Source organism: Bos mutus, chromosome 10 (assembly GCF_027580195.1).
Source record: "Bos mutus isolate GX-2022 chromosome 10, NWIPB_WYAK_1.1, whole genome shotgun sequence".
Taxonomy (NCBI): Eukaryota; Metazoa; Chordata; class Mammalia; order Artiodactyla; family Bovidae; genus Bos; species Bos mutus.
The window spans coordinates 46,471,730-46,760,087 of NC_091626.1; the positions used below are offsets into that span (position 1 = coordinate 46,471,730).

General features: G+C 39.0%; 5 protein-coding genes and 1 non-coding gene across 11 annotated transcripts; 4 read left to right on the plus strand and 2 right to left on the minus strand.

The window, feature by feature from the left end:
• Positions 1-3,366: 3,366 nt before the first annotated feature.
• On the plus strand, positions 3,367-25,483 carry SLC24A5 (solute carrier family 24 member 5). Its single transcript, XM_005892138.2, has 9 exons — positions 3,367-3,487; positions 4,357-4,536; positions 16,107-16,190; positions 16,281-16,384; positions 17,231-17,331; positions 19,720-20,003; positions 22,400-22,606; positions 24,478-24,579; positions 25,051-25,483. The coding sequence occupies exons 1-9, from the start codon at positions 3,367-3,369 to the stop codon at positions 25,371-25,373; spliced, it is 1,506 nt and encodes a 501-aa protein (XP_005892200.2). The 3' UTR covers positions 25,374-25,483.
• A 296-nt stretch (positions 25,484-25,779) lies between these two features.
• On the minus strand, positions 25,780-56,917 carry MYEF2 (myelin expression factor 2). Of its 2 annotated transcripts, XM_005892139.3 has the most exons (17): positions 56,622-56,917; positions 50,875-51,083; positions 49,589-49,641; positions 48,413-48,420; positions 48,217-48,310; positions 44,730-44,921; positions 43,904-44,057; positions 43,309-43,358; positions 43,131-43,194; positions 38,226-38,327; positions 36,749-36,799; positions 36,374-36,442; positions 35,972-36,070; positions 35,615-35,686; positions 33,661-33,869; positions 33,530-33,581; positions 25,780-26,120 (listed from the first exon to the last, which is right to left on the minus strand). In XM_005892139.3, exons 1-17 carry the CDS (start codon positions 56,780-56,782, stop codon positions 25,957-25,959), a joined length of 1,803 nt encoding a protein of 600 aa, XP_005892201.2. In that variant the 5' UTR covers positions 56,783-56,917; the 3' UTR covers positions 25,780-25,956. The 2 variants fall into 2 exon arrangements, with proteins under 2 accessions (XP_005892201.2, XP_070233961.1); XM_070377860.1 differs by lacking the exon at positions 35,615-35,686 and having other exon boundaries at positions 56,622-56,915.
• A 23,825-nt stretch (positions 56,918-80,742) lies between these two features.
• CTXN2 (cortexin 2) lies at positions 80,743-81,021 on the plus strand. The gene has a single exon (XM_005892140.2). It carries the CDS (start codon positions 80,776-80,778, stop codon positions 81,019-81,021), a length of 246 nt encoding a protein of 81 aa, XP_005892202.1. The 5' UTR covers positions 80,743-80,775.
• A 6,146-nt stretch (positions 81,022-87,167) lies between these two features.
• On the plus strand, positions 87,168-172,730 carry SLC12A1 (solute carrier family 12 member 1). Of its 3 annotated transcripts, none has more exons than XM_070378519.1 (26): positions 87,168-87,587; positions 96,034-96,165; positions 96,321-96,396; positions 101,530-101,625; positions 104,505-104,644; positions 105,684-105,794; positions 108,128-108,239; positions 110,197-110,324; positions 115,526-115,610; positions 118,763-118,914; positions 120,061-120,168; positions 120,462-120,585; positions 122,585-122,686; positions 124,847-125,002; positions 130,509-130,608; positions 131,634-131,745; positions 140,863-141,003; positions 143,512-143,615; positions 147,699-147,781; positions 157,642-157,785; positions 160,581-160,712; positions 160,948-161,059; positions 163,206-163,292; positions 169,568-169,703; positions 171,275-171,342; positions 172,595-172,730. In XM_070378519.1, exons 1-26 carry the CDS (start codon positions 87,168-87,170, stop codon positions 172,728-172,730), a joined length of 3,297 nt encoding a protein of 1,098 aa, XP_070234620.1. The 3 variants fall into 3 exon arrangements, with proteins under 3 accessions (XP_070234620.1, XP_005892203.2, XP_005892204.2); XM_005892141.3 differs by lacking the exon at positions 101,530-101,625 and adding an exon at positions 102,168-102,263; XM_005892142.3 differs by lacking the exon at positions 101,530-101,625 and adding an exon at positions 102,785-102,880.
• A 21,112-nt stretch (positions 172,731-193,842) lies between these two features.
• Positions 193,843-193,974, minus strand: LOC138989614 (small nucleolar RNA SNORA72). The gene has a single exon (XR_011465872.1). It is a non-coding gene; the product is annotated as a small nucleolar RNA SNORA72 (small nucleolar RNA).
• A 3,193-nt stretch (positions 193,975-197,167) lies between these two features.
• Positions 197,168-208,731, plus strand: LOC102282904 (deoxyuridine 5'-triphosphate nucleotidohydrolase, mitochondrial). 3 transcript variants are annotated; one of them, XM_005892144.2, is made up of 7 exons: positions 197,168-197,319; positions 198,302-198,440; positions 200,516-200,607; positions 202,215-202,259; positions 207,384-207,458; positions 207,625-207,695; positions 208,606-208,731. In XM_005892144.2, the coding sequence occupies exons 1-7, from the start codon at positions 197,241-197,243 to the stop codon at positions 208,660-208,662; spliced, it is 558 nt and encodes a 185-aa protein (XP_005892206.1). In that variant the 5' UTR covers positions 197,168-197,240; the 3' UTR covers positions 208,663-208,731. The 3 variants fall into 3 exon arrangements, with proteins under 3 accessions (XP_005892206.1, XP_014332594.1, XP_070233962.1); XM_014477108.2 differs by lacking the exon at positions 197,168-197,319 and adding an exon at positions 197,451-197,609; XM_070377861.1 differs by lacking the exon at positions 197,168-197,319 and adding an exon at positions 197,616-197,769.
• The last annotated feature ends 79,627 nt before the right edge of the window (positions 208,732-288,358 follow it).

The following is a 288,358-nucleotide window of genomic DNA, read 5'->3' on the forward strand; positions in this document are numbered from 1 at the left end:
TATATACCCCTGGGAACCTACCAAGCAGATGATAGAAATTATCCCATTGTAGAACATTCCAAGTATATAAATGAAGAAGAAATTATAGAAGTAGAATGTCTTTCTTTTGCAAGTGAATGGATTGCAAAAGAATGAATAGATTTAGGTAATGAGCATGAAGGCTGTGATTAATAACATTACCAATGAGAGAAGCAGATATTGTGTGCTCTATAAGGAAAGACCTCACCACCACCTTAGTGATGCCAAAGTGTAGCCCAGTAGCAGAGCAGATTCCGAGCAAGCAGAGTTAGTCTTGACTAACTCCCAGGGATGGGGGAGCCTGGTGGGCTGCCATCTATGGGGTTGCACAGAGTCGGACACGGCTGAAGCGACTTAGCAGCAGCAGCAGCAACTCTCAGTTAGAACTGAGTCTAACCAAGTTCTGCATCCAGCTGTCAATCAACAAAAATATAGAAAACGGACGCATCTATTGAGCTATACCATAGGACACAATCGATAAAATCAGGACTGTGAGAAACTCTACAGATCAAATGCCCCGGGGGTTTTCTAACAGATAACCCATAAGGAGAAGAAAAAAAGAGAGGAAACCTATAAACTAGAGGAGACTTAAAAGACTCCTTTCAAGGCTAAGCTGCAGTATCCTAAGAATGCACCCAATTAGGGAGGGTGATAAACTGTTAAAAAATACACCACAAGGAGGTGACTACTATCTAAGTCAGGAGCCTGGTTACTCTCAGGGAAAAGGATAAGTTGGGACTGAAGTTCATGAAAGGATTGCTGGGGTGTCTGGTAAACTTCTGTTTCTTGACCTGGGGAGTTTATGAGGGAGCCTATCTTATAAAAATAAAATAACAACAATAATAATATAATAATAAACTATACATTTGTTTTATGTGGCTTTTTATATGTTTTATTTTACAATAGAAAGCTTTAAACATTCTTTTGCAAAACGAAGAATAAATGTAAGAAGTAAATCTAATTAGCCTCCTAAATTCTCTTTTCTTGGTAAAACTATGCTTTATCAGATAGTTTGTTCAGAACAAGTATATGTGTATTCTGGGAATGTGTTTTCAAGACTTATTACAATCTAATCAATCAAGAAATGTTTATTAAGTACCTACTCTGTACAAGATTCCACTGGAATTGTTTCATAGTCATTGGCTTATATCTTCAGATATTTGCTCTGTTTCCTGGATTAACAATATACATTGTGTAAGTATTCACCCTGGGTTTGCGTTTTCCTGTTTTGTCTGTTTATAATGTTTAGTTATATTAATTAGTTAAACTACTGCATTTCGGAGAGGAAAGGTTCGTGAGACACTTCCACGCACACAAAGTTAAGTGGTCTCTTCCCAGGGGGTTAGCACTGCTGGCATTGAGACCACAGGCCAGTGGTCCAGGGTGATGCCTCCTGCAGGTGTCAGCAGCCAGAACTCTGCTTTCTGGGAATCTGCTCTGTTCCTGGGCTACACTTTGGTGACTCATTATCCCAGCCTCACAACCACACCACACATCTGGGTAGTCAGTTCCTGGAAATGATGGTTTCCGAGAGGTTTATAATGGGTAACAATTCCCAACAAAACAAAGGGGGTCTTTGAGAATTTTCACCAAATCAAGATCACAAACATCGGAAGCAACTTACTCCTTTCCACCAGAAAAACCCAGTTTCTAAATTTAAAACTAAGCAAATAGAACAGTGTTTATGCTTTTTTTTTGCAAAGCAAAGGAACCACAAGAGTTGCAAAACTAAAAAATTCCCTTATGGCCAAGAAGCTTCTATCTTAATCAAAAGTAATAAAATAGCAATAATAATACACCTGATGCAAAGAACTGATTCATTGGAAAAGACCCTGATGCTGGGAAACAATGAAGGCAGGAGGAGAAGGGGATGACAGAGGATGCGATGGTTGGATGGCATCACCGACTCAATGGACATGAGTTTGAGCAAGGTCCAGGAGTTGGTGAAGGACAGGGAAGCCTGGCGTGCTGCAGTCCATAGGGTTGCAAAGAGTCTGACATGACTGAGTGACTGAACTGAACTGAACATGACAGATAATAGATAGCTAGGTAACATTGACCATGGGGCAGAGGCTGTTCTAAGCAGATTACATTCATTTATGTAGTCCTCACACAACCCAAATAGAGGGTACTATAACCTTCCTGTTTTGCAGAGAATGGAACAGAAGAGCAGAGAGGTTAAATAGCGTGTCCAAGTCTTATAGCTAGTAAGTAGCAATGCTAGGATTCAAACCAAGAGGTCTGGCTCCAGAGCCTGTGCTGTTTGCTATATGTTACCACACTGCCAGAAGTTCTTAACATTCCAGCAAGCCCAGTAAATGCTTGAGTAGGAAGGATAGTAGTTTATATTTAAACACTCACTGGCGTGTCCAGTTTGCATTTTCGAACCTCTGGCAGAGAGCATAACCAATCAATGATCAATAGCCTTCATCCACTATGGCTCTTACTAGTTTTTGAAGCTGCCCGCTTCTCTGCTCCCCCACTGTTGTTGCTCTGGTTCAAGTCACCATCATTTCTCCAGTAGATTATTATAGGAGCCTCCTTCATGACCTCCCTGCTTGGAGCCCTAACTGGAGAGAGAATGAAAGGCCCCAAAACAGCAATATAAAAGGGTACAAACTTAGCCAAAGAACACATAGACACCAGCTCCAACAACTTCTAGAAGGGCTGGAGAGAGAGGTGGAAGCACTTGTAAACTCAGGTCCTTAGAAATCTGGAGAAAGCCCACAGCAGGAGTGAAGACACAGACGTGGAGCAGACCTGTGGACACAGAGCAGCAAGGTGAGGGTGAGACAAACTGAGAAAGTAGCATTGCCATACACACACTATCATATGCAAAATAGATAGCTAGTGGGAAGCTACTGTATAACACAGGGAGCCCAGCCTGGAGCTCTGTGAGGACCTAGAGGGTGGGTTGGAAGTGGGGAAGGAGGCTCCACAGGGAAGGGTTATATATATAGAATTATGACTGATTTGCCTTGGTGTATGGCAGAAACTGCAACAATACTGTAAAGCAATTATCCTCAATTAAAAAAAAAAAAAAGCAAAGCCACTATGAAGACAAAGAATAAAATCAGTCCACAAAGAACGAGCTGCCTCGATCTGCCCTCAGGGACCATGGGTCAGGGGACTCTCCCCCTCCTCTCCACCTCTTCCAGCCTCTCTGAGGCTTATGGCTGCTGATCAGAGTAGCTTGACTGACTCCAGTCACCCTCCCTCATGCGCTGGCCTTGCTGTGATGTGCCCTGGGCAGGGCATGGGGCAGGAAGGAGATTCCTCACATGATCCAGCTTAATCCTCCTTTTCTCCCTTCCCAAGGCTGCACGCTGCAGAAACATTGCTACTGGCATGCAGATCAAAGGGGGCCCATGGTGGGCAAGACGGGCCCTGCTCCTCGGCCTCCTCTGGGCTACTGCGCACTTGCCTCCCCCAGGGGCCTCCCTGGCCCGGCGTCTCCCAAGGGCTACAGGTAGGTGGACACTGGGGTCAGCCACCCCTGCTGCTGCCGCCACATACAAATAAACAAAGAGAGGGGAATTCTTACTTGGCTTACTTTTGCTTGTGCTTGCCACTGTGTTTGCTCTCATTTTTAGCATTTGGTGGGGCTTCCCAGGTGGTGCAGTGGTAAAGAATCCAGAGACGCAAATTTGATTTGATCTTTCCTGGGTCGGAAAGATCCCCTGGAGTAGGAAATGTCAACCCGCTCCAATATTCTTGCCTGAAAAATTCCTTGGACAGAAGAGCCTGGCGGGCTATAGTCCATGCAGTCGCAAAGAGTCGATACGACTGAGCATTTAGATTATTTTAGCGTTTGGTAGGATATCAAACACTTTCAGTCCTTCAGATGTTATTGCTGGAGACTTCATCACGGAAAAAGGAATCTTTCATCCTAGAAATTCTCTCTGCAACAATTAATGATTCTCTGTGAGCCTTGAGATTTGTGGACAACTTGGGCTCTGAAATGGGAAAATGAGATTGCACGGATATTAGAAATTTTTATCTTCAGATATATAGTTTCTAGTTTAGGAGGAAAAGGGGTTCAGAATTCCCTTTTAGAGTTGAAGTAGACAAGGAAAACTGATTTCATTATTTCTTCTTTTAAATTCATCCACTATCTTTATTTTACTTTATTAAAACACCTCTTTTGGGTCCCAAAGACTAATATTTTTAAGGATCTATAATTATATCATAGTCAAAAGAGATTTATACATTTTCACCAGAGTTCTTAAAATTCCACCCAGAAACCCCACACTTACTATTTTCTTAAGGAATTTCTCTTTGTGGGCTTGGAATGCGTGACTTCAATATCCTTCAGTTTCACCTCCTTTTCCTTACCAGGAAATAGCACCCAGTGTGTTATATCCCCATCATCGGAGTTTCCTGAGGGCTTTTTCACGAAACAGGAACGTGCAGATGGAGGCATCATAATCTACTTCCTAATTATCCTTTACATGTTCATGGCTGTGTCAATTGTCTGCGATGAGTACTTCCTACCATCCTTGGAAATCATCAGTGAATGTAAGTAGCTGGAAATCTCCGCTATAACTTCCCAGAATAGTGATGCCACACACATATATGCCTGTGTTTGGAGAAGCTCAGTAACAATCCTGCCCATCTTACCTGGCTGCAGGACACTGACGTCTGTGTTGTGGCGTCCTGTACCTTGAGGAACTGGCCTGACTGTGGTTTTTCTTGGTAGCTCATGTACAGCAGGGCATCTTTAATGGGTATAAGGCAACAATCATACGGACTACGTCTAAAAACTGCCAGTTTGTCTGCTGTATTGTCTAGCTGTTAGTAAACTGTTTCAAATTTTATACACATGCACTTGGTGTATACTCCTAATACACTGGGCTCCTAATACTTGCCATCAAATACTTCAATTTTTTTTTAAATTTTTACTCTGAAATCTCTGTAACTTTTTAGAAATAGTAGATGATAAATAAATGCCTTTAAGGACCACCCTTCTACCTCTTCCTTTACCAGTATCCTATCAGGAGGGAAAGGAAACTAATTCATGTTAATGAACCAACAAATATATAAATAAGTCCTGCATCTCATGTAAAGTGACCTCAGGGATTAGGTAATCAAAAATTAAGCTCAGTTATTGGTTTCTGGGAAATAAGATCTGCCAAGCCCTTTAGTTCTGTTTCTTGAATCATGTGTATCACCCAGCATTCTGAGCATAGACCTTACATGGGTGCACTGGTCCCTAAAATCAGGATACCAGTGATGTATTATGGTAACTAAGCAAAAGTGCCTGCATTTCCAGGCTCTATCTCCTGTTTAATTAGTTTAACTGGTTGAGCATGCTCACTTCAGAGAAGGTCGAAGTTCAGGATTAGATTTCTCACTGCATACTCCCAGGATTGCACAGAAATAGCATGCCCTCTCCCCATCGCCAGACACACACACTGCTAGCACTTCTTCACAGAGGGAAAAAGCATGAATGTAGACTCTCCTTTTTCCCCTTTTCCCCTGGCCCCTTCCCCCACCCCTGCTGAAATGCAAGTCATTGTCTCTCTTTTCTCTCTTGTTAGTGCAGTATAGCAATATCCTTAGGACTTAAAACAGGATGTGGCAACAGTGGAGTCACTCAACACTTATTTCTGTAATTCAAAATATTTATAGAACAGGTCAGTGTAAGTTTATTATAATTATTATTTAATTTATATACACAGTTTTACTTTGATATTATATTTGACATGGACATTTCTTTAATAGAAATTAACATAATATTTTACTTAGATTGATGAAATGCAAGAAAAATAGAAGAAAAAGCATAAACTTTCCTACATTACTATCCCCCAGAGATCCCCACAGTTGTCATTTGCTATATTTCCTTTTAGTCTTTTAGATATTGCTACACATACAGTCTGAGACTGTTTCTTTTTCCTAAGATACTATTTTATTGTGAACATTTCCCCATATTATTAAATAGCCTTCAAAAACTTGATTTTTAATGGTAGCACAATACTTCCTGCTTCTGTAAATGATTTCAGCACCTAACACTGGTTTTTATACAGAATGAGCCCTCAGTAGAAATTTATCACAATTTTTTAAATTATTAGTTTTATTAGACATTTGATTTTTAAATTCTTTGTCCTACATAATGCTCATACTTGTATCAAATCTCTGCAAACTTCGCTGACCATTTCCTGACAAAGATGCAGAGCTATGCCTATTTTAAGCTTTATTTTATACATTGCCAAAAACATTTTACAAAAGGTGTGCCAGCAAAAACCTCCACAATGTGTGGTAGCTTCCATTCCAGAAAACCATAAATAATATCATTTCAATGTCTTTGTTAATTGCTTTAAAATAGAAGTTTATTTTATAAAATTTGCATTATCTTATTATTTGTGATGTTAAACATTTTACATAGGTACTGAAATTTGTGGTTTTGTTCTTGTGTTTTTTTTGCCCATGTTCTAATTAGGGGAGTTATTTGTCTTTTACTTATTGATTTCCAAGATTTTTTCTAATATAAATTTCTAACATAATTTTCCTATCATATGCTTTTTTTGGTTTGTTCGGTTTTGTATTTTGTGTGTTTATTGCATTGAAGTGTACATAGGTAAATTTATAAATATTTTCCTTTATGATTCTTCTTTTGGTTTTATACCTAGAAAAACCTTTTATCTCTAGGTCGGAAAAAATTTCATCTTCTCTTCTACTGATAGTTTTTTCTTTTCTTAACATTTATTTATTTATGTTGAATATTTTTATTTTTTCCACTAAGAATTTGTTTTGTTATAAGATACATTGCTGTTTTATGAAAAGTTGATCCATTATCTATACCCTCAACTCTATACTCTAATGATCTATTCATGTTTGTGCCAATACCACACTTTTCATTAGAAAAACTAAATCATATTAATTATATAAAACTAAGAAATTAAAAATTCAAGGTACTAACTCTCTACTTAGAATCTTTCTTTTTCTGGAAAATAATAAATCCCCATCCCCTTTTTTTGCTTCCTTGACTGAAAGAATGAACCCATCCAGAATTTTTTTTTAATAAAAACATGTCTTGGGAGTGGTAAATAAATAAATAACGTTTCTAGCCCTGCAGAAGAAACAACCTCATTAAAATTTAGATTGATACTTCAAAATAATCTTAAGTAACTTCATGAAACATCTATAAGTAACTTCATGAAACATCTATAATAACGACTTCCACCATGCCACTTGTGGGATTACCTTGAACATCATCAGCAAACATGCATTTCTCAAGTGAATTGCCTTTTGCTCTGAAATATAACACAGTTGCTATTATGGATGTGTGACTGATGGATGCCTACGCCACTGCCTATCTTCAGCTGCTAAGAATTGATCCCTGTCTTGAGTATTGAAAATACTGGCAACAAAATGAAATAGAAATAGTGCTAGCTTGATTCATTTTTAAATGCCTATAAATTAACTCTGTCATTTCTCTTTTCAAGGCCTTAGCATGGTCTTGTCCAAATTAGGACGTCAGCAATAAAAAACAGGCTCTCTGGGATCTGTTTACGTCCACAGAAACTAGCTTCAGAAAGTCTGTAAATGCTTTACACTTCCCCATAGTTCTTTGATGAGCATGAGTTATACAGTCCCACCCAACAAATAAGTATTAATATTATCCTCAAAATAATTTACTGAGCATTATACATTGTACTGGAATGTTATTAACTACTTATGTATTTATTATAGTTATTTTTCATAAACAATTATAGAAGACCAAACATGGTTCTAAATTAAATATATAAGGTTTTAGCTCTTCAAAAAACCCTACAAAGTAGGGACTATTAGATTGGTTTTACTAATGAAAAAACTGGGGCTGAAAGAATATACAAGTTCTCAAGACTACACAGGGCTTCCCAGGTAGCACAGTGGTAAAGAATCTGCCTGCCAATGCAAGAGACACAAGAGATGCAGGTTTAATCCCTGAATCAGGAAGATTCCCTGGAGGAGGAAATGGCAACCCATTCCAGTATTCCTGCCTGGAAAATTCTATAGACAGAGGAGCCTGGTGGGTTACAGTTCATGGGGTCACAGAGAGTTGGACATGACTGAACATACACACACACACACACACACAGAGCCAGTACACAGGAGAGCCCTGGTCTCTTTAATGTCAAAACCCAAGAATGTTTTCAATTGCTATATAATATAATTTTACACATCCTTATTTGAGATTAGCTGTCATAATACGGTTGTTTCAGAAGAACTGTTCTATTTAAATAATTTTAAAAGGTATTTTCCACCCAAGGGCACCAAAAATTTTGGTTGAAAAATACATCAAATAGTCATTGTAACTACAGAGGAAGTATACTACAAAATAATGAGAATCTACTGAGTCATTTTAAAACATCAGTTAAATTTTTCTGGAGTTGAGCTGTAGGAGTTGCTTGTATATTTTTGAGATTAGTTGTTTGTCCGTTGCTTCATTTGCTATTATTTTCTCCCATTCTGAAGGCTGCCTTTTCACCTTGCTAATAGTTTCCTTTGTTGTGCAGAAGCTTTTAAGTTTAATTAGGTCCCATTTGTTTATTTTTGCTTCTATTTCCAATATTCTGGGAGGTGGGTCATAGAGGATCCTGCTGTGATGTATGTCGGAGTGTTTTGCCTATGTTCTCCTCTAGGAGTTTTATAGTTTCTGGTCTTACGTTGAGATCTTTAATCCATTTTGAGTTTATTTTTGTGTATGGTGTTAGAAAGTGTTCTAGTTTCATTCGTTTACAAGTGGTTGACCAGTTTTCCCAGCACCACTTGTTAAAGAGATTGTCTTTAATCCATTGTATATTCTTGCCTTCTTTGTCAAAGATAAGGTGTCCATATGTGCGTGGATTTATCTCTGGGCTTTCTATTTTGTTCCATTGATCAATATTTCTGCCTTTGTGCCAGTACCATACTGTCTTGATAACTGTGGCTTTGTGTACGAGACAGCAAAAGAGACACTGATGTATAGAACAGTCTTATGGACTCTGTGGGAGAGGGAGAGGGTGGGGAGATTTGGGAGAATGGCATTGAAACATGTATAATATCATGTATGAAACGAGTCGCCAGTCCAGGTTCGATGCATGATGCTGGATGCTTGGGGCTGGTGCACTGGGACAACCCAGAGGGAGGGTATGGGGAGGGAGGAGGGAGGAGGGTTCAGGATGGGGAACACAGGTATACCTGTGGCGGATTCATTTTGATATTTGGCAAAACTAATACAATATTGTAAAGTTTAAAAATAAAATAAAATTTAAAATAAAAATAAAAATAAATAAAACATCAGTTAAGAATTTCAGCAACCTACTGGGGGTTGTAAATTAATGTTATAAATGGTTACCCACAATAATTAATACGAGAACTAAGCATTTTGTTTACGATGTACGAAATTATAGCATCGTACTGTGGAACCAAACCATCATGTTTGATTCAATGACATTCTGTGGAGTACACGTCTGAGTTCCAATCTAGGATACAGTGGTTGAATCGGCCGGCCCTGGCCCACCCCAGCCCCATCGTCCCATGATCCACTCTTCCAATCACTGACAGTGGTTCATTTGGTTATTAGCACAAGGGGCTTCAGCATGGTGAACTCTAGAAGTGGCTGGGACTGCAGTCTCCGTGCAGGGGATATGTTGGAGGTGGTGGAGGACAGAGCCTCTGGCTGATACTCTGGTCAGGCCCAGCTTAGACACATGAGTGCTTTGTCTGTCTGTAGCTATACACATTGGTTCTATATACATTGGTCTGTCAATTACCTCTAGAACCACTACCACTTGAGGCTTCCACCAAGGATCTTTCTCTTTCTTGCTCTACTCATGATCATTAAAGTCATATAACCTCTCCTTCGCATCTCAACACTAGGAAAGCAAGAACACACAAATCCTGAGACATTTTTTTGTGATCTTAACCAAGTAGATCCAATATGAGAAAATGCTGTTGCTATACCACCTTCCTTTAATCTTATCTTCTCTTTTATCCATTTAAGTTCTAAAGGAAAAGAGGCTAAAGATGATTCTTTGAACACATTTGTATATAATAGAAACTATATTAATTTACAGCCCATAGTAGGACGATTACCTCTCATCTTTATAAGCAGTTCATTTTTAGAAACACAAAAGTTCAGCAGAAAGCCAAAACAAATCCTTTACATATCATTTTAATATGTAATGGGGATCTCCTAGAGTTATTTCATCACTGTTTAGAGTACCTTTCTTTAACTTTTCTGAGGCTAACTACAGAGAAAACTGAGAACCCCTAGTGATTGGTCGGTCACTTGATACTGCCTAAAGTCCACAATGAGCTAATTATGAAATTTTTCACCTTAAATGTTACACTAATGTGCTATTCAATTGACACTCTAATCCCTCCACCATGTTGATCCTTTGAAGTATAACATGTCTTAAGTGAAAATGATCTTAACAAGGTTTTGGGAAACATACTTAAATAAAATATTTACTTTTTTATTAAAAATTCTTTTTATTCATTCTGCTTTGAACTAATATTTGTCCATGTTCTATTTTATGTTTCAGAAACAGACAATAAGAAAGAAATACAAGTTTTAATCCCAGGTAGAATTGATTCTAAATTGATAAAATTGAAAGGGAGTCAAATAATTCTGTGAGTATGGCATTTGGATAGCCGACAGTTTCAGGGGATTGTTTGATTCTTAATCCTTATGAAATTTACAGAGGCAAAGCCTTCCCCAAGAACAAAGAATCTAAGAAGAGTGCTTCCTCCCAGCCACACAGGCTCTCCTCTTAAGCGCATTTTCATCCTCTTTGCTTTTCTTTTTCCTCTGATCTAAACTAATCTGAATTTAAAATATAAATAAATACATTGTGGTTACTTTGGACTACATCTACATCTACCTTACGTATACAAAGATAAATAAATGTCAAGTGGTCTGGATATTACCAAAATGCTATTGTAGAGACAGGCAATAATAATAATAAAGCTATGCATTAAATCTCTTCACTTACCTTCATGGATAACAGAAAGAGCAGCTTTTTCAACTCAAAAAGATCTAAATACCCATCCCATCTCTGCAACTACTACCTATGTGACCTTGAGCAAGTTATGGAAACAAAACTCAGGTAATTGTGAGGTTTGGAGACAAAAAGTCTTGCATGTGGCTCTATATGATTGACTTACAGCAAGTGGAAACTAATTAATATTATAGCTGTTAGATTAGGGCATGGGGGCATCCTTTTCCAGTGGAATTGGGCTTTTCAAAACATTATACAGGGCTTCAGAATTTGTTCCGTTATGGCTCAGACAAGATATGAGATGATAACTATAAAGTACTCAAAATGTTTTTATTTACTATTAGAAGCATCACAGAGCATATAGATGCAATTGTGCATGGAGAGGCTAGGCATTTATTCCAGTGATGCTGACTTTACTCAAAATATTTCTAGAAATATATTTGAAATTAATGTCAGAACCAATTTTGCAAATCATAAAAAACACTGGTTTGCTGTCATACTTCATTTTGAACCCTAAGTAGAATTACTCAGCATAACTACCCACCATAGTCACTAGAATTGGGTCTGAATGACTTTTAATTGCTTTCAAAACTCAAATCCATTCACGAAGCATAAAAATTTGCTATCACTGAGGACTTTATAAAATTGTGCCAGAAGACACCAAATTGCTTATAGCCTAGTCTTGTAACTCTGTTAAATTTACATGTGAAAAGAACTGAAACTATATTTTTAAAAAGGTAGCAGCAGTTAAAATACAATGATAAAAGTATAAATGATGCTCCCTCCCATCTGTTTTCTCCTCTATCTTCTAAATTTTCAGTTAACATAGGGGTTTTAATTATAAAAGGAATTTATCTAACAATAAGAGGTGGTCCAGAGGCATAAGGCATAGAATTCATATTTTATACTTTTTTAAATTGATAAAAATTAGAAGATACCTTAAAGATTTGTATATTCCAACCCTCTTACAGATGCCAAAATACAAGCCTTGTCTGAATGACTTATCTAAATTCTTACATTAAGGTACTGGCAGGGCCAGAAGCCAGGTTTCCATTTTAGTTTAAAACTTTTTCTATATTATATTTCTAGAAAAAGATTTGCAAAGATGGTTATAAACTTTGCAGCATGGTATCAGAGAAGAGAATATGCTTAAGAAAAAGTCTGTAATCAGTAATCAGTTCATTATCATAAAGTTGCACTTTATATAACCAATGTAATATCCAAACCTATAAAGAAAACTCACCTTGAACATTTCTACTATATCCTCAAGGAAATATGATTAGTCCTTTAGAGTAGTAGAGAGGGAAAAAAAAATAATAGCTCTGGGGTGGGGGGAGAACAGAACAATTTATCTTTAATAATAAACTATAACAGAGAGAAATGCTACCCAAAGGTCAGTGAAGACAAAGCCAGTCGATTCTAAAGTTCAAAGGTATAAACCATTCTACAAAATATGCTTAGAACCTTAAGATATAACTTGTTAAAATATCTTTGAAGTTTTATACATCCATCTGTAGAGAGCTCTTCTTTTCATAACTCAAATAGAGCCCAGTGAATGGCAACAAGCTTTATTGTTATTGCCTTTTGAGAAGGAAAGTGTTCAGAAGGGTCACTTATTTTCTTACCTTGCAATAGCCAGATGGATCACTTTTTCTCTCTCCAGATTGAATTTTTCTAATGAAGCATTCTTCAGCCAGCATTAGACGAAGATCAGCCAATCACTCTTCAGCTGCCCCAAGTTTAGACAGTTTAAGATATTTTGTTCTTTTTTCAATTTCCTCCGTGTATTAGTTAACCCTGATTTCATTCAAGAATTCATGGTAATATCACTAGCTTTATACATTCTCTGGAATATGCTAGAACACTTCTGAATTATTACTAACTCTCACTAGCTATTTTTCCCCCTAGAAAAGAATACAATGGGCCAAGTTATGTACCAGTGCCACGAGGAAGGGAAGAAAATGATTCAACCACCTCCCATCCTACAATTGCCTCAGTGCCTTTCTGATCCTGAGTTTCTGTGGTGAAAAAGAAATAGCACTGGACTTAGGTATAGCTCAGCTGGTAAAGAATCCGCCTGTAACGCGGGAGACCTGGGTTCCATCCCTGGGTTGGGAAGATCCCCTGGCGAAGGGAAAGGCTACCCACTCCAGTATCCTGGCCTGGAGATTCCATGGACTGTAGAGTCCATGGGTCACAAAAAGTGGGACACGACTGAGTGACTTTCACTTTCATGTTTCATGCTTAGAATCAATAGACTTGGGGTTTACACCCGAACTCCTCACATTTAAGACCCTTACTTTCCATGTAACTTTAAGTTACTTAACCTTCTGGTTATCTGTTTTTTATATGTGAAATGGAAATACCACAACTCATATCTAAGAACTTCCCCGGTGGCTCAGATGGTAAAGAATCTGCCTGCAATGCAGGAGACCTGGGTTTGAGCCGAGTTGAGAAGATCCCCTGGGGAAGGGAATGGATGCCCACTCCAGTTCTTGCCTGGAGAATTTCATGGACAGAGACGCCTGGCAGGCTACAGTCCATGGGGCCACAAAGAGTAGGACACAACTGAGCAACTAACACTCATTTCCGAGAATAGCTGAGATGATTAAATTATGTATATGAAAGTGAATTGTATGCAATGAATATATTTAATTCATAGATAAAATTTTTAAGAAGTTAATAGAACAATATGCTTCATCTTTTCTAAGTTTTAAGACCAACTGGACCTCCTATGTATCAGAGTTGTAGTAAAAGTATAAATACTATATATATATGCAAAATCACTCTAACCAGTTAAAGAAATGCTATGAAATATAACTTACGTAAATTATTACTTCTGTCCCTTCATTAGTCACCACAAGTAGTGTTCATCAAGCAACATGACCAAAGGTAAATAGGATAGAGAACTTGGATTTGGTTAACTCCATCCTGAGAGGATTTTTCCCAGTGGAGGCATAACAGGTAGCAAAACAGTTCTGACTAGAGCTGGTTGGACCACTGAGACCAGATAGCCTCATGAGGATAAAAAAGATGACTGTGGCTGGTATCACCAGCAAGCAACACTAGATGTCTTTCTGAAAGTGAAAGTGAAAGTCACTCAGTCGTGTCCAACTCTTTGTGACCCCATGGACCCCATGTGACCCCATGGACCCCATGGACTTTGTGACCCTATGGATCTTCCCAACCCAGGGATCAAACTCAGATCTTCCCAACTCAGGTCTCCTGAACTGCAGGCAGATTTATTAACAGCTGAGCCACCAAGGAAGCCCAAGAATACTGGAGTGGGTAGCCTATCCCTTCTCCAGCAGATCTTCCTGTCCCAGGAATTGAACCGGGGTTTCCTGCCTTGCAGGCTGATTCTTTACTGGCTGAGCTACCAGGGAAGCCCATCTTTCCAAGCACTTCTCACATTTTTCACAATGAAAGCCCAAGTGCTTGCTAGGATCCACAAGGCTTTATATGATCTGGCCCTCTCTCACCTTTGACTTCATCATCTACAGCTCTCCTTCACACACTGCATTCCAGATACTCTGGCCTTTCTCTGTTTCTTGAACACATAGGCTAACGTCTGCCTCAAAACCTTTGCACGCATTCCATCTGCCTATATTACTCCCAGGTCTATGTGTGGCTACTCCCTCACTTTGTTAGCATCTTGGGGAAGTCCTTTCTGGTTACCCAATCTAAAATTACAGTCTTTCCTCCATGAAATTTTATATCCACCTTCCTGATTTTTGAGCTTCCCTGGTGGCTCAGATGGTAAAGCATCTGCCTACAATGCAGGAGACGCGGGTTCAATCCCTGGGTCGGGAAGATCTCCTGGAGGAGGAAATGGCAACCCACTCCAGAATTCGTGCCTGGAAAATCCCATGGACAGAGGAACCTGGTAGGCTATAGTCCATGGGGTCACAAAGAGTTGGACATGACTGAGCAACTTCACACCTAACTTTTGCTCCTTCTAACACAATATATATTTTTTTCTTGTCTGTTTACTCTCACTGAAATTAAATTCCAGAAGAGAAATGTTTGTCTGTTTTGTGACTGCCACATTCCTATCACATAAAAAAAGCATCTGATACAGTAGGTGGTCAATAAATACAACAAATAGATAAATAATAGTCAGGTGTTCCAGTTATCAATGGCTTATGAAATCACCCCAAAACTAGGGGCTTAAAAGAACAATCATTTCAGACTTCTCATAGCTTTAAGGGTTTACTGGCCTCAGCTGGATGGTTCTTGATTGAGGTCTTTCATGCAGTGACATTCAGAAAAAGGACTATAATTATCTGAAAGCTCCCTCCTTCACATGTCTGGTGCTGGGACGGGAGGATTCAAAACTGAGGGGCTGAAACAGCAGGGCTTCCTGGGGCATCTCTATGTGGGCTCTTCACAAGGTCTTTCCTATATGGCAGCCAGGGATTTTATGTGGTAGCTTAGGGCTCTGAAGCAAATGTCCCGAGAGAGAGAACCATTAGAAAGCTTTTTCACCTTTTATGTCCTAGCTTCAGGCATGTGGTTCTGTCATACTTTCAGCAGTCACAAAGGCTCATCTAGGCTCAAAATACATAAACTCTACCTTGTTTTTTGTTTTAGTTTGTTTGACAGGGAATGGACAGGTTCTGGAAAACTATGTGGGCAGAAATATTGTAGCTATTTTTATAAAATTCAACCTGCTACGCCACCAACAAAAAAGAAATCAGTAATGTCAAAGGCAGATATCTCAGTAGAGAAGTAGAACTTGAGGTGGACTGGAGAGTGAGCAACAGGTAATGGCCCTACAGGTAAGAATAAGGAAATACTGACTACAGGTGACAGGGACTCAACCAAGCACACCAGAGTTTGAGGGTCTGGGAAGACTGTCAAAAATCAATAATATACTAAACAATAAACATTGACAAAGGATTGCTATCAATGGCTTGGAAACTGAATTTTCATTCTAATTTTAACTTTCTGATATAGGGTAAATAATGCCTAGAAGGCTGCCTGTGTTGGCTGTTTTCCAGTTGAAGTTAGTATCAATGGCTTTCTATGAAAATGTAGCTTTGGTATCTATTTAGTTATGAGAACATGCTCTCCCATTTGTCACTTTACCAGGCTTAATATAATTTCATTTGTCTTCAGCCTTAGGACTGTCCCAGGATGTTGCAGGTGCAACTTTTATGGCAGCCGGTAGTTCAGCTCCTGAATTAGTTACTGCTTTCCTAGGTAAATACCACTCCTTTTATTTTTTTGCTTAATTGGTGTTATTTGATCTTCTCCAAGTCAACACTAACTTAGCTACTATCTGGCTCATAGGTGTATTTATCACAAAGGGCGATATTGGCATTAGCACCATTCTTGGATCTGCAATCTATAACCTCCTTGGTATCTGTGCAGCCTGTGGCTTACTATCTAATGTGGTACGTAAGAAAACTTTATTCAACAAAATATAGTCTTGACAAATTATAAGAACTGCTTATTGTCAAACCACAACATGAATCAGCCACAGGTATACATATATCCCCTGCCTTTTGAACCTCCCTCCCATCTCCCTTCCCATCCCACACCTCTAGGTTGATACAGAGCCCGTTTGAGTTTCCTGAGACATACAGCAAATTCCCGTTGGCTATCTATTTTACATATGGTAATGTTTCCATGTTACTTTCTCCATACATCTCACCCTCTCCACCCCTCTCCCCATGTCCATAAGTCTATTTTCCATGTCTGTTTCTCCACTGCTTCCCTGCTCTTCAGTACCATTTTTCTAGATTCTATATATACACGTTAGTATATGATATTTATCTCTTTCTGGTTTACTTCACTCTGTATAATAGGCTCTAGGTTCATCCACAGAAATAACAGAAAATAACAGAATTTGACAGAGTTTGACAGAAAAGAACAAAATTCTGTAAAGCAATTATCCTTCAATTAAAAAATAAATTTATAAAAAAAAAGACAAAGAAAAACAAAAGAACTGTTGATAGTCTGGAACAAACAAGGCACTAGGAATGTGTTCAATTAAGTTTATTAATCAGTAGAAAAACAACATGTATTCAATTTTAAGTTAACCCACAAATACCTCTTGGTCAAATTTATGAAAATCAGACTAGGTTTAGAAACACAATTTTTCTTAAAATTCCTTTCTCTAAAAGCAATATGTAAAAGATAACAATGTTTAACTACAAATATACAAATAATTTTAGTATTACACTAAGCAAGTACTTGAAGAAGTAACAGTGTAATGGAAACATTAATTATTTTTACAGGTTCCAACGCTATCATGTTGGCCCCTATTCAGAGACTGTGCGGCATATGCTATCAGTGTAGCAGCACTTCTTGCCATAATATTTGACAACCAAGTTTACTGGTAAGCTTGAAAAGATCACTACTCTTATGTAAAACAATGACAGAGAGTACTTTTATAAAATTCTAGTTTAGTAACTTTTTTTCAGAAATGTTATTTCTTTCCCTTCTTAATTATCTACCCCTTTCATACATTTTCCTGGAGATCTCTGAGCTAACCTCGTCATCACAATTGCTGGTGGGGTTGTTCTCCCTTTGCAATTTTTCAGTCAAATCAGTCTTCCTTTTTGTCTAACCAGCAGATGTTACCATCCTTCTTTTTCCCTACTGACTACCTTCTCAGAAAGCTTCCAAATTTTAGATGTTTGTTAAAGCCCCAAGAGGTGGCTTTTTCCTCTATTGGGTTGTTTACCTTTCCTCAGTTAGAAGTGGCCATGATCACACAATTAGAGATAACAAAGAAACAAAGTCCCTTTAAATTCCTCCAACTTTTTCCCTGATGTTCATTTACTAAGAGAACTATAGCCCTCTTCCTCTAAAAATTAAAAATGTTTTAGCTTTCAAGACTAAAAACTATTTGTTTTATTTATAATCTCCCCATGCCTTGTCGTTCTAAGAAAATGGAAACAGTCACTTTTTCAGCTAACACGTACCAGGTATTTGTTAGGTATTGATCACTATGAGATGAGTCTTAACAGATGAATAAATGTCAAACATAGACACACAGACTGTACATTGCCTGATGGTGGAGGTCAATGGCACCCCTCTGGAATACTAGAGGGGTGCCATTTGGCAATGCTGCTCTAATACCTGCTATCAAGAAACTTCAAACCTAGCAGGGAGTAAATTTTCAAAGTGAATCTTTCTGACATCTAGTCTGTCTCCCAAGGAAAGACTGTTGGTTACAACAGAAGTGCTTCTGGGACTTAGCAGTTGTCTGCCAGGGGACAATGACTGTGGGAGTATCCAAGCTAATGCTCCTTTCATTAGGGATATCAAGAACTCTGTGCTTTCAAGCTGTAGCAGTGATTCACTAGCTATAAAATAAAAGGTAAATGCAAGGTTCAAATGTGATGATATCAGATAATCAAACTTCTCTAAATAGCAAACCAGAGTATAGGAAAATGGTGCAAGCCAAACTCATTTACATTAAAATCATCAAAAAATCTCAGTATAGCAAATTGAAAAGCTTCAGCCAGTCTAACATATTCTGATTTAGCACAGAATTCCTATACCAGAACAACTGAAATGAAGGGATACTATATTCTTGTAATTATTATGTGTTTTCAATGAACTTAAGTGGAGAAGCCCCATCACTATTCATTAGTTTCACTTTCACTTTGAAAATCTGTAATTACTATTATTTTCAAATAGGGCTTCCCAGGTGGCTCAGAGGGTAAAGAATCTGCCTGTAGTGCTGGAGACTCAGGTTTGATCCCTGGGTTGGGAAGATCCCCTGGAGAAGGGAATGGCAACCCACTCCAGTATCCTTACCCAGAGAATCCCATGGACAGAGGGGCCTAGTGGGCTACTGTCCGTGGGGTTGGAAAGAGTTGTACAGGACTGAGCGGCCTACACTTTCACTTCACTTCATGAATACAAATATCCAAGAAGCTCAGTAGACTTCAGGTAAGATGAACTCATATCCACATTGAGACACACTATAGTCAAACTTTCAAAAACAAAGAGAACCTTGAAAGCATCAAGAGAGAAGTGAATCATCTCATACAAGGGACCTCAATAAGATTATAAACAGATTTAACTTTCAGAGGCCAGAAGGCAGTGGGCAGATACATTCAAAGTGCTAAATGAAAAAAAAAGTCAACTGAGTCCCATATCTGGCAAAATGGTCCTTCAATAGTGAGGGTGGAATTAAGAGATGTCAAGCTAAACAAAAATTGAGGGAGCTCCTTACCACTAGATGTTCCTTGCAAATAACATTCAAGGGAGGTGTGCAAGGTGAAATGAAGGGACACTAGACAGTAACTTGAAGGCTTATGGAGAAATGAAGATCTCAATTAAGGTAAATACATGGGCAGTTATAAAAGCTGGTGTTATCCTAACAATGGTTAGTAACTGGACCTTTTGTTTCCTGCATGATTTGAGAGACTGGTACATTTAAAGGAAAAATATTCGGACACGACTAAGTAACTAACACACATTTTCAAAGAACTTTCTATGCTTGCTATTTTGAAGGATTCTACAAATTAAGAATGAGTTTATAATCCTTGTTTTTAAAATACAAAAAGGACAGTGTCGAACTTTCATCAATCAGTAAGTCTTTAATAATGTTGTAACCAAATCTGGACACATCTATAAAATCAAAATGTATCTAGAATACTTCTGTTCTATTGTTTCATTAGAAAGTTAAGCAGATACTGCCCCAAAACTACTAACTCTAAAATAACTTTCACTTTAAATTGAAAACCACACAAATTTCTCTAATTTATAGGTATGAAGGAACTTTACTGCTTTTGATGTACGGATTATATGTTGTGGTGCTGTGTTTTGACATTAAAATTAACCAATATATTATAAAGAAATGCAGTCCTTGCTGTACCTGTCTTGTCAAAGCAATAGAAGAGAGAAGTGAACAACAGCTACTGATGGGATGGGAAGAAGAGGATCAACCATTCATCCGTAGGCAATCAAGAACTGACAGTGGAATATTTCATGAAGATTCTGGCTACTCCCAACTTTCTTTAAGTTTACATGGTCTTAGTCAGGTTTGTGAAGGTAATAACCCCATCATGACCACTGTTAAGTCTGTTACTAGCAAAACTTAATTTCATTTCAATTCGGCAAGTACTATATACTTACTACTTTAAAAATACTATGGGAATTTAGAGATGATCAAGAGGCAGACCTATCCTTAAAGAAGTTTCCAAATATTTCAGAAAAAGAACAAAATAGCTAAAATATGAACATTTAAATACTGTAAAGAGAAAGAAATAAAGTATAAACATAGTTCCTAAATGGGACAGATGGTAAAAAAAATTTGATGAGGATGGTCAGATAGGAAAGATTATCACAGAGACAAACTAAGCCTTGTAGAACAGTAAGATTTTAACAAATTGATTTACGGTAATAGCTACTGAAGTTTTATCAGACTTCATATGTCATAAGTAAATGATGCAGAGCTAAGAGTAAAAAGCATTCCATGGATTGATAAAGAAATAACATGGGAAAAAGGCTTGTCAAGTACTAACATAACTGGAGGACTGAATGTGCAGAATGGAAGCAGAAGAAAGGTGGATAGGAAGGAATACGACAGTCTTAAATGCTAGATCAATAGCATTTGCAGGTTTGCAGAGAAATTATCAGAACTGAAATATGAGATAAAAGACATGCTGCTAGACCAACTGATGTGTTTAACAGATGCTTAGACAAGGTGAAGGCAGTGGGAATACAAGAAAATAGATGTGAGACAATGCAGAGGAAGCATCACCAAGACCTGGCAACTGAAGGGCTACATGGGAGCAGAGATAATTCTGAGGCTTTTGATCATGACAAAGTAAAATGAGAATACCACTTACAAATCTAGGAATTTAGGAAGAGCTGGTGTGAAGAAAAAGTAGGAAGGAGACAGCTGAATTTTAAACATGTGAAGCAGTAGCAAAACATGTAAATAAATGTTTATAGTATGTATGCTAAGTCGCTTCAGTCATGTCTGACTCTTTGAGACTTGATGGACTGTAGCCCACCAGACTCCTCTGCCCATGGGATTCTCCAGGCAAAAATACTGCAGTGGGTTTCCATGCCCTCCTCCAAGATCCCCTGGGGAAAAGAATGACCTACCCACTGCAGTATTCTTGCCTGGAGAATCCCATGGACAGAGGAGCCTGTCAGGGCTACAGTCCATGAGACTGCAAAGAGTCAGACATGACTGAGCAACTAACATGTTTAGTATATAGGAAGTCAAATTCAGCTACAGCCAGAAATAAAAATTTAGGGATTTTTTTTTTAATAAAGTGGTTTTAAGAAACAGATTCTGCATTTTATTTAGTACATTAGACAAGGAACTTAGTAATTTATTATCTGAAAAAATTAAAACATGAATTTTCCCCTTCTTACAAAGATTATAGTTTCTAGTCTTTCAGGTACAAGAAGTACACATTTCTAAGTTAAATTTTATAACAAGAAACTAAAAAACACAGTCCAAACATTTTTTTATTACAATAAAATTATATCTGTTACTTTCTGGCCCATTTGCTGCAATGTGGCAAAAAAAAAAAAAAATTATGAGTTATTTTACTAGTATTAGTGGTAATGTGACCTAATACATGGGCAAAACATTGGACTGGCCAAAAAGTTTGTTCAATTTTTTCCATAAGATGGTATGGAAAAAACCGACCAAACTTTTTGGCCAACCCAATATTTTATAAGTGCCATACAAATTTTAAACAATCTAAAGTGAAGTCTCCTTTTTATCTAATATATTATTATTGACTTCTTCCACCAAGTTAATAGAACAAGTTGAATTTAAAAAACATACTCAAGTTTTATAAGTTACACTGTAGATTCAATACTACTTCCAATTTTCTTAAGGTTCTAAGAATTGTGGTGAATTTTGTTTAGTAAATTAATGAAAGAAAATGATGAAATAAGCCCCGTAAAATCACCTGAGAATCAGAAATATTCAACTTAATAAAAAGATTATGCTATAGCTATCTTTTACTCCCTAAGAATACATTTTGTGATACATAGGGCAGGCTAGAGGTATCATCAATACTGGGAAGTGGAGACAACTGGGGTTGCTAAGGGAAGACACCAGGTTAATCCCATAAGCAAAAGTTACTAAAAACCATCCACATTGTAGAAAATCAAGAGATATTGAACTCACTCTTCAGAAACATTTATGTTTCTAACACACTTAGTGAATGAGCCTAAACACTCTGATGGATTTAAGACCCCAAATCAAGAAATGCTGAATATCACATTTTATAGTCAGCCCTGAAGTCTCAATTAGCTTCTTTTTGCCAGCAATATCAGTAATGAGATATTCAAATGTTTTAAATAGCCTCTTAAAAACTGATACAGCTAATTTATTTCAATATAGCTTCTTAAATGGACATTTCTAACTTAATTGGCCATTTGAGAAAACTCAAAATCATTTAATTTTTCCTTAACAGATCCGCCAAGTGTTTTCAACATGCCTGAAGCCGACTTAAAAAGAATTTTTTGGGTACTATCCCTTCCCATTATTATACTACTTTTTCTAACCACACCAGATTGTAGAAGAAAGTTTTGGAGAAAGTATTTTGTGATAACATTTTTTATGTCAGCACTGTGGATATCTGCATTTACATATATCCTAGTTTGGATGGTCACAATAACTGGTATGTATAATATCTTAAGAGCACAATTTAAAAATAATCAGTTGTATATAAGAACAGCATATATTCACTAAGTATAATCTAGTTAAAGAGAAAATTTGTTTTTCAGCGGACTAAAAATAAAGATTAGTGCTATTTACAAAAAGATTAAATATTAATATACCAACAAGCTCACTCAGGTTTTGTGAGGTGTATACCACATGTCAAGCTATATGGTCACTATTACACAGCCCAGGGGTACAAGTCAAAGGAACATGTTATAAATGATGTCAAATTCACAGAATTTCTATTTTGCTAATAATTAAATCACATTGCATGGGTCCACAAGATAGTCTTTATACTGAATGCCATCCCATACTTTAACATATGGCAAGGTGCCAGTGTTTTGAGACAACAATGGGTATTCACTGTTTAACTGGATTACATTTTGTTTTTTAATATGGCAATATAAATGTACTACAAAATGAATTACAAGGGTATAAAATAAAGTCTCATTTTAGTTTCTACTACTTTCATGATTAAGATTTAACTATTACTACCTGGCCATAATCAGCTCTAGTCCCAAAGAACTCGTAGTTCAGAAGGAAAAACTGAATATAAACAATGTACAAAAAAAAAAATCAGGAATTTCTCCCAAAAAGGTTAACCTGAATGGACTTAATCAGAGGTGAGCAACCCACCACCTGTGTACCCAAACACTGAGTCTCCTGTTTTTGCGAGTTAAGTTTTACTGAACAGTCAAGCCCATCCATTTATATATTATCCATGAATGCTTTCACATTACACTGGCAGAGCTGAATAACTGCAACAGAGATTGTATAGCCTACAAAACCTAAAAAAATTACTATCTCACCCTTTCAAAAAAAAGTTTCCTGACCTCTGACTTTTCTCAAATTAATATATGACTTAGAATAGTATGCTATTCTAAGAATATTTCTTTTTTTATGAGTAATATGGAAAAATCCAAGCCTGCATATTAAAGCTCTCCATAAATGTTCTCAGCCAGGTCACATTTGATGTTAGGAAAACAAGAAAAGAACAAAATCAAGTACTAGATCACAGAACAGTCCCCAAGATGATAAATCTTAGTGTTATTTATGTACATATGAACTCTGGCAAACCAGTAACAAATTAACAACCAATTACAGTTCCATTAGCAATATATAAGCATGCAATAAATATGCTACTTGAAGTTTTTTTAATTAACATTTTAAGAAGAAAAAAAAAGAATTGTAAAGCAAGTTTTCAATTACAATATAAAGAGCAGTTACATTCTAGTTCTGTTTCCCAAAATGGATACATTTATGAAAAATGATGAACTGCCATCAGATTTAACAGAGGTATTAAAGCGGAACCACAAAGTTAGAAAGACTCAAGTAGAAGCCTATTTCCTCAGATTTATGATTTCCCAAAGGAAACACCTAAACTAAGGTATATCACTAAAGTAGAACTTTAAAAATGCATACCATGTTAACACATTTACAGCCTAAAAATAGCTATAATATGCTTAAATCTGACCTTTTTAGGAAATGTTTTTAAAAAGGAGAAGAGAAAATGACCAATCTTATTGGCATATTTTAAGCAACAGCCTTGATAACAGTGGACATCCAAAACTTCTATAAGCATACCACATAGGGAAATTATTCCTTGGTAGAATTTTGTGTATTAAATATCACCATCTGTCATGAAAAATCTGTGCTACCTTGGTTACCAATTCACCAATATTATTCAAATATTTTGCTACCTAAAATCTAAGTACATATTGGTTCTGAAATCTAAATATGTCTATTTTCTTTTTCAGGAAAGAAATATCTGCAGAGAACAGTTAGTGAATCTATAAGATTTGTAATATATAATATCTATGTTTGTTACAGGGGAAACATTAGAAATTCCAGATACAGTAATGGGCCTTACTTTATTAGCAGCAGGAACAAGCATACCAGACACGATCGCAAGTGTGTTGGTTGCAAGAAAAGGTAAGAACTGGGTCCCTCAAGCTGCAGTGCCCATTCTTAAAAGCCTGACTGAAATACACTGAGCAAAGATACCTTTAAAATATTTCCTCAGTAACATACTTTGAAGAAAAAAGAACTCAAGAGGAAGCATTTACTATTTAATTAATTTCACTAAATCTAATCCCCTAAATAATATTCACCTGAAATGTGAATTAAATCGTAATTAACCATGTTAGAATGAAAAGCAACAAGTAATCTATATACCTTATTGAAAAATGGTTTAATAAATAAGGATAATTATTATTAGATAAATAAATGTTAAGACTTTAAATACTAACCCCCTAAAATTTAAAAATACAAATTCAGTAAGACTTTTGCTCTAATACAATTTTCCAAAACAAACAGAAAAAGTATCCAGTGTTTTTTCTTATGAAGCTTATTAATAAAATACAGTATTGGTATGCACATTTAACAACATGCTTTTTTTTGCAGGCAAAGGAGATATGGCTATGTCTAACATCGTGGGATCCAATGTCTTTGATATGCTATGCCTAGGTGTTCCATGGTTTATTAAAACTGCATTTATAAATCCATCTGCTCCTGTAGAAGTGAACAGTAGAGGACTAACTTACATAACCATCTTTCTCAACATTTCAATTGTTTTCCTTTTTTTAGCAGTTCACCTCAATGGCTGGAAACTAGACAGAAAGTTGGGAGTAGTCTGTCTGTTACTGTACTTGGGGCTTACAACATTATCAGTTCTATATGAACTTGGAATTATTGGAAACAATAAAATAAGGGGCTGTGGTGATTAACGTTAACAGTGTTATGTGGAAAATGTGAATGATGGGGAAGGGCAGAGAAGAAAACCTCCATTTCTTCATTTAACTCAAATAAAAAATATTCTGAACTTCAGAATCTAAAACTTACTTACAGTAGTTTTTTATCACCAACAAAAGTAATTTAAAGCCAATCAAAATCATATCCTAATTTGTCTGAGCCCTTTCTTTTCAAGGACAATTACATATATTAAACAGAAGTTTTGGAAAAAACTATCTATGCTTTACCTTACAGTAAGTTGATAAAAGCTGGGGACACTTTTAACAAACAAATCCCACTATGCAGAACTGAAAATAACAAGAAAATGGCTTACTTCATTAAAAATAGTATAACCATTCATTTAAACTGAATGACCAGACTTGCTGTCTTAAAAACCCAAACTTGAGATTAACAAAAATCACACAGTATATTTAACACTATACTGTTAAAAAACTGGTGGGAGTTTTAGAAGTTCATTTTTACAACTTTTTGTAAGCAGACAGTATTACTTTTAAAAAATGACGTTTACTAGGAGATTCAGCAAAACAGATGTAAGAATGTTCCAACCGTGGTTTCAAATTATGCATTACGATCCAAGCGAACATCAATTTCTCTGCCACTGATTTTTATGCCATTCATTATTCTGCAGGCTTTTTCAGCTGATTCTGGGGAGTCAAATCTGACCGTTCCACAGCCTTTTGACTTTCCATTCTCCATTTTTATTTCTGCAAACATTACATGACCTGTAAAAGAAAAATTATAGAATTACCTGTCAGTATAAACAGTTTCCATTTCAGTATACAGGTTTGAAATTTCTCATAGCCTATGAAGTGACAAGTAACTTGGCTAAAAACGTTAATGATTTTAAAATAGCACATCATATAAGTATTACTCTCATCATTTTATACTCTGTATATAATGCAATTCATATACAGTAATAAAGGTTATAATATACAAAATTGAAATAAAAATAAATTTGCTTAGGATTTAGTATTTTATTAAAATAAAAAATTTTAATGTAAATCTTTACTTGAATTTTATAGCAAAATAAGGTAAGCTAGCACAAAACAATACCTAGTTACCATGCCTAACAACAAACACAAATCCAAACAAAATTATTTTTTGAAAATTTCTTGTTTTATACTCAATACCCTAATCTTTTTTCTTTCCTTTTTATCTTCCATATCACTGTTTTATCCCTGAAAACAGTAACAACCACCCAGGAATTTTACCAGGTCCACAAAGGGCTCCGCTAATTATGTTTTCAACCATAATGCAAAGTCATTTATTCAATATCTTAATTTGAACTCTATATGTAAGAGTGGCACCAAGTACTTATGGAAATAGACATGGAAGAGATACTATAGATTTAAATCAATAAAGGTACAAAACACTGATGATGACAAGAACATAAAGAAGGACCTTAGAGAGGAACTTTCAGAAGGAGGAAGAAAACCAGACAATGGTTCTGTTTAGAGTTAATATCATTACTGACTCTATACAGACTGGTATTTGAAATAAATGCATATCATTTATAAAAATGTATGGCCATAAAAACCCATCATCTAAACCAGAAACCTGAGAGTAAAAGGGAGAGATATTAATAAGTACACACAAATAACAGATGTAAACACTGAGACTATCCCCAGGCAAACAGGGATGTATGATAACCCAGTTCACACAGATTTAGATAATGAGGTGTGTAACTACTTACCATAATGTTTCCCTCCCTTTGAATATGTAGTTGCCAGATCACTATGGGCTAACTTTAGTCTGGCAATAAAATCAAAGAGCCAGACATATTTAGTTCTATAAAGGGAGGGAAAAAAAAGGAAAAGGGAGGAAGGTAAAAAAAAAGGGCTTATCAAAAAATTGCATAAGCCCTTTCCACATGATGGGATGAATTTTTAATCTGAGTGCATGAGTTAAGACTTTTTTCCTGTTTGAAGTTTCATCTGAATGATTTCTACAACATCCTGGACTATTTTTTACTTTTATTTATTCATCCATCACCACCTTGCCCCATTACTGCATTTTTTTTTTAAACCGATAGTTACTCATCTGCTGCTGCTGCTGCTAAGTCACTTCAGTCGTGTCCGACTCTGTGCGACCCCATAGACAGCAGCCCACCAGGCTCCCCCGTCCCTGGGATTCTCCAGGCAAGAACACTGTGGGTTGCCATTTCCTTCTCCAATGCATGAAAGTGAAAAGTGAAAGTGAAGTCGCTCAGTTGTGTCCAACTCTTAGCGACCCCATGGGCTGCAGCCTACCAGGCTCCTCTGTCCATGGGATTTTCCAGGCAAGAGTACTGGAGTGGGGTGCCATTGCCTTCTCCTTAAAGGAAATTGGAAAGGAAACTGAAGTCGCTCAGTCATGTCTGACTCTTTGCAACCCCATGGACTGTAGCATACTAGTGTCCTCCGTCCATGGGATTTTCCAGGCAAGCGTACTGGAGTGGGTTGCCATTTCCTTCTCCAGAGGATCTTCCTGACCCAGGGATCGAACCTGGGTCTCCCATATTGCAGGCAGACACTTTACTGTCTGAGCCAGAAGGGAAGCCTTCTCCTTAACTGTGTTCTAAAAGTTATTTGTTGTTTAGTCACTAAGTCACATCTAACTCTTTGTGATCCCATTGACTATAACCCACCCAGCTCCTCTGTCCATGGTTTTCCCAGGCAATTATCCTGAGTGGGTTGCCATTTCCTTCTCCAGGGGATCTTCCTGACCCAGGGATTGAACTCTTGTCCCCTGCATTGGCAGGGGATTCTTTACCACTAGGCCACCAGGGAAGGCCCTTCTAAAAGTTCTAAAACAGACTAATTTCCAGAGAAATTATATTACAATGGTTAAAGTTGATCCAAACAGTTTTCAACCTAAAACTGGTAAAAACCAAACCACCCCTGTGCACCATTAGTAGGAATGTAAATTGTTGTTGCCACTACAGAAAACACTAGGGAGATTCTTCAAGAAATTAAAAATAGTAATACTATATGATCCAGCAATTCCACTCTTGGGTATTTATCTGAAGAAAACAAAAACTCTAATTAAGAAAGATATATGCACCCCTTTGTTCATGGCAGCATTATTTACAACAGCCAAGATATGGAAACAAACTAAAAACACCATAAAAAAAGAATGTAATCTTGCCATTTGCAACAACATGGATGGACCTAGAGGTTATTATGCTAAGTGAAATAAGTCAGACATAGAAAGATAAATATTGTATAATTTCATTTATGTATGGAATCTAAAAAACAAATAAAACAGAAACAGCTGTACAGAGAACAACAGGTAAGGCTGTCTGAGTGGAAGATTAAGAATACAAACTTCCAATCACAAAATAAATGAATGACGGGTATGAAACATACTATGTGGGAAACATAGTCAATAACTAGCATCTTTTTATGGTGATATATTACAACTAGACTTTATTGAGATGATCATCTAAAAAGTAGGGAAATATCAAGTAACTAGGTTGTGTAACAGGAACTAACATAGGGTTGTAGATTAATTATACTTCAAAAGCAAAGAAACAAACTCAGTAAAAAAAAAAAAAAGAGGTCAGATTTGTAGTTGTCAGAGGCAGGAACAGGGCTGAAGAGGGGGAATTAGAAGAAGGCAGTCAAAAGGTATAAACTTCCAGTTATAAGATAAATAAGTACTACAGATGTAATGTACAACATGATAAATATAATCAACACTACTATATGCTATATATGAAAACTGTTAAGAAAAAATCCTCAGAAAAAATCCTAAATCCCAAGGAAAATTTGTTTTCTGTTTCTTTGTTTCTATGAGATGATGGGTGTTCACTGAGCTTCTTGTAATAATCATTTTACATGTGTAAGTCAAACCATTTATGCTTGTACACCTTAAACTTATACAGTGCTGTATGTCAATTATATCTCAATGAAATTGGAAGAAAAAGTAAAAAACATACACAGAAATCATATTTTCTAATAAATATCATAAAATGAAACACTTTATATCATAAAATGAAATAAAAAACTATATTTTTAAAAAAGCTTTAAAGATAAATGCAGAGCAATTTCCAGAGTCCTCTTAGTATCTCAAATGCTGGGACATGAAAACAAGCAAGTTTAATTAAAGAAGCACACCTTAGTAAATGGCAGCATTTTTCAGTGATTTTGAAGAGGACTGCGGAGAACACTCAAGAGCTTTTAAGGTTAAAGGTTCTTCATTATTCTAAATTTACCTAAAAATTTAGAGTTTTTCTTAACGTAAGTATCCTACCATAGATTTAACAGCAATACTGAGGTTCATTCAAGCAAGAAATCTTCGTAACTTCAAAGGAAAATATGTAATTATCTCTTGCAAAAATCTGTTAATCTCCAAGGACAAGTTTCTCCATTATTTCCTCTTAAATTTTCCCTCTGTTTAGGAATCATGATTCAGACCCCCAAATTCCTGACTTCACAATGATCACAAGGCTGTTCTAGCTGACAAAGTCTATCACCTAAGATAAATGAATTTTCTTATATTCTGGACACTCAGGCTTATAGAGAAAGTGACTTATAGATACTTGTTTCACGGTTAGACTGCCCTAAAAAGCTCCTAACAGAAACAGAAAGTTCTGTTATCCAAGTTTCTTCTTAATTCCATAAAAACACCAATAGAGATATTTTCTAAAAATAAATGAGGAGAAAAAATTTAGCTTTAAGTGATTAATATCAGATTTCCCTGGCTTTTTCCATGCTCTGAGGACTCCTAAATGACTTAAAAATCTACTGATCTTAGGTAATTTCAAGAAAAATAAAATAGTACTGCTATTTCAGCAACAGTATAGGACAAACTGATGCTTTAGAATTAGAACTATGATGCTGAAAAAGACCCTTGAGAGTCCCTTGGACTGCAAGGAGATCAAATCAGTCAATCCTAAAGGAAATCAACCCTTCATATTCACTGGAAGGGCTGATATTGAAGCTGAAGCTTCAATATTCTGACCATCTGATGTGAAGAGCCGACACATTTAAATAAGACCCTGATGCTGGGAAAGACTGAGACAGGAGGAGAAAGGGATGACAGAGGACGAGATGGTTGGATGGCATCACTGACTCAATGGACACGAGTTTGAGCAAGCTCCAGGAGACGGTGAAGGACAGGGAAGCCTGGCAAGCTGCAGTCCATGGGGCTGCAAAGAGTCAGACACAATTGAGCTACAGAACAACAACAAATAGGACAAAAGAGTATGAAATGAGAAATCAGTATTACAATGATCAAAGATATTGCTGTTACATACACTACAAAAATGACTTCCTTGCAATAAAAGAAACCTTTCTACTTTATTTAACTTTATTTAACTTTATTTATATAACCTTGTGAGGTATACTCTGGAAAATGATGGAAAAGCATACCCAAAAACAGGCCAAGTTAAAGTATATTTAAATAGTTAATAAAATCTACTTCCAAAGTATAGCTGTAACATAACCATAAGAGAAAAAATTCAAAATCAAGATATTCTACAAAAAACTATAATTACGAAATAGGAGACAAAAAACAGTTTTAGTGTTTCTTTACAAACAATACAAAGTGATTATCTGTGAATGTTCTTCATATTGTGTTTCTACTCTTACTGCATTATTTTTACTGTTATGTTAATCTTGAGTACACCAAGTCATGCTTGATGCAGCATGTGAAAGCTGCTCAGTCATGTCCGACAATCCATGGAATTCTCCAGGCCAGAAAACTGGAGTGGGTAGCCTTTCCCTTCTCCAGGGGATCTTCCTAACCCAGGGATCGAACCCAGGTCTCCTGCATTGTAGGCGGATTCTTTACCAGCTGAGCCACAAGGGAAGCAGCATATGTTTTAGCAAATAAAATCTACCACAAGTCTCCATTTTCTGTGTAGTTAACAGATCTTCTAATTGATATGGAAACCTGTAGAGCAATGTTATATTTGTTACAGTTTAGAGCAGGAATGGTTAAGATGGGCTTTCCCTGCACTGCAATGCTATGATCCTACATCATACTAGACCACTGAGTGCAGTTAAAGGGTACAGGCTATACCAAGTTTGATAGGCTATGCCTATTTGACCTTGTTAGCATAACCTACAGAGAAGGCAATGGCACCCCACTCCAGTACTCTTGCCTGGAAAATCCCATGGACGGAGGAGCCTGGTAGGCTGCAGTCCATGGGGTCACTAAGTCGGATACGACTGAGCGACTTCACTTTCACTTTTCACTTCATGCATTGGAGAAGGAAATGGCAACCCACTCCAGTATTCTTGCCTGGAGAATCCCAGGGACGGGGGAGCCTGGTGGGCTGCCGTCTATGGGGTTGCACAGAGTCGGACACGACTGAAGCGACTTAGCAGCAGCAGCACCAGCATAACCTAAACCAATGTGGGATCCAACTCTAACTGGTTCACTTATATTATACTCTGCCTTCTTAAAAATGCATATTCTGAGGAATTACACTGAGCAGAATAAAGGAAGATCTACTTTACTATTCTCACTTAACTTCTCATCTTGTTATATTTGGAGATCAGAATAGATTTTTTTCCCTGTATTATATCTGCTGAGGAAATGCTGTACTGACGGTTATATAACTCATACTACATTTCTTCAGCCTTTGTAACTGCCCCATTAAGGAAAATTAAATACTATAGACATTTAATGATCAGAGGGCTTGCTGATGGGTCATTTGCTGACAGTTACTATTTTAGCAGAGAGCATGGAGTACCACTAGACTCTTACTAAGTAACCAAGAGAATATACTTAACTTACCTTGGGCCCAGGGGGTTAAAAAAAAGCAAAACATTGACTTACACTACGAAAAGGGCCACTAAAGGCTTGGAGCAGATTAAAAACAAACTTCTCATTCTAAGAAAGAAAAATTCTTAAGATTTAAAAGTAAATAAATAAAGTGAAGTGGCAGAAAACTGTTCAGTTCATACAAGCCAAATAAATAATTTCCATAGTTGTCAATAGCTGGACACTTAATTCTATATTACCATAACTTATTTTCCTTTCCACTAATGTAAGTTCAAGTTTAAAATAGGAAAACAGTAGGAAATTACTTATATTACCTTAATATAAATCTAAAAGTCAGACGCTTTTACAATTGAGAAAACAAAAAAATATTATTACTTTCATGACATAAAACAGACTGATCAACAAGGTACGTTAAGACTAGAGCTAAAATAACAAAGTTAACCACTTTATTTTATTAGCTAAAATGTTGTACAGATTTTTAAAGTGTAGATTTAGGTACTAGGTTTTTCCTTTTAAAACATGTTTTTGAGTCGATGATGTCCTCCTGTCAAAACAATGCCAGTAGCAACTATAGAAGCCCACCAAAGACCCTAAACGTGCTACAATGTCTGATCTCGAAAGGAAATTTGCCTACATATGACAAAGAAGAGTCAATTCAATATTGGTCACATTTCCATTAATGTCACTATTTGTCCCATTTGTTCTTTATCTTGTTTCACTTCTACCTAATCATATGATATTTGGAGATTTTTTTTTTTCACTGAAACTACAATAGCAGGGGTTATCTATACTTGCTGCCACTGCTCCCTCATTTGATACATGTCACTAAGGCCTTGATATGTTCACTTCCCTGTAGTCTATGGGATTCATGGCTAGCTGCTGCTTACTCATTCTGGCAGATCTTCTTACTCCTACAAAGTAAGACAGTGGGTTCTATGCTACCTACCACCTAAGCTACTTGAGTTGTACAAGTGACAAGAGTGTGCAGAATGGGTCTCATCTATTAACTCCATATCACTTAGAAGTCAGGATTTCATTGGGTCATACTGACAATGCACTGCACTACATCATAAACAAAAAAAATACCACTCGTCAGTATTTCCAACAGGAAAAAAAAATTCTTTTAAATGCAACCAATGATGATATATTAACCATTTAAAAATCAGGTAATACAATATGCACCTTCTTTATCCACAAAGACTCTACTCAATGACAAACTCTACTCTAAATCTTGTTATTTAGTACCAATATGCACTGCTGTTATGTCAGAGGATAGCAAAATAATTCATTTCTTTGAAGTGGAATTAACCCAGGAATAAGCATCTGGAAAGGTAGTGCTTTAAGCAGTATTTAAAAGTTTAAAATCAATTTTTCCTCCATAGTCAATATCAATGTATCTACAGTTTGGCATACTTACCACACTGACTGAATTTCTCTTTTAGTTTCTGCCAAGTCAAGTCAAAAGGCAGCTAGAATGAAAAAAGGTATTAGTAACAGATATACAAGGAAAAAATTAATTTTAAGTATCCTTTACATTTAGTTGCTTACATTTCTGACAAATATCTGGTTGCCTTTGGAGCCTATTCTGTCTCTCATTCCGCTTCCCATCGGACCCGATAAAAATCCTCGATCCATATCGATGCTTCTCTCCAGTATAGCTCCTATACCTGGTCCCATTCTATCAAAGCTGGAACTCATCCGATCCAGTCCCATCCCCATTCCTCCAGTCACACTGTTCATGCCACCCATTCCACCACCTGGATTTTCAAGAAGGGAAGGGAGGATTTGGGAGTTTGGTGTTTTTGTTTTAAAAGCAGAAGGAAAAGGAGAAGGAAGAAGAAGGAGAGAAAGAGGAGGGAGAGAATCATTTTTGAGAAAGAAAGGGAGATAAAAATTAATTTATTTATGTGATTAGACAATATATAAACATAAAATTATTTTCATACACATGATATAACAATCTTCCAAGGAACAAATTTTAATTTGGTATATATTAGGTTAGTTGAATGTTAATGGCTAACTCAATCAGTTTATTCTAGCCGCTGTATAACTACATTAGACATACACTTCTATAAAGTTATATTCATATCATAAAACATAAGTAATATAAATTTTATACCAATTGTTAATACTTTATTCATTAATGTTATAGTAGTTTTTACCCTCATTTTCATTTTCTAATATTACCAAGTTTAGTAATTATTAGAACAAAGACATATGGGATAAATTCAAATAATTACAACTCACACATCAACTGCTGCTCTCATCATACTGTCCTACATAATATTCTTTCCCTAGCTTACCTTTCATCTCAGTATCTTGTCTCACATATAATTTCTCCTTTCATATCAATTCAATTTCCAATAACCAAAGAACCTAACTTTTAGTCTCTATGTTATACAGAACTTGTAGAGATAACAAAAAACACAATCACATCCCTTTAGCCAGAGCCTGAGAATCTAGCTTGTATCTCATACCCACTTGATTGCTATATTCAAGTTGAATCCTCTTTATTCCAATTCTACTCTTTCTCAAATGTATCCTTGTTTCTCATAGCTATTCTAGTATCCCCATTCTAAAAACTAACATCACCCTCAAATTGGTTTTCTGTTAATAACAAATATAAAATTAGGGGAACAGAAGTATAAACACTGAGGTGAAAAAGGAAGATAGGGATATTATATTTAACAGGGAAATGGCCAAGGTTGACAAAAGATGTTGAAAAGAATAAAATGAGAAGCAAGGTACAATGGAGTAAGTATCTTCCACCGACAAGATTTTTTTTTTTTAACCTCACTCTTAGAACAGTTCAAGTAGACTGTGTTTCCTATTTGTGAGATTTCAATCAATTAAAGGAAGTCAATAAAGTATGGAGAGCTCACAACAGACATGGTTCAGCAGGAGTCAAAATTATAAGCCTTGTGTTAAGGCTTAATATAAGTTCTAATATGTAGTAGTGGAAACAGAGGGAAGAAATTTAGAATTCTCTAGGGTTGCAACAATGGTACTCTTGATTCTATCATGGAAAGATTTAAGAGGCGAGGAAATAAGCATCTCTTTCAATCTTGCCCTCAAACTCAGGAGGTCTCAAGAAGGGTTAGATCTGAGGCAATTCACCCGTGTTTACCAGAAGACACAAGCTGTTCACAGATGAAATAAGCTAGTCTCTAATATAAGCAAGGAAACAAAATTGATGCTAAAGCTAATGTTGTTCCTGACACATGACTAGAAAAATCCCCAGATTCATTAGTTGGAATAAATGTTCTTGAATTGGGTGACATTAAACACATATGCTGGTGTTTAGAAATGTCAAAGAAGTAAAATTCAAAGTTAGTTTAGAAATTTCAAACAGTAAAGCTCAATAACTATCAAAGTTTCTCTAAATTACAAGTCATAGTAACATTTAAGAACAAAGTATTACTATACTACAATAACTACTCTTGCAAAGTTTTTTGCAAGTACTCAAATATTACTATAAAATTCTAGTAAAATTTAAACCTACTTATTCCAGATCCTATTGGACCCATGTTAGAAGCTCCTATTCTTCCTGCAAACCCTCCAATCATTGCACTGCCTAAACAAGGATGGAAAGATAATAACTAATTAATAATCATACTTTAAAATTCCCAAAGTACTATGCTCTCAGAAGATGTATAAAAACTGAAAAATACAAATTCTAGAAATAGGGTTCAGATACGTAACTGAAAAAGAGAGCTAGTACGTTAAAATCTCTAAAGTATTTTTCTTCAAGTAATAAACTGCATGAAACATTTTAAATGTCTACTTTTTCATAAAAAAGAGAGCCAAATTCTAAAAATATAACCTGCAAAGAAAAGGAAAAGTAAACAGCCAGCCCTACCAAGTCTACCAAAGGAATCTCCAAAGCCTCGATTTATTCCAATATCACCACGTCCAAAATCTCTCTCCATGCTACTAGTCATCGCACCACGGTATAGCTCTGAAAAGATTATGCAACAAATTAACCCTTTTTCAAGTATTATCAATAAACAGTAATCTATTTAGGAAATTATGAAACTATACTGTAAAGACAGCAAAAGTCACAATATAGAAAGTCCGTGATTCACCCAACCTACTTTCTATGCCACATATATCCCAGTCCTGCTATATCTGTCCTTATCCCCTAGTGCCCATACATCCTCTGAAAATTCTATGGTATCCATCCCTAAGTAAAGGGGGGACATTTTTAATAAGAAGGAAAATGAAATGTACCACACATATCCCACTATACACATTTACCTACCTCCCATTCGACCAACTCCTCCAAATCCTCCCATGCTATTCATTGCTTCCAGACCACCAAACCCAATTCCTATGAAATAAAGATTAAGTTTGAGATGTGACTGTCAGTTGTATAGCTGAACGGTGCATTTTGTAAATGTTAAGTCTCATCAGTAAACCCTTCACCTACCCTACCCTTGTGCAACCGCTTCTTAACACATCACCTTCCATAGCCCTTAAGTATGTACCAGGCTCAATTTCTGCTCACAGCCTTTAGGATGTGAGCCAATAGTAAATCATGCTTTGTTTTCCTTAGAATTCTCAACATATTTCTAATTCACTCAACATGGTGATGGGTACATACAAAAAAAAAAAAGAAACAAATACTTATACATACCTCCTCCAATTCTATTCATTCCTCCAAAACCTGGACCATCCATTCCCATACCTCAAATGAAATACACAATATTTACTTTCGATAAACTTTATTTTAATGACTAAAGAATGATATAATGCAAGAGCACAATAGATGTAACACTGGTCTAGTCACAGTGGAACGCTAGAGAAGCAGCTGGGCACGGGCAGGATGGTTTAAGTGCTATGCCACAGCAGTTGTCTAATCAAGAGTCTTTAAAAAGGCCTCTGTGAATATTCATTAGTCAAGAAAACAAAATTCACTGGTCATGCTCACATTCGGTTAGAGGATATCTAGGATTGGGCAAGAGTTCATTATTTTTTCAGCTCACACACACAAATATCACTACACCAGATTGAGAAATCAGGTCTCCTTTAAACATGGCAGCTAAGGGAGCAGTAAAAAATTAAAGAATAAAAATAGTATGTGTTTAGGAGGGCAGAAGGCCTAAGAGTAAGGGAGAAAATTTCCACCCGTTTAGATGAAAATGATTATTTTAACTATCCTCACAATTTAAACTGTAGCTATGCACCTCAACAAAAACAGGAACCAGAGAGCATTTATCAGTTCATTAATTAAAATAGCAATTCTCAAAATATGGTATGGGGATCTTTGAGGGTTCAATAGATCAAAACTATTTTACTATTCAAATAATACTAAGATATTGACTGTTTTACTCTCACTTTCCCCTAAGTATATGTGGAATTTTCCAGAAACTACACAATAGATGGTATTGTAATGAACTGATTCAGAAGCAAATATAAGAACATGATTATCTTGCATTAAGCCAAACATTAAAGAGATGCAAAAAAAGGTGAAATATCACTCTTCTAATTTTTGTTTCCTTAAAAACTACATTTATGTTAACACATAATAAGTTTATTATTATTTTAATATGCAAATTTTTAAGTTCTAATTTTTAATCTCTAATAAGTAAATACCGACAAATATAACCACATACACAAAAGCACTTAGGAGTCCTCAAATTTTAAAAGTATAAAAGGGTTCTGAAACCAAAAAGCTTAAAACTTAATTTTCAAAGATAAACTGTAGATTACTCTAGGTGAAGAACCAAACAGCTATCTGAAAAGCTACCTTCCCAACTATTCAAATTTAAATTGCTTACAATATGGTAGTATTTCACCCATTCCACAAAGAAAGTATATCCATAATATACAAGGCACAGACAATGAATATTCTCCTTTGACAGTTCAAAATCCACAGTGCTAAAAGGCTAACTGTAACATGGCTGGCCTCAGAGGAAGCCTCCTGATCTTTGCCCAATCTCTTTCATATTCTCTGCTCTCAAGGTTTCATTCCTTTTTCAGACTAAAGTAACATCTTAAATATTCAATTATAAACTAGAGTTCTTTCAAGATTATTACAAACTAGTAAGTATAAGCTTTACAATCTAGCAAATGTATCATTTAAAACAAAATAATAAGGTTAGAATACTTACCACTTGGACCTAAATTTCCCATTACACCACCTATGTTCAACTGGCTGGCACTAATAGGTTGTCCACCTGGACCAAGTCCCATTCCAATGCCTCCAAGACCACCTAAAACACAAATAAGGATGTTATTATCAATTTATATTTGATCAACTAACTGCCACTGAAAATTTTACAGCTATATGCTTGTAGTAGTATTTCTAAAAGTTTGAAAATTTGTAAATAAGAGCACCAGTTCTTGTTTTCATTGAAATGTAGCACACTGAGGCCTTACTATAATATCATTTATTAAAGAAAAGTGTTTTATGAAGCAGGTTCATCTTATATCACAGTCAAATGCATAATGAAAAAGAGTAATGAAATTCTAAGAGCATTCTGAATCACTTTATAAATGACCTACATATCTAAAATATGTAGGTACTGAATCTGTAGACCCTCTTAAAATCTAGGAATTACTTTTAGATGGTTCAGAAGAAACTAAAAAGTCAACAACCAAGTAAACATAATATTGAATAAAGCGAATGCTATATTACCTAGTTTTATCATTGACATAATTATATGGTATCTTAAGTGTTTTCGTATCTGTTATGCATAGATGAGGTAATTTTTGAGACCTTAAGTTACCTGCAAAATGCTATGTGATTAAGCTAACACTAGAATTCAAGTTTTCTGTCTCTAAATCCAGTATTCTTTTTACTTCTCTTAAACTACTTAAGTTCACTGAAAATAGACTCTAAGAAGATAATCTGATGACCTTAAAGACAGTGGGAACTGTTTTACTCTACTAACTCTGAGTTTGGTTTTAAAGTTCCTGCTAGTCAATGGAGCAATTAGTAAGTGCTAAGGGTTGAGAAAACCATATATTATATACTTTTTTTTTTTTACAGTACAGAAGCATGTTGTGTTAAGTTGGAAAGATCAGTGTGACCTGATAAAAGAAATAACTTTTTTCAGTTCAGTCCCTAAAAATGGTTCAAAGCAATAGCACACTTAACCATCAACAATGCTCATGTCTACACATAACACTCTTATTTTCATCTCTGATACCATTCTTCACTGAAAGGAACCAGGAGTCTTTGAAAGTAGGCCAATTTCATATCTCAGGAAAAGAAAAATCATGGATCTGGGAAATTCCATTCTTAGCAGAAAGTAAGAATATCAGAGGCATAAGAAATGAAGAAGCCTCCACTTGCCAAGTTACAATAATTTCAGCAAAGGAAGTGGAAGTGGAGGAGAAAGGGAAGAATAAACACATTAAAAATAATTAACTTAAAACATCAAACTGATTCTGTCAAAGTCTATGAATTCATACTACATCTCAGTAGAAGAGTACATAAAACCATAAATCTTGAAAAGAATAGATATAAATATGAATATAATAAAGGATTATTTTTAATCTAAATAAATTGAAGAGTTCTAATGGTGGAAAAGAAAATTGAAAGCCCTTACTTTACAGCAGGATCTTAAAAGATGACACCCTGAGCGATAAGGAAGGGCAGAAAAGGACTGCCCTACAAAGGGAGAACAGGCAATATTCAAAGACATGTTAAGCTGAGAATTTTCCAGAATTTATTTTAAAAAACTGAATTCTCAATTGTGAAAGCCCAATGAAGGATAATCCACACCCACAATGTAGTAAAACTATATGTCAAAGACAAAGATCTTAAAATCGGCTACATGAAGAACACAGCTTACCTACAAAGAAAGGACAATTCAGCTGATAGCTGACTCAATAGCAATAATGGAAGTCAGAAGACTGGAATATTTTTAAAGTGCTGAGGGAAAATAACTACCTTAAACTATATAACTTCATCTTCTAAGACATTTATAGATGAATCAAAATTGAGAGAATTTACTAACAACAGATACTCATTGAAAGAGCTTTTAAAATATATGTTTCAGGGGGCAAAATAATAGTGCCATGATCTGTGAAAGCAAATAATAAGTAAGTACAAATAATGCCTATTTTGTGGGACTGGATAAAAAGTAAATATATAACTAAAACATTAAGCAATAATAGCATGTAATTCAGTAGGAAAATGATTAAAATTAGAGCACTCAAAGGTCATTTGGCTTTTGAGAATAATCCTATTAACTTCAGACTTTATATCAGCATATTAAAATATTCAGGATAACCACTGAAAGGGAAAGATAGGAGAAAAAGAAATATAAAGTAAATATTTGTACAAAGCAGAAAAAATACTAATAAAACACAAACTAAGATAATGGGAATTAAACCAAATAAATCTATAAAGTGAATAAACAAAACAAAGCTGTTGTATCTACATTACTATTAGACAAAAGATGTAGAGGCAGTTACTAAATATGAAATCACTCTACAATGATAAAATCTTGACTCACTAGGAAAATGTATCAGTTCTATACTTGTATGCATCTACTAAATTAGCCTTGACATTAAGTAAAAATAAGAAAAAGCAGATAAATTCATCTTAATAGCATAGGATTTTACCATAAATATATCTCAGTAATTGATAGCACAAGCAGACAAAATTACCAGCAAAGGTGTAATTTAAATGATTAACAAACTTGACTTAATGGACACAGGGCTTTCCAGGTGGCACTAGTGGTAAAGAATTCGCTTGCCAATGCAGGAGACCCAAGAGATGCAGTTTCCATCCCTGGGTCGGGAAGATCCTCTGGAATAGGAAATGGCAAACACAGCAGTATTCTTGACTGGAAAGTTCCATGGATAGAGGAGCCTGGAGGGCTACAGTTCATGGGGGTCACAAAGAGTCAGACACAACAGAGCGACTACACATGCACACACACACAACACACGCAGAACAGTATACTGAACACCTGAAATATTTACTAAAATGTATTAGGCCACAATAAAAAGCCCAAATTAGTTAATTCCAAAGAATCACAATCATACAGACATCTACAGCCACACTAAGTTAGAAATTAATAAGAAAAAACCTATACGTTTGGAAATTCAAAAATACATGACTTAGGAAGAAATCATAATGGTAATTTAATAAAAATTAAATCACAATAAAGACACTCTAGCACAACTTGTATATAGTGGCCAAATTGATAGTCATAACTACTTGTATTACAAAAGAGGCTACAAATTAGTGAAGTATACGTTCAACTTAAGGAGTTAGGACAAAACTAAGAGACTAAACCCAAAGAAATAGAAAAGGAAATAAAACTAAGAGCATAAACTAAGATATAAAAAATGGAATTTACTTCTTCAAAAGCACTAATAAAATCGACAAATCTCCAAGCAAAACTGACTAAGAAAAACAGAGGAATTGCAAACCTTTGGAATTTAAAAATGACAGAACTATAGCTGCGGCACAAATTAAAAGAGACTATTTTATGCCAACAAATCTGAAAATGAAAAAAAATGGTAAAATTCTCAGAAAAATAGAAATTACCACAATGGACTCAAGAAGCAACAGTAAATATAGTAAATAATAGTATATAAATAGTAGTAAATAAAGTTAATAGGTAAAAATCTTCCCCTAAGCACTACACACCACGGACACTTTTACCAATGTTGAGAGAACAGAGTATTTTCAGGGAAAGAGAACAAATTCTCCTGAAAGTAGTATTGTTTCTTATAACAGAAAAATTAGAATAACCTAAAATACACACACACATATATTTACAAAATGTGGCATTAGCCACTAAAGTGAAAGGATTAGAGCTACAATTTTTCAATATACATGAAATCTCAAAAACAATGTTAAACCAAAAACAGCAAGTTGCAGAATATGAACAATATAATTTCACTCACACCCAATTTTGAATCCAGCAAAACAATTTCATATAACATTTATGGATATATAAATGTGTAATCAAATTATTAAAATGTAGATAAAATGATAAACACTGTATCCATAAGTTGTTTCCTCTAGGTAAAGTTATCTAGTGGGAGGTGGTAAGAGGAGAATCTTTATCTATAAAATGTTATTTTAAAGAAAAATCACCTAAAACAAATATGGTCTGTGATAGCTACATGAGTGATTTTATATTTGTCCAAATTAAGTTTATGATAAAAAAACTTTAATAATAACCAGAAAAATGTTAACAAAAAGAATAAGAGTATTTACTGAGTGCTTACATTATACCAGAGCTGTTCTACGCACTTGACATGTATTATATAGTAACTCACGTAATACTCATGCCAATCCACAAAGTAGGTACCATAAGCATCCTCACTTTGAAGATGGAGCATTGAGACACAGATGTTAAGTATATTGCTGTTTTATAATCCTTTGGAAAATAATTTGATAACACTGATCACCTGAAAACCTATAAATCTACTTCAAGGTATCTATCCTGAGGAAATAACCAAAAACATACCAAAAACTTGTATACAAAAAGAAAAGAAAAAGGGAAAACTCTGTTGGTGATTAAAGGAAAAAAAGTTAACATACCTAAAATATAGGTAACACTGAAATAGTTATGGAGCATCCATATGATACGTTAATAGCCAATAAAAAAATTTTAGAAAGAATTTATAACAAGGAATAGTGCTTACATTCTAATGCTAAACAAAAAAAAATAGAAAATTATTTATGTGGTAGTTCTCAAATATGTAAAAGAAAAAATACACATATAAGGAAACACTGGAAGGAAATTCACAAAAATGTTATAATGGAGGTTATTTACGGATAATAAAATTACAAAGACTTTCTCCCCACCCACATAAGACCTTAACAAACTTTTTAGTATATACTGCTTTTATAATCAGGAAAAACTACAAAAAGGAAAAGAAAAGTGGCAAATATTTATGTCCTCAGTCTTCCTAATCAATCAGGACAAACTAGTTCCATAACTCAAAACATCAAACGGAGGAGGGCCAGCAGGGATGCGAGCGCAGAAACAGGCCTGTTCGCACAGGACAGCCTGCACTGCTCTAGGAGCAGCGTCACTTACGCGGCAACTGTGGCGCTTTACTGTCGTGTGAACGGTAGTCTTCATGAGGGACAGACTTGTCATCCTAGTTGCAAAAAAGTTTATTATATGGTTAATATACAATTTAAAAGATCTGTAACACAGAAGAAAGCAGGTAAAATTTGAGGTTGGAAAGTTGAAGTGATACACAGGAACTCACCATTTTCACATGCATAGGTCTATCAAACAAAAACTGCCCATTGAACATAGCTGTTGGTTCAGTCAAGGAAAGCCAGTCAGGACAACTATGAAATTATAGTTGAACACAAACACATCTTTAATAATCACATTTAGCATCAAACTACCCCTAATATTTTAATCAACATCTTTTAATATTTTACTTATTTGTATTAGTCTCTTCCACATACTCAAAAAAAGCTTCAATTCTTTGCTTTATAGTTTTATTTTATAAATAAAATATATTTTAATCCAACCACTGAGAAAAGAAAACTAACTAGGCATCATTTAAAGTGACTATGTTAATGTTCAATGAGATACATTACTGTCGACAACATGTATACAATTAGTTGTAGTAGGAAGAGAAAGTAGGAAAAAGTTAATACTAGGGCTGTATAATATGGCTAATTCAAGTTTTAAGAGTGACTTTAGTACTTGGACATAATAAAGGTTTTATGCACTGGAGACAAAATTCTAATACACATTTCTAAGTAAGGCAACCTTAAATTCCATGATCCCCACAAAATGGTATCAAACTTCAACCTTATTAAACAATGCTCAAGTATAAATCAGGATACAAATTGCTTGAACTGCTTCAATTGCTTGTTCAAAAGTGACTGTGCCCATTCCTCTGCTCTTGCCATCTTTGTCTTCTTTAATATCTGCCCGCTTTACAGTTCCAGCTATGCTGAACACTTCCTTTAGCTTCTTCCAACCAACTTTGAAGTCAAGCTTAATATAAAATCATATAAAGTTACATACCTATTAACCCCTCTCCCCACTTAATACAAATCATTTCTAAATTCTCAAAAATATAAAGAATTCTAATTCTTGTAAAACAGTGTATCAACAGTATCAAATAGAAACATCTTAAGTTGTTAAAGATCAGTAAGCTACATCTATGTTGTTCCTTACCCTTATTTTTTTCAATTCTCAAAAACAGCCTCTCAGTGCTGCTCAGTCCTGTTTTGTACATTTGAAACTTTCACATCTATTTTTACTGACAGAAATTCAGATTTTAGAAAGTATGATTGATATCACTGACTTTCAAAAGCTTAAGACAAACCAACGACAACATGCACATTCACAAATATCAAATCTAAAGAAAGAAATCCACTTACCAATATGACTAAAATTACATTCAATAATAGTACATAATATCAAGAACTGTTTGTTTATAAATTCCACAGTTCTATTTTTAAAAATCCTAAATACTTGTGTTTATACTCTAACCTTGTATTTATGGACTCAAATTGGGTTTGAGTTTATGATAATTACTGTTTGGCTTACTTTAGTTAAAAACAAGCAAAATGTTTTATAAACCTGTAACCCATTCATCTAACAATCTCATGATTAAAACTAAATATCTGAATGGCAAAATTTTAGAATAAAGCTTAAACTTACATTAGCAACAAAAATTGTGGAACCAAGTCTACCAGCCTGCAAATTACTGATAACCTCAGGAGGAATGTTTGGATTATTGAGAATGGAAGGTGGTAAATTCATCAATCCCGATCCCATATCGGGTACATGTCCTCCTGGAAATGATCCTCCTGTTCGTTGCAATGCCCTACGAGCATTTTCTCCATCAGGATCCTATAACACACAGTGAATGTTAAATGCCACTATATACATCAGTAAATCTGTACCACTAAAATAACAACTTCAAATTCTACAGCAGCTATCCAAACTGCTCAAATTACTGGCCCTCTTGAAGAGTGAGCTTTTTCTCATCCAGAGAATCCAGTCTCATAAAAACCTGTGGACAGACAAAAGATTTCAGTCTCCAGGGATGTCAATTAAATACCTCTTTCCAATCACTAAAGTCACTTAAGAACTTGAAATTAGTTTAATTTTGTCCTCACACAGGTATACAAATATATGGCACATACACATACAAATAACTCAAAGAGGCAAATACTTACTGTGACTCTTTCCTTTTCAAAATGCAGGGATGAATTCTCACCACTATACACCCAAAGCAATGTCAAATTCATATTACCTCAAAGCTTTCAATAGCAGAACAAACTATTACAAAACCCAGAAATACTGGGGTAGAGGGGAACTGTTACAATCTGCAAATTTTATTCCTGAACAAAAGAGAATTATATACACGTTCCAACCTCAAAAATGATTATAATTTGAGATGGAGAGAAGAAGATAAAGAAAGGCTAAGTACCAAGTAAAGAATGGTACCAAACATTGTTTGGTTTTGTTTTCTTTAGTTCATTAACTTTTAAGAGAAACATTCTGCCTTTAAACAAAACTAAAAAAAGGCAAGCTTAAACATACTCCTCACTTATCTCAGTAGAGTACAAAATACAAAAACCACATAAACACACAGACTACTACTATCTGCAATACCAAATGATTACAATACATGTAACCATCTACATTCTACTCTGCTGGTCCTGGTCAGGGAATTCTAATGAAAAGAAAGCTGGGTGACTTTAATAAGGAAGCCTAGAAAGCCTTCCTAGCCTTTCTAGGAAGGCTAAGAGAATAGAAGGTGAAGTGAATGTAAGAATAAAGGTATTCTGGCATTCAATGTATTCCATCATGATGAAGAAATAAAAAAGCAAAGAAATGTTCTGAAGAATGCTACATAACTTTTTAAGTTAATAAATAAATGTTTCAGGCCTAAGGTTTCAAAAACTTGCACAAATACAAAACTGAGAATAGTGGTTACCCATGGTGGAAGGAGGAGGACATAGCAGGGGAGATGCTTCATGAGCCATTAAGATAGTCGGTTTCTCCTTAACATCTTAATATTAATAAAGCATATTGCTATATTTTTATGTATGATATACATATAAACCCATATACACACAAAATCACACACATATATACCATCAAACATATATAAAATACAACTTATGTAAAACCACCTACTACAGCATGGTTTTTAGTCCTCTGTTCCCATTAGGTGTCAGTCTGTCTGTCACTGTCTACTATTGCTATGAGAGAGCCTATAATTTTATAACTGCTACTAAGCATATTTAAGTAAATTTAAAAATGTAATTCTAATATCTGTTAGTGAACATTGGAAATATACTTTTCCCTAGACTCAAACTAGTATTTCTCAGCAATGATCCTAGCCACCCATGTGAAAATCAGATAATTTCAAGAAAGGAACCTTTAGAGATAATAATCCAGAAAAGTTAATTGAATAAAGAACACCTTATCATTTAGCTCGGCCAACTCAATCATTCTTCTCTTTAAGAAGTTAAAAATAAGAAGTATTCTGTGTCACCTTGGATCACATAAATCTGTTATAGGGTCTCTGAAATATTACCAAGATCTACAATGTGCTAAAACTTAAAAGAACACAAACAGAATGGGCTTTGTTCCCAGTTAAAAAAATAACAAAACAAACACAGAACCTATAATACTTGTGCGTTTTTTTTGGCCCCACTGTGAGGTTTGTGAGATCTTAGTTCCTGGACCAGGCACTGAACCCCAGCCCTTGGCAGTGAGAACACAGAGTCCTAACCACTGGACCACCTGAGAATTCCCTGTAATACTTGTCTTTTGAAGAGGAATAGGAAACATCATAAAAAAGCAAGTCATAATTCTCAAAATTATAATTTCCTACATGGTGGTTGTTCTACAAATGTTACTTCCTTATGGGAAATTATTAGGGTATCAACACATTTCTGACAAATTGGTCCTGGCTTATGCATGAAAATTATTTAATACCAAATAAATGGCACAGCTTACTAGAGTCTAAACTTCCTCTACCAATTTTCTACTTCTCAGTCAAAATACTAACAACAACAAAAATGAAAAACCCCTAGGCTCAAACAGAATTAAAGAAACTCAGAAGGTGACTCCAATAAAGAGATAGGGGATACTTTTATTTGCTGGCAGCATGGCCTTTAATTTTAAGCTATTATTCATCTCATTTCCAGGAACACAAGACCAAGGACCAAGTTACACTCCCACCTTGTGCAGCAATAACAACAGTCAAAATTATTATTACAGTTAACTCATCACACAGCTAGAAAATGATAGAGCTGGAACTCAAACCAATACCATAATACATTAAATTGTGACTGACAGTACTGTTCCACAATGATTTGTATCCATGTTGGTGGAAACTCTTCAGCATCCCAAAGTCATACCTTCTGTTGTTTCTTATTACAGACTTTAAAAAGGATATACGCCTAAGTGGTGTGTGATCAAACTATCCAGGTAAGATTAACAATATGAACTAAAGAGAGATATGAAAATGACTTCTCTTCAAGCTAGCCATTTCCAAGGTGAATTTAACAGCTAACTGTAAACAGTTTTTCATTTTATCTTCTGATCATTCTTCTGTCAACAGATTTACACTGCTTCACACAAAGTGAATATCTTCATTTTAGGGGAGGCATCTAAACATGCATTTATATAAGTTCTGGTTATATAGTTCACTAATAGATTTATAACTTTTCTTAAATTTTAATCAGAGATAGTTTCAGGTTAAACTTATTAAAAGTGAGTATCAATTTTATTTAAATCTATAAGGTATTTGAATCACTAAGTAAACTTTATCAACTACAAGAATATCTACAATATTTTTCAAATCTGACAACACAATCTGAAAACTGAAAGCGTTTATACCAAAGTCAGCATTGTCCTCTTTAAATTTCTGAACCCTGTAATTTTTACGAATCATACACCTCTGCTTATAATAATTTGTGACAAATCAAATACATAGGATATTGCTTAAAAGCAAATAAGAAACCACATACAAGCAAAACTGTTATCAATTATATAACACTTTAATAAAGCATCTATGCTTTAAAAAAAGTTGTAATCAGATAAATAACATTACCAGATGAAAATCCAAAGAAGCCATGTCCTTTTATTCAAGTGTTTAAATTATTTTAAATACAATAAATCTTACCTCCTTAATATTCAACGGTCTTCCACTAAGATCATATTTGTTCATTGTCTCTAGTGCTTTCTTGACAAATTCTTCATCTTTGAATTCAACCACACTTAATGGGAAAAAAATTTATAGGAAATGTTTATGTACTAAGATTTTTTTCCAATCATAAATTTAAATTTCACTTAAGATACTAAAAAAAAAAAATTCTTACCCACAACCCTACATCCAGGTAGATTTGTCAATATATGCAAAAGAAAAAAAAGTTTTGGATCAGTAGATGAAGTTAATGATAGATTCTAACATTTAAATCATTAAAGCAATTGATAATACAATCACTCTGTTTTTTACACCTCCAGAATATAACAGGCAAATGACCGCAAATTTCCTATAAATTTTTAGATCTATCCATTTAGGATTGTAGAATCTAGCATGTAAGAAGCACATTTTTACTTTTAGATGTCTGTTCTTTAAAACTAAAGCAATGTCACTGCACAAATTCAATCAAGGAAATAACTGAAGGCTCTCAAATACCTATCCTTACATTGTTATGTGTGTTTTTCAAAGATGTATGGTATACAAATAATTTTAATGTAAATTTTCCAATTTTACAAAGTTCTCAAAGAAAACTGGCTACACACAATTTAATAACATCCAGTTGTAACTATGTTTTAAAAAATTTATCTAAAGAAACAAAGTAGTAGAATCATTTTTTTAAATAGTTCCTTGTCATTATTATTATTCAAAGTGCCCTTTGAATGTGATTACAGAAGTTTTATTTCTCATGCACCCAACTGGTTTTTGCTAATATAATTAAACATTGTTAAAAAGCTTTCCATTATATTCAATACGTTGCTTTTGTTGCTAAAAATAAAAATCTATCAACCAATTCCTTCTCTGTCAATTTAATCATCAATGTTTTTATATTCATCCAATTGGTCAGAGCACTGCCTTTTCTGTAGTCCTATAGGCTACCAAAGTAAGCTCTTTAGTGCAAGTTTCAAACATACATTCTGAAATAACACCTTTAAGCTATAGGCCTCTCATGGAACTCTGAGGAAATATTATCAATTCAGTGACTTTTAAAATATCCTTGAAGACATCAGAACACAACAAAAAAAAATCCTATATTAAAATCTATTGGCTAAGAAGCATTACCTTAGAGCATTAGAAAAGTGAATGCCCTTTATGAGCATTTTCAAAACCCACCTCTTCAAGGCAGCTAGTTTGGTTTGTGTGTCAGACTTGCTAGTATAAAGCCTCAAATCTTTCATAATAGAGTAAAACAAAATGAAACTTAAGTTTCCAAAAACTGGTACAAGTATTATACAAAAATTAAACTGCTGAGGAACTTTTAAACCTCAAGCAGATTATTGCCCACAGCACTTACCCTTGATTTTCCTTCCGCATCCTTAAAGAGCTCCACGTATGTAACCTCACCAACTACATAAGACATACAAAAGGAAGATACCAAGAAACAATACATTTAAACACCAGTATCTTGCTTTACTGCACACCTGTGCACAACTCTACAGAAAAGCACCTATTATTCACCAACAATCAAAACCAGACCAACATACCTCCTGTCAATGGCTATGTAAATTTAACTAATTTTCAGAAATGTACATCATCCACATTCTCTAAAAAAGCTAACAACCATATTAACCTAATTCATGCTACAGATCATATTTTGGCCAGCATGATATAGTTGGTGAACAAATGCACATATACATACAAAAGGTCCCTTAGCCTATCATATTAAAAACATCAACATTAGCACTTTTCAAATAACTTTGGTCGCCTACACACAACAGCTGTTTTAAGGTGACTTTCTACCTGAATGTCTTCAAATCATGTTTGCCGTCAATAAACTAAATTTACAAGTCATGCTTCACAGCAAGCCACACACTTTCTAAATAAAGTCAGTGAATAAAACCAATCAAATAGTTGTCACCTTACAACAGATACACCAATGCAAAAAAAATTTTTTTATTTATTAGATCAGCCTCAAAACCAAGTACATAGTTTGCATGACTATTGAAACTCAATTTTTCAAGAGATAACAAAACTAACTTTTACAAGATCAAGTATTAAAATGATTTTTCCCCAAAACAAACCATATATATAAAATGAAGGTTTTCAGGTTATTCTGAAAACAAAACTGCAACAGCAGTAACGCAATTTTAATATAGAACTGCAGAGACAGCATCATGGCATTCATGACAATGCAAACAAAATGAATTCCACAGCCAGATTCCAGACTCCACCAAGTAATAACAAAACAGCTTTTGGAAAAAGAAATAATCAGACCTTATTATTCATACTTTAACACACTAAATGTATTGCTTACCTAATGCAATAGTCCTTTAAAAAATCTATAAAAACTTCAACTAGACAAAGCAATCACTTTAACAAAATTCTTGGTGGCATGCATATGTTGGCTCGCTCCTTCCCCACTAACATGGCAAAAAAAAAAAAAACTTCATTTATCCATACTACCTTGTAATGAAATTGTACCAAGTGAAAGAAGAGGAAAAGATTAATTTATGTGTCAAGAAATAAACAAAAATCAATTTTTTGAGTCTGTGTGGCTAAGAGGAATGAAAAACGTTTCCTTATCTCCCTCCCCATTCTAAATGAAGATCATCCAACAATGAGTTTATCAAAAATAGTTACCTTTTTCTCTCATTAGATCTTTAATAGCTTGCCATTTCATGTCATATGGAATGTTGCTAATAAAAACTCTGTTACGATTTGGACCCTTCTTTTCTCCAGTGCCTGAATTCTTATCTTTTGAATAAGGATGGAATCTATTGGCCTTCTTATTCCCTGTAGATTTTTCTTTTAATTCAGATTTCTCTTCTTTGACTGATTCATCATTCTCCCTGTGAATTAAAAACAAAACAGAACAACAAAAAGAAAACCTCAGTGGTGCTTCCAATAGTGGAAGTCTATGTTAAAATAAGTATTTCACATTTATCACTTCACAAAATTCTCCCCTAAGTTAGACCTAAGGAAAGCAGCTGGAGACTCAACTACTGCCTTTGAAATTATCCAATCAATGTCTTTTCAAAGCAATGATTTTAGCATATTACCAGAGTTCTCATTTAACAACCCTTCTTGTTTCCATATTAAATAGCTGTAGCATTCAAACAAACCCAGTTTTTCCCATCATACTACTTAATAAATGTTGTTAGAACCCAACAAGAGGGGGAAATGGGTGATTTTATTCTTAGATTATTTATTCTTAGATTAAAACTGCCACCGTTAATGGAGAATTAACTGTCTGGGCCTCATTCAGAACTCTAAAAACTTAATTTACAAAATGACACACTGAAAAAGTTCGTATCTTAAAGGTTAACAGTTTCCTCCCAGAATTTTTCTCCTCCATTGCTTAAAAACATAATCAAAACACAGTTATATCTATACACTCCCCATATGACTCTCATAATTTTTGTCTCTTGCCAGTTTTGACCAACCTGATAAGGTATCCTATTATTTTCGTGTTCAGTATTCCTGTTTTAACCTACAAATTAGGATAGGGTATTTCACAGAAGCGAGCCATTTTTATTAAGAGTAATATCTATAATAGGTGGGATGGGATGGAGGAGAGAAGCAGTACTTAAATGCAACATGAACCAGAAATACATAAATCTACTTTTTAATGAGGCCCTAACTGGAAAAACATTTAAAAGACTGTAATCACATTTCAATTACATGATGCTATTCACCAAACATCTGTAACATATAAGTAAACAAAGTAAATCCTAAAGATAAAAATTTGGATATACATTTTTAAAATGTAATTTACTTTTCAAAAGCAATCTTTAACAGAAGTAACAATAGATTTCTTTTAAGCCACCAATTACCCTACTGAATTTAAATTTAATTAAAACTTCAATTTGAAAGCAATTTTTCACAAACACATACTAAGAAAAATCTCTGAGAATGATGCCCTAGGTTTCCTGGATTATTCTGACAACCAATCAGGTTTCATAATCCAGGCTCCATATTATCTCCTAAGCCAAGCAACTGTGTGATTTATACACTGCAGTACTTCACACAGCTCTAATTGTAGTCACTTGTTCTACAATACATCGAACTTTTCGGGTAGCTGTTTTTCTGGGCAGGAAACAACCTAGCCATGAGTACAGTATGTAAAATGCTAGAGAACAAAAACCATCTGCAATGATATCAGCAGTATCTAGCATGGTAACACGTGCTTGACAAATGTTCATTTTTGAACGAATAGTTCAAAATAGAAACCATACTCATCTGAGCACAGATGATGCCACTGTCTGCCAGAAAAACTGCTAAAATCAAGGAAGACACATGAGGGCCAAATATGCTTTGCCACCTCTTCAGACCTCTTTCCCTCATTAGAAATGGCATGCCTGGAAGTAATCTCCTCAACTGTACTCTACCAAGTACCCACCTGTCTAAACAGAGTGGCACTCCTATAAATGGCAGCAAGCAGTCAAAAGCCACAGAGGACTTTTCTGTTTCCTGGGTACATCAGATACAAGAACAAATCCTTCTTTCCATCCCCCAAAGAACCTATTGACATAGTCTGAATTCAATATTTTTAAAGTAAGTCTCTGTTCAGGTGAGCAGACAGCTATACAGTCCCTATCCAAATATCCCTTCCCCTGCTATTTTCTTCTTAGGTGAAACCAACTATGAAAATTGCACAAAGTTCTGAAGTATGTTCTTTTATTCTTACATGGATGTTGTAAAGTTACAACAATCTGACAACTCCACTAAAAAGCAACAATGTAGGATCATTAATTATCATTAATTCCTTCAGTAGTAATAATAATATAATCCCTTGAGTAGTAAAGGCTTCCCTGACATTTGGTAAAGAATTTGCCTGCAATGCAGGAGACCCGGGTTTGATTCCTGGATCGGGAGGATCCCCTGGAGAAGGGATAGGCAACCCACTCCAGTATTCTTGGGTTTCCCTGGTGGCTCAGATGGTAAAGAATCTGCCTGCAATGCGAGAGACCTGGGTTCAATCCCTGGGTTGGGAAGATCCCCTGGAGAAGGGAAAGGCTACCCACTTCAGTAGAGTCAGACTCTAGTGACTTTCACTTTTGAGTAGTAAAGGATATGCTCTTTACTGCTCAAGGGATTACCAGGATCTTCTAAGTTTTTCCCAATTAGTGGCATCTTAAAGATACTGCTAAACTGCTCATCTACAATGCACAAATTAAGATTACTATGGAAGGTAAGATCAGTGTAGTTGCTAAAGGTATGGTCTGATTGTTAAGAAAGTGAACTATAATAATAGGGGAAGGGTGAGAGGAACATTCAAGAGGGAGAGGATATGCGTATACTTTTGGTGGATTCATGCTGTTGCATCACAGAAACCAATGAAACACTCTAAAATAAAAATAAATTTTAAAAAAGAAACTGAACTATAATTACTCAATTTCTGAACTCATTTCTATGTCATAAATACACTATGGGAAAGTCAGTAAAGATACATGTGAAAACTCTTGAGGGAATCAAAATATTGGCACTATATTCAGAATTCCATGTAATAATCCCCAAACTATTCATCTAAGCAATCTCCCTTCTAATGTATTTGAAATGCTGTGATGATTCTATGTTACAAAAACATTATCTATTCTTGACTGAATTATGTCTACCCAAATAACTTTCTGAAAAATCAGTATCCAACATCAAATGAGGACCTAGTTTTAATATATGATTTTGAAAGCATAACACTATGAGATCCAAAATTAAGCCCAGTTCCATTCTTTACTCCTAATATGATAAAAACACTATTCTACTTCAAACACTACACCTTGCACCAATGCTTAGTATTTTATACAAGCATCATAATGTAACTCTCAATCTCCATATGCTCCAAGTTGTTAGTCACACATGAATAATGAAGCATTATAACAACACTGCTATTTTTCCTCGCATTCACTTAAGAAAAGGAGAGCTAGTATACCATTTTGGCATAAAGAAAAAGACTAGACCGAGGGAAACATCTTTAATTTCTTGTCAAAAGATATGAACATGCCAAATAAATCCTCCGTATATGAGTTTCATGATCATATGAAAGCTCACTTTGGCATTTCTTAAATGTTTACCGGGCGTTTTTAAGTACAAAGAGGAGTAAGACATAGCTGATGCCGACATAGCTGCCTCCGTGCTCAATCACTATGGACTAGCCTCAGTAAAAATCATTTCAGTCTTGATGACAAAGAGCACTCTGTTCACCTCTAAGCAACATACATTTTAAGGCAATATGTGGCCATTTTTATCAGTGCTACAAGTTCTTATCATTAAGAATATATGGTGAATCAACTCAAGGTTTATGTGTTGGGTTGCTGACTACTTCAGTTGGTGCCCAGAGTCAAAAAAAAGGTTGTGAGACTGATGTAGGTAAATGTCTCCAGTTATTTAGTATGAGTGACCCATGCCTGTGTGCTCAGTCACTCAGTGTCTGATTCTTTTTGATCCTATGGACTGTATGTAGCCCATTAGGCTCCTCTGTCCATGTGGTTTTCCAGAAAAGAATACTGGAGTGAGTTGCCATTTCCTCCTCCAGGAGATCTTCCCAACCCAAGGATTAAACACCCAGGTCTCCTGCATTGGTAAGCAGATTCTTTGCCACCCAGCCACCTAGGAAGTCCAAGTGATCCATGATGGTCTGTCGTATGTTCTTAAGGAACAGACAGTACAAGAAACCCCTGATAGTAAACTGGTTCCTTACACAACTGGGAAAAGAGGCAGGGAGAAAGATGAATTATAAGCAATATGAAAAGAATCTGCATCTGTATTTACTGGTAACATTTCTTCACCTTGTATTTACCTCTGCTTCAGTAAGAAGTGAAAGTGATTCTTTTCCCACTTCTCACTTCTATCTACACCCCCATAGGACTTTAAAAGGGATTAGAGACTTTTAGATCTCACGGAAGTTCAGATACCAGCTTTATCTGTACCAAGACTATTATACCAATCATACCCAAGTACAGTAGGGCTTCTCTCCATATTTCAAGGTTGTACTTTTTGATAAGGAGGTGGCAGGCCCATATTTAGATAAAACAAAGTACTTCTTATTTCTCATTCCACAGTTTTTCACTTATATTTATGATGCCAAATCCCTGAAAGCCCACAGTTTGGCACGAAGGATAGAAAATGCTTCATTTACTTTTTTGGTCTTCAGTTACTAAGTGCACCAGGTTCCACCTAGGAATAAACTCCACTAGGAGACAGGTCAAATCTCCTATACCCAGATCTCTGTTTTTTCTAGAAGATACTGCCCATCCTATTCAAATCCAATTGAGAGCAGGAGTACATAACAGAGCTGGGAGACCTACTTTATTTCATCTGCAATCAACCCTTAGACTGGTCCAGGTCTTACATAGTGTTCCAAACATTCTTATACAAAAGAAAAGTAAGAACCTTTATCTTTCCTACTTTAGTGTGAACATTATCTTCACTACTTTCTAGTAAATTTAGTGTTTTCACAAAATTATTAACATACTTTCAATTTCAGGTTTAAAGAGCTGGGCATGTGCAGATGAAATTTCTGACTTCATATTCCTTCTACATAACAAGAACAAAGGGAAGCACAGCATTTCCTTTTAACTGGAAATTATTATGACTCGAACCGACTACATTCTTCATCGGCACTGATGACAGCTGCAATGTTTTAAGTAGTGGGTTTCCTTCAACTAAAAAATGATCTTATTTTACCAAAATTAAGATCCTACCATTCCGCATTGAGTTTTTTTTAAAAAGCCTGTGTGGCTGACAAACATGGGGAAGCGGTAGGGAAGGGGGTGGAGCAAGGCACCACGCACCGTTCCCTTTTTAAAGTACCTCTCAGCAATTCAAGGATAACACAATGGATTCGGTCTCACAGCACAGTACTAAACTTCCTCTTAGTATACAGATCAGTTAAGAAATGAATACACACTTTAGAAAACAACAGTGAACTTATACAGCTCAGAATGAGGCCGGGAAGATTGTGGGGGGCGGGGTGCGGGTATTCCTTTTACAAACGTTCTCGGCGGTTAAGAGGCAATGTCCGATGATGTCATCCCTAGTTACTCCCTAGTGATGAACACTAACTATTGGCCTTTAAAGGGGGGGACCATTTTCCTGCAAATCGTAGCGACCACCGAGTTCTGCGTAAGGGTTCTCCAACCGAAGTCCGGGAAGAGGGGGTCTTGGGTCAGTAGCAGGGGAGGGTAGCCCCCAGGCCCGCATCCGGGTTCCCCCGGTTCGGTGCGGGCGGGGAGGGCCCGGGAGAGGGCCGACTGCACCTGCACCAACCCGCCGCCCACGGCCCGGGGACGGTTATCCTCCGCCAAGGCTCAGCCCCGGCTTCGACACCCCCCGCCCCCAGGTCGATCTCCCGCCCCACACCTCATCCCGGTCCCCTGAGGAAAAGACAATACATTTTAACGCCATTGGAGCTGCTGCTGTGCTGCGGAGGCTGCTTCTCCTGCTCGGGCGGGTGAGGTTCTCGCCGGGGCTCGCCCGGCGGCTCCGAGGGCTGCCGATGCGGGCTGTCGTCGCCAGCGGCCCTAAGCACCTCGGGCTTGTCGGCGTCAGCCATCCCGCCGCCACGGCCTCCGCCTCCGCCGCCTGCGCTGAGGGGCTCCGAGCGCGACAATGGCGGCGGCCGGCAAAGCGGTAACGGATCCCGATTTGAAAAGGCCCCGAGCGCTCAGTTGCCCGGATCTCGCGAGAACCAGTCAGGGCTGGGAGACTGGGAGATGGTGTGAGCTGGTAGAGGGGAGGGAGTGGGAGTGCGCGGGGAGGGGAGTAGAAGGATGGGTTGGTGGCGTGTGTAAGCCACCATGGCCGTAGACGGTCCTGCTCCTACCCAAGGAGGGCTTGATTTGTCCTGAAGCCCGTGGTAGGGGAGTGTTCTGAGCCCCAGCCCCTTCAGTCCTGTGGCACCCAGAGGGGTTTTCACTAACAAAAGTCGGCTCTGGGTGTTAGAAGTCCCTAGGGCTCTGAAACCTAGACTATTCTAATCATTTCCTGTAGGGGCAATTTAAATTAGAGAAGCACACACCGCTTAGTATCTTTAAAAACGTCTGCTAATCTTCAGACTCCCCTTAGAAATCCTTTGAATAATGCAAATAAATCACCTGCTACTTCAGTGCCTAGGCACCCTGTGGACATTCAATAAATAGTCATTGATGACTGGTTGCAATTCACCAGAAAGAATGGCTTTGAATTCCTTTGAGTTCTGGTTGTTCTAGAGAATAAGGCAAAAAGAAGACTCAAGTTTTTAATTCTCCAGGCAGCAATCAATGAGGAGAATCTATACTTTTCATAAGAAACCTACTAGACAGCCAATAATGAACATTTGGGGTTTTGGTTGTGTTTATTATAAGCTGATGGAAATTCTATTTGAAGCAGTTACAGGCTCTCAAACAAATTTAATTACTGTATGGAGTTTTAAAATACAGTCATAGATTTTTCCCCCCAAGTATGAAAAAGAAACTCATTAAACTTAATCAACTTCTAACTTGCGAGTACCATAATAATATTTCACATTGAAATAACCTTTTTCAGCTGAAAAGTTCAAAGACCTTACCAAACCTTTCTTTTCATAAAGAGGCAAACATGTATGATTTACATGCTTTGCTAAATATCATGCACACATTAGCGGTAAAGCTGTAGTCAGAAACTAATACTCAAGTAATACATAATTTCCTCAATTACCCCCGTTTCCTTGACATTTCAATGTGTAGGGTTTTTTTCCTTCAACTAAAAAATACCATTAAGCAGCCAATCCTATGCCAGAAGAGTTACTTCATCAAACGCACACACATAAAAATCAGAACAATTTTAATTCTATGGGTACACTTGGTAAAATACTACTGTTTAGGGTGCCACTGACATTGTTTCAAAAACACAACACAGGCTGTTGTTACTGCATGAATTGTTTCTCCTCAGACAGTTCTCCAAGATTTAGTATTTGGAGTAGCAGAAGTCATTGGATTTTTGACACAAAAAAAACTGGGTTAAAACCCCTGCTCTGCCACTGTCTGCCTGTAACTCCTTGGACAAGTCACTTTTCAATCTTTCCGTAATAAATAAGGATAATAATACCTACCTAGCAAGATTAAGATGAGGATTAAAAGAAAGAACTTTTTATGTAGGGCAAATTGCTATATGAATATAAAGTAGTATTACAATTCCCTATCTCTCCAGGCTGAGCAGGGTTTTATCAAAGAAAAGTCAAGTGGTTTTCATAGAACTGAATTGTAAATACTTTCAAAACATCCATCACTCTCTGTTATTCTTTGGCTGTTACTGAATTTAAGATGAAAACAAACCTGCAGTCTCTTGTATAGTATATTCTTGCAAAATCTCAAAAAATTCAATTTAATATTTTTTAAGAGGCCTTTATTCTTAAAACAGAGTAGTAAGTACATGAGGAATACAAAAATAGATACAGCCTATTCCCTATTAGGGGAGAACACTTATAAAAAGCACTATTTGAGTGCTATAATTGAGACAAATATGAAGTATAATTAAAAATTTATTTACAAAATCAGGACTCTGGCTTGCATACTGTAGTGTGCTAATTAAAATGTTTCATTAAAATATTTATCTTGATTACTGAGCTTTTTGGCATCCTTTAAATGATGTACCTAAGACATGTACCTCCCTTACTGTAATTTAACTCTAGTCCTGATAAATGCATAAATGGCAGAGGTTAATTTCTATAGGGAGATCTGTTAGAACTTTATATAAGAGCTGAATCTCAAAAGATGGACAGAACTGGGGCAGCTTCTGAAGAGAAAATGTTGAATAACTACTATTCCATCTGACTGCTCTATAGATTGATCTTTCCTCCCTCACTAGCTATTATATTGTACTTACCTTAGCAAAACGTGAAAAAAAAATTAAAAAACACATTTGCTAACATACTACTGCTACATTCCATTTCTAATTTTCCTTCCACACTTATTTTTTTAAGTCCATATACACATACTGAAAAATCTTGAGTAATGATTTAACTTTTACCTTCTCATACTACAAAATTCATCCTTTGCAATGGCACAAAATGCATTATTGATGCAACCTCACATAACTACCTAGTTTTATCTCTCACAAATTGAAATGTATTTGTGATAGAGTGGCAGAAAGAGAGAGGGGGAGATGGAGGGAGATTGAGGAAAGAACCATTATATTACACATACCTGGAAATCTAATACTAAAATTCCAAAATATTTTCAACTAATAATTTGTGTATCATTTAGGAATTGTATTGTTAGTAACAGAAACTAGAAATAATAGTATCTTAAACAAGATAAAATTTATTACTCTTTTAAGTAAAAATAGTATAGAGGAAGGCATCCCAGAGCAGGTATAGTTGCTCCACAATTATCATGGACTCAGGTTTCTTCTGAGAAATTGATGCCTTTAAACTGTTGTGTTGGAGAAGACTTTTGAGAGTCTCTTGGACTGCAAGGAGATCTAACCAGTCAATTCTAAATGAAATCAGTCCTGAATATTCATCGGAAGGACTGATGTTCAAGCTGAAACTCCAATACTTCGGCCACTTGATGCAAAGAACAGACTCATTGGAAAAGACCCTGAATCTGAGAAAGATTGAAGGCAGGATGAAAAGGGGATGACAGAGGATGCGATGGTTGGATAGCATCACCAACTCTATGGACATGAGTTTGAGCAAGCTCCAGGAGTTGGTGATGGACAGGGAGGCCTAGTGTGCTGCAGTCCATGGGGTCGCAAAGAGTCGGACAAAACTGAGCAACTGAACTGAACTGAACTGAACAGGTTTCTTCTGTCTTGACCTTTCACCACCCTAGTGTGTGGTGAACATTTTAAAGATCACCCTAGGGCCCAAGCTGGCTACTGGAGATTTAGGCATTTTGTCTGTACTGAAGGCAAGAAGCTGTTCAGAAAAGAAGGCTCCTATTCAGAAGTCTCACACAACACTTCCCACTCACAGGTCAAAACTTAGTCACATTATTGCAGGGAGGAAGCCAATTCTGACTCCATGTTGGAAACTGTTTCTATGACTTGCTTTTATTATTATAATCATACTCAATGGCTTGTCTGGAGGACCCTGCCCCCCTGTTAAACTAATGTGCCTTTGTTCAGCTCATGGAGAGATAGTTTGTCCCTTCTCACCTGTGAATAGAAGAGATTCGGTTCAGTTCAGTTGCTCGGTCATGTCCGACTCTTTGCAACCCCATGGACCGTAGCATGCCAGGCTTCCCTGTCCATCACCAATTCCTGGAGCGTGCTCACGCTCAAGTCCATCAAGTTGGTGATGCCATCCAACCATCTCATCCTCTGTTGTCCCCTTCTCCTCCCGTCTTCAATCTTTCCCAGCATCAGGGTCTTTTCCAATGAGTCAGTTCTTCACATCAGGTGGCCAAAGTATTGGAGTTTCAGCTTGAGCATCAGTCTTTCCAATGTATATTCAGGACTGATCTCCTTTAGGATAGACTGGTTGAATACCCTCACAGTCCAAGGGACTCTCAAGAGTCTTCTCCAACACCACAGTTCAAAAGCATCAATTCTTCGGCACTCAGCTTTCTTTATAGTCCAACTCTCACATCCGTACATGACTACTGGAAAAACCATAGCTTTGACTAGACAGACATTTGTTGGCAAAGTAATGTCTCTACTTTTTAACTTGCTGTCTAGATTGGTCATGATTTTTCTTCCAAGGAGCAAGTGTCTTTTAATTTCATGGCTGCAGTCACCATCTGCAGTGATTTTGGAGCCCAAGAAAATAAAGTCTGACACTGTTTCCATTGTTTCCCCATCTATTTGCCATGAAATGATGGGACCAGATGCCATGATCTTAGTTTTCTGAATGTTGTTTTAAGCCAACTTGTTCACTGTCCTCTTTCACTTTCATCAAGAAGCTCTTTAGTTCTTCTTCACTTTCTGCCATAAGTGTGGTGTCATCTGCATATCTGAGGTTATTGATATTTCTCCGGGCAATCTTGATTCCAGCTTGTGCTTCAACCAGTCTGGCATTTTGCATGATGTTCTCTGCATATAAGTTAAATAAGCAGGGTGACAATATACAGCCTTGACGTACTCCCTTCCCCATTTGGAACCAGCCTGTTGTTCCATGTCCAGTTCTAACTGTTGCTTCCTGACCTGCATATAGGTTTCTCATGAGGCAGATCAGGTGATCAGGAAATCTCTTTAAGAATTTTCCAGTTTGTTGTGATCCATAGAGTCAAAGGCTTTGACATAGTCAGTAAAGCAGAAGTAGATGTTTTTCTGGAACAATCTTGCTTTTTCGATGATCCAATGGATGTTGGCAATTTGATCTCTGGTTCAACTGCATTTTCTAAAACCAGTTTGAACATCTGGAAGTTCACGGTTCATGTACTGTTTAAGCCTGTCTTGGAGGGAGAATTTTGAGCATTACTTTGCTAGCGTGTGAAATGAGTGCAACTGTGCGGTAGTTTGAGCATTCTTTGGCATTGCCTTTCTTTGGGATTGGAACAAAAACTGACCTTTTCCAGTCCTGTGGCCACTGCTGAGTTTTCCAAATTTTCTGGCATATTGAGTTCAGCACTTTCACAGCATCATCTTTCAGGATTTGAAATAGCTCAACTGGAATTCCATCACCTCCACTAGCTTTGTTCGTAGTGATGCTTCCTAAGGCCCACTTAACTTCACATTCCAGGATGTCTGGCTCTAGGTGAGTGATCACACCATCGTTATTATCTTGGTCATGAAGATCTTTTTTGTACAGTTCTGTGTATTCTTGCCATCTCTTCTGAATATCTTCTGCTTCTGTTAGGTCCATACCATTTCTGTCCTTTATTGTGCCCATTTTTACATGAAATGTTCCTTTGGTATCTCTATTTTCTTGAAGGGATCTCTAGCCTTTCCCATTCTATTATTTTCCTGTTTCTTTGCATTGATCACTGAGGTAGGCTTTTTTTATCTCTCCTTGCTATTCTTTGGAACTCTGCATTCAAATGGGTATATCTTTCCTTTTCTCCTGAAGGCTAACATTTTCTCAAGGCTGGACATTCCCTTGGAGATGTTTTGCAAGACTGAGGACTCTTTCACTTTACTTCCCCACTGCATCTCCCTCTCTATTCTGCTTTTGACTTTAATTCCTCATTGCTTCTTTCTCTCTCATCTATAAAACAACCTGGCATCCAGACCCCAAGAAGATGGTTATTTTGAGGCACTAGCCTGCCATCTTGTTGGTCTGCTGGCTTCCTGATTAAAGTCTCTTCCTTGCCTCAACACCTATCCTGTGGCAAGCAGAGCGAGCTTGGACTTGGTAACAACATGACACAGCCATCTGTAAGGGAGGTTGGCAACTGGGCTCACTGCCTATGGTTCTGCTACCAAAGAAGAGAATGGAGTAGCCACTGCTGCTACTGCTGCTAAGTCACTTCAGTCATGTCTGACTCTGTGCAACCCCACAGACAGCAGCCCACCAGGCTCCCCCGTCCCTGGGATTCTCCAGGCAAGAACAGTGGAGTGGGTTGCCATTTCCTTCTCCAACGCATGAAAGTGAAAAATGAAAGTGAAGTCGCTCAGTCGTGTCGACTCTTAGTGACCCCATGGACTGCAGCCTACCAGGCTCCTCCATCCATGGGATTTTCCAGGCAAGAGTGGTCTGCTGGCTCCCTGATTAAAGTCTCTTCTTTGCCTCAACACCTATCCTGTGGCAAGCAGAGCGAGCTTGGACTTGGTAACAACATGACACACCCATCTGTAAGGGAGGTTGGCAACTGAGCTCACTGCCTATGGTTCTGCTACCAAAGAAGAGAATGGAGTAGCCACTAACATTCTTTTAATTTGGCTTTAGGCTCAGAGGTTAGAGCGTCTGCCTCCAATGTGGGAGACCTGGGTTCAATCCCTGGGTCGGGAAGATCCCCTGGAGAAGGAAATGGTAACCCACTCCAGTATTCTTGCCTGGAGAGTCCATGGACGGAGAAGCCTGGTGGGCTACAGTTCATGGGGTCGCAAAGAGTCAGACACGACTGAGCGACCTCACTTCTCTTACTGAAGGCAAAGACCAAGAATATGAAGTCAAAGAAATAGTATGTTTTTCAAGTCAGTTTACTTGACTTTACAAAACTAAATGGCTGAATTTGAAGCCACTGTTTCCCAACTTTAGAAAACTAAAACTAAGAAAGGAATTTATAACTAAAAAATACTGCAGGTTATATTTGAAATACATATATAGTTCACTTTTTCACCATAGAAGTTCATTCTGTGATGAAAAAGTGGATATTGGTTATTATCACTTGAAAGAATAGATTTATTCTGACAATTAACTGCTTATTCTTTTTCTCTTTTTTTCTTCTCTTCTTCTCCTATTCCTCTGTGTAACTTAGGAGTCTTTTTTAGCATTTATCATTCTAAAATTACATACTTAAGAAAGTTTTCAAGTAGTTAAGAGAAGTCTAGAATTAAGTCAATTATCTGAGTAATCCAGGCAGGAATTACACTTTCACCTCAATTATTCAAATAATTCAGATAATACCAACAGTGTTGCTTGAATTCCTTTAATAATTGTTTCATTTTTCCACTTTACAATGCTAGGCTCATTGCCCATTAACAGATTTACTTTTGATTTTTGTAAGCAATATTGGGACAGTTTTCTCCTTTGAAGACTAAACACTCCTTTAATTCCTGGATACTTACTTGAGTCTCAATTTTTTTTATTGTCTTTTCTTTTTTTTTTGGAGGAAAATTGCTTTACAATATTGTGTCAGTTTCTTTCTAATTCCTTAAATCACCATGCCTTTTCCTCAATCTCATTCCAGTAACTCCATTAAAAGAAAGATCAGAAGAGCAAATTTCTAAGGATTCTGCCCTACTTTCCTTCCTATAGGCATAGCTACTCCCTCCTCTTCAGTAAATCCATGAATTAGGTTTCCTCTGTCCAAAGCTATGGATATCATGTGGTAATATTTTTAACTATTCCAAATTTGGCATTCTAGCTCAAGGAGTATTCATGAAAATGATTATTGTGTAGCAAACATTGTTTTTAACTTAATTGCCCTTTTTAGCAAGGTCATTCTCAATGTTTAGTTACCACATTTAGAAGGGGCAATACATTTCTTAAAGTGTTAACTAATAAGGTCTAATCCACACACTGTCATGCATATTTGAATATAATCCTATAAATCAGAGGTACCAACCCCAGAGACTTGGACAGATAGCAGTCCTCAGCCTGGTAGGAACCCAGCCCCACAGCAGGAAGTGAGTGCATGTGAGGGAACAAAGCTTCATCTGCCCCACCCCATCACTCCCTATCACTCACATTACCTCCCAAACCACCCCCTCCCTCCCCTATTCGTGAAAAATTGTCCCAGGTGCCAAAAAGGCTGGGGACTGCTGCTGTAAATGGTAATGATAGACTTAACAACTAACATAATCCATATCCCTCTTATTTGATAATAGAAATTTATTTAAGATGATTGTGAATATGCTGCTGCTGCTGCTAAGTAGCTTCAGTCGTGTCCGACTGTGTGTGACCCCATAGACGGCAGCCCACCAGGCTCCCCAGTCCCTGGAATTCTCCAGGCAAGAACAGTGGAGTGGGTTGCCATTTCCTTCTCCAATGCATGAAAGTGAAAAGTGAAAGTGAAGTCGCTCAGTCGTGTCCGACTCCTAGCAACCCCATGGACTGAAGCCTACCAGGCTCCTCCGTCCCTGGGATTTTCCAGGCAAGAGTACTGGAGTGGGGTGCCATTGCCTTCTCCGGATTGTGAATATAGAAGTCCACATTCCCTAGCTTCACTTGCCACTGTGCGTGGCCACACATCTATATTCTGGCTATTAAGATATGAGCAGAAATGTTGTGAGGACTGAGGAGGAGGCTCCTTAGAAGGGACTGACTTAACTGGAAGAGTGGCCCTTTTGTCCTCTCTTGTCTCCTCTCGCTGCTGCTTGGAATGGACAAATGATGTCTGTAGCAGTGGTAACCATGATGAACCATGAAGTGAGCTTATGACTGAAAGCTAAGTACTGAAGTTGCTAGAACAGGAAAATAGAATTAGGGTCTCTGATGACACCATGAAGCCACCATGAACAACCTTCATAGTCCTACCTCAAGCTTGTTTTCAGTTGGAGGAAATCTTCTATCCTGATTAATATGCTACTATTTGGAGTCTTTCTATTAAGCACAGCTAAACTTAATCATGATAGTCAAAAGGTTTTTTTGTAAAAACCAGTTTGCTTCAGTAGTCTACAGTGTGGTCACACAAACACAGCTTTATTTTTTTCTTTTTCTTGAGGACATCCTTTACATTGGTTTTTATTTGTTCCTTTGCTGTCTACTGTAGAACAGTACAAGTTTCCTGCCTGATATCAGTCTCCCTCTTTTTTATTTTTACTGACAGAATCACAATTTTGTCTAGTAGCAATATGCCCAACTAAAATACTGTAAGTGGTCATAGGACACAACTCTAAGAAGTTGTAAGGATAAATACACTTGGATTGCTAGAAGAATCTTTCCTAGTAAGTTATTTGCCTCCCTGCTTTCCTGTGAGGCAAGATGGTGGAGTATCCCTCTGAAACCATGACGTAACAGGTTTGAGGACAAGAGCCACAGCTAAAGATGGCAAATCAGAAAAAATAGAAGCCTGACCTCACAGAGCCAGTGTATAAGCCCTAGGCTGCCTATATGCAAACTTAGGACCTATTTTTGTATCCCTATATACAAAAATAGGACCTCGCAGAGCCAGTGTATAAGCCTTAGACTGCCTATATACAAACTTCTTGCTTGGGGCGAAAAAGAACCTCCATTCCCTTTATGCCTTGCATTGGGTTTCTATTACTACAGTTTCATGAAATGGAACAGAATCCAAAAATTCTACGCTTTTGCAACCCTTTATAACAAGGGTTATACTTTTCCTTATAGCTGCATATGAGCTTACTCTGTTAGAAACAATACTTTTTCAGTAGTATACAAATGTAATATATTTTTCATGATGTCTTACAGACTGGTAGGCTGAAGTGATTTCATGTCGTTATATTTCAATTCACAAACTGTTTAAACATGCTAAAAATATATATGTCTATATGCATAACTGTAAACATATTGATGTATATAAACAGAGTTGATTAGGTGTATTTCCATGATTTTACTTCTTTCTTTATTCAGTACTCAGTCAGGAAAAGAAATAAAAGCTTTCAATCCAGCTGTAGGCATTTCATGTAGATCTAATGCACAAAGACAGAGAGGTTTACACAATAATTAGTGCGATTGATGGAGCAAAGGTCCAGGAACTATTGCTAGGGTTTGAAAAATTAAGCAGGGCAGGAATCATGGGAACCGCCACTAATTATCTTTGTTTCATGTAGCAGCAGGTAAGTCTCAGAACTTCCTTATGCCCTGAAGCTGCTGGTATAACATCTCACCTGCCATTTGCTGATACCTACAAAGTTACTGTTGCTGAGACTAGTGGTTTCTCTGTCCCTCCCTTTAAATTTTATACCTGAGCTTCTCGTATGTTGAATTTAGGTTAGAATTAGCAGAGTCTGAGAAATGTCTTATACAAGGGAGCTTAGAAAGGTGAAGATAATGCTGAGTATCAATAAATAATATTTGGCACAGTGTCTAAGCTATTTAGTATATGTTCTGAGATATCCCAAAACAAAGGAGAGACTATATTTATTTGTTTATTCATCCATTCATTCATTGTGTCCATTAGAGATAGGAATCCCTGCACCTCTAAATAAGTTTAAGTGTATTTAAAAAAAAGAAACTTGTAATTTATGTTATACTTTTTGCTCCATTAACAAATCTCAATTGTGAGTTCCCAGAGTTTCCTTCAGATTACTAAGGATGTATGGTAGTACTGTGAGGACAGATGTTCTTACAGTCCCAGGATAGACGTTCTGTCCAAAACCTTTCTGAAAACTCAGACCTTATTCTTCCCAAATGTTTATTGCTTTGAGCATCATCTAAAGTCTTGGGATAGTTATATAAGAATTACTGTGTAAAAAAAAAGAATTACTGTGTATAGAGAATACTATGTAAAAAATATGTAAGTTAATTCTCAAACCATTAGCTTTATACTTCCTCCTTAAAATCTTCATAGTTTTAAGTATTATTTTATACATTGCCACTAGCTTCAACTTATTTTATACCAACTTTTACATAGTATCATAGGCTTTTTCAGTCTTACTAAATACTCATTCAGTTTAGCTTTGCTTATGAGAAATATGAGTTCAGTTTGGCTACCTTGGTTTTACAAATCTGAGATGAAGTATACAAATGTTTCTTATTTAACCATGCATTTCTGAAAACAAAAACTCATGTTCTATAAAATCATTCCTAAAAATACCTGGCAACTTACGAAAATGAAAAGACAGACTCAGACAAGGATAAAATCTTTGCAAAACATGTATCTAGTAAAGGCCATATTTCCAAACTATACAAAGAACTCTTAAAACTCAATGATGAGAAAACAAACTACCAAATTAAAAAGTCAGAAACTATCTGAACAGACATCTCATCAAAGAAGATATACAAATGGAAAATCAGCATAAGATATTCAACATCGTTTGTCATAAGAGAATTGAAAATGAAAATGGCAGGGAGATATCACTGCATAGCCATTAGGATGCTAAAATCCAAAACACTGACAATACCAAATGCTGATGAGGAATAGCAAGCAACAGGAATTCTACTTTATTGCTGGTGGAAACATAAAATGGTATAGCTACTTTGAAAGACAGCATGTTACCTTTTTACAAAGCTAAACATGCCCTTACCATATACAATCCAGAAATCACACTCTTAGTTATTTACCAAAATTAGTTGAAAAATTATGTTCATACAAAAACTTGCAAGTGATGTTTAAAACACCTTTACTTTTAATTTCCAAAAATTGGAAGCAACTAAGATGTCCTTCAATAGGTGAATGGCTAAACAAACTATGGTATATCCATCCAATGGAATGTTATTAAGTGATAAAAAGAAATGAGCTGCCAAGCCGTAAAACATCATGAAAGAAAGTTAAATGCTTATTGTTAAATCAAAAAAGCCAGTCTGAAAAAGGTAACAGAGTGCGTATGACTCCATACACACATTCTGCAGACAAAGCAATAGAGACAATGGTTTCCAGGGGTTAACCTGGTGGGTTAGGGAAAGGAGGAGAATGAGTAAAAGGAGCTCAAGGAGTATTTAGAGAAATGAAACTTTTTTTAAGATGCTATAATGCTGGATACATGACATGCATTTGGTGAAACATGTAGAAATGTACAACACAAAGAGTTAACTCTAATGTAAACTATAGACCTTAGTAATAACGTGTCAGTATTGGTTCATCAACTGTAATAAATGTACCACACTAATGCAAGATATTAATACCAGATGAAACTGTGGAGTAAGGGCAAAAGAGAGAGGAACTTTCAGTACTTTCTGATTGATTTTATATAATCCTAAAACTAATCTACAAAATAAAGTTTATTCAGTGAAAAAATAACTGGCAAAATTTAGGAAAAAAATATCATGTTGGAGAAAAATCTATGTAAAACTCATGCAGCTTCACATAAACACTACAAAAACATTTACAAACCTAATGAAAATATGAGCACAGTTAAAAATACAAGCTAAAATATACATGACAATGTATCTAGAACTTCACCAAAATTTTTTTAGTTAAGAGAGAATGATGAAAAAACATAAGGAAAGGGTAAATTATGAAAACAAAGGCAAACACACAAAGATCAGGAAATCACTCTGCATGTTCAAGACAGAGCATATGGCTGAACTGAACAAAGAGGAAGAAGGAGGAGTGAATGGGTAGTGTGTATAGGATTGCTTTCCTTCAAGCTTATTGCATTAGCTGTGTTAATAGATTTAGCATCAAATTCCTTTACCAAGTAGTCAAAAACTAATGTTTTAGGGAAAATCTTGTATAAACCAATTGATTTTCACATTCTTTTGGCATCCCTATTTGTCAATTAATTGATGCATATTACAGAAACATACACTGTAGTAGAATAAACTGATTCTATTTCTCTGTTTCTTTAACCCAGCAAGATAACTTGAGCCAATTAAACATTATACTGTGGTTATGGATCACACATTCATGGGGATTGTGCCCAAGGTACCTTATCATATTCGTTAAGATTCAACAGTAAATATAGAAAAGACTTGAAGTGCAGTTTAAATGAAATGATTTAAGGCTTATGGGCCTTAAAATTGAAACCAGTTAAATGAAACTTCATTTAAAAAGTTCACTCTGAACTGACACATTTAATGTATTTTTCTTTGCAGAACAGTTTACCAGCAAAACATACCATCTCATTTTCAATGGGACTCATTAAATAGACCAGCATTAGATCATTATCTACACAGAAGTATCATCATGCTCAATTCACTTATGATTCCACTTACTTAGATAATTTCTTCACTGTTGACAAAAATCCCACAGTCGTTTTCTAATCAAATTTAATCATCCTATTACAATACTCTCTAATCCTATTTCAGCATATTCAGCATTAGCTACTCTGTAGAGATCAGATGGTAAGATGACCTGGAGGAAGAATTCCAAGGAAGGAAAATTGAAAATTAATAGGGCAATTTAAAAAATACAGGACTTTAAGACAATCAGTACTTAGTCGCAAAACTGAGAATGGGACTACAGACCATTTATTTATAGCAGAAATTTAAAAATCACTCCTTGTATTACTTTGGGATTTATAAAAATGGACTTCCAAGAGTCCATGAATGCTGCGAATTGTGAGCAAAATTATCTGCAAGTGTATGAGGGCATAGATTTCCTACTGAAATTTCAAAAGCATTCTTAACCCTCCAAAAAGATTGAAACTCTTTATGTAGAAAATAAGCCATAGGTACCTAAAAATGACAATCCAAATAAGAATACTTTTAAAAAACAAACAGGTGACTTTTGGACATAATTAATTATCTAATACCATCTAAAGCTAAGTAAGCATTGAATTGATGTTTAACATTTATAACAAAAAGATAATTTACATTTGTCCTCAATACATTTTTTAAAGTTTTGCATTTGAAAGTTGTAGTATCCAATATTTGAATAAATGGCAACTTTTTTTTTTTAAAGAAAAAGCAGAGCTACTTTCAAACATTTTAACTCAGAAGAATAAACAAACTTAAGCCAGACAAGATATAGATTTCCATGAAAAGCTGAAGGTAACATGTTGACCTAATAAGGTCAAGAGAGGATACCATTATAGAAAACTTGAGAGCAAGAAGTCAGCTGGAACCAGGGTGACAAGCATTCATAGCAACAAAATTTTCCTCTGAAAAGAATCCTGAGCTGGCTTGTTAGAGAAAATTTTTGCTTTCAGTTCCTTAGTGACACCTTCATTCTCAAATATATTCATTAGAGCGGGGATGTCATATTCTTTACATTTCTATAGTTACCACATCTTCTGACAAGATAGATAATTAATAAACCTGCTCTCTGACATAAGAAAAAGTCCTACAAAGTCATACAAAGAAAAAGTCATACAAAGGACACTATTTAGAAGAATAGAAGAAGAAATGGGGAAACAATATGTTTCGAAATAAAGCTGATCTATAGTTAAAGAGAAATTTTCTTCTACTAGCTTAACAAGCATAATAAATTAGATTTTCCTCTGCATAGCTAACTAGATAATCATTTATTATATTTTAGTATCTTGTTAAAAACAAGTTTATGTTGACAACCATATATATTCACCTAATACTCAACATTTTTGCCAAAAAGTAGAGAAATAAATTTACTTATTTACTTATTTTTTAGTTTATTTACTCCATTTCTGATTCCATAAGAACATTCAGATGTAGACACACATTAAAACAGATAATTGAAAGAAAATAATACATCAGCATCTGAGCAAAGAAAAGTGCAGTAGTCAATAAAGAAAGAACATAAATATAAAAGCCTTAAGGTCTTATACAGTTACTCATTTTTAGCTGTTAATTTGACCCTGACATCCTTGGTAACTAAAGGAAAAGGCACATGTGATCAGCTACATGATATACATTGTATATAAGAAGAGGTCACATCACTTACCTTGAGATGATTTAAGAGGAGGGGTATGAGAGTTCAATTCATGAAATTGGTCTTGAAAGAAATGCTTTCAGAGGTATGTCATATAAGAAATAGTACAGAATGTGTTAGGCAAATCTTTAGCAACAACCTCATAGCAAGCATAGAGTGGATTGTATAAGCTGAAGATTGCTTTATGTGGAGTACTTGTATATAAACTGAAAGTGTAAAGTCAAAGCATAGTAAAGGTAATTCTTTTGGAAGGAAATCTAAATGATTTCATCCACATATTTACCTTTCTAATAATTTGGATTGCTCTGAAAATAAATCAGAGACAATCCAGAAACCATGTGTGTTTTAGAAAAGCATTCATTTCCTATCTTTAAACAATTTTGAAATAAAAATTGGGCAACAAACATTGGCAAGGACCTGAAATACAGCTATTCTGGATTTTATATTTCGCTATTCTTCACCACTTCCTTGGTAATGGAGAATAAAACATAAATTATTAATTTCTGTACTTCATGGAACTTCACATAACCTGCTATGTTGTTTTGCAAAAGATCTCATTTGTATCCCAGCACTTGGCAAAGGGTGTGGAACCTAATTGATATTTAATCCTTTTATGCTTTCCAGAATGAGCCATTTTGCAGACTTTTCAAAACATCACCACTGTTCATACAGCTTGTTAAAGGTCAAGGTCATGTACCAATTAATATCAAGGAACCTGATTTATAGTCAAAACTTTCCTTTGGCATCAGTTCAAAAGCATTAACTGAAAGCACTGCACAACTGATGTAGGTATGGATTTAAAAAAAAAACAAACAGAAAATCATTCAGAGGAACCTTCAAAATCCAAGCATAAGTATATTATGTCAATGACATGACAGATCAGATTTCACTCAAATGGTCTATGAAACAATGGTCCTCTTCTACTTTCTAAAATGAGTGAAAATTAGATCTGTAATGAACAGATTTTGCAAATCAGTATCATGAGCGTTCACTATGGAACCAGATTTAAAGTCATAAAATGAAAAGTTGAAGTCTCCAATCATGGTAACAAATTCTTGCAGTGAGGCCCAAACATCAGTAGTAGAGTCATATAATTTGCTTCTATTTTCTTAAGCTTGACTTGCAAAGAGAATGGGTGATTGTAGATCATAGTATGGAAATAGAGAATTGAGTAAACTGTAGCATGTGTCTCAGTTCAGTTCAGTTCAGTCACTCAGTCGTGTCCGACTCTTTGCGACCCCATGAATCGCAGCACGCCAGGCCTCCCTGTCCATCACCAACTCCCGGAGGTCACACAGACTCACGTCCATCGAGTCAGTGATGCCATCCAGCCATCTCATCCTCTGTCGTCCCCTTTTTCTCCTGCCCCCAATCCCTCCCAGTATCAGAGTCTTTTCCAATGAGTCAACTCTTCGCATGAGGCGGCCAAAGTACTGGAGTTTCAGCTTTAGCATCATTCCTTCCAAAGAACACCCAGGACTGATCTCCTTTAGAATGGACTGGGTGGATCTCTTTGCAGTCCAAGGGACTCTCAAGAGTCTTCTCCAACACCACAGTTCAAAAGCATCAATTCTTCAGTGCTCAGCTTTCTTCACAGTCCAACTTTCACATCCATACATGACCACTGGAAAAACCATAGCCTTGACTAGATGGACCATGCCAAAATCAATCAAATGATAAATTCATAAAATTTGTTAATATTGTGCAAACAAAATAGTTAATCTCTGAACTTCTTTGAATAGAATATTATTGCAATAATCTAGAAACATACATAGAAAAATTGTGGAAAGAAAATGACCTCCTTTTCCATACTCTATGAGTGACTGCATGGCCAGAATATACTATCTCTAGAACCTTGTTACTAGAAGTGTAGTCCTGAGACTAGCAACCTATGGAATCACCTGAGATGTTGTTAGAAATTCAGAATCTGAGACCCAATCTCACACTTACTGAATGAGAATCTTCATTTTAATAAGATCCCTGGGAGATTCATATGCACATTAAATTTCAAGAGCACTGCTATACCATATAATACCAAAAAATGATGTGGCCTTTAGCAAGCTTTAAAAAAAGAGTCAGTAAAACCATGGCAATGAACATGTTCCTGGAAGTAGATACTTCTTCCACTCTCCTCCTTGGTGGGCCTGTATTATAGGGCATTTAATAGTTTCAAATGAAAAAGACTTAACTTCTTTTTAGTATAGTTTTGTATGAACTCACAGTTATACATTAGACTTTTTGTTAAGACCATGGAATTTTATAGTTTAGTAAATAGTATAAATGAACACGAAATTTGTCTTCATTTTATTTTCAATTAGAACACACTTGTTTTCAGCTTTTTTTTTACATAAACAATGACCCAATTCTGCACCACACTTTCCCCAGTCACTGAATAGGTTAATAATTTAGTTTTTAAGGAATCTACAAAAGTTTGCAACTTGTAGGTTCTGAATATACTGTGTTGTTGTGTTAGTCGCTCCAACTAACTGTGTTAGTCACGTCCAACTCTTTGTGTCCCATGGACTATAGCCCACCAGGCTCCTCTCTCCATGAAATTCTCCAGGCAAGAATACTGGAGTGGGTTGTCATACCCTTATCCAGGGGATATTCCCAGCTCAGCCATCAGGGAAGCCCCTGAATATTTATCCAAAGATAAATAGAATTAGGGCTTTATAACTGAGCCTGGAGAATGCGAAGAGCCCTAAATAAGGATGAAGGGAGAGGGGGTTTTGTTTGTTGCCTTGTTTGTTTTGCTTTCAATGTTGTTTGAGTTTGATTTATATACATTCAATGCTGTTTGCAAAATGAGCCTCTCTGCTTTATGTGGGCTTTATCTTTTTTTTTTTATTTAATTTAATTTTTTAACTTTACAATATTGTATTGGTTTTGCCATATACCAAAATGAATCAGCCACAGGTACACATGTGTTCCCCATCCTGAACCCTCCTCCCTCCTCCCTCCCCATACCATCCCTCTGGGTCGTCCCAGTGCACCAGCCCCAAGCATCCAGTATCGTGCATCGAACCTGGACTGGCAACTCGTTTCATATATGATACTATATATGTTTCAATGCCATTCTCCCAAATCATCCCACCCTCTCCCTCTCCCTATGTGGGCTTTATCTAAGGATTCTTCGCTTTATGTCTTCTATTAATAGCTTGTACTACGCAGTGTTCTTGCCTGGAGAATCCTGGGGAAGGAGGAGCCTTGTGGGCTGCCGTCTATGGGGTCGCTCAGAGTCGGACACGACTGAAGTGACTTAGCAGCAACGCAGTGTTTCAGCACTACGGACAGCGCCTAGGCACCTACTCCTAAGAGAAGAGGATTCTGTTGGGTTTGCTTAGGAAAAGCGAAGGATAGGGGAAAATAACTCCAGATGACATATGCAGTCCCCAGTTAAACCCATACACCCTTCACTCACGTCTTTCCTTTATATGATGAGAAGACGTAAGAATTTAGTGCCTACTCCTCGACTGAGGCTGAGGTCACCGAGCAGAGCAAAATGCCCGCGGCACAGCTACTAATGCAGAGAGGAGAGGAAAACAAGGATTTTTAATAATAAATTAAGGAAAATCCCCATTGCCTTAGAAAGCCTTATTGGTGATGAAGGATTGCTAACCTGCAAAGTGTGATACGAGTGAGAATGAGCCGCTTTTTTAAGAGCTGAGGACTAGACAGAGCCTGTTGCTGCAGTAGCCGATTTCCTTCCCCCACCCGCTCACTTCCCACCTCTTCTCTCTCACGTACACAACCGGTCAGACGCCCTCACAAACGCGCACACGCGCGCGCAAATATTTACACACTGCCACATCGAAGAAATCCGTGCACATTTTCCTGCTAGTACACTCGCGCGCGCACACGCACTTCGCGGGCGCCCACGTCTTCTGTCCATCACAGACAGATCTATTTACACACGTAGGCCAGGAAAGCGCTAACCGCGGTACTGTGACTCCACGGAGGTCCCCAGGACACGCCTTTTACATTGTTATTGAACCGATCAGCGAACACAGACAAACGTGCCAACCCTTAAATCTACTCGCTGGATTTCATCTCCATGGCAACAAGCATGGAAGGTGAGACATCTCTGCCTGCGAAGTAACTTTCTCCCCCTACCCTCCGCATTAACTGACGGGATTCCAATGCAGCTCCAGACGAGAAGTAGCATGTCTGCTTTTCTCGTATTTCTGAAGCTAGAGAGCAGGAGAAGAGATGGGGAGAGGGGAGGGAGGAAGGAGTCTGCAGGTCTGCCGAGTTCAAATTCTAAAGGAGAAAGAGCCCTAATGTTTCTGCTGCTGCAGCTGACAAAAAGAAATGGAAAAAAAAAAAAAAAGCAGATGTGTTGTATGTGTCCAGTCAGCTTGCTGATGATTCTTCCATAATGCTTTATAGGTGGTTTCTATGTTTCTTCAATTTAATATGTCCAAAGAGAACTGGAGACAGAATGGTATTGACAGACTAGGTTTCTCTAGTAAGAGAATTTTGAGAATTTTTGGACCAGGTTTCCAGTGCTTTGGGGAGGAAAAAAAAAGGAATGTCAGAGTCCTTGAGGAGCCATTCAAAGATTCTCTTAAAAGGGAAATTCTCTTAAGGTTGAAATCTGAAAGGTTGGGGGGAGGTTGGTTCTAGCATATCTCAAGGTTTTGGATCCCTGGGAAGGCCTGGAATGTATGCACTTCATCATGAAGACATCTGGGTTTGTAATTTAAGGTTTTCTTTGACTCCAACATATTCTGTTCCAAATTATCAACCAGTTCTTTGCAGATGTGGCCTCAGTAAGGCTTCTTTTCCATCTTTTAATGGGGTTAATAATTTTGATATTTGAAGGGGTGTATATATATATGTGTATATGGGAGAATTCATTATTTTTAAGCATGGGTTTTCCTGTATGTCTCATTTCATTAAATTATGAATGTTCATATCATTAGCATTAGAGATGATTATATCTAGTGATCAAAATACTTTTTACCTAGAACACTATATTCCACTATAATAGTTGTTATTTTAGATTTATTGTTTGGAATATCATTAATAGATGAGTAAACCAGAGGGGGGAAAACCTGTTGATTGAAATAAGATATAGGAGATTCTTTTATTAATGGGCACATGCTTTTCAATTTTGGTTTCTGCAGTTGTACATTGTTGGGTGATTAAATGACTATAAAATTGAATTAAAAGTGAATTTGTATATCTCCAGTCAGTAAACTTATTTCACAGAAGAAAAAACATCACACATAACATTCATGAATCAAGTGTAAAAATACTATTATCTTTCCTTGACTACTCACAATAGTATTATTTGCATGGCTAGTCATAGAAAGACATGTTAGCTTGCTTATTGGTTACCAGCAACAAAACAATTCAGTGAGATTTGGGCCTACTGATAACTACAGGTATACCCTTGGCCCAATCCCATGACTCATCAGAACTTAGAAATCCCAGTTTCTGGCAATTGCCATGAAAGGAATGATATGCTTTCAACTAATTTTCTCATTTCTAAAATACCTCAACATTTATTCTAGTCAATATGGCTTGAGGCAATATTTTATCATTTGCAGAAGTATTGTAGAAATATACTGAAATATGTTAATCATAACACACATAGACTCTGATATTTAAACTGTACAATGTTGATAATATTACCCATTTTTTTGTGGCAGAGCATATCTAAAATAAGTTTTACTACATAACTTTACATTCTGCTCTTTTTCTAAAAATTCATTTCTTTATTCTCAAATTTTTTTTCTCATGAAGCTTTGTTATTTACAGCTTTGTAGCTTCATGATCTAAACTTCTCCCATATTTCTTTCATTTTCTATTTCCCTATAAACAGGATATTAAGATGATGTTTCCCTTTGAGGTAGGCATTAACATGTCTGTTTTACAGAGGCTGCTAATTTTTTTTTTTTTACTTCAGTTCCAGGGATTAGAGAAAGTGAAAGAAATGTATTTTTTATCCACAATTGAGTGATTTTGGATACCTTATTAATTACAAACAAATCAGTGCTGTATCTGAACACTTCTATTGATTTTTAATAATATTTGATTACTTTTATATCATATTATACTCTATAATTGACTGAAAGGTACAAAGCTCAGCATGCTTAGTAGTATATTCTCAAAAACATTAGATTTGGTGTTGAAATAAGACAAGTTAGGCAAATACTTGAAAAATTTAGGCCAGAAAATACTGATATTTTAGCTACTATATATATATATGTATGTATGTATGTATGTGTGTGTATGTATGTATGTGTGTGTGTGTGTGTATATATATATATATATATATATATATATATATGGCTTAAATTCCCAAGAGAATCTATTTTCTGAACATTCTGTTAGGCAATTGCTTAACTTTTAACTTATTTGTTTGTGTGAACACATTGCCTGCAGCAATGGTCAGACTTTTTTTTTTCAGTATTTGAATACTGCCCTTTGAGGTGTTCTCCTTAGCTTGTATTTTGTTTTTATCTTTGGTGTAAGGTAGAATTTTAAGATGAATATAAAGGTCCAAGTTCTTCCTTTTCAGATATTAATAAAACATCTGTTCACATGAACTTCCCAGTCAAGTGTCCCCAATCTAAGTTTCATGTATCTCTCTCCCTCTCACTTAAATATGGGACTTTAGAAGGGTTTTTATTAAATTTTTTTCTATTAAATTTTATGTTCAAGTTTCCATCCAGAATTCCAGTCATCAGAATTGCCTTGAATCTTGAGTCTATAAGTTAACTTATAGTTTTTGGCTCAGCTTTGTGTCAAATTTAATAATCATCACTTTAATATCTTCAAGCTACTGTTCAAAAAACACTGAAGAGGATGTAGAGTATCACCTTTGTGATACTATGTTAGAGGGCGGTCTCTGTGATTACAGAACACAATTTTTATTAGGATACTTCAGTGAACTATAAATCTACATAAAAATAATATTATCCAGGCATATCTCACCAGCTTCCCCCCAAAAAATATCACGGGAGACTACTAACTCTATTGCCATGATATTTGTATCAACTAAATCATGTCGATGCTATTTCCCTAATAATCCAAATTTTAAATAAACTTTCAAATAAGGAAGTCAGTTTGGCCTCTTAATAATTTTTAAAAACACATAAATAAATTTAGCTAATATCATAACTATACTCAGTTTAGGCTGTTTCTGCATGGTGGTGAGATGACCTAGCTGAAAAATGTACAGATCATTAAAACTGCTCAGATGTTTTAACTTTTGTGAGACCAAGTGTTTCAGGCTAGGTTCCTCAGAAACCAGACTCTGAGACAGAGATTAATGTGCAAAATGCTTACTAAGTATTGCCCTTGGGCTCAATACCTGTGGAAAAGTGGGGAGTTAAGCAGGAGTGGGCAGGATCTGAGCTGTAATTAAACAACAACAGCCTCAGCTTATTCCTTAATGAAATATAAAGCTAGAATGGTTCTTCAGAATTGTGACCCTTTAAGCCAAGACGGCCAGGCCCTTATATTCTCACATTAATCAATTATTATTAGTTGTCTGCTGTTGGAAGCGAAGTGACCTTGGGTGAGGCAGCTCTCTGCTATCAAGGAGAGGAACTACCAGCTGAGGATTATCTGCTGGTAGCACTCCCAGGTGCTGGGCAACAAGCTCTTCGTTGAAGGAAGTCCGTTTACTAAGCCCTTCAGCAAACCACGTTTATTGCCTCTTCTTACCCAGTGTCCCAGGAGACAGTCAAATGGTATACCCTAGCAAGGTCAGGACTCCAGTGAAGAAATAATTCAATTTGTTACTTGATTGAATCAGCCAAATGATTGATCCAGCATCTCCATGTAGAAGCAGACTCCTTTTCAGTTTGTCCACCCATTAAATAAATGAACCAGAGGATGTATGAATCTAAGCAAATGATTATGAATCTAAGCAAATGACTTTTAATTGACAAAGCAATAAAATTAAAATTTTGGTCAGAAAAAAAGTTCTAGTTAATACCTAGGTCATAGATATTCAGTTCAGTCTCCCCTACCTTCTATAGGATAAATAGTATAAAAAGAGTTCAATCTTCAGAAAAGACCACTTAAGTGATCCGAAATCTTCTTAAAATATATTCAGTATACTATAATTATTAATGCAGAAAAATGGTAGAAAGAAATTACATAAATATGGTTGAAACATATTTTTCCTTCTGTTGAACAGAAAAGTCTAATAACCAGCATGTCACAGAACCTATTGATTATTTCTGACACTTAGGATTTGAAGACAGAGCTATTTTGTAATGCAAACCATTATAAAATAAATACTGTTTGATATTAATTATTGCATAAGTGGGTGAACAAGTTTGAAAGCTGTAAGTCTTGTTCTTAATAATTACTCATTTTTTCCACTCCTTAGCTCCAATTTCTTGTTCTGCCTCAGTTGTTTTCTGAAAATTCAATCCAAAAAACCCTGAAGGGTCAGTCATTTTAATAAATACAATCTTTAAAATTATCAAAAGAAGCAACAAAAAAGACAAAAACACTAGCAGTCTATCATTTTCAGTTATTGGATGACAAGCTTTTGGTTACAATTCTCAAGAAGGGCAGCTATGGGTTAGTAACCATTTGATTTAATTAACTAATCTTAATTTTAATTGATTAATTTAATTAACTTTAAGACATCAAATGGAAAGGTCTATTTTGCTTCAATTCAACACACAAATTCTGAACACTTTTGCTGTAGTTTTAGAATCTCAATATAGTAGGAGCTTAGAGAGAATGGGAATCTGGTCGGCAAGGAGTCTGGGGAGCTAGACTTGCAGCTGAATTTCATAGAAAGCATGCTGTTTAACCTGGATTTTATGTCTAATTAGGGTGTGAGAGATAATGGAGGAGTTGGGGAGATGATTAATCATCCGTGGCTACTTCGGCGTTGTAACTTGCAAGCCGCTATGTTAGGTATTGCTCTTTTTAATGTAATTTTAAAAACACAATTTCTCTCTTTAAAAAATTAGCATTTAGTGTATAAAGCGGTAGTGGAAAAGAAACTATAAGAATATAAGTCTAAAAGCTAAGGGGGTAAAAAAGAATGAAGATATTACACCTACTTAAAAGGATCATAATCTATCAGAAAAAATGGCATTGGAGATAGACCTTAAAGCATGGACTTTAGAGAGCTTGATCAGCTTATACCTATAATTTATTATGACTTTATTGATACACGCAAAAATGAAATGAAAATTAGATGACAACTTGGGTCAAAGAAGTAATGACAACCATCTCGCAATGAATCAAAAGCTTTCAGGGTTAATAATTTGACTATTCCCCTTTATACTTGATTTTATATTTAGTGTATACAGGTATAGTTTTATGTGTCCATGAAGACAATTCTGTAATTACTACAGTAAAAGTAGCATCTCCAATGCTAATTTGATCCTGATCCATATCTGATGATATTTTCAAATATCTTTTGTGAGTTAAGTCAAGAGAGTTTGAAAAATATCATATTTTATTTTAAAAATTACCTGTCTAATGCTTTATATGGATAAAACTAAAGTGAGTCCAATTTTGTATCTAGGCCAAGAGGTGACTTCAGCAGGAATTCTGAAGACCCAAAATGATGTGACAGTGAATTATGAGTAGTACCTACTGTGGCAACACTTCAGCTAAGATGAGTGTCAACGAAGTGTCAGCTTTCTCATTGACTCTGGAGCAGAAAACTGGCTTCGCTTTTGTTGGGATTTTGTGTATCTTCTTGGGACTTCTTATTATCAGATGCTTCAAAATCCTGTTAGACCCATATAGTAGCATGCCTTCCTCTACATGGGAAGATGAAGTAGAAGAGTTTGATAAAGGGACATTTGAATATGCACTTGCCTGAATGTTCCAGCTCTACAGTTTTTAGGGTTATACTGCTGGAACACATGATGGACACAATTGTAATTTCCTTCAGTGTGCTGGAAGAAGCTAATTTCACTCACTAAATTCAATAAATGTGTGTGGTTAATAAACCACTGTTGGGATTTTTCACTTTCCTCTGTCCTCACACTGAGTTTTCTAATGAATAAGTAAGTAAGTAAGTAAGTAAGTGAAGTTGCTCAGTCATCTCCGACTCTTTGTGATCCCATGGACTGTCACCTACCAGGCTCCTCCATCCATGGAATTTTCCAGGCAAGATTACTGGAGTGGGTTGCCATTTCCTTCTCCAGGGGATCTTCTCAACTCAGGGATCAAACCCTGGTCTCCCACACTGCAGGCAGATGCTTTACTGTCTGAGCCACCAGGGAAGCCCTGCATCTGCTCCTATGCAACACCCAGACACCCTCTCTATACTCACTCTGGCTCCCTTGCTTTAGAGAATTAGGTGTCAAAGATAAGGGTCCTTCACTCCAAAGAATAAACAGAATATATATTTCCTAAAAATAGCCATAGGTCAACAATGTTCACACAAACCTTACAAGTAACCGCAGGCCATAAAGATTCCAAAATACCACGATTTGACCCTTTTATTTCTTCTTTTTCTAGAATCTCTTGCAATAAAATTCCCTAGCTTGGGATCATAGTGATACTCCCTTCCCCTCCCCTTTTATAAATAAAATTACAGAAGGAGTTTTCATTGTGACCTAGTGGAAATAAGAAGTCCAGGCTCCATTCTGCCACCATTATAGCTGTCAACCTTGGCCAAGTCATCTCATCTCTGTTAAGTTCAGCGAGGAGGTTATCCAGAGACTTTTTAACAACCTTTTTAATTCTAGTGCCTTGTGAACTCTACAAATATACCTGGAAACTCAGGGAACTGAGATGAATAAAGATTTAAGATGTCATGAAAAGTTCTTCAGTTTAGGAGCCCAAACTATGAGATTTTAATTCTAATATTTGTCTAGCCAAGAACAAGCATTATGACCTAAAAAGTTATCCAATAGGAACTTAAGTCCCACAGCTGTAAAACAAGGATAAAGAAAACTATTTTACATGTTTTGCAGGAATTCTGGGAGGACCAAATGACTTATAATGAGTGGGAAAGTAATTTGAAAACCAGAAAACACTGTTTAAATATACCTTGCCATCATTATTTATTATCATTATTGGTAATTGTTAAAGAGATTATCAAACCTTAAGAAGCAATGGTTAGATGTTAAGTTATTCAACCTCCCCGGTATTCATTCTCTTCACTTGATAAATTAAAAATAAAATTACATAATTCTAAATTATTTCCAACTACAAAATTCTATCTATTGTAAATGAATGGAGGAATGCACCAGGAGATAAATAATGCAAAAATATTTGTGTCACTTGAGAATACAGACCTGCCATACACACCAAAAAAAAAAAAAAAAAGGATTAATACGTACTGAAAGTAAGGACTAAATTAAGTTCTTTCCATTTATTATGCAACTTGATACTCTGATCAGTCCTTTGAGTTTGGTACTACTGTTTCTATTTTATTATTTCAATTTTACAGATGAGGAACTGAAGCTCAGAGAGATTAAGTAACTTTCAAAGGTCACCAAGCAATGGAATGATTGTATTAGAAATTAAACTATCCTCGAAATCATAGTCATTGTTTATAGATATCATGCTGTACATTCACTGTCCTCAACACTTCTTCTTGCCTATTTCATAATATGATTATTGCCCAGGTCTATGGCACTCCAAAATCAGCTTTTTCAGTGAGAATCCCTGACACTTTTCATCTCCTAGTAGATTTAGAACACATCTGTGCTGGCTATAGATTTTCTGAACCAAACTCACACCTTAAGGAGAGTCTTTGAATCCCAGTATGTACTGGAGTGTCAACCTAGGATACTTTGTATCCAGTTAGTAATTTGGTCCAGAACAGGTCACTGAGCCAAGTCCGCTGGACACACTGAAATCTATAAATGTCCATGATCCTAGTCATCTCCTTAGTGACCCAGACTTTTGAAGTACTCACTAAGATATGTCCCCAAGTATCAGATACTCCATTTGTCTCCCAAGGAAGACACCCAACAAGACCTTTCATTTTGGTGACTAGATTTGTTATGTTAACAAGGACAGATCTTTATTTCAACAAGGAAAAAGACTCCAAAAACCAAAGATAAAAAACTTGGTAAAGTATGAGCATTGTTTCTGAATATTCAATACCCATAAACTTTTCAGATATTATCAAACCTGCCTTAGCATTATATTATTTCTAATCCTACTAAAGAGAAATTCTTTTCACCAAAAGTGTCTTCATTCACATTCATTCAGGGTTATTTTGTGCCTTAGACTATTTTGTGCCCTTTGGGGTGGGGGGAAAGCTATGGGAAGGAAATGTTAGAAGGAAATATTTGGCTCTGTATTTTCAGAGCCAAAAACAATATGATATAAAAGATGGTTACAGCATGGAGCTCATGGAAATTTCATGAAATTCTAATCCTTTTAGGAATAGATGTTCAATGTCATAGTCAGATTATCCCGTAGATGCCAAGTCCCAAGAGCCCTGGCAAGGAGGACAAGAAAAAAGACAGAGAGGACCTCTAGACAGTTTTCCCCTGTTACCTTACCTACTTGTCTGAAAGGCCTTTCCAGGTTGGCTTTATGGATGGTGTAATTTCATCCATATCCCCTAAACCATCTCCCATCTGCTCCAGAATGGCTGAATCCCCTTAATGGAGAACAAAGACTTTCATTTCACAGTTAGAGATAAAAGGCTTTGAGTGAAAGTGTCTAGTTGATATAAGACTAAAACCAAAACCAATTCACACTACACTGTAGTCAAGTAGTTAGTCAGCAAGAAAAAAGGAAATTGATGGCTATCAGAGGCAGTCATAGCCTTTGGTAGAGGAAAAAGGTTGAGGAATAAATAGATGGGCTCCTCAAAGAGGGCTGGAGTTAAGGGAACAGTTGAAGGAAAGGGAGGCCAGAGGTGGCAGAAATACTGCAGGTAAGTTCATAGCCCCTGTCCAGGGTGAGTGAATAGGACTTATTTTGGGTCCCAGCCTCATCTTAGCTGATCTAAACAGCTGGCTTCACTCAGCTGAGTCTGAAATGCAACTACTCCCTTTGTCTATTATATGGGAAGTCAGAACCCTTTGTGGAACAGATAAATGCCTTGCACCAGTGGCCTTTAAGAGCAAAATGAGTTATAGGTCTTTATCTTCCATGTAATTCTGTCTCAATTTCTGATACAGTCTCATGACATTAGCCTGACTTATTAACATGACATTTATCTAAGAGCCTCTAAGGCATTTTACATAGGTACCTGTAGACCTCTTTGTACAATCTGATATCTGTTCACCTACCATTCCTCCTATTTTAATAGACATAGTACCTATCCCAACCTCTAATGATTTACCTCAGACCCTTGGATGTGACTGCAAAAGTCATCAGTGAATTCTAAATATTGTAAAAATAGTAAAAGAAAACACCAAGTGCAAGCTGGTGTTTTCTGAAATTAGCACATTAATGTTCTACACAAACTTATTTAACTCTAACATTAAGTCTACAATACAGTATTGTTCACAACTGCACTTTACAGGTGAGGAAGTTAAGGCACAATGAGGCTGACTAACTTGCAGAGTTCACATAGACAGGAAGAGACAGGACCAGGATGTAGATCAAGCGCACTGACTTCAGAGACTTTCTCCTGCTTTCTGTATCACACCACAAGTGTGCTGCTCAGACAACTGGAAATCACCAGAATCGTTTCTAATAAAACATGAGGAGGACTCCTTCAATCATCCTGATCGAAAACCAATGACAGAACCTGCATGGAGGAACCCTTTGTGCTGTCTTAATAAGCACCACCTCACAGATTTGAGCAAAACCTTTCCTGCAACAAAACTCAAAACCCAGTTTTGATTTGAGAAAAAAAAAAATGTTTTGCCAGGTGGAGGTTAAAAAGGTCATTTAGCAGTGCCACTGAAAAACTTACCCATAGTTTGATTCCTGCTTAAAAGAGCTTTCCCCAGTAAGTAGAAATAATTGTCAATAATAAGTCATTGATCATATTCTATCTGCTCATTTCCCATGAAGAGAAGAATCAAGATAATATCTACCATACACAAGATAAAATCATCTCAAATACCATTTTCTAGTTGCAAAGTATAGACATTATGTTTGGAGGCCTATATTTTGCTGCAAATCCTGAAAAATAGGAGGTCACTAGGAATCATGTGAAATGAGATGACAAGATTCTATTTATCTAACCTCAAACAACTGAAGCACCGTTCATATTTTGTTGGATGATTGCTGTTGAGCAATTCATGAATTAAAGAAACTATTTGTCTTCCTGTCTAAAGGGATTAATGGTTTACTCCTGGTTACAAGTTGATGTAGAACTCAAGGTTCTTCTGTGCTAATGGCTGGGTGGTATTATTTCAGGCCAATCATTGCTTGGTCATCTTTTTCAAGGAAGATTTTAGCCAATAAGAAGAAACCTAATGTTTGGGGCAGTGGGGGCGGGGAGTGAGAGCTAAGTGGTTCATATATGCCTGGGTGATGCTGAAGGCTATGATTCCTGAGAAGAAGGCTCCCAGGTGGTAAGGTAAATATTTCTGGGCAGGGTAAAAAGTATATTTAAAATTATGCTGTAAAGTGGATTCTGAGGAGTAAAAGGGAGGATGTCAAGGGCTATGAAGATAAGTGAGAGGTTCCATAAAAACTAAAGAAATAATAGCTTCACTTATTATTTCCCCAGGAATTATTACTTGGAGTTGAAGCTGAGATTTTTCTTTTTTTCCTTTAATTCAAAGAAATAGCTGCTGGGGAGAAGCAAGGTTTTTTTTGTTTTTTGTATTTATCTATCTTTGTTGAATTTTCTTTGAAAAGCCAAATTTTAGGATATCAATACAGGTATTATTCTAATGAAAGAACATTCTAAAATGGGATTATATTGTGGATTGTGAAAATGACTATGTAGTCTATCTATCTCACAGTCAAATAAAAACCTCTCAAAAATTGAGAATATTTCATTAAAGGGAATCAGTAGAGCATAATTATTCTGCCTAAATATAGCATATAACTTTATTAAGGACTAAGATGTATTTCCTTACCCTGAATACTCCTGTTTTTTAAAGATTCCATAATAACATTTGTTAAACAAACAAATGTATGAACAAATGAAATATTTTGAAGACTAGTAAAAGATCCAAGAATTCAGAGACATCTTGACAGGATATATTTTTATAACCCTACAAGACCTTGTCTTTAGAAATTCTAGAAATATTTTAGAAATTTACTCATGATGTAATATGTGTTAATATCAATCATAATATACTTTCCAGTTTCCACATTTAGTACTGCCAATGTACTGTGTTTCAGGCTGAAAATATTCTCATTAGTCTTCACTCAATTTGTTTGGTAGAATTTCATCTTTTCTAAAGTCATATTGAATCCACCTGCATTAAGTACAAGCAAATACTAGAAACGCAGGTGGCATTTTAATGACTCCATTGGAAATTCTGTTTGCTGAAGCACGTCCCCAGTTATTTATTACAGGATTTAATTGCTTAGGTAACTAAAGTTCCTAAGTGTAAGTGTTAGTCACTCAGTCGTGTCCGACTCTTTGCGACCCCAGGTACTGTAGCCCACAAGGCTCCTCTGTCCATGGAATTCTCCAGGCAAGAGTACTAAAGTGGGTAGCCATTCCCTTCTCCAGGGGACCTTCCCCACCCAGGGATGGAACCCAAATCTCCTGCAGAACTTGCAGGCAGATTCTTTACTGTCTGAGCTACCAGGTTCATAGACAGGTCATTTTTAAGGAAATGAATTTAAAGTTGTTAAGTCTTATGAAAGAAAACTGTTCCCTCATACCTCAACCCTACTTAAATATATGTATGTTACCTGGAACAAGATTAATTTTCTCTTTTAATGACAGCTTTGAAGAACATTCTGAAGATTGTATAGGAGACAATATATCAAGAATCTATTTGTTGCCTTGTTCTAGGACAAAAGTCAAGAGCTCCCTAATGTAGCACTTCAGTGTCTGTTTTGGAGAGCAAATCTACACATTTTTTTAAACAACCGTAAAATAGTCAGCTTAGTGAAAAATCTATTTGGAAGATGTCACTGAACAACTCTTCCAATATATTTCTGGATTCCACGCCCAGTAATACCAATCGCTTTCAAGTTAATGTCATAAATGAGAGCCATGAGAGCAGTGCGGCTATGAATGACAATGCTGATCCTCCACATTATGAGGAAACCTCTTTTGGGGATGAAGGTCAGAACAGATTTAGAATCAGCTTTAGGCCTGGGAATCAGGAGTGCTACGACAATTTCCTCCAAACTGGAGAAACGGCTAAAACAGATGCCAGTTTTCACGCTTACGATTCTCACACAAACACATACTACCTACAAACCTTTGGCCACAACACTGTGGATGCTGTGCCCAAGATCGAGTACTATCGCAACACCGGCAGTGTTAGCGGGCCCAAGGTCAACCGACCCAGCCTGCTGGACATTCACGAGCAACTTGCAAAGGTAAGCTTAAGGGTACAGACAAGTATCCTCCTTATTCCTTCAGGTGATTCCCTGCTCCATACGAACCTTATAAATGTAAAAGTGTCCAATGAAGAATTCTATGGCAAGCTGTCCATCTTACTCATACAACTGTTCCTAGTTCCCGATTAACAGAAGATACACAAAAAGTGTTTCACAAACGTTTACTAGCTGGGAAAGAGAACTAAAAAATGAATTCTGAAAGTTAGGCAATATGTGGGATCTTGTTTACAGTTATTGTCTATTCAATTCACACTTGGTTAAGCATGTCAAACTGAATACTAAGCTGGTTTCACATTGGTATTAATGCCTCCACAACAGTTGTTTAAAAAAAAAAAAAAGGAATCACTGGTGCCTGCTGTAGTGAATACTGTGCAAATAGACTTTAGAGCATATGGGTATTTTTTATATTCTTTAAAGAGAGAGAAGACATGTATATGATTCAGCATTTTATCACTTCCTCTTCAAAACCTTGCCCAAGGTTCCTGCAGGCACTTAAGCATATAAAAGTAACTAAATTAAACTTTACTAAAGAAGCAGCAGAAGTGGCTAAACTTTTCATTATTTAAGGAATATGGCCAAGCTGTTAGAAGCATGAGGCAGCACTTTTTCTAATCTTTAGCAAAGCATGTAAGCTTAATAGATTTCTTCTTCTGTAACTTGTTCTAAAATATATCGATGCACTTTATTTTCCTGCTCATCTGGAACATAGTTTGGAATGAATAGCACTCTTTATGTGATATCATTAACTACTATGAAGAATAATTATTTGTCTCATATCTAAATGCACTCTATTTTTGCCTAGGGTTTAAGGTAAGGAGAAAAAAATGGCTGAAACAATTCTTTTCATATTCATTCATTCATTCAACCTTTTTTAAATTAAATGATTGTCTACTCCAGGGATTCTAAGAATACTGCTAATACAATTCTAATAAAGGTGAAAAGCTCCCCTTAGTTTCTGCTCATCTTTCTTACCTCAGGAAAATCCCTCTCTATAACCAATTCCCCTTGGCTGCTCAGGATCCTGGACCCTGGGTCCTAACTCTGGAGACTGAGCAACATGCAGAGAAAGAGCTATGCCCTGTCTCTTTACCCCTCTCCCCACCAGACCGTACTTGTGCGGTGTACTATATTACCAACATTCTGCTAAATGGCTGCTTTACTTATAGACATAAGGTTTAGATCTAATTTGGGATATTTGGTGCTTTAATCAAAAGACATTAGCACTGTAGTGGTTTTGGACAAAATGGCAGCCCTGAGGAAAAACTGTTAAGAAGCCAGGCAATTTGAAGCTCCAATCAGACTAAGGTGTCATTTTCCTTTTCTATGTGAGAGAAGGGGAAAGGAGAAGAAAGAAAAAGGAGAAGGAAAAGAGGGAAAAGAAGGTTGAAAGAAGGGGCACAAGGAGTTTGAGACATGGGAAGTGCAGAAAGAAATTTAGAACATTATAAAGGATTTTGATTTATCCTGAAGAAGTAAAACGAGCAGACTTGAAATTTTATTCCACTGTCCCCTACCTCATTACACATGATAATTTTTAAAGCTGCATACTTTGTTATAATTGGGATCAAAATTTTAATATTCTCACTCCCTTCTCCAACTTACAACAAAAGAAATGAAAATTTTAACTCCTGGGATTCTCCAGGCAAGAATACTGGAGTAGGTTGTCATGCCCTCCTCCAGGGGATCTTCCCAACCCAGTGATTGAACCCAGGTCTCCGACATTGCAGGTGGATTCTTTACCGTCTAAGCCACAGGAGTGGGTAGCCTGTCCGTTCTCCAGGGGGTCTTCCCAACCCAGGAATTGAACCAGGGTCCCCTGCATTGCAGGCAAATTCTTTACAGGCTGATCTACCAAGAAAGCCCCTATTAAAAGCGAAATGGTGTAAATTCACAGTGTTCTTAGGACTGATATTCCATAGAGAGGAAAGTGGCTGATTTATAATTTCCAAAGCCATGGTTTACATAAATATTTATATAAGGGGAGAAAAGCTCTGAGGGCACTATTGTTAGAAAACTGTCTGAATAACTGAACAGGAGAAATGTCACAGCTGCATTTGACAGTTTTGATGACTGTCTGAAATATTATTTTTGAAAAGATGAGACTAAGGGCTTTAACTTGTAGTATTTTTCCTCAGATATGAAGGAATGGCAAATTAAATACTTTAAAAATTAGATTTAGTCTCAATGCCCTGAATAATCATTCTGAACCAGTATAGTTATTCTTTTTGTGAACTTGATCCTCATCTAAGGTGAGTGCTCAGTTGCTTCAGTCCTGTCTGACGATTTGCAACTCTATGCACAGAAGCCCGCCAGGCTTCTCTGTCCATGGGATTCTCCAGACAAGAATACTGGAGTGGGCTGCCATTTCCTCCTCCAGGAGATCTTCTTGACCCAGGGATCAAATCCACATCTCCTGTGTCTCCTGCATTGCAAGTCAATTTTTACCACTAAGCCATTGCTGAAGACCCTCATCTAGGGGACTTCAGTTTGATTAAATCATGAAGAACTATGCACATAACCAAATTGGAAGCAGAATCTGAATATAATCAGCAAATCTACAATGGGTACATTCACACAGCAAGGGCCATTCTGGTGTTGCTGAACTTGTGAACACCTGTTCCATGTGTTCCACTTCTGTGCTGTCCTTCAGACATTAACAGTCTGGGCCTTCTTCAATTCATTTCCTCCTTGCTAGTGAATTTGATTCTGCTATTCCCCCTGCTTTCCTCCCACCTCCCAAATAAAACATGAAGACTTGCAGTATAAAGTAAATATGCTGTCACCTTCTCGTGGTCCTTGACAACTTTATGGTAGTTCTTCAAATCACAAATAGAAATGATCACTAGAACAAATGTTATATAAATATACTCAGATGTGTCACTGATTTTGTATGCAAAAAATAACTTTTAGTGTTTACTTAAATAATTTAAAAGTAGAAAGTAACTGACATAGTATAAGTTAAGAGAGATTTTTTTGATCCCTAATCATGCTTTTAAAAGCCATATAGGAATGGTACATTCATACTAAATGGCAGAACATACTTAGTCAGAAATCAGTTGGATTTTGTACAAATCCTGATTATAGCTTCCAAGCTGGAAAAAAATTACATAATAAGCTTGTCCTAGTAGGTAAAATGAAAAATAGGCTTGAAAGACATTATTTTAAGTCTCTATCTTAAATAGAACTCCAGGAGTGATAGATATTGACAGAAATTGTAATCCCAATGATTTGATATCATAGTGCAGAAATCCTTTTCATTTTCTGTGTAGTAAAGAGCTAAATGCCTATACTGATGGCCATGAATTAGACTTCTGAAAACTCTGGTTAAAAGTAGAGAAAAATTACTTCATCCCTTACTCACAGTACTGTACAAGTTGTTGTTGTTCAGTCGCTAAGTTGTGTCTGACTCTTTGAGACCCCTGAACTGTAGCACACCAGGCTCTTCTGTCCTCCCCTGTCTCCCCAAGTTTGCTCAAACTTATGTCCACTGAGTTGGTGATGTTATCCAAGCAGCTTATCCTCTACCACCCCCCTTCTCCTTTGCCTACAAGTTATATAATAACAATTGATTTTGCAGGATGCTTATAAATATTACAGTTTATATGCAGACAAAGTCTAGCACACTGCTTATAATGAGTACAAACTTAGTAAATGATTATTAATGATGGTCATGGTAATTTTTATACCAGATAATTTTTAAGTTTTATTTAAAAAGTAAAATGCGCACTGAAAAACATTTAATAAATATTAAAAGTATATATACTGATTTTTCTTCTTTGATAATAGCTAGAAAGCCATTTGTCATTTTTTGGAGGTCTGAAAAAATCATGTATTTTATACTAAATAAAATAATTCAATCTTTAATCATCTATAAAAATCTAGTAGCAATTTACTTAAACCACATGTGATTGAATCTTTACTAGTTTATCAATATTGGAGGGGGGAAAGTCTTTTATCAAATGGTCTTTCTTTCTTTCTTTCTTTCTTCCCTTTACCTTTTCTGAATACTTAACACACAGGTAAAACTCTTGGTAAATAAATAATCATTCCCTAAAGCTGTGTAATTTAAAATGCATTTATTAAAGGTTGTGGGTCATCATTTACGGTAATGGAGTGTGAACAAACAAATTAATTCAAAGTATGGAGGAAAAAACTGGTTTCAGGCAGCAATCATAAAACTTTGAGTCTTTGAGACTTTGGTCCCAAGAACGTGCACCAGCCAGGAGTCTGCCAGCCCGCTATTATAGCTCACAGCCATGAAGTCCTACAAATCCTCGAACTGAAGTGCTATTCCATACTTTGATGATAAGTTAATTTATAATTGCCGTTTGGCCTTACAAAGGAGGCATTTATTAAAGAGTGAAACCAGGTTTTGCTCTGCCATGTTAGAAGACGAAGACGGCAAACAGAAAAATGATTTTGCCTTAGAGTAAACTACTTCAAAGTAAGATTTTTAGAAAACCCATTGGATTTAACCTCATTGGCAGTATCCAGGAAAGGTTAAATAACTTGCTGGAGGACAAGCACTGAATTAATTGTGTAGCCAAACTAGATTCTGAGTCTCCCAGTTTGTATGGGACAAAGATTTTTCAGTTTCCGCATGACAGCAAGGAATGGAAATGGATTCTACTTAAGAATTTGCTGTCAGACCTTTATTATCCATGGAATAAATATACATTCAAGGGATTTTTTCCCACTGTGGTATAAGTATATTTAAAACTTTGAGACTCTAGCAGGTAGAACATACCTAAGAGAGAGTTATAGATCCTACAGTGACCCAAATTTCGAATAACTTAGAAGATAACTGCTTACTAATTTTTTTATATAATTATTTCCTTGACATGACTTCATAGAATATTATTTTTGTTGCACATTGTAATGTCCTAGTGATAAATTGAAGAACTGTTAAACTGTGACCAGAAGGGCATCCATCAGATAAAAATGTTCGTTTAAGAAGAAATTTTAGATATTTTATTTACACTTTAGCCTACTTTGTAAATGCCTTTTTTCTTTTTTTTTTAACAATAATTGGTAGTCTAATCCAGATCTAAGGGTCAGAGTTACCATTAGAATTCATAGAAGAGCAGAGCAATTTCCTGGACCAAACCCTCAAGTTCAAGTTTAATCAGGAAACATGGATTTTAGTCCCAAGATTGCCTTTAAAAAGTGAGTGACTAAGGTTCTGTCTCATGGGCTCCCTAATTAACCCAGAAAAAGGAAATTGCTTTCTCCCTGACTGAGTAGCTGCTGATGGTCTGGCCATGGGATCTTATTAACTAGGATATTGACAATTTTGAAAGTTTTCTCATATCAAGTCAAATAAATGAATCTCCTAACCAAATAATCTCTTCAACATTCATGAATATTTTAACACATTCCTCAAGTCCTCACTCTCATTGATTTTTCCAGTTACACAAAATAAAATTTACATTTGACCTACTCAGCTGCCTTACAAGTGTAGAATCCTTTCAAAAAAAAAATAGAATTTTTAATTGACTGGAGAACAACTTCAAGTATTTCATCCATCTGAAATTGACTGTGTTGTATAGACATGTGAGATCCAATATAATAGCTCTAGCCACATGCGGCTATTGAGCACTTGAAAAGTGGTTAGCACAAACTGAGATGTGCTATCATTGTGAAATACACACTGGATTCAGAGACATGGTATGGAAAAAAATAATATAAAATATTTTGTTAATATTTTTATAATGATTAGTGCTGAAATGATAGTATTTTATACAGATCTATTAAGTACAGTATATTATTAAGACATTCTGTGGTTGAGCTCTCTCCTATAAGATGGGGTGCCCTTACTGCTAATGAATATCTATATTGCCGATATGGAACATAAAATATTCTACAAAAATTAAATATATTTTTTAATGTAAGGATCCATATCTGAACCCAAATTACTTTACTAAATTCTTTTTTTAACTTTTTTTTGAACTAGCTACTAAAATTTTTTTAATTACATGCATGTCTTACATTTGTGGTTGATATAGATCACCAATTTCTGCCCAGCTCAGCCTGTTTCTATGGCCTTTGTTTATCCATACTTTATACTGATATGAGTATATAGTGTCAGTTTCAATTATTTGTTAAGTAGGGATTGAGTATGCTCAAAATGAGAATATTTCTCAAATAATTCAGAAATAATTTTAACTATCACTTTCAGTTTTTTCTAATGCTGTCAGAAAAGAATAAGATAATCTTACTTGTGAAACATTCCCTTTCTATCTCTTATTTAATGTGGCCTGCACAGAGGAAATAGTGAGAAATGGAATACCCAATAGGGAAAGAAGAAAAAAGAAACAAGAGGCAAGAATGGATAAGAGATGAGTTTCTCTGCTCTTAAGTGGTAGAGATTGGGTAGCCTTCAAGTCCACTTTATGGATTCAGTACTGTTTATCAATGGCCTGCTCTATGGCAGGTCCTTGATTTGGATTAAGAAGTAACTCACATCTCCTCCAGTTCAGTTCACATACAATAACTCCTATCACGTATTACATTGGTTATCAAAGTGGCATAATAGTGTCATGAAAAAAGTCTTATAGAGAACAAAATTGGGAGAAATCCTTGCTTAAAGGACTTCTAGAAAGAGACAAAAGGTCAAAATCACTTGATTAAACAGCCCAGATTAGGGTCATCTTACAGTGGGTATTGGAGAAGGCAATGGCAACCCACTCCAGTACTCTTGCCTGGAAAATCCCATGGATGGAGGAGCTGCTAATGGTATGTCCTAAGTCACTTCAGCGGTGTCCAACTCTTTGCAACCCTATGGACTGCCGCCCATCAGGCTCCTCTGTCCATGGGAGTCTCCAGGCAAGAATACTGGAGTGTGTTGCCATGTCCTCCTCCAGGGGACTTTCCCATGCTAATGGTACTGCTGCTGCTGCTGCTAACTTGCTTCAGTCATGTCCGACTCTGTGCGATCCCATAGACGGCAGCCCACCAGGCTCCCCCATCCCTGGGATTCTCCAGGCAAGAACACTGGAGTGGGTTGCCATTTCCTTCTCCAATGCATGAAAGTGAAAAGTGAAAGTGAAGTCACTCAGTCATGTCTGACTCTTAGCGACCCCATGGACTGCAGCCTACCAGGCTCCTCTGTCCATGGGATTTCCCAGGCAAGAGTACTAGAGTGGGTGCCATTGCCTTCTAAAGCCCAAAGAAGCAAGAACCCTTGAGCATGGCAAGAACAAGAGCTTCAGTTGTTCCCAAATAAAGTCCTTATAAAGTTGTTCTTTAATACCATAATCAACTGCTGAATCTAAAAGTCTTCCCTAATAATTTCAAAATCCTTACTGGGGAAGATTGCTTTTGGGGAGCTCAGTCGGTGAAGTGCTAGACAGGCTAAATTAAGTGGGCACACCGAAATTATTCAGCCAAATCTAAAAGAAAGGCTAGGAAGTTGTTCTTAACTTAAAAGAAACATAGCTATTTCCTTCTCGAAACTATTCAACTGACAGGGAAGATCTTTTTTCAAAATTAGGCCACAGTGGGGGAAAAAAAAGTAAGTAAAGGTTCTGATCTTTTTTTATAGGACTTACTACTACTTATTTCTACTAGTTTTCTAGAAGTCAGTAGGGAGACTTCTCACCTTCTGTACAATACTATTGCCAACAATTCTCAGGCAAAGGTATATCAAATCTGGAAGAAAATTCCCCTACAGGAGTAGCATTTTTGTAGTCATACACTTTTTGCACCTTTGAAGAAAACTCTAAACCTAAAAAAAAAAAAAAAAAAAGACAAAACACTTCTATGTGTTTCTTTATTGAATCTTCTTAAAGATATTCTGACATGAGTGGAGAATTTTTGTTATCATTATTTCAGATGGATAAAATGAAGCCCAGGGAGGTTAATGGAAAGAAGGCCAAACATTGCATTAGTAAGGAATGTTAACTTTTGTCTTACTTCGCCTCATAAAAGACTCATTCACTTTTTTTTTGCATTTTTTGCCCACACCCCACAGTATGTGGGGTCTTAGTTTCCCAGCCAGGGATCAAAACTGTGCCTCCTGCATTGGAAGTACGGAGTCCTAACCATTGTGCCACCAGCAAAGTCCCCACCCCTCATTCACTCTTGATAAATCTTTCTTTCCTGCCTGGCACCCCCTCTTCCTTCTTTCCATATTTTTGTATTCGAAATCTGTCCAACTCTGATCATTCTCCCTAAGGTAATATTCTCACCAGTAGAAGAACTGCCCAGTTTCCTTTACCACCCTTGCAGTCTCAGTGGTGCCTAAAATCACCCGCAGAACGAACACATCATCTCCCGGGGCAAAAAATAATCATATTATTAAAATGACTAGAACGTTTCCTTTTTTGACACACGCTTTATGTCAACTATTTTGATTTGCCTTTGGAAGTTTTCTGGAACTGCGTGTTGACCAGATATCATGTTTTCGCTGTCCGTAAAAATGTAGAATGTATCAGTGGCCCCAGGTTCAGCTGATGTGGTTGCTAACGGTGAAGGGACACCTGGAGATGAACAAGCTGAAAACAAGGGAGAAGATCAAGCTGGCGCTGTGAAGTTTGGATGGGTGAAAGGTGTGCTGGTAAGAAACTTCCTCTATTTACAAATGAAAGCTGTCTGTTCAATGTCCTACTGGATTACGTGCTAACAAGGCCTGAAAACAAGAGTCGCAGTGATGCCTGGGTGTTGTCCCACTGTCACGTCTCACGCCCTTTTTCATGCTCCTTCAACCCACAGGTACGATGTATGCTGAATATCTGGGGTGTCATGCTCTTCATTCGCCTCTCCTGGATTGTTGGAGAAGCTGGAATCGGTAAGCACTCCCCCCACCACCCACGACATACTTTTCAATGTAAATTAAAAACTCAGCAAGCAACTGGTTTTCACCTTTAATGCTGAATGTGAGATGAAGGTCACAGAATTAATCTACACTTGGGCTCTTTGACTTTGCCTCTCTGTCAATGTTTGTCAGGGAGGAAAGGTAAAGGGTTAACCTCTGGGAGACTGGAATTTTCCAGCTTGCCAGCCAGATAAATGCTCAAGTAAATATTTCATCTTTTCATAGAGTTTTAGGTGTACAGGCATATAGAGATTCATCCGTTTTAAATAATATATTCATGTTTGGCGACATACCAGCATTCATCAGAGTATCCCCCTTTATGATTATTGGCAAAACTTCCCTGGACAAAAATACCTTGTAGGAAAACTGGGGAAAATGTGACTTGACTAATAAAAATGCTGAATTTCCAAAAAAAAAGGAATTGTGTTACTTGCAGGTACAAGCAGTAAGAAAACAAAGGTTAAAGAAGTATTCCCAGATAGAAGTTTAAATAATAGATAATAAAATAAATAAGATAATAACTATTGCTAATTTTTCTAAATGGAAAGAGTATGATGTTGAAATGATTTTGAGTGCTTAATGTTTTTAGATATTATATTCCATTTAAAGTACTGTTTTTGATGGAAAATATTTTTATTGAGACTATATTACTTAAATTTATATGAAAATTTATTTGAATATTATTGAAGTTTCTGATTCAATGTGACAAAAATTAATGGTGTTCTCTATATATGGAAAATACATTATATATTCACTTTGGGGGGTGCATAGCTAAAAATCATGAGTATCAATAAAATGGAAGTTCAGATGTGCTTTCAGATTCTACTCCAAAATGTGTCTCAATTCACATAAAAAAGGTACTTGGTCATTATTTACTGCCTTCACTCCTCAAAACAGATTCAGAATCACCAGAAACTTAACATGAGAAAGAAAGAGTTGGAACCAGTTCCCATAGTTTTTCCTTATTGCATGTTTGGCAAGTGCTGGGTGCCTGACAAAAGGCTGCTTGCTGGCTTTATGATGCATATCAAATGAACACTTACAGCCTCAGGTCCAAAATAAGTCTATGCTGTTCCATGGAAAATCTGCATCTTAATATTGCCAAGTTGTTGCTCCAGGGTTTCATGCAAAATTAGTTTTTTTAAGGGCAGTTTAGTAACTTATTGAGATCATCAGGAAACAATTTGTTTGGAGGTGTGAGTGTGGCCCAGGGCAAGAGTGATTGTTTTGAATGCAGTTTATTTGAAACCCATATGTTTGGGCAATAATCTGAACTTTAATCAGATCTCACATTATTCTTCCCAGTCAATCCAGCTTCATGATTATCGCAAAATTGCAGAATATGAAGAATTTTATCTTGTGCTAAACTGTGTATTATACTTTCAGATATCAATATTGTTTCAATAAAGATCTTTTGTTTAAGTAGTCAAGTCTAACTTCAGAAGAGAGTAGAGTTCTACCTAAATGGATGTCCAGTGGGTTTTTCCATAAATGGAGGTTTTTGGTTTTTCTTTACTCTGAGAAAATAGACTTTAGTGAGTAGTAGAAACTTAACTATCAACCTTACTCAGTTTTACTTGACTTTGCTACGGTCTTAAAACTGAATGAGTTGATTAAATCACTGTCTGGGTCCCATTTGTGTTCTTTTTATTGGGAAAGAAAACAAACGAGTCCGTACTCCCTTCTTGCTTTAAGAGGAGCTTGGGGAAGAAATCTGAATACACTTTCAAGCTCAGACTCTGGAAACAAAGTCAGAATGAAGCTGTAGCCAGGAGTAATGGCAGCTATAGTCCTTGGGTAACCATTCTGGGGCCATAAGTTTTGGCTGCCTTGTCCCCAAAAGTATACGCTAGAATGAGCTGATAATGCCATCTACTTGTTCTCTGTCTTGACCACTTTGGCTGGGGCATGTAGTATCCAATAAACTTAACCATCGAGTAAGGAAGAAGGGTGTGAAAAGCAGATGAGACTGAAGCAAGTCATTTATATTCTGTGTATTTCACTTTTTCGTCTAAAAATTAGGGAGCTGGATTAATTGTTTCCCAATCAATTCTTTGAAGATAAAGCCTAAGAATCTTCCTTAACAGGCAGACACAAATTGAGATAGGCTGAGGATAGCTCAATAATCTTCAGACTGAAGGGTGCATAAGAATTACCTGGGAAGTTAGTTACAACACTGCAGAGTCCTGGGATTCACTTGGAAAGTCAGTGAGTCTGGGCATTTTAAATATGCACCGCAGGCATTTCCTGAAGCAGGTGGTTCAAGGACCCAAGTTTGAGGATGAACCTGATGTTTTCTAAGTTGCTTTTACCCTGGGATTTTATATTTGATTGTGAGATGGATGCAAATCCCTTGCTGTTTAATTCTAAGTAGTTTACAGAATTATACACAATGCAAAAGGATAAATTAAGAATTGTTCAGAAATAAAGGCAAAGTGAATATAAAGGTAGGAAAATACTAAAAGTCGGACTAGTTTTAATATCATGAAATGCAAGCTATATGATTCAGTCCAGTTGCTGGGGTAAGCTAAACATTTGCTATGAAACAACATCAAGAGTTAATGAGCAAAAAAATAAAAGGAAACCATCTTTAGTGGCACACAGACCTGAAACTGCACAGCGATATAGAAGCAATGCTCATCACAGGATCCCTGTAAAAGATACACAGAATTTAGTGCAATCATTTCTTACAACACCAAGTGTTTAAGATAAACTCTAGGGGCCAAACCAATAGTCTAAAGTTTGCATCTCATGCCCAACTTAGCCTCTCCCTACTGCACTTTAAACTGTAAAAGAGCCTAGAAACTTCAGCTAGAACCAGTATATAACTGAAGGTGTCAAAAGAGCCAGCTTCCAATACTTCATTCCCATTTTTGTTCTTAACCTCCCTCCATGTCCCCTATGTCTAGGGCATGGCCAGAAAGATCACAGCCCCTTAGCTGACTGCCCCTCTTACATCCTTGGAACAAAAGAGCCTACCAACAACAATTACGAAGCATTCACTTTATGTCAGGGAACAGACCAAACAGGCGCAGGCAAGCACATTCTGGCTGCAGCCAGCATGATTTCAGTGCCTGTGAGCCTATAATTTCTCCCTGAATTTAAGGTTGATCTCCTGGCTCAGCAGTAAAGAATCCACCTGCAATGCAGGATGATGCAGAAGAAGCGGGTTCAATCCCTGAGTCAGGAAGATCCACTGGAGGAGGGCATGGCAACCCACTCCCGTATTCTTGCCTAGAAAATCCCATGGTCAGAGGAGCCTGGCAGGCTACAGTCCATGATGCTGCAAAGGAGTTGGACATGACTGATAGTTTCTACGGGACTGGTCCATTGAGAAAGGTAATGGAGGGATGAAAGTGAAAGTGGCTCAGTCCTGTCTGACTCTTTGCAACCCCATGGACTATACAGTCCATGGAATTCTCCAGGCCAGAACACTGGAGTGGGTAGCCTTTCCCTTCTCCAGGGGATCTTCCCAACCCAGGGATCAAACCCAGGTCTCCCACATTGCAGACGGATTCTTTACCAGCTGAGCCACAAGGGAAGCCCAAGAATACTGGAATGGGTAGCCTATCCCTTCTCCAGGGGATCTTCCCAACTCAGGAATTGAACCAGGGTCCCCTGCATTGCAGGTGGATTCTTTACCAACTGTGCTATGAGGGAAGCCTTCAATGAAGGGGAAGAAGTTACAATTTTCCCTCTACTCATCTTAGGCTCATTGGCTAGTGCCCTGTAAATTAGACTGACAACATACGGATTAATAAGAGAAAAATAATCAGAAGTTTATTAACATGGTTATCCATTGTGCCTATAAATGGGAATCCTCAGTGATGAGTAACTCAAAGGGGTGGTTAGAATTTGGTCTTATACAAGCATCTGAGCAAAAGAACAACACATTTTTAGAGAAATAACGAGACAAAGGGAAAGACTGACTGTCTAGAGTGGCACATTGTGGAAAGGCAAATACGGGGGAGAACTAGTGGAAGATAAGGCCCAGTTAGTAAAGTCTATGTAGATTCCTCTAGGACCATTTCCAGCTGTCTCCAGTCTCTAGCTGATAACTATACCCAGGAGAAAGGGAAAAGGAGACACCTTTACAAATTTATGTCCTGCCTTTAGGCAAATAAGGGGAGATATCTGCTTCTTTTCAGTTGTCTTTAGCTCAGAGTAATCCTTATGCTAACACGGCAAATTTGGCAACAGCATATTCTGCTGTCCTTCAGTGTCCTGGCTGTGAATTCCCTGAAACAGAGAACAGCCTTGCCTTCCTCTGAATTCTGGTCTATTTTCTCCCTCTCACAGTAAATGATTCTGCACCATAAGATCCTTGAGGGCAGCTTTTTTTCATTTTTATTTTTCACTGCATTTCACATACTGTCTAACACAGCTGGATATATACTTGGCTTTTAATAAACAGTAACTGCTATGACTGCTGTGGATATGATTAAAAAGCAGCACCTTTGATTATGTACTGTGTTGTATGCACTATGCGATTTTACACATGCATTCTGCCTTTACACGTGCCGCTGCTTTCTTCATACATGGCCACTTTACACACGTTCTTTCTAATTTCATTGCCATCTCTGGCTCAGAAAATAGGTAACTTATCAGAGTTCACATAGCCAATAAGTAAATGCAGTTTGATTTGATTCTTTCTACTTTATTCATCTGCCAGATGAACAATTTTCTACACTATTAATATATATGATTTTCCACTCCTACACAATCAAATATACATAAAAAGATAGTTGAACATTTACCCTGTACTAATAATATTAAGAGCTTGGGATTGTTCAGACCAATTATTATGTTTCTGAGTATCTAGAACTTCATAAATAGTGAGGTTCACATTAAATTTTGACCAGCCATAGTTGCTTAGTTAGGTGCAACTTTGTACTGCACATCTTAGGACTTGTGTTTCTTGGATCTGTGCTACCATGGGCAGAAAACTTAAAACCTGAGCGTTTCCTCTGTGGTGGCTTCCAGACCAACTTTTTAAACTCAGATGTGATCCTTTGGTGTTCACTCTAGACTTGCTGACTTTTTGTAAACAATCTAAGTGGATTATTCCACCATTTAATTGCCTTTGTTTTTCCTTTCTCAACTGAGGTCTTGGTGTGATTATCATCGGCTTAGCCGTGACAGTGACTGGTATCACTGGTTTATCCACCTCTGCTATTGCTACAAATGGAAATGTCAGAGGAGGTAATTAAACTTGTGACCTGCAAGATCATTTGTAAGGTAAAGGCAACACAGGCTCAAAGAGTTCACCACTGACATTTCTGAAGTGTTTTCAAAGGTAATCCAAGTTGGTTCCATTTTTTTCCTTTTTTTACCCTGCCAGGCAAGAGAGATGCAAGAAAAATGGAGAAGGATTTAACCTTTGTCAAAACCCCAGCTTTCTCATTCAGGTTCCTCTCAAGCAAAAGAGAAGGTCAAATGTTATGTTTTCTCTTTTCACAGCCAGGGTAACTTCTCTCCCAGGACACCAGCATAAGTCAACTTTTTCTTTCCAGGGCCGCAGTTTAGATTGTTTACTTTTGGAGACCATCCTTCATCATAATGAGCAGTTCTCTGACTTGATCTTTATACCAGGCAAACCAGTTTCTCTTTAGCGAGAAGGAACTCCACTGGGGCCCAAAGGCTTGGATGTGAAAACTGAAATTCAAAGCAGTATAGTTTGCAGCAATAGGGAATCCAAGGAAGAAGAGTAAAATGTGATATCTTCTGTCTTTCATTGCTAACAGGTCTTGGAGTTCTCATAATTCTTCTTTCCACCATGGTCACTTCTATTACTGGGTTGTCAACTTCTGCAATAGCAACTAACGGGTTTGTTCGTGGAGGTAAAATTTCTAAGATATCTAAATATTCTCAACGCTTGCTACGGGTAGGCAAAAACTTTTTATTATACTTTACTTCTTTTTGGTGGGAACAAGAAAGTAGCTTGATGTTCTTGAAGTTGGACCCAGAAGAAAACATAAGGTACTGTCCATATAGCCCCCGTCTACTCTGGTCAGCTATGGTCTATTGTCTAACGGTCCTCTCTGGCACATTGCAGGTCATGGAGTCCATATGCACAAACTCCTTGGGTAAATGCTTTACTTTTCAGGCTACTGCACAACTCCAGCTGGTGTTTCTTGAAAACCGATTCCTCAACACAGCTTCGGTTTTAAAGTTTAGTACATTTCAGGTACCTTCTAGACCTTCCTATACCTGGATGCAATGGGATCTTTTAGAACATTTCAGGTTTTTCATGGGGAGACAGATCATTCCTTGACAAGGTTCAAACTGCTGCCTCCTGAAGTACTTACTGGTGACTTCTTGAAGTCCTGGAGCCAAACACCTTTCTTGGGGGATTTTTCAGGTCTTGGAGTCATCATCATCGGCCTGAGTGTGGTAGTGACAACACTTACAGGTATTTCTATGTCCGCTATTTGCACAAATGGAGTGGTAAGAGGAGGTAAGCCAATCCATGCACTTGTGACTATAAGCTTTGATTATGTAGTGATGTCTAGGGTTGTTTTAATGTTGGAAGTAAAATTTGTACGTTGATAATTAGTTCCCAAAGGATTCAAACAAAACAAAATAATCCAAAATTTAAATAGCAAGGCCTGATTCTTTTCACCTAAAATTAAGAGATCTCCAGAAAAGATTTTTTGGGCCGACTTCCTGTGATTGATCATGTTTGTAAAGCAGAGAATGACCAGGTGTCTAGAAAGAAAGCATGTGTTAAAGTGAAATAAATGGTTTCTTTGTGCCTTGGATGAGGCCCGCTGGCTCTTCCCCAGGCCCTCTTAGAAGGGGTCTTCTTGAGCATCCCAGCTGACACGCCTGACACTTCTCATTCAGTGAGCCCTCAGAGTTCACCCCAACGCTATGCTGCCAATGGCCAACAGGCTTCAGAAGATTCTCAAAAAGAAAATAAAACAAAGGGTTACTTTCAAATCATCCAGGAACATATGGGCCTGGGCTGGGAATGAGTGAGTAAAGTTTGTCATTGTTCTTCAAACTTCCTTTCTTCCTCGACCAAGTCTAGTAATTGGCTGCTAATGTACTTAATGTAATCAGGACAATGGAAATAATGAGGATTTGCCCAACCCAAATAAAAATTTACATTTTTAGAGAAGGTGTTGCCCCTTCACCCAAAGGAGTTACTAGAGAGGAAACAGTGAAAAGGCGTCAGTGAGAGAGAGTTTTGATTGTAGGTCTGTGTGTTCAGTGTCATTCTTTTACCAATAGTTCAGGACAGGAAGTTATGAACTCACACGGTCTGTGATAACATCCAGTCACCTAGGCCTTTCAACAACTATTTATTTTTGCCTTCAGAACTCAGAACTTTCTTTCAGAACTCTCAAGGTGATTAGCCATTCTGGCTCAGTCTTTCTCATACCCAGAAGGACACAGCCATGTGTAGAACTTCCTTTTCAAAGTCCAAGAGAGAAGCAATCATCCTAAGTTCTCTGCATGTTACTTCCCACTTGCCAACCCCATTCACATATGGGTATTTGGGGACAACCATGCTTTCTTGAGCTAAAATCGTCAAAACTAAGTCTGATGTATAAAGTGGATAATACATAGCACTATATAGTTATCAATTTTGATGTAATAAATATACACCAAAAATTATACCAGAAATGAAGCTTGAATGACACTGATAAACTTTACCTACTTCATTTTCTGCCTGTGCCTGCCCGTTTCTGGAAATTTCAGATATGAAATTATTAATCTGAACTCTCCAATGAAGTTAGAGACAAATAATTTTATATTTTCAAAAGACAAAGAATTTGAAAGAAAATTTTGCTATATTCTTATTTGTAGCATTTGTGTACTATGGGTTTTGATAGATTTTATTTAGTCAAGATAGTTCTATTGTAGATTATACACAGAATTCAAAGAAGGGCTAAGTTACTCATTAAGTTGACACAAGATTTCTAAAATTACTAGGATTTGTAATATTTTTATTAAAATAAAAAATTAGAATAGTTAGTATTTTAAATGTTCTCAGACAGTCAAAATTATTTGGTCATATAAACTAAATCCTTTAGCAGTTCGTCAGTATAAAACATGTTCATTTCTTGTTTCAGGTGGGGCCTACTATCTTATTTCCAGAAGCTTAGGGCCTGAGTTCGGTGGATCTATAGGCTTGATCTTTGCTTTTGCCAATGCAGTGGCTGTTGCTATGTATGTGGTGGGATTTGCTGAGACTGTGGTAGATCTTCTTAAGGTAATTAAAAGCTTTTGTTCTTTTCATCTAAGCAAGATATTTCAGTTTAATTTGCTTTTCCAGGGCACCAGAGGATATCATTATGGCAAGATGAGAGGAAACAGATTTATTGTGCAGAATGTGGAAGCTGAATATAGTTGGCATCAGAACTTCTTAGAGTCCTGGCTCTCACACTTAACAGCTGACAGATTTTGGACCAGCCCTTTTGTTCATCTGGACCTTGCTTTTCAAATCCATAATATGGGTTAATAATATTGTCCTATGTCTTTCATATAAATGTGATACAGATCAACTGAAATAATCGACATGAAATACAGGGTAAAACATGAAAGAAAAGATAAACAATGAGCATTATTGTCAGCATCAATATTACTATTATGGTTACAGATGTCCAAAGGGAAAGAAAGTTCAAACATCAGGACTCACTGTAGGAAACTGGGCATTTTTTAGCACAGGTGCTCCATCTGGATGGTATGTATGTGAGCACATTAATTAACTAGTATATGAGCTAGCTTCCAGTCCTCCTTCTGTGGGAGTGATAGCGGATACTGAATTCAATAGGTAATAGTACTTCTATTTGAAAATCAGATGAATAAATGAATGGATTGTATAGTTCATAGTTTGTTCTTTAATTGAGTAGCACTTATTTTTTGATATTCACATTGGAGACCACTCATTTTCATCTCTCTAGGATTCCCCTTGACACACAAAAATAACTGGTTGTTCTCCTGAAACAAAATGTGATAAGTGTACATACCCATAATTTTACTTAGTGCTACAATAGTTTCAAAAGCTGTGCCTAGAATGGATCTCTAAAAGTTTTAACTCCTAACCTTGGCTATCAAAGGCTTATTATTACAGGAAAAAGTAATGCTAGATGTTTTATCTTCTCAAATTTATGAGCACTTCATTTTTCTATTATCCCCAGACAGCAGGGCATAGTATCTCTTTTTACTGTTAAATGCTACAATAACACATACAGACCAAAAAAAAAAAAAACTTCTAACTATTTAGGGGGGATTTTTTGTTGTTGTTCCAGGAGACTGATTCGATGATGGTGGATCCAACCAATGACATCCGGATCATAGGCTCCATCACAGTGGTGATTCTTTTAGGAATTTCAGTAGCTGGAATGGAATGGGAAGCAAAGGTTAGTTTCTCAAAATGATATTACCAACAACTGCTAGTCAGCTTCCTGAACAAACTGCAGGAATAGAAGGAACTCCATATTCAAAAGGAATTGCTATTATTACTTTCTATGGTAAAAGGAGCCTGGTCAGTGCTCAGTGGAACAACAAGTCCTCAAAGCACAAAGTCCAGGCAGTAGTAAGACATAGCTCGTGTGATCAGGCCTATATTTTGTCCTTTGTTCTGTAGTCACAGTGACATAGCCAACAAGATTGCTGCCATCTTCATGCACAGACCCCTTGTGGTCATAGCAATAGTACATACTGGAGGCCTGTGTCTTTTCCTCATTTCCCTGGTATCCCCTTCCTAGCTGACTGTGAACGCTGACATCCACAAGATATGACAAGTGTGTTGGGAGAAGATAACAGAGGCAGAAACTGTCATTTCCTTCTGAAATCCCGTACTCTAGCAGCAAATCTAAGGGTACCAGAGGCCCTGGAACTAGAGAATATCTGGATTTAATGATTAGTATGTTGTCGTCTAGCCACTAAGTCATGTCTGACTCTTTGTGACCCCATGGACTGTAGCCTGCCAGGCTCCTCTGTCCACGATTCTTGAGGCAAGAATACTGGAGTGGATAGCCATTTCCTTCTCCAGGGGATCTTTCCGACCCATGGATAGAACACGTGTCTCTGCATTGGCAGGAAGATTCTTCACCATCTGAGCCAATAAGGAAGTCACTCAGTGATTAGTATACCAGTTAGTAAATTTCTGAATGGTGGGGAGAATGTCTTTTGCTTGCTTTGTAACTCACTACAGTGACTAGTACAATCGAAACTCCTAGGTTCTTATGTTCCTAGGTGCAGTAACTAGACCTCAAGTGGTCACCAGAAATGGAAAGAGAGCCCAAACCTCCCATTTTATATAATGCAATAGGAAACATTCTTACATGGTGTTTATTTGTGGGTTATGCATTCACACATTAAACAAAAACTGATGAAGTGCTTATCATGTGCTGGGTATTCTGCTAGGCACTGGATATTCAGTGTGACCCACACAGGCACAATCCTTGCCATAGCTGAGCATATGGTCTACGGGGAGATGAGTAATAAAAAAGTAAATATAGAATGGTAAACTGTGAAGTGCTATAAAGGAAATAAACAGGGCACTGAGATAGAATATAGCAGGGGGAACATACGTTAGACTATTCCCTGAGGGAGGCAATGTAGTTTCATGACAGTAGAAGGTAGAATTTAGAGCTCTAGCTCTGTAGTTAGAGTGGATTTGAACCTGGTTTATGTCTATACGACCTCTGGTAAATTACTTAACCTCTCTATCCCTCAGTATTTTTTATCCTTAAAATGATGATAGCAGTATTACCTACTTCATACAGTTGTGGGCGGTTATTATTTACCTGAAAGGATATTGGTAAAGTTAAAACTGCATCTGTTGTACTGTAAGCCCTCACTAAACATTAGCTGTTACTGTTTAGATTCAGTGGGCAAGAAAGCCTCTGTGAAGACATAGGTTTGCAAAATGTAGGGAGAAGTGCATGTCCAGCTGAGGGAAAGAGCCAAGCCAGTAAACACCTTGAAATGTCAGAGGGACTAAAGAACAGATGATTTGGCTGGTCAGCCTTGGAGACAGCTTGTGCTGAGCACACACGGGTATGATCGCTCGACCTCAAGTGCACTAGGCATCCTGGGAATTCTGTGCCTCATTCTGTGTTCTCATACTCCTGCAGTTAGTCCCAGGAAGGGGAAGAATCCATAGGAGCTCTGCCGAGGAAAGAAGACAACTCTGTCAGTGTTATATCTTTTGGCTCCATTTACATTCCTAGGGACGCTGCACTAAGTTACCCGCTTAATACTTAGAATGCTCTTGAAATATCACCTTCAAGTGCCCAAGCACATGCATGCATGCGTGTTTAGTTGCTGACGTGTCTGACTCTTTCGCGAACCCCATGGACTATAACCCACCAGGCTCCTCGGTCCATGGGATTTTCCAGTTAAGAATACTGGAGTGGGTTGCCAGTTCCTCCTGCAGGGGATCTTCCCAACCCAAGGACTGAACCCACATCTCTTATGTTTCCTTCATTGGCAGGTGGATTCTTTACCGCTGCACTAACTCAGAAGCCATGCACCCGTTGAAAATGTAACATCTATTCTTAGGCCAAATAAGGCTTATTAAGATGCCATTTTATAAGAACACCTTTATTACCTACACTGGATAGTAGAATCTTAGCCGGAATTATTAGATAGGGTCTTTATTCAGTGGACATTTACAACTTTTATAACTATGTAAAAAGGTCATTGAATAAATCTAATTTGACCTCCTGTTACTTTGTCATTCCAGGCTCAAGTGATTCTTCTGATCATTCTTCTCATTGCTATTGCAAACTTCTTCATTGGAACTGTCATTCCATCCAACAATGAGAAAAGGGCCAGAGGTTTCTTTAATTACCAAGGTATGTGTGTCAAATAGCTTGCTTTGCAATAAAAGCTTCTTCTTTGCCCGCCCCCATCACCATCCCCATAACCCCTGCCCTGGCCACTGGAGGCCCAGGGAATATTCTCAGGTTTTAGTCAGGAGAGCCAGAGTGAGTCTCAACCTTGCTGCTTGCCAGCTAGACAGGTCACCTAACACTGTTTGTCTCAGATTTTCCTGCCAAGGTGGGAATAATAATAGCAACTTCCTAAAGCGATGTTGAAAAGCAAGTAAGATAGCAGATGTTAAAATGCTTTGAAAACCTTAAAGTGCTGGAACCTAAAAAATAAACCTCTCCTTAAGCAGCAAAATATAAAGAAACTATATATTTTTGGACTAAAAATAACTGTGTACATGCGCAGTTGGGGCAAAATTATAGACAAAAGATACAAAGAGACCAAAAAAATCATCTGCCACTTTTGAAAAGTCTAGAGCAAAAGTAGGGGATTAAAAGCAAAAGCACATGCCCCCTGCACACAATATTACCTCAGAGGTGGGCAAAACACCTAAGCCCAGCCCTCTGGTCCAACCTCTGGACACACTCCCTACCCTCACTCCATAAAAGAAACAAGCTTACCCCTGCTCAGGGAGCCAGGCAACAAGAGAACCTGTTATTTGTTCTGGCTCCCCTCTGCTGCAGCTGGGGCCCCAATAAAGCCTTATCTGAAACAAACAAAAAAAAGACCTTAAACTGTTGCACACGTTGTCTCTGTCGAACAGTAGGGGTGTCTGTGCAAAAAAGGGAACACAGCTCAGACAATGTGCCCAACCACTGGGAGCACCAAAATCAAACACAGACATTTTTTCATCCTGCTAGTCATTTTTGTACCGTGCTTTCTTATGACATTATCTAGTTGAGCATCACCGTCAGGTTTTCAAACAGAAAAGACTGTAGGAACTATTAACATAGCAGCTGTGATCAAGGCATAAACATTTACTTCTCTCTTCTATTCTAGTCCGCCTATCCCCTCTTTCCTAGCTTTCCACCCTAGCATACTCAAGAATCCACGGCTGAGGTTTTTTATATTTCCCGTCAATATTTACCTGGTTGTCACTTTTTGTTCCCTTCTTATATCACATCACTTCTTTCTTCCCGATTCTTTTTCTTTGTAAAGATTGTCTTGCTTGATATGCATATCCTTTTCCTTGTGCTTCTTTTCCCTTTCTCCAGCTCCTGCCATAAATTTTTTGATGTTTTCGATTTTTTTTCTTATTTTTGCGCTTCCCTAGATTCTTTTGTTTACATTTTTCTTCCTTCCTTTTCTTTCTTTGTTTTCCCTTGTGTTTTTCTTTTTTTCTAGATTGTTTCCATTTCATTTAAATAACTTGGTGACAACCTGTGGTGTATTTTTATTTTATGACCAAAGCTCCTCACTGTATATGAGAATTCTTACACATGAGAATTTGATATAAGGATCTAAGATCCAGTCTCTAGTGACAAAGTTCAGGAAGGTTAGAACATTAGTATCAAAACTGTAAGGTGGCTTCATCCACAAGGTTCTACAATTCAAAAAAAAAAGGTGTAGTAAAGCAATATGCTGACTAAGGTATATATACATGTGAGAATTAGTTGTATGTGTGTAGGGCAATATGATGCAGTATATTTGTGGGTATGCCAGTTCAATCATGAGAAAATTTTGTTTCCTTCTTTTTTAGTCTTCTAGATTCAAAGAAATCAGACAACATGGGTCTCCATTTTCATGAAAATTATTGACTTTCCAGAGTATGTTCTAGAGATTTAAAACCTTGTGACATGTATTTTGATACCTGGCAAATATTAACATGAGGTTCATCAAGATTATACCAATATCTTCAAGCTCATTCCATTTAGATTATAGGAACACGTTTGCATTTAGGGCTACAGAAGCCAAAGGTAACTTTATTTCCGGCCAGTGAAGAAAGTCTACATAATAATTTTCTCATTATTTGTGTTGCAGCATCCATATTTGCAGAAAATTTTGGGCCAAGCTTCACAAAAGGTGAAGGCTTCTTCTCTGTCTTTGCCATTTTTTTCCCAGCAGCAACTGGGATCCTTGCTGGTGCCAATATCTCGGGAGATTTGGAGGTATGTTATTTCCTCTGCTTTGTAATTCTAAGAAGCAATGGTGCAGTTGGGCAGGACAGGGAGCTACAGTCATCAACAGTGACCGTGTTTCTCTATAGATTTCAAAGCTGTAAGATTTCTTCAAGGTTTCCTAGTTACTTAAAAAGTTCTCTCTCTTAATGACAAATTTTACTGCCAAATTTTCCTCTTCCTGATAGTTCTTCCAAACGTCTTATTCAGTAAGCTGAGCCACTGGAGAGGCCCCCTCTGTGACTTTACCTTCCTTCCTTGCAAGGAAGACTGGGAAATGTAATGTCTATTTGGACAGCCATGTGCCCAGATATTCTTGCCTGGAGAATCCCAGGGACAGAGGAGCCTATTGGGCTGCCGTCTATGGGGTCACACAGAGTTGGACACAACTGACGTGACTTAGCAGAAGCAGCAGCAGCAGCAGTATTATTTTAGGGAGTTCCAATATTAAAAGATAGGCTTCCCTGGTGGTTCAGTGGTAAAGAATCCACCTGCAGTGCAGGAGACACAGGTTTGATCCCTGGGTTGGGAAGATCCCTTGGAGAAGGCAATGGCAACCCACTCCAGTATTCTTGCCTGGAGAATCCCATGGACAGAGGAGCCTGGCAAGCTCCTCACAAAAGCCTCACAAAAGAGTCAGACACAATTTAGTGATTCAGCAACAACAGCAACAGTACTAAAATGAGGAAGGTGAGAATGGATATTAAAGGACAATAAATAATCTCTACCACACATGAAAAAAAATGGAAAACACAGGTTTTACTGCAACAAATTTGCCATCAACTTTGGAAGACTAGAAATATTTGCAAGTTATCAGGGGAGATATATGTACATATATATATATATATGCAAACTGAATGCATTGTCCAAGTAGATTATGAAGTAAAAATAAAGAAGAAATAATTACATTAGGAACAATATTTGCAATGAAGAAACTTTTAAGCAGTAAGTAAAAGCAAAAGCTGGTTACTGACAACAATCAGGAAATGTAAGGGTATTCCAGGCAGAGAAGACAAAAGGACAGACAGGCAAGGGAAAATTGTGGGAACAGGAAGGAGTCTCTCATGATTCAACTGGAGAAGCCCTGATAGGCTGAGCATCCTTACAAGGTTAGGAGAAAGGCTGTTGAAGGGGCCTGAATGAGAGATGTTTGCCCTATAATATAAGTCCGTAAAAGTGGGGACTTTGCCTTTGGTTTTGTTCAGTGCTGTGTCCTTGGAGCTAGCAAAGCTCCAATAAATATTTATTGAGTCAATGAACAAAGGCATTCACATTTGTTATATTAAGGACTACAATGCCATGATAAATTCTTCAGCAGAGATGGAACATAAAAATGAGTATGCTGAGGCTCAGAAAAATTAAGTAACTTCATAATGAAGTAAGTAAGTAGTGCTGCTTAACAAAATTTAACTGGACATTGAGCTTCTAGTTTCTTAGATTTGGAAAAATATCAGAGGTCACAGATTTAAATTTCGGTAAACTGTAAGAACACATTCAAAGACTATTGTGCTTTCTTTCATCTAAGTTCTTATTATTTGTTGATTAGTAGTCAGTTCAACTCAGCCAACACTTGTTACTTATACCAGGCATCAAAGACGTGAAGAAGAGCTTGCTTGATCCTTCTCAAGCATACAGTTTGGACAAGACCATGGCAGGAAAAATGGATCAAACAGGTCAGCTTTTGTTAGAGTTAGGAAAGGAACTGGAAAGGATGCTTTTTCTTTCTTTCTTTCCTTTTTTTTTTTTTTTTTACTATGATCTACATCACTTCATGGCAAATAGATGGGGAAACAGTGGAAACAGTGTCAGACTTTATTTTTTTGGGCTCCAAAATCACTGCAGATGGTGACTGCAGCCATGAAATTAAAAGATGCTTACTCCTTGGAAGAAAAGTTATGACCAACCTAGATAGCATATTCAAAAGCAGAGACATTACTTTGCCAACAAAGGTCCGTCTAGTCAAGGCTATTGTTTTTCCTGTGGTCATGTATGGATGTGAGAGTTGGACTGTGAAGAAAGCTGAGCACTGAAGAATTGATGCTTTTGAACTGTGGTGTTGGAGAAGACTCTTGAGAGTCCCTTGGACTGTAAGGAGATCCACCCAGTCCATTCTAAAGGAGATCAGCCCTGGGATTTCTTTGGAAGGAATGATGCTAAAGCTGAAACTCCAGTACTTTGGCCACCTCATGTGAAGAGTTGACTCATTGGAAAAGACTGTCATGCTGGGAGGGATTGGGGGCAGGAGGAGAAGGGGACGACAGAGGATGAGATGGCTGGATGGCATCACTGACTCGATGGACGTGAGTCTGAGTGAACTCCGGGAGTTGGTGATGGACAGGGAGGCCTGGCGTGCTGCAATTCATGGGGTCGCAAAGAGTCGGACACGGCTGAGCGACTAAACTGAACTGAACTGTAAGGAAATACTATATATCACAACCAAGTGCCTATGTATAAAAATTTCTTCTAAACTGTTCAACACTTTATTACAAATGATGTCCTCTGATGTTTTCACATCATGTATTTCACACATGTATTGTTTTTTTTTTATTTCTTTATTTTAATTAAAAAAAATTATACATGTGTTCCCCATCCTGAACCCTCCTCCCTCCTCCCTCCCCAAAACATCCCTCTGGGTCGTCCCAGTTTTCATGCTAGTTGCAACCTACTGAATTGATTCCATGTTGAAGCTCAGATTTAGCCATTGGGGTTAAAATGGAAGAAGGACATCAGAGGGGAGATGTCTAGTGGGTAACTACATTGACCTGTAATTAAAAATAAATTTAAAAAAAAAGAGAGAGAAAGAGCTAAGGGACTGTGGAACCCAAGAGAAAGGAAATCAAGAGATGATGATGCATTGAGATAATTAACATGATCAGAAGCCAGAGGGGTCAAGCATGTTAAGGACTAAAAGATGACCACATGCTGGGATGTGGCAACCAAAGTTCTGGACTTATAGATAATAATTGTTTCTGAGAGTGAAACTAGAGCATAATAAATTCAGTTCAAGTTAGTAAACATGTTATTTGCACATTGTGGGGATATGCAAGACACTACCTCTGCTCACAACCTCAGACTCCTTCTCAAGATTCCGAGGGTCTTCAGGCTGATAGGGACAGCTAATTAGAACTGGCACAAGGGGATGCTATACAAGGTTCCCATCCTGAACCTTCTTCTTGTTAACACACTATTGATGGTCTGTAAATATGTGTGTGGGAGAAGATTTTCAAGGTACACAGATCTAATCAGGAGAGTTAAGATGCAGTTTCAGAGATGAAAGATTAGGATATGGTTGACACGCAACCAGCAGCAACCTGGTAAGACTGCTTGTACTGTGTCCCAAGGGGGAAAAAATATGATATTTAATGTAAAAAGGTGAAGGAAGGTGAGATTTTGTGCTACTGCTTGAAGGATGGAAATAAACATTTGGAATGAAATCTAAGAATCTAAGTCTCGTCCTGACTAGAGGAAAAGTAGCCAGAACAGGCAGTGTGAGTATGTGACCAGACATTAAGATATTGGCATCCCGACTTATATCACATCAAGTTTGACCCTCAAGTAACTCCTAAATAAGGAAAATTTGAGCTTGTAGCACGTCTACAGATACATGGAAATTTTATCTTATGTATAGAGTGGGGTGGATGCTTGCTAAGTCACTTCAGTCATGTCCGACTCTTTGTGACCCTATGGATTGTAGCCCACCAGTATCTCTGTCCATGGGATTCTCCAGGCAAGGATGCTGGAGTGGGTTGCCATGCTCTCCTCCAGGGGATCTTTGTGTTTTAGGTATAACACTTCTGTTCATCTTCATACCTCTTTTCCTTTTATATATTTCCTTTCTTCCCACTTATATAAATTTTTCAATTTTCACTGAGAGCTCAAGAAATCCTTCATCACTGGAAGAAAATTTGAAACATACTATGAATGAATATTGAGTGAGGTTCATTTCAGCCATGGTTGCCCTCTTTTTCCCTCTGTGTGCTACTCAGTGCACACATTCTCTTTTGGAGACAGTAGCTTGAAATGAAGAGGTTTTATATATCAGACAAATCCTGTGCACAGATATTCCTACAAGAGTGGGAAGAAATGAATGACTACAGAATGGCTCCACAGGGCTGGCTTACTTCCCTGTGGGGACAGATTTACTTGGTTTAATTAACATTTCCAGCTGTCAGGTTGAGTCTGCATTTGTCATGAGTTGATTTTTCTGATGGATTTGATCAGCAGATTTAAGTTAATGAAACACAGAACTCAGACTTTGACTGCATTGATTGCTCACTTGTATCGATGAGTCTCATGTCCTCTGGAGGGGGAATTGATGCCTACTGGGATGGTGCTTTCCTCAGTTCAGTATTTACTGACTTCTACTCTATGCCAGCACTGTCTTATAGGTAATGAATACATTGAAATCTCTACGTAATAATCCCTGTTAAGTTGAACTCTATTATAGAGAAGTTATGCTGCTTGGAAATTGATTATGATACGATTCAACCCCCAAAATAGGATATAAAATGGTATATTATATATGATGTGAGCTCAGCTCAGTGAATTTATATACATTTATGGGCAAAAGAAAAGCCCATTTTCTGGTATAAGCTTAAATTTGCCTCTTTCTTTATGCTTGCCTATGGAAATTAAATATCTCTCATTGCAGTTATTCCTGAACTAGATTTCAAATGAGGAGTTTGAGGGATTGGCGAATGTAGCAGATCATCCTTTTTGCTCAGTCAAAAGCTAAGCTTAGTACAGCAGCAGCAAGCTTAGTACAAAACAAATACACACAGAGATATATCGCCAATGTACCAGATATGTTACATTGATATGTTACCCCACCCCCTCAGTACTCTATGGTCCATACATCTGCATGAAATTCACAGGAGATTAAGGGGAGGGACAGAAAGAGGTATTAGTGAGTGAACTAACTAGCCTACTTTTCTGTAAAAACTTCCTCCTGGTCAGTTACAGGTCTCTTCTGTTCAGCACAAAGTTCGACAGATTTCTTTATTCACTCTAAACACCTTGTCTTTGTCCAAAAAGAACTGGAGCTCAGCTCTGCCATTTGCTTGATTTTTTTCTCTTTACAACTTGCCCCAGGAAGGGTAGCCTAAAATTTTGAAAATACAGAACTAACTCCAATTGATATCTGTTTCTTATTCCACTCTATCTCCTTGTTCCTCTACATTATTTTTTCAAAGGATCCCCAAGATGCCATCCCCAAAGGAACCATGCTGGCCATCTTCATCACCACTGTCGCCTACTTAGGAGTCGCCATTTGCGTGGGTAAGTTATGTTGTCTCTGGTGTCAGAATGCCAGAATTACAAGGGATCCAGTTGCTTTTCATGTCAAGTTTTATGTTTCATGGCTTTCCATGGAACATAAGTTGAAAATTTTTTAATAGACAACAATTTTAATTCCCTTGTTGGGTCCTCTAGGAGTTTGAATGCAATTAAGGTGTAACCACAGGTGTCTCTGGTACTTCCTTGGTGGCTCAGATGGTAAAGCGTCTGCCTACAATGCAGGAAACCTGGGTTCAATCCCTGGGTCAGGAAGATCGCTTGGAGTAGGAAACGGCAACCCACTCCAGTATTCTTGCCTGAAAAATCCCATGGATAGAGGAGCCTGGTAGGCTACAGTCCATGGGGTTGCAAAGAGTCAGACACGACTGAGCAACTTTACTTTCACTTTCATTCTACCTGAACACAAAAGCGAATTTTTTGCTGCTGTAGGTAATAATTCCACTGCCAGGGAAGCCACCACTTCTAGCAACCTCCTCCCCTGCCTTTAGGAGGCAGGTGAGGGACAGAATATGAGTCCAAAACAGAACAAGACAAACAAAAAAACAACCAGGACAAAACCCTTAGAAAAGTATGAAAGATATAGAATGAATGACTGTGACTCCTCCTTGCACTGCTGTCCCTAATGTGGAAATGTCACCGTCACCAACTGGCAGGCAATCAGAACGAGACCCAGCTGCCAGCAGTGTGGGCGGCCAGCCCCCACATTGCTCAGTGAGCAGAAAATATGTGAATTTGCCTGCTGTTCTTAAACTGACTTTTGTTCCACCTGCTGCCTGCAGCCACACCTCCTCCTGGTTAGGGGTCACCTCCGGCTTGTGCCATTACTGGAGAGGAAGGAATGTGAAACATTCAGAGAAGAAAATTTTTCTGTGCACACCTATGAATACAGCCCCAGGCTGGACCACTGTGGAATCCCATCTGGCCATTTAAAAGGGGACATTCTGGTTGTCCTCTGCTTACTAGAAAGGAAATTGAGATAGTACATATGTTCTGAGTTGGATTCTTTGGGGGAAAAAAAGCAAAACAATTAACTTAGATTCTTTCTTCTCTCACTGCCTCTTATTTCCAGAAATTGGATAATGTTGTTAACTCTATTGTGACATTGCCAAGTTTAGTTACAAATCAAGGGATATTATTCCAATGCTTTAGGAAATCAATACTTTTTAAATGACATTGAAATTACCTAAATTTCACAAATGGTTTTTCTTTCTCCTACAAAGTAAAAAGGAAGGGATAAATAAAGGTATAGGCCTGACTTCAGAGATTCTTCTCATTTATTGGTTTCTGATGGGTAGAAAAACATGTGCTTCTATATTTTTCTCAGGATAAGAAAAGGATATTCATGAGGTCCCTGGCCTGTCATTAGTGCAAATAATAGCTCATGGCTTCATGGGAATTTGGGGAGTTTGATTATGCAGAAGTGAAACCACAAGATTTTTAAAAGTCAGCTCAGCATAAATGAACAGTGCAAAGAGGTAAAATCTGGACTGGATAGTTTTGCTTAGTAACCAACCAACACTCGCAATTTCAAGTATCTAAGTAGAGGTTGGTAGGCCACTTCTCAGGGCTATATAGAAAGGGTTCCTGCACTGATCATTTTAAATGACTCTTTCAACTAAAGGATTCAGTAAGTTTTAAGTCTTTCCTTGATTCAAAGGGTATAAATTCAAAGAGTATGAACTCTATAATTGAGAGTTCCCATTAATATCTATTACTGGAATGTCTCTTAAAATAACTAGCAAGGAATGAGAACTCATCTGGCTGGAGACTGAAAAGCAAAATGAACAGTTTCATTGATTGGCATTTAGTTTGTAAAGTATTTACCCTTAAAGTAGTTCAGAAAAATTTATATATATATTTCACAGCTATATTCATATCTCAATAATCCTGTCAAATACATAATGGCAGAGAATACAGTTAGAAAAATTCAGAAGAAAAATCAGTAATTAAAATATATATGTCAAGAATCTTTAAAATGCACACAACTCCATTTTGAGGAATCTATCCTAAAGAAATACTTCGAATTACAGAAGAAAAATTGTATGCACAAAGATGTTCATAGGATGTTTGTTATAGAAAATAACAGAAATTAACTCAAAGGTACAAAAATAATAAACTGAGATAAATACTTGATATAGCAGTTTGACCATGAATAGTACCTGGGAAGGGCTTCCCATGTGGCTCTAGTGGTAAAGGAGAGATAAGAACAGATTGGATCCCTGGGTCAGGAAGATCCCCTGGAGGAGGATACGGCAACCCACTCCGTATTCTTGGAGAATTCTGGAGAATGCCACGGACAGAGGAGCCTGGTGGGCTACAGTCCGTGGGGTCGTACAGAGTCAGACATGACTGAAGGGACTTAGCATGCATGCACACATTACCTAGGAAATCTTAACATTTTATCCCCAAATAGTTTCTGTATCATTTAAACCATTGAAATTTTATAAAAAGTAAAATTATAATGGTTTAAGAAATTATACAAAGAATACCATTAGTTGAAAATAAGAGCTCAGTTCTCTTAATTACTAGTATTCAATAATGTCATCCCTTGGTTCTCTCACAGATGAGGAAATAAATCCTTCTATCTGAAAAGCTCCCAATCAGTAGCATTAACCTGGAAATCTGAATTGAATAAATATTACGTGCAAAGAAAGCACTGCTATGTGTACTTCCAAAAGGAAAGAAGTCTCAATCCCAAGCGTCTTACAGAGGCAGGCAGAAAGCTAGGACTTTAACCACTCAAGGACACCTTAGAGATAGGGGCCGCTCCCAGGCCTCAGAGGATGGGAACTTTCAGGTGTCACGTCAGAGGAAATATTGACCATGAAGACAGGATAGGTCAAATTAAACTAAGTATGTTTTCAGAAGAAAAACGTGTGTGCATGCTCAGTCGTGTCTGACCCTTTGTGACCCTATGGACTGTTAGCCCACCAGGTTCCTCTGACCATGGAATTTTCCAGGCAACAGTACTGGAGTGGGTTGCCATTTCCTCCTCCAGCAGATCTTCCCAACCCAGGGTCAAACCCACATCTCCTGAGTCTCCTGCATTGCAGGAAGATTCTTTTCTGCTTGAGTCTTTGGGGGATATCTGAACCCTTCAAGTAAAGAAATGACAGACCTTGTTGTTTTCCCAGGGGCTTGTGTGGTCCGAGATGCCACTGGGAGCGTGAATGACACCATCATTTCTGGGATGAACTGCAATGGTTCAGCAGCCTGTGGGTTAGGCTACGACTTCTCAAGATGTCGACATGAACCATGTCAGTATGGGCTGATGAACAATTTCCAGGTTTGAACTTCAAAAATTAATAACGTTTACTGCTATTGCTTCCATTTTTTAGAACATCATGTGTAATGAAACTTCTGACTCTCCAACAGATTGGTTATCGACTGATTCTAATTCAGCAAGGAATAATTTGTGTGGGAGGAAAGGGAGTCCTATAGGCATTCATTATGTGGTTACACTCACTGTGGTGGTGAGAGAACAGGCAGTTGTATGAATTGCATCACCCAGGGAAAGATTACTGCCCGCCATTATGCATCTTCCAATCAATCGTGTAAGATTTCCTGGTGGGCAGATGGAGAGACTTCGATTAGTTAGCACTTGGAACACATTTCATGCCTGGGCTTCACTCAGGAAAAGCCTCTGTGATGGTCCTGGAGTGTGTGGAGGACAAGGCCAAGGGGGGAATTGTGAGTGGCAGAAGGGGAAAAAGAGTGAGGGGGAAAGGAACCAGGGAAGTTGGCGAGACTATGGAACTTAAAACATATTAATTTGCCTGAATGATTGGGGAGCAGAAGGAGAAGCAAATTTGTTGCGAAGGCTTCATTCATCTATTTTAATAACCAACAAAGAGAAATTAACTCAGCTGAAGTCATTATTACAAACATGACTTAAATTGATAGAATCTCATCATGTCTCAGACCTAAACTTATGTTTAATGAGCACAGGAAAAGCAAAGATTTGAAAAGCTTCTATGTGCAGGAAGAACAAGAAAGGCTAATGCCTTTTAAAAAGATTGGTAAACAGCTGAGTCCCTCCCCCAGACTTTATTAAAATACCACTTTCTGCTGGATAGAATTTCCCGTTGACCAAGAAACAGATGCCCAGAAAGGACAGAGGGGAAAAATATAAAAATTCTTGAAATAATTTCCTTGTTTATTCTTTCCAGTATCTTCTGGACATATTGTGGTGAGCATTTGTTCCTTTTATCCAAAAACAGCAACAACAAAGGCATTTCCATTTTGAAAAAAACAACTATTAAGAACTCAGAATGAAGCAGGGGGGAAAACATCTGATTAGAAGCAATTAGCTTACAAAAGAGATTCCGAAACCCCAGAAAGTGGAAAGGGAAGCATTTGCATTAAAATTTGGCTCAAATTTTTGTTTTAACTCTGTTGGATGAGTCTCCTTACTTGAACCTCTCTCCTCAAGGTCATGAGCATGGTGTCAGGGTTTGGCCCCCTCATCACTGCTGGGATCTTTTCTGCAACACTCTCCTCGGCCCTGGCCTCCCTCGTCAGCGCGCCCAAAGTGTTCCAGGTGACACAGGCATAAGAGCACGTGCTTCTCCCTCCCCCTGAGATATCTGCTCTCACCGGTGATCATTTTCCATCATTTTCTGAAACAGTTTAATGTTTGCATCTGGCTCCGACGCTATGTCTGCCACATAGTCGAGATCGATTCAAATAATATAAAGAATGATAAACTGCAGTGTTAACTTGTGTTCATATTGTGTATCACTTTGTCTTTTCCCCAAATCTTCTTGTTTGAATAGCCCAGGGAAAATGACTCTGCATAGATATAAATGACGAATTTCTCCTCTTTTCCATTAGGCTCTGTGCAAGGACAACATCTACAAAGCTCTGCAGTTCTTTGCAAAGGGATATGGGAAGAACAATGAGCCCCTTAGAGGATACTTTCTCACTTTTGTTATAGCCATGGCGTTCATTCTTATTGGTTTGTAGTTTTCTTATTCTTACTGAAAGCCAACAAATTCTTCCGATTACTCATAGGGTTTTCCTGTGACCTTGAGAAAGTATCTGTTGTATGTCTAATACTGCATTTGGGAATATTGCAATCTAAGAAGGATATGAGAAATCCTTGTGTGTGGAGGGCCTTGGAGGACTTGAGGTGGGCTTCAGACTTTAATCTCTTCTTTGAATCTGAATGTTGGAAATCCATCCAACCAAATGCAACTGACTCCTTCCTCTGACCTGCCTGATACTGTCTAATCCCACATTGCCTCCAGCTGCCACCTGTCCTTACGTCTTCTGGCCACCAGCAGGAGAGCTGAAATGTCTATTCTCAAAATGTGGTCTGCTGACCACAAAATGTGGTCACCTGTGGATCTGGAAAATTGTGGATTGGTCACACCCAATCCCATAGCTAGAATCTCTGGTGATAAAGAATCCTAATTTTTACAAGTTCCCAAAATTCATAGACCACTAATATTTGAGAACCACTTACCTTGGCTCTTTCTCCCTAAGCAATATAGAAACAGCTACATAATCTCAAAGAGACACACACCTCAAAGTTAGCCTGCACATTCCTTACTCCTCCTTAAGGTACCACCATTGCAGGTGAGCAGAAGGCAAGGATGACAGTAACTATGCATAGACAGGCAGAGTCAGATTCAGCAGTAGTGCTGAACAACGAGGGCTTCTCCTCATCCCATAAACTCAGGAAGTGACTATAATTCACGCATCCTCATAAGATTTCCACAAGGTTGAAGAGGGGAACATATGACTCTCCATGTCTACACATAATCACTTTTTGGTTAATTTTTTTTTAAATCTATGTTTGTTAGATTTTTTAAAAATGAAAAAGTAATTATGTGTATATATGTTTCAATTATAATTTAAACTTTAAGACTTCAATTATTGTCCTAGACTTCAGTTAAGTGATCAAATAGCCCCAGATTTTAAAAATCGTATACATTAAATAATAGTCTTAAATGTCACTCTTTCAGAACCCAGTAGCTTAGCTTCATGGTGCCAGCTTTGCGACAGCTATTTTTGCCTACATTCTTGCTGGCATCCATGTTCTACAGTCACACCCAGCTTCCACCTGCATCTTCTTCACTGAAGGTGATAGCTGTCTGATCTTCAGATAAATGAGAACATCTCTAAATTATTTTTTATATCATAGAGTAAACATCCCAGCTAGGATTTAACCATACTGGATATTTACCTAGTGAGGTAAAACTTTTTTTCAGCAAACCTTCAGAGGTAAAACTCTCTAGAGATATAGACAAGTAGGAATGACTAACAAAAATTCTGAAAGTCAGAGAGAGCAAGCTGGGTATATGCAGAGATATATCCTGTTAGATGGTTCTGATGTACAGGTATTTAACTAACCTGTCACCCTGTAGAACATTTTGATTCTATGCATGCTCAGTCACTAAGTCATATCCAACTCTTTTCAACCCCATGGACTGTAGCCCACCAGGCTCCTCTGTCCATGCGATTTCCCAGGCAAGAATACCGGTGTAGGTTGCCATTTTTTTCTCCAATGGATCTTCCTGACCCAGGGATCAAACCCACATCTCCTGCATTGGCAGGCGGATTCTTTAATACTGAAGCACTTAAGAAACCCTTTGATGGTATACAAAGCAGATAAAGAGCCCTGGATTTGGTACCTCTGCAATAGCTACAGGGAATTTTGTCATCTGGTTTCCAAACTTTCTATCCACTTCCACTTGAATTTTCTGTGGGTAGAGATCTTGATTGTCTATTTTATTGGTGAGTTTTCTTGTTTCTTACTTTACAGAAACTTTGGCTGAAAATACATTTCAAATGAGTGCAGACCCAAAGAAAAATCACAACCTTCTTAAACTTTGACAGATGCTAGCTATGGTTTCAATTTCCAAATAAAGTCAAACTTCCAAACTGTAACAGCTGTTCAGCCCCTGGTCTCATCACTCATATGTACATACTCAATTCTGCTTCCTTCACAGCGGAACTGAACACCATCGCTCCCATCATCTCCAATTTTTTCCTGGCCTCATATGCACTTATTAATTTCTCCTGCTTTCATGCCTCTTATGCCAAATCTCCAGGTAAGTTGACTTTTCAAAACTAAAATAAACCAAAGCAAACCACTTCGTTCGTCTCAACAAGATGAAATAAGTCAGTGAAAACCACTGAATCTGTGTTTATATGTTTCCTTATATCCTAGTGGGCAGTGTAATTCACTTTCTTTTGGTGAGTTGGGGGGCGACTTCTGAAATAGAAAAAGAATCATTTGAGCAACGGCCTTTTTGACCAACCGTAAAGTCAATTTTCTCCTGCGGCAATAAATTATTCATTGCAAGAGAAAACACATTTATTGCAGCAGTAGAAAAACACCACTGTTTATTTCCAGGGTGAAAGTGACCACAGAAGTGGAATGAATGTATATATTTGAAACTTTCTTACTGTCAATTTGTTTTCTGCCCACGGTGCAGAAGAGAAGGATGAGTAGTTCCCATAATCACCTGCTGAGTGCAGTCAGTGCCGATTCACACTGAAGCTGGTGACACCCCTGCACCCCTCAGACTGTTGTTTAAAGTGGTGCGAAATTTCACACCAAAGAGCCTCCCCCTATCTTTGTCACCTCTCACCTCTTCTCTGCTTCCACTGGCCATTCGAATTTTTTCGCCTTTCCATCAGAAGAGAGTAGAAAATTCTTCACTACCAGGACTTTTGTTAAGGATATAAACACATCTTCACGTTTTAGGGTATGCCAGGAACTCAAACCTCCTTAGGAAAACCTCCTGCCAAAATACAGATGGAAGGGGAGCCTTCATCTACTCAAGGCCACTAGGCTCCAGAAGATTACAGAAGAATTTTTGTTTCTGTTTTGTTGCCTTGTTTTAAGCAGAGAACAGGAGGTTCTAGTCAGTGAAGATGACAGATCCCAGAAATGTGTGCTTCCATGCCATGTTGTGTTCCTTTTTTAAAAACACAGTGAAGTAATAGAGGTTGGCAGGGGTAAGAATGGAAAGGAATGAGGAAAGAGGAAGCGGGAAAAGGGGAAGCCTAGAAAAGCACAGAGATAACATGGATACCAAACCCAAAAGATGACTCTCTCTTTCTCCTTCCCTCTCTTTCTCCTTCCCTCTCTTTCTCCTTTCTCTTTCTCTCTCTGACACACAAACACCCACACACAGACAGAGAAAAATAAATGCATTTCCAGTGATGTTCTTGTAGTGTGATTTCCATCTTGTGGCCATTTTGGAAATTGCTTCTGAAGAAAGAAAGCTCTGTTGTATTTTGGCAACTCCAAATTTAAAAATATACTTTGTGTGTGAGTGTGGACACTCAGTAGTGTCCAACTCTTTGCAATCCCATGAACCATAGCCCGCAAGGCTTCTCTGTCCTTGAGATTTCCCAGGCAAGAATACTGGAGTGGGTTGCCATTTCCTTCTCCAGGGGATCTTCTCGACTCAGGGATCAAACCTGCATCTCCCGCGTCTTCTCCACTGGCAGGCGGATTCTTTACCCACAGACCAAATGTGCCCTTCAAGTCACAGCTTCTTTACCCTGATTGTACTGTCTCCCAGCTTCTTTCAATTCAGGGAACTAATAGAACACAGTAACCCCCAGTGCATGTATGAAAATATTTCTCACTGTATATTTTCATTGCAAAATGCATGATATATTAGTATATCAGGTTTAAAAAGCCATTGCAGAAAAATTTCTCCCTCTTTTGCCATAGATTATTATTTCTGAAAGGGCAAGCATGATCCTCTTAGGGTAAAAAAAGAGCTAGCATGAAGTAGCGGATGATATTTGATGGCTGCTCTGCCTTCTCTGCAGGAAAAAGCCCGTTATCTTAACCTCCTCTTTCTTGAGCCACTAAGGTGTCCCCCTGCCCTGCTGTTCCCCACTCTTTCCATCTCTCCTGCCTCCTTTCAATTCTTGATGACATGGATACCAGATGCTTAGGGTTTCGTTGTTTGGGAAGAAATCCTGGCATGTAGGAAGTGTAGAGGAACCACCAGTGACACATTTCCTACATTTCACAGCATTACTTTTTGGTGTGATTACATCTTCATAAGCCAGGGACCAAGACACAGAAAACTAATAACAGAGTTAGGAACTTGACCTAAAAGTTCTGATTTTTTATGCTAGGGGAAAAAAAAAACCATGTTACCTATAGTCTAAAACTACACAGTGGTATGATGGTATAGTGTGGAAATTTTTCTTGTGCACATAGATTTTTTTTTTAATTTCAGGATGGAGACCTGCATATGGTATTTACAACATGTGGGTGTCTCTCTTTGGAGCCGTTTTGTGCTGTGCGGTCATGTTTGTCATCAACTGGTGGGCAGCTGTCATCACCTACGTCATTGAGTTCTTCCTCTATATATACGTGACTTACAAGAAGCCAGGTAGGATAAGAAGGACTGTACAGAGAGGGTCTCCTAAGCACTCTCTAACTATACATTCACTCAACACATGTTTATGTGGCACCTCCTGTGTTTAGGTGGGCCATGTGTATGGCGGATATTAATAATATAATGTAATATGATAATACAATAGTTACCCTTGTTGAACACCTTTTGTATACTGTGTACCATTTAATTCTCACAATAGTGCTGTATGTTAGGTATTATTGGTCACATTTCAGAGATGAAGAAACCTGAGTTCAAAGAAGTGATCACTCACTGAGGTGACCACCAGGATGTGAAGCAGCTGATATTTTAATGAGAGTGTTTTTTTTTTTTCCTTTAATAAACTTTTTTTTTCTTCTTTTAAATTTTAGTTAATTTTTAAACTTTACATAATTGTATTAGTTTTGCCAAACATCAAAATGAATCCACCACAGTGTTTTGATACCAAACCCCATAAGCTTTCCACTGATATAGTCCTTCTATATCTGATAAATGAGATATAATCCCTGTCCTCAAGTAGCACAGACTCACATATAAGCAATTAACTATATAACAGTATAGCAAGAACCGTGAGAGTGACATGAACAAGTTACTGAAAAAAGGAGAGGAAGTGACTAACCGTGATTATTGTTAGTCTAAATCAAGTCTGACTCCTTGCCACCCCATAGACTGTAGCCCACCTGGCTCTTCTGTCCATGGAATTATCCAGGCAAGAATACTGGCGTGGGTAGCCATTTCCTTCTCCAGGGCATATTCCCAACCCAGAGTCTCCTGCATTGCATACGGATTCTTTACCACCAGGGAAGCTCTAATTGTGATTAGCGTTGTCCAAGAAAACTTCCCCGGTTCATGGCTTCTATTCCCAGGGTCAGTCACTCAGTAAGTACTTATAAATATCTGTTGAATGAACAAATACTCTACTTAAAAAAAAAAAAAAAAAGGGGCAAGAGACTAGGGGTTGGTTAATCAGATGGAGCCAGGGATGGCTACTGTAAGCAGAAGAAAAGAGTGTGAGTAAAGTTAGGAAGCGTGCAAGTATCAGGCATATTTAAGGATTGCCAAGGCTTATGAACAGAGAAACCTGGTGGGCTACAGTCCATGGGGTTGCAAACAGTCAGACACAACTGAGTGATTAAGCGCAGCATACCCAAAGGCCTTTAGCATGATGGAGTCCTCAGATGATGAGAAGGGGCCTGAGGTGAGCCTTGGAAGGTAAGTAGGTCGGGCCAGGTAAACAAGACACCTAAATGTCATGCTAAAGAATCTGGAGCAGCAAGAAGGTGCTGTTGATCATTCAGTTGGATCTGGACTTCAGATGTTATCTTTAGACCCAGTGAAAGGGATTGATGCTTGGAGAGGCTAGAGATTAAGGAGTACAGTATTCGGCAGTCCAGTCTCAGGGGCCAGACAGACCCTCGGCCACCCTCACATGCTCCTAACCCTTCCTACACAAGTATAGTAGAAAAGAGAAGGTAGTAACTATTTTGAAGAGCTTGGTTTTGTTGTTTTTCTTTATTACTGTATGGTATTTGTAATACAGGTATGGTGGTGGTGGTTTAGTCACTAAGTCATGTCCGACTCTTGCAACACCATGGACTGTAGCCTGCCAGGCTCCTCTGTCCATGGGATTCTCCAGGCAAGAATACTGGAGTGGGTTGCCATTTCTTTCTCTGCTAAATGGGGCTTAGTGGTATCAACCTCAATGGGCCATGAAGGGACTCAAGAGAGACAAAGACTCCTAAAGTTCTCGACACAAGGCTTGGTACCCAGTATACCAAGTATTTCCACACACAGTACGTTCACATAATTTATGTATATTAATATTAACCCCCTGTAGTGTACAGTCTATAGGTTTTAACAAATTTACAGTCTTGTAACTACCACCACAATCAAAATAGAGGACAGAGAGCTTCCCTGGTGGCACTCAATATGTCAGCAAATTTGGAAAACTTAGCAGTAGCCACAGGACTAGAAAAGGTCAGTTTTCATTCCAATCCCAAAGAAAGGCAATGCCAAAGAATGCTCAAACTACCACACAATTGCACTCATCTCACACGCTAGTAAAGCACTGCTCAAAATTCTCCAAGCCAGGCTTCAGCAATACGTGGACCGTGAACTTCCTGCCGTTCAAGCTGGTTTTAGAAAAGGCAGAGGAACCAGAGATCAAATTGCCAACATCCGCTGGATCCTTGAAAAAGCAGGAGAGTTCTAGAAAAACATCTATTTCTGCTTTATTGACTATGCCAAAGCTTTTGTGTGGATCACAACAAACTATGGAAAATTCTTAAAGAAATGGGAATACCAGACCTGACCTGCATCCTGAGAAATCTGTATGCAGATCAGGAAGCAACAGTTAGAACTGGACATGGAACAACAGACTGGTTCCAAATAGGAAAAGGAGTACGTCAAGGCAGTATATTGTTACCCTGCTTATTTAACTTATATGCAAAGTACATCATGAGAAACGCTGGGCTGGATGAAGCACAAGCTGGAATCAAGATTGCCCGGAGAAATATCAATAACCTCAGATATGCAGATGACACCACTCTTATGGCAGAAAGTGAAGAAGAACTAAAGAGCCTCTTGAAAGTGAAAGAGGAGAGAGAAAAAGTTGGCTTAAAGCTCAGTGTTCAGAAAACTAAGATCATGGCATCCGGTCCCATCATTTCATGACAAATAGATGGGGAAATAGTGGCTGACTTTATTTTGGGGGGCTCCAAAATCACTGCAGATGGTGATTGCAGCCATGAAATTAAAAGTTCCTTACTCCTTGGAAGGAAAGTTATGACCAACCTGGACAGCATATTAAAAAGCAGAGACATTACTTTGTCAACAAAGGTCCATCTAGTCAAGGCTATGGTTTTTCCAGTAGTCATGTATGGATGTAAGAGTTGGACTGTGAAGAAAGCTGAGCACTGAAGAATTGATGCTTTTGAACTGTGGTGTTGGAGAAGACTCTTGAGAGTCCCTTGGACTGCAAGGAGATCCAACAAGTCCATCCTAAAGGAGATCAGTCCTGGGTGTTCATTAGAAGGACTGATGTTGAAGCTAAAACTCCAATAATTTGGCCACCTGATGTGAAGAGCTGACTCATTTGAAAAGACCCTGATGCTGGGAAAGATTGAAGGCAGGAGAAGAAGGGGATGACAGAGGATGAGATGGTTGGATGGCATCACTGACTCAATGGACATGAGTTTGGGTGGACTCCGGGAGTTGGTGATGGACAGGGAGGCCTGGCATGCTGCAGTTCATGGGGTCACAAAGAGTCAGACATGACTTACCGACTGAACTGAACTGAATTGGTGGTCCAGTGGTTAAAAATGTGCCTTGCAATGCAAGGGACAGCGGTTTGATCACTGGTCCAGGAAAATTCCACATGCCACGGAGCAGCTAAGCTCATATGCCACCACCACTGAACCTAGGCTCTAGAGCCCAGGAGCCACAGCTACTGAACCCACGTGCTGCAACTAGTGAAGCCTGAGTACCTAGAGCCAGCAGATCCAAAGAGAAGCCACCACAATTAGAAGCCCATGCACTGCAACAGAAAGTAGCCCCCACTTGCCACAACTAGAGAAAGCCTGTGCGTGGCAATGAAGACTCACCACAGCCAAAAAATAAAATAAATAAATCTTTTTTAAAAAAGAGAGGACATTTCCATCATGGCTAAAAGATTCTGTGCAGTCAATTTCTTCCCCTCAACTTAGCCCCTAGTTACAGCTTTTCTGATTTCTGTTCCTATACCTTTGCCTTTCCCAGAGTGTTATGTAGAACATAGAGGATGTAGCCTTTATATATACTTTCTTTCACTTATCATGAGGTTTTTAGATTCATCCATGTTGTTACATGTATGAGTAGTTTGTTCCTTTTTGTTGTTGAGTAGTATTCCATTATATGAATATATCTCAAGATTTTTTTAATATATTCACTAATTGAAGAATTATATCTAACCTGGTATATCTAATTGTATTTATATCTAGTGATTATATCTAAAGCTGCTGTAAATATTCACACACAGGGCTTTATGTAGACCTATATTTTCATTTCTCTAGGAGTGGAATTTATGATTACAAGGTACACATAACTTCATAATTAATAGCCAAACTATTTTCTAAAGTAGCAGCATCATTTTCCATTCCTAACAGCAATAAATGTATGTCTCAGTTGTTCCACATCCTAGGCAGCACATATGATTGTCAGTTGATTTCTTTAAAAAAAAAAAAACATTCTAATTATGTAGTGTACTAAAGATATAATGTACTATCTTATTGTGCTTTGGTTTGCAATTTTTCCCAATGACTAATGATGTTGAACATATTATTTGTCATCCAGATATCTTCTTTTGTCAAGTGTCTGTTTAAATTTTTTGCCTATGTTTTGAGTTGTTTTCTTATTATTCATTTGTAAGACCTCTGTATATTCAGGATACAAACCCTTTCACAGTACATCTTTTGTAAATGTTTTCTACAGGTCTGTAACTTGTTTTTTAATTTCCTTACAGTTTGTTTTGAATAGCAGATATTCTTAATTCCTCTAAAGTCTGATTTTTCATGTTTTATGGTTTGTTTGTTTGTTTGCTTCTAATCTCTTTCCCTAATTCAAAATTACAAACTATTTCTAAAAGTTTTAATGCTTTAGATTTTTAATGTATATCTCATCATTTTGAGATAATTTTTGTATATGGTGTGTGAGGAATGGCTCAAGGTTGATTTTTTTGCATATAAATATCCAGTTGATTTATAGGGTTCTTATAAGAATGAAATAACTTAAGGTATGCTAAATTCCTGATGCATAGTAAATACTTAATCAATATTAATCTGCTTTATCCCCAGATAATTATCTCTCATCATTTTCCTTATTGTTCTGAGCAAGACTGGGGAGATGGCTCTGTCTGCCGTCTAGGGTGAATCTATGCATTCCCATCAGGGACTTCTTATAAAATGTAGAGGATTCATCTAACACTTAATTTTTTAAGTCAGGGCATGGTAGTATTTTCCTCTCTTATTATGAAGATTGGGTCCTTAACACATCAAACTAAAATGCTTGCTAAAGATTGATCCTCTTCATGGACACCCAGAAGTAAGAATTCCTAAGTTATTCAGTTTCATTATTCAAAATATAAAGACTGCTACATACTGTCTATGTATGCAGAAATGCCTCTTTTCTTTTCAATTTAAGAATTTGTGAAGAACTCTTGGATTTATTTAGGGGCTGACGATTCTGCAGTGTGGTTGTAACACAGCCTCTTCCACTGAGTAAGTTTTCTCAGGCTGCAACACTAGAGTCTGATCCTTAGCTGGAAAAAGAGGTCTCACTTCTAAGAATTCACAAAGATTCATAGAAGGACACACTTTCTAGGAAATATTACATTATGTTTCTCTAATTTGGGCATTTGTCACTGCTGACATAGCCAAGGAAAATCAAAGAAGGGAATGGCTTATAAAAATATTCACAGTATACAGAGGGAAGCTCAGTGCTTTTATGTCAAATTCTCCTTTGTCCACAGATGTGAACTGGGGCTCCTCCACGCAGGCTCTTTCCTACGTGAGCGCTTTAGACAATGCTCTAGAACTAACCACAGTGGAAGACCATGTGAAAAACTTCAGGTAAAACTGGTTTCTCAAGCATCCTGGTGTCATTTCCATTGGAAGTAGCTTCCCTCTATGGGAGACAAATGCACATTGATACGCTTTAGGGATATATTCTTAGATAGGTAATCTTACAAAACTGCCACATTTTCACAACAGCACCTCCTGTGAATGAGCGCTTCTCCTCTTCCACTCTGAGCTATGCCCACCCCCAACTCTAAATTCTCCTAGTGCTGGCTTTCCCCTTCCATGTACAGATAGAGAGGGGATCTCAGTGACGTGATTTCAGAGAGATGTCCCCAAATCCCCACACACTTTAATTGTTGTTTCTGTCTCCATATAGCTTAAGGCTTTGTGGCTTACTGAATTCCCTTAGGAGAAGTTGTACTTTAAGCTCTTCTTTGGTTATATCTTAAGTGGAACTTCAAAACACAAGCTTTGCACGGAGGGTGAAGGAAAATAATATGAATATACTGGTTGGAGAAGGACAGGTTGTACTGAGGATTTGGGATAGGGTCATGTTCAGAGGAAAAAGACAGGGGGACAGTAAGGACCTTTTCCTTACTTTACATGCTTACTATCACTAACTAAACTAAAAATACACATTTGGCAAGATTGGCAGGAAATCACGATGATTCAAGTCTTCTAGTGAGGGACTTCCTGGTGGTCCAGTGGTTAAGAATCCACTTTGCACCACAGGGGACGTGGGTTTGATCCCTGGTCAGGGAACTAAGATCCCACATGTTGGGGGAGCAACGAAGCCCACGAGCTGAACCCGTGTGCCACAGTGAAAGATCCCACATGCTGAAACAAAGATACCATGAGCTGCAACTAAGACCTGATGCAGTCAAATAAATAAATACTTCTTTTTTAAAAAGAAGAATAAAAAAAGGACTTCTAGTGAGAAACTCAAGAGATATTTAGGAGAGTGGTTGCCCCATCTTGCCAAGCCTTCTGTACTAGCCCATTCCACTGGGGGTGGTTCTGGACTCACAGGTTTCTTGTCATGATCAATTCTCACATCTTCTCTTCTCCATTTTCAGGCCCCAGTGCATTGTTTTAACAGGGGGACCCATGACAAGACCTGCTCTCTTGGATATAACTCATGCCTTTACCAAGAACAGTGGCCTTTGCATCTGCTGTGAAGTCTTTGTGGTAAGAGCCACTTCATCCCTTGAAGGTGCCTTTTCCTACTTGTTCATTTGTGTTGCCTTAGGGGAGCCCAGCAGGTATGTGCAGTGATAGGAGAATGGTAATGCAGTTTAGAACAGGACCCCTTTCCTTCATTCATATACCAAGGACTAGCAGGGGCCCATGATCCTGAACTTAAATGAGTGGATAAAGTGTGTTTCAGATTTCACAGGAGACCAACTAAAAATGATAATACTTCCCATTGATGGCCTTTGAGTCAAGAAAAAGAGAGCCAGCTCATAAATAAAATGAAAATATTTGGGGGGTGATAACCATTCTCAGAAATATGAAAGGATAGAATGAGCTAGAGAGCACTATTATGTAGATTAACTGATGAGGAAGAGCCAGACGCTATGGCCTTAAATGAAAGCAGGTAGAATTTAGATTAAATATTTGAATAAACTTGATGATACTACAGATATCTAGGGAGTTAAACCAAGTTTTCCATGCCTTAGATAAACATTCAAAGCAGAATGAGTTCCTTTTTGTTCAGGAAGTATGTGGTAGACTAAGAATAACTTACTGGTGTTGTTTCCAGGAGGTATTCAAAGTAGACGCTAAACACTTAACAGTAATTATTAACCAATCACTATCACTACTCTCTAAAGTGAGAAGAAAGCATTAATATTTTAACAAAATAATAAGTCTAAGTCCTCCAAATGAGCCTACTTCTACTTGTATTCTCACAGTGTGCTCTCATGCACACACTGTGTGTGTGTCTCCCTGTTTCTCTCCCTCTGGGTCATGCACACACACCACTCAAAATCCTCAGCAGTGTCAATGTATTATGATCATACTTACCTATTCTTCAAAGTATTTTCCTACAGTTTTTCTTATTTCAGTCTACATAACAGTCTAGTGAGGAAGAAAGGGAAAGAAGCCCCATTTTCATTACACTGATTAGAAAAGTGAGATTCAGGAAAATTCAATTATGCACAGGGTCACAGGACAAGGAAGTGGCAGAGTCGGGATATTGGTCCAGGTCTTTGAAACCACATGGACTGTAGCTGCCAGGCTCCTCTTGTCCATGGAATTTTCTAGGCAAGAATACTGGAGTGGGTTGCCATTTCTTTCTCAGAGATCTTCCTGAGCCAGGGATCAAACTCATGTCTCCTGCATTTCAGGTGGATTCTTTACCAGCTGAGCCACCAGGAAGCTGAGCCCTTAGAGTTGGATACCACTCCCTAAACTTCCAATACTTGTCAGGGAATAGGGTGGCCAGGAAGCTGTGTAACCTAGCTGAGGTCAGTCGACTGTCCCATGATGCAGGGGTTAATTTACCACATGTCATGGTGACCAGCACTTAAGCATCTTTTAACACTTGGCAATACTCTAAATGCAATATGAAGCAAGCTGGTCGATCATATTCTCTTTCCTCAGTGTTTATATGATAGTAACTCAAATAATATAACTCAATGTAATTATCCCATAGAGGGAAGAGGGAATCCTACTGACTACATAAGATTGACAGGTTCAATAATGACCAACAGGGACTCCAGAGGATTTTAGAAAATCTCATCAAGCACCCTACTCCCATATTATCAACTTTGGTGCCCTGGATTAGTGGATTTCATTTTGGCCAATATAACACCAAAGCCAGTTTTGGTGAAATATGCAATTTGGGGTATTTTTGTTCTCTAGTAATTTAGAGAAAATTTAGTTTAGCAAGCCAATAAAATATCTCTAGGAGTGGAGAAATGAACTGAGGGTATAAACAGTCATATATTGGCAAGGGACACAAGGTCTTTTTAAGAGATAGCACTTCAAATTAACCCTTTGCTGCTTTAACTATAATAAAAGAGTATGGTTCTGGAATAACATTTCATGTGAGATAGGTACTTAAGCCTGTTCCTCTAATGGCCCTGGTTGCTTGACATGTGTATTAGACTACTTCCTACATTACTGTACTTACTCTCTGAGTAAGGCCCAAGAGCCTTGCTCCCAGGTGCTAAGATTCTCTTTGGGACAGAAAATAGTCACTGTATCAGTTAATGACTTTTCAGTTAGTTACTTTCTGTGAGCTCCTGAGACTGCAGATGCTGTCAGCATTTTTCAACTCATGCTCACTCCTCAATCATCTTTACAAAGAAACAGATGGAAAGGGATGTAGGGAAAGTCAACATGACATTTTTTTTTCTCCAAGACGTGGTGATTGGTGATTAGGCCGACCTTGTGGAAAAGGTTAAATGGTAACAATGAGGTTGAGAGATAACAGTTTAAATTTTAACTCTAGAAAGCTCATGCTCATGGACTTTTGAGATACTCAGTTAAGTTCTAAATCACTGTTTTGCCACCTATTAGCTGGGATTCCCTTGGGCACACAATTTAACCTCCCTATGCCTTAATTTTTCTCAGGTATAAAATGGGAATAATAATGATGGTGACAGCACCTGTGTTTGTTACAGGGTCATGAGAATTCTGGAAGATAAGCTTTCTAGCATTCAGCTCAGAGTCTGTCAAACAGTAAATGCTCAATTAATTTTATTTGTTATTGTTGGTATTATTATCATGGGATATTTTTGATATACAATTGTTGCCATTTTCATTCTGAAAATATACCTTCCTCAACAGAAACCTAAAATACCCTCTCTTAGCGAAACCAGGTCCAAACATTGGATTGGATCTTGGACTTCTAGTTATTCAGCAACTTGATCAAGTTGAACAGTTAGATGCGCACTCCCTCCCAACGAGTCACAGGGCAGCAGGCTCTGTGCTCCATCCCTCTGCTGACCTCCAATTACTTGCCATCTGCTCCTCCAAGTAAGGGGCAAGACGAGGAGCTCATAGGCATTTCATTGTTGGTGGGTAGTGGGAAAACACATGACCCCCAGCTGCCATATCCTGCAGACAGGTATTTTTAAAGGGACTAGATGTTGTAGCCCTCAAAACTGCTTAAATTGAAATTAAGAATTATACTTTTGCTGGGTCCCAAGTCCAGTAGCCTTCCAACTATTCAACTAATGTTCCACTCACCCGTCAGAGCTTCTGCCTACCTCTTGCCTTTTTCTACAAAACTTAAAGATTTCAGAAGAGGGACCCTTCATCAGGACAAACTGGGGGATATTTTTTAAGGAATCCGGCTTGGTTACTTAAAATAATGTCTATTTTTCTCCTTTGGATTACCTTATAATAAGTTAGTGATATATCCCAGGAGGCTTTCTATTCAATATGTGTGATTTTCTTTTTCTTGTGTGCTTTACTCCTTTCACCACACGAAGACTAGGGGTAGGATTCCACCTTCGAGCATCACCTCATGTTTCTGAGTGTAGCCATCTTCAGTGCGTTTGCTATGCTATGCTATGCTGAGTCGCTTCAGTCGTGTCCGACTCTGTGCGACCCCATAGACAGCAGCCCACCAGGCTCCGTCGTCCCTGGGATTCTCCAGGCAAGAATACTGGAGTGAGTTGCCATTTCCTTTTCCAGTGCATGAAAAGAGAAAAGTGAAAGGGAAGTCGCTCAGTCGTGTCCGACTCTTAGCGATCCCATGGACTGCAGCCTACCAGGCTCCTCCGTCCATGGGATTTTCCAGGCAAGAGTACTGGAGTGGGGTGCCATTGCCTTCTCCTCAGTGCATTTAGCAACAGGCAAATATGAAGTCAAGGGTTGTGATTTCCACTAATTGTACCATATGTTCAGCGGCATGAAAAAACACTGCCTTTCTTTGTCAGTCAGTTTCCTCACTTATTTATAGTAGCTGGAGAGATAGTAATCATTGCAGATAGCTTAGTTTGGATTCATGTCCCCTTAATTCTCTGAGTGGGGCTTCCCTGGTGGCTCAGTGGTAAAAGAGTGTGCCTGCCAATGCCAGGAGACATGGTTTTGACCCCTGACAAACGGAAGAGTAGAGCAACTAAGTCCGTATTCCACAACTACTGAGCCCTTTTGGTGGCTCAGCGGTAATGAATCTGCCTGCAAGCAGAAGACATGGGTTCAATCCCTGATTCAGGAAGATTCCCTGGAGAAGGAAATGGCAAAGCACTCCAGTGTTGTTGCCTGGGAAATCCCATGGACAGAGGAACCTGATGGGCTACAGTCTCTGGGGTCACAAGAATTGGACACTACTTAGTGACTAAACCACCACCACCATCAATTCTCCGAGTACACTATTCAATTTAAAAATCACACAGCTCATCATGTGAGAAGGCATGCTGTTTCTAGGCATAGCTGTCACTTACTCATATACTTCTTAGTTTTACATTTAAAGGTAGGTTTTGTTTTGTTTTGTTTTTACTAAAACAAATAAAAGACAAATATACATTAAAGATGGAAAGGAGACCCAATTGATCTGGGATTTAACATGCTCATCAGATAAAGTCATTATTGCCAAAAATGCAACACTTGCCTCTTTTCTATATTTTGTTTCTCTTAGGACTGCAAAGGGCTTTCAAGTTTACTGGCATCTTTTATTAAGTACACTGTATTGTTTTGGCTGAAAACTAAAGATTTTGTAAAGCTTGCTTCTATTTTTCATTTTGAAGCATTAAGAAAAATATTAGCTTAAATACATGAAATTTACTTTTTTGTGTGTTGAAAGTCATTGAACACTGACAATTTCATATGAAGAAACTATAGTCAGTAAAACAACACCTGTATACTACTTCTCTAATTAACAACAGTTAACCTTTTTCTTAGATGCTTCCACTCACTTTTTAAATAAAATAAAACATTACCGATCAAGCTAAAGTCCCCTTTATAGCCACTCAGCCTCATGGCTCTCTTCCTCTGAAAAGGCAATGTTATCTGACTTTGATTGGTGTTCTTCTAGTCATTTCACCTATGTATACAAAGATGTAGATCTATTTTGATTAATGTTTGCCTGCTCATTATATTCTTTAAACCTGATTGTCCTGTTCTCTCTTCTCACTGTAAAGAAAAGGAATAACATTGGACCAACTTCCTTACGTAGATCCCCTTTTAACAAGTTTTCACCCTGTTACCCTTTCTCTTTTTTTTTCATAAAATTTACAAAATATCTTAATAAAACCTAAAACTCTCTTTGAATTCAAAGAATCTCTTCTCTTGTCAAGGGAAGATAACCCAACTCTGTGGCTTATGGAGGGCAGTTCAAGCATAGATAAGCATGGAAAACTAAAATTATCATTTTTTCTTCTATCATCATCCTTTTAATCTCAACTTTCACCTCCATCAAAGGGAAAAAGCTTTTTTTTAGATGCACATATTCTTTATTAGTCATTGAGTTTCTGTAACGATATTAATAAAATAATGACATGACAAAATACAGGGAGAATGAAGTGACCTGTAAGTGGGCACTAGGATCATGACAAGTTAAAATATACACCAAATCAGAAAGGGAAAATTTTTCTTTCCCATAGTTCCAGCCAGAGAGGCAATGAAAGCAAAGACAGAGCAAAAAGATCCTTGATGTTTTAAAATATAAGAGTTGGAAAGAACTCCACATTTGACTCAAATTTCTGTATTTGAGCCCAGTAATATTGGAAATCCTTTGCAAATTCTTTTTCATAATATACATCTATTTGAAGTAGTGTCACATGAATTTATTCTCCAGACTAAATAATTAGAATTCCTTTAACCCTTTCTCTATCAACGACAAAGTCATAATATATACAAAATTTTAAGAGCTTCTTTGTTCAAATCCTGAATTAACTTATATACTCATATTTTGACTCCTAACTGAGCTAATCTCTATAATATTTTAATTGGGTGATAAAATCCATTTTTTGTAACTATTGACGTATTTGAACGTTGAAAAATTAGATTCCAACATGTCTTACCTTTTTGTTAGCTCACTTTTCCCATACTATGTCTGTATTATAGCCTTGCCTCACATTAATAAGTGTGCTACAAGGATAATGTAATTGCTTTTAGCAAACAGAGTCTCTGCATGAAATATTTTTATAACTTCTCAATACAGCAAATTTAGGCATTAAAGTAAATCTCTCCATCACAATCAATGTTTAATCTGGATTTTTTTATTACTAATAGATATACATTAAGCTATATTTATTTAAATAAATGCCAGTTTCCCCAGAGGTTCAAAGTCATTGTGAACTCAATATGCCAATGGTCTGATACCTTTCCTAGCTGTTGGTTATTCTTCTATCTCATGGTTATTGTTACCATTCAGCTTCCCTGAAGAAAATATTTCTTCTTTCTTTTGCCATTGATGGTGTCTAGAATCCCAAGAAGTACTAGTGGTTGAAATGCATTGACAGGATCCTGAGCAAAATTTGATCTGTAATGACATATCTTTCCCCAGGCTAGGTCTTCTGGTTTAATAACTACCCTTCCTATGTAACTTCTCCATCTTCACTGGAAGTTCTTATTATTTAACTGTAAAGTAAGTTATCCAAACTGCTTTAATATGTTGTTATGTTCTAGAAAGCATTCTAGTAAAAATATGTACAAAAAGAATCTGACCCAATTTAAATAGAATACTAAAATGGAAGTGACCCCAAATTACATCTAGTGTTATATAATAGAAATGTAATATGTGCCACAAATGTAATTTAAAAATTTCTAGTAGCCAATCAAGAAAAGTAAAAAGAAACAGGTAAATGTAATGCATCCAGATCATTATTTCAACATTCAATGTATATAAAAACATTAATGAGACATTTTACATTCCTTTTTTTTTAATATACTAAGGCTTCAAAATCCAGTGAATGTTTTACATTTCCATCTTTTTTTTTTTTTAAACTTTACATAATTGTATTAGTTTTGCCAAATGTGGACCAGCCAGATTTCAAACGCTCCATAGCAACATGTGGATAAGGGCTAATCATACTGAACAGTGATGGCCTAGACAATTTTCTTATTCTTATAAAAGTGAAAGTAAAGTGAAAGTGTTAGTTACTCAGTCGTGTCCAACTCTTTGCAACCCCATGGACTGTAGCCTGCCAGGCTCCTCTGTCCATAAAATTCTCCAGGCAAGAATACTGAAGTGGTAGCCATTCCCTTCTCCAGGGGATCAGCCCAGCCCACTAGGAAGATCCCCTAGAGATGCAGGATTGAACTCCGGTCTCCTGCATCACAGGCAGATTCTTTACTGTCTGAGCTACCAGTGTAGAGCCCAAATCAAGAGAAAACAAAGGGCACACCCAGGGTATCGGCTAGTCAGTTTCAGAGCCAGATCCAAGCCATACACTCTGCTCCCAGTTCAGCGCTCTTTCAGCTCTATTGCAGAACACCGGTGAACTTAGGTCTGGGACTTAATTGAGATTGTGAGCACTTATTTAACATAATAAAAATCAACTTTGGATGAGAACTTACAACATTCCAGACGTCATTCCAGATACTTTATCATAACTATTTGAAATGACCTTGCAGGATAGCTATTTGATCCCTGTTTCTGGAGTAGTGTATCAAAGCTCAGACATCATTAATTACCTCCAGAGTGGCCAAATGAACCCAGTTATATCTGATCAAAAACCTGGTATCTTTTTCATACATACCAAGCCTTTTCTCTCTAATCCAAGACCTTCTAAGACTATGACTCCAAGAATGGTCTGAGGATGAGCAGCATCAGTGTCATCTGGGAGTTTGTTAGAAACGCAGAATCTTCAGCCCTGTTTCAGTTCTACTCAGTGCATTTTACCAAGATCTGAGGTGGTTAGTAAGAAATCTAAAACAATCCAATAAAATATTTCCATCAACTGAAAGGATTTTTCAGGAAAATAGTAGATTTGTACCCTTGTCAGGCACACGGTAGATAATCAGAAATACTCTTGGGGTTGACTTGAAACATGCAAAGAATAAAACTAGCTTGGACCTCTAAGGAAGGAGAAACAACAGAAACTTTAATTAAAATGAGTTTCCAGAACTCAGATCTTGAAATTTTAAAATGCTTCATCTACCACCACAACACCTGCCTCCTTCTCTCTTAATCTCTCCTGTTCTTCCTATGCCATAGGTATGTGAACATCTATTTCCACTAACTTTATTGAGTAATGGCAAATGTTAATTTGAGTAGGAATATGTCTACATTGGGCTTCCCAGGTGGCGCTAAAGGTAAAGAACCTGCCTGCCAATGCAGGAGACATAAGAGACGTGGGTTTGATTCCTGGCGCAGGAAGATCCCCTGAAGGAGGGCATGGCAACCCATCCCAGTATTCTTGCCTGGAGAATCCCCATGGACCGAGGAGCCTGGTGGGCGACAGTCCATAGGGTCACAAAAAGTCAGACATGACTAGTGCCTGAGCACACACAATGTCAATATTACACAGAGAAAAGTGATACAAGGGTGTCTTCTCCACATCAAAAAACAAAGAATGGGCCTGATAGAATTATCAAGATGTAATTGTTCCTGCTAGGATCTGCAACTCACCACATTTTGGCTCCCAAGAGTACTGTCACATTTCTTGAAACTGGGCTCTAGCTGAGGCTTCCTTGGTATTCATAAATGTGGGTCTTGCTATTAAAAAAAATTTTTTTTATCATACCGCACAGCCTGTGGGATCTTAGTTTCCCAACAAGGGACTGAACCAGCCCCCTGCATTGGAAGGCAGAGTCTTAGCCACTGGATCACCAAGGAAGTCCCTGGCTCTTGCTATTGAGTCAAATGTTGATGGTGTATTTATCCTGAACCTCATCAGTCACATTTTCTGTATTTTTTCTCATCTGCCATCAGCTCTTTCTTTCATTTGACATGAGGCAGTTAATTAAGCTGGTGCTAATACATCTAGACATTCTGCATGGAAAGTGAGTAACGTGAGCAGCCCAGATTCTTTCCAGAAGGTTGAGTGTCTGTGAAGCCTGTTTAGTGAGGTGTTTTCCCCTCTTTCCCATTTCTTAACCCAACAAGGCATTGCTGGCTATTTTTGTCCTTTAGAGAATAAAAAGTTCATGTGTTACCCACATGTAACAGTTCAATTATCAAGCAAAAATTGTAGCTTTATTCTGTACATTGAAAAGTTTTCCAGATTTTATATTTCTTTTCATTATATTCTCAAATTATTCACCTAGTATCATTCAAGGAAAATGTATTTGTTCTAATATGTTGATCAAATAAAGCATTGAAAAGGGGAAAAAAAAAAAAGAAAATAACAGCAGTGCGATGTATAATAGCAGGGCTTCTAACCAATATTTCATTGTGTCATACAGGGACCACGCAAGCTGTGTGTTAAAGAGATGAACAGTGGCATGGCAAAAAAGCAGGCCTGGCTTATAAAGAACAAAATCAAGGCGTTTTATGCAGCAGTGGCAGCAGATTGTTTCAGGGATGGTGTCCGAAGTCTCCTTCAGGTAAGGCTGGCATTGAGGGAATAAGTACAGAGGCTAAAGACAATTAGCACTCCGTGGTAATGAAGCTCCCAAATGGAACTGTCCAGTTAGGCAGATGAGCATCAGAGATCAATACAGATGGTTAAGGAATTCATTTTGAATTCCTGGGGATAGGCAGAGCTAAAACAGAAGCAGAGAGGTTCTATTACAGTGAACTATGAGTGATACACTGGAAATGGAAAATGAGGTTGCCTTTGGCCAACAGCATATATTCTGTCTCATACTTATTGAAATGCAAATTTGTTCTGATAGTTGACGACATTCAAGATCCTATTAAAACTTCAAACTATTTTTACATCTCATACTGCATATAGCGAGGCTCAAGTCAGGCATTCTTTTACTTTTTTCTTTTGCAAATAGTGTGAGAGCAGCTGCAAGACTGGACTAAATAAATGTCTGGTGACCTGGGCATAAAATCTCCCTCTCCTCCTTAATTATTTCCAGAATGTTAAATAAAATGTAATAATCTCTGTGGTTTAACACTAAAGCTCACAGTTCTTCCATCTTTTCTCCCTTATTCTTTCCTCTCCTTTTATAATACATAGAATCTTTCCCTAGTTCTGATTTTCTGAGTTTAAAGTGCCAGAGAATTCTAAAACAATCCAGGAGAACCTCAGAAAGTGCAGGGCTTGGCTTTCTAATAATTTGGACTTCAATATTGTTGGAAAAACCTGATTGTACATATACTAAATGATATATTTAGCTTTCAGAATTGCCATCTACAGGAGTGTCAAAATTCAGGATTGCATCCAGTTAACACTGATGGGTTTACAGGCCAGAAAGAAAACACATGAATTAAATTGTAATATTTTGGAGAATAAGAGTTTTTGCTGCATTCCTGTCTCTAGTATCCCCAAAGAACAAAGTAGCTGTACATATACAGAAACCATTTCTGAAAAACCTATTACCTTCTTCTGAATACCAATGAGCCTCTTTTCACGTTACTAATTTGATAAACTGGAAATAGATGTCATTGCAAGATGCTGATTTCCCTTTCAGTAGCAAGTTATTTTTCAGTAGCTCTTGGGTTAAATGAGTTGGAAGGTTACACATTTAATGCAAAATTATCATGGAAGGTTAGTAAAATAATAAGAATCTCAACTAGGAATGAGACAACAAATACAGAATAAGAACATGAAGAGGGAAGACACTGGCATGTAAAACAATTCACCTATTAATCCAGAAGAAATTGCAAAAAAAAAAAAAAAAAAACTTGACATGAATTTCTTCAGAGAAAAACAGAATAAGAAAGGTCATGTCAAAAAGGTCAGGACAGCGTAGTATTAAAGGAAGCACTGACAACTATACCATTTTGAATAAAACCTTCTTTGCATCTAAAAAATTATGATATGAATGGCCACGTCCTCAAATCATAGTCATGGAAAACACTACATCCATACTGCCATGCCAAGGGCCAGATGACAGCTCTAAGGAGCTGTTCTGCTACCTGTACATTTCCAAGGACAACACACGAAATGAGGAGGAGGCAAAGCTTATTCCAGGAACCCTCTCTCAGTGCCTATCTTTTTTTCACTTGCTGCTGTCCCTTCAATGTCCCACTTTTGTCACTTGTGCCACTATTCCCATGACCCAGAATATTCTTCCTTCACTTCCGCTGCTCCCCTTACTTTCACTTGGCAACATCTAACCAAACTGCCAGATCCAAAACAAATGTCAGCTCTCCCAAGAAACCATTCAGGAAATTTTCCCTTACACGTCCATGTGATTTCTTACTGCCTTTGCACATTAATGATTTGTATGTAATTATTTGTATGTATCTGTCACCTCAATCTTACTCTAAACTCCTTCAGGCCAAAGACTGTGTCTCCCTGCTCTCTCACAGCACCTAACATAGCACTTTGCAATGAATAGGTGCTCAGCAATATTGCCCGATTAAATTTAATTAACTGGAAGCCATATCCTGTCATCTAATGGGGGGAATGAAACTTCTGGTATGGAAGATGGCTATTAATGATACCGTCATGTAAGAGGATTAGATTCTGGAAACATAGCTCAGTTATTCTTCAATAAAAAATGTAAGTAGAAGTTTCAGTGATTCTTCTATATAGGAATTTTCCAAACATGGATTTTATTGCTAATGACATTATGGATATAGCAGGTGGAAATGAGCTTTGAACCACTAAGTTACAACACGCATGCCAACAGTTAAGCCAGCCCTCACTTGATTTTAAATTATTGAACCATTTTAATGAGTGTATCAGAAGAAATGCAAATGACTGCTAATTTAGAAAAGCTACATTTCTGTCATCTAAAATCCATTTATGGCTGAGATGATTTAGAACTAATCTTTCTATTTTATGCTTGGGTACGGGCATGAAGGACATGCACTAAAATGTAATCTAATCTTCAGAACATTACTTCAGTGCTCTTTTGGACATTATTTTTCATTTGCAGAGGTAGCTTCCTGGTCTGGTAAGAATTGCCCATGTGTTTATCTCCTCTGTTTAGGCCTCGGGCTTAGGAAGAATGAAACCAAACACTCTGGTGATTGGATATAAAAACTGGAGGAAGGCTCCCCTGACAGAGATTGAAAACTATGTGGGAATCATACAGTAAGTGATGGCTTTCAAGACGCGCTCTTGTTTGTAAAGCACTAACCAGGGCAGTACATAACTGACTCTGTTGTACAGAATAAATTGCCCAAGAAGATGATGTTCCCCTGGTACTCTGAACTCTTTAGCAAAGTGGAAAAACACTGCCAGTATTAAAACTTGAGGGAATCGTGTCATCAGAGGTGGGGGGTAGGGGGGGACGGAAATTCAGTGTCAGAGAAAAAGGTAAATATAAAGAGTTACAATCTTAAAACCTATTTACAGGACTAAAAGGAGAGGACAATTAGGTAAGGAAGGAATTGCTTTTTCAAAACAGTTGGAATCTTGGGTTGGCTGGTGTGCTCAACTCAGTGATCTTATCTCGAGCCTCACTTCTCCCTTTGTGATACAAGGATCCACATGGCAGGTGCCTCTGACAGGTAAAGGTTAGTTTATGGGCAAAAAGTGAGTTTAAAATGCACGTGACATCTAATATCTAAAAATGGAAAAAGTCGTGGGATAGGGATAATAATGCTAATCCTTAAAAGACTAGTTGGCACCAAGGCTAATGTCCTTAACGTGAATTATCCCACTTAATTCTCACAAGAAGCCTTTGAAGTAAGGACTATTACTGTTCTATTTTATGAGTAGAGACATAGACATTAAAAATTAAGTAAAAGGCAGAAAATGACAAGTTTTACAAGAGACCTAGAATTCTGACCCAAGACCAACCAAGTTCAAAGTTTAAACTAACAAACACAATGCTATGCAACCTTCAAAAGCACATGTATACCCAAAATTTTACCTGGCTTGGTTCCTTCTTTTAAGTAAGAGAAGACAAATACTATCCATACAGAACAACTCAGGGTGTCCTCAGTGACAATTCTAGAAAATTGAGCTTCTCTTCCAGGCTTGAAAATACTTAACCAGCTTTGTCTCAAGGAGGGTGATATTAGCTAGGCCTAATGCCATCTTTTGTGTCAATAGCTCAGAAAGTGGAATATTTCCTCTGTCTGATTTCATACCACAGGGTAGAGAACATGCCAAGAAGTCTGACTGCACTTAGGATTCCATAATACACAGGAAAAAATCCTTTCCCCTTCAAAGCAGGTATATACCCAGTGCTTCTTATACCAGGCTCTGTCTTCCGGCCTCTCCTAGAATGAGCATCACATTTACCATTATTTGGGGGAGATTTAGGGAACACAACAAAATATCCCCATATTAGTTCTATTAAAAAGAAATACAAGAAAATAATTTTCATCTTCTGAAATTATATGCATTACTGATCAAACAATCGTTTAACAGTCCTCCTAAGGTGGGGAACCCACGTATTAAATGCATCCTCCTGAACTGTGTTCCCTAAACATATGACATCTGGATGCCATGTGCTGCTATCTGGCTCCAACTGGTACTCTAAGGTCAGTAGGTTAGAGCTAAACCAGGTGATCAGGGACAGAATTTTGCCAGGCTTAGCAAACAGCTTTTTGATATATTTAAAATCACAGTTAGTTGCTGACCAGACATTCTTAGAAATGGACTAGATCCACACTCTGTTATCCTGATTCTTTAGTAAGGTTTCATCCTCATCTTTAGGAACAAAGAGGGGTGGAATAAAAAGGAAAAAATATGTGAATCTTCAGTCAAAGAGTCCATAATGATATATAAAATTATCTGAGTTCATCTTCCAACCCCCCCTACCATCTGAAATATTCTAAAATTTCAAATTACCAAAATAATCAAACCCAGTAATATTAAGCTGGGGAGACTCCTGGCTTTTATACAAATTAATAATTGGTAATAAAAGTTAGTGTTAAGGTGGATCAATTTGTACTAGTATAAAACTTAGCTGGCTTGATAAAGTGAAGTGATTTTATTACCACAGCAAATGGGGTCAATACAGAAGGAAGACAGTCAGATATCCATTTTGTATTTCTCTAACTTTTTCATTTTGTTTTTTTAATGACTTAAAGCACAGTATTATTATTAACATAAAGGGGTATCACTACAGTAGTATAGTATTTTATTGATACCATTTTGTTTGAGTAAAAGATTTTAAATTTCATAATATTCATAAGTATGATTTAATTTTAATTAGACTCTGTATTCGTTTTCATGGGCTGTCATAACAAATTACCTCAAAGTTAGTGGCTTAAAACAACACAAATGTGTTAGCTTACAAAAGTGTAGGTTAAAAGTCTGACTGTCCAAAAGAGAAAGAAAAATACCATATGATATCACTTTTTTGTGGAATCTAAAATGATACAAATGGACATATTTACAAAACAGACAGACTCACAGACTTAGAAAATAAACTTAAGGTTACCAGAGAAAAAGGAGGTAGGGGAGAGATGAATTAGGAGTTTGGTATTAGTAGGTACAAACTACTATATATAAAATAAACAACATGGTCCCACTGTATAGCGTAGGAAACTATATTTAATATCCTGTAATAAGCTAACAGTTCGGTTCAGTCGCTCAGTCGTGTCCGACTCTTTGCGACCCCATGAACCACAGCACACCAGGCCTCCCTGTCCATCACCAACTCCCGGAGTCCACCCAAACCCATGTCCATCAAGTCGGTGATGCCATCCAGGCATCTCATCCTCTAGTGTCCCCTTCTCCTCCTGCCCTCAATCTTTCCTAGCATCAGGGTCTTTTCAAATGACTTAGCTCTCCACATCAGGTGGCCAAGTATTGGAGTTTCAGCTTCAACATCAGTCCCTCCAATGAACACCCAGGACTGATCTCCTTTAGAATGGACTGGTTGGATCTCTAATGGAAAAGAATATCAATATATAACTGAATCACTTTGCTACACACTGAAAACTAACACAACATTGTAAATCAACTATACTTCGATTAAAACAAAAACAGTCTTATACCAACTCCCTGGGCTGTTTTCCCTTCTGGAGGTTCTAGGAGAGAATTCCTAGCCTTGCCTTTTCTAGGTTCTAGAGGCTTCCCACCGCTCATAGCCTCTGTCTCCATCTTTACAGCTTTTGATGGGTCAAGTCCTTCTCCCACGACATTGCTCTGACCTTATCCTCTGCTTCCAAATTTTACTTTTAAGGACCTTTGTCATTATACTAGTATCCTGGTCCTGGATAATTTTGCCTAACACAGAATTCAGATACCTTTTGTGGAACACACTGTCCACTTTTTATAATCAAGGACACTTAGAAACAGGATTTATCAGGATATTACTTTGTGGAAATTTTGCTAGAATGGATCTATTATTTTAAGTGAAGTTCACTTATGGTTCAAATTCTGAATGGATATTCTTACTATACTGAACTTATTTGTATTACTATTTGAAAATTCAGGTTTACTTTGGCAAGAGACTTTTTTTTGCATATCTCCATAGTTTCTGGGAAAGGGTGACCAAACGAAAAGTCTCTTTGGCTTTCAGATCCATAAAAGATTAAACAAAGGAACTCCCAAGGAGAATATTTCAAATGAACTCAAAGTACCAGCTGGTCTGCTCGATATTTAAGGGGAGGGAAAAAGTATTTTATTAGGATGGAGATAAAAGAGCTAGTGTTTCTTTCCTTTCTAGATAGTCTAATTCCATTGGGTTGAGTTTAGAGAAGATACAATAGCTAACTTCAACAGGACACAGTTGCTCTGAAAAGGTGTTACTTCAAATGGTCTCTCTAAAGTCAATAATGAAAGTTTCTTAGAGGAACTGGAGACATTTTTAAGTTGGAACTTGCTGTCAAAAATGTTGTAGAATTCCCCCTCAATGGGTACGCAGTCTGGCTGATAATTTCAAAGGGTCTTTGTGGCCTTGAAACTTCTGTTCAATGATAGCTTTGTTTACATTAGAAAAGAATGAAATATTTTAAATAATCAAAATTCTAATCTTAAAATTCTAGTTGATAGTATTGTTTGAATAAGAGTTAGTTACCTTTCCTCAGAATACATTTTTAAAAGACATAAAGGGAAAACAAACGAGCAGAAAAAGCATCAACTCTTGGCTATGTTCAAAAGTAAATTTTTGTAGTTTAATTACATTAAAATCCATAGAAGTTTAGTATGGGTCCAAATCTTGAGGGCTAAGTGAGTCATTTAAATCGCTAACCGTTTTGTTTCCACTTTCAGCGATGCATTTGATTTTGAGATTGGTGTTGTCATAGTCAGAATCAGCCAAGGGTTTGACATCTCCCAGGTTCTTCAGGTGCAAGGTACGTACTTTCTTTATTCACCAAGAAGATATTCATTGAGCACCTCCTTCCCGCCTGGCATCATTCTAGGTGCGAGGGGATAGTGCAGAGCCCAGCACAGACAAAACCTGCTAACAACAGAGCTCTTGTCAGGACAGCGTTCTTGCTCTGACACGAGCTGTGTACCCTTTCCCTGTGCTTTTCTCATTGTTAACATAAGCGGTGTTTGTCTGGCTCATCAGAAATATAGAATAATTCAGGGCAGTTATCAGTCTTCTCATCACAAAACCACAAACCTAGTATCACTAAAAATAAGTACTTTTGGTGAAGTAAACTGCCAAATTAATTTTTGCAAGATGTTTCAAAAAATGAAGACTAATTATTTCCTTGGAAACCCATGTATTTTGTTTAAGAGTCTATGATCTGGTTTGTAGCTCATATGTAAATGAGCCTGAATGTATCATGCTGTGAATCACTAATCTAAGTCAGGGACAGAAACACTAATTCAGATTAGTGATTCTGCTTTTTCCCTGTAGAGGATTCCAGAAACTCCTTGTTAAATCTTAGAGTATAAATATACCCTCTTGTGTGTAAAGTGAAGGACACATCTAAAGAGTCAGTAAAACACTAGGATAGGGCTCTGACCCTTGACTCACTCTTTAGCTGAACTTCACAATGGAGTCCACTGACAAGATGACACTACAACAGGAGGATATTTGGGGGTAACCTCTTGTGTGCCAGGTATGGTGTATACTGCAGCGCTGGGCAGACTAAGACTACTAAGAGTCTGTATCGACAAGGATTCATAGCCTTGTAAGGGAAATGGGTGCACTGTTAGTGTGATAATAGGTATATTAATAGGGTACTATGGAAAAGGGAAAAGGGGCACTTAACTCCAGGAAGGCTTTCTGGCCAAGTAGGAGCTAACTTGGCAATGGTTGGAGAGAGAACAATGAGAATTTGAACAACAGCATTCTTGGCAAAGAGGAGAGCATTAGCAAAGGTATGAGACTATGGAGGAATGAGGAATATGGACAACCGAAAGCACATTCATATTACTGAAGCAGATCATAGTGAAATATAAGGCTGGTGATAAAAGATCCTCATTTCAAAAGGCTCATTTGCCATATTAAAAAGCATGGACCATATTCTATGGACAATGAGGAACCGCCAAGAGATTTGAAGGGAGGGAGTAATATGGTGAAATTTGAGTCTTAGATCTCCTACTCTTTCAGTTACATGGAGGGTGGACTTGAAGAGGACTAGACCAGAGACAGAAATATAAATCAAAAAGATTTTCATAATCAAAGTCAGAGCAGGTGACAGCCTGGACTAGAGCAGCCCCTCTCAGGGGATGGAGAGAAAAGGACAGTGTACTTCGGAGGTACAAAAAGCAGACTTTTGGGTTTGATAGGAGGTGTGGGATGTGAGAGAGGGACAAGTGGAAAAAGATTCCTTGATTCCTTGGCTGGCAATGAATGGTGGTGCTATTAGTGGAAATGGGAACCACACGAGGAAGAGTAGTAGGTGTAATGAAGAGATGTCCTACGGGAAATCCTACTGGAAATGTCCAATAGGCAGTTAGATAGTCCCAGGCTGAAAGAACAAATCTGAACTGGAGATGTTGATTTAGATGTTTTGGGTTAAATTATATACCCCCAGAATTTGTATGTTGTAAGTCCTAACCTCAGAATATGGCTATATTTGGAGACAGCGTCTTTAATCAAATAGGTAAGGTAAAATGAGGTCCCTGGTTGGGTCCTAATCCCATGTGAATGGAGTCCTCATGAAAAGAGATTAGGACACTGACAAGCACACAGGAAAGATCACATGAAGTCAAAAGGAAAAGATGGCCATCTGCAAACCAGAGAGGCCACAGAATGAACCAACCCTGCCAACACCTTGACCTTGGTGTTATTTTCTAGAACTGTGAGAAAATAAATTTCAGTTGTGTTCTGCCCGTATATATATGGTATATATCATGGCAGCTCTACCAAACGAATACAAGGAACATCAGAATTAAGATGATAATTGAAACTGTGACACTGGAAAATACAACGCAAAAAGTGTGTAAGAGTTGAGAGCCCCAAGGCACAAGACAAAGGTCCCAAAGGAAGACCAAGCCAGGAGTGACCAGAGACAAAAAGGCACCAGGAGTCTGTCTTGTCATGGAAGTCATGGGAGCAGAGTGCTCAGAATGTGAACCATCAGCATAAATACCAGTAAATTGCAAAGGAAATATAATTGACATGGCACAGACAATCTTAGAACAATGTCTGTAGAGCAGTGTTGACAGGATCCAGAGTGCAGTGGGTTAGGGAGAGAATGTGAGATGATGAAGCAGAGAATGTGGATATGGCCCACTGTTAGGAGCCAAGGAGAAGAATAAGGTTGAGGAGGTCTATCTAGACCTTAGAATAGGAGAAGTGTTTATTCCTAGGTGAAAAAAAGAAATGGGTTCTAGAGAGTAGGAGAGAGTGAAGATGAGGGTAAAGAAAGAGATGGCCATGGAATAAGATCCTGGAGGAGCAGGAAGAATCAAAGGAAGGTCATGGATGGAAGAGTTGGCGTGACAGAAGAAAACTGCTTCATCTTCTAAAATTGGAGTAAAAGAAGCGAGGATTGATGAAGAGTTATGTGGATTTGCAGGAGTGGTAAACTGAGGAAGATCATTCACAATATTCTCAATTCTCTCTGTGAAGCTGGAGTAATTTTGCTAGTTGTCTGCTTTTTCTCTAGTGACATTTGATCTCTGGGGTTGAGAGGATCGGGGTTTTGCTGGGTAGGGTCACAGAAATGAAAAGCCTGCAAGAGATTTGAGAGTGCAAGTGGCTGATGGGTTCAGAGTCTTTTTTTTTTTTTTTTGCCATTTCACCTCTGTCTTATCCTAATAGAAGGGACCATGAGTGAATGAGGTGAATTTTATGATGTAACAATTCTTTTGTTGCAAGGGAGCAGGAGAAAAAGAAGATTAGAAATCAAGCATTTTTATAAGATGGAGAATCACTATCTGATATGTATACTCTATAATTCTGCATGAAGAACTTTAAAACTCAGAGTAGAATCCATTCTATGTAAAATTGTTGTGTTAAGGTTATCTTTCATGCCTTCAGCCTTTTCTTTTTCATGGACCTTTTACATCTTCAGGTCAGATATACTAATTCTATGTGGTAGTCATGATTAATTCATAGTCCTTCCTAATAGAATGTAATGCATTAATAGCAATAATAGCTACACTTCCGAGCACTTACTATGTGCCATGTGTTATGCTTCATGTTCACACGTATTACAACAGTTATCACCTCAACTCCCCTATCAGGCAAATACAATCATTGTCCCCATTTTACAGCTAATAAAACTGAGGCTTAACTAAATTCACAGCACCAGTAATTGGTAGAGCTAAGATTCAAACCTGTGTCTATTTGAAGCCTCTATTCTACCTTTTAAAAGAGAACTAGAGGACAATGACTTACGTAACGAGAAGCAGTGGTGAAATCTGAGAGATAGGAATGGAACAAAGCCGTTTCTATCTGTTCCTTAAAAAACCCAGTGTAGGGGCTGTTTGACTATGGTAAGATAAACATGACGCTGCGGACAATCACAAGAACCTAATACTAAGAGACCTGGTTTATTAATTTCTACATTTTAATTTAATTTTCCTGCCTTTTGAGTTGTCCTGTTTTTCCATCTAAAAAATAAGAATGCAAACTATAATTTGTATTAAATTACACATTTGCTTTGTATGTTGATCTCTTCAGGCTAAAAGATGTGATGCGGCTCCCACCCCTCACTGCTCCATCTGCCAAAATGCCCTGTCAATTTAGTTCTATAAAGCAATATAGCCAGCAAATTCTGTATATTTCTGAAAGAATCCTGGCAGTGAACTGCATCCCCTTTTAATTTCCCAAGGGAATTATCTGATTTATATCAACTTTGATGTTTGAAATATTTTTGCTTCTTAGGAAGTAAAAATGCAGTAGGATGCTAATAAAATAATTATAAGTACCAATTATCTAGAGTAAACCAAAACAACATTACACAAATACATAAACCTGCAGAAAAACAGCGGCATAATAATAGAAATTAACTTCACCCCACATTTCTATGCATTGTTTTGAAGTTTATGTAATTTATGCCACAACCTTCATATTAGATTTTGAATTGGAAGAAATAAGCTTTCATTTCATTGTATTATACTGTAATACAGGGCTTAATAAGAGCCTGATAAATCTTAAGTATTGCATTACAATATGTTAATGATTATCATCATAGCTTTTCCAACACCGACACCACGGTGTCATCACAGATTATAATTTAAAGGAAATATTAGCAATTCAGAGTGCTCATATAGTGTAGTTAATAAAGCAGTGAATAGAAATCAACTTTATAGGTAATTTACCAGCTAATGACAATTATTTCTATACTGTGTCACAGGCTTATGTGAGGAGAATAATTTTTTATGTAAATAAGATTGATGTTCATAGCATTATAACTTGTATACTGCAGCAACTCATCCAATACTGATGGCTGATAGTTTCTCTTAAGAAGTTAATTTATTGCCTGACAACACACAAAAAAATGCAATATTTCATATTGCTCACTTCCCAGGGGTATTTAGCAAGTTGCCAACTACAACATAGAGTCCAAATTGTACTGGTAGGAAATAAGGTGATGAGACGTGATTCGCAATATATTGCGGTCAAGTGTTCCGTGGAAGTACTGCACGATTTATGACCATCTTGGAGCGCGAGGATTCTGCTGTGTCTGATGGAGTGGCTTAGCAAAATAAAGACAGATGGCAGTGTAGTAAATAATCACTTGATTGGAAGGCGACCACGGCAGGATTGCTTCCTGCCTTCAATTCAGCTAAACTTCACCTCGGGTACGGCACACTGATTCATGTGAGCATTTACAGCTTTGAGTTGATTGACCAAGAAAGAATCATAATTTAATAATTAATAAAGAAAAAGGATGCTGTGAAGTCAGAGGGTACGCAACTCCTCAGTGGGTTTCCCTGCTCGCTCTTTTGTTGTCAGGTAATTGACTACTCTCTATCCTGAAGATTCAGACTGAATTTCAATTGTAGAATCCTGCCTATTTCTAAAAGACATGTTAAAAGAGGGAAAAAAAAAAAGACTGGAAATAGACCATTCGAGGCAATCTTGACAACTAAATTGAATTTCAAAATAGTCACTGCAGTTGGTTACTATATAATCAATTTATAAAGCACTTGAAAATAAACCAACTACTGTTCAAGTGGTTTTGGCATTTGCATGAGGTTACAGCTCAGGCTTCACTCTTTGTTCTTCCTGTGAGAACTGTTTGGGGGTATGTAGGAAGCCTTGGTCAGAAACTCTCGCTCAACGGATAGATCCTGAAAGTCTATGCTTTTCTCCCCCATCATTAGAACCCCAGGGATTCTCTTAATCTTGGCATGAGAGAAATGCAGACTCTTACTCTCTCTCCCAACCAGTATGGCTTTGTAAATATGATATAATATGAAACTATCTAGTACGCAAGATTCCTAGTCGTACCAGTGCCCAGGGGGTGGCCAGTTCCAGGATAGGGAGCCCTTTCCTCATCTCTCATCCTTAGGGTTAATCCCACATGTCCTGCCTCTGTCATGTGCCAGCCTGATCTGTACTGTTAGCTGCTCTCAGCCCCTCTTCTTGTAACTATGTACAAGGCATGAACTCTCCTTCTTTCAAACGTTGTCTTTTATACCAACACCCTCCATGCATACACGCTATACACACCCCACCCCTGACAGCTCTTCACTTGTTTTTGTTCCTTTATAGAGATAACTTTGTCAAATGTATTCCACCACATGAAACAGAATTGACCTGTTCTTTTATTTCAGCAAAATATTCTTGAGTGATTGCGGTGATGGGCACTAGTGAGGCATGAACACATCTAAGAATGTTTGAGCAGGAGTCTGGGAAGCCTAAGCATAGGCTTTGGAATCAGATAGGTCTGGATTCAAATTCAGTTACTCTAATGGGAATAACCGTAATACCTACCTCACAGGTTTGTTGTTTTGGATTAAAGGATATGATGGCTGCACAGTGTTTGGCATTGTACTTCACACAAAGTAAACTCTCAATAAGTGGTGGAAATGAAATCTGACATAAGCTACCCTCCAGGAGTTTACAAATTAGTGGGGTTACAATAGACACGTATCTTAAAACTCTATTCCATGCCACATAGTTTAGTCAGTGGAATAAAGTTTGAAGAAGAATATTATTAAAATATGAAATGTTATAGAAATTTCTTGACTGAGAAATTTGAGGATGGTTTTTTTTTTCAAAACATGCAGACTGGGTATTGCTTCATCAGGGAGATATTGGAAGTCAGAGCAGATTACTGATGAAGGACAGTAGAGGGATGAACACTAGAATTGGAAACAGAAGACGGGGGTCACCAGCTGTGCAACCTCGATCAAATCACTTGAACTCTCTAAACCCAAGTTTCCATCACAGTAAAATGGGGGAGGGGGGAATGGGGAGAATGTTACTAGCTCTGCTTTCATCCTAGTACTCATGCTGGGATGAAATCAGGCACTATTGGAAAGAGCACTGTGAATCCTGAGTATCACAATGTCATGGTTGTGGTGGTGGTCATGGTAGCGGTGATGAAACGAGTAATTTTCAGGCAGCCTTATGGCAATCATCACATCTATCCACTCCTACTCCCTTGCCTTATCTCTCCGGTGATTAAAGGCACACTTTTACAAGTCAGCTAGCCAGTGCTCCAGTTGAAAGAAATGTTTTGGCAAACTCTACTCGTGATTTCGCATGCAAACAGAGGCAAGCGGTGGGCCACATAGATAATGCAGGAGAAAAGATAATCAAAACGTCACTTCTACTTAGCACTGAAAAGAGAAAAGGAGGGAGTGCACAGAAGGAGGCCTTAGATCACCTACAAAGTGCATAATTAAGAATTAACTTTAATAAGAGTTTGCAAAATCACTTTGAGTGACCACTGTGTGGATCTGAAAGTCCAAGATGTTCAAGCAGGCAGACTTTAGCCTTTAGAATGGATTCTGTCAACCTCTGTCTCTGTTGTCTTTGAGGAAACTGCTGAATCTGACTCGCTCACACAAATTCTGGTTTTGTCTCGCAGGCCTGGGATTTTGCAGTTTGCTCTTTCCAGGATGGGCTTTGCACATACTTTCCGAGCACATTATTGGAGCAGCTCCCGGTTCACTTAGCCAGCCGAACCCTTTACAAAGGAGAATTTATTTTTCCCTTCCTTTGTCCAAATTAGAGGACAAAAAAACATGGCAACTAGTGGCTAATCACAGGGTATGCTGGAGCCTGCCAAGAAAAGAAAAGGAAAAGAATCCTCTTTCCAGTGCAAACTTTGCAGTTGCCCCTAGAGGAGCTCAGCAAATACTTGCCTTCCAGATGACTGCAAAGAATAGGTTACCCTACAGCCGACCCCCTGCAATACCCCACAGAGTGGGCGACAGTTGGGGGCCCATCACCCAGGACAGTGAAGCTGCTGCTCTGGGGCAGCCTGCCATATGTACCTGTATCCTTAGGGTCTTCTATTTAAAATGGCAATTTGGAGGAAACCAGAGTTTTGGGGAATTAGCTTGGCATTACACCATGTACCTGAGTGTTTAGGTTCATCTAAGGATAAAGAGTTGGAGGTTAATAAAACAACTCTGAAATAATAGCAAGAAGCCAACAGCAGAAGGTCTTCACATTGCATAGCATGCAGAATTTGGAGTCAAGCAGACTCCTTTGCGGAGAAGACAATGGCACCCCACTCCAGTACTCTTGCCTGGAAAATCCCAGGGATGGAGGAGCCTGGTAGGCTGCAGTCCATGGGGTCGCTACAAGTTGGACACGACTGAGCGACTTCACTTTCACTTTTCACTTTCATGCATTGGAGAAGGAAATGGCAACCCACTCCAGTGTTCTTGCCTAGAGAATCCCAGGGATGGGGGAGCCTGGTGGGCTGCCATCTATGGGGTCGCACAGAGTCAGACATGACTGAAGCAACTTAGCAGCAGCAGCAGACTCCTTTGCACTGGAACCCTGTGATTTGCTGGGTGACATCAGACAAATTACCTAAACTTTCTGAGCCTCAGTTTCTGCACCTACAAAATGAGGATAATAATAGTAGCTTTCTCAGAGTTGTTTGGGAATGAATAATATGCAGCATAGACCCTGGCACCCGAAGAAAGTACAATAATAATTAACTTCTAAAATAACTCCCAGGCTTCTCAAAGTCCTTGATATGCTTTGCATGCCTAAGCCCATTTCTAGAAGTTGCATAAATCCACTGCCTATAGAAATGTACTCATTGCTTTGTTCTCTAAGGAGCAACAAAGCACCATGCAGGGCTTGTTGCTTATTCTTTTTGCAAAGCTAGGGAGTGGGAAAGGCGAGGGGTTATGATTTTCCATTTCACAGATAGGAAATCAGAGGCGTAGGAAAAGTAAGTGACTTGCCCAATGTCACATGAAGCCAGCAGCAGAGCTGTAATTGGTTAGGACCCCAGTGCAACACAGCGTGTGTTCACCTTTCGAAAGTCAGGCGTAAGCAACTCTTGTCTAAGCTTTAATGCCATTCATCTTATTTCTTAGATTTCTATAGCTGCTGATCTTGAGAACCTTTGAAGCTTTGGGGAAATCACATGGATGATTTGACCTTAAATCTCATGCCACTGGCAAAAGATTAATCGCAGGGACCTGGAAAGGGGCCAGACAATTCTGTGTAGCTGAATAACAGCACCGTCTAGGGATGTGACTGTCCTGACAGATTTAGTTAGTACATAATTGATAAATCTAGAGTTTGTATAGCTTCACTTCCCAGAAAGAAAAGGCAATGGGCTCCAAGGGTTGACATTTACAGAAGCCCTTCCAGTGTTTTGTAACACTGAATCTAGGTTTTCTACTCTTCCTCCAAACCTAGCTCATTTTCTAAGGTTCTGTTCTCAGCAGGCAAGAAGATGAAGGGATCTGACAAGACTCTTACCTTACCACTGTAAGCAAGAATGTCCATCAGTCTTTAACGCAGTCATATGACTGCCCTGATCCATGCGGGTTGAGGCCAGCAAGGGATGCAATGCATTACCTAGCAGCTAGGAACTTTCTGTCACCATCAGAATCCAAGAAAGACAAAAGGCATCCAGACCCAACATCAAAGCTTAGAGAACGGGTCTAAATCCTGGACAGGACATTTTATACAGCTTGACTCTTATTGCAGACTCAAGTGTCATGAGGCCCTTTTTAGTAATGTGGACTCTGACAGGTGCACAGAAATGTCAGCTTTTATTTCTTTTGCTTTGGTCACTCACTCTAGAAAGTATTTTACTTATTGGAAAGACTTGGTGGTGGTAAATATTTTTCACTGTAAGTTTATTATCAGATCTGGTTCTCTTTCTTTAATTCTTATTCTCTAGTTTCATGTTTCAATTCAGGAGGCACTGTTGTGTGTCTGATATACACCCAGCATACTTCTGTAATTTTGTTACTCCTAGTTGTAAAATATCTGGTAGCTCAGATCAGTAAATCAGTAGCTTTCAGTGTACAAGATCTTACATACAGTGGATCTGGTATCTTGTTTTGCCAGTAGTAAATAAAGATGGCATTAAATAATCCTCCTCCTTTGCCCTCACAAATAAAAAACTCAGTGTCCTCATGTATTATAACTTAACAGAGCCAGTTTTCTGAGCTAGTTGTTACTTTCTGAATACAATTTATTGATACGTGTTACTTCTAAAAAACCATTCAGAAAAATCATATTATGCATAAATAATCATTTAATTGCATAGTCACACCATTTTCAATATTGAAATCATTAATAAGACCGTTTCTGGAAACTTTGTTGTCCCGAGTTAAGTAAGTGATTTTTGTCTTCTTTCATCAGAGGAATTAGAGAAATTAGAACAGGAGCGGCTGGCTTTGGAAGCCACCATCAAAGACAATGAAAGTGAAGAAGGAAATGGAGGCATCCGAGGCTTGTTTAAAAAAGCTGGCAAGCTGAACATTACTAAGCCAACTCCTAAGAAAGGTAAGTGCTTTTAAGATTTACAAGAAAAGTTACAAAATGAGCCAAAATGAATCTTCAGGGGTCAGTAGTCAATATCTAAGATACTGGAGGCATTGTGTGTAGGTAAGGACTAAAAGACATTTCCTTAGAGAAGACAGTATGGCTAAAAGGTAGAAGCTATTGTCACTTATTAACAACATTCACCCCTTTGTAACATCTTACCGTAAAAACTCTCTGTTTTAAAATAATATTTAGTTTCTAAGATATATAGTGGGTAAGCAGATTGAATGCCATAAGAAGCAAAAAAAAAAAAAAAGTTCTAAGTTAAGATGTAAAGGGGATAGAAATTCATGACCTAATACTGAAACTGGTTTATCTATACACACACACACCTTGCAGATATTTCAGGAGACTGAAAGTCGACTGGTACAGGCAAGAAAGGGATCCAGGTAGAATTCTAATTTCAAAACCATCTTTATCACAAGCCAGAATGCTGGACTTGGAACTTCATAGACACTAATTACCTGCAGATTTTGGCTAGATGGTACACTTATCTCTGAATGTTCAGTGTACATCCCAGGAATGGAGGACCACAGAATGAGATCTTGTTATTAGTTTTATAAATAGGTGATTCAAATGACTGATTTTTTTTTTGAAAATTGCTCTCTTTGCAGAAACAGTTTTTTCATGAGGTCCATAGCGACCTCTGCTGGTAGAAAATTAGAATGTTAAGGTTCATTTCTTTCACGCACAAATAGTCCTGTAGTTCATGAAGTCCTTCACTGGTGTAAAGCCCAGGAAATAGTACTTCTTTGGCAAGGTCTCCAAGTCAAGTAGCAAGATCCAAATTGAGACTTAGCAGGCTGCTGGTCTAGGTTGATAGGACCCAATCTTTCAAAGAGGCCATCTCTTTACTCTGGAAGAGGTTTGGTTCAGTTTTCTTATTTTCCTACTATGACCCAAGGACCAAATTTAACCTGTAATACAACATTTTTGTATATCTACATAGCATTATGAGAAAACCAAACATTTCTCCCCTTCAAATACTTAGAGGTACCCTTGGGTGCCAGAAATATTTGATTGCCTAGGGGAGAACCTACTAGGTATTACCTTCCTTAAAATGACATTTTCTAGAAAAATGATGTGTTTGAATCTTAAGTTGGAGGTACATCAAGTCTCTTTCCAGGTATAAATATTAGAATGAGACCCTCCGGATGCTAACTACTATCATCTTTCCTTTTCAATTGTTTGATGTAGTCATGAGAAGAATTAACTACCCATTGAATCTGCTCTGTGCAACAGTACAACCTGAGAAGCAATGGAAAATGTAGAAGTCATAGCCCATACTCTTCTCTAGCTGTTGGGGAGGAGAGAAGTAATAAGGTCTTTATTAGTGAAAGTGGAACTTATTTATTCTGGAACCCCATTTCTGCATGACAATACTTTTAGCAAAAACATACATCTCTGAAAGTCAACAAGTCTCATTGTTCAGAAAAGCAAAATTATGTTTTGTTTCAATGCCTAAATTTTCAAGCACAGCTCTGATAGTAGGCCCCTTTAGTGCTCTGGGCTTTTGTCAGTTGAGGACTCTTTGGAGTTCTAGATCAGGACCAGCTCGGCCTCCAGGCACTCATACAGGAGTCCTCTGGATGCTCTGATCTGCTTGTAAGTAGCGGCAGAGTTTGGTCCACTTGGTAAAGATATTTACTTCCTCCTTTAGCAGTCCTGAGATAGAAACAATATGAGATAATTGCTTCAGAACTGACCAGCTCCACCTTGGAAACAGCAAAAGACAGAACAAAGCATCCTGAGACCCTCTTAGATCAGAGAGGAAGCTCTAACGAGGCTGTCAGCTCTGCTCTAAGCACGATGCTGACACTACCGCTTTGAAATAGAGCAATGAAGTCACAACTTTCAAAGATGTGGAAATGAGAAATAATACATAGGGTGTAGCAAAGAAATACCTACTGGCGAATAGGAATGAGGGTTCTGGTAAACACTTCCCTACTTCCCTGGTACACTTTCACTGTGTCCATGTTAGGGCGGAAATAGCATTAAAATATTTTTAAGTACTTTATGTACACCCTTAACTGTAACTCAAGAAGAGGTAATTTTAATCCATATTTCCTGGCTTTTTCATCTCATTCGCAGAGATTCAAATAGCTCAAGTGGCTTTACCTTAGACTCACAAGATGCCAGGAAAAGAAAGCAGAAGAGTAAGCCAGGTCCATGTTAGGACCAAAGGGTCATGGAGAGTTGAGATGCTCAAGGTCCCTAGCAACCTTTATAATCCAGACATTTCTGGAATTCGTACCAAAATTGTGCTCAAATGAACATATTGTCTAGCGAAGGAATACTTCTGATTCTTTGGTTATCTCTAGAAAACCAATAACTACATGTTCTATTAATACTTTTAAGTACATCTGATATTGTAACCTGAGTTATATATGAAATTTAAGAAAATGAGGATATTTAGGGTTTTGTATCAGATAATTTAGCATTGCTACATGTCTAAATAATAATTCTGCACTGAGACAGATTACTAAGGATCTGAAAAAATTCACTACTCTATAATAAAAACGGTAATCATAAGATCAATATCAAATTTCTCTGAACTATGGAAGGTGATCTAAATTACTGTGGGATTTGACCTTTATATTTTCTTTTGTGGAGAATAGGGCTCACTATTTTCCCATAAGTATAAAAAACACAAAGTCATGATCCTTCTTCTATTTTCCTGAATAGATTTATTGGCAAGTTATTTTGTTTCTTTCCTCAAAAGACAAATGGATGTACTACTTTCTCTTTCGTTACAGATAGCAGCATTAACACAATCCAGTCAATGCACGTTGGGGAGTTCAACCAGAAACTGGTGGAGGCCAGCACCCAATTTAAAAAGAAGCAGGGAAAAGGCACAATTGATGTTTGGTGGTTGTTTGATGATGGAGGTAAAAAATTCCAGAATATACACTAGAGAGCAGAATTTCTTGTTGATAAATTTAACAAACTGCATGGGAAGGTATATGAAAACGGTATCAGTTAAAGAATAACATTTCCGTGTTCTCTAAAGATTTAAATTATTTAGGAGCTATGAGTGTGGGAATGAATACAGATATAAAGCTATTCATTTCCTTTCAATTGGATATGCTCATCCTTTCTGTCATAATTTACTCTTTTTTTCAGGGTTAATACTCCTTATCCCCTATATCTTGACTCTCAGAAAAAAATGGAAAGACTGTAAATTAAGAATCTATGTTGGAGGGAAGATCAATCGCATTGAAGAAGAAAAAATTGCGTAAGTAATTTATCACTTGTGTTGAAGCGTTTTTGATGTTTGTTGCTTGAATGCTTTAATTTTAAAAAAACTTTAAGCGTCTTTGAGGCACAATAAATTTAAAGACAAAAAGTCACCACGCTAGGCCTTAGGCTTGCTTGGCTTCTGTCAATAAATTATCTGCGTAATTTTTCTAATCATTGTCTTCAAGTCCTTCTATCCCCTTCCACAAATGCTTTCAACAAGCATTTGGCATGGAAGCCCTTCTCAAGTCTTCAGTGAGAGCATCATTATCTTGTATAATGTTTATTTTCTTCTGACTAGTAAATGCATCCAAGAAAGGAAGAGCCTGAAGGCATCTGTGTCCAAATTCTGTCCAGTTTCTTCTGGGAGAGTCAAACCTGTTAATTCGAGGCAGTCCCTCTAGCCTCGCACACTTAGAAGAGAACAGAGATGGCACCCTGTCCAAGCCCCAGCTCTGCCACTGACAAGACGCAGGGCTTTGCAACAGTTACTGTACCTGTCTGGGTCCTCCCCAAGTTTCTCACTTGTAGTTTGAAAGTGTTTAAATGGGTGACTGTTGGTAACTCTTCTGATTAAAATAAATAAATAAGCCAAGTCCCATGGTGCTAAGTCTGTTCCTTTCTTATTTATTTAGTCATGGAGAGTTGATCTCTAGTTGTGAGAGCAACAAGCATGCCAAGAGTGTGGTGCATCCAAAGATCTCTGGAGGAAATCCAGAGAATGACTTTTGGCAGCCCGTAGTCCCTCATGGCATGCCTAAGTCCTAGCCCTTCCTGGAATGGCTACTTCCAGAAATCACAAAATAATGACTGGCTCTTCAGTTCAGTTCAGTTCAGTCGCTCAGTCGTGTCCGACTCTGCGACCCCATGGGCTACCGTGTGCCAGGCTTCCCTGTCCAACACCAACTCCCAAAGCTTGCTCAAACTCATGCCCATCAAGTGAGTGATGCCATCCAACCATCTCATCCTCTGCCGTCCCCTTCTCCTCCTGCCTTTAATCTGTCCCGGCATCAGGGTCTTTTCCAATGAGTCAGCTCTTCACATCAGGTGCCCAAAGTATTGGGGTTTCAGCTTTAGCATCAGTCCTTCCAAAGAACACCCAGGACTGATCTCCTTTAATGGACTGGTTGGATCTCCTTGCAGTCCAAGGGACTCTCAAGAGTCTTTTTCAATACCACAGTTTAAAAGAATCAATTCTTCAGCTCTTAGTCATTTTTTCACATTGTCTCCCCCTTCTTAGAAAGTTATTATATATATCTAATTCCTCTTAAAGAAAATTATAGTAAAATGGAAACTAACATGAGGTCTACAATAATTTATATTTTCTTAAAGCCTCTGTACCTTATTGAGACAAGTGATGAAATTTGAAAAAGGTTGGTGGATAAGATAGTAGCAGGGCATCCATGTTAAATTTCTTGATTTCAGAAACTGTACTCTGTTTATAAAAGAGAATGAATGTCCTTGCTCTTAGGAAATATTCACTGAAGTACTTAGAGGTAAAGGGGACTGATACGTGTAACTTACTTTAAAATGGCAGATAAGTAGGACGTAGAAAGCCAGCAAGCAAAAACAATATAGAGAGATGTAGACAGAGAAAAAGAGAATGACAAATCAAATGGGGCAAAACATAAACAACTGGTGAATCTGAGCTTTCTTTACACTATTCTTATAATGTTTTGTAACTTTGAAATTATATCAAAATGTTCAGTTGCTAGCGGGAAAAACTTTTAATCTACAATGATATAATATATAATAATTATTGGTTTGTCAGTAGATTGTCAGTAACTCTATAAACATTATCAGCAATCATCAATAAGTATTGAGACTTGTTCTCTTTTTCCCAAATGATAAGGAAGAGTGGACAGTGCCACAACCTTTTCCCTGAAACATGAATGCAGAGCTGGGTTTGCTGTTTCCAGTGACTGCACCTACAGAAATTTCTCTTTGCCTTTGGTAGAATAATCTGGTCCACATTTATCCATATTCATCAAGTGCTACAGTGGAAATCAAATACTAACCAAAGCCTTTGTCCAAAAGCTAAGCTGAAATAAGACATGATTGCTTTTGATGTCTTAAACACAAAACTCTTTGATTGAAAATAGTTAAATATTCAATGATGAGGCATTTCTGTCTTGTATTTTCAGAATGGCTTCCCTTCTGAGCAAATTTAGGATAAAATTTGCAGACATCCATGTCATTGGTGACATCAACGTTAAGCCAAACAAAGAAAGGTATGGAATATTTAACCAGATGCAGTTTATCCATGGTAAACTCTCCCCTCTTTTGTGTTGATTATTAGAAGGTTAAAATGTTACGGGTTTACTGCTGTGACTTCCTGATAGGATGACATAAAAGGGGATTTTAAATAATCATGACACAGAGCTATCAGGTTCTAACGGAAGGAAAAGTTTTTAAGGTGAAGATGAGCTTGAGAAGAACAACTGCGGAAACATCGTTTAGTTAGCATTTTAGAATTGCCTTTCGCGTTATGCTTTCTATGGTGGTAACAGTAGCAGGAAGCATAGGCTCAGAAAATTCTGACCTGAGCAGTCAGGGTAAGTTTACATTATTTAAAGTTACTGGTGGGGCATTCTGAATGGGAAGCCTATGAGAGCCCCCAAAGGGGATTTCTTTTTTTTTTTTTTTTCCAAAGGGGATTTCTAAAACTATCTGAAGCCTGGCAAGGAAAGGTATTGGTTCCAAAATTTTAAAATGAAAAAAAAATTGAAATAATTGTTTAAATGCCTTCAAAACAGCATCACTTTAACCTCATTAATTTTTAAATTTGTGAAGTCCATGGTATTTGAAAACAATTTGTAGGTTAGATCTTCACAGGAGTTCCCAGAGGTATAAGAAGATTGTCTGGAAATTACAACAGATCATAAATTAAAATATTTAGAGCAATGACTTCACAATTATAAAATATTTTCAATTGTTTACAGTTCAAAATCATGTTTAGTGTTGCATCTGTATGCAGTTTAGTACATTTGATTTGGTGTGGCATGGTTCCCCAAGGGTGGAAACAGGAGATACAAAGGTCTCAGTATGGCATAGGTCCTTGCTAGACTCAGACCTCTTCTCATTCCTGTTGATCACCATTTCTCCTTCCTCCTGTAGTTCTTGATGAGTTGCAACTCCACATTCCTCAAACCTTCTTGCTCTATCCTTCTTCTGATTCACTGTTATCCCAGATGAACTTAGTAACTAACTGAAAATTATCCAGATTTAAGATGCATTCTTATTGACAAAATGGCAACCTTGAACCTCATGTCATTTGAGGGTATTCATGATTCCTCTAAGGCTATGCGTCAGTTAAAACAGCTTTACAAAATGTCTTAACTGAAATAAGAAAGCTAGGATTGACAGGGCTGACCTGGATTATTATGATGTAATATTTCCTTATATCATAAATACCACTAATGCCTTTCATTCCTATATTTCTACAGTTATAAAGTTAAGAAAAATTAAGAACAGATTTATCATTCTCCTTGGTAAATGGAATTAAGATTTTTATATGAACTAAGTTGTCATGCAGTAACCTCTGGTAGCCTTGCACATTTCATTTGAAGAATTTTAACTCCTAAGTCATTGCCCCTTGGCACTTGCAGGAATGTGATCAAACAGGCTCATCTGATAGCTCTAATTGGAGGAAACACATTCTCTTCTATAACACAGCAGGTACAATGATTCCCCAGTATGTGCCACTTAGCACCAGACCACAGCCTGCCAGCTCTCTGCCAATACGGGACCGTTTACTGTTGTCTAGAGCATAGTTGAGGAGAAGGGGGCAACAGAAGATGAGATGCTTAGACAGCATCACCAACATGAGTTTGAGCAAACTCTGGAGATAATGAAGGACAGGGAAGCCTGAAGTGCTGCAGTCCATGGGGGTCACAAAGAATCAGACATGACTTAGCAACTGAACGACAACGAGAGTGTAGTCACAGTGTCCCCTACTGAACTGGGATTCTCTATAAGCCCTGGCTCAATGCTGGCCACAGATCAGTCAGTCACCTGCTTCTTGTAACTGAATTCTTCTTGCTGGTATTTGTCTTAGCAGCAGCTAAGGACTGTCTGCGTTTGCTGATTAATTTGTTTCTATATCCTTTGCCTCTTTACCCATCAATATGATTTTTTCTACCCAAGTCCCTGTATCCTTCCCTCTGTTTTGTACTAGTCTCTGCCCAGCAGCCATGGTCACCTGTATACCCATCCTTTCTGTTCTATCACGGAGGATGTTGCTGCATCTCTAACCATGCCTCTTCCTTCTTTGAGTGTCCATCACAGCCTAGATGCGCTTCATCTTCGTACCCCTGACCTTTGTTCCATGGTTTCCTCTTCTCAAGGAGAAAACTCTATGCACGGTCATAAGAAACAAAGGACCAAGGCATTTGTACTTTTGTCCTGGTCTCTAAGTTTGACTTTAGACACCATTCTGACTTGGTGTTGATTACATATGCTCTGCATCCTACAATGAAGAGATCTATTTCCCTTTCTCAGGAAAAAAAAATTAATTCATTTTCACAGTTCTGGAGATTTTCTCTGTGATATATCAAGGTGTTGAGGAAGATGCAAGGAAAAAGAACATTCTTAGCAGAATAACTGTAGTTAATGTATCCTGATGTGAAGACAGAAGGTGACCAAGAAGAGGTGTGCTAGAAGTACCATCCTTCTCTTTTCAGTTTCGGCTGTAACTGATGCCATGTTACTTCATAAAACAGCCACATGTCTGATGCTGGCGATGCCTTTTCCAGTATTTGAAGATAAGTTTTAGAACAGAGACTGGTCATTCAGTAAATCTCACAAATGGCCACTTCCCTGGTGACTCAGATGGTAAAGAATCCATCTGCAATGCAGGAGACACAGGTTCCACCCCTGGGTAGGTAAGATCCCCTGGAGAAAGGAATGGATACCCACTCCAGTATTCTTGCCTGGAGAACTCCATGGCCAGAGGAGCCTGGCAAGTACAGTTGATGGCGTTGCAAAGAATCGGACATGACTGAGTGACTAACACTTTCACACTTGACCACACCTGGAACCTTTGTGATAATTTTTAAAAGGCAAATCCTCGGAGTGGTTTAATAAGAGAAACAGAACTCTTCAGTGGCCTGATGCAACCCCAGGCCCAGGGCTCAAACCTTACAACCCTGGCTCAACTTCAGCTTTCACAGGGGCCTTATGGCTAGACAGCCCTGGTCTACCATTAACAACCATCTCCTGATTGCTGTTCTTCCTTGATCACTCATTTTTACACAATGTTAGCAATAGTTCACCATCAATGATTTCCATGTTGGAGGCTAATGTTAAATGTCCTTCAGCTGCTTTTAATAGAGCTTTCAACTACTCATAAAACATGAGTAAATCTTGATGGAGACATTCTATCATAGAAACGTTATCTATAAATACAGTAGAGTAAGGGTGAAAGGGAGGAAAAAGTTAAGTTAATGAGAAAACAATTGGGCCGGGGAAACTGAAAAGCTCTTGTGGCTAAATTCTTTTTTATTGTATAGACTAAATTAAAAGTCATAGGCCAAAAAGACAGCAATCATTAAACAGAAATCAAAGAGAAACTGGAAGCAATTAACTAGATAATTTAGTTTAAATATGCTAGTGTGATCACAAAAACAACAAATACATTAATGTGTGAGAAGAAATTTTATATGAATTTTAGGGGAAATTTTTATGCAGTTTAACCTGGTTATTATGAGGAACAAGGATGGGAAAGGCAGGAAAGCTGTAAGTTAATTTTTTTAATTGAATTCATTCTCAAGTGAGTCTGAGTGAACTCCAGGAGTTGGTGATGGACAGGGAGGCCTGGCATGCTGCAATTCATGGGGTCGCAAAGAGTCGGACACGACCGAGTGACTGGACTGAACTGAACTGAGCTGAATACTTAAAGTATTCTAGAATCAATTTTAAGATATAATAAGAATGATCATGGGCTTCCCTAGTTTCTCAGCGGTAAAGAATCCACCTGCCAATGGAGGAGGTGCAAGAGACTCAGGTTTGATCCCTGGGTCAAGAAGATCCCGTGGAGAAGGAAATGGCAACCCACTCCAGTATTCTTGCCTGGGAAATCCTATGGACAGAGGAGCCTGGCAGGCTACAGTCAAATACAACTGAGCAACTAAATAACAACTGTAACAATAAGAATGAGCAGATTTAATAGAGACTCAAAATAGAAATCTAAAAAGACCTTTGGACCACCAAGCTATGAGCCACTCATTGCAGTCAGTGAAATGCTAGATCAAGCTTGCCTGGCTTATGTGCCCAACTTAGCCAATCTGGCTGGCAAAAGGGATAGAATTGTGCTGACTGGCTGATATTGAGGATAGAGTCATTCTCATCCAAACTACAATGGAGAAACGTAGTATGGATGCCTGGGGGGACAAGCAAACAATCTTTATTCCACTTTCCATTTCTTAGGAAACTATTTTTGAAGTGGTCTTTCCAAAAAGCACCTGGAGTGAGAGGCAAATAAAACTCTCATCCCTGATCAAAATAACTGTATGTAAAGCTTAAACAGAGAAACCGTCAACTGCTAACCTCAGTCCCATGGTTGTTGAGTAAAATGAATGTCTTGCTTGTACAGGGCACTGCATACTTTTCAGAGCATGGCCATCCAAATCATCCTACTAACACTCGCATCAGTATCACACCAGCTCTGAGCAGCCGTTGTTACCCCTGTTATAGGCTAGGTTATCCAGGTCAAGGAGGACAATGGAAGACCTGGAGCGAGAACCCAGGCTCTTCTCTCCTAGACCAGCACCTCTGCACTGATGACCACCAAGGTCTCTAAAAGCACAGCACTGTTGGGAGAAATAGCAGATAAAAAACATGGTTGAAACAATAATTGGGCATATCAGTCTTATTCTTTCCTACTCGTTGTCTACCATTCTGAATAAGTCAAAGCATCAGAAATCTACTGCATTAAGTATCTCTTCAATCTGTTAACAGCAGCACACTGGTGGGAACAAACTACTCCTTAGTAATCTCTGTACTTCCATCTGCAAGTCCTAAATCAGGAAAACTGATGAGACCACTGAAATCATTGTGCTAAGTCACTTTATTTCCCTGGTGGCTCAGAGGTTAAAGCGTCTGCCCAGAATGCAGGAGACCTGGGTTCGATCCCTGGGTTGGGAAGATCCCCTGGAGAAGGAAATGGCACCCCACTCCAGTACTCTTGCCTGGAGAATCCTATGGACAGAGAAGCCTGGTAGGCTACAGTCCATGGGGTCGCAAAGAGTCGGACACGACTGAGCGACTTCACTTTCACTTTCACTTAAGTCACTTTAGTCATGTCTGACTCTCTGTGACCCTGTGGATTGGAGCCCTCCAGGCTCCTCTGTCCATGGGATTCTCCAGGCAAGAATATTGGAGTGGGTTGCCATGCTCTCCACCAGGGGATCTTCCCAACCCAGGGAATCAAACCCACGTCTGTTACATCTCTGCATTGGCAGGTAGATTCTTTACCACTTGCACCATCTGGGAAACTGAAATCATTGCTTCATGCTTTAATTCCTTAACCTAAAAGCACATTAATTCTAATTATCACTCATTCCAAAGTTATTAAGTTTTAAGTAAGCCACGATATATAAAACCAAAGAAAACTATTTATATTTGAGATCATCTTATAGTAGCATAGGGAAGACAACTACTCCTATAAATTATGTTTTGTTTTGTGCTATCATTTAAAAATAAATCTTATGAGATTCTTATGATAGACAAGAATGAGATTTTTCAGCAATTTTTAAAATGTTCTACAGTTCTGAGGTACTGCTCCTAATTTTCTAGTCAATGATTTTTTCTTAATTGCTCTAAAATGGCCTCAGATTTTAAAATGTTATTGATTTTTGTTCTTTCCTCTAATGTGCACCTGAACAATAGCCATTTGAACATCTCAGGCAGCAACATCAGACAGCAGGAGGACAAAGGCAGCATTATTTACAGCAAACATTCAGATTGTTCTATAGCCATTAAACTCACTCACTTACTATTCTCCGACCTACCCACAGCCTCCTGCCATAAGGTGGGAGCTGCCATGTGGGCTAAAGGTGAGGAGGGCAACCCTATCTAACTCTCAGGGATGCTGGTTCATCTCCTACATTAATTCATGAACATCTCCCATAGAACCTGTAAATAAGCAAATGGAAACTCATTTATGGGCTAAAGTGTCTATGTTAAAACTGTGCCTTTGACTATACTATGTAGAACGTGTAATTGCAGAGTAATTACCATCTATGTGTTTGTGTGTTTATATTGAGGATTTATTAATAATACCTAGTAGGCTATCAAGGCCTCATACCCCTTAAGGTCTTTCCTTGGGTAGGGAAGCACTATGATAGCCATGGTTTTACTCACAGTCTCCTGCAAAGATAATTCTTAGAAGATTTGCATGACATTCAGCTCTGATTCTGCAGCCAGCGTACCCAGTCACACCTGGAGTATCTGTGAAATAATGAGTTACTTTCCCACTGTGAGGCCTCTTTTATAATTCCAATTTCAGCTGGAAAGTCTTTGAAGAAATGATTGAACCATATCGTCTCCATGAAAGCTGCAAAGATTTAACAACTGCTGAGAAATTAAAGAGAGAAACTCCGTGGAAAATTACAGATGCAGAACTGGAGGCAGTCAAGGAAAAGGTAAGGACTTTTCTTTCTTAATCTTTACTTTGCTATCTAACTAGCTGAAAAAGAAAACAGTGGTTGATTTAAAGATCAAGAAGTAATGTATCTATTATAGAATTTCACTTATTCGCGATCTAGGGTTTCTGCATATTTCAAGTCCTTTTTGAATCATATTAGTGAATGTGAGGATTTAGAAAACTGCTTTCATTTTTTAGTATAAAATCAAGTGTTTTAAGTTGAAAACAGGCTGTTGATACATATTGCGAAGTCTTCTTTCCAATTTAATTTTATAGAAAAGGAGACAGACCCATCAGACTAAAATAATTTCAGTCAATACATATGCAAAGTAAATATAGATTGCTCACAGTTTGACACAATAAAAAGAATTTTAACCTGATATAGCTATAAAAACTTACATAGGGATCTGAGAAAATCTGTAACTGGAACACTGAATATGCAAGTTGGATCTGGAATGTCTTGTAGGATGGATGTGAAATGGTGAGCTTTTCTAGAGAACACAATAAGACGGGAGTTACCTGCATCTGGCTTGAACTGAATGAAGTTGCAACAGTGAGGATGATGAAGAGGGCAAGGACATAAGAATAAGGCAGAAGAATTAACATCTGAATTGGATTAGACATTCAACGAAAAGGACCTCAAGAAGCTCTAAATTACAAAATTTAAATAAGCCATATTAGGAGCTGAAGTTGGAACAGATTAGAGCAGGAGATATTAAAAACCTTTCAAATTTAGTAGAAAAAATACTGAGCTAAGAATCATAAACTCTGTGTGACAAAGTGCCCAGCTCTAACAAAAGCTTTTCATATAATTGAACAAATCACTTATCTAAGCTTTGGCTTCTGAACCGGTGAAATGTGATAATAAATATTACTCTCATCACTACAAAATAGTTAATGTAGTTATTTTTCCAAATGAGTCTTTTGGTGACTCTTTCATTGAAACCAGTCTCCTGTGCTGGTAAAAATCAAAGAGTTTAAAGAAAGATTAGACTAGGGTATAATCTGTGTGTTTAGCATACCAAATTAGTATCAAGATTAGGTTAGGTTTCTTCCACAGCAAACCTGTTCCCAGCACTGGCCATTCTCATCTTTTTACTGTTATCCATGTTGCTTGCTTGTTTTTTCTTTCTAGAATTTAATAAGCCACTATACCTCAATGGGGCTTCCCAGGTGGCTCAGTGGCAAAGAATGCACCTGCCAAAGCAGGAGACATAGGTTCAATCCCTGGGTTGGGAAGATCCCTTGGAGAAGGAAATGGCAACCCACTCCAGAATTCTTGCCTGGGAAATCCCATGAACAGAGGAGCCTGGCATGCTGCAGTCCATGGGGTCACAAAGAGTTGGACATGACTTAGCAACTTACAACATAACACAGTGGTCTTATTCTTTATATTTCTAATATTTTCCACGAGTTTCTAAAACACTAAGTTTCCAAACCTGAATGAAAAGGTTTTTTTTTTTTTTTAAATGAGGCTTTCCTACTTGTCTCTAATTAGAGGAAAAAAGATAAATTCTCATTCATAATTCTGAGAAACCGCCCTCAACAAAATCTGAATGTTGTCCACAGAGTTACCGCCAAGTTCGACTGAACGAACTCTTACAGGAGCACTCAAGAGCTGCTAATCTCATAGTCCTGTAAGTATCATTGCAGACATTTAAGACTGTTACAGAGAAATCTCAGGTACATGGGTTAATCAATATAAAAGCCCAAAACTATTCGGGTGGAAAAGTTAAATTTGGACCATGTGGGAAAATAAATACCACCCTAAGACAATGGGGCCCACAGGCTTTAGAGGGCTCCATATGGACTTTACTCCAGACATGCTCCACCCAAAGGGCCAGGACACACGACACCTAGAACCCTCATTCCCTGTCTAGACCTCTGTCTAGGAATCTGACCCTGGAATTCCCTGCCAATTAAGCCCCAAGTTGGTCAAGGTTCACAGGCCCCTTCCCTGGATAGCTGCTCCTGAGATGTGGAGTCCATGGCATGTTCTCAAGGCTCCTTACCATGTGGGAAGAGGCCAGGGCAGGAGAAAAAAGAGTGGGCTTTTCCATTTCCACTCTTTGTCCTCCACCCCACAAATATTAGGGGCATACCTGCTGGAAATAAGAATGCTTATCTAAAGATTCATTGCTAAACAAGAAAACCAGCAATTTCACATTTATATCTCATGATTTAACTCCTAGGTACAAGGGTAAGTATGTCTTCAAGCAAGGTCTACACTGGAAGACCATTCATCTAAGAGATAGACTGGTCTCCTGAGTTGGGTGATAGAGCCCAAATAGCTATTTCTCCCAAATATAATAAGAGCTCTAAAATATTAGCAAAAATCCTTCCCCCACCCCTAGAAAAACGGGGAGAGGTATTGGTTGATCACATTTTTTATTTAAAGAGTGAAAATCTATTTATGCTTTGCCTCTATTCTAATGGGCTTCCCTAGTGGCTCAGATGGTAAAGAATCTGCCTGCAATGCAGGAGACCCAGGTTTGATCCCTGGGTCGGGACTATCCCCTGGAGAAGGGAATGGCAGCCCACTCCAGTGTTCTTGCCTGAAGAATTCCATGGACAGAGGAGCCTGGCAGGCCTCAGTCCAGAGGGTGGCAAAGAGTCAGACATGACTGAGCCACTAACACTTTTACTTTTTTTCACACTTTCTATTCTATTACAATGTCCAGGCCTATTTTTCTGGTTTGTAAATATTTGTATTATCTGAGAAACATCTCAGTTTAACATCTATATTCAAAATAATTTCAGTGCTTTCATTTTGTGGAGGAGGCATATATAAGGTTTAGGCTACTTGTTATTATATAGCTCAGATAGCTAATGATGTTATGTTGGTACTAATTGTCATGTTTGTTCTTTATTTTTCTTGCATGCTGTCAGGAGCCTTCCAGTGGCAAGAAAAGGATCTATATCAGATTGGTTGTACATGGCTTGGTTGGAAATCCTCACGAAGAACCTCCCTCCTGTCTTACTAGTTAGAGGAAATCACAAAAATGTCCTGACATTTTACTCTTAAAAGATCTTTATCCTTAAAGATAAAGGATTAGAACACAGTGTGAATAATTAGGAAACAAGTTCCAGTACTTTATGTTGTAAATGTGATCTGTGGATATTCAAACCTAGAAGACTATCCTATAGGCTTCCAAGTAAATTTTGCCATTTTTAAATTATTACTTAATGGGAACTATTTTTTTAATCAGTTTAAGGGGGTGTCAAAGCCAATGCTACCCCTAGAAAAACATCTTGTCAATGTTATTTAAAAACATGAAAATTAAGCAAACATATGCTGCCTTATTACGCCCGTGAAAACTCAACTTATCGTAAGCTTTTCCAGGCACACCTAATCTTTTATTTGCTTCTAGGGCCTGGTAGTGGCCTCAGCCCCACAGCAGTTTCTCATTAAATGCTTATTAACAGGCTGGTATAGTAACCATGGGTGGTTATCAAAGGAAAAGACCAACTGGGCAGGAAACATGATTATACTTGGCCTTCTGAGAAGCTTACACTCACAAAGATTTGAAAATCAATAACTAAAAACTTTAAGAGGTAACCTGAGTCTCCACAATGTTTAAAACACTTACCTAAGTAAGGTTATTTAATATAACAGATTATATACTGAGAGTGATCTGAGCAATTGCTGACAACATACAGCTTCAATTTGGGGCTGACTGAAAAATATATTAGCTGAAAGAGGAAGCAAAATATATTCTGATTAAATATGCAATATATTCTGTTCTTAATATATAAATTTTAATTGCTTTCCCTACTAAATATTTAGACATTTTATTACTTTGAATATTTTTTTCTAATTAAGTGGTTAGCATAGATGAAGTCTTCATAGATGTCTAATTGGAAACCCAATATCACACATTTTCAAACTGTTATAAAGAAATATATCCTGAATCATATTTTTAGTTACTTTATATAATGATTGTAGAGAGTTAAAAGATAATTAAAATTTGATGTAGAAAAATTTGCAAATTTGGAATATATAAGTATTGATTTTTTTTAATTTGTTAGTATTCATACAATACTTAATCATATTAAAAACTACCAAAATTTTTTTCTGATGGATGCGTTGATTATTTTTCCCTGACATATTGTGACTGTTTATTGTAACTGATAAAAAATAGAAGGGGGAAAAAGTCAACCTGAAATAAAAGCACTCAAATTCGTTTGCTCTGGTCTTGTTTTTTCCTTTCAGTCACTAAAATCACACTGCAGTGGTGTTATCAGATGTGAGCCTGAAAATTTCAATCAGGTGCCTCACTCATTTGCAGGTTGTTTAAAGCTGGGGTTCAAGATTAGGATTTCAAGTCAGACTCTGGCCTCAGAAGGATGACTAGGAAGGGAAAAGGGAAACGGCAAAGCATAAGAAGCAGGATATCTGTATTCTGAATCTGACACCTTTGGACTTAACTCAGGCCTGGGTTAACCCTCTCTCTTCAGTCCTCTGTACCTGAAATTCAAATGGCTAGATGCTACCCTGGTGACCAGGACAAGGCACCCAGCTTTTCATCTGGGCCCTGACACTTCTCAGAAACACTTGAGAGGGTCTCTGGAAACAGTGAGAAGTCATGTGACTCCTATAACAGGAAATTCTGGCTCTAGTTTCTTGGAGAAGCTGTTGCATGTTAGGTCCCCTAAGAAACAGAAAGTTTAGCATGGAGCGTGTTTATTAAGGAGTCCGTTTGGAAGGAGGAGGAGAAAGCAGGAAGGGTTAGGGAAAGGTGAGCTGAAATGCAGTCCCAAGGACAGCCTCAGTGACCCCACAGGGAGCTCTGGAGACAGAGGTTCATTCAGAGTAGTCCCAAGGAGGTCTGAGAGGGCCAGACCTTTATACTCCCACATACATCAGTCATATACATCAGTCACTGAAGGTGGGTGGCCTAGGAAGGGGTATGAATCTGGACGTGGCAAGTCTCTGCAGCTGAACCATCCCAAAGGGCTGGACAGTTGAAGGCTGTCTGCTGACAGCACTCCCAGATGCTGAGGCAATAAGGCCTTTATTAAACAGGGTCTGGGTGGGGCATCACCATGCCAACTGCAGGGGTCAAATAAAGTAGTGATTAAAAAAAAAAACACTCAGATTGGCCTAAGTTCAAATCTCAGTCTCACCATTTATTAGTTTTATTACCTTAAATTAGTTATTTAATTTTTTGAAGGTTATTGATGAGATGGTGACTGAAGGGATAACAAAGGAGAAATTAACCAAGGAGGAGTACATGGACTGAGAGAAAAAGGGATAGGTGATCCTGAGGACAAGAGCAGGGAAACAGGTTAGGGCAGCAGAAAATTGAAAAGATGGGAGTATGGTCAGCTGCCAGTGGGTTTCTGTAGCCCTCAGTGTCCTGTCCTTGTCCTTTGATTTATCCAACTCTATTTGCCCAACCTCCTACAGTCTCTAAGTTCACAATCGGGCTTCTGAGCAAGAAGGAGAAGGTACACATTCATGTTTATTGATGTCCAACTTCCTCCGTCCCCTCATTTTGTACATGTGTCTCATCAGCTTCCCTACATTTTCCTCACAATGACTTTTCAAAATCTTCACCACTTTTTCAGTTGATGACCCTGCCACCATCCTACAACACAGCCAGATACCCATAGATATAAAACTTTCTTATATAAAGAGGAACATACTAGGAGCATTGTCTTACAATGTCTTCCCTTAATACTCAAGTTTAGAACTCTTTCAATGTAAGGTTTTAAAAAAGATTATAGATTCCTGAGGGCAATCATAAGTCTACTAAATTAGAATCTATAGGAGAGGGACCAAGGAATCTGTATATTTTGATGATCCACGAGATTTTGGAACTCCTGCTTTAGGCAGACTTCTTTCTTACTGTGACGTGACTCCCACTACAGGCTGATGCCTCCAAACTTATATTTCTTTACTTTTTGAAAAAGATTTTTTATATGGACCACTTTTAAAGTCTTTATTGAATTTGTTACAATATTGCTTCTGTTTTATGTTTTGTTTTGTTTTTTTGGCTATGAGGTGGGGATCTTAGCTCCCTGACCAGGGATAGAATCCACACCTCCTGCATTGGAAGGCAAACTCTTAAGCACTGGACCACCAAGGAAGACCTCTAAATATATATCTCTAACTCAGATCTTCCCTAAGTCTCAGATCCAAATATCCAGTCACTAATTTGCATGGTATTTCTCTTTGTATTTGGGTGGGGCAAAAAGTTTGTTTGGGTTTTTCCATAACATGGAAAAACTCAAATGATCTTTTTGGCCAGCCCAGTAAACCTGCACTCTAAGTGCAGAATGACCAGATTTCTGTTAAACCCAACAAAACAAAAGACACAACTAGAGCAAAGGTGTCTGTTTCTCTTTCTCCATCGGCTCGCAGAGCCTCTCTGAAATGACCAAAGAAACACACAAATAGGAAAGTTCTGCATCATAGCAGGAAACCAAGAAAGGAAGCCATGTACATTATACATTTTTAGAAACACAAGCAAGCTTGAGTTTATATGAGATGAGATCGATGGAAGCTAGAAAAGGTCAGCTTGCAACCAATGCTCCTGAGAAAAACTCAGTATCACAGGAAATAATTGCAAGAGACCCTGGGAGGATTCCACTAACCCCTGCCTGCAGTTTGCATGTGAAGAGGTAAGAAGCTGAAGGTAGGAGAGAGAAAGTGCAGCACTGGGATGAATACTAAGAAGGGCTATTGGGAGAAGCCACAAGGTGTATCCAGTAAGCACTCACAGCAGACATGGGTGTTGCAGGAGAGAATCTCATAGGTGACCTTGAAAGGCACCAGAAAGATATGTGCCAGCCATAGAGCCTGAGCCAGAGACAAAATCAGCCCTCAGTGCACAATTTCTCGTAACAGAGAAGAAAACTCAGATGGGTAATCCCGTCCTTGGGTCTCACTGTTGTTAGGATGCTGGGCTGCTAAACTGGCACTGCAAGATGCTGGCAATGAGACGTTTGCTGCTGCTGCTAAGTCGCTTCAGTTGTGTCTGACTTTGTGCGACCCCATAGACGGCAGCCCAGCAGGCTCCCCCGTCCCTGGGATTCTCCAGGCAAGAACACTGGAGTGGGTTGCCATTTCCTTCTCCAAAGCATGAAAGTGCAAAGTGAAAAGTCGAGTCGCTCAGTTGTGTCCGACTCTTCGCGACTTCATGGACTGCAGTCTACCAGGCTCCTCTGCCCATGGGATTTTCCAGGCAAGAGTACTGGAGTGGGTTGCCATTGCCTTCTCCAATGAGACCTTTAGCTAAAGTTAAATAGAAGGATTGTAACGATAATCAGGTGGTGAGGTGGAGGTCACTGTGTCCATCACAGAAGATCGGCACATCTGCTTGTTGTCAGACTGAGCATCTACAGGCTCCTTGCTGCCTCCCACAGTTCACCTGGAGCCAGTCCACCTTGATATTTCCATTTTCTTCTGCAGAGATGCTGGGGACACACTGACATAAGGATGAAATCTGTCTGGATTCCCAAGTGGAGAACAGGAGAAATTCCTCTTTGGGTGTGACTCAGATGTCCCAGTTGCTGACAGATCAGGGTATCTCCATGAGTTGCAGTAAGAGTCAAGAGGTCAAACCAAGAGGGCTCAGGCCCAAGCAACTGACACAGGCATTCCCCTGGGGCCAGCAGCTGCCCCAGAGTGTGCCAGCTCTGATCTACAGGTAAAATCTCTCCAGGGAAGGTGTGGGCATCCCTGGTGGCTCAGACGATATAGAATCTGCCTGCAATGCAGGAGACCTGGGTTCGATCCCTGGGTTGGAAAGATCCCCTGGAGGAGAGCATGGCAAATCACTCCAGTATTCTTGCCTGGAAAATCCCATGGACAGAGTAGACTGGAGGGCTACAGTCTATGGTTTCACAAAGAGCTGGACACAACTGAGTGACTTTCACTCACTCAGGTAAGGTATGCTGGTCATTCTTACCTCGTTAGGATTTCTGATGGTGCAAATGACCACCTCTGTCTCCCTTTTTTAATGCAGAAAAAAAATGTTTTCAAAATGAACATACAATATGTTCCTTCATCTTATCTACAACACCATTCTAAACACACTATTTTAGGGCCCTGCTGCTGCTAAGTCACTTCAGTCGTGTCTGACTCTGTGCAACCCCATAGACGGCAGCCCACCAGGCTCCCCCGTCCCTGGGATTCTCCAGGCAAGAACACTGGAGTGGGTTGCCATTTCCTTCTCCAATGCATGAAAGTGAAGTCGCTCAGTCGTGTCCGACTTGTAGCGACCCCATGGACTGCAGCCTACCAGCCTCCTCCATCCATGGGATTTTCCAGGCAAGAGTACTGGAGTGGGTTGCCATCGCCTTCTCCGATTTTAGGGCCCATTAAGGAATAAAAATCTCTGCTGTTTAAACTATTATATAATATTCTATCACTTAGCATTTTGTTATATTGAGATATAATTTTTAGGCTTATGCAGGTATAGAATTTTAAGTCATATATCGTTCCTATGCATACAAAAAAAGGGGAAAGATAAGTGAAATAAATTTAGTTCCACTTCAGAGTCCCACTCTTCTCTTCACCTGTCCACTCAGTTTATGTCTGTTTCTCCACAGAACAGGAGGAGCACTAATGACTCAGTATTTCTCACAGGGGAAGATCGATGGACACTATTTTCTCATTGGCATTAATAATTTTGATAATTCTGGGTTCTAGTACAGTTTTCTAATAGCTTAAATTTGTCTCCTAACAGAATTTAAAACATTGTGTGTAAATCCTGATGCATTAAAGAACATAAAAAGAGGGAAAAAATAGTCCCAAAATGTCAGAAAAAAATTATCATTAAAAAAAGAGAAATCATGTTATAGAATAGAAGACAAACATACAAGAAATAAACAGAAAACACAAATGTGTGCATCTTTTTTAACAGACTCTCAAATTTACTAATAAAACAAAATTAAACAGTATTCTATCTGCTAGCATAATATTCTAAATTATATATCAAAAAAGGTTAAAAACAAAAGAATAAATAAAGATATATAGAGACATTGAAACAAAAGAATAGAGTTGATAATCTTAATTTCAAAGTTTAAGATTAAAAGAATTAGGGAGGACAAGAGAGCATCATTTTTATATTTATAAAAGATATACAGTCACAATATAGCTATGATAAAATGGAACTTTATGTAAATATAATAATATATCATATTGACATAAATAATATAAGAATTGCTGAATATGAGGAGAGTCACTACAAAAGCCAATTTTCTTAGGAAACACCTCACCTATATCACTACCTTTGACAGATCAAGTATAGAAGAATTCAAACTACATTTTTTAAAAATGGATTTAATAGGTACATAATGCTCACTCACAAAGACTACACTATCTTTTAGAAATCTATAGAATGTTTATAAAAACAAATTACATATTAGATAACTCAGTTAATTCTAAAATGTAGAAATAGGAAATATTGCACTTTTATCACAATAAATAAAACTAATCATATATACAAATATATAAACAACATGAAAAACCTTACTGCAAAAATAAATTTCTAATTATTTCAGGTCAAAAAAGAAAGAAATAGGGCTTTCCTCATGGCTCAGTGGTCAAAAATCCACTTGCCAATGCAGGAGAGACAGGTTCAATCCCTGGTCTGGGAGAATCCCACATGTTGTGGCGCAGCTAAGCCTGTGCACCACAGCCACTGGGCCTGTGCCCTAGAGACTACTGAAGCCTGCGCCCGCAACCAGTGGGCCTGTGCCCTAGAGACTTCTGAAGCCTGCGCGCCCAGAGCCTGTGCTTCACAAGAGAAGCCACGACAGGTAGAAGCCCAAGCACCACAGCTAGAAATTAGCCCCCATTTGCTGCAGCTAGAGAAAGCCCAAGCAGCAGTGAAAACCCAGCAGAGCCAGAAATAAATATATAAACAACATTTTAAAAAAGAAAGAAAGAACACATTTGACTATTTAGCAAAAATGACATTGAGAATTCCACATAACAAAATGTATTTTATGCTGATAAAGCAGGCTTGGAGGTAGATTTATATCCATAAATGGATTTATCAATAAATAAGGAAAGTGAAAATTAATGATCCATTCAAGAATTTAGAAACTGTAAGAAGTAACTAAGGGAAAGCATGAAGAAGACATTAAGGAAGAAAAGCGGGGAGGTAACATCAAAAGCTGAGGTTCTGGAGTCAGAAAGAGAGGAGCTGAGTCTCAGTTTTCCCTCTTACTAGTGGAAGGCTTATTACCTGGCCTGCTGAAGAACCATTTTCTCCTATGTAACACGAGCATTATTAAAAGATCTGCCTTTGGGGGTTGTTACAAGAAAACGAGATCTTGTGTATTAAAAACTGAGTACTTTGTGGTAAATACTTAACTGTTCGACATTATTTTTTTAGAACAGACACAAACTGCACTTGATAAACTCAAGTGCTGTTTGTTGCTATTGCTAAAAGAAAAAAAGAAGGAAAGTCAAAGGATAAAATTTAAATACACAAATTTACAAATGAGCAAGGAACTATGGGTACAACTTGGGAGAATGTCCTTTAAAACTCTATCCTGGTAAATTGTTCAATTCCAACAAAATATATCAATTGTTAGTAAAATACAAATTCCCAAAAGTAATGTATCATGTTTGAATATCTATTTGTAACTGCATAGAATACCTCTAGAAAAATGCACAAGAAACAAGTTAAGGATTGAATCTGGAGAGAAAACAAGATTAACGAGGGACAGCTGTTATTATGCAAAAACAATATTTAAAAAATCAAATACATAAATTAACAAGTTACTAGCTTGCTAGGCTGTGTTTGGTTATTAATTCATGTTTGAGGTGACATATATTGTGAAGGTCATATGAAATAAACTTTTAAAAGTTTTATAAAGTACTCAAAAATATGAGATATTATACCATTATATTTTGTTGCACTTATTTATAACATAAGTAGCTAAAATATCACTGTAGGAAAAGTTGATCCCACCACACAGCCACTGATAAGTTTAACTGTGTTCCATTTGGGCTTTTTTTTTTTTCGTAGATTTTGTTTTTCTAACTTATGACTCCCTCCTGGGTAGAAAAAGTAGTAGAGAAGAGAAATGTTGAATTGAATTTACCACTACTGCCTTGCATATTTTATTTGCTGAGGCTCAGGAATGGACAAATATAATTTTAATAGGTTCTAGAGTTTTATTTCCTGAGCAGAATAAAACTCAGAATTGATATTATGCATAGTAGGATGGGTAATTATAATAATGTGATTAAGTTTGTATGAACCCATGCATTGCAAAGTGCAGTATGCTTTTACCCTTTCAAATACAAAATCCAAATAGGGTGCTGTATTAGTTTTCTGTTGCTGCATAATAAATTATCACAAATGTATCAGCATAAAACAATACCCATTTATTATCTCACAGTTTCTATGGTTGAGAGTACAGGCACAGCTTAACTGGATTTTCTGCTCAGGGTTTCACAACTCTGAGGTCAAGGTGTTGGTCAGGGCTGTGTTTTTTGTTTTTTTTTAATTAATTTTTGGTTGTGATGGGTCTTCGTTGCTGCATGCAGGCTTTCTCTAGTTGTGCTGAGCAGGGGCAACTCTTCACTGTGGTGTGCAGGCTTCCTGCTGTGGCTTCCCTTGTTGCAAAGCACAGGTTCTAGGCACTTTGGCTTCAGCAGTTGTGGCATGAGGGCTCAGTAGTTTTGACTTGTGGGCTCTAAAGCAAGGGCTCAGTAGCTGTGGTGCACAGACTTTGTAGCTCCATGACATGTGGGATCTTCCTAGAGCAAGGATTGAACCCACGTCTCCTGCATTGTCAGGTGGATTCTTATCCACTGTACCACCAGGCAATGGCACCCCACTCCAGTACTCTTGCCTGGAAACTCCCATGGATGGAGGAGCCTGGTAGGCTGCGGTCCATGGGGTTGTGAAGAGTCGGACACGACTGAGCGACTTCACTTTCACTTTTCACTTTCATGCATTGGAGAAGGAAATGGCAACCCACTCCAGTGTTCTTGCCTGGAGAATCCCAGGGACAGGGGAGCCTGGTGGGCTGCCATCTGTGGGGTCGCACAGAGTCGGACACGACTGAAGTGACTTAACAGTACCACCAGGCAAGTCCAGGGCTTTGTTCTTATCTGAGGCTTGGGGTCCTCTTCCAAGCTTATGCATTTGCTGGTCAAATTCATTTTCTTGCTGCTATAGAACTCACGGTCATTTGCTTCTTGAAGGCCAACAGGAGAGGAAACCTCCTACCTCTAGGTCATCTTTCAAAGGGCTTCCCTGCTTAAGTCAGCCATACCTGGGTCAATCTTCCTTCTAACTTGAAGTTAACTGATCACGAGACTCTAATTATATAATCAAAGTCCCTTCACTTTGCCAAACACATAGGTAACCTAGTCATTGGAATGGCAATCCCATCATACTCGTAAGTCGAGCTCAGATTCAAGGGGAGGAGATTTCATAGGATGTGAGCATGGAAGGGGCCATCTTACAATTCTGATAACCGCAAATGCTATCTCACATTTCTAAAGAACACATATCAGTTACTAAGACCCAAGCTTGGAATCAGATAAGTTAAAAATGGTCTGTGAAGTATCCAAATAAACAAGCAGTAACTAGCAAAAAATGACAGCAGGGATGGTGCAGCAAAACATCAAAAATGTTTTTAAAAAGGAAATACAAGCCTCAAAAACACAGCGGCTTGAGGCTGTAAGTGTAAGAGGCACAGACTCCAGATACTTCACTAGAGCCTGAGGACATCATCACTTGGTGGGAAGACAGCCTAATGCCTGACAAGTTCAGTTTTGTTTTATGCGCTCTGGTTAAGAAAGCAGGAATGTTTACAGTTCAGCCTCGGAAAAATTTCCCTTCATGTAATTGACATCGAAGGATGGCTAAGCTTCAGATACCTGGAAAATTAATTTACATGGAACGACTCTGCAGTGAAGCAGGTGTACGGAGCTCTTGGGTGAGACTTAAAGAGTATATTTTCAAGTTGGGCAGTTCAAGATAAGGAGTGTGGAAGAACTCAGAAGCTGAGGCCAGGGTCCAGGTTATGAGTGGATCACTTCAGAGAAAGTGACAAGCAGTGAAGCCTGGAGCAAGGAGCCGAGGCTATCCATCTCAGCCTGGAAGATCTCTCTGCATACAGTTGTTCAGGGTCAAAGCTAGGCAGTTAACTTTTTAGAGAAAGACACAGTAACTGCCGAGTTATGGACTTAGCTGCAGAGCCCTGGGGGCCAAAGCCAGGGTTCTGCTCTTAAGCAGCCATCTCCCCAAAGCTGGTGGCTTTCCTCAGCTTCCAAGTTCAGTTCAGCTGCTCTTTCGGAAGACCAAGAGATGAGGAAAAGGAGAGATTTCACCTGCAGACTTTCCTGTTGTTATTTCCAAAGCAGTTACACACTTAAATTTTCTAAGTTTCCTGTTGTACTTCTCCCAACAAAGAAGTGGTAGAAATTTCTCAGGGAAGGTGAGGAGCTCAGAGAAGTAAGCAATCACATGTCTTGAAAGATATTAAACTAACACAACCAGCACATTGGAGAGATATGATTACCAGTTCTATAATTTCCTAATCACAGGAACATTTTCAAAATGAGTTCTATTTTTTAAAGTATTACTTGTGCACCTTGGAAGTGATGTATTCCAAGCTGATCTTCCTTTCCAAAGATGCTATTTTAGCGCTTTTCCAAATATCAGTAAATGGCAACCCCATCCTTGCCATAAATCTTGTAGTCATCCTTGACTTCTCTCCCTTATTTCACATCTGATCCACCAGCAAATCCTACTGGCTTCAGAGTACATCCAGAATCAAACCATTTCTCATCATTCCCACCGCTACCTCCTGCTCTGTGCTACTACCGTCATCTCTTACCTGGATCACAGAGTAGCCTCCTGAAGGGTCTTCCTGGATCACGGAGTAGCCTCCTGCACAGTCTTCCTGCCTCAGGCCTTGATCCTCTTCTGTCTCTTATCAAAATAGCAGCCCAGGCAATCCTGTTCAATGAAATAGGGCATGTCACTCCTCTTACCAAAATATTCCAATGGTTTCCCATTTCACTCACTGGAAAAGCCACTGTCCTTACAAAAGCTTCTAAGGCCCTACAACTGCAACCCTCAGTCCCTGCCTCTGTAACCTTATCTTCTACAATGTCTATCCTCCCATCACTCTGTTTAGGCCACACCAGCCTTCTTACAGGTGAGTTTGTACCTCAGGACCTGAGTGCTTGCTGTGATCTCTGCCTAGAATGCCTTTCTCCCAAATGCCGCTTCCTTCAAGGTTGGTTAAATGGCCTCCACCCTCAGTCCCACACCTGTGTGTGTGCTCAGTCGTGTCCAACTCTTTGCAACCCCATGTGCTGTAACCTACCAGGCTCCTCTGTCCATGGGATTATCCCAGGAAGAATACTGGAATGGGTGCCATTTCCTCTTCCAGGGGATCTTCCCAACCCAGGGATTGAACCCACATCTCCTGCGTCTCCGGCAGTGGCAGGCGGGTTCTTTACCACTGAGTCACTGGGGAATCCTATATCTGGCAGATAGCATATTCTCACTGAGGCCTTCCTTGGGCACTTTCTCTAAACTGCAAGCCTACATTCCACATCTCACTCTCGTGTTGTGCTATTCTCTTTAACATTCAGCACAATTTATTTTAATTACTTCTTCTATTTACTGTCAGACTAGTTTTTGTCTGGTCTGTTCTCTGCTCTGTCCCCAAAGTCTAGACCAGTGCCTACCAAATTGAATACATTCAGAAAGATTTGTTGGAAGGATGAATGGATGCAGGCACTGAGGGGAATAGGAAGTATTCCCCCTCCACCTCCTTGGAGGTCTGATTTTTGACTCACAGTGGAGCTAAGCCCACCAGCCTCAGCCCTATCCCATGCCAGCCATGTAGCACATTCCACACCCTCCACTGTGTGTCTCTGAATATGTGGGTCCTGCTGCCTAGAATGCTCTCCTTGTTTATCTCACCATTATTTTTATCCTCACTTATTTCACTACCAGTGAGTTTGCTGGCCATCTGGTATTGCTTCTTTGGTCAATTCAACCAAAATGTGCCAGGCTCTAAGGATATGCAGACACACTGTTCTAAGCTCTTAAAATAACCATCTTCTCTGGCCTCAAAAAGTTTATGGTACACAGAGACAAGCAAACAAGCATACAAAATAATTATGGGTTATAAAAAATACTGTGAAGGAAATAAAGAGAAAAGCATGACAGAGAATAACAGAAAGGGCAGTACTTACACAGGGTATTTAGGGAGGGAGGGCATCTATGAAAATAGATTTAAGGATGAGAAGATGATAACAGTGCTGAACTTTTATGTGACCCCCTTGGATACTAGAAAACAATGATGATTAAGAAATCTCAGTGTTTTCTTCTCCAATTTCCCCATCCTTCTGTGTTCTAGAAAATGACTACCTGTAATGAGCCATCACTCCCCACAAAGCTTAGCTAAGGCTTGCTGTCCACTCTTTCTCATGACTCCCATAAGATTTGTAAGTGGTTCCTGTTTTTGGTGACAAGGCCAAATCCAGACCATTCTCCTTTTGTTGACAAAAGTCAGAGATCTCTAACTTTCTTGTCTCATGAATAATTAGCCAAGATTAGAATTGTTTGTTCCCCTGAAACCAGATAAACACTTTTTGTTTCACTGAAGCTTTCTTTGATTGAAAAAAAACAATCCCAACTATAAATGACTCCACCTGTAACTTGTCTGCTCCTTCCTATAAAATCTAGTACAATCCCCCTCCTGAGACATGGCGCAGTAGGCTAAATAAGAGCCCGCCAAGGTATTCATGTCCTAATCCTTGAAATCTATGTATATGTTACCTTTCACAGAAAAAGGGCTTTTGCAGATGTTGTTAATGAGGTTGAGTGAGACAGTGATCCAGATTATCTGGTTAGACCCTAAGTAGAATCACAAGTATCCTTGTAGGAGGGTTGCAGAAGGAGACAACTGTAGATAAAAGAGAAGGCAGCCATATGATAGAAACAGAGTCAGAGAAAAAATACTACATCACCGGTTTTGAAGACAGAGGAAGGAACCATGAGACAAGGAACTCAGTTCTAGATGTGGGAAAAAGGAAGGGATCAGTCTCGCATGGACCTTCCATAGGCAGCACAGTCCTGCCAATATCTTGATTTTAGCCACGCTAAGATTCAATTCAGATTTCTGGCCTGCAGAACTATAATAGAATAGCTTTCTATTCTTTAAAGCCACCAGTTTTGCAATGGTCTGTTATAGCAACGACAGCAAAATTAATGTATACTCCAATCTTCAGATCTGAGGGTTTCCCCTATTGCAACAGCCTGAATAAAATTCACCTCCTCACTGATTCATTATTTTGTCTTTGACAGTGCTAACCATAAGAAGAGCAGGAAGCAGAACACCCCTGGCAGAGTGACCAACATAGACAAAGGTCCTTAGACAAAAGAGAATGAAGCGACGCAGCAGCAGCAGCAGCAGCAGAGCCTATGAGATGAATGTGACTCTAGTTGAAGCTGAATGTTAAGAGTCTGATTAGGGCTTCCCTGGTGCCTCAGCGGTCAAGAATCTGCCTGCCCATGCAGGAGACACACGTTTTTGATCCCTGGTTCAGGAAGATCCCACATGCCATGGAGCAACAAAGTTCATGCCCCACAGCCACTGAGCCTGTACTCCAGAGCCCAGCAGCCACAGCTACTGAAGATCACGTGCCCTAGAGCCCACGCACTGCAGAACAGAAGTCACCACGATGAGAAACCTGTGTACCACAACTAGAGACTAGCCCCCGATCTCTGCAACTAGAGAAAAGTCTGCACAGCAATGAAGACCCAGCACAGCCAAAAGTAAATAAATACATAATTTTTTTTTAAAGAGTCTGAATACAAAGGGCCCTGGGTCATGGTCGGGAATTTGGATTTTATTATATTTGTGATGAGAAGCTTTTAGATTTTGAGCATTAAAAAGTAGACGCAGCAAGATTACTTAGCAGTTCTGGTAAGAGATGTTTGTGGACCCCAGGATGTGAAAAGAATTTAGATACAGCGTTAGGTGAATCAGATTCTGTCTCTGTAAAGGTTGAAATATGAAACAGAGTTCAGTCAAGTTGGAAAAATTTGAGGAGTGTTTACCAAAGGGGTATTTATAAAGGTTTCACAAGATATGGGAAACCAGAACCACACAGGGGAGTACGGTATCTTGAAGCTTATAACAGTGCTAGGCCTGAAGGGAAAGGGAGAGAAAACAGTTTCCAGAGCTTGGAGAAAGGGCAGCCATAACAAAAGCAGCCATCTTCAGTGGAGTGACACAGCCACCCAGAGGAGCTCTGACGTTACCCTCCCCTCTACCTCTGACCTCCTGCTGGGGTTCTCTATTGCCAAACCCAAAAGCAAGCCGCCGGAGAGCAAGAGAGCTCATTGATGAAGTCCCTACAGGTCAGCCTCCCCAGACAGAAAGCAGGACAAAGAGGGATAAGACTGGATACAGAGGGAATAAAGAAAGATACATAGTAGAGACCTGAAAATTAGCCCAATTCATTAAAAGAAAGGGCTTCCCTGGTGGCTCAGTGGTAAAGAACCCACCTGCCAATGCAGGAGACATGGGCTCAATCCCTAGGTCAGGAAGATCCCCTGGAGGAGGAAATGGCAACCCACTCCAATATTTTTGCCTGGAAAATTCCATGGACAGACGAGCCTGGCAGGCTACAGTCTATGGAGTCTCAAAAAGAGTCAGATCTGACTCAGTGATTAAAGATTAGAAGAAAATGTGGAGACCTGAATTTTCTACATTATTTCCTTAATACTCAGTTTCACCTACCCAATGCCAATAGGCACAAAAACAGTGAACTTTCACCCTTCTGTCTTTTCTTTGAACATGTACAATTGCTCTTTTATCCTAAAGGCAATCAGGAAAGACAGCGATTAGAACACTTGTGAGTACTAACAATGTTCAGTGAAAAACCTCTTTTGATAAAAGTGTAGAATTTGAGGAAATATTGCCACATCAAAACTAGGTAATGTTCACTTCATATTGAAGAGAACTGAGTTTCTGCAGCCAGGTTAGAACAGGTTGTTTCAGAAGGACAGAATATTAAATTACAATCAGCCAAACCACAGCAAGCCTAGTTCATACATCTCTCTGCATGGATGCCCATATTTTACCATTGTCTTGGTTTCTTCTTTATTATTACTCTGGAAGATAATTCAATTTGCATTGCACATTTCCTCACAGAAATTTTGAATCTTATGAATATAAAAATCATGGACTTGGCCCAGTTTTATTTTAATCAGTTTTTCTGTTTCCTAATTCAGGATTAACTTCCCAGGATATATGCAGAGATTTAGTAGCAAGAGCAACCGTGTGCACATTAAAACATGGAGAGTTTCAGCAGCAATTTGAGTTATGGTAATTACTGGGTTTGTTTACACAGACACAGATGAAAAGCATAACCTTTTTGTTCCTGTCTTTCTTTTTTTTTAATTTGGAAAAATTGTGTGCTACCAACAGAAAAATCATACAGCAGTTGTTTAATGTCATGGAGGAAATCAGGTGCAACCAACGAGACTGAGAAATAAAGAGATCAGAACTGTCTGAGGTAGTGTCTTAACTAGGCATCCTTTTTCCTGGAGCCACCCTCAGTGTTATAGAAAGACTGTGGTGCTCACATTCTACTCAGAATGATGGCCACACCATTCACCTCCACCCAAATCAACTACCCCATGGGTCCTCCACTCCCAGACCAATTCCAGTGTGGCCCCAGCATCGATTTCTGCATCCGCAGTCATTCTCCATACCCTGCGCCCTTCCGTTGCTCCATCCAGGGAGTAAGCCTGACCAAGACCAGGCCTGTGTGAGGGAAGAGGAGAAAAAAGAGGCAGATGCTTTCTGGCAACTGGGTGCCAATGAGAGAGGCATCAGTGCTCTCAGAGAAGGTGAGATATTAATCCTATCCCTGGGAACATTTGGGGTGGGGGGAAAGGTCTGCTTTCGTAAGGCTTATTGATCTCAGATCTGGAAGCTTCCACAAGACACCCATGCTTTCACAACAACCAGGTGGTTCCCTTAAAGGCAGCAGGCAGCCAGGCTTTCATATGTCTTAGACTGGTTGAACAGGGGTGAAGTTACCCAAACAACTAACACTTGATCTTCTCCTACCTCTTCCACCCTATTTCCATAACAAATTGACTCTGCTGCTACTGTGCTCATTCATATCCAACTGTCTGTGACCCCATGGACTATGGTTCGCCAGGCTCCTCTGTCCATGGAGTTTTCCAGGCAAGAATATATGGAGTGGATTGCCCATTTTCTGCTCCAAGAGATCTTCCTGACCCAGGGATCGAACCCACGTCTCTTGTGTCTCTTGCATTGGCAGGCGGATTCTTTTACCACGGCACCACCTCGGAAGCCTACCAAATCAACGCTTTGGGCCATCAATCCAGCTGAACAGGAAGTCCTATTGATTGTCTAAAATATCCATTCTAGGTGTTTATGATAAACATAGTAATGGCCCCCAATGACGTCTACGCTTTGACCCCTGGAAAATGTGTGTATTACCTTATATGGTAAAAGGGACTTGGCAGATGTCATTAAGATTACTAACTCTGAGATAGAGGAATTATCCCGGATTATCTGGGTGGGTCCAGTCTAACCAAATGAGTCCTTGAAAGTGGAGAAACGTTCCCAACTACGATCAGAGAACTAGAGATATAGCAGCATGAGGAGTAACCCGCTGCTGCTGTTTTTAAAGATCAAGCGTGGAGATCACAGGCAGGGAATGTGCTCAGCTTCTGTACGCTGGAAAAGGCAAGGAAATGGGTTCCCTCTTAGAAAAAGGATTGCAACCTTGCCAACACCTTGATTTTACCTTGTAAGACCCATGCAAGACTTTCTAACTAAAGAACTGAAGATAATAAATTTGTATTGTTTAAGTCACTGAGGTAATTTGCTGTGGTTATTTGTTACAGCAGCAATGTAAAAACTTACACAGTCTTCATCACCTCAAGCTTGGATTAACACAATAGAAAATTTTCAATTTCTCCAGCCTCTCAAATATCTAGGTCATCATAGTAATTCTTACTCCCCAAACTCTTGTCAACTATCACTCTATTGTTCAAGGGTCTACAAACGGCAATGTTTTCAACTCAGTTCAGTTCAGTCGCTCAGTCGTGTCCGACTCTTTGCGACCCCATGGACTGCAGCACGCCAGGCCTCCCTGTCCATCACCAACTCCTGGAGTTTACTCAAACTCATGTCCATTGAGTCAGTGATACCATCCAACCATCTCATCCTCTGTCGTCCCCTTCTCCTCCTGCCTTCAATCTTTCCCAGCATCAGGGTCTTTTCAAATGAGTCAGTTCTTTGCATCAGGTGGCCAAAGTATTGGAGTTTCAGCTTCAGCATCAGTCCTTCCAATGAACACTCAGGACTGATTTCCTTTAGGACGGACTGGTTGGATCTCCTTGCAGTCCAAGGGACTCTCAAGAGTCTTCTCCAACACCACAGTTCAAAAGCATCAATTCTTTGGCCCTCAGCTTTCTTTATAGTCCAAATCTCACATCCATATATGACTACTGGGAAAACCATAGCCTTGACTAGACTGATCTTTGCTGGCAAAGTAATGTCTCTGCTTTTCAATACGCTGTCTAGGTTGGTCATAATTTTTCTTCCAAGGAGTAAGCTTAGTTTTCAAACTAAGCTCCTATAGATATCAGAAGGTCTGAAGTGCCTCTTCTGGACCTGCCAGAGTTCAAAGTGGAAGGTTAGTGAATACTGCTGAAAATGACCCGAAAAGATTCCTTGGAGAGACTGGTCAGCAGAATTTTCCCAGGGCTTCATCACCAAACATATTGAACAACAGCAATATACTGGTTGGTTTATAAAGTCTTGCAGTGTTGACCACTTACACTGCCCTGCTGATAAAACCGGTCAATTTGCTGGGATGAAACCGGTTCTGCTGCTCCAGCCAGAATGGACAATACAACTAATTTCTGAACCAGGGGCTAGTGAGCAGGGATAGTTACATGACAATATATTATATAGCTAATTTCCCAGTGCAATCAGGTGCTCTTCAAAGATGAAAGAGGGAGACATGATTTGAAAGAGATCATGTGAGTCAAGAGAGACAGTGCAAGTCTAGAGCTGACTTATTTCTTGGACCACTGTCCAGTTTAGTCCATATAATCCACCCTCCTCTAACCCTTTCTTCTTTGCCTAATCTTGCAATCAAAATTGTCAAATATATCAAGTTTCTTGTTGGTTAAACTTTCATTTTACGTTCTACAGTAAGTTTCAGCCTTTTAGTCCTATCTGTTGGTGGGGCACCTTTTGTGACCAGCTTTAATGGCCTCTATATGGCTTAACCAAGAAACAAGCAGATATTCTGAATGATGCCTGGTCTGCAAATTTTCTTAGTAAAATTATACTACAAATTTATCATTAAGAACAAAGACCTAGGACCTGCCTCTATATATAAGGTAATGGAATCTCTATTAAAATGATCTAGAGTACAGTGGGTTTGGTAAAATTTGTAATATTGGTTAAATGTGAAGAAATTCTTTCCAGCAAGTCTTGACTGCAACAGATTTTCTAGAAATAAATTCCCTAAAGCAGTGGTGCCTAACTAAGTGTGGGCAACAATAATCACCCTGGAGATTCTTAGTCAGTGTGCAGTGGGATTTGGACACGTGCATTTGACCAAGCTTTTTAAACGATTCTCACGTGTACCCTGCTCTTAAGCCATCTGTTTTATTTGCTTCCTGAAAAGTTGATGATGCTTTAAAATGAAATAACAATAGTCCTTCTCTGAGCTGTAATCACAGAAATTTCACCTTCTGGTACTCCTACACACAATGGCATAATTCAGAGTCAGCTTTTCATGATTATGTTAATTAACAGATCGTGTACTCAGTGTATAGTGAGAACTCAGTGCATAGTTCTGAGTTTGTATGTTAACTATTCTGATTCCCTTGAACTTTTGTGGAAGTAATCTGAGTCAGTCCAAAGTAGTTTTGTAGCAATAAATGCTTTTGTTGACTATTGGCTAGTTCCTTATTGTTTCTTAACAGTCACTCACCTTAGTGTCAATCTTCTGAGCTACTTGCATTCTTAAGATCCATGTGCTGGTTTTATGAAATTGAAAGGCTACATATATTTTTCTGATCTTTGCATTCTTCCCAAGGGCCTTGTAGGAATAGCCTTGTGGGTTTCATAAGCTATATGGTAGTTTAGTGTTTTCAAATAGATACTCCCAGGGGAACAAAAGACATTCCAGGAGTCCTCTTGACGGCATTAGGGACCAAACAATTTTAAAAGAATGAATTTCTAGATAGTTATACATATGTTGTTGTTTAGTTGTTAAGTCATGTCCGACTTTTTTGCAACTCCTTGGACTGTAGCCTGCTAGGCTCCTCTGTCCATGGAATTTTTCAGGCAAAAATATTGGAGTAGATTGCCATTTCCTTCTCCAGTGGGTCTTCCTGAACTAGGGATCAAACTGGTGTCTACTGCATTGCAGGCGGATTCTTTACCACTGAGCCACATATACTTTTTACTGAAACTGATCTGCCTGTATACTGGTTCTTTTCCATCTCCTTTATTCCAATTCCCCTTTTACAAAAGATAGGCTACAACTCACCATCTTCAGGCTAACTGGTTCTTGTCCTAAATGAAAAAAACTCTGGGCTTGAAATAAAGGGGAAGTTGTAAATTTGAGTACCATAACTCAAAGTATGGCTTCTGTTATTTTTTGGCTTGCACATATTTCTAGCCAAGGTGAAGTGTGGCATGATAAATGAGCTATTTTGGTCCACAATCAGATGTTCTAAATTCAGCTATAGAATTGTGCAGTTATGGGGCATTACGATACTTTCACATTAATATTCTCACCTTTTCCATTCCTGAATAACTGTCAAAGAATGCACCACCCCTGAAGAAGAGTTCAAGAGTTTTGTTTAAATTAACCCAAACTGAGAAAGTTCACCTACATGGAAAGTTTGAGCAAAAGGATGGTAATCTGAGACTAAGATTTGAGAGGATGTTTGAGATGCAGAAAGAAAAGCAAAGAAAGTGATGAAAGTATGGACAGACATTTTTTTAAATGACTGTAAAAAGTAGTAATAATGCTTATCAGATTTCAAGAAAAGATGCATTTAAAATACTAGACAATAATAGGATGTATGCCAAAAAAAAAAATTAAGGAGTTAAAGCATTCTAAGTTCCCTATGCTATCCAGGAGAAAGATAATAATTTTGTTTTAGATCTTAAAAAATGATGGATTAAGCATGCATGTTTTAATTTATCTAAAACAACAGAATCAGAGAGTAAAACTGAAATAATTAAATTAATTAATTTAAACAAAATTAATAATAAAATTTAAAAGAAGGCAAGAAGAGGTAAAAAGAAAACAGAGTATTTTAAAGGAACCCAAATTAAGATAAATTTAAACAAGGCTATGGTTTTTCCTGTGGTCAGGTATGGATGTGAGAGTTGGACTGTGAAGGCTGAGTGCCGAAGAATTGATGCTTTTGAGCTGTGGTGTTGGAGAAGACTCTTGAGAGTCCCTTGGACTGCAAGGAGATCCAACCAGTCCATTCTGAAGGAGATCAGCCCTGGGATTTCTTTGGAAGGAATGATGCTAAAGCTGAAACTCCAGTACTTTGGCCACCTCATGTGAAGAGTTGACTCATTGGAAAAGACTCTGATGCTGGGAGGGATTGGGGGCAAGAGGAGAAGGGGACGACAGAGGATGAGATGGCTGGATGGCATCACTGACTTGATGGACGTGAGTCTGAGTGAACTCTGGGAGCTGGTGATGGACAGGGAGGCCTGGCGTGCTGCAATTCATGGGGTCACAAAGAGTCGGACACGACTGAGCGACTGATCTGATCTGATCTGAAACCCATTATGGAACTTACATGCTAGTACAAGAAACATACATGTGAAATAAGTATGTACATAATTTCATATAGTATTGTGCTATGAAGAAAAATCAAATAGGGTAAAGCATTAGGTAGTGCTTAGAAGACTATTTTTATTTATTTTTTAAAAAATTTACAATTCATTTAATGGCAACTGGCAATCATCAAACTAGCAATGGTTATCTTCAAACATTGTCACACTAGCCGTGCTACCATTTCTCAAGATTGATCAGATACCTAGAGTCACAGACATTTCACACACAAGATGCATCATATAAATCAGACTTGGTTTATCACCAGCATTTATAAAACCAGACTTAGGAAAAGAAGTAGATCTGGGGACACATGCATGGTCTTAATATAGTGAATGTTTAGCCTGCCTCGACTATTAGGAAATCAGAACAGCAAGAATATTCGTAGACTATTTTTGGATAAGGAAAGATCTGAAAGAGGGAGGAAGAAAGACTCTATAAGGCTTTTTATCTTGAGCAAGAGAAAAGGTTGAAAAGAGAAGAGGCTACAAAAAGGAGATTGAGAAGACAGTAGGCGAGATGGGAAGGAAACCAGAGTGTGGCTTGGTGAAGAAATGTTTCAATAAGGTGGGCACAATCAACTGTGACACTAAGAATGCCTGGTTAATTTTTTACACACATCTTTCCCAGACCTGGAGAACACAGCCAGGCTCAGTACTAAGAAGAGTTTCATAGTCTCATTAGGCATACCTAAACCTAGAGAGCAACTGAAGTCAGACGACCTGAAGTTGAATCCTAGCTCTGTCTCTTTCTGGTTGTGAGCTGTGTGGTCTTCGGCAAATTATTTGACCTCTCTGTGCTTTGATTTCCCCAGCCATAAAATGGGTATAGTAACAGCACTTGTTTTCTCTGGCTGTTGCGATTAAATAAGTTAATATTTATAAAACACTTAGAATATACCTGAAATAAAAGGAGTCATCATGTATGTCCTTATTAAAAAGTGAAAAATCTCTAAGACAGCAAAGATAGAAAGGACAACTTTGCTTACAGAGTACAGACTTGCATCCTCAGTAGGTTCACGTTGGCACAAGACTTAAGTAAATCATCACCATGACTGATAAGATAATTATATTCTGATAAACATATGGCATGAAATAAACTATGGCTAGAATATATCTAGTTCTTTTTTACTGTAGTATCCTGAATTTAAGGTGTATATAATTTTATATAAATTTATTTTTCAGTTGTCATAAGGAATATTCGTCAAATGCTTGGTGGTTCAGATCCCTAATCTGTTACTCTTTTTCAGTTGGATTATGCCCTTTTCTCTTTTCAATCTAAAATAAACTCAGATGGAAAGTGACATTAATAAAACTTTCAGTCTCCACATTAACAGAAGAAATAGCTGAATACTTCCTTGGTCCTAGGCATTACAAGGAGCCAAACAAATCATTTTTGTGTAAAACACTGAAGTAGGTGCTTTGAAGGAGTCATAAAAGTTTATGACTCTAACTAATGTGAAAGATAAAATGCATGTACTTGAGATAATTGCACAATGGGAGTATATGGCTAATGAATGATACAGTAAGTGTTATAAAAGATAAGGCAGAGTTTATTACTGGCTCTAAGGAAGTTTCACGAACGAAGTGAGATTTTTGTGTGGGCCTGGGTAAAGGGAAACATTACAGTTACTATATTTTAGAATATGCAGACTCAAACTACCTTTAATGCAAACTTAGAAAATTACTAGAGAAAGTATTTCAGCAAAATGAGGAAGTAAACTAAGAAAATACTAGATCCTTAAGACCAGGACTCCAATATAAATAAGACAGGCACAAAGTGAAGTCCCAGGATGTCAGCTATTCAGCAGGACTAGATCATTTGTGCAGATCAGAGCAAGAGAACAGAGTGAGGGAAGGAAAATTGGAACTGATTGGAGATTTACATCTCAGTGTTTCATCTGAAGTGATAGATGTTTGTGGTATAGAATCCTCTGGAACATTTGGAATAAACAAGCAGTGGGTGAAGCAAAAACACCATCACCAATAAAAAGATAGAAAAACAAGGCAATTATTAACTTGAGGGTGACAGATGTAAAAAAAAGAAATAATCATATATTGTCCCCACAGTCAATATTTACTAGTCATGATAATGTAAATACTAGCTGCTGACTAATACAGAAGATCATTACAAAACTATCAACAGAAAGCAGTGGAGAGGAGGTTAAAAGACTTAATCCTCAACTATTCTAATCCACAGAGGTAATTTCTATGCCATTTAAATAGCAACGTATAATTTGGGAACAGGTGGGGAGGTAAATTCCAATAGAAAGTCAAAAAAATAGTTGAAAGTATTGCCCCTGAGGAGTGATAGCTGAGAGATGGTATTCATGGAGGGACTGGGAAGGGATTGATGTTGTTCATTGTAGGTTTGAAAAAGCATTATATGGAGAAAAAAACCTTTTGATTAAAAAGTAAAAGAATGGAAAAAATAGAAAAATCTTAAGACTTTGATAAGTGATCATATGCAGGGTCTGGATGGAACCTGAGATCCATCATTTAGTCATATAATGAATGAGATCTCTTATCACTCATTCATGTATCAAATAGTTCTCAAGCAACACTTTGAGCCAGGCACTAAACCAGGCCCCAGGAATACAACGGTGAATGAAGACACATTTGGTCCTTGCCCTTATGCAGCTTATGTCCACTACAGCAAATAGACAATGAATGAGAAAATAAATACACAGAAGAGACACTGCCTGTAGCAAGAAGTTGTGTGACTAGGAAGAAAAAAAAAAGTGTGCTAGAATGGTGGTGAAGGGAAAAAAGGGTAACTACTTTAGTTGTTTATCGGGGTGAGTCTTTCTCAGATGAGTGAGACTTAAAACGGCATAAATCAAGGAAAGATGTGTACAGACTTGCAGGCAGGAAAGGCTGGTGGGTCTAGAACTGTGGCCCTGAGCAACAGAAGTGAGCCATATGATGGCTCTAGAGACCATTGAAGAAGTCCTAGATCACGTTGCTATAGATATAAATTTGGTAAGTCCTCAGAGTATAGATATTTGAAGCCATGGGAGAAGACTATATAGAGCATAACCCATAATCTCTTCCAGAGGAATTCCAACATTTAAGAGGAAGAGCCATTAAGAGACTGAAAAGGTGGGGATTGTAAAGAAAGGCAAAGCAATGAAGTCTGAAAACTTCCCCAACAATACCCTAACATTTTTGTCATCTTCCTAACTGCCCTACAGGTTTGTATTTCTTTTGACAAAATGCATTACAATTTGAGACTTTACCGTCAGTTCCAGACATAAGTGAAGATACCTGAACCCTAGAAAAATCAATTTACAATTACCTGAAAAGTTATTTACTCATCCCCACTGTAAATTACACCAGCGTGGCCCAGGACCTTTGTTCGAATCAGAGTCACAGCCACAGTGGTTCTCCTCTGTGCTCCTATTGGGTCATCCAAGAGTGCTAAGATTTCAACTGAGATGTCCCCGGGCTATCCTCAAGACTCTGGTATCCCCAGCCCCTCTGAGAATAAACAACAATCCCATCCTGCACTGTGTTGGAAGGAGATTGAACTCGCTGCCTTGCCCATCGCCTAGGGCGCAGCACTGAGCGGGGTGGCCGTCACCGGCATCGTGATGCGGTTCCGTTCCTTTTGCAGGGGGTGGGGAGGTGCCCTGAGACTGGAACCTGGCGAGTCATGGCGGCGGGCGGCGCCGCCCCAGGTAAACCGGCCGAGCGCAGGGCCCGGACCTCGGAGAGCCGGCGCCAGATGAAAGGTGAGAGTCGAGAGAGGGAGAGGGTGAGTTAAAGGCGGCCGCAGACGACCGCGAGATTCGAGACCTCGAGCGCGCAGCTTCCCAGGAGAGCCTGCCGCCAGCCAGAGGGCTGTCGAGGCGCCGCCTCCGTGCGCCCCTCGTCAGACGGCGGCAGTTACTGCTTCCGAGGTCATTGGGCTGGTGCGCGCCTGCACGAGGGGCGCCAAGCTGCGCCCAAACTCGGGCAGATGACTTCCCTCTGCCCTCGCCCAGTGCTCGGCCACCACTTCATTCCGTCTTTGCTCCGCTCGGTGATTAACAGCGCGCGCCGCGCACGGCCCGGGGCGGAGGCCGCGGGGCTCTCCCGGCCAGGCCCGCCCCTGGACCCCACCCCGCGGGGATCCGTGCTGCTCCCGGCGCTCCGGCTGCTCTCCAGCGGCCGCAATCTGAGCCGAGGTGGCCGCGGCTCCAGTAATGTCGGGGCCCAGGCTGGAAGCACACGCTTTCCAAGGCGGGGGGAGGCAGGGAGCCCGGCCGGCGGCCCCCGCGCCCGGCACCGAGCGGGAGGCTGGACCAGAGGAAGTAGTCGGGCTTCAGGCGGAGGGGCCAGTGGGAGGGCGCGCGGCCTTAGCGGCGCGGGAGCCAGTCCATTCGAATCCCCTCATAGGGAAGGGGAGTGGTTTTCTATTTGGGGATGAGGGAAAGGCCACAGAAGCTGCCACTGGTTTTGGATCTAGGCACTGAGTATACAAAGCTTTAAGAGGCTCCGTATTTTCCGTTCCCAAATCTGTCTTCTGAGAAAGATTTCCAGCCCCAAATTTGAGTCCTATCTCCCTTCTCAGCACTGACTGTGGGTTGGTCCGGGGGGAGGGGACGGGAACGGGGGCGGGACGAGGTTGGCGGGAAGTTTAGAGCTCATCCGCGCTCTCTCTCTTTCTCTCTCTCTTGTTCCCCCTGCTCCCTCTTGTGCCCACGTTTTACACTGCCATGCCCTGCTCTCAAGAGGCACAGGTCGTCTCCCCCAGCAAGCGGGCCCGGGCCACGGAGGCTGGCGATATGCGCCTCCGCTTTGCCCGGCTCTCGGAGCACGCCACAGCCCCCACCAAGGGGTCCGCGCGCGCCGCGGGCTACGACCTGTACAGGTGAGTGGGCACTCTGTCCGCCCGAGCCCCGGGGGAAGGCCGGCCCGGGCCAGGAGGCTCGCCTTGTGTCCCATCGTCCGGACTTCTCGCAGAGAAGTCCCAATTTCCGAGTGATAGAGCTCTCAGGTTAGCTTACAAGCCCGATTGCGGCTACAATTTGAAACAGTCATTGAAAAGTGCAGAAACAAACGCATTTTGCATTATATAGGGTTTTTGCCTTTTTGGGGAGTCGGGGCCCACAGCGTGGCTCGTGAGATCCTGTTTCACTAGCCCGGGATGGCACCTGCACCCCCTGCAGTGGAAGACTGGAGTCTTAACCACTAGAGCACCACGAAAGTCCTGCCTTTTTCTAACGTTGAAAATTTTAGCTTTCCTCTTTAGCAAAAATTCAGTACGGATTTGGGCAGATTGTGGAATAGTAAATAGCAATAAACGACCGCCCAGGTGTTATTTTATTTGCAACATTCTTTGCGTCCTTTCCAAGTGGAAGGTAGAGATGAAGAAGGCCGACTTTGGCCTTCAAGTATTGGCCTGAGAGTGGTACTGTGGTCAGTAGAAAGAAAAGCCATGCTGGGAGCCAAGGTTGTTAGGTAATAAAATACCCAGGAAAGATTAGTGGAAGTTGCTTCTGCTTTAAGGGTTAGTAAGTTAAGTTCCCCTCCAAGGACTTGCCAGAAGTCTGAATATGAAAAGCAGGAATGTTAGTTAATACTACCACCTCTTTTGTACAGCATTTTTTACCTATCCTAAAAGCTGTCCCATGTGCTATTTTATTTAATATAGCAATCCTGAAGTAGATGAGTGTTACTTTTTACAGATGTGGGGGTTTGTGAAGAGATGATTTGATTGCCCAAGGGCTTGAACATAATAGAATTTTTGACCCTGAATTCACAGTTTGTTTGTTTGTTTTTTAACCCCCTTGAGTACTGTCCCCACTTCTTCAAACCATTAAGGTAGGTGAAAAGTGATACTGGAGGGGAGACGGTGTTTATTACATGACTAACTCCCAAGCCTTAGGATTTATTTTAAAGCATCCCAGGTAATTCTAATGTGAGAACCACTGGTATAAGTTGTAAGTACAGGAAAAGAGGAGAGAGGAGTATATGATGATAGTGGGAGAAAAGAAGGAAAAAGTGAGGTATGAATGATGCAGCTGAATGAGGTACAATTCAGTCCCTTATTTCATGAATAAAAATAGTGATGTAGATTGACTACACCACAGCTGGGCACTGTTGTGAGTCTAAGAAGAGACCTTAATTTAGGGTACTTGATAAGCATCCTCCTGTTAAACACAGAAGACTTTCTATGTTGACGTGGACATAATTCATCTCTTCAATAAATTAGCGTTTTAACTATATCAAGAGAGGAAATTCCAATGAAAGAAGTAAAGACAGCAGCATTTTACTAGCCTTACTTAAGGGCTCCAAAGTAACTTCCAGTTCTGTTTATTGTAAAATCTCTTACATTTTTAGCAAAGAGGGGGCTACAGTAGCAGCAGAGTAGCAGCATTATGTGGGTGGACCTTAGAGGATCAGCTCCTCAGTAATGTCCATCTCTAGGACCTGTTCACAGTGGTTACCTCTCTCCCTCAGCCAGTGAAGTTCAAGTGAGCTTCACAGCCACCGCTTGGTAAGCCTGATCAACTAGCAAGTGCAGAACAGATGCAGCACAGCTGAACATACCCCTCCCCCCTTTCATGTTGCTCCCCACCCATTTTTCTCCCTTCCTTCTGGACATTTTCCCTAATGCTTAGAGGATTGTTGTGAGAATAAAATGAGTTGTACAAAGCAGTTAGAACTGTACCTGGGACAGAGTAATGGGTTAATAAATATTAGCTATTATTTGCTATTATCTGCCTTTCTTTCTTTGTTCTTTATCTTTTTTTGTACCATGTTAGTGAAACATATACCTTCTAAAGTGTGCCTTTCAGCCCTCTCCTGCTAAAAAATTATCTCAGTTTGCCAACACAATTTTGTTCAAAGGAAAATACGTTTACAGGTTGTCACCTCTTTTACCAAAGAATGCTTAGAGAATTACTATATCTAAATACCAGTTATCTTTCACTATTTTCCTAGTGCCTATGATTACACAGTACCACCGATGGAGAAAGTGCTTGTGAAAACTGACATTCAGATAGCCCTTCCTTCTGGGTGCTATGGAAGAGTGGGTAAGTGACTTGAGACACAGATAACTATTTGTCATGCTCTTCCCTTGTGATCAGTTCTTTCTTCTTAGTTTAAAATTTGGGGTGTATAAATGAGGGAAGGGATATTGCTTGGACTGTGTCCTAAAATAAAGACATGCCAGCTGCGAGGGCAGTTGCAATCACTTGAAAACTTTCCTTTATGTAGCTACATTTGCCTCTCTTTGCTTTTCTTCCTCCCCCAGATTCCTTACTTAAGGTTTTAGGACACTCACATTAGCCTAGGAGGTTGTTCTCACAATTGTTCACTGTGAGAAAAACTGAAAATATAGGTGATGTTTAACTGGTGGTTTTTCCAGTGGTAACCAATTCTCCCCTCAGGGATCAGATGGCATATGAAGTCAGATTTCTTTGTGAAGATGTTTATTTGTTTTATAAGAATAAAGGTACAGGGTTAAGATAATGGCACATGGCATCTTATATCACCAATATAAGTAAAGTTTCTAACCCCTGAGACTATCAGGCCCTTAGCCTTTCCCCCTTGGGTTTCCTCCCATGAGGTGTGCTACGTAAGGGATGCTCTTCAGTGCACTAGAGGAAAAGGCCTCATCGTGGGAGGAGAGAGGATAAAATGCAGGGCAAGCCAACTAAAAATCAAACCAAAAAATGCGGGTTTGATTTTTTTTCCTGCAGCGAGTCAGTTATCACTGTAGAAAGAGTTTAAAACTTCTTTTCAAAAGTCTAATTACTTGCTGACTGACTTCAGAGTAAACATAAAGGAGCAAATGGAGCTGTGATCCCAGGGGGATCTTGTTAGCCAGAGTCTGAGAACTGCTTATACTTGACCCTTTAAAAGAAAACTGAAATGAGCTCTCTCTCATTTGAACTCTTTTTGGCTGCACTGACGGCATTTTTAGTGTATTGGGGAGGGGGGGTGGATCAGGAGATGAGGTGAAATAACGGTGAAGGCAGGAAGGGGTAGCATTTACCAACAGTGCCTGATTTAAGTTACTCTGGAATAAAATACTAGAAATTAGGATAATTAATTGTAGGCCTGTTGCTCAAGTCAGCAAGAGTTAAGGTATATAACTTAGCTTCTTACTCTGGTTCATTTGTTTCATTCAGATTTGTCTTTTGGCATCTGAATTATGAGTAGGAGTCCCAAGTTCAAGGTTAACCTCTGCTACTCTGGTTGGGTTTATGCCCCTCCCCTTCTTATCCATACTGCAACGGATCTCCTATCTTAAAAGTCCCTTCCTCTGCCCCATGTCCCTTCCAGCTTCCATCCTCCCTTTGTGATCAAACATCTGGACAGCATTGTCCACGGTTTTCACCACTTGTTCACTTTCCATTTCTTTCCTGCAGACCACAGCTTCAACACTTATCCTCAGTTGCCTAAAGACATGCTGGAGTGGTTTAAGTTGGTTTTGAATTAAACCTTGTCAATATTTTTCCAAACTTTTCTACTTTGATCGTACAATGTGATAAATACATTTTTAATTCAGAACTGTCTGCTAAGGTTAAGATACAGATGTTATAGGGATGAGAGTGGCATGCTTAGATTGTGTCAATTTTTTTCAGTATTGCCCTTCTTAAGATAGTCAATTTATTTTTGTTTGTTTGTTTTATAGCTCCTCGTTCTGGCTTGGCAGCAAAACACTTCATAGATGTAGGAGGTAATATATTTACATTTTTATTCTGTAAATATTTACAAGTGTTTATTTTGTTTTTGCAGTAATCAAATGACAGATTTTATTTTTATCAAGAAAAGAAAATGATTTTTGTTGTATCTTGCCTTTTAGAAATTTCTGTCCCTAAGTAAAAGATGATTATGATACAGTTTTGAATGCTATTTGAGTATGTCTACTTTTTTAATGACCATTATGTGAAATGTTGTTATTTCACTCACAAGCTAGACACTATCTGACAGATAGGATTTTGCCTTGGTTTAGTGATAATCTGCATTTAGTCCAAAAATGACTGTTCACAGAAGGAAGTTTGTTATTACAAGGAAAGGAAATGCTTTTATATCATTATTTAAGCAATTGTAGTTAGTGCTTCTCTCACAAGGCCTCTTAGCCCTCAGATGAGTGAGTATGTTAAATTCTCCACCTCCTGCCTTTTTCATATGAAGCTGCTTTTTAATAGACTAGGAAACTGACTCAGAAATGGCCCCAAGTTGCCTCTTTAGAAACTGAAATCCATCCATATGATTCCAGTTCCCTTGTTCTTTCCACTGCAGTTAAATGCCGTGGATCACTCTGCCCTGTCCGTCTACCAACCTAGCTCTGCCCTGTATTAACTTACTGTTCCCTCTGGCTGAGGCCTGTCCCTGGGCCATCTCCCCATGCTATCACTAGGTGGTGCTGTGGGGTAAAACAGGAGCCCAAAAATAGCTCTTAGAGACTGAAGAGGAGCTGAATATAACTCAACGGAGATGGACAGCCCTCTGGGGTTGAGAATTCCCTGGGCTAATTTATGCTTGACTTTCAAGAATATTTTTACAAGGTCTAGTATGGTCACTCGGAGAAGACAGTGGCACCGCGGTACTCTTGCCTGGAAAATCCCATGGACGGAGGAGCCTGATGGGCTGCAACCCATGGGGTCGCTAAGAGTCGGACACGACTGAGTGACTTCACTTTCATGCATTGGAGAAGGAAATGGCAACCCACTCCAGTGTTCTTGCCTGGAGAATCCCAGGGACGGGGGTGCCTGGTGGGCTACCATCTACAGGGTCGCACAGATTTGGACACTACTGAAGTGACTTAGCAGCAGCAGTATGGTCACTTAAGACAATAACTTAAGGATATAAAAGATGGTATTTTAAAATAAATTTCAGAGGGTTATGAAAGGAACATGGGCTTTGGAACAACTGGATTTGGGCTCTACTTTGTCACTAACTAGCTAGTTACTGCTTAACTTTTCTGAGCCTCAGTTTCCTTATCTGTAAAATGAAAATTAGTGTGCTTGCCCTGAAAGATGGGAGGATTGAATTATAATGTATCTAAAGCACTAACACTGCTTGGTACATATTTTCTGTCCTCTATGATTTTTTTTTTTAACATGGAAACTTTTTCTGACTTTGTTACTAACTTTTGCTCTATTTAAAACAATCCTCTGAAAAAAATTCATGTAAAAGCAATGGAAAGTTAGTTTGCCTGGTGGTTCCTGTGGTATTATTCACACAGTCACATTGTGGTGTGTTCTTGGATGCAGAGTATCTTAAAAATGTCTCCTAGGCACACATTTATCATAGTTGGCCACAGTTTTTATTTCAGAAGAGGGATATTGTTAGAAATCCCAGGCTGTAAATAAGGGTCAAAGGGAAAAGTTGAGTATGCAGGATTCCGTTCAGAATTCACATCTGGTAGGTGTGGATAGTTTTCAGTAAAGAAGGTTTCCAACAAATGACATGCCAAAGTCTTGACACAGTAAAACTTTTGCCTGAAGTCAGTTAATCACTCTGCCAGTTCCAATGCATGATTTTTCCAGTGATAACTTCAAAATACTTTCTGCTTTCTCATGAAGAGAAATACCCTTGATGTTTATGTCCCTTATGAACGAAAGGAATGTCTTGTATTTTCTTTGACGGTCAGTTTGCCTTTGAATAACAAGTAATAAATGAACTTGGAACTATTAGTTTTTTTAAAATACTGTTGGCATTCATGCTTTTAAAAAAGGAGTAATTAAGAACCATTTTTTCTGTCATACATTCTAGTTGACTTGAAAGGACTTAATTTCTTTCAATCTAGGTAGATCACCTGGCTTTGAGGAATTCAAGACATCCAAGCATATGTGTGATAGGACTCCTTTACAAATGTATAGCAAGGCCTTTACAAAAAAGAGAGTGTTTTGGAATTGTAGAAGGTACCATAAAGTAAACAAATAAATACTTGCAAGTCATATGAAGAAGAGTTAAATATCCAAACAGATAAGGGGGAAAAAAACTGATTATAAGATATAGAAGAGGACATGCAAATATGGAACAAACATATAGAGGTAAAAAAGCCCAGCCTCACTAGTCATCAGGGAAATGTAAATAAATCCATGAAATACCATCTTTTACTCATCATATTGGCCAGAATTAAAAACATTGGTTCAATTTGGTATTGTAAGAGAGCTTGGAAGTGGGCATTCTTAAATATCATGGATAGAAATTTGAATTGCTATACCTTCTTTGCAAAGTTATCTAGCAATATCCATTAAAATTTTAAATATACACACCTTTCAGCCCAGGAAAGTTTTTTTTTTTTTTTTGGAAACTATTTGATGAGAATACGATACAGTAATACACAAGGACATATGTAAAGGACTGTTTTGATTATTATAGGAAAAATGTAAAAACGACCTGAATGTCTGATGATTATGTAAGAGAATAGCTACATAGGAATCATGGTGCTGTATTTCCATATCTTGGATCTAAAAGAATGACTAAGATTCAGATATGTTACTCTCAAAGGATAGCTGTACTATTTTAGGTGGAAAAAATGTGTAAAATATGTGGCTGCCTGAGGGGGAGAGTTGGGAAGTATTATTAGGTTTTACTTTATATGTATTTGTACTGTTTGGGTACTCTAAAATTTTTTAGTAAAGAAGTGAGTTCAGAAGTCAGCACACATGGTCTTTATCTAAGGCACCCTAGGTGAATGAGTGCTAGCCTGAGCACTCCCACTTGGAGATGCCAGAGCTTCCTGTGGTCATTTGTTCCGGCATGGGAGGCAGGGAATGACCTGCTGCTGAGGGGTTCCTTCCTTAACTCTGATCTGAGCCATTCCTGCAGCTGAAACTTTCTGCATCTAGATAATATAGAAAACAGCTGGCCCTATCTTTATATCCATTCTTTGAGTAAATATCAAGGACTAAGTTAATGATCAACTGGCAGTGGGGGGAAAGAGGCCAGGCTTCAGTATTCTTTGAGTTGGTCAAAGTTTTATTGATGTAGAACCAGAAAAGAATAGACTGTTTCCTTCAGTCTAGACATGATATGAGCCACTTTCAGCCAGTTTTATACTCACTGTTCTCACTGTTTAAAAAAGTGTTTTATCTGTAATTCAAACTCTTAAATCTTATGTCAGGAACCTTGTAAGAAGTATTTTGAGTTCAGTTTCACTTAGCCCTACTAATTCATTCATAAAGCACAGGGGTTCATCTAAACTTCTATAGTAATCCACTGGAAGAATCTAAAATGTTAGCTTTTCTGCATATATTTCCCTGTGGTGGAACTTTTTTTTTTTAATTTTGCCTTTTTTTCCCTATATGAGAATATTGAAAGTGAATGCTTACTCTTGTTCTAAAAAAGAAAAAAATAAAACCAACTTTTTTTTTTTCAGTTGACCTTCAAATAACTATGAGTCTAGCCAACCAGCATTAGTACCCATTGAACTAAATTCCTGATTCTTTTTTTTTTCTTCTTTGATAAGAGTTTTTTTGTTCCCCCAGAGAAGTGGGGTATTAATAAGATGTAAGATATGACATGGAGCTGCATTTAATTAGATTCACATGAATCCTATCTAGCATTTTACAAACTGAAGGGAAAGAATTAACATGTATAAAAGGAAATAGGCATTGAGGGGAAAGATAGGGATAGGAAAGTGACTGCTAATAGCTAGGGGGTTTCTTTTTGGGGTAATGAAAATGTTCAAAAATTGATTGTGGTCATGTTTTCACAGTGCTGAATACACTAAAAAAATGTTGACTTGTGAATTTTGTCTTAATTTTTAAAAAGGAAATGAGAAGACCTGGTGCACCTACATTATCTGTGCTTGTGTTTATGGGAAGGTTTTGGATTCTTGGTACAAAGATAAATGCTAGCAAGTTGGGTAGATGTACTTCTCTGGGCTGTGGCAGGGCCCTGGCTCAAGATCCTCTCCTGCAAAAATTTGCTGCTTTTGTGTTTATAATCTCAAACAGGTTCTAATTACACAGTTGTGTATAAAAGTACACTCATTATTAAGCTTATGTGCTAATGTCTTCTGAGAGATCATGCTCTTAAGAAAGGATGGTAGCTCAAATGGAAAGGAGAAGAAGAATGTGAAGTGAACAGTTCAGCTCCATTTTCATTATAAAAATGGAATGTTCTGATATTTGCTAGACTGCTGCTTAACAGTGTCAGCATTGACTTATTCCACCACAGATCTTCTGGCTTTTTGACATTTTTATTTATGACTCAATCATATTTCAGTCTGGATATTAGTGGGAAGCTGCTACCAGGAAAAGCCTTTGAAACCCAAATCATAATTTTCTCCTAGTCCTTTTGGCAGGTATGCAGCAGATAGACAGTAGCACTGGGAGAGAGCAGTTAAGGATGACTTGGCTGAGATGCTAAGCACCTACTCCCAATTTAGAGTAGGTAATGGTCACCATTTGTAAGGATGACAGGTTGGAAAATTAGGACCACTTTCAAAATTCTTATTTGAATTTTGGGCTTCCCTGGTGGCTCATTTGGTAAGGAATCTACCTGCAATGCAGGAGACCTGGGTTCAATCCCTAGGTTGGGAAGATCCCCTGGAGGCGGACATGTCAACCCATTGTAGTATTCTTGCCTGGAGAATCCCCATGGACAGAGGAGCCTGGCAGGCTATAGTCCATGGGGTCACAGAGTAAGACACGACTGAGCGACTAAGTACATTTGCATTTTAGTAATACCATTTCTTAGCTTTGAGGCTTTACATAGTAGCAGAGCAAGATTCACATATTCATTGTAAGGATAAAACTTTTAGAGCTACATAGGAATGATTTTGAGGTAATTATATACCCTTAAGTACCATACACTAAGCTAAGATCATTTTTCTTTTCTCCAGCTGGTGTCATAGATGAAGATTATAGAGGAAATGTTGGTGTTGTCCTGTTTAATTTTGGCAAAGAGAAGTTTGAAGGTATGTTAAATATATCTAATCACATCAATGTAATGAGTTTTGTATTAAATATGTCTAAATAGCACATACTAACTCCTCTGATTCTCATTGTACTGTGTGAGGCAGGATACAGGGAATGCATCAATAAAGAATCAGTAATAAATTGTTTTGTCTTTTTCCTTTGAAGTCAAAAAGGGTGATCGAATTGCACAGCTCATTTGTGAACGGATATTTTACCCAGAAATAGAGGAAGTTCAAGTAAGTATCATAAAAGCTGAGTAGGGAATACATGATAACATCTTCAGTGAAGGAAAAATAAAAATTTGAGGATCTAATATGCTATTGGTAACTAAATACAGATATTTCTCAACTTAACAATGCGATTACATCCTGATACAGCCATTGTAAATTGAAAAATCTTAAGTCGAAAATACACTTCACACACCTAACCTATTGAACATCATAGCTTAGTCTAGCCTGCCTTAAACATGCTCAGAACACTTATTAACCTAGTTGGACGGAGTCATCTAATGCAAAGCCTGTTTTATAATAAAGTGTTGAATATCTCGTGTAATTTATTGAATACTGTACTGAAAGTGAAAAATAGGATGGTTGTATGAGCACAGAAACTGTGTCAGCATTTCACCCTGTGATGGCATGGCTGACTGGCGGCTGCAGCTCGCTGCCGTTGCCCCGCATCACGAGAGGATCACGTCACATATCACTGGCCCAGGGAAAGGTCAAAATTCATTATTTGAAGCACAGTTTTTACCAAATGCATATCACTTTCACACCATCATCAAGTTAAAAAATCACAAGTCAAACCATTCTAAGTTGGAGACCATCTGTAGTGGAATATTTGACTAGTCCTATTTTAAGCAAAATTAAAATCTTAGTTGTAGAACTTCTTAAAATGTTTTCCATGGCTATTATATAGCATTACTTTGAATAATAAACCATTTAAATAGACTGTGAAATTCTACTATTCCCTTAGCTTTTTTGGTATTATTCAGTATTTTATGGAACATTTAAAAATTTTAATTTTCTGTAATCTCCTTTTTGAAGGAATGATATAGCAAGAATAAAACTTTTACAAATTAGAAGCTGGAGAGACCTGAAAGAGGATCTAAAATTAACTATATGGCTCACTATCTTTATGTCTTTTCAGGTTTTAGATGACACTGAAAGGGGTTCAGGAGGCTTTGGTTCCACTGGAAGTAATTAAAACTTATGCCAAGAACAGGAAATGAGAATGTACTTTTTTCTTGAAAATAAAGACTTTGCTTAAACTGTTTTGGTGTTTTGCATTTCTGTAAACTTAACACTTCAGCTTCTAAAAGTATTTGGTTTTCTTATGCTTAAGGAAAGGGTACCTCTGTTGGGATCCTGTAGAAACCTACTTCCTTGTGTTTTTCTGCGTTAAGTGGTTATATAAATCTGTTTGTGAACTCATGCAGTTTCTTTTTTAAATTAAATGCACATCAATTATCCCCAAATCTGTATTATTTAATTTGTTATATACTACCACTTCAGTAACTTATTTTTAAAATGCTTTGAATATCATAAGCAATGCATTTCATTTAATAAATTTGAATTCTCACAGATATAAATTATTACATAAATTGAATTAACAGTAAAAAGTTATTGCTAATTCTTCCCTTCAGTGATATAAAAAATGTTTTTCTAAACTTAAGATTATTTGTGAAGTTGGGAAGAAGAGAATCCTTGGTTTATTTTTTTAAATTTTCCCTGTTTTTCTTTTTTTAAAATCTTCCTTTTTGGTAGACCCCAGGTTAACTGGGTACAGGTGTATTTGTGAAAGGAAATGTGAGTTGGGAATCTCCATTTGGTTTATTGCTCTGAATTTCATTCTGTTGGGGTTTCCCTGGTGGCTCAGACGGTAAAGAATCTGCCTGCAATGCTGGAGACCTGGGTTCGATCCCTGGGTTGGGAAGATCCCCTGGAGTAGGGCATGGCAAGCTCGTCCAGTATTCCTGCCTGGAGAATTCCATGGACAGAGGAGCATGGCAGGCTACAGTCCATGGGGTCACAGAGTCGGACACGACTAAGCGACTAAGCACACAAGTAAATTGTAGTACTGTGAATTTGCCTCACTGAAGTAGCAGTAATAGGCTGTCCAAGAAAATACACAGTTTAGTACAGATAAATAGATGTAAGGAGGTATGCCTAGACCACTGGGTTTATCCAAGTATCTGAGTAAGTATGTCTCAGCCATATGAGTTGGTTTAACACCATCTATTGCAGTTTTTGGTGTGCTTTCCATTACTGCATTTCCCAAACCCCTCTGCACCAGGACTTTGGGTGTCAGCTAGGCTTTGTCAATCAGATGCCCTAGTGTGAAGCTCAGGAGCCGTCATTTTGTAGGTGGGGGTCATACAGACGGAATGCTCTGGAGCTGGCAACTCTTGGCTGCCCAGTTTTGGAAGCATGGGTTAGAGTTTGTTTTCCCTGTCCTTCCAGTGTTTCCCTAGGCCATGTTATACTCTGCAATGTATCAATAGTATTTTCCATTACTTTGGAAATATGGGTTACAGTTCATCAGTGAGTCATGAAATTAACTCTGTGTCATAACTAGTGTTAAAAAATACTGAACAGAAATACAGCAGAGGACAACAGGTCAGATAGGTAATTTCTGTGAAGATTATTTGAATTACATACTTATGTGTGCACGTGTTTACTGGGTTATGGTATAAATTATTTCTGAAGTCAGTAAAATTTAAATAAATTCTGCTAAACTAGCTAGAGTCCGGTTCTCTGAACTCTGACCAATACGTAGTAACAGTTGAAGACTGATGTGACTGCTAAGAGATTCCATCTTAGCTTAATGTTAAGTCCACTGTTAAGCACTCACAAACTGCTCTTTTCTTTCTCATAACATGCTTGTGGAGAATAGAAAAAATACAAACACTATTTTATAGGTGAGAAAAACAGGCTCAGAGACATTTCAGCTAACAATGACTACTATTAAAATGGGTCCTATGGCTTCAAAGCCCATGTTCTCTGCGGTATCTTCCGTCTTCCAAGTGGTAGAGAGGATATACAACAGAAGGCATGGTTAATGAAAAGCTTCCTCTAGTTTTTTTGTACTTGGAATATGTTTCCATCTGGGTACCATACTTAAAGGAAGATGCTCACATTTGAAGCTACTCTAGAGACCTGGAATGATATCCGTGGGTGATATGTTTTCACCTGGGAAAGTGTATTTGTTGGGATGGGAGGAATGAGGGGCAGTTGCCTAGAGAAAGTCCCAGGAATTATAATAGATGTTTTTAGAATCTAAAGACTCAGGTTAGGCTTGTCATATGTGACCTGAGGGACTGAAGTTAGTATCAGTGGGCTTCACCTATAGAAGACAGTGGCTGTGAGATAATAGAATATATATATTAGCCTCTGTCCCCGGTGGTAAGAACATCTTTTGTTCTGTTACTGGTCTTTGACCTCTTCTTGACACAGAGCTCCTGAAACCCTTGTAATTTTGTGGATGACAGAAGTGTTTTGTTCTAACAGGGTGACTCAGTCCCTATATGGCTCCTGAATGAGGTCTGGTCACCAGAAAGGCCAGGCCATGATGAGAGGCTTAGAACTCTCGATTCCTTCCTCCCATTCTCTTGTGGGAGAAGGGCCAAAATTGGAATTAATGATGAATCATTCCCATGTGATGAAGCCTTCATAAAATCCCCAGAAGAGCAGGGCTCAGAGAGCTCACAGGTGGTGCTAGGATAGTATCTGAGCTGATCTCCAAGTACACACAGTGTCAGAACTGAGGAATTGTAGGACACCCCAGCTGGTGTCACAGAGAATTGCCTGGTGTGGGAAAAAGCCTGCACACATCGGGTGCCCAGAAGTGAAGTGTTTTCTGTGAGTAGTAAAGGAGACTCACAGGGAAGAAAGACAAGGTAGGAGAGAACTAGGCTTTTCTCTACACAGGAAGGGAAAAGTCTGTTTCTCCTTAACAGTGGCATAGGGCAGACTTGTGGAACTTCCCCAAAAAAGTGAAAAAAAAAAAAAAAAAGCACTGCATGGGAAAAGCAAAAAACTCAAAAGCCATATGGAAGAGTACAATACAGTCTGTTGCACTGAGATTTTTGGAGACGTTTTCTATGTAATATATGTAAAGTTCAAATATTTTAAGATAATTTTACTTTGTTTTATTATGAAATACAAGGTTTAGAAACAAACGTGGATAGTATAGTGAGTAACTACAGTATAGGAACACCTAAATAGTGGTCTGGACTGGTTTGCTAGAACTGAGAGCCTTTGTTAATAAGGCTTGGTTCCTGAGCTCATTTGAGCTTTGCCTTCTTTCAGTCTGCTAGATTCAGCTGGTGAAAGTGGAAGTTGCTTAGTCGTGTCCAACTCTTTGCGACCCCATGGACAGTTCTCCAGGCCAAAATCCTAGGGTGGGTAACTGTTTTCTTCTCCAGGGGATCTTCCCAACCCAGGGATCGAACCCAGGTTTCCTACATTGCAGCAGGTTCTTTACCAGCTGAGCCACAGGGAAGCAGATTTAGTTGGTAGCAAAGGAAATCCAGGGTATGTCACTTTATTCGGGCAAGTCTTCCTTTCCACTAGAAACAGCACCAGTTTTTTTACTTATGGCCAAAGAGGAGCATCATTTTCACAGGCAGGGCTGCACTTTGGTTATCAACTGTAAATTGAATAGCAGTCACCGTTCTATCGATTTTTTTCCAGGCAGAAACCAGGCAGTTTTCCTCTCCCTTGACAGTTCTGCCTCCCTCACTAATGATGTCCACTATCCACTCCTGTCCTTGGTGCTGTATGTGTCAGGAGAGAAATAGGGAGACTCCTACAAGCTAATCTGATGCCCCATCAGTTAACTTCCTTGATGGCTATCTGTAGAAGAAATCATTTAAACAGCTGGCCTAGGTGGATGGTGAATAGAGGTGGGGGAAGACCCAAGATTTGGATCTCAGAGCCCCTCCGCACACAGTATTTCTTGCCACATGACCATCTCCATCCCACCTGGCTGGAAATATGTAGCTACCTGGAGTTTTCTGTTTGGGGTTAATGGATCTTGGACATATTGACATGATTACATGAGTGCTGAGTCCAAGTTGTCACGTAAAGTGTTCTCAGCAGAGCTTCTGCCTACCCCAATCCCCTGGCTTTGACCATCCCCAAATCACACTTAATCCTATTTTTCATTTGCTCCTTTCCCCACTGCATCTTCAACTCCAGCACTGGTCCCTGTTAGAAGAGTACCAAGCCCCCCACCCAACTTCGTTTTCTTACTGCTAGCCTCTACCACATATTCATAAGGTAATGGGGATAGAGTACCAGTCACAAGAATGCCAATTACAGAGGACAGAAATCATCCAGGCCAAAATTCAATGATAATTTTAGTAGTGATATTTATAGATTTCAGAGCGCACCCCTGGATACAGAGAAAGCTTTACATGCAAAATCCACTCTAAGAGGCATGTAATCACTCCAGATAATAGTGTGACCCATATGTAATTAGGCATTTGAAGCCCTTTTATTTTCGGCTTCTTAGTGTAAAATATACCATTTTATGTAACTGACCTGATAGTTTTAGCTGAGAAATACTCTTTAGTATTATATCATCATCCTAAGAAGAGAGGTGAGTAGGGAGGAACAACTTAAAAGTGAAAATAAAATGCCTTTTGCTGATAAGACACGTCTCCATTGGAGATGGACTATGTGCTGTGTTTTGGCATTGCTTGTTTTCTTACTGAAAAGAGAATGAGAAAGGGAAAAATACAAATGAAACTGTTTTCATGAAGGGAATCTTCTCCAGAAGTACATGAAGGAAAAATGGATACTGAAAATGGTCTCCCTTTATTTAGCAACTAATCTTGGTTAAGTTGGGAGACTTTTTAAAGATCTGTGACGTCTCCTAAAGAAAATGTCTAATAACTATTTACAAAAGTAAGATTACAGGGAGAATTTTAGGTTAACAAATTACTAAATTATGGTAATTATGGTTTGATCCTAATTTTTAAAAATGGGTTTTGTTGTTGTTCAGTTGCTCAGTTGTGTCCGACTCTGCGACCCCATGGACTGCAGCATACCAGGCTTCCCTGTCCTTCACTGTCTTCTGGAATTTGCTCAAACTCATGTCCAGTGGGTTTTACAGATCAGTAAAGAAATGTCTTGGAGAACATATTCCAAAATGATGATTATCTCTGGCTGTTGGAATTGCTGGTATTTTCCCTCTTTTCATTATCTATATTTTAATATTTTTAATGTGAAAACTATATTATTTGATACTTGGTTAAGAAAAACACTTAAAATTTATAATAAAATAGCTTTGTTTAATTTTTCTTACTTTCAATATTTTACTGAATATTTTAATATTCAGTGGGAAAATTATGACTAAATTGTAAGCTTGGAAGAAAAAACATACAAGGTGTAATGGTAAAACCCTGGCTTTGGGAATTTTAGACCTAAGTTTAAGTTCCACTCTTAAACTAACTAAAAGATCTTGAGTAAGTAAAATAACTTTATGGGTTCTCAATTTTCTTAGCATAAAATAGGAAAGAGTGCATCCGATCATTTCCAGGGTCCCTTTCTTGCTTTGCCATTCCATATAGTGAATCTTGAGCCTGCACTGTATGGCTGTGGGTGCCTACTGCCACCTGGTGGCAATTATCTAAAGTTAGGAGACTATGTTTAAGGTATAAAATCACTTATTCACACTTGTAATTGCCTCGCATCTATGTGCTGGACAAGTGCCAGCATCATCATTCCTTCCATTTAGTGTTTTTCTAGATGATATAGGTGAAACAACTAGACGTGAGCGGTTACAGACTAGTGACATGACCTTGAGGATATCATTTAACCACTCTTGAGTCTCTATCATCCTATCTGAAAAATATAGTAATATCCGCCTTACAGTATAAGAACTAGAGTTGATGATGTGAAGTATCTCACACAGTCCAGAGCAAAGAATATTTTGTCAATAAATGATCACAATTATCTTCAGGAAGGTTACTGTCTAGCAGGGGAAGTAAGATAAACACAGAAATCTCCACAGCAGGTGATATGCCTTGAAAATACAAAGGAGACCCAAGGCATATTCATAAAATGCCAAAACTGAAATGCAAATAGACTGGAGTGTAAAGGACATGTAGAAAATCGTAAGTATTCTAGAGTTGTAGGTTGCACATTCACTCTGGCGGGTTCTAAACACCAGGGAAGCAATAGCCAGCCATGGAAATGTTTGGGGCAAAGAGTAACATCACCAGAGCTGAGCTTCAAGAGCTGATATTAATCTAATATCTGTGACATTGAGGTTCACAAGCCATTGCTGAAATAGCCAGCTAATGAACACAGAAGCTGGCAAAGGAAAGATGGATGGAGATGACACTGAGAAACTGCAAAAACAAAATTGAGGCTGAATCTTTAAAGCTGACCTAAGACATGGTTAGATAACAAATGAACTGCCTGAGCCTAAAGGAGGCTGAAATGTGTTGGGGTTATGAAACCAACCATCCACAGTAGTTACAGGGCTAAGCTCCCACTTCCTGATTAAAGGTCTCACACCATTTCTCTGGGACTTCCCTTGTGGCTCAGCTAGTAAAGAATCCACCTGCAATGCGGGAGACCTGGGTTCCATCCCTTGGTTGGGAAAATCCCCTGGAGATGGGAAAGGCTACCCACTCCAGTATTCTGGCCTGGAGAATTCCATGGGCTGTATAGTCCATGGGATTGCAGAGAATCGGACATGACTAAGTGACTCACTCACTCACTCACCCCTTCTCCTCTCAGGAATGATGTTAACTTTCTGCTGCTGCTGCTGCTGCTGCTAAGTCGCTTCAGTCGTGTCCGACTCTGTGTGACCCCATAGACGGCAGCCCACCAGGCTCCCCCATCCCTGGGATTCTCCAGGCAAGAACACTGGAGTGGGTTGCCATTTCCTTCTCCAATGCATGAAAGTGAAAAGTGAAAGTGAAGTCGCTCAGTCGTGTCCGACTCTTCGCAACCCCATGGACTGCAGCCCACCAGGCTCCTCCGTCCGTGGGATTTTCCAGGCAAGAGTACTGGAGTGGGGTGCCATTGCCTTCTCTGTTAACTTTCTACTCAGGTATGAATACTGAACGAAATACAAGCTTAGCTTTCTCACCACACATTGTACGAGTAGATAAAACAAACAAACAAAACAAAACGCTTTGTGACTATTTTCTAGTGTGCAAAGGGCTGCAGGGGAAAGGGTTTGACAAAATACTCTTCGTCAAGTTCAGTCCACTCTATTAGAAAGGGCATTATACTTGAGGGAAAAAATCCTAAGTGTGTCCCCATTTAAAAACCTCTGTGGGATTTATAATGACTTTAATTTTAGTGAACATGAAATATTTTTTTCCTGACATCTTAGAGAAGCAGGCAATTTCAGAGATGATATTTTGACAAATAGTAGCATAGATCAGGACAAATAACAGGATGCTCTCATAAAAGAGACTTGACTAGAGCAAAGGCAAATAATGATACAATCCCCTGCAGATATATGTTTGGAATATAAGCATTATATTGTTGAGCATGATAGGGAAAATGATATTAGAAAGAGGCTAATGCTGTGTGGGAGTCCTGACAGGGTGGGGATTGTAGGATGATTCCATACTTTGTGCAGTAATACCATTCAGGAAAAAGAAGGGTGCCCATTGACTGAGACTGTGTTTGATTATCATAGAAGAAATGAAACAGGTTTTCATAGTCAGAAAAATCTATGTACCGCCAAAGGAGAGAAGCTGTTTGATGATAAGGCAATACAAAACTTCAAAGGGTAACTTACAAATGTTCCCTAACTCATTTCAGCCTAAACTTATCCCCGTGCTGTCTCACGCTGTCCGCCAGCTCTTTCACTGGAATATGTTACCCAGTCGCCTTGGAATCATTACTGGGTCTCCTTGGAATGGAAACTGTGTCAGACTGGAGGGGTGAGTAGGAGGGAAAACGGTGCTGGCAGAAGCAGAGGAAGTGTTTTTTCAATTTAGAGCCAGAAGTGAGTGCTGACATTGTCTCGCATGTGTTTGGGGACAATGGCACATGCCAATGGTAACACGTCCACTTTTCCATGTCCCTTGCTCAGGGGCCTTTGGCAAGAGGCTGCAGAAGCCACAGCTACTTCCCCCCCACCTCCATCCGCCAAATCTCTGACTCCTCTCCTCCCTTTGGGGATGCTAAAAAAGGACAAGAGGCACAGTTTCCACCTTTGTATTATTAGCATAATCACCCAGAGTGAATTCTCTCATTCTTCCTGCACATGTATTTTGATGTGACTAGTCTTTTTTTCTTACATGACTTCCATTTCCTCTCTTTGTAAGCACACCTTTTAGGGGATTTGAACATTAATTGCAGCTGACTTCAGAGCTGTGCTAAGCAAAGCTTTCATTTTCTAGGCCAAAGTAGACACAGTGAAAGGAGCCATTGCCAGTTGATGCTAAGATAAGAGAAAGACTGGGTTAATCCCCATCAGGAGCTGGGGGTGCACTTCTCTCTTCCCCTCACCAAGTTCATAGTTGGGAGGAGGGTTCAGACTCTGGGTCTTGCGTGCCCCTCCTGTGAGTCTAGCATGATGGTTGTCTAGCTCTTGGATATTGCAATATACTTGAGCAGCAACCAAAAAATTGTTTTTAAAGATAGTTTTATTTATGTATGATACAACACCTACATTGAACATCTTTTGTCAAAAGGCAAAAATAATTACTCTTTTGCCATATTTTACCTGTTATTTCTCCCCAAGAGTTCTTTGTAAGTATAGAAACTTTTAACTGCTTTGTCCTGATGTACTTATCTGTAATTTTTTTTAATGTCAACGACTTCCCTGGTGGCTCAGACAGTAAAGCATCTGCCTGCAATGTGGGAGACCTGGGTTCGATCCCTGGGTTGGGAAGATCCCCTGGAGAAGGAAATGGCAACCCACTCCAGTATTCTTGCCTGGAAAATTCCATAGACTGAGGAGACTGGTAGGCTACAGTCCATGAGGACGCAAAGAGTTGGACACAACTGAGCGATTTCACTTTGACATTCACTTTTGTTCACTTAAAAAAAGTATAGAATAGATAAGTTTTGGCTCTCCCCACAGCCTGTGAGATCTTAGTTTCCTGACCAGGGATCAAACCCGTGCTCTCAGCATTGAAAGCTTGGAGTCCTAACCACTGGACCACCAGGGAATTCCCTGTATTAACTTTTATTAGAATCTATTGTCAGGACTTCAATTAGAATACAAATTGTAAGTGGAGGAGAACTAACTTTTATAAAAATGCTGTATACTCCAGGTGTTATGCTAGTTTTACCTGATGATATTTTGTAAACCTGGAGCAGAATTCCTTTTAGGAATTTCTTGAATTTTTAGGGAAGCTACACACCATTCTGCTGGGCTCCTCCCCAGTATTAGAGTGGGGTCCCAGAGCTCAAGGCTTGCTTGGGCAACTTGAGAAGGAGGAAGAGGCAGTGAGATTCAGAAGTTGTGGGAAGGGATCCCAAATGTGATAGGAGGTTAATCGGAGAAGGGAGTGGAAGCCAGAGAAATTTCCTGCATAGAGATGACAAAGGAGCTTATTCTTTCAAATATTTCTATGCAAATTTCAATCATGAACAAAAGTAGAACATAGAGTATGATGAACCCCACGTATTCATCACTCAACTTCAACAATTATCAGCTCTTAGCTGATTTTGTTTCTTCTAGATTCCCACCTATTCCCTCATCCCCAACCCCAATGAATTATCTTGAAACAAAGTCCAGACATAGTTATCACTGCATAGATTACATTTTAATCTGTTTGATGAGCCATCTGTGCTATAGCTTCCTTCCTATTGCCCAAAGATCAATAAAGTTTCCAACATGTATAGCTTAAGTGTCACTGGAGGGAGGCAAAGAGCAAGACAAATTTGCATTTGGGCCAAAGTGGATAAAGAATATGACAGTAGTATTGAACTTGATGCAGAGCTGAGATTAAGCAGGTGCTCCCAAGAATTCTTGAAATTATTGGGGGGTGATGAGGGGAAGAAAGTGATTCTAGATTTTCTACAGGAGGTCAGAGTTCATGCAGGGCTGTGTGTGTGTGTGTGTGTGTTTATTATTAAAATGGGTGACTCTAAAAGACTGGAAGGCTTGGGGACAGCCAGACAGCTGGCATTTGGGTTATAGTTAAATATTCCAAGTTTCCTTTCCTTGAAAGGAAAGAAAATACTAAATTTAAACGCCATCTTTCAGTTTCTCAGTCAATAATTTCCCTTTCTGTCTCTTGTACAAATTCAGTCTCTAGACAGCAATGCAAGGGATTTATTCTCCATGAAGCCTTTCAGACACATGAAATATCTGGAGAAGAATTGTTGGCAACCCCAATCCCAATTCAGTTTTCAACTGCTTTGTATGTAGCTCTGATTAAGTCACGGTTTTCAATAACTTGTGGTGAACCAGCGAAAATTACCAATGGTAATAAAAGGTGAACCTGAATTCTTGCATAATTCTCCCACAGCATTCTCAAGGAAAATAGGGATGATATTTGGACTAAATATAGATTTTCGAGATTAATGGTGCTCTTTAAGTTTATAGGAGACTGGAATGCAAAAGTAGGAAGTCAAGAAACACCTGGAGTAACAGGCAAATTTAGCCTTGGAGTACAGAATGAAGCAGGGAAAAGGCTAATAGAGTTTTGCCAAGAGACTGCGCTGGTCATACCCTCTTCCAACAACACAAGAGAAGACTCTACACATGGACATCATCAGATGTCAGTACCAAAATCAGATTGATTATATTCTTTGCAGCCAAAGATGGAGAAGCTCTATACAGTTAGCAAAAACAAGACCGGGAGCTGACTGTGGCTCAGATCATGAATTCCTTATTTCAAATTCAGACTTAAATTGAAGAAAGTAGGGAAAACCACTAGACCATTCAGGTATGATCTAAATCAAATCCCTTATGATTATACAGTAGAAGTGAGAAATAGATTTAAGGGACTAGATCTGATAGACAGAGTGCCTGATGAACTATGGATGGAGGTTCGTGACATTGTACAGAAGGGATCAAGACCATCCCCAAGAAAAAGAAACTCAAAAAAGCAAAATGGCTGTCTGCGGAGGCCTTACAAATAGCTGTGAAAAGAAGAGAAGCAAAAAGCAAAGAAGAGAAGAAAAGATATACCCATTTGAATGCAGAGTTCCAAAGAATAGCAAGGAGAGATAAGAAAGCCTTCCTCAGCGATCACTGCAAAGAAATAGAGGAAAACAATAGAATGGGAAAGACTAGAGATCTCTTCAAGAAAATTAGAGATACCAAGGGAACATTTCATGCAAAGATGGGCTCAATAAAGGACAGAAATGGTATGGACCTAACACAAGCAGAAGATATTAAGAAGAGGTGGCAAGAATACACAGAAGAAATATAAAAAAGATCTTCATGACCCAGATAATCATGATGGTGTGATCACTCACCTAGAGCCAGACATCCTGGAATGTGAAGTCAAGTGGGCCTTAGAAAAAATCACTATGAACAAAGATAGTGGAGGGGATAGAATTCCAGTTGAGCTATTTCAAATCCTAAAAGATGATGCTGTGAAAGTGTTGCACTCAATATGCCAGCAAATTTGGAAAACTCAGCAGTGGCCATGGGACTGGAAAAGGTCAGTTTTCATTCCAATCCCGAAGAAAGGCAATGCCAAAAAATGCTCAAACTACAGCACAATTGCACTCATCTCACACACTAGCAAAGTAATGCTCAAAATTCTCCAAGCCAGGCTTCAACAGTCAGTGAACCATGAACTTCCAGATGTTCAAGCTGGTTTTAGAAAAGGCAGAGGAACCAGAGATTGAATTGCCAATATCTGTTGGATCATCAAAAAAGCAAGAGAGTTCCAGAAAAACATCTATTTCTGCTTCATTGACTATGCCAAAGCCTTTGACTGTGTGGATCACAATAAACTATGGAAAATTCTTCAAGAAATGGGAATACCAGACCACCTGATCTGCCTCTTGAGAAATCTGTATGCAGGTCAGGAAGCAACAGTTAGAACTGGACATGGAACAACAGACTGGTTCCAAATAGGGAGAGGAGTACGTCAAGGCTGTATATTGTCACCCTGCTTATTTAACTTACATGCAGAGTTCATCATGAGAAACGTGGGGCTGGATGAAGCAGATGCTGGGATCAAGATTGCTGGGAGAAATATCAATAACCTCAGATATGCAGATGACACTACCCTATGGCAGAAAGTGAAGGAGAACTAAAAAGCCTCTTGAGGAAAGTGAAAAAATTGGCTTTAAACTCAACATTCAGAAAACTAAGATCATGGCATCTGGTCCCATCACTGCATGGCAAATAGATGGGGAAACAGTGGCAGGCTTTATTTTGTGGGGCTCCAAAATCACTGCAGATGGTGATTGCAGCCATGAAATTAAAAGACGCTTGCTCCTTGGAAGTAAAGTTATGACCATCTTAGCATATTAAAAAGCAGAGTCATTACTTTGCTAACAAAGGCCCGTCTAGTCAAGTCCATGGTTTTCCAGTAGTCACGTATGGATGTGAGAGTTGAAATATAAAGAAATCTGAGTGCTGAAGAACTGATCCTTTTGACCTGGTGTTGGAGAAGACTCTTGAGAGTTCCTTGGACTCAAAGGAGATCCAACCAGTCCATCCTAAAGGAGATCAGTTCTGAGTGTTCTTTGAAAGGACTGATGTTGAAGCTGAAACTCCAATACTTTGGCGACCTGATGCGAAGAGCTGACTCATTTGAAAAGACCCAGGTGCTGGGAGAGTGAAGATGGGAGGAGAAGGGGATGACAGAGGATGAGATGGTTTGATGGCATCACCGACTCAATGGACATGAGTTTGAGTAGACCCCGGGAGTTGGTGATGGACAGAGAGGCCTGGCATGCTGCGGTTCATGTAGTCGTATAGAGTTGGACATGACTGAGCAACTGAACTGAAGTGAACTGAAGATTATAGATAATAAAAAGAGGAATTTGAGATTGGAGGTGACATCTTAAGAACCAATACACGGTTGATAATTGCTCAAATATGTCTACTGATGCATATACTGTGACCTTTTTTGCATACTTACAGCATGAGTTACGGGGGCTTCCCCGATGGCTCAGTGGTTAAAGAATCTGCCTGCCAATATGGGAGATGCAGGAGATGCCAATTTAATCCCTGGGTTGGGAAGATCCCCTGGAGGAGGGCATGGAAACCCGTTCCCATATTCTTGCATGGAGACCCCCATGGACAGAGGAACCTGGCTGGCTACAGTCCACGGGTTTGCAAAGAGCTGGACGTGACCAAGCACACACGCACACACAGCATGAATGACAAATGAGTTATTTCCAAAGTGCTTTATCCTGAGAATTGCTGTTCATATACTAGTAGAAAGAGAAATTTTTCTTTGAGAGAAGAAAATGACAACTTTTCTAACGTCTTTCTGTCTTAGGAAAAGACAGAGGCTCTATCTGAAGAAACACAAATTATAAGTAATATTAAGATAAAATATTGTTGAGAATATTACTATTCAGAGGCCTTAGAAAATGATATTCAAACATCCACTAGATGTCACTTGATGTTTGCTTTTTGTAAAGGTAGCATATTTCTTTTTTGGTTTATCTGCAACTATGAATCAATGACTCCCAGTGGGTCCAAGCTGGCAGAAAACAAGATGCAGCAGTGTTTGAGTGAACGCAGGCAAAAGTCATTAAATGAGAACAATGATTATAATTTTCAATAAGATTTGGGTGGTTGTGGGGTTTGCATAATCCCTCCTGGCATTTGCAAGGGTGAGGAGAAGCCAGCAGCTTTGCCCTCCTGCTGGGTTTAAACAAAAAATGGAAAGTTGTAATGAACAACTAGATTTTTCCTATCTTTCATTTTCTTTTTTCTTTCTCTTCCCTCCCCATTTTTAGGAGAATGCAATTTTAAAATGATGACCCTTTAATGAAGGTATTTTGCAGCATTTTAAGATCAATTTTTCTTTGTTCAAATATCTACTCACAAATTAAAACTCCTTTAATCCACATTATCTCATTGAAGGGCATGTGACCAAAGTAAATGGAGAAGATGTCTAGAAATTTTGTGAGGGTTCTCTGGGGTTATCCACTTCCTGTATTTGCTAAAAATCTAATAATCAGTTCCAGTAGAGACCATGTATCCTGGGGTTTTGTTTTGTGTAACAGCTATTTGTTTATTTTTTTAAACTGTCATTGTATTTTGGCTTCACGATGGTTAAATAAGACTTGGTATTAAGTAAACTTCTCTGACCCTGCCTATTTCCTGTCTTGTCAAACCTTTCCTTGTAAGAATAACAGTGTTCTTTTATTTGGTAGTGTGCAGCATGATATTTTTGGCATGCTCCACATTTTTGACTTGCAAAAATTTGTGACCTTAAGTGTGAGAGAAGTGAATGCTTGCTTTAGTACCTCATGGGGTCCTAATCTTACAAACAGTCCTGCTGCATACATGTGAGAGTTGCAAAAGGATTAGCAGCATATTTATTCCCCAAATATAAAAAATAATAATGAAGAATAGATTTTTTTTTGCTAAATTACTGAAACTGTCAAACAAGTGAATACTTGGTGAACATTTTCCTATTATTAAACTTACAATATTCCTCCAATTAACCTAGCTATACAAAGACATTGTGCTTTTATTTACTGTATTCAATTACTGTGTTTAATTCATACTTTTAAAAATATATTTTCAAAGCAACATACAGGAGATGGCAGAGAAGGTAGCAATATTCCAAGTAAAGGAAGAGCATGAATATTCTAGTTGCCTAACCTTTACATATCCAGATCTAAATGTCTGTCAGATGGATTCTATAACATAAGAACCACCAAAATCAAAAGTCTCAACCACCCCGCACTTTTTAAAATGGGTGGCTATTTGATAGCATTTTCTCTCGTTTTTCTTTCAATAATGCACATATTATGAGAATCAAAACCATGGTGAACATCTCTTACTTTTAAAGATTAACAACTGCTAAATATTTGTCTTGAAATATTGAGAAGTAATTGGACCGTGAAGATGGTAGATTGAGTTGATTTGAAAATGTCATAGAATAAATTTTTATAATCATATGGCAGTAATTCTGGTTATTTTCTGAAAGTCTCAGCTAAAAAAATTTTCCTAAATATCTGAAGTAGATGGAATTTGATAAAAAATACTGTCATTGAGCAATTCTGGTTTTCATCTTTAGAAATATTATTCTAATAAAGAGCCTGAGATAGGCAGTAACAAAGAAAAAATTGAGGACTGAAAAGACACATGTATCAAACTGATCTGGAATATTTTTTTTTCTCTAAAAGTCTGAAACACAGAGCTATAAACTCAGTTTAAGATCGTCTTATACTTGTCCTCAAACTTCCCTCTGTTGCTCCTTGTCATTAAGCATTTCTTTTTTTTCCAGAGCTGAATCTAAAAAGATTTATATAGTATTATCAAGATGTATTGCATTTATACCACACACATATGCTTTCCTATACTGTAATCCAAACACTATTTTATTGTCTTCCTTTTATAGAAATAAAAAAGAAGTACAGTACTAGAAATTGATTTATCATCTTTTCTACTTTTTAATATAAAGTTTTAATATGACATAATAAAATGAAAAGTACTTAAAACAAAAGCCTGATTTAAGAAACATTCTTCAAGTAAAAAAGATGAAAATCGAGAATAAAACCTGAAAGTTTTTAGGGCAGTCTTAGCTGTACTATGAAGTGGGTAGTGTAGGTATGGGCTTTGAATTCACACTGCCCGGGTTCAAACCTTAGCTCCATCACTAACTAGTTGTGGATTTGGGCAAGTTAATCTGTACTTAAGTATCCTCTTCTGGTAAAATGGGGGAAATCATATTGTCTATGCTACTTTTTTTTGGAAGAGTAAATAATTTGCAGAACATATTTGCAAAATGCTTAGATGAAGCCTAGTCCCTGGTAAGTGTTCAATAGGATTTACTATCATAAGAATTACTATGAAGACAGACAATTATGTCCTTACAAACTTTGGCCATTTTTATATCATTGGTCATATTTGTCTGATGAGAACTTTGCAAAGAATTGAGTGTTCAGGGTCGAATTTATTATGTCACTAAAGTACCTGAAAATACATCTTGAATTTGGTTTCTGATTAGTTCTATCACCTTAAATACAAGCACAGAAATCAATGAACTTGCTTTCTATAAATTCTTCGTATCTCTAATAGATTAAAAATATATATTTAAAACTTGTTTTAGAACATCTTTTAATTTAAAGGCTATTTTGCAAAACAATTATTGAATATTTGCTCATTTAAGAGAAAACGCAATGAGATATTCAGTTCATTTCGGTCACTCAGTCATGTCCGACTATTTGCGACCCCATGGACTGCAGCACACCAGGCCTTCTGGTCCATCACCAACTTCGGGGTTTACTAAAACTCATGTCCATTGGGTCAGTGGTGCCATCCAATCATGTCATCCTCTGTTGTCCCCTTCTCTTCCCACCTTCAATCTTTCCCAGCATCAGGGTCTTTTCAAATGAGTCAGTTCTGCAGATCAGGTGGCCAAAGTATTGGAGTTTCACCTTCAACAACAGTCCTTGCAATGAATATTAAGGACTAATTTCCTTTAGGATGGACTGGCTGGATCTCCTTGCAGTCCAAGGGACTTTCAAGAGTCTTCTCCAACATCACAGTTCAAAAGCATCAATTCCTCGGAACTCAACTTTCTTTATAGTCCTAATGAGTTATTAGGGAAAATTAAATACTCATTTGCCATTTATTGTCATTTTAAAAATTAGTCTAAAATATCCCCAATATTTTGTAAACATTAACTACAGTTAAATATTACCTAATACTTAAATACAATCTATACTCATAGACCGGAGAAGGCAATGGCACCCCACTCCAGTACTCTTGCCTGGAAAATCCCAGGGACGGAGGAGCCTGGTAGGCTGCAGTCCATGTGGTCGCTAAGAGTCGGACACGACTGAGCGACTTCACTTTCATCTTTCACTTTCATACATTGGAGAAGGAAATGGCAACCCACTCCAGTGTTCTTGCCTGGAGAATCCCAGGGACGGGGGAGCCTGGTGGGCTGCCATCTATGGGGTCGCACAGAGTCAGACATGACTGAAGCGACTTAGCAGCAGCAGCAGCATACTCATAGACCAGTCTTGTTGTTCACTACTATGTTGAGATTGTTTAGCAATGTTAATTCTAATAGGTTAAAAGATCACACAATTAATATAAATAATCTTAATAATAGTGGAGAAAATTAAGTGCTATGGTTCTACTGTGGCAGCAGTCCAACCTAAACAACGAGTTCTGGTCAAATATTCAGTTGTAGAATTTATAACAAACATACTACCAAAGTAATACAAACAGTAAAAATGATGAAATTCAGATATCTTAAAATGATCACTCAATCTCTTGAAGACATATGCACCCCAGAATTGTGTTTTCTCGTGTTTGTTAAAATTATGGAATCTTTCTGTGTTTTTCTTCCATCGTGTGACATTTTCCATCACTCCGTTGATTTGAGATTGCAAAGACAGCATTATCCGTGTGACTGAATTCCCTCCTGGGATTAGGTTGCCTCACAAGTGGTAAAAGGAGTCAAAGGTAGTGTAATTTTCCACTCAGCTATATAACTTTCTATTTTAAGTGCCTTACACTTACGTCTAAGTATAACATTTATCAGACTTTCTCTGGCTCGAGCCACGACTCTCCAGCCTATCGCACAGCTGCCATCCCTGGACTCACCTTCTGCTTGGGAATTCCCTTCATCTCTTGTTCTCTGGGGGTTTTCCTATTACCTGGATCCCATCTTTTCCTGCTTTTGGCTATGTCCTCATTTGGATGAGTCACCGTTTCCAGTAGTTTCTTTAAAAAACTTTTTTTTAGTTGAGGTACAACAAACATATAGTGAAGTGTATTAAACTTAAATGTCCAGCCCTATACATTTTCACATATGTATACATTCATATAACCACCATCCAGGTCAAGATATTGAATATCTCCATTGCTTTCAGGGTTCTCTCATGCTTCTTCCTGATGTCTCCACCGTCACTCCATCCCCATCAAGGTAATCTCTATTCTGATTCTATCACCATCAATTAGTTTTACCTGTTTTTGAACTTCATGTGAAAGGATCAAGTATATACTCTTTTATATCTGGCTTTCTTTTACTCTTCATTATACTTGGGAGAGTTACCCATGTGGTTGCATGTATCTGTAGTTTATTTTGTTTTTTTTTTTTGTTATGGAATGTAGTATGTATGCACTCATTTCTTTTTTTTTTTTCATTATATTATCTAGGAGTGGAATTGCTGGGTCATAGGGCAGCCATTAACTTCTTGAGAAATGGTGCATTTAGAAATAGAGAAAGATCTTAAATTATGAACTGAGGCTGCTTTTTCAATCTTTTACAGTTGTTTATATCCTCTTCAAACTGCCTCATGCTTATTCCTCACACACACATATAACAAATAATATCTGTTTTAATCCTCATGACTAATACATAAGGTGGACCCTGTTGTCCCTTTTTTAATATAAATAATTCAACCTATGAATCTCAGGAAAATCCAATTGTATATCTTTTTACCTTTTGGACAAACCCTTTTGATGGTACCAAAACTACTTTTAAGATACAGCTTGATATGCTATAGTTTTCCCCCATGCTGGAGTTAATTTAGGGACCTTCTTAGGGCTTGCCTATTATTCTGAGATCACTTGATTTAGTCAGAAATCTACAACCTTTGCTTTACCATAGTATTATGTATGCTATCCTAGTCTTCATTCTATCAGGAGAGACATGCTTTTCCCCACATATAACATGTAGAAAAGTCTCCATTTGTCCTTCCAAATATCCTATTCTTACTGACTTTCTCAACATTTCAACAGGAATTAAAGAAATAAGTATTTTGAGGTACAAAATATGGACTATGTGACAATGTTAAGATAGTCCACTTGCAACTGCCAACACATTCTGAGCTTCAGTCAGTTCAGTTGCTCAGTCGTGTCCAACTCTTTGAGACCCCATGGGCTGCAGCATGCCAGGCTTCCCTGTCCATCACCAACTCCTGGAACTTACTCAAACTCATGTGCACCAAGTCAGTGATGCCATCCAGCCATCTCAACCTCTGTTGTCGCCTTCTCCTCCTGCCTTCAATCTTTCCCAGCATCAGGGTCTTTTCAAATGAGTCAGCTCTTCGCATCAGGTAGCCAAAGTATTGGAGTTTCAGCTTCAGCATCAGTCCTTCCAATGAATATTCAGGACTGATTTCCTTTAGGATGGACTGGTTGGATCTCCTTTGAGTCCAAGGGACTCTCAAGACTCTTCTCCAGCACAACATTTCAAAAGCATCAATTCTTTGGCACTCAGCTTTCTTTATAGTCCAAGTCTCACATCTACACATGACTACTGGAAAAACTACAGCTTTGACTAGACAGAACTTTGTTGGTAAATAATGTCTCTGCTTTTTAATATGCTGTCTAGGTTGATCATAACTTTTCTTCCAAGGAGCAAGCGTCTTTTAATTTCATGACTGCAGTCACCATCTGAAGTGATTTTGGAGCCGAAAAAATAAAGTCTATCACTGTGTCCATTGTTCTCCATCTATTTGCCTTGAAGTGATGGACCAGATGCCATGATCTTAGTTTTCTGAATGTTGAGTTTTAAGCCAACTTTTTCACACTCCTCTTTCACTTTCTTCAAGAGGCTTTTTAGTTCTTTGCTTTCTGCCATAAGGGTAGTGTCATCTGCATATCTGAGGTTATTGATGTTTCTCCTGGCAATCTTGATTCCAGCATCTGCTTCATCCAGCCTGGCATTTTGCATGATGTACTCTGGATATAAGTTAAATATGCAGGGTGACAATATACAGCCTTGACATACTCCCTTCCCAATTTGGAACCAGTCTGTTGTTCCATGTCCAGTTCTACTGTTGCTTCTTGACCTGCATGCAAATTTGTCAGGAAGCAGGTCAGGGAGTCTGGTATTCCCATCTCTTGAATTTTCCAGTTTGTTATGATGCACCCAGTCAAAGACTTTGGCATAGTCAATAAAACAGAAGTAGATGTTTTTCTGGAATTTTCTTGCTTTTTTGATGATCCAACAGATGTTGTCAACTTGATCTCTGGTTCTTCTGCCTTTACTAATCCAGATAGAACTTCTGGAAGTTCACGGTTCACGTACCGTTGATGCCTGGCTTGGAGAATTTTGAGCATTACTTTGCTAATGTGTGAAATGAGTGCAATTGTGTGGTAGTTTGAGCATTCTTTGGCATTGCCTTTCTTTGGGATTGGAATGAAAACTGACCTTTTCCAGTCCCATGGCCATTGCTGAGTTTTCCAAATTTGCTGTCATATTGACTGCAGCACTTTCACAGGATCATCTTTTAGGATTTGAAATAGCTCAATTGGAATTCCATCACCTCCACTAGCTTTGTTTGTAGTGATTTTTTCTAAGGTCCACTTGACTTTGCATTCCAGGATGTCTGGCTCTAGATGAGTGATCACACCATCATGGTTATCTGGGTCATGAAGACCTTTTTTAATAGTTCTTCTGTGTTCTTGCCACCTCTTCTTAATATCTTCTGCTTCTGTCAGGTCCATACCATTTCGGTCCTTTATTGAGCCCATCTTTGCATGAAATGTTCCCTTGGTATCTCTAATTTTCTTGAAGAGATCTCTAGTCTTTCCCATTCTATTGTTTTCCTCTATTTCTTTGCACTGGTCACGGAGGAAGGCTTTCTTATCTCTCCTTGCTATTCTTTGGAGCTTTGCATTCAGATGCTTATATCTTTCCTTTTCTCCTTTGCCTTTCACTTCTCGTCTTGTCATAGCTATTTGTAAGGCCTCCTCAGAGAACCATTTTGCTTTTTTGCATTTCTTTTTCTTGGGAATGATCTTGATCACTACCTCCTGTACAATGTCATTCTGAGCTTCCTTCTTTTTAAAAAATTAATTATTGGTTTATTTTGGCTGTACTGGGTCTTCCTCATTGCACATGGGTTTTCTCCAGTTGCGACTAGCAGGGGCTACTCTTCATTGCAGTGCATGGGCTTCTCGTTGTGGTGGCTTCTCTTGTTGAGAACAGGGGCCCTAGAGCATGTAGATTCCAGTAATTGTATTGCACAGGCTTAGTTGCTCCATGGTATAAGGAATCTTCCCAGACTAGGGATCAAACCTGTGTTCTCTGCATTGACAAGAGGATTCTTATCTACTGAGCCACCAGGGAAGTCCTGAGCTTCCTTCTTTTAAAGTGCCTTTGGGGATATATATTTTTAATTGTTGTATTTATTTTTATTTTTTATCATTTGACCATGCCACATGGCATGTGGGATCACAGTTCCCCAACCAGGGATCCAACCTGCATCATCTGCATTGGCAGTACGGAGCATTAACCACTGGAGCACCAGGGAAGTCTCCCTTTGGGGACATGAGATGGCTGGATGGCATCACTGACTCGGTGGACGTGAGTCTGGGTGAACTCCAGGAGTTGGTGATGGACAGGGAGGCCTGGTATGCTGCAATTCATGGGGTCACAAAGAATCAGACATGACTGGGCGACTGAACTGAACTGAACTGATGGTTATTTCTCCATCTGTTTCAACTCCTCCTCTCCCAATAGCTTTTTCCTTTCCATTTAAGCATTAGTGTTGTTCAAGGGAGGCTGAACTCACTTAAAATGCTCCTGTACTTTTCATCTCTTGGCCAACAACTAGTTCAATGGTTGGCATGTGACATAAGCCTGTCCATTGCAAGCAAATTTGAGAATGTTTCTGGGAATTATCTGTCAAAGATGCCCACACTTCCCAATGTACTTGAACAAGGAAGCATTAGCCCCAGAAGAGAGCAGCAGCAATCTTAAACCAAGAGAGGTGCCCGTGTTAGGACAGAGCTGACACCATGGTGTGTGAAGCAGAAAGCAAGTGCAGGAAACTGGATATTTCGTGACATCCTTTGAGCAGCTCTACGTCTGGGCATTTTCAGATAAGTAAATTCCCCCTTTTAAAAAATTGTTTAAGCCACTTTGAGTTTTTTTGTTGTTGTTACTTGTTACTCTTAGCATCTTAGCCAACACTGTACAATTATATTTTGCCTACATTGGTGACTCTAAAGGTCTACATAAGTTGCAAGACTAGGTCCTTCTAGGTACAAATTACCTTGTTTTAATGGGACTACACTCCTTTAACACAGAACCTAACTTTTTAAGAGCACATTTAAATTGCATAAGCAGGATTTAAAACAGTGACCACAAATGATTACATCTAAAAATTGTAGTATAATATTATCATGCTGTTAGCTATGATAGAGTTGATAACTGATAGAACTTTTTCTCCCTCATGATCCTGTTTTCTTTGAAGTAAACATCTGAAGTTGACAGGGTTTGATGTCCTAGCTTTTTGGATCCCTGAAAGGATTACAGCATGATTTTACAATGTCTCCTCCACCGATGAAAATTACTAGGTACTGTAAATGTGTCTTTAAAAAAAATTAATTGGATCAAAATATACTTTGAAATGAGTTACTTTCTTTTATTTTAGATTTCTTAGAGTTTTGTGAGATGTCTTTTAATTGCTTCAGCATGGTGCTGAAATACTTTATGTATGTAGCTTTAAAAGTCAATGATATAACAAGGTGTGCAATGAAAAATAGCAGCCCTCTGTCTACCCTTCTCCATCTTGAGTTGAAACATTTTCAACTGTTATTTTCTTTGCTTTCATGTTGCTAAATAATATGCATTGGCAGCTATTTCCTTATTTTTTAAATTTAGGCAGTCTCTTCTGGTTTTCCTCTGCAGCTGATGAAAATTCAGCTTTTACACCGTACCCCTTCCCTGCACACTCCTCCCACCCTGCTATCCTTCTTCCCATCCTCCCAATGTAATTGTACAACAATATTTTGGCTAAATTTATAGTTCAGCCATAGTTAATGCGGTGACGTGTTTATGCAATTTTTTATATTAATAATAGCCTTTTTGTGTCTTGTTGCTTAGTTTTTCATGTGTTTATCATTAATTCCTCCCCAAATTCTTTGAAAGAATAGCAACATTCCCTTGAATAGAGTTGAACACTCAGATAATCTAGTTTCCTTTTCTTTTTCCTTTTTTCTAGATGCTTCTCTTTGATCCCTCTGCCTCTGGCTCCAGCCATGACTCTCCAGCCTGTTGTACAGCTGCCACCCTCAGACCCACCATCTGCTTAGGAATTCCCTTCATCTCTGTCCTCTGGGGGATTTCTTATTGCCTGGATCCCATACTTTCCTACTTTGGGCTTATGTCCTCATTTGGATGAGTCACAGTCTCCAGTAGTTTCTTTTAAAGCATTCTTTTTAGTTGAAGTACCACAAACATATAGTAAAGTATTGTTATTTTTGTTCAGTTGCTCAGTCATGTCTGACTCCTTGCAACCCCATGGACTGCAGCCCTCCCCCGGAGGCTTCCTTGTCCTTCATCATCCCCCGGAGTTTGGTCGAACTCATGTCTGTTGAGTCACTGATGCCATCCAATCATCTCATCCTCTGTCACCCCCTTCTCCTTCTGCCCTCAGTCTTTCCCAGCATCAGGATCTTTTCCAATGAGTCAGCTCTTTGCATCAGGTGGCCAAAGTATTGGAGCTTCAGCATCAGTTCTTCCAATGAGTATTCAGGGTTGATTTTCTTTAGGATTGACTGGTTTGATCTCCTTGCTGTCCAAGGGACTCTCAAGAGTCTTTTCCAGCACCACAGTTTGAAAGCATCAATTCTTTGGCGCTGGGTCTTCTTTATGGCCCAACTCACACATCCATACTAAACATAAATGTCCTACCCAATAATTTTTGTGTGTCACAATCACATATATGTATATTCATGTAACCACCACCCAGATCAAGATATTGAATATCTCTAGTGCTTTCGGGGCTCCTCAGGCCTCTTCCCAATGCCTCCACCATCACTCCATCCCCAAAAAGGTTACTGCTCTTTTGAATTCCATCACTGTCAGGTTTACCTGCTCTTGAACTTCATGTAAAAGAATCATCAAGTATATATTCTTTTATATCTGGCCTTTTGAGTCTTCATTATACTTGCGAGGGTCATCTGTGTTGTTGCCTGTACCCAGTGGTTTATTCTTTTGTTTTGTTTTTTGCTGTGGCATATTGTATGTGTGTACCCATTTCTTTTTGGAATATTGCCTAGGAGTGGAATTGCTGGGTTACAGAGTAGCCATTAGCTTCTTGAGAAATGGTGCATTTAGAAATATTTTTGGACTGTGCTGTAGTAACAAATAAGACTCGAATCTTAATGGTTTAATGTATTATGTCTCTTTTGGCTCACAAATGTCTGCTGAAGGTCTGATAACTCTCCCGGGCAGCTGTTTCTCACGTGGTGATTCAATAACCCAAACCACTTCAAACATGTGGCTCCACCATCTCAACATGAGGCTCTTCAGAAAACATGGAGCCCACACTCTCTTCAGTGCTTTGTCCAGGAAGCGACACACGTCACTTCTGCTCACAGCCACTTGATCAGAGCACATGACCCAGCCTAACCTGGAGAGATCTGGGAAGTATAGTCTTCTGTGTACCAGGAAAGAAAGGAGAAACGAATATTGGTTACTGTAAATGTGCCGCACACTCACATATCTGACAGTACCTGTAGTTTAATGTTATATTGTAGTGAAAGTTTGGCCAAGTGTTTAATTCTAGGTAGAAAGTAATTATTTTCCTTGTAATCTTGAAGTCATTTTTCCTATCTTAGCTTCTGGTATTGCTTTTATGAAATCCAATGCCATTGCGATTATGTGGGAACTGTTTTTCTCTTTGGAAGTCTTTAGGGTTTTCTCTTTATCCCTAGTATTCAGACATTTCACAATGATATGCCTTGGTGTGGGTATTTCACTTTCTTATATTTCATCATTATGCTTTTCTATTACTTTCTAGAATATTTTCTCAACTTTACCTTCCAATTCTTTTATTGATTTTAAAAAATAGTTCTGCTTTTATATTTTCAAGAGGCTTTTCCTGTTCACTTACCGTTTCCTTTTTATTGCATCCTGTTGTTTCATGGATCCAATAACTATTAATTAATGAAAGTTTTTTCTCTTGCATTGTCTCTCTCTTCTCCATGGTTTATTTCTCCCATTTATATATACTTTCCTTTGATTTTTAAATCTATCTTTCATATTAGAGAATTTCCTTGTATATCTTGAGTTCTTTGGCTGCCTGCTTACATTTAGGGGTCAAGGAATAAAAAGCTAACTGAAGCCCTTTGTACTCAGGTATCACTTACTGACTGGTGAGCTTCCCTGTAGAGTCATGAGGTGAAACCCAGGCATTTTGTTAGGTAACTCCCCTGTCAGTACTGGTAGTGTTTTGGAGGGGAAGACTGGTCACTTTCTCCAAAGAAAGGTGACTCCCCAGGCACCTCTATGGGGAGTATAAGCTTGGATGTCAACATTTATGGAGCTAAGGGAAAGTTTCCAAGTCTCATCCTTCAAAATGTGGACTTCCACTTCAACCTATTTCTGTCTAGTCCTCTGGTATCATTGAGACCAGAACCCTGCTGGTTCAGCATCTTCAGAGGGCAAATGTCTTGCTTTCTACCAGGGCAGGGCAGAGATACTCACTTGACTTTGGGGCATAGAGAAGGGTCTATAATTTATGCAGATTCTCAATTCATAAATTGTTTGGTTTTGCTCCACCCATTTCTTCATCTTCACAAGCAACAGGGACCATCAATTCCTGACCTTTCCAAAATTCCTTAGAGCAGCTCATCTTGCTTCTTCTTGGCTTCCTCTTGTTAGTTTTTATTAGGCTTTTAGCTTTCATTAGCTTTCTCTCCTTTCTGCTCAGTCAGCTACTCCTCTTCTTTTGGCTTACCATCATCCAAAATGTAGTTGACAGTTCTTGCCTGATGTCTTTCCTCTACAGCTTTTTGGAATTTATACCTTTATTAATGTCTGCTTTATTAATTTATAGCTTTATTAATTACTGTCAGCTTGAGAGTTTATATAAATACTTATTTTTAATTTTTTCATGCTTAATTTGAATTATGGTTATTTTCTAAAGCCAAAATGTAATCATAGCACTCCCCTTTCTAAAATCTGTTTATAGAATTGCAATAGCAACAGCATTAATTCTAATATTATCACACAAAATCTTTCATGATTTGACTCTTGGTAACTTTTCTAATCTTAACCCACCAGTTTAGCATAAAAAGTTATTTGCTATTTTTCAAACAGGCTTGCTCTTTCTTGTTTTCAAAGCCATGAATAGACTGCTTCTGTTACTTGAGGACTGTTTTTCTTCTTCTCATGAAACATCTACTTATTACTTGCCTCTCCTATGAAGAATGACTCCTCTAGACCAAAGTATAATGTATAATAGTTCTCTTCCTAAGTGCTCACATAACACTTAATATACTTGTATAAAATCATTTCTATTTTCCCAATCCTACAATGGAGAATTTAGATATAGTATTTCCCAGCCCCACAATAGAGGGCTGCTGTATATATCAGGCCTTAAGGACTAAGATTTTGTCTTCTTTGAATTTTTTAGCTCTTAGCAAAGTTACTTTCATCTCTCTCTCTCTTTTTATATATGTATATAGAATATATATACATATATCTTTTATATTATATATATATATATATATATATATCGTCCTCAGTCATGTCCAACTCTTTGCCACCCCATGGACTGTAGCCTGCCAGACTCCTCTGTCCATGGGATTTCCCAGGCAAGAATACTGGAGTGTGTTGCCATTTCTTCCTCCAGGGATCGAACCTGACCCAGGATTGAACCCACATCTCCTGCATATCCTGCATTATGGTGGATTCTTTACTCCTGAGCCAGCAGGGAAATTCAAATATTATACATCTCTCTATATATATTTATATAATATCATCTCTCTCTCTCTCTCTCTATATATATATATCAATATATATGTGACCAATGAATAAATAAAGAAGATATAATGCAAGACCCCTTGAGTGCTGTAAAACAAGTGCACCAAAGTGCAAACCCTACACCTGTGAGTCAGGATTTCTGGGTTCTGCTTTTTGACTGATTTAGCTCGCAGTATATAATCTACCATAGTCCACTCCTGTCTTTCTGCTCTTAAATGTGCTTCCTTATAGAACAGGGAGATCTCACAGAATGTCGTATTTTGGAGAGGCTTTGAGTTCAAAGCCTCTTGAGACAGTTATAATAAAGTCAGGGCACCTCCGTTTCACATGCTGTAGCTGAGTTGTTTTTTCAATTGTTCTAGATAAGGTCTTTCCTTCTAATGCCTGGTAAACAAGGATACCCTCACTGGTGAATGCCCTCCATCTAGACAAGATAAATTGTCCTTCCTTGAGGCTGTGCTGTTCCCATTGGCAGTTTCCTCTTTCCATAAATATCACCAAGGCTTTTCACAAGATGCACCCTTTTTGCCTAATCTTGTTTGCTCAAGGCTGACCTCAGATGAGGCTACATGCAAGTCCCACCCTACAGCTGTCTCTCCCAGTAATCATGGCTCGGGCCAGGATTTGTTTTGTAAAAGATCCAGCTGTATGGAAATTCCCAACAATCGCAAACACTTGCTAGAACAGACACCTCAATGCTTTGCTGCTGAGTCTTTCAGGTGGGAAAACCTACTGAAGTTTAGTCCCTCTCTCAGCACTTCATCTCAGCCCCAGCCTTTTCTGACAGCCGCCTGATTAGAGACTCTGGGACAAACATGTTTTTCCTTCAGAACGTTCCTTTAGAGCATCAGCTCTGGAGCCAGCCAGACATGGAATTTTTCTCTTTTCTGCTTTCTAACTTTGGCAGGTTAACTTAACTATTTTAAATTGTTTGTGCTTCTGTAAAATAGGGCTGGTTGTGAAAATCCAACAAGATAATGTACTAAGCCACTAGCACATAGTAGGTATCCCGTTTTGGCATTTATCCTTTCAGAAAGAATGTCAGAGTTCTCTCTAGTTTTTTTTTTTTTTTTTTTTCTTTTACTGTTTGCTCTTTTTAAAAGTGTCAGTCTTCTCCTGTTCTACTCAAAGTGTTGTCTTCTTTCTTACTATTTATCACAGAGGACATTTTTTAGCTTCAATGTAACTTTAAAAGTTTAAATTGAGGAAAATTTAGTTAACTTTTGGTCACGTCTCATATCTAGCTTTGATTATTTCCTTTTTCTTTTTCTTTTTTCTTATACTTCCCTTCTTTGTTGGTACTTTTGTATTTCTCTTGGTTTCATGGGTTTAAGGGAAATCCCAGATAGAGTTTGAGGGATTTTTTTCAGGCATTCATTGTTATGGTTGGAAGGAATAAAGAGCCAGACAAGCCCACTTGTGAAAGTGGTGGTGGTTTGGAAGGGGAAGTAGTTGGGAGTGATGGTAGGGAGTGTGAAGGTTAGGAAACCGAGGAGAGTCACAGGGCTGTGAAAACAAGTGAAGCACCACAAGAACTCATGGGACCTGGAATGTCACAAGGAACCCAAACCGCTCTTTTTGGGGACATTCTCTCCTCCTCTCTCACTTCCCCTTCTCTTTTCTGCCTCTGTTCTGTTCTCTTCTCATTCAGCCTGTCCCACGATAAGTACTGTAGCCCCCGGGTCTACATGACCTTGTTACAGCTAAGTCAATATCTCAGTTTCCCAAATCCAAACATTTCAAGAAAGGAATCCAGTTGGGTCAGTTCCCCTCTTCTCACCAGACCATAGGTCACTGGCCTTCCAATGGTTGAGCTGTTCTCTCTCAGAGTGCACTCTGGTCAAACTGGACGTTGTCAGAGAGTATAGCAGTGCCTGAAACTTCCGTGACTTCCTGGGCCTGCCTCTTCCCGCTGAAACAAATCTCTTAGGACACAGTGGAGCCGGGGTTTACGACTCCAAGCATAGCAGTACACTGAATTTGGTAAAAAATATAAACATTCAACGGAGAAGGCAATGGCACCCCACTCCAGTACTCTTGCCTGGAAAATCCCATGGATGGAGAGGCCTGGTAGGCTGCAGTCCATGGGGTCGCGAACAGTTGGACACGACTGAGCGACTTCACTTTCATTTTTCTCTTTCATGCATTGGAAAAGGAAATGGCAACCCACTCCAGTGTTCTTGCCTGGAGAATCCCAGGGACGGGGGAGCCTGGTGGGCTGCCATCTATGGGGTCGTACAGAGTCAGATACGACTGAAGCGACTTAGCAGCAATAGCAGCATAAACATTCAAATGCTGATTTTAAATGAGAAAAAATTTTAAATCCAATTAACATGTCATAAAAAGACAACATGCTATGATATAAAGTGTTTGGGGATATTTCAGATACCCGAGTGATCCTTCTCTTTCCTTTGGAAATTTTCCTATATGTGAAAGCTGTTGGCAGATCAATCTGAAGTGCCATCATCCCAGACTAAAATCTTACCTCTGGAAGCTCCTAAGACGTGGCGTCACTTATCAACATCAAATGGTTGTTTCCCTAGCTCATTTAAGAGGCAGTGCCAACAGGCGTGTGCCACAACTGAGTTAGCTTATCTATCTACAGCTTGATGGGAAACAAGCCCCCGGGTATGTCACCAGCAATTGTCCCCCTCATAGGTGCTATCATGGTTGATGAGGGAGCTCCTAAGGGAAGCAGACCCAAAAGAACCCTGCCTGCTATGCCAGGGACCTGGCACTTAACTCCAGGTCCAAGCCAAACATTTGTTGACACAAATGTTAAACATATCATCCAAAATTCTCTTTCCTCAGATTGCCCGTCTCCTGTTTCAAATCATGCCTAAAGTTCTTCATATATCAGAGGGTATGGTAAAATCTCATAAGCTTTTGTGAGTTCTTCTCGTCCTCTCTCCATCCTCTCAGCAATCCTCGCTCTCCATCTCTCCACCCTCCCTTCCTCCTCTTCCCAGAGCTCTCGCTTCCACCTGGTCATGGTCGATCCATGTTCTCTAGCTCCTCCAACATGGCTCCAGAAGGAACCTTGAAGGATATCTGACTAGTGAAGCCAAATCCCCACAAAGCATCTGAATCCCCACCCCCGCCCCGAGACCTGGGAGCACAGCTTGCATGGTTCAAGCTGACTGTGTTGCTGCCACTGGGATGTGACATCCAACTTCCTGTGTTTCTTCTCTTCCTAAGTATGTAACTCAAGTCCCTCAGCTTGAACAATGAAGATGCTCCTCTCTGCTGCTTTTCCTTTCTTTCTTATTTTCTTGAAGTCAGCTTTCCTAAGAGGTGGATGCCTAGGCACAGGGAGTTTGGTTCTTATCACAATGAATGAAAACTGGGACTTAAATCTTCATTACTGTTCCCCACCCATTTTCATTTATTAAATCTGAAATGTTACACAGACTTACTCAAAAGGATAGTATTTAAACAAGCTTTGTAATAAATGTCAGACAGAGAAGGCAGATATTTATTGTTTTTAGCAACTTTTTTTCTTTTTGTCAAGAAATCTTATGAAAGAAGTAGATTAACTTCAGGCTGTGATTGAAAAATATCTTAAAGATGGTGTTAGTGTTTTAGTCTGTTTTCTACATAAAGAGTGTTTCATGCAAGACACGCCCAAACAGCACAAGACCCGAGCTTGGGAACCTCAATCTGTTCCAGAAACCAGAGTTCCCACATAACTACATAATGTGCTGCTATCAGGTTACCAGTTTGCCACAATTGCCTAATGTAACAGTGCTTTGGGGGCACTGCCTTGGGGAGGTGTAATTACCAGGGGGGTATCGCGGGCTGAGTGGTTGCAGTGCACAGGAATTAATATGCACAACTCATATTGTGCTCCACCTTGATATTCAACCCCAGGCCAAGGATATCCAGGATTAAACTTTCCAAGATCTTTTCTTTCTCTCCATAGTAATACTGTATATCAGCTGTTGTTTCTATCATATAAGGGGTCAGGGAAAAGATAGCATCTCATTGCACTGCTAGTCTTGTTTTCATGCCTCTGAAATGTCTTCATTTCAGAGTCCCCAAAATGATTTCTGACAAGATCCCTGATTTTTCCTTTGCGGTTAAAAAAAAAAAAAAGTGTTTGTTGACTTTCTGTAACAGGTTCAGGATTCTGATGGCTTGTGATTAAATTCAGTCATTTCTATATCAAGTTTCATTCAACCTATATTCATTCTGGCTCCTAATTCTTTGCATGCATGCTAAATCACTTTAGTCATGTCTGACTCTGTGATGCTGTGGACTTTAGCCCGCCAGGCTCCTCTTTCCATGGGATTCTCCAGGCAAGAATATTGAAGTGGGTTGCTATGCCCTCCTCCAGGGGATCTTCCCGACCCAGGGATCGAACCCGCATCTCTTATATGTCCTGCATGGCCAGGCAGATTCTTGACTACTAGCACCACCTGGAAGCCCCAGACCCAAATCCTAACCCGAAATGAGCCAGACCTGCTAGTAGAATTTATGGAGTTCAGCAAGTGCAGTCAGACGACAGGGCTGAATAATGATTTCACACATTTATGAAAGTATCAGGTAAAAATAGAAGACAAGATCCAATTCTATTTAATGTGGTTGGTGTTTCTAGTCGAACTTAATGTATGGAGGCTTTTAGGAATGAAGCTCAACCTGGATCATTAGAAGTTACTAGAACTCTGGAGAATTCTGGTGTAGGTTTGGGAAAAAACTGGAATGTGATCCCCTACATCCATCTTTCGGTTCCTATTCATACCACACACATTCTCTGATGAGGTCCCGCTCAGCTCAGAGTTTTCATCATGGGGGGCTTGGTGGACCACCTCCTCTGACCCTGGACAACCACATTCCTGTGACTTCTAAATCCTATGTCTTAATCCTGATCTTTACCGCAGATCCTAGGTCCTTCTGTGTCAGTATAGGTCATAGTTTTACCTCTTTTAATGGCAAATTCCTTGGCTGAAAATTATATAGATGTCCTGGGAGAAACTAAGTGGGCAAGAGGTTAAATATTCATGGTCATTTTCAAAGAAGCTTTCCTAAGTAGAGGGATGATTTCTGTCCTTAAACTGAATCTTATGCAGATGCCCAGTATCTGAAGGAGATGGAAGTGGCACTGCAGAGGGTTCCACCATGCTATTATGCTAACCCTGAGGAAACTTCACCAACTCCACAGCTTCTCAGGACATGGATTGGAAACCACTCACATACAGGCTTCTGCAAGGGAAGGGGAAGCCAAGACGTCTGTGGCTCATTTCAACAGCTGTTTCACTTAGAAATTATAGCTTTATTCCCATGACCTGCCTCTGAACCCAAGCTTCCTGGATCCTCTTTAGAGCAAGGGATGGGGTGACCTATAGTGAAGCTAGCTGCCCATCCCCTCACTTAATTTATTCTTCAAGTTTTTCACCAACTTCCTGCTCATGTAAATTCTGTGGGCTTCTAGTCAAAGGATCTAGATTCCAATTCAGTTCTGCTTCTCTCCAGCTGTGTATGAGGACTCCCTGAGACTTGATTTCTTTCTGGGTTGATAGAGATACTTATACATATTTTAACTGTTGTAAAGATGAAAATAAAAATAAGCTAATTTTATAAAAGAATTGAGTAAACTATACACTTTATATACTTTCAAAGTTATCATTAATATATACAGTAGAGTGCTGGAAACAAGAAGAAATTATCATTCTTAAAACCTTGATGGCCCTGAAGGTGCATTAAAAGATAAAAAAAAAATTAGGAGGAAAATGACCTGTCTTTTTTCAGCATCCTCACAGTGCTATGGATACTGAGTTGACCTATAACCTATGGTCATGAATCTCAGTATGTTACAGAAGGAACTTGAAGGAAGTAGACACCTCCATCAGTAACATGCCACAGAGCCAGAGGTTGGTCGCCAAACTCGGGTCTTGGGCAGCACTGGGAAAGTAGTGAATTTCTGAACAACCAATTCAGTGTGTTTAACTGACCACCTATATGAGGCCACAGAAAGACTAAGGCAAGTTTCAGCATCTCTGTGGGTCTGCAGTGTGAGAGTGGCCATGGAGCCCGTGACTGCTTCAGTGAATTAAAGCAGAAGCTCTTAGGATCCTGGAAAGAAGGGTGATGAGGACAGGCAGTGACAAAAAGGGACAACTGTTAGGACAGTAATCTAAGACAGAGCACTGCTGGAATCAGTCATACAGGATTAGATCATTCGAGGAAAAAAGCAAGAATTGAGAGCTTATTGGGTGCCTAAGTAGAAAACTCATAACACTCATCCTGTCTCTTACCTTTTCCAAGATCATGGCACATACTACTAATCAAGAGTCTCTAAATTATTCCTATCTATAAAATGGACAGTAATGCACTTCAATGAGATAATTCATGTAAAGCAATCACTTAGAACAGTGACTTTCACAGAATACTCAAAAACTGCTATTATTACTGCTGAACCTTATTAGCCCTTTCACACTTAGCCATGATACAGTCTCAGAATCCCTTTCACCACAGCATCATAGGAATAATTCCAAGATGCTAGAGGATATTTGTGAGCCATTTCTGATCTAGTTCTACCCTGACTCCTATCCTTACCCCACCATCAGTCAGTGATTAATGACACTGAAACTGAGAGCCAGGGAGACACTGCCTGTCTGCTGAACTGTGGTGCCTTTGAAGGCTTGTCACAGCTGCAAACAGTGATCACAACATCTACTTTCCTGAGTGTTACTGTACAGCATCTCCCCTCCCTCACAGATAGTCCTTTAAAGGCAGAGATACCATCTTCTAAGATTTTGGTAAATTCCTACGGCATGCTAACACCACTGACCACTCAGTCAAATTACTATGAGATGAGGTGAAGGGAGACTCCAGTCCCAGCAAGAGCAATGTTAAGGGAAGGAAACCATGGGGCGTTAAAAGGGAAGAATGGCCTAAGGGACCATGAGTTGTCAACCACAAGATGAATTCCACAGGGCTCAAGAGTGACTGTTACAACAATAGTTGGCTCTCCCCTTAATGTTTTTTGATAACTTCTCAATGTGCTACGCTTCTTAATGATTACAAGTAATTGTATACCCCAGGGGTTGGGCAGCCCGTCTCCTGCACGAAAGCCGTGAGTCACTGCCCTGAGTCCACCCTGTGTGGCTCTCTGGACCTGAGCCATCCTTCCTCCTCTCCTCAACCTCTTTCCTCCCAGCCTCTCCCCAGATGGACTGTTAAGTCCCTTGGCTTGGTCCACTCCCACCCAGCCTGTCTCCACTCCTGTGATTGCTTCTGCTTCCCTGGGCTGCCATTATCTCTTTGGGCATCCCCTCCCCTCCCCTCCCCACCCATCACTTCCCTTCAGGACCTCTCCACTCTCACTCCCACCTCCCTTTTCCATAGTAATCCTTTTCTCCCCATTCTCCTTACTCTTTCTTTCCTGAGTTCCACCTCTCCATGTTCATTGCAGTTCTCATTTCATTTATTTCTCTAACCACTTTTCTCTTTTTTAAATATCATAATGCTGAGATTTAAACAAAATAAGTTGCCTTTTTTTTTTTCCTATATTGTCCCTCAGAACAAATTTTCTCAAGGGGTTGGCATGTCTTGTCATGTTCCACATTCTAACACTCAATCTCTCCACTGTCAGACTTTCTTCAATATCATGTAATATATGGATCTAGAAAGTGCTTCACTGGCTAATCTCTGTCATCCTTATGAGCTCTACATGTCTGGAGCTGCAATTTAATTCATCATTTGAATTCTTGTTTCTCCACATTATTTTTAAGAGTGTAGTTACTCTCCTTTATGCATAGAAAACCTGGTTTGGAGTAGGGAGAGAGTGGTTTCCTTGACAAAAATCTTGGGTAAATTGCTGTTTATTACATTAGGGAATGTAAAGGGACTGGGTGAAAAGGAAAAGAAAAAGAAATAGCATTCTCTCTCTCTCCTTTTCTCTCTCCTTCCCACCCTCCCTTTTCTGCCAGTCTGCAAAATGAGGAGTTGGAAGCTGAAATGTGAAGTTTGGGCCAGCTTAATCTGGTTTCCAAAGACTGAATTGGATTGGGTTTCTTAGTGGCATACAACTTGTTACTGGGGGAGGGCCCTTTAAACACTGTAAAGAGGCAGTTTATATTCTCTGCCTCACCAGCTTGACGCTACAGATTTATAGCTGTCCCCAAGAAGCTGGTACAGAGTCAAGCTAACAGTCATGGTTTGCATTTCCAGGGTCTGAGTGCCACCCCCGCCCCTACTTCCCATGCAGGAAGCAAGACCTCAGCCTTCCCTAGGTTTTGCCAGGCATCTCCAGGGGGCCCTCACCTGTGCTCACACCTAGTTCTGATGGTTAGCTGTCCATTCCAGCCTCCTCACCCACTGAGAGTGGGACCTTGCCACAGCCCTGGCCCCGGTGTGAAGCCCTCTGGAAGGTGTCCGTTCCCTTCCCTCTGTGCTATTTCCTGGTGCTCCCAAAGCAGGAAGCCTGAGGGCACTCATATGACAACAGGGTCCTCTGGATCTGCTGCACTGGGGCCTATTCTATTCCCTGTAGGTAGGCAGAAGGTTTGGTACCCGTTATGTCTGTCATCTCGGCCCAGAAGCCTCTCTGTGCAGCACAGAGAGGAAACTGAAGCCCCTCAAGATCTCAATTCCCTTGCCAGCCCCTAGGCACCCTCACTCAAAGGGTGGGGGTGCTCTTTTGAGCACTCCCTTCCTCTCTCACCCATACCCTCCTTCTGAAAATCAGCACCTTTATGGTCCTGATGGTGGTCACAGTTTCATGGGTGTATAGTTATCCCCAAACACATCCTGTTGTCTACATTAAATATGGATAGCTTTTTACATGTCAATCATATGTCAATAAAGTGATTTTTAAAATATGAGCCCAATCAACTCACAGATAGGCCAAACCCTCTGCTTTTCTTTCTGAATATTGAAGTGATTCTTTCTGAAGAGTGATGTAAATGTGTTATTGAAGTCACAAGGGTAGCCAGGGGAAGAACCAAGAGTAGTAATATAGCTATTAAGGATCTAAGAAAACATTCCTTCTGAGCTACTTCCCTTCCTCCTCCCCTCACTTCTTCCCCTTCTGCTTTCACACTCCCAGTGCTACTGCTCCTCTGACCCTCACTCGGCTGCCTCTCTCTTGTCTCCCTCGCCTCTCCTATGTCAGTGAGAATCCTCAATTCTCAAATGCTTACAGGTCCTGCCTATCAAAATTACCTGTGCATTCCAAGTCAAGGAGCAGATTCAGTCAAGAAGGACGGTCTTCATCATTAGGCAGGTGGAAACTAGCTTGTTACATGGGGCAGTTACCTATGATCTCTGAGCTATCTGTTTCCAGGTATGGTCGGGGGCAGAGTTAGAAGCACAAGGAGATTTTTACAAAATTGCTTTTTTTTTTTCCCCCTTTCCTTTTTTTGGGCTGTGCTGCATGGCATGTGAGATCCTAGTACCCTGACTAGGGATTCAAACCCAAGCCCCCTGCAGTGGAAGTGCAGTATCCTAACCACTGGTCACCAGGAAATTCCCTGCATGTTGTCTTTTCGATGAAACTTAGGGAAAATATGTTTATGGATGTGTACTCAGCCTATGAAAATTGTTTTGAGGCTGAGTATGAGGCTGAGAGGGCTTCCTAGGTGATGCCAGTGGTAAATGATCTGCCTGATGATGGAGGAAATACAGGTTCGATCCCCAGGTCGGGAAGATCCCTTGGAGAAGGAAATGGCAACCCACTCCAGTATTCTTGCGTGGAGAATTCCAAGGACAGAGGAGCTGGGCAGGCTATAGTCCATGGAGTCTCAAAGACTCTGACACAACTTAGCAACCAAACAACAACAACATGAGGCTGAGGATTCTGAATTTAGACAAATTTAGACAAATTCTTGAATTTGTCTAAATTCAGAATCCTCAGCCTCATGTTGTTGTTGTTTGGTCTAATTTGTCTAATTTAGTAAATTCTTGAATTTAGACAAACTATTCAGTAAGTGTGAGGTCAAAGTGAGGTCAAAATAAAGATCAATTCCAGAGATGCACAGAAAGTGAAATCAACTAGACTAGTTATCAGGGTAGCAGATGGGAAGATAGGGAAATGGGGGTTTTACCATAAATCCTTCCTAAGAAGTACTTTTTTAAATGACAAGTTGTAATAACTATAAGCACTATATATTTGCTTTTCTTTGTACAGGTTGCCCTACACATGTATCCCTAAACAATACATAGTTTAAATTTGCCAGCTTCTGAACTTTAAGTGGAATATTCTTGTCTGGTTTGCTCTCTTCTCTCAGGATTTTATGTATGATACTCATCTGAGTGCTTGTGTTTAACTCTTATGATGATATGATCATATGTTGAATGAGTATACCAATATTAATTGACTGTTTTTATTCACTTATGTTAGTTTTAGGAAGAATAGCATAAGTATTTCCTCATGTTATTAAAAATACAAATGAACATAAAAAAATAAAATAAAATATTTCCAGACAAGCAAGAGCATCCTCGCTTGAAGTTACTCAAGGATGCATGTTAGAAAAAAATGAGAAAGAAAACTAAGAAAGCTAAAACATGGGGTTCGGAAAACTGGTGCTTCAACCTGAGTGCGGGAAAAGGGAGAACTCGGATGTCAGTCATGAGTCCACAGAGTACACTTCCTGCTTGGAGAGGCCACCTTGCATGCGTGACTGCGGGATGAAAAAACTTGAGCAAGGTGTAAAAGCACATTATTCTTTTTTTTTATCAATAAAAAAAGAGGCAAATGCCATTAGAAATTCCAGGGAAGACAAAAACCTAGACGAGGAAGTCTTGTCCAGACACGACAAAAATAATAAAGAGGTATGATTTTAAGCAACAATGTAACAAAGTAAGAAAGAATCCTTTTGGACTAGATACCAAAACTATTTTCCTCTACCCAGCCCAGGAGATCTGTTGGAAATGAAACACAATCTTAGTACGCTACTTGGTTCAGCAGTGAGCAATATTTACTCATTCACAAAATAAATGCTGTGTATTCACTTTTATGTTTTTCTTTCCCACTTTTATCTTGTAAAATTAATCAATGGACAGAGCACACATGCCTGGCACTGGGACATAAAGAAACATTAACAGTTTTGGTAACACAAATATTATGTCTATAGTTGTAGTTTATTCTATGAAAAAAAAGGGACTGAAACGTTGACTAGGATTGATGGAGGATGAAATAGTGATATAAATGTGTTATTTAAAGGCACAAAGGTAGCCAATGGAAAAACTGAAAGTAGTAATGTAATTATTAAAGATCAGGAGTTAAAGGGGGAGAAAAAGGTGAAGGATAATATAACACAGCTAAATCACCACTTAAAGGGTAAGTTGGTATCATTTGGAGCTAACAGATCAAGAAATAGATTTATATGATTATTACCCAGGATTACGGATGTCAGAGTGCTTGGGCAGGGTAGGGAGGGTAAGAGGGGAAGGTGCAGGGCAAAGCTACTGCTTTAAAGCTCTTCTCTCTCTCTCTTTTTTTTTTAAATCAAATTTATTCTTATTTAATTAAGTATAAAATTAAAAGTAAGTCAGGCCCCACTTTATGTATTTGTGCCTATTTAAGACAGAAAATACTGAGCAACCAACAGGGATTAATTTTTTTGCTTATGTTGCCACAAACTACATGTTCATTTTCCTTTTCCTTCCTCCCATTTCCCTTAGAATAAAATGGCTGAGGTGGTGACTTCTGGCACTAGAATGTCATTTCTTAGAAAACAAACATGACCATTTCCAAGCTGGGATTTTATGACCAATTACAGGAGCAATTCATTTACCAGGTCTAGCACAGCTGGAATCGGACGAGGGGGCCAGGAAGCATCGTCCCAAATGCCCACACGCCTTTGTTTTCTTTTCATGGGTGATGACAGTGAGAATATTCTGTTTTTACAGATGGTCTCCTTGCTGAAATGTGGGAGGAAAACTGTAAACAGCAATTTGCATCCTGTTTACCCATGTTTTTCTATGCCATAGCTCCCTGGCAGCTCTGTCTGTTAGGAGGGGAATACAGGAAGCTGCGGTGATGGGTTCCCTCTTCTATTTCCAGGGACCGTCTTGGAAAGGCATGAGTTAAGATGTTCACTTTGACCAGAAATCATTAAGGCCATTAAGAACTGTATTGCTGGTGTACCACATCTTTCTCCATGGAGCACCAAAAGTTGAAGATCCCAGTGTGGCAACAACCCAACGGCAGCATCAGTGGAATGCAGAAAGGACAGCAGTATACTATCTCTGTGAATGGACTGAGACCACTGGTGAGTTGCACCGTGATAACTACCTACAACCCAGTGTCCTAGTTTCTTTGAATGTCAGGGTCCGGGTATAAAAGAGCACATGAGACAAAGTGGAGTAACACAGTGAATCCAGAATGGATGAAATATGGTCTTGAATTAGAAAAGTAAAGGTAAAAACCTATCTAAAATGATTCTTATGGTGTCTCATACAAAGTAGGTTCTGATAACATTAAGAGAGTGTTATCATTTCTACTATTACTACCACTACTACTGCTACTTTCCTCATTCTATTATAATTCCATAAAACAGCATAATGATGTTTTAATAAAATACTGATACATCTTAATGACAATATCAATCACAATGCTTTTGACAGCAAGTAACAAAACAATTACCCAACTCAAAATGGCTTAACTAACAATGATGTATTATCTCACATAAGAGGTCCACCGGATGAGGCAGTTCTTGAACTGGTTAATTCAACACCTCCGCTATGTAATAAAGAATCTAGTTCTTTCCACCTTTTCTGACCTGCTTGGCTAACAATATTCGTTTTTACACTCATAATAATCCTCTAATGATCAGGGATGCCTGAGGCAGCTCTAAGCACCATGTTCTCACACATTCATATTTAAGGCTGGAAGAGAGAAACCTATTTCCCTATGTCCCTTTTTAAGAAAAAAAAGAAAATTAAATTCTTAAAAACTCTGCAGACTTCAACTTCATCCCAGTGGTCAAAATTTTATTACATGACCATTCCAACCAATAACTTGCAGAAGAAAACATAATTCCTATAACTGCACTACAGGGAAGGGGCCTATACTTCCTAGATCCTGTGTGCTCCTGATATTTGAACAAAGTCAAAGTTTGGTTAATGTGGAGAAAAGAATTGAGGGGATGGTCTTTGTGTGCACAACCAGCAGTGTCAACCATAGTGATATTGCGTGAGCTGTTTCTCAGTGTAAGCAATCTGATTTCAGTCTACATTTTTCACAAGTCAATGCTTTAGACTTCTTGAGAATAGTAAGAGTCTTATTTATCATTAGATTCCTCCCCAAAATACACGGAATGATTTTGTAGTTAAATAAGGTGAATCTATTGTATATATATATTTTCCATAGTTATATCTTGTGTTCATTACTGAGATCTTATCAAGTTAACAAAACAAGATTCCAGGAGACTTCCTTGGTGATACAGTGGAAAGAATCTGCCTACCAATGCAGGGAACATGGGTTCTATCCCTGGTCTGGGAAGATTCAACACGCTGTGGAACAATTAAGTCCATGTGCCACAACTAATGAGCCTGTACACTCCAGCTACTGAAGCCTGTGTGTCTAGATAGAGCCTGTGCTCTGCAACAAGAGAAGCCTCCACGATGAGAAGCCCGTGACCACAACGAAGAGCAGCCCCCTCTTGCCACAGCTAGAGAAAGCCCACGTGCAGCAGCGAAGACCCGGTACAACCAAACATAATTTATAAAAAAAAGACTCCAGTGATTACTGGTCCCCTATGGACTTTTCTTTTTTTTTTTAATCTCTATGCTAAGAAAGCCTGAAACAGTCTTATTAGGGCTGAATATTGTTGAGAATAGAGTGTAGACAGCTAAAATTAAGTCATCATAAATATCCTCTTTCCAGTCCTCAAATATTTATTATCAGAGTTTCAAATAAAAGGGAGGCAGTAGGAAGAATGAACACTTTTGATGGAATCAAAATACAAAAATAAATTTTTTAATAGAAGTCTATGGGACCAAAGTGATTAAAACTAATTTTCATGAAAAAAAAACACATATAAATCCCAGAATCAGATTGTTAATATATTTATATTAAAATATACTTTAAATATATAATTTAAAATATAAAAAGGTGATATAGGGAGATATGCAGGGTGGGAAATCTAAATCTACTTGTGAAAATTAAAAAAAAAATTGTACATTGAGTCAGGGAAAGTTTAGCTTACACCGCAATAACAAATAACCCCCAAATCTTGCACATAATGCAACAAGAGTTTATTTTTCACTCAAGAAAGTGTACTGCATGTCCAGGCAGTGTGCCAGCACACCTGTCCTCCATGTGTTGGCTCAACATTCCGGCTTGATTCAATCCATGACACTTCCTAATCAACATATGCATTGACAATTGCTGTGATGGAAAAAAGTGGGCTGCAAAGTTGAGACTGAGTATTTAAATGCCTCAACACTGAATTGACAAATGAGACCTTTGCTCATTTTTCATTGGCCAAAGCTGGTCACATGACCATAGAGGGTGGGGACATGTATTCCTCCTATGTGCCTGGAGAAGAGAATGGAATTGGTGGTTAACAATCAGAAGTACTGTTCATTTGCCTATCACATACAGTGGAAGTGAGAAATAGCCTTACGGGACTAGATCTGATGAACTATGGATGGAGGTTCATGACATTGTACAGGAGACAGGGAGCAAGACCATCCCCAAGAGAAAAAAATGCAAAAAAGCAAAATGGCTGTCTGAGGAGGCCTTACAAATAGCTGTGAAAAGAAGAGAAGTGAAAAGCAGAGATAAAAAGGAAAGATATACCCATTTGAATGCAGAGTTCCAAAGAATAGCCAGGAGAGATAAGAAAGCCTTCCTCAGTGATCAGTGCAAAGAAATAGAGGAAAACAATAGAATGGGAAAGACTAGAGATCTCATCAAGAAACTTAGAGATACTAAGGGAACACTTCATGCAAAGATGGGCTCAATATAGGACAGAAATGGTATGGACCTAACAGAAGCAGAAGGTATTAAGAAGAGGTGGCAAGGAATACACAAGAACTGTACAAAAAAGATCTTCATGATCCAGATAATGACAATGGTGTGACCACTCACCTAGAGTCAAACATCCTGGAATGAGAAGTCAAATGGGCCTTAGGAAGCATCACTCAACAATGCTATTGGAGGTGATGGAATTCCAGTTGAACTGTTTCAAATCCTAAAAGATGATGCTATGAAAGTGCTGCACTCAGTAGGCTAGCAAATTTGGAAAACTCAGCAGTGGCCACAGGACTGGAAAAGATCAGTTTTCATTCCAATTCCAAAGAAAAGCAATGCCAAAGAATGCTTAAACTACCACACAATTGCCCTCATCTCACACACTAGTAAAGTAATGATCAAAATTCTCCAAGCCAGGCTTCAACAGTAGGTGAATCGTGAACTTCCAGATGTTCAAGCTGGTTTTAAAAAAGGCAGAGGAACCAGAGATCAAATTGCCAACATTCACTGAATCATCGAAAAAGCATGAGAGTTCCAGAAAAACATCTATTTCTGCTTTATTGACTATGCCAAAGCCTTTGACTGTGTGGATCACAATAAACTGTGGAAAATTCTGAAGGAGATGGGAATACCAGATCACCTGATCTGCCTCTTGAGAAATCTGTATGCAGGTCAGGAAGCAACAGTTAGAACTGAACACGGAACAACAGATTGGTTCCAAATAGGAAAAGGAGTACATCAAGGCTGTATATTGTCACCCTGCTTATTTAACTTACATGCAGAGTACATCATGAGAAACATGGGGCTGAATGAAGCACAAGCTGGAATCAAGATTGCTGAGAGAAATATCAACAACCTCAGATATGCAGATGACACTACCCTTATGGCAGAAAGTGAAGAAGAACTAAAGAGCCTCTTGATGAAAGTGAAAGAGGAAAGTGAAAAAATTTGCTTAAAACTCAACATTCAGAAAACTAAGATCATGGCATCCGGTCCCATCACTCATGGCAAACAGATGGGGAAACAGTGGCAGACTTCATTTTTTTGGTCTCCAAAATCACTGCAGATGGTGACTGCAGTCATGAAATTAAAAGACACTTACTCCTTGGAAGGAAAGTTATGACCAACCTAGACAGCATATTGAAAAACAGAGACATTACTTTGCCGACAAAGGTCCATCTAGTCGAGGCTATGGTTTTTCCAGTGGTCATGTATGGATGTGAGAGTTGGACTATAAAGAAAGCTGAGCACCGAAGAATTAATGCTTTTGAACTGTGTGTTGGGGAAGATTTTTGAGAGTCCTTTGGACTGCAAGGAGATCAAATCAGCCAATCCTAAAGGAAATCAGTCCTGAATATTCATTGGAAGGACTGATGTTGAAGCTGAAACTCCAATACTTTGACCACCTGATGTGAAGAGCTGACTCATTTGAAAAGACCCTGATGCTGGGAAAGATTGAAGGTGGGAGGAGAAGGAGATGAGAGAGGATGAGGTGGTTGGATGGCATCACTGACTCGATGGACATGTGTTTGAATAAACTCCGGGAGTTGGTGATGGACAGGGAGGCCTGGCCTGCTACTGTCCATGGGGTTGCAAAGAGTCGGACATGACTGAGCGACTGAACTGAAGCGAAAATTCATTTTGAGTCCAAAATACCATAACACTGTTAGAAACACTTAAATATGAGGATACATAAATAGAAGTAAATGATAAAACTCATAATGGTGTTACTTCCCTTTCCTGGACAGACTATTCTTTGAGTACTGTGCTTATTTAAGGAACTATACTTTGGAAGGTCCTCTGGAGGTATTCAGAAGAGCTAAATGCAGAATGATAAAGAACTCTTTCTGGTTAGACTGGAGAAGTCCTCTGAGGAAAAAAACATCCATTCATCCTCAAATCTGTGAATATTTGACTTCCTTTAAGGGACTGTGAGTGGTAATTTACAGAGAGAAAGATTTCTACTAAATTTAAGTCTTCTGCAGTCAAAACTATATGGATTGTCTCAGGGTGAGTAGGTCCTTCTCAAGGCTAGGGTCTGAGCATGGCACAAAGTTTGTGGGAAAAGGAGGATTCAAGGGTCATATGATTCACTGGACTAGATGACCCTTAAAGATGCTTCCAGCCTCAAATTTGATAATTGGATGGTTCCTCAATTGCCCACAACTCCCATCTGGGTGATTGCTCCCAGACCTCCAAAACCACTAGCACTTGCTTGAACTTTCTTCCAGGGTCCTGGAGCAATACATTACTGGCATCTGGCTACACAAATAAGAAACGGATGACATATCCCAAAGGTGAAGAGGATGGGGTGTGGTTCTGAGCCCTGGGATGCTGTACTTCACCCACAATTGTATTTGCAAGGCAGCTCCAAGTCATTCCAGAGCTAGTTGTGGAAACACACGAAAAGCCACATACCCCATTGTCTTCCTGTAGTGAAGTTGGGCTGAACTAATGCAAGCCAAATTTGATTTAAACCAAGAAATTCTCGTTAGGCAGAACGATTTTATGTCATTTTATCCTTGAGTGAATTTTTACAGCTGAGTTGGAAAGTCTATCAAATAGGAATTAGAACGTCTCTGCCAACTCCTGATGTCTATCTCAGCCACTGCATGGCTGCCCTCTTCACCACCAGGGGTTAACTAGTTTCTTCACTCAGTAACCATTTTCTGACATTCTCCCGATGACACACTCTCACACACGCTTGTTTTTTTTTTTCTTTTTTCTATTCATGAGTTGCACTTTCTTTGTTACTATGGCTGCAAATTGTTGATACTGGATTCATAGTCAGGTTTTTATTCCTTTTTGTCATTTTTTCCCATGAACTAATAAACCACAGTGGAGTTAACAGAGCGAGTCAATGTGAACTTTACACAAAGCATTTTTATATTCTGTGGCCATTCTCTCCTTACGCTTAATCATTTAGAGATGTTAACATAAGAAAATGAAAATGTTCGGCCTCCTTCCTTCCCCCGCTCCTTTTCCCTCTCATTTCCCAAGCTCCAGAGGGGAAGGACTATCAGCCATTTCCCATCAGTGCTGTTTGCAAAGTAACACATGTCCTCAATTACTGGGACCAGAAACTACAGGCACCTTTTGGGTTGGTGATGGATGGCTGGCTGGCCCTGCTGTCTGTTGAATATGAACCATGGTTGCCACAGTGAGAAAGGTTTCATAGAGTAACATTTTCTTTCCTGTGATCCAGGCAGCTTTTTGTCCTGGGCAATGGACCCTATTCTCAATGGGTGTGAGCCCAGTCTCAGCTTGTGTGTGAACCAGTCCATAGGAGAATCTGAGCTCAGAGCTCATCTCATAGGGAAAAGATCTCAGACTGAAACAAAAGGAGAAACACATGCAGAGTAACCTTTTATGTGGCAAATGAGCAGGTTGCAGAATAGAAGCATCTGGGTTTGAAACTTAAATCTACCACTTACCAACTGCCATGATTTTTTTTTTTGCCAAAGCGTGTGATTTCCCTGTCTCCTTTTTTTAAATTAACTTGGATAAGAAGATTAAAAATAATACTTCCTATTTGTCATGGTGATCATTACATAATGTATTTGATTGTCAGAAAACTATGTTGTTCACTCAAACTCACACTAGTACTCATATAATATTGTCTGTCAAATATTCTTCAATAAAATAATAACAATAGTCGCTAAGGTCTCATGGAGTTCTCATGAGGGTTATCCTTGGAAAGGCACTGCATGTCACTGAGAACATAATCAATAAAAGTTAGCAATTGTACTCGTCAAGAACCTTTTGGTAGCAAAGGACCAAAAAAACAGCCCAGAGCTTAAGTGTAGAAAGGCATTTATTGATTCATACAAAGCATGGATGTTCTAGGGGCTCAAGCAGTATCAGTAAAACTCAGTCTCCCCTACCTCTATTAATTCTGTTACTGTGGCAGCTAGTGACTCAGGAGCCCTCAGTGAGCTCTGCCTTCTGGTACTACCCTTGAGTGTCCCCTCCTCCATTGTGCCAGAGTTGGTCTGTGTGACCAATATGGCAGAAGAGATAACAGGTTGCTTCCAAATTTATAAAAAGACACTGTGGCTTCCCTCTTAGTGTGTTTGTCTGTCTGTCTGTCTCTCTTCCCCTTTCTCCGATTATTCACTGTGGGGGAAGCCAGCTGCCATGTTGTGGACAGCTCTATGGAGAGCCTACCTTGTAATGAACTGAAGTCTCCTGACAACAGCCACATGAGGGTACCTCTTGGAAGTGGATCCTCTGGCTTCAGTCAAGCCTTTGGTGACAATTTAACTGCAATCACATGAGACATCCTGAGCCAGAGTTATCCAGCTAAGTGACTCCTGGATACCTGACCCTCAAAAATCATGTGGGATAATATATGTTGTGTTAAGCTACTAAGTTTTGAGGTAATTTTTATGCAGCAACAGATACCTAATACAACTGATGTGAGATACCAAATACACTGATACCTTCACTTGTAGGTGGTTCTCTCTGATGCAGCTCTTAGCAATCGGTCTTATACCATCCTCCCAGCCAGCAATTCTAGTAGAGATCATCCTTTCCCCCCAAATTACAACAAACTCACTGGGGTGAGTCTTCTTGAATGGACTTAGCTAAGTGTCCTTCCCTTAACTAACATTTTTCACAAAAGGAAAAAAAAAGTTATTACCAGAATAAGGAGGATTTGGGGTGGGGGGAGGACAGCAAAAACAACAGATGTTTGTGTTTGCTCTTATCACCAATCACAATACAACTATTTATCTTCTCTTTGCAAATACATTTGATGGTAATAATACTAGCTAACCTTTGTTGAGTGTTTGCTATATGTCAGGAACTTTGCGCTCAGTTGCTTTTGTTGTGTCCAATTCTTTGCAATCCTATAGACTGTAGCCCACCAGGCTCCTCTGTCCATGGGATTTTCCAGGCAAGAATACTGGAGTGGGTTGCTGTGCCCTCCTCCAAAGGATCTTCCTGAGCCAGGGATCGAACCCAAGTCTCTTACATCTCCTGCATTGGCAAACGGGTTCTTTACCACTAGTGCCACTTCAGTTCAGTTCAGTTCAGTTCAGTCGCTCAGGCGTGTCCGACTCTTTGTGACCCCATGAATCACAGCACGCCAGGCCTCCCTGTCCATCACCAACTCCCAGAGTCCACCAAGTCGGTGATGCCATCCAGCCATCTCATCCTCTGTCGTCCCCTTTTCCTCCTGCCCCCAATCCCTCCCAGCATCAGTCTTTTCCAATGAGTCAACTCTTCTCATAAGGTGGCCAAAGTATGAAAAGTGCCACTTGGGAAGCCCCAATTTTATGTTTTACTTAATTTTTGCTAAGTGCCTATAAAATGGGTACTATTATCTTTATTTTATGAATAAGAGAGGCACAGACAGTTTAAGTAATTATTCCAAAGTCAAACAGCTAGTTAGTAGTCAGGCTGGGATTTGAACCAAGACAGTTTAATTTTAGGATTCATGCTCATAAACCACTCTGCTAAAACACCAATACCATGCATGAAGTGTTAAGTTTTGATTTCAGGTATTTGTCCTCTGAGGTCTCGGGTAGGGAATGTGTTTCCACTGACACAGAGATGAAGATGACTCAGTGTTAACCCTGAAGTGATAGACACACTTCAATACCTGATCATATGGTGGTGGAGGGGGATGTATAAACACTTTTAAGCTATGTGCATTCATTGCTCTGCCTCAAGTACCTCCTACTGATAACACACCATTGACAGAGTAAGGTTTTTTGTTTTTTTAAGGCTCTTTGAGTGAATATTTAGGTATAGAGGTGACTGTGAAAAATGTCACTAGCATGACTCATTTAACTCATTAGGTGCATATCTGGCCTGTATTAGGAACATTTTTATTTGTTCTAATTAACTGTTGGACACCTTTTCCACCTGCCCATATCAGCAGGAAATTTGGTGTTTTTCTCTTCAAGCCTTTGCCCACAACTTGAATCGTACAGAAATTTGAGGATCTTATTTAGTCTAACTGGTTGGTCTAGATTTTAAGCTCCAGGATGTTTATGTTGCTAATGCCCTGATGTGGATGGTAGAATCCATTATGTTCTTGTCCATTGTTGTGAGACCTGTCCATCCTTGTGAGTCCTGCACTGGCTCTGAACACACCTCATCACGGGCTCCAGGATTTAGACTGTATTTGGTTATATGCCAAGGATCAGCTATTGCTTCTCAAATACAGCAATCTCACCAGTGCAGCCAGTCTGAGATGAACAAGTGATTGCGGCATCTGCTGTGCTCCTGGAACTAGCTCTTCCCACAAAACAGTAGCCCTGTCCATTGATCCAGGCTTTTCCTTTCTGCCTAGGGAAGTCCTCTTTGGGTCTCTTCATGTCCATTAAACCTCTGTCTGGGCCATCTTGTTCATTGGAAGGGCTTTTTAATTCTGCTGAACTCCACAAGCATCCCAGTGCTACTGAGACTGGAGTGTGTAACACATCTTTCTCCCTGGAGATTATCCAAGTCTACTTAACTGAGACCACTCAATTATTACAGGCAAACATCAAAGATAATCTGTCCCCAGGTGGTTTTCTGCATCAACCTAAGCACAAAAGCTGCATGCTAACAAATGCATTAAAATGTATCCAACTTAGATCAGATTTTAAATACACAAAAATGTTTTCAAGTTATGCTTCACTAGACATCCTGCTAGAGAAATATGACAATGTTTCAGGGTATCATAACCTTGGGCAGACCCTTGGGTGGAGACAGCTTTTCAGCCCCAACAAGATCTACTTGGTTAGAGAGGCGGTTTCCCAGAGAGAGGGCATTGCTATTCCCAGAAAAAGAGGACAGATGAAAGGTGACCAATACATTTAAAAGTGTGTCTGTGGCTGGTTAACCTTGGGCTCATGAGAGGAGAAAACAATCATCTATTCAACTCCAGCTGGTCCCTTTTCTCACTATAGAAAACTAGGGAACATACCCCATTTATGTCATTTTTACAGGAAAACTTAATATTGAGCTCTGAATGATTCAGAGTTAGGAGGAACATAAGGACCTACTACATAGATTGGTGTCATTGCCTGAGGACCAAGAAACTCTCAAGTATTTAGTCTCATAGGTAAATTTCATTTGGAATAGAGGGCATCAATTTCATCATTTAAGAAGAGATGGGCGTTTTTTTGATACATAGTAGGTGGTATCATCTCAGAAGTAAGAGGGTGCCAAATAGAGCACCAAGAAATGGCAATATTAATTTGGATGACCAGAGCTGAAAGGAGAGAACTCATGATCCCTTTTCTCTTCCTTTTTGCCTTCTCCACCTCCATTTGAGTAAACATGTCACTAAGTATTAAGAATATTTGGCAAAAGCATTTCCCTTTAGAGCAAGGGGGAAATTAATATTTTTTCTGGGGGTGGGATTGGGGAGGTATAAGCTTGAAGCCAGGTGCTGATGACTTCTCTGCAAATATGATAATTTCTAATTAAAAGTTGGCAGCCACACCAAATAGTTTGCACCCTGTGGGAAAGCAAGGACTGAAAGGTTGGGTGGGATGAAGAGGCCTGATGTAATCACATTCCACTAACTGAAAACCCTTTCCTGTGGGTAAATATTGTCCTGGGGATATCATGCTCTGTTCCTAATAAGCTTCAGCAGGCAAAGACACAGATATATCACCTAAAAAGGTCTTCAAATGACAATAATTCCTGAAAATCAGGAAGTAGAGTGGATTTCCCACTAAAGTAGGTCTGTCTGTTCAGTAGAGTTGCCAGGTTGCTGTCACGGAGAAGTTATTTGCTGACTCATCTTGATATTGGGGAATTTTCAAGTTTCCATTGTACAGAGTTCTGTCTCTTTCCAGAGGTAATCTCTTTAAAATAATAATTTTATGTAACATATGTGAACTGTGTTTTACTATTCTAATAAGAAATGTCAGCTGTCCCTAATTCCAACAAAGGGGGAAAACACAGTCTTTTGAAATCTTCTCAACTCATAGTATAAAAAGTAAAATATGAGCCATGGACAGTTAGTGGCCTAGTTTTTTTTGAGACAAATGATTTAAAAAATGCATTTTTTAAGTGTTGCCAAATTTTAGTAATACTTTTTTTTGTACCTAAGACATTAAGATTCTACTTTTTGTTATTCCTTTGAAGCTTATTTACTTGTGAAATCAGGTTCAAAACATTACTTTTTTTTCAGTAAGAAAATGGCTTCCAGTAACTCATCAGTTACTTTTAAACAAAGTCTTCCTGGTCAGATACCAAGCTCCACTCTTCATATCTTGAGTCCTGGCTCTGACCGGGTGACTGATCCCAGGACTTGGGAAAGGACCTTAGAGACTTCTATTCCCAATCACAAACAGTGAAAGGATTCTGTCCACACTTCTGCCCCTCCCAATTGATCATGTGGCCTCTGCTGGACACCCAGTGGTGTCTGTATTTTGTGAGGCTATTATCTGAAGGAAATGGACTCATTTTCAAAGATGGGCAGCACAGATAGTCTGGATACAAACTAATTTGGTCATTCATGTGTTCACTCATTCTTTTGACCGATGTTTACTGAACCTCTCTGAGTCAGGCAGGTTCTGAGTTGGCTCTAAGGACAGAGGTCAAGAGAGGAGATGTTGTCTCTGCCCTCATGGAGTTCCCAGTTGGGGAGAGAGATATCAAAGACTAAGTAAACAGGTAACTAATCACACTATTTATAATGATGGAAAATGGCATGAAGGACAAGTGGAAAGTGTGGTAAGGGCTAATCATAGGGAGACAGACCCAGACTGGGGGTCAGTTGGAATTTTAATTAAGACACTTTTCTTTTTTCTCCCATCATATAAATGAAGCCTAGGTATGAAAGTCTGGGTTAGAATTTCTTAAAATAGCTACTCATTAAAAGAGGTAAGATGTGTCATAAATGAGAGTACTGATACAATGTAGGTGCTCTCTATAAATAATGGTTAGGTATTTATAATATATACTATTTGGCATTATCATATAGCCTTAAAATTAACTTGGAAAAGTTTTTATGCATTTCATAAAAACTTTATGCTCTATTTTTATTAAGTAAAAAAAGTTACAAATGCAGAAACATTAAATATGTTATATGTATATATGTGTATGTGTATGTATATGCCTAGAAAATATGTGAAAATTGTACCAAAATGTTTTTCTTTTTATTAACTGAATTATAAATATGCATATAAAATATATTTTAGTGAATATATATCAAGCAAACATCTGTGCAAACACAGCCAGATCAAAGACTGGAATTCTGACAGCACCCAAAGGACCTCCTCTCCCTCATACAGCATTCACCATAAATAATCCTCTTTCTTACCTAGAAATAAACACTATCCTGACTTTTATGATCATTACATATATCCTGTTTGTATTTCTAAGTAATGTAAATTACTTTTGTCAGTTTTGAACTGTATGTACATGGGATTATACTTATCTCATTTCTTTGGCTCCACATCATGTGTGTGGAGTTCAACACTTCATTGTTGCACTGTTCCTTTGTGTGAATGAACACAACACAGTTCATTTGTCCCTTCTAGCATGGATGGGCATTTGCGCTGTCTGTAGTTGGGGTCTACTGCACACAATGGCACAACCACCATTCTTGTACATGCACAATGCACATAGTATATTGAGCTTCTTTACCGTTTAAAGCCTCTAAGTGTGCTTGCTGGTCCTGGGAGGTGTTGGTTATTTTGTTTCAACCCTCCCATTCTGATCCATTCATCCCTGCTCTTTGCCTTCTTAAGAACCTTATCACCAGACTGCCTGGCCTCCAGCTTTTAGTTACCTTTGGCCAAAGGGAGGCAACAGCATGAGCTTGGAGCGTGGGAGGTACAAGTCTTGGAGTCTGAATTCCCCTGGCTTCCTCTCTGCCTCCCCACAGTCCTGGGAGCAGCTGCACTGCATTTCTTCTTCAGTTCTAGCTCTCACAAGGCTCTGGAAACTTCCTTCCTCCTGCCACTTGAGGCCCAGCAGCAGTAACATCAGATCAGATCAGATCAGTCGCTCAGTCGTGTCCGACTCTTTGCAACCCTATGAATCGCAGCACGCCAGGCCTCCCTGTCTATCACCAACTCCCGGAGTTCACTGAGACTCACGTCCATCGAGTCAGTGATGCCATCCAGCCATCTCATCCTCTGTCGTCCCCTTCTCCTCTTGCCCCCAGTCCCTCCCAACATCAGAGTCTTTTCCAATGAGTCAACTCTTGGCATGAGGTGGCCAAAGTACTGGAGTTTCAGCTTTAGCATCATTCCTTCCAAAGAAATCCCAGGGCTGATCTCCTTCAGAATGGACTGGTTGGATCTCCTTGCAGTCCAAGGGACTCTCAAGAGTCTTCTCCAACACCACAGTTCAAAAGCATCAATTCTTCGGCGCTCAGCCTTCTTCACAGTCCAACTCTCGCATCCCGTTAAGTCTCCAATGGACCACCATCCTTGTGGTTCCTTTAACCCTGCTCACACCTTCGTAAACCATCCTTTATAAAACTCTCTTCACTCAAACCGTTCTGAAGATGCCATGTCCTTCCTTCTACTTAAGGTACACGATTCAGTGGCTTATAATATATTCACTTCACTATGTATCCATTACCACAATCAATTTTAGAACAATTTCCTAAAAGAAATGCTGTAGCACTTAGCTGTCACTTCCAATTCCCCCATATTCCTCCAGCCCAAGTCAACTACTATTAGTATATAATCTACCTTCTATCTCTATAGACTTTTCTATTCTGGATATTTCATAAAAATTTCATGTATATGTGTATGTATGTATATATATGTATAAATTTCTTACATGTATTTATTTTTTCTTTCTATATGTAGCTTAGATTTAGATCTTTAGGCTACCCAGAAATTTTTTGATAATGTTGATGATGATGGTGAAAGAGATCTTTCAAAAGAAAAGATTCCATTTCTCTTGCCAAATGGACATCAAATTATCCCATCACCACTTATGGAAACATATCATTTTCTCTGTTAATCTACATTGTGCCCTTTTACTATAAGATTAATTCCCATGGAGATGAGTCTCAGAGAAAAGACAACTGTTTTCTTTATACCTTTTTTCAAATGTCCCACAGTGAGGATATATCATTTATACAACTGGAAAAAAAGCTTTAGAGAGTAAAATTAAATTTTTTCAATTAAAAAAATTAGAAGTGGAAGGTCAGTAGCAAAGGATGCTTAGAGATTTTCAGACTCCAGAAGAAGACTTCTCTTTTGCTGCTTTTCCTATTTCCCAACATTCTCATTTTCTGTAGCAAATAGCCAAGAAGCTTCTTGTATCTGCAGCACAGAACAGGGACAGAGCCGCCTCCAGGAAACCTGAGTTCTCAGCTTAGTTCTCATGCCCAGTTTCTCCAGGTTCAGGCTAAGGGTACCTCCCCTGTTCCCTAGAGCATGGGTCCCCAACCCCCAACCCCCAGGTGATTACAGGTCCATGGCCCATTAGAAACCCGGCCCCTCAGAGCAGGCAGCTGGCAAGCCACTCCCCGTCACTCCCCATCCCTCTCATTACCACATGAGCCATCCCCCAGCCATTGTGGAAAAATTGTCCTCCACAAAACCAGTCTCTGACACCGAAAAGGTTGGGACCATTACACTAGAGCTTTTCTTTTCTCAACTTTGTTCTGATCCGGGTCCAGAGTCTATGACTCTCAGAGAAAATCGGCCTCTTTGTGAAATTATCCTCTCTCAGTTGTTGTTGATATTTAGTCGCTAAATATTTCACCACCCCATGGACTGTAACCCACCAGGCTTCTCTGTCCATGGGGTTTTCCCAACAAGAATACTGGCGTGGGTAACCATTCCCTCCTCCAGGGGATCTTCCAGACCCAGGGGTTGAACCCATGTCTCCTGCATTGGCAGGCAGATTCTTGACCACTGAGCCACCAGGGAAGCCCTCTCTCTCTCAGAACCCAGATTCTATTGACCATTTAATAATCTCTCAGGCTCTTTCATCTCCTCCCCACTTCCTCCACCTTCTGCTTCTCACACAGATAGTCTAGGTATTAATGTAACTCTTCTTCATTCTCTCTAGTGATGTTTGGGCTCCAAATAGGGTATCTAGACAGGCAATAGTGGTAAATGAAGATCTGGCATCAAGCTGTGTGTGTGCTAAGTCACTTCAGTCATGTCTGACTCTTTGCAAGCCCTGGAACTGTAACCCTTCAGGCTCCCTTGTCCATGGGATTCTCCAGGCAAGAATACTGGAATGGGTTGCCATTTCTTTCTCCAGCGGATATTCATGACATAGGTATTAAAGGGCAGGCCGGTTCTTTACCACTAGCGCCACCCGGGAAGCCCGGGTGTCAAGGTGTCTTGGCTTAAATTCCACTTCAGTTATTTATTAGCTGTGTACCCTTGGAGAAGTTATTTTATCACTCAATCTCTTAATTGACTGTTTCCTAGCCTCTAAAATTATGATGGCTGTTAGAATCAAATGAATTGTTCCTTAGAAGTTTCTTAATATTGCCTGGAACATGGTCCATTCTCAGTAAATGTAAGTTGCACTTATGGTTATTATCTGATACTTATACTAAGAAACCTATTCACCCACTGTCATGAAAGAGATACCATATTTTGGCACATGTAAGTAATAAAATGTTCACTCCTTGAAAAAATCCAAAACAAGCCAGAAACACTGGCATCTATAACAATTGCTTTATATCACCATGATGAATCCACTCCTCCATTTCCCTTCAAAGTCTACTTTGGTAGTTGGGGAGGGGGCAGAGGCGTGTAGAAGTTGGAGGGAGGTCAGGGTGTTTGACATCTGGTTCAGTACAATGAACAACAGACACAACACTGGAAACTAGAAGCTTAAGTGGCAAAGGAGACAGTGATAAGTCAGTCCTCAGGAATTCACAGCAAGAGTGGGAGACTGTTGAATTTCCACATTCAAAGGAATCCAATTCATAGGATTCACTCCAATTCATAGGCATTTGAGGGAGGGGGTTGAATTTCCACAAGGTAGGGGTGGGGATAAAATTCAAGTCTCTTATGCCCAGATCTAAGGGACAGAAACACTCGGATTTACTCAAGAGGTAGAGCCCAGAATGCCTTGCTGTGCCACTTACCCCCAGTTGTTGGCTGCTAAGCAAGGTGCTGATGAGTGTTCAACTCTTCTTCTCTCTGCTGCACTCCTTCTTGGCAACATTCATTATGAATAGCCTTATGGGCAGCTTTGGATCCTGCATTTGCTCTCACTCGGTGGTTTGCCACTTACTTCCTTTTAACATTCCTCCACCCTCTCCTTGGAAAACAGGTCTCTCCCAGAGCCACCTGCTCCTTCTCTTCTCAGTACCCGTAGCCTTGCTCTCTGATTTCTCCATCAGCGATTTGGCTCTTGCCTGGGACTCAAACACAACTTCTGTTCAAATATTTTCCATGTGAACTTCTTGTTTGGAGCACATTGTGTTTCACTGGTGTGGACCGTTATTGGGATAGAAGAGGGTGATCAGGGCTGATACTTGAAAAGTCAAGTTTATATATCCAAATAAAGAGACCACATAAAGCCCTTCTTCCCAATGGGTTTCTGTCCAAAAAGCCTCAGGCTCAATGCAGAGGCAGTCATGACCAAGGAGGCTAGTGCTGAGTTGAGGCCAAAAATCAGCCTAGGAATGGACTGAGGCTCATAGTTGGCACACATGCCTTTAGATTCTCTCACATATACCCTCCTGGGTCTTCTTAACCTAGGTCATTGGCCTAAGAAAAGTGCCAGGCCAGGCCACAGTTCAACATCAACATGTGTACTAAACCACACCACACCCCACATGCAGCATGACAAGCCCTGGCTACTCGCAAACCACCGGAGTGTCCATCTCCTCCAGTGGAGTTCAGATAAGGGCTTTCAGCCTGGCTGTCTCCGCATGATTTCCGCCAGGTTGAGCATTCCAAAGAGAAACACATTTACCTACTTAAGGAGCCTCTTCTCTTGACTCTGACCTGGATGAATGTCCCAACCAAGGATACGTTGGCAAGATGTTGTGAATCAAGTGTGAGTTTAAATCCCAGTTTTATAATAGCTGTGTAGCCTTGAACTAATTCCTTCACATCACTCTACCTACTTCCTCCTTTGTGAAATGGAGCTAATAAAGCAAAGGGGTGTGAGAATCCATAGAAGGATAACCCACAAATAATAAGTGTGGGCAATTCCCTGAGAAGTATGCTAGTCCTACTATGATAGGAAATAGGGTTGATGTTACATTTGGAGAGGTGGTCCCTCCTTCAATATTTAAGGGATGAGAGATCCACAGCCTAATAGGAAGTATGATCGGAAGCTGAGTTGGGAAAAATAGCTTTGTGAACTCAGAGTGTGGTATGTAAAAAATTGGAGCTGTGCCCTGGCACTTGATGTTTAGTGTCTAAAGCTTCCTGAGTTGAGACGATGATGTAGACAGAGGACAGCGGAACATAGCAGGAGCGTGTTCTAACGTGCACTGTGCTTTTGGACTTGTTACCGTTGCTCAAGATGTCTGCTTGAAGGGGTCTGGCCACTGAAATGAGCAGTGGCCACCTCAGACGCCAGCTCATTGATTTGAGGGGATTTTGTGGCATCTCACTAGTGACTGCTAGCAGTGGCAACCACAGCCAACAAGAATGAGGTTACTCGGCAGACTTGGGTTCGGGTTTGATGCCTTAAGGCAATACTAATCCGGACTGACCCGTTGGACAGAAGTGTCTTCCCGGGGCCTTGGAGCTCTTGCACAGATATAACGCGGATGTAGAGGCATTCGATGTTTGCGTTTGAGAGAATGTGGTCTCATTTCATTTCCCAAGCTGGCAAACTTGTCCTACGTGTAAAGTGGTTAGCATGCTGCCTGGCACATTTTAAGGGCCCCATAAATGATGCTCATTATGATTAAACACGCGTGCCGCAGCAGCCGGAGGGCAAGGCAGTGCTCCTTGGCAGCTGGAGCTCTCTAAGGGGAGGGCGGCAGCTTAGGAGCTGAGAGAAGAGAGTGGAATCATTTAGTGGCTGACACATACCCAGTCACTACAAGGAATCTCCCATCCCAGCACAGAAGTCTGACCCAATTTTACTGGCCTCCAGAGACTCTCTGGTTCCAGTCACAGATCTGAGCCGGGAGCATCCATCCTGTTAGCTGGCTGTGGTTGGGAGACAGAGAGGGTGAACCAGAACTCACCCGGATTTGGGAGCCTTGAGCAATAGCTCATCTCCTCCAGCACTCTCTGGGGGTTGAAAGGCTGTGGGAAAGGGAGGAGAGAGGGCGTGGGGCACCTCACATGGTTAGGAAGGCCTCCCTTCCCTTGGAACTCATGACGGCCAGATCATGGGTTCATAGGGTTGTTTATCATCTTCAGTCTTGGAGAGACCATGCCCACATGACAGGGCTTTATAAGTTGGAAAGTACTTTCCACATGTACAAAATCTCCACCTGGGATTCAGCTGGAGGGCTTTCCAACCCTTGGAGCATAGGATCCTGTGTCAATGTTCTCAAAAGGGGATTCACGTCACTTAAGTCTCATTGGGGTGGAGGTACCACATTAGCTACCACTGCAGTTTGTAAGCCCTGGGACCCATGTTCTTGCCAGGACCCTTTCTGTATCTCTTAAGAAACAAAGCAACTAGACAGTGACTTGGGCTGGGCCAACCCAGGCGTGGATTCTCATAGCACCTATGAGCTGGAAGCACAGAGCTCTGAGGAGGGAGAGAGGGAGGTAGGTGGACACGGGAGGTCATCAAGGACAGCATTCAGGAAGAGCCATATCATGTCCTTTTACAGATGTGCCAGCTGGAGCATAGGAAGACTCACCTACTCACCCAGATCCACCTCTTGCTGCACTAGATCGTTGACCTCCTTTGGCCCTGGTGGCCTTCTATAAGCTTTAAGCAGTTTCACTTCTTATATGTAACTGTTTTTTCCAGCCACCAAAGCAAAGCCATTTAAATTGCTAACCTCAAATACACATGATGAACTTGGATATTTGTTTTTAGGTCTCCCTTTGACTACAGGGTCCTCATTCCACAGCTACTAAGGCACCCAACACCTGAGATGTCACTCATTCCCCAAACTTTTGAAACCCTGGTCCCACTCGCTTCACTTTTCTTATGTGAAGCTTTTATGTAAGCCCTTTTACTTCTCATCATCAATAACCTCTTCTATAATCCTGCATGCATGCTACATCGCTTTACTCGTGTCCGACTCTTTGCGACCCTATGGACTGTAGCTTGCCAGGCTCCTCTGTCCGTGGGATTCTCCAGGCAATAATACTGGAGTGGGTTGCCATGCCCTCTTCCAGGGGATCTTCCCAACCCAAGGGTCGAACCTGCATCTCTTATGTCTCCTGCACTGACAGGTGAGTTCTTTACCACTAGTGCCACCTGGGAAGCCCCTTCTATAATCCTGTCTCCTCTGTATTCACATGTAGGGGACCAGGTAAAGATGAAAAAATGGAGACCAGGACGGACTCTCCCTAGGTCATTCAACAGTACAGCCGAGAGAGACTTCCCTAGCGGTGCAGTGGATAAGACTCATGCTCCCAACACGGGAGGACCAGCTTCGATCCCTGGGTCACAGACCTAAGATCTCACATACCATGACTAAGCCTGAGGGCTTCAGTGACTGAGCCCACATGCTTTAGAGCCCCTGCGGGGCAGCTAGTGAAGTCAACACACAGGAATGAAGACCTGCACACCGCACCGAAGACCTGGTGCAGCCAAAAAAATTAAAATTTTTTTGAAAAAAAATTTTAAAATTCCACCTCAACTTAATTGTCAATACTACCCAAAATTCCCATTAAAAACAAACAAACAAAAACCAGAACAGCAGAGCAAGGGGAAGGAGCTGTCACCTCACCACTGCTCTTAAATCCATCCCCTCCTTTCCATTCCCCCAACCATTACCTTGCCAAGGCCTCCTGCCTGGACCCCCATAGAATTTCATTCTTTCAGCAAATGATTGAGACAAAAGCCCTTGCCTCATGCCTAAGTGATCAATGAGGTGGGGGGTGGGGGGTGCAGTGGCATCAAATCATTTACAAATGATAGCAAATGGGCAAAGAAAAAAGGAAAGTCAGAGGCTTCCTGATTTGTTCCACTGCTTCAGTCTTTCAGCTTCTCAGAGAGTCCTATACACTCCTGCTGGAGTGTCATATTCCTAATACTCCCCCAAACAGTACACTGTATTCCAGATTACTCTAGATGGGCATTCTAGCCCCTCCATGACCACAACCTCAAGGCCCTACTTCTTTACACACTGCCCCTGCCATCGGGCACCACTGCCCACTGTCCTTGTCCACTTCAGTGCCCGTACACAGGGTGTTCTTTCTATGCAAAAGCCCAGCTTGGCTGCCACATCCCCAAGAAGCTTTTACCAACACCTCTGATGAAAAAGATTTTTCTCCACCTCTGCTATATACTCCCTAATCCATTTTTAGGACTAATTTTATGGAAAAGACACATGTTACAAGATTCCAGGACTTCACAATTTCTTTTAGGTAATGAAAAGCCCAGTGATGGTCAATGAACATGGAAGCCCTTGGATTATCCACTTCTAGGCACATTTTTGAAAGCCAACCCTTGTCCAAGGAACATCCACAATTCACCTTTTCTGAACCACAGCCAAGTTCTAGGCATTGAAGAGCAAAATACAGCATGTAAAAAAGAACAACAATATAAAACCATGGTCCCTGGCCTGAGTTTACATTTTGAGCAGTCCCTGGGAAGGCTGCAGTGTGCATCAGCTGAAAAGTACTTATTAAGCCCTGTTTTTTTCAGAGTTTCAGCTTTTGATTACATATCACTGCATGTGATACACATCATAAATATATTTCATAACATGACTGTGAGCATCATTATCTTTCCTACTTTACATATTGACTCTGGTTCTTCTTAGCCCACAATGTCTTTCTCATACCCTCTTTTCAGCACCCTACTAGGGTTCCTTTCTTTCTGCTCCAACCCTATGATTTCCCACTGCTTTGAACTTCTTTCAGGAACTTGTAAATTCAGCACCACACACATTAGTTCTTCCTCACATGGTTCAGAAGTGTGACACTCAGTGGCTTTGGAGTTTGTAGCAGGGAGAGCTAGCTGACCACCAAAGCTATGTGCTCTTCCATCTGGTTGAGTTGTTGTGGGACGCAGCTACTCAGTCACTCCATTTCCCGACCCTTTTGCCTCTTCTTGGGGCTATGAAACTAATTGTGGTCACTGAACTAAAAGGGGTTTGTACTGATTTGGGGCAGGGATTGTTACAGTATCTTCTATGCAATCATCACTTTCTCTTTATCTCCATTGACAAGTTTGGATGCCAGAAGTTGGAAACAGCAGGGCTTTGGGATGGAAAGGACTAGATTCCTGAGTCATCAGTTCAGTTCAGTTCAGTCACTCAGTCGTGTCCGACTCTTTGTGACCCCATGAACTGCAGCACACCAGGCCTCCCTGTCCATCACCAACTGCCGGAGTCTACCCAAACCCATGTCCATTGAGTCGGTGATGCTGTCCAACAATCTCATCCTCTGTCGTCCCCTTCTCCTCCTGCCCTCAATCTTTCCCAGCATCAGGGTCTTTTTAAATGAGTCAGCTCTTCGCATCAGGTGGCCACAGTATTGGAGTTTCAGCTTCAACATCAGTCCTTCCAATGAACACCCAGGACTGATCTCCTTTAGGATGGATTGGTTGGATCTCCTTGCAGTCCAAGGGACTCTCAAGAGTCTTCTCCAACACCACAGTTCAAAAGCATCAATTCTTCTGCGCTCAGATTTCTTTATAGTCCAACTCTCACATCCATACATGACTATTGGAAAAACCATAGCCTTGACCAGACAGACCTTTGTGGCAAAGTAATGTCTCTGCTTTTGAATATGCTGTCTAGGTTGGTCATACCTTTCCTTCCAAGGAGCAAGCGCCTTTTAATTTCATGGCTGCAATCACCATCTGCAGTGATTTTGGAGCCCAGAAAAATAAAGTCAGCCACTGTTTCCACTGTTTCCCCATCTATCTGCCATGAAGTGATGGGACCAGATGCCATGATCTTAGTTTTCTGAATGTTGAGCTTTAAACCAATTTTTCACTCTCCTCTTTCACTTTCATCAAGAGGCTCTTTAGTTCTTCACTTTCTGCCATAAGGGTAGTGTCATCTGCATATCTGAGGTTGTTGATATTTTTCCCAGCAATCTTGATTCCAGCTTGTGCTTCTTCCAGCCCAGCGTTTCTCATGATGTACTCTGCATATAAGTTAAATAAGCACGGTGACAATATACAGCCTTGATGTACTCCTTTTCCTATTTGGAACCAGTCTGTTGTTCCATGTCCAGTTCTAACTGTTGCTTCCTGACCTGCATACAGATTTCTCAGGAGGCAGGTCAGGTGGTCTGGTATTCCCATCTCTTTAAGAATTTTCCACAGTCTATTGTGATCCACACAGTCAAAAGCTTTGCCATAGTCAATGAAGCAGAAGTAGATGTTTTTCTGGAACTCTCTTGCTCTTTTGATGATCCACCAGATGTTGGCAATTTGAACTCTGGTTCCTCTGCCTTTTCTAAAACCAGCTTGAACATCTGGAAGTTCATGGTTCATGTATTGCTGAAACCTGGCTTGGAGAATTTTGAGCATTACTTTACTAGCATATGAGATGAGTGCAATTGTGTGGTAGTTTGAGCATTCTTTGGCATTGCCTTTCTTTGGGATTGGAATGAAAACTGACCTTTTCCAGTCCTGTGGCCACTGCTGAGTTTTCCAAATTTGATGGAATATTGAGTGCAGCACTTTCACAGCATCATCTTTCAGGATTTGAAATAGCTCAACTGGAATTCCATCACCTCCACTAGCTTTGTTCGTAGTGATGCTTCCTAAGGCCCACTTGACTTCACATTCCAGGATATCTGGCTCTAGGTGAGTGATCACACCATTGCGATTATCTGGGTCATGAAGATCTTTTTGATACAGTTCTACTGTGTATTCTTGCCACCTCTTCTTAATATTTTCTGCTTCCGTTAAGCCCCTACCATTTTCTGTCCTTTATTGAGCCCATCTTTGCATAAAATGTTCCCTTGGTATCTCTAATTTTCTTGAAGAGATCTCTAGTCTTTCCCATTCTATTGTTTTCCTCTATTTCTTTGCATTAATTGCTGAGGAATAACCTTCCAGGAAAGGGCAACTGACCAGGAATATCTTCAGACTTTGGACAAAAAATAAGCTTTTAATAAGTTAAACCACTGAGACTAAAACGAAGTTAGGTAAATCTAAAACTGAATCCTATCTCTGCCACTTGAAAGCTGTGTAATGTTGGGAAGAGTATTTACCCTTCTGGACCTCAGATTCTCCATCGAAAAGGGGGGATCAACAGTATCTAACTTTGCAGAATGGTTATGAGGCATAAATAAGGTATTTAGGAAGTACTTAAGACATTGAAGAAACCAAATATTTTCTGTATCTTTGTGTGTGTGCACTGGGCTCTCATGCAGTTGCCTCATGTGTGTTAAATCTTGCTTATAGATGGTAAACCCCTGGAGAAGTAGTTCAATGATGTAGATTACTTCCGTGTTTGCCATTAAAATCTAGCACATTTCGATGTTTGGCAAAACTAATACAATATTGTAAAGTTTAAAAATAAAATAAAATTTAAAAAAATCTAGCACAGTGCAAAGTGCATAGAAGATCTCAATAAATAGTTGTTATTGTTGTTAGTCACAAAGTTGTGTCCAGCTCTTTTGAGACCCCATGGACTGTAGCCCAGGAGGCGCCCCTATCCATGAGATTTCCCAGGCAAGAATATTGGAGTGGGTTGCCATTTCCATTTCCAATAAATATTTACTAAGAGGCAAAAACCAACTTGGTTTAAAGCTTAGGCAAAACTATCTTCCTGTGGTAACTTTTTGGTCGTCTCCCCTCCTTGGCCACCCACAACCCACTCCATCACATAGCTCCCTTTATTCTCTTCCACCTACGACCCTCTCCCACTACCAGTTCCTTTGGCTTCCCACCAATCCACAACCTTTAACGTGTATTTTCATGTAAACTTGTTTGCTCAATATGTGAGTTAATGGGTGTATCTATTTGGATAAAATATTTTTGTGGTTTGTTTACAATGCAGCAGAAGCAAGACAGGGGAGGGAGGGGCCGATTACTGAGCTTTTTGGAAACAGTGAGGAAACCATGTTGGAGGTGACCTTGTTTCATATTTTTGTAAATGAGCTGTAGACACGAGTTTCATGATGAAATCTCTTATGATGAAGTTGGATGATATTGCTAAACACTTCTGCCCAGTATAAAATATCAAGTTGATGAAGAACAACCATCTCATTAGATTGGTATGTTGAGACTTTGGGAATTGTGTCAATGTGTTTTCAAAAAGAGAACACATATTTGAAGAGTAAGAGCAATGAAAAAGTGGTGGGTTATCTGAAGTCAGTTTAAGCCATCAGAGTTTAGGTTATCTCTAAAAAATTCAGTCTTTGCCCCCTCACTACTGAAGAGGCAGTTGAAGCTTCTTTAAGTCTTATCATGTTTGACATGATTTTGCACGTGAACATACTCCCTAACCTCTTCCAATGTAAGTGCTATAAGAAAAACAGGGTAACACAAAGTATCCTGATAATAGTAGATACAGAACAAATGCCCAACCAGTGGAGGCAAACTTTTTTCATAAGTCTTATTCATGAAAAATTTTTAAATGTTTGGACTTCACTTTAAAAAGAGTGTGCACACACACACACACAGCTGCACATATACCATCAGGAAATGTAATATCTACAACTATAGTAAAGCATTTAAAAAATTATTTCCCTGAAATAGGAATTTCATCTAGTGAAAGGTAAAATTTCAGAAACTATATATATAATATGAAATTATATATTATATAAATATTATATACTGTTCATTATAAATACATATATTATTAATTATATATAATAATACTATATATACAATTTTATATATTATAGAAAATTTGGGCTTTTGATCATATTTTATGTGAGATTAACACTGGTGGTGTGGAGTGGAGGCAGGCTGGGTGGTGTAACTGAGGGATTTGAAAGTGAAGTGCATGGGAATCAGTCTCAGACAAGGAAGAGTAAACAAAGAGGGCATCCACCAGGACGTCACTGCCTTAAGTGTGGTCTGCAGGCTGCACCGAGCACCAGACCAGGGCAAGGGAAGTGAGGCACTCTACTTGAGTGCACCAAAAACACTCAGGAACCCAAATAAGTAATATTTTAAAAGTTCAAATTGAAACTGTCACCAGCAAAGCCCATTAACAATTCCAGGGAAATAAAAATAGAATCTGGGTAATAAAATGGTGTGCTCTGCTCAGTAACTCAGTCCAGTCTGACTTTTTGCAACCCCTTGGACTGTAGCCTGCCAGGCTCCTCTGTTCATGGGATTTCCCAAACAAGAATACTGGAGTGGGTTGCCATTTCCTATGCCAGGGCATCTTCCTGTTCCAGGGATAGGTCTCTTGCACTGGCTGGTGGATTCTTCACCACTGAGCCACCTGAGAAGCCCAGGTAAGAAAATGATGGTGTTATAATTTAGAGATTCAACGATGGATCAGCTTTCTCCATCTGCCAGCTGGTATTGGGGTCAGGGTGTATTAAATAGGAAGATTAAATGTTTTCGTATTGGGGCTGATACCCAAAAAACTTCCTGTTTGCACCCTAATGGGCTACCCCCAAATAAGAGGGTTGCAGAAAGTGAGAATACCTCACAGTTTCCAAAGGGGGATGACAAGATCTTGGACACTACTCTCAAAGGCACATTGTCCGAAAAGAAGAATTATGGGGCCTAAAGGCATGGGGAGAAACTCTGCTCTTCTACTCATGGTTATGACAGTGACCCAAACCAGCAAGAGATAGTTATAGAAGATGGACCTTCACCCCTAATTGCCCCTCAAGAAGGAAGAATAAGACACAGGGCCAAGGAAGGATTAAAACTCATTATCAGGTCCTGGGAAATAGAATCTGATAATAAAATCGAATCGTTTTTTCCTTTGTGCTTAGTTTCACTTGATCGAAGGGTACTGCGTGCAGCGGCCTTCTACCCAGCAATTCAGATGAGAGTTCCTAGTGTGAAGCGGCTGCACCTGATACTTGAGCTTGGCGTAGGTCTTGCAGAAGCTCTGCGCATGACACCAGGGATCGGCAGACCAATGCGCGCCCAGCACGGTGATCTGAGGCTTGAGCAGTGACACAGACGCTCACGCACACGCACACGCACACGCACACGCGCACACCCTCAGACGCACAAGAGCTCCGCCCCTTTCCGCTGACAGAAACATAAAACCTTGCGTTTGGCTATTACCTGTGTTCTTTCCTGAGGAGCCTGGGGTCTCGCACCTCTCCATTCTTTGATGAAGAACGAAACTTTCCTTCACTTCCGAACCGAACTCGGCCTGGTACTATGGGCGTAAGTGACTTGGACAGAAGGACTTTTGTTGTGGTCTGATGCATAGGCTTGATAACAAAACTGTGAACTGTGGGTTCGCTGCCTATTTTTGTAAATAAGGTTTTATTGGGGCATTATTGGCGTCCTGTGGGTGTTTGATAGAAGTGCATAATATCAGATCCCACCCCAGAACTTTGAATTCATAATCTGCGTTTTAACAAGATTTGTGACTAATATGTGTGTTCATTACAGTCTGAACTGCTCTAGAGAAGGACTGTGTTAGAGATTCCAAGAAAGGCTAAACTGGCACTTGGCTGCCCCAGGCAGGCTAATAATTTAGTGGCTTCAACTAGATACCGTCTAAGTATTATTTAAAATTTACTTAGTAGAGGCAGGCAGGAAGCATTTGATTTTTTTTTTCAAGTAAAATGAATCTCTTCATATTCAACTTTGGGAATTTATTACATGCATTGAATGTAACATAACATTTAAACTTATTTGGAATGATTTATTTCACATCTTTTCTGTCATCAATAATTGGATTGTCCTTCACAGTGAAGTACATGGGAATGTAATTGAGCATTCTTATTAAAACGTATTTTAAAACTTCTTTTTCTGCCTTTCATACTGGCAACCATATCCACTTTTCTGTAGTTCTTTTATCTTTGGTTTTTCCTTTGTGGTTTTCTGAACCAGAAAACATCTTGAGAGGCATATTAGAGGCTTTTATTTTCGGTAACAGAATGGATCACCTATTCCTGATAAGAGGAACAATGTTGTCATTTCAGCATTTCAGGGTTGAGTGGTGTGAGGCTGGAGGCAGGTCAGCTGGCTTGGTGGTAGCTGGTCTCATATCTCACCATGTAGTTTGCATACTCTTAGTAGAAACTGTTTCTTGAAATGAGTTTTCATTTTCACTCCAGATAACTGTCTGCTTCAAAAGGACTAAATTATCTTGTCCAGTTTTGTAAAAATGATATGAGGAAACTTGAGCTAACCGGGCTATGTTTCTGATTTAGATATTTTTAGGGGGTTTCCCTAACATTTTGTTATGAACACACTTCACATTGAGGATGTTGACTCCTTGAGAACTACCCAGGCAACAACTGCAGTCTTCCCCCTGCTTAGAGTAACAATCGTAGGATAGGTTAATGAGACCAGGCAAGCGCCGGGCTACAACCACACCTCACTGCCACTTGATTGTTCCTTTCTGATGCTGCACCCCAAACTCTAGGGAGAAGATGCAGCTTGCAGAGTCAGGTAATGTTAAGGTTAACATTGCTTTGTGATAACACAACATCTTGTAGACCAGCATTGTTAACTGTGGATTGAATGCATATCAGAATTACCTGGTAAATTTTCCTAAGAAAACAATTATCTGTTGAATTTTCTTGAGCTGCCAGACTTTCCCAATGAGCCTAATGATCTAGAGCACTGGTTTTCAGACTTGGCAGCAAATTGGAATCACGTGGAATCTTAAAACTAATAATGGCTGGGTCTCAGCTGGCGGGACTCTGAATTGATGGACTGGATTCCGAATTGTGGCCAGGACACCAAGTTTTTGAAAAAATTACTAGAGTCATTTTAACGTGTGGCTGAGGTTGAAAACCACTGATGTGGATTCTTTGTGATAAAAAAGTGGAGATATATATTAATATGGGCTTCCAGGTGGTGCTGGTGGTAAAGAACCCACCTGCCAGTGCGGAAGACATAAGAGACACAGAAGGCTTTTAATATATACAATGGGATACTATTCAGCCATAAAGATAATGAAATTTTGCCATTTGCAACAACATAGATGGACCAGGAGGGTATTAGGCTTAGTGAAATAAGTCAGAAAGAGAAAGACAAATACTGTATAATCACTTATATGTGGAATCTAAGAAATAAAACAAACTAGTGAATATAACAAAAAAGAAACAGACTCACAGACATACAGAACAAATGAGTGGTTACCAGTGGGGACACGGAATGAGGGAGGGGGAAGATAGGGGTAGAAGATTAAGAAATACAAACTATTGTATAAAATAAATAAGTTACAAGTATATATTGCACAACACAGGGCACATAACCAACGTTTCATAATAACTAAAACTGAAAAAAAAAAAAAAAAGAGACACAGATTCGATCCCTAGGTCAGGAAGATTCCCTGGAGGAGGGTATGGCAACCCACTCCAGTATTCTTGCCTGGGGAATTCCATGGACAGAGGAGCAGGCTATAGTCCATGGGGCTACAAAAAGTCAGACACGACTGAAGTGACTTAGCATATATTAATATATTATTAACATAAAATAAATTACCATGATTAATACATATATATTGATTACCCTGATTAATGCAATTACATGTATATATGTTCTGCTTTATTGACTATGCCAAAGCCTTTGACTGTGTGGATCACAATAAACTGTGGAAAATTCTTAGAGATGGGAATACCAGACCACCTGACCTACCTCTTGAGAAACCTATATGCAGGTCAGAAAGCAACAGTTTGAACTGGACATGGAACAACAGACTGGTTCTAAATAGGAAAAATACTATATCAAGGCTGTATATTGTCACCGTACTTATTTAACTTATATGCAGAGTACATCATCAGAAATGCTGGGCTGGAAGAAGCACAAGCTGGAATCAAGATTGCTGGGAGAAATATCAATAACCTCAGATATGCAGATGACACCACCCTTATGGCAGAAAGTGAAGAGGAACTAAAAAGCCTCTTGATGAAAGTGAAAGAAGAGAGTGAAAAAGTTGGCTTAAAGCTCAACATTCAGAAAACGAAGATCATGGCATCTGGTCCCATCACTTCATGGGAAATAGATGGGGAAACAGTGTCAGACTTTATTTTTTGGGGCTCCCAAATCACTGCAGATGGTGACTGCAGCCATGAAATTAAAAGACGCTTACTCCTTGGAAGGAAAGTTATGACCAACCTAGATAGCATATTCAAAAGCAGATATTACTTTGCCAACTAAGGTTCGTCTAGTCAAGGCTATGGTTTTTCCTGTGGTCATGTATGGATGTGAGAGTTAGACTGTGAAGAAGGCTGAGTGCCGAAGAATTGATGCTTTTGAAGTGTGGTGTTGGAGAAGACTCTTGAGAGTCCCTTGGACTGCAAGGAGATCCAACCAGTCCATTCTAAAGGAGATCAGTCCTGGGTGTTCTTTGGAAGGACTGATGCTAAAGCTGAAACTCCAATACTTTGGCCACCTGATGCCAAGAGTTGACTCATTGGAAAAAACTCTGATGCTGGGAGGGATTGGGGGCAGGAGGAAAAGGGGACGACAGAGGATGAGATGGCTGGGTGGCATCACTGACTCGATGGACATGAGTTTGGGTGAACTCCAGGAGTTGGTGATGGATAGGGAGGCCTGGCATGCTGCAATTCATGGGGTCACAAAGAGTCGGACACGACTGAGTGACTGAACTGAACTGATGTACATATGAGTCTAGACTACCTAGACAAAGATACATATGTACAAATATACATATGTTTAGAAAAAAACATAACAAATAATCCCCAAATATCAGTAGTTCAGTGCAATAAAATTTCTTTTGAGTGTGGGGGACTATACATGTGGTTTTTTGGCTTGATCTGGAACTGGCATATAACAGTTCTCCTGACATCTCAGTGGTTAGAAACCATCATCTGACCTAAACCTAACTGCAGAGGAAGTTAGGAGAGGCAGTGTTTCTGTGGGCCCAAGAGGGAAAATCAGGGTTGGTAAGCCTCTAGTCAGTTTCTGCCGTATGTCAATACTATGAAAATGTTTACAGTGCCTTTATTAAACAACCATGGGCTCACAGACTGTGTCAACATTTTAAATTAATTTTTGTGAATTATATTTGTCTTACATTTGTAGATCAATAAGACTCTAAAGGACCTTTTAGTTATAATTTTCAATAAGAATTACCTTGGAGGCAGTGATTAGAGAGACCCCAAGCTCTCTAGCTCTGCTTTAACCCAAGCAGCTCTGCCTATATTTTGTATGTTAGATTTCAGGGTAATATTTATTTAAACTTAAGATTCTAAATGGAAGTCTCCACTGAAAACCACTACTTGTCAGTATTAGGTGGGGGAGATAATGTTAGAATGGCATTTCTAATTTCTAACGGGGTTTCTTTATGATCTAACCCAGATCATAAAGATCTTGACAAGGCGCCTCGTGGATGTCAAAGAGGAATTTACTGTAGACTCATATTTTGTTCTCTCATTCCTAGGACTGTGAGAAGTGGGGACCCCTACACCCTGTTTCTTCCTTCAGGAGTCTACAAATTCTAACCACATCCTCACTGAAGATACAACTGGGAAAGAGCTGCTCTGTCTAGAAACCTATCTTCGTTCATTTGTTGGTACTGCTTCATGCAGGTGGCATAAGGTAAGTGCTCACAAAACATTTGCTGATAAACACAAAAGGAAGGAGAAGAGGAGGGACTTAAGAAGTGGGTTAATCTTCTGCATGGGTTTTTCCTATTCTCATTTGTATTTTTATTTCTTCCACTCTGTCATTGATCCATTGAATACATATTAAGTGCCTACTAAGTGCCAGGTCAGTCCACTGAAGATGGTTGCTCTCTTGCTCTCTGACCATCCCCTGCTCCACCTACATCCTATTCACACAGACGTGCTTGCTCCCTGCCACAGCTAGTGATTCTTCGAGTCCTTAGCATGAAATGACTCCACCTGCTCATTTATTAAAGGGAAATATCAGCCGTCATGATGGTTGTTAACCTGAGGGGCTATAAGCAATATGCCCCAGTCCTGATTTCCCTGGTAACTGATAAGCCAGCCTGACATCAATTCACCCATAAATGGTAGCCTCCTTTTCCCCTGAGCAGCTAAGATTACTGCCATGGCCTGCCTAACAGCCAGCCAGCTATCGAGACATCAGCCATACATGGTGGCTGGTCACTCTGGGACATTTTGCTGTGGACCTGTAAGATCCCCTACCCAATAAATGTTGATGTTGTTACTGAACACAAGTTCCTATGCCAGTGTACAGTGAGGCCAAACAATACCAAACAATGGAGTTTACAGCAGAGAAAGGTTAATTGCAGGTCGATCCAAGGAAATGGGTGACTCATGGCCCCACAAATCCTGAACTCCCCGAAGGGTTTCAGCAAAGCATTTTTAAAGGACAGGTGAGGGAGTGGGGTGTGGTGGGGTTTTTGATCAGCTTATGGACAATTCTGATTGGTTGATGTTGAAGTAATAGGGTGGTTAAATTTATTAATCCTTAGGCCTGTAGGTCTGGGAGTGCTACATGCTCATGATCATCAAGTGGTTCATTTGTTCCATTTGCTGGTGGATTTTAGAATCTGAGGGGGTTATAAGGGCTTTCCACGTGGTGCAGTGGTAAAGAATCCATCTGCCAATGCAGGAGACACAAAAGATCCCTGGGTCTGGAAGATCCCCTGATGTTGAAAATGACAACCCACTCCAGTATTCTTGCCTAGAAAATCCCATGGACAGAGGAGCCTGGTGAACTACAGTCCATAGGGTCGCAGAAGAGACATGACTGAGCACACATGCATATACTTTAGCATCTGAAAAACTCGGGAAATATGGGGTACTATTATCTGGGTACTTCAGAGAGGAGATAAACCAGAGGATAGGGGGCAGTCTTCCTAGACAGTCCCCAGAGTCCAGCTCAGGGCTCTTTCTTTAGTCTTGAGACTGGGCAACTACAAGACTTGCAGCCCTGTGGATGCAGTCCAAAAATTGACAAGCCAGCTATGAGGCTGAGGAAACTCCCATGAGTGTTGATGTTGGGAAATGGAAAGCTGAGGGAGTAGTCCTGAGGTGGCTGTCCACTAGCATGTGGGGCCCCATGGCAGCTGACTGCTGTGAGAAGTGTCTTTCTCATCCATTATATCGATGCTATTCTGCTAACCTCAGAATCTGTTTCCAGTGTAAAAGTAGCAGTCTCATGCTTATTTGACAGTACAGGGATGGTTGGTGAATACAGACACAATGAAAGGACCCAGATTTGTACAAAATACAAGAATACCCCAACCCAGCACTCCTAAACAATCACAGAAACAGACTTTAGGGATATTTGCTCAGGTACAGGATTGTGAATTGGACATGGCCAGTTACCTGGAAGGTTTTGGTTGGGGCTTGTGGCAGGGGGCAAAATAATAGGAGTACCCTAGGGCTTCTGGCCTCAGCTATGGAAGAAGGCAGAGTAATGATACACTGTGATGGACCCACATCAATATACAGTCTCTAATGTGTTTTAATGGGCTTCCCTGTTGGTTCAGATGGTAAAGAATCCACCTGCGATGCAAGAGATGTGGGTTTGATCGCTGAGTTGGAAAGATCCCCTGGACCAGGAAATGGCAACCCACCCCAGTATTCTTGCCTGGGAAATCCCATGGACAGAGGAGCCTGGTGGGGTACAGTCCCTGGGGTCACAAAAGACTCAGACATGACTGAGCATGCACATGCAACAGATTTTACCTGTCTTCCACCCAGCCTCACTTAAGACCCTAAGGTCATTAATCCAGGCTACCCACTGGAGAAAGGCACCGTTACCCTGTGGCCTGTCGTTACACTGCCTCTCCAGATTTCGGCATGGCCATGTGGACTAAGGGTGGACTGGCAGGATGCAGGCCCCAGTGCCGAAATCATAGGCAAGGGTGGTGGTAATTCAGAGTGCCGTTACTGCTTGTATTTTGCTTAGTGGTCATGATCTCCATTGTTTTGTGCCTATTAAACATCTTATGCTTTGTCCAGAGTCTTAGTGGCAGGAATTTGTTCTTAGACTGGGCAATAATGGTGGTCTCACTGAAAAATGGGCCTGATTGCTGGGTCTACAGTGAAATGCCATTGTCGTCCTCCATGGGGCTTCCCTGAAAAATTGACCCAGTAAGTGCCTGGCTTACTTTTTGTACTCTTGAGCTGTCTTTGGGTTTCCCACATGGCGGTAGTGTAAAGAACCCACCTGCCAGGGCAGAAGACATAAGAGATGTGGGTTTGATCCCTGGGTCAGAAAGATCTTCTGGAGAAGGTCATGGCAACTGACTACAGTATTCTTGCCAGGAGAGTCCCATGGACAGAGGAGTCTGGTGGGCTGTGGTCCATAGGGTCACAGAGTCGGACACTACTGAAGTGATTTAGCATGCACACACGCCTGAGTTACTATTATCTGTATTGCATTTGTGGTGTCTGGTTGCAGTGTACCTTTACATACCTGAACGCAGGGATATTTTGGAAGAGGGGTGGACCAGGATTGTAAGAATCGTGCAGGGAACGTAGTGGTGGAGTGTATGGTCAGGCCACTCCAGATATTGTTCTCTTGCTCTCTCTACATGCCCTGCTCCACCAGTCCCTGTTTCACCTATACCCCCTCACATGAACATGCTTGCCCTCTGCCCCAGCTCGTGATTGCTCAAATCCTTTGGGCAGAATGGCTCCATCTGCTAGTTTATTAGAGGGAATCATCAGCCTTTGTGATGGTCATTAATCTGAGGGGCTTTGAGGGATGTGCCCCAGTCCTGGTTTCCCTGGTAATTGATAAGGCAATCTGCCATCAATTCCCCCTATAACGGTAGCCTCTTTCTTCCCTCAGTATCGAAGATTGCTATGTCCCACTTGCCATCATCCTTACACGGTGGGCTGCTGATCTAGGATCTTTGTTTCAGACTTGTATGGGGAATGTGACAATAAACTATTATTGTCTCTGTTGCTGTTTCCGGGTTCTTTGGTTTTGAGCTGGGCAACCACAAGGCTTGCAGGCCTGTGTGGTGCCGCCCAACAGCCAAGTACTGAACTGGGGAATGGACCTCCAAAGACAAGGCAGACTCTGCCATCAGAGGTCTTATGTGACACAGGGGAGGCAGCAGTGGGCTACAAGGTCGTGATGAGCATTTACTGAGGGTGGAGGGAGGTGGAGATGGGGAAGGGAAAGGAGAAGCAGGAGGGCTGAGCAAGGAGTGGCTCATTCTTTCAGTCTTCAGTTAGTTGCTAGGAGAGCCTAGAGGCTAGATCTTGACTCACAAACGTAATTTGTAGCTTTACACAGTCCTGTTTTGCTTTCATATATTGTATTCCATTCGTTCTTCTTTTGGCACATACAATGAATTGAGTACATGCTGTGTTGCCAGAACATCTGGAGTTTTGCCAGGTCTGCCTCTCCAAGATGACAGAGAGAGACATTTGGCAAGACACCAGAAAGTGGAAAGTGAAAGGGACTCAGTTGTGTCCAACTCTTTGTGACCCCATGGACCCCAGGGATTAGATCTGGTAGACAGAGTGCATGAAGAACTATGGAGGGAGGTTCAGGACATTGTACAGGAGGCAGTGATCAAGACCATCCCCAAGAAAAAGAAATGCAAAAAGGCAAAATGGTTGTCTGAGGCTGCTGCTGCTGCTGCTAAGTCGCTTCAGTCATGTCTGACTCTGTGCGACCCCATAGACGGCAGCCCACCAGGCTCCCCCATCCCTGGGATTCTCCAGGCAAGAACACTGGAGTGGGGTGCCATTTCCTTCTCCAATGCATGAAAGTGAAAAGTGAAAGTGAAGTCGCTCAGTCGTGTCCGACTCCTAGTGACCCCATGGACTGCAGCCTACCAGGCTCCTCCATCATGGGATTTTCCAGGCAAGGGTACTGGAGTGGGTTGACATTGCCTTCTCCGGGTTGTCTGAGGAGGCCTTACAAATAGCTATGAAATGAAAGGCAAAGGAGAAAAGGAAAGATATACCCATTTGAATGCCAAGTTCCAAAGAATAGCAAGGAGAGATAAGAAAGACTTCTTCAGTGATCAATGCAAAGAAATAGAGGAAAACAACAGAATGGGAAAGACTAGAGATCTCTTCAAGAAAATTAGAGATATCAAAGGAACATTTCATGCAAAGATGGGCACAATAAAGGACAAAAATGGTATAGACCTAACAGAAGCAGAAGATATTAAGAAGAGGTGGCTAGAATACACAGAACTATACAAGAAAGATCTTCACAACCCAGATAATCACGATGGTGTCATCACTCACCTAGAGCCAGACATTCGGGAATGCAAAGTCAAGTGGGCCTTAGGAAACATCACTACAAACAAAGCTACTGGAGGTGATGGAATTCCAGTTGAGCTATTTCAAATCCTAAAAGATGATGCTGTGAAAGTGTTGCACTCAATATGCCAGCAAATTTGGAAAAGTCAGCAGTGGCCACAGGACTGGAAAAGGTCAGTTTTCATTCCAATCCCAAAGAAAGGCAATGCCAAAGAATGTTCAAACTACTGCACAATTGCACTCATCTCACATGCTAGCAAAGTAACGCTCAAAATTCTCCAAGTCAGGCTTCAACAGAATGTGAACCATGAACTTCCAGATGTTCAAGCTGGTTTTAGAAAAGGAAGAGGAACCAGAGTTCAAATTGCCAACATCTGTTGGATCATCAAAAAAGCAAGATAGTTCAAGAAAAATATCTATTTCTGCTTCATTGTTTATGCCAAAGCCTTTGACTGTGCAGATCACAATAAACTATGGAAAATTTTTAAAAAGATGGGAATACCAGACCACCTGACCTGCCTCCTGAGAAATCTGTATGCAGGTCAGGAAGCAACAGTTAGAACTGGACATGGAACAACAGACTGGTTCCAAATTGGGAAAGGAGTACATCAAGGCTGTATATTGTCACCCTACTTATTTAACTTATATGCAGAGTACATCATGAGAAATGCTGGACTGGATGAAACACAAGCTGGAATCAAGATTGCCGGGAGAAATATCAATAACCTCAGGTATGCAGATGACACCACACTTATGGCAGAAAGCAAAGAAGAACTAAAGAGCTTCTTGATGAAAGTGAAAGAGGAGAGTGAAAAGTTGGCTTAAAACTCAACTTTCAAAAAACTAAGATCATGACATCTGGTCCCATTACTTCGTGGCAAATAGATGGGGAAACATTGGAAACAGTTTATTTTCTTGGGCTCCAAAATCACTGCAGATGGTGACTGCAGCCATGAAATTAAAAGATGCTTGTTCCTTGGAAGGAAAGTTATGACCAACCTAGCCAGCATATTAAAAAGCAAAGACATTACTTTGCCAACAATGTCCGTCTAGTCAAGTCTATGGTTTTTCCAATAGTCACGTATGGATGTGAGAGTTGGACTACACAGAAAGCTGAGTGCCGAAGAATTAATGCTTTTGAACTGTGGTGTTGGAGAAGATTCTTGGGAGTCCCTTGGACTGCAAAGAGATCCAACCAGTCTATCCTAAAGGAAATCAGTCCTGAATATTCATCAGAAGGACTGATGCTGAAGCTGGAACTCCAATATTTTGGCCACCTGATGTGAAGAACTGACTCATTTGAAAGGACCCTGATGCTGGGAAAGATTGAAGGCAGGAGGAGAAGGGGACGACAGAGGATGAGATGGTCAGATGGCATCACTGACTGGATGGACATGAGTTTGAGTGAACTCTGGGTGTTGGTGATGAACAGGGAGGGCTCGTGTGCTGCAGTGTATGGAGTTGCAGAGTTGGACATGACTGAGTGAGTCAACTGAACTGAACTGGACTATACAGTCCATGGAATTGTCCAAGCCAGAATACTGGAGTGGGTAGCCTTTCCCTTCTCCAGGGGCTCTTCCTAACTCAGGAATAAAACCCAAGTCTCCTGCATTGTGGGGAAATTCTTTACCAGCTAAGCTCCAGGGAAGCCCCAAAACACTGGAGTTGGTATCCTATCCCTTTTCCAGTGGATCTTCCTGACCCAGGAATCAAACCGGGGTCTCCTGCATTGCAAGTGGATTCCGGTGCACAATGAGGATAATTACTGAGGATCGTGAGCGGTTGAAGTGAACTGTTTAAAAATGCTTCTTAAACTAGGAATGTTAGATTTAAAATATGCATATATATTGGGCAATACTGATACTTGAGGGTATGGAGAAGGTATTGTTTCTAACCCCCAAATACTGATGAGGAGAATAAACACCAAGAAGTTACAGTGACCCAATAACTTATAAAGGGAACTAAGACTTGAATACAGTGGTTTTTTTAAAAAAAATTTTATTGAGACATAGTTGATGTGAATATTATGTTACAGGTATGCAACATACTGATCCACAATTTAAGAGCTGCACATTTATGACTGTTATAAGATGTCGGCTACATCCCCTGTGCTGTACAATATATCCTTGTTGCTTGCCTATCTTATATGTAATAGTCTGTACCTCTTAATTCTCTACCCTTTTATTGCCTCTTCCCCCTTCCCTCTTCCCACTAGTAATCACTATTTGTCCTCTCTATGGGTAAGTTTCTGTTTCATTATTCTCATTTTATTTTTCACATTCTACATGTAAGTGATAACAGACTATATGTCTTTCCCTAATTATATTTCCCTCAGCACAGTGTACTCCAGGTCCATCCATGTTGTTGCAAGTGGCACAATTTCTGTTCTTTTCTGTGGCTTAGTAATATTCTGTTATATACATCATCTTTACCCATACATCTGTGGATGGACAATTAGGTTGCTTCCATATCTTGGCAACTGCATGCAGTGCTGCTGTGAACATTGATATTCATGTGTCTCTTCAAATTAGTGGAGGTTTTTTTTTTTTTTTTTTTGGTGTATATACACAGGAGTAGAATGCTAGGTCATAGGTAGTTCTGTTTTTAGTTTATTTTCCACAGGGGATACACCAATTTACATTCCCACCAACAGTGTACCAGGGTTCCCTTTTCTCAACATCCTCATAAACATTTGTTATATATGTTCTTTTTGATGTTTGCCATTCTGACAGGTGTGAGGTGCTATCTCACTGTGGTTTTAATTTCCTTTTCTCTGATTGGCAGTGTTGAGCAACTTTTCATGTACCTGTTAGCCATATGTATGTCTTCTTTGGAAAAAAAATCTTAGTCTTAAGGTCTTCTGCCCATTTAAAAAATCAGGCTGTTGTATTTTTTTATATTGGTCTGTATGAACTATTTATATATGTTGCATATTAACCCCTTACTGGTCATATCATTTCCAAATGTTGTCTTTTGATTTTTCATTCATTTCCTTTGCTGTGCAAAAACTTTTAAGTTGAGTTAGGTCTCATTTATTTTTGTTTTTATTTCCTTTGATTTAGGAGACAAACCTAAAAGAATATTACTACAATTATGTCAGTGAATTTCTGCCCACATTTTCATCTAAAAGTTTTATGGTTTGTAGTCTTATATTTAGGTCTTTAATCCATTTGGGGTTTATTTTTGCATATAGATAATGTTCTAATTTCATTCTTTCACTTGTAGCTGTCCAGTTTCCCCAACACCTCTTATTGAAGAGACTGTCTCTTCCCCATTGTATACTCTTGCCTCCTATGTCAGAGATTAATTGAACATAAATGTGTGGGCTTATTTCTGGGCTCTCTGTTCCATTGATCTACGTGTCTGGTTTTGTGCCAGTACCATATTCTTTAATGACGATAGCTTTATTATATAGTCTGAAGTTAGGGAGTATGATTCCTACAGCTCTGTTAAGATTGTTTTGGCTGTTTAGGGTCTTTTGTGTCTCCATACAAACTTTAAAATTGTTCTCTGAAAAATGCCATTGGTATTTTGATAAGAGATTTCATTGAATCTATAGATTGCCTTATGTCATAGTATGATCATTTTAACAATATTAAATCTAGCAATCCAAGAACACAGTATATTTTTACATCTGTGTTGTCTTCAGTTTCTTTCCTCAGTGCCTTAGTTTTCCAAGTATGATATCTTTTACCTCCTTAGGCAGAATTATTCCTAGGCATCTCACTCTTTTTGATGCAATGGTGAATGTGATTATTTCCTTAACTTTTCTTTATGAGAGTTGTTGTTAGTGTTTAGAAATGCATTTGCATTTAGAAATGCAACTGATTTCTGTGTATTAGTTTTGTATCCTGAAGTGAAGTGAAAATTGCTCAGTCGTGTCCAACTCTTTGAGATCCCATGGACTATATAGTCCATGGAATTCTCCAGGCCACAATACTGGAGTGGGTAGCCTTTCCCTTCTCCAGGGGATCTTTCCAACCCAGGAATCGAACTGGGGTCTCCTGCATTGCAGGCAGATTCTTTACCAACTGATCTATCAGGGAAGCTTTGCCAAATTCATTAAGCTCTAGTAGTTTTCTGTTAAATTGGCCTCTTTATATTTTCTATTGCTTCCTTTTTCAGTTTTGAGAGATAGTGCATTTCTAAGAGGGCTTCTCTGGTGGCTCAGTGGCAAGAATCCAACTACCAGTGCAAGAGACTCAGGTTCAATCCCTGGGTTGGAAAGATCCACTGCAGAAGGATATGGCAACTCACTCCAGTATTTTTGCCTGGGAAACCCTATAGACAGAGGAGCCTGGTGGGCTACAGTCCATAGGGTCACAAAGGGTCAGACATGACTGAGCATGCACACATGCCATCCTGCTCTCTTAGGGTTTTTCTTCTGAAAACATACTTAGTTTGCTTTGACCTATCCTGTCTTCATGGTCAATATTTCTTCTGACGTGGTACCTGAAAGTTCCCATCCTCTAAGGTCTGGGTTTTCATTTCTGCTTTTACTCATTTGGGCCCTCTTTAGGACTTCACTCATAGATCAGTTGGTAAAGAATCCGCCTGTGGTGCAGGAGACCCTGGTTCAATTCCTGGGTTGGGAAGATCTGCTGGAAAAGGGATAGGCTACCCACTCCAGTATTCTTGGGCTTCCCTTGTGGCTCAGCTAGTTAAGAATCTGCCTGCAATGTGGGAGACCTGAGTTCAATCCCTGGGTTGGGAAGAACCTCTGGAAAAGGAAAAGGCTACCTACTCTAGTATTCTGGCCTGGAGAATTCCGTACGGGGTGGCAGAGTTAGACAGGGCTGAGTGACTTTCACTTTCACATTCTCTTAATGAGTCTGGCTAAAGGTTTATCAATTTTGTTTATCTTTTCAAAGAACAAACCCTTAGAGACCAAAAAAAAAAAAAAAGAGAGAGAGAGAGAAAAGATCAAGGAAACTTATTTCATTTGCTGTGCTCTTTATGGTTTCTTTTGTTTAGGTGTTCCATTACTAGTACCTTTTAGGTGTAAAGTTGGACTGTTTGAGATTTTTCTTGCTTTCCTGAGATAAGCACGTAGCAGTAGCTGTAAACTTTCCTCTTAGAACTGCTATTGCTGAGTCTCCAAGATTTTGGGTCATGGTGTTTTCATTTTCATTTTGCTCCAGGTATTTTTTAATTTCCTCTTTGATTTCTTCAAAGATCCATTGATTGATTTAGTAGCATACTGTTTAGTCTTCATATGTCTGTATTTTTTGAAGTTTTTTCCTTATAGTTGATTTCTAGTCTTAAACCACTTGGTCAGAAAAGATGCTTGGTATGATTTCACTTTTCTTAAATTTACTGAGGTTTGGTTTTTGACCTAGAATGTGATCTGTCCTGGAGAATATTCTATGTGCACTTGGAAAGAATGTGTATTCTGTTACTTTCAGATGGAAAGTTATATACACACATACAAACACACACACATATATATATATATATTTGATTAATTGATCAAATGTGAGTCCATTGGTCTAATGGGACATTTAAGGTCATATTTCCTTATTGATTATATCTGGATGATCTGTCAATTGATGTAAATAGGATTTTAAAATCCCTTACTATCATATTACTGTCATTTTTCCTTTTGTATCCACCAATACTTGCTTTATGTATTTAGCTGCTCCTGCACTGGATGCATATGTATTTTAAGTTATTATAGTTTCTTGGATTGATCCATTGATCAGTATATAATATCCTCCTTTGTTGTTTAAAGTCTATTTGTTTAAGTATTGCTACCTTGAATTTCTCATTTGCATGGAATAATTTTTACATCCCCTCACTTTCAGTCTCTGTGTGTTTTTAGATCTGAAGTGGTTC

Coding starts and splice junctions, on each gene's coding strand:
- SLC24A5 (XM_005892138.2), top strand. CDS start 3,367: ATGCAGATCAAAGGGGGCCCATGGTGGGCAAGACGGGCCCTGCTCCTC. Junction 16,385..17,230: donor GTGGCTTACTATCTAATGTG/GTACGTAAGAAA, acceptor TTATTTTTACAG/GTTCCAACGCTATCATGTTG. Junction 22,607..24,477: donor TTGGATGGTCACAATAACTG/GTATGTATAATA, acceptor TGTTTGTTACAG/GGGAAACATTAGAAATTCCA.
- MYEF2 (XM_005892139.3), bottom strand. CDS start 56,782: ATGGCTGACGCCGACAAGCCCGAGGTGCTTAGGGCCGCTGGCGACGAC. Junction 36,800..38,225: donor GGGAAATTTAGGTCCAAGTG/GTAAGTATTCTA, acceptor ATTTCATTTGAG/GTATGGGAATGGATGGTCCA. Junction 35,687..35,971: donor AGATTCCTTTGGTAGACTTG/GTAGGGCTGGCT, acceptor ATCCTTGTTTAG/GCAGTGCAATGATTGGAGGG.
- CTXN2 (XM_005892140.2), top strand. CDS start 80,776: ATGAGTAGTACCTACTGTGGCAACACTTCAGCTAAGATGAGTGTCAAC.
- SLC12A1 (XM_070378519.1), top strand. CDS start 87,168: ATGTCACTGAACAACTCTTCCAATATATTTCTGGATTCCACGCCCAGT. Junction 131,746..140,862: donor TCTGCTGTGAAGTCTTTGTG/GTAAGAGCCACT, acceptor TGTGTCATACAG/GGACCACGCAAGCTGTGTGT. Junction 161,060..163,205: donor ATTGAAGAAGAAAAAATTGC/GTAAGTAATTTA, acceptor TTGTATTTTCAG/AATGGCTTCCCTTCTGAGCA.
- LOC102282904 (XM_005892144.2), top strand. CDS start 197,241: ATGGCGGCGGGCGGCGCCGCCCCAGGTAAACCGGCCGAGCGCAGGGCC. Junction 197,320..198,301: donor GAGCCGGCGCCAGATGAAAG/GTGAGAGTCGAG, acceptor CCTGCTCTCAAG/AGGCACAGGTCGTCTCCCCC. Junction 200,608..202,214: donor TGGGTGCTATGGAAGAGTGG/GTAAGTGACTTG, acceptor TTTGTTTTATAG/CTCCTCGTTCTGGCTTGGCA.